Raw genomic sequence first — 288,358 nt, forward strand, 5'->3', positions numbered from 1 at the left:
AATTATACCTTTATTACAGTGTAATAATACACTGTGCTCTTATACCTTTATTACAGTGTAATAACACATTGTGGTATTATACATTTATTACAGTGTAATGATACATTGTCTTATTATACCTTTATTTCAGTATAATAACACATTGTGGTATTATACCTTTATTACAGTGTAATAATACATTGTGTTATTATACATTTATTACAATGTAATAATACACTGTGCTATTATACCTTTATTACAGTGTAATAACACATTGTGGTATTATACATTTATTAAAGTGTAATGATACATTGTCTTATTATACCTTTATTACCGTGTAATAATACACTGTGTTATTATACCTTTATTGTAGTGTAATAACACATAGTGGTATTATACATTTATTACAGTGTAATAATACATTGTGTTATTATACATTTATTACAATGTAATAATACATTGTGTTATTATACATTTATTACAATGTAATAATACACTGTGCTATTATACCTTTATTGTAGTGTAATAACACATAGTGGTATTATACATTTATTACAGTGTAATAATACATTGTGTTATTATACATTTATTACAATGTAATAATACATTGTGTTATTATACATTTATTACAATGTAATAATACACTGTGCTATTATACCTTTATTATAGTGTAATAATACATTGTCTAATTATACCTTTATTACAGTGTAATAATACACTGTGCTATTATACCTTTATTACAGTGTAATAACACATTGTGGTATTATACATTTATTACAGTGTAATGATACATTGTCTTATTATACATTTATTACAATGTAATAATACACTGTGTTATTATACCTTTATTACAGTGTAATAATACATTGTGTTATTATACATTTATTACAGTGTAATAACACATTGTCTTATTATACCTTTATTACCGTGTAATAATACACGGTGTTATTATACCTTTATTACAGTGTAATAATACATTGTGTTATTATACATTTATTACAATGTAATAATCCATTGTGTTATTACACCTTTATTACAGTGTAATAATACATTGTGTAATTATACCTTTTTTACAGTGTAATAATACACTGTGCTATTATACCTTTATTACAGTGTAATAACACATTGTGGTATTATACATTTATTACAGTGTAATGATACATTGTCTTATTATACATTTATTACCGTGTAATAATACACTGTGTTATTATACCTTTATTACAGTGTAATAATACATTGTGTTATTATACATTTATTACAATGTAATAATACACTGTGCTATTATACCTTTATTATAGTGTAATAACACATAGTGGTATTATACATTTATTACAGTGTAATAATACATTGTGTTATTATACATTTATTACAATGTAATAATACACTGTGCTATTATACCTTTATTGTAGTGTAATAACACATAGTGGTATTATACATTTATTACAGTGTAATAATACATTGTGTTATTATACATTTATTACAATGTAATAATACATTGTGTTATTATACATTTATTACAATGTAATAATACACTGTGCTATTATACCTTTATTATAGTGTAATAACACATTGTGGTATTATACCTTTATTACAGTGTAATAATACATTGTGTTATACATTTATTACAATATAATAATACATTGTTTTATTATACATTTATTACAATGTAATAATACACTGTGCTATTATACCTTTATTGTAGTGTAATAACACATAGTGGTATTATACATTTATTACAGTGTAATAATACATTGTGTTATTATACATTTATTACAATGTAATAATACATTGTGTTATTATACATTTATTACAATGTAATAATACACTGTGCTATTATACCTTTATTATAGTGTAATAATACATTGTCTAATTATACCTTTATTACAGTGTAATAATACACTGTGCTATTATACCTTTATTACAGTGTAATAACACATTGTCTTATTATACCTTTATTACCATGTAATAATACACTGTGTTATTATACCTTTATTACAGTGTAATAATACATTGTGTTATTATACATTTATTACAATGTAATAATCCATTGTGTTATTACACCTTTATTACAGTGTAATAATACATTGTGTAATTATACCTTTATTACAGTGTAATAATACACTGTGCTATTATACCTTTATTACAGTGTAATAATACATTGTGTAATTATACCTTTATTACAGTGTAATAATACACTGTGCTATTATACCTTTATTACAGTGTAATAACACATTGTGGTATTATACATTTATTACAGTGTAATGATACATTGTCTTATTATACCTTTATTTCAGTATAATAACACATTGTGGTATTATACCTTTATTACAGTGTAATAATACATTGTGTTATTATACATTTATTACAATGTAATAATACACTGTGCTATTATACCTTTATTACAGTGTAATAACACATTGTGGTATTATACATTTATTAAAGTGTAATGATACATTGTCTTATTATACCTTTATTACCGTGTAATAATACACTGTGTTATTATACCTTTATTGTAGTGTAATAACACATAGTGGTATTATACATTTATTACAGTGTAATAATACATTGTGTTATTATACATTTATTACAATGTAATAATACATTGTGTTATTATACATTTATTACAATGTAATAATACACTGTGCTATTATACCTTTATTGTAGTGTAATAACACATAGTGGTATTATACATTTATTACAGTGTAATAATACATTGTGTTATTATACATTTATTACAATGTAATAATACATTGTGTTATTATACATTTATTACAATGTAATAATACACTGTGCTATTATACCTTTATTATAGTGTAATAATACATTGTCTAATAATACACTGTGTTATTATACCTTTATTACAGTGTAATAATACATTGTGTTATTATACATTTATTACAATGTAATAATCCATTGTGTTATTACACCTTAATTACAGTGTAATAATACATTGTGTAATTATACCTTTATTACAGTGTAATAATACACTGTGCTATTATACCTTTATTACAGTGTAATAATACATTGTGTAATTATACCTTTATTACAGTGTAATAATACACTGTGCTATTATACCTTTATTACAGTGTAATAACACATTGTGGTATTATACATTTATTACAGTGTAATGATACATTGTCTTATTATACCTTTATTTCAGTATAATAACACATTGTGGTATTATACCTTTATTACAGTGTAATAATACATTGTGTTATTATACATTTATTACAATGTAATAATACACTGTGCTATTATACCTTTATTACAGTGTAATAACACATTGTGGTATTATACATTTATTAAAGTGTAATGATACATTGTCTTATTATACCTTTATTACCGTGTAATAATACACTGTGTTATTATACCTTTATTGTAGTGTAATAACACATAGTGGTATTATACATTTATTACAGTGTAATAATACATTGTGTTATTATACATTTATTACAATGTAATAATACATTGTGTTATTATACATTTATTACAATGTAATAATACACTGTGCTATTATACCTTTATTGTAGTGTAATAACACATAGTGGTATTATACATTTATTACAGTGTAATAATACATTGTGTTATTATACATTTATTACAATGTAATAATACATTGTGTTATTATACATTTATTACAATGTAATAATACACTGTGCTATTATACCTTTATTATAGTGTAATAATACATTGTCTAATAATACACTGTGTTATTATACATTTATTACAGTGTAATAATACATTGTGTTATTATACATTTATTACAATGTAATAATCCATTGTGTTATTACACCTTAATTACAGTGTAATAATACATTGTGTAATTATACCTTTATTACAGTGTAATAATACACTGTGCTATTATACCTTTATTACAGTGTAATAATACATTGTGTAATTATACCTTTATTACAGTGTAATAATACACTGTGCTATTATACCTTTATTACAGTGTAATAACACATTGTGGTATTATACATTTATTACAGTGTAATGATACATTGTCTTATTATACCTTTATTTCAGTATAATAACACATTGTGGTATTATACCTTTATTACAGTGTAATAATACATTGTGTTATTATACATTTATTACAATGTAATAATACACTGTGCTATTATACCTTTATTACAGTGTAATAACACATTGTGGTATTATACATTTATTAAAGTGTAATGATACATTGTCTTATTATACCTTTATTACCGTGTAATAATACACTGTGTTATTATACCTTTATTGTAGTGTAATAACACATAGTGGTATTATACATTTATTACAGTGTAATAATACATTGTGTTATTATACATTTATTACAATGTAATAATACATTGTGTTATTATACATTTATTACAATGTAATAATACACTGTGCTATTATACCTTTATTGTAGTGTAATAACACATAGTGGTATTATACATTTATTACAGTGTAATAATACATTGTGTTATTATACATTTATTACAATGTAATAATACATTGTGTTATTATACATTTATTACAATGTAATAATACACTGTGCTATTATACCTTTATTATAGTGTAATAATACATTGTCTAATTATACCTTTATTACAGTGTAATAATACACTGTGCTATTATACCTTTATTACAGTGTAATAACACATTGTGGTATTATACATTTATTACAGTGTAATGATACATTGTCTTATTATACATTTATTACAGTGTAATAACACATTGTCTTATTATACCTTTATTACCGTGTAATAATACACGGTGTTATTATACCTTTATTACAGTGTAATAATACATTGCGTTATTATACATTTATTACAATGTAATAATCCATTGTGTTATTACACCTTTATTACAGTGTAATAATACATTGTGTAATTATACCTTTTTTACAGTGTAATAATACACTGTGCTATTATACCTTTATTACAGTGTAATAATACACTGTGCTATTATACCTTTATTACAGTGTAATAACACATTTTGGTATTATACATTTATTACAGTGTAATGATACATTGTCTTATTATACATTTATTACCGTGTAATAATACACTGTGTTATTATACCTTTATTACAGTGTAATAATACATTGTGTTATTATACATTTATTACAATGTAATAATACACTGTGCTATTATACCTTTATTATAGTGTAATAACACATAGTGGTATTATACATTTATTACAGTGTAATAATACATTGTGTTATTATACATTTATTACAATGTAATAATACACTGTGCTATTATACCTTTATTGTAGTGTAATAACACATAGTGGTATTATACATTTATTACAGTGTAATAATACATTGTGTTATTATACATTTATTACAATGTAATAATACATTGTGTTATTATACATTTATTACAATGTAATAATACACTGTGCTATTATACCTTTATTATAGTGTAATAACACATTGTGGTATTATACCTTTATTACAGTGTAATAATACATTGTGTTATACATTTATTACAATATAATAATACATTGTTTTATTATACATTTATTACAATGTAATAATACACTGTGCTATTATACCTTTTTTACAGTTTAATAACACATTGTGGTATTATACCTTTATTACAGTGTAACAATACATTGTGTTATTATACATTTATTACAATGTAATAATACATTGTGTTATTATACATTTATTACAATGTAATAATACACTGTGCTATTATACCTTTATTATAGTGTAATAACACATTGTGGTATTATACATTTATTACAGTGTAATGATACATTGTCTTATTATACATTTATTACAATGTAATAATACATTGTGTTATTACATCTTTATTACAGTATAATAATACATTGTGAAATTATACCTTTATTACAGTGTAATAATACATTGTGCTATTATACCTTTATTACAGTGTAATAACACATCGTGGTATTATACATTTATTAAAGTGTAATGATACATTGTCTTATTATACCTTTATTACCGTGTAATAATACACTGTGCTATTATACCTTTATTATAGTGTAATAACACATTGTGGTATTATACATTTATTACAGTGTAATAATACATTGTGTTATTATACATTTATTACAATGTTATAATACATTGTGTTATTATACATTTATTACAGTCCCATAATACATTGTGTAATTATACCTTTATTACAATGTAATAATCCATTGTGCTATTATACCTTTATTACAATGTAATAATCCATTGTGTTATTACACCTTTATTACAGTGTAATAATACATTGTGTAATTATACCTTTATTACAGTGTAATAATACACTGTGCTATTATACCTTTATAACAGTGTAATAATACACTGTCCTATTATACCTTTATTACAGTGTAATAATACATTGTGTTATTATACATTTATTACAATGTAATAATACACTGTGCTATTATACCTTTATTACAGTGTAATAACACATTGTCTTATTATACCTTTATTACCGTGTAATAATACACTGTGTTATTATACCTTTATTACAGTGTAATAATACATTGTGTTATTATACATTTATTACAATGTAATAATACATTGTGTTATTACAACTTTATTACAGTGTAATAATACATTGTGTAATTATACCTTTATTACAGTGTAATAATACATTGTGTAATTATACCTTTATTACAGTGTAATAATACACTGTGCTATTATACCTTTATTACAGTGTAATAATACACTGTGCTATTATACCTTTATTACAGTGTAATAACACATTGTGGTATTATACATTTATTACAGTGTAATGATACATTGTCTTATTATACATTTATTACCGTGTAATAATACACTGTGTTATTATACCTTTATTACAGTGTAATAATACATTGTGTTATTATACATTTATTACAATGTAATAATACACTGTGCTATTATACCTTTATTATAGTGTAATAACACATTGTGGTATTATACATTTATTACAGTGTACAGTGTAATAACACATTGTGGTTTTATACCTTTATGACAGTGTAATAATACATTGTGTTATTATACATTTATTACAGTCCCATAATACATTGTGTAATTATACCTTTATTACAGTGTAATAATACACTGTGCTATTATACCTTTATTACAGTGTAATAACACATTGTGGTATTATACCTTTATTACAGTGTAATGATACATTGTCTTATTATACCTTTATTACAGTGTAATAATACATTGTGCTATTATACCTTTATTACAGTGTAATAACACATTGTGGTATTATACCTTTATTACAGTGTAATAATACATTGTGTTATTATACATTTATTACAATGTAATAATACATTGTGTTATTATACATTTATTACAATGTAATAATACACTGTGCTATTATACCTTTATTATAGTGTAATAACACATTGTGGTATTATACCTTTATTACAGTGTAATAATACATTGTGTTATTATACATTTATTACAATGTAATAATACATTGTTTTATTATACATTTATTACAATGTAATAATACACTGTGCTATTATACCTTTATTACAGTGTAATAACACATTGTGGTTTTATACCTTTATGACAGTGTAATAATACATTGTGTTATTATACATTTATTACAATGTTATAATACATTGTGTTATTATACATTTATTACAGTCCCATAATAATTGTGTAATTATACCTTTATTACAATGTAATAATACATTGTGCTATTATACCTTTATTACAGTGTAATAACACATTGTGGTATTATACATTTATTACAATGTAATAATACACTGTGGTTTTATACCTTTATGACAGTGTAATAATACATTGTGCTATTATACCTTTATTACAGTGTAATAACACATTGTGGTATTATACATTTATTACAGTGTAATGATACATTGTCTTATTATACATTTATTACCGTGTAATAATACACTGTGTTATTATACCTTTATTACAGTGTAATAATACATTGTGTTATTATACATTTATTACAATGTAATAATACACTGTGCTATTATACCTTTATTATAGTGTAATAACACATTGTGGTATTATACATTTATTACAGTGTACAGTGTAATAACACATTGTGGTTTTATACCTTTATGACAGTGTAATAATACATTGTGTTATTATACATTTATTACAGTCCCATAATACATTGTGTAATTATACCTTTATTACAGTGTAATAATACACTGTGCTATTATACCTTTATTACAGTGTAATAACACATTGTGGTATTATACCTTTATTACAGTGTAATGATACATTGTCTTATTATACCTTTATTACAGTGTAATAATACATTGTGCTATTATACCTTTATTACAGTGTAATAACACATTGTGGTATTATACCTTTATTACAGTGTAATAATACATTGTGTTATTATACATTTATTACAATGTAATAATACATTGTGTTATTATACATTTATTACAATGTAATAATACACTGTGCTATTATACCTTTATTATAGTGTAATAACACATTGTGGTATTATACCTTTATTACAGTGTAATAATACATTGTGTTATTATACATTTATTACAATGTAATAATACATTGTTTTATTATACATTTATTACAATGTAATAATACACTGTGCTATTATACCTTTATTACAGTGTAATAACACATTGTGGTTTTATACCTTTATGACAGTGTAATAATACATTGTGTTATTATACATTTATTACAATGTTATAATACATTGTGTTATTATACATTTATTACAGTCCCATAATAATTGTGTAATTATACCTTTATTACAGTGTAATAATCCATTGTGCTATTATACCTTTATTACAATGTAATAATCCATTGTGTTATTACACCTTTATTACAGTGTAATAATACATTGTGTAATTATACCTTTATTACAGTGTAATAATACACTGTGCTATTATACCTTTATAACAGTGTAATAATACACTGTCCTATTATACCTTTATTACAGTGTAATAATACATTGTGTTATTATACATTTATTACAATGTAATAATACACTGTGCTATTATACCTTTATTACAGTGTAATAACACATTGTCTTATTATACCTTTATTACCGTGTAATAATACACTGTGTTATTATACCTTTATTACAGTGTAATAATACATTGTGTTACATTTATTACAATGTAATAATACATTGTGTTATTACAACTTTATTACAGTGTAATAATACATTGTGTAATTATACCTTTATTACAGTGTAATAATACATTGTGTAATTATACCTTTATTACAGTGTAATAATACACTGTGCTATTATACCTTTATTACAGTGTAATAATACACTGTGCTATTATACCTTTATTACAGTGTAATAACACATTGTGGTATTATACATTTATTACAGTGTAATGATACATTGTCTTATTATACATTTATTACCGTGTAATAATACACTGTGTTATTATACCTTTATTACAGTGTAATAATACATTGTGTTATTATACATTTATTACAATGTAATAATACACTGTGCTATTATACCTTTATTATAGTGTAATAACACATTGTGGTATTATACATTTATTACAGTGTACAGTGTAATAACACATTGTGGTTTTATACCTTTATGACAGTGTAATAATACATTGTGTTATTATACATTTATTACAGTCCCATAATACATTGTGTAATTATACCTTTATTACAGTGTAATAATACACTGTGCTATTATACCTTTATTACAGTGTAATAACACATTGTGGTATTATACCTTTATTACAGTGTAATGATACATTGTCTTATTATACCTTTATTACAGTGTAATAATACATTGTGCTATTATACCTTTATTACAGTGTAATAACACATTGTGGTATTATACCTTTATTACAGTGTAATAATACATTGTGTTATTATACATTTATTACAATGTAATAATACACTGTGCTATTATACCTTTATTATAGTGTAATAACACATTGTGGTATTATACCTTTATTACAGTGTAATAATACATTGTGTTATTATACATTTATTACAATGTAATAATACATTGTTTTATTATACATTTATTACAATGTAATAATACACTGTGCTATTATACCTTTATTACAGTGTAATAACACATTGTGGTTTTATACCTTTATGACAGTGTAATAATACATTGTGTTATTATACATTTATTACAATGTTATAATACATTGTGTTATTATACATTTATTACAGTCCCATAATACATTGTGTAATTATACCTTTATTACAATGTAATAATACATTGTGCTATTATACCTTTATTACAGTGTAATAACACATTGTGGTATTATACATTTATTACAATGTAATAATACACTGTGGTTTTATACCTTTATGACAGTGTAATAATACATTGTGTTATTATACATTTATTACAATGTTATAATACATTGTGTTATTATACATTTATTACAGTCTCATAATACATTGTGTAATTATACCTTTATTACAATGTAATAATACATTGTGCTATTATACCTTTATTACAGTGTAATAATACATTGTGTTATTATACATTTATTACAATGTAATAATACACTGTGCTATTTTACCTTTATTACAGTGTAATAACTCATTGTGGTATTATACATTTATTAAAGTGTAATAATACACTGTGCTATTATACCTTTATTACAGTGTAATAATCCATTGTGTTATTACACCTTTATTACTTTTATTAAAGTGTAATGATACATTGTCTTATTATATCTTTATTACCGTGTAATAATACACTGTGTTATTATACCTTTATTACAGTGTAATAATACATTGTGTTATTATACATTTATTACAATGTAATAATACATTGTGTTATTACAACTTTATTACAGTGTAATAATACATTGTGTAATTATACCTTTATTACAGTGTAATAATACACTGTGCTATTATACCTTTATTACAGTGTAATAATACACTGTGCTATTATACCTTTATTACAGTGTAATAACACATTGTGGTATTATACATTTATTACAGTGTAATGATACATTGTCTTATTATACATTTATTACCGTGTAATAATACACTGTGTTATTATACCTTTATTACGTAAGGGATAATGTATAGAGAGGCGGTTGTTATAGCGAATAACAAGCCCGACAGGCTGAACGAGACCCCGACGCGAAGCGTTTATTACATGGCTACCTACAAAATAAATAAATAATTTGACACGAATTATTGATTTAAAAAGCAGTTTATTGATTTAAAAACGATTGTATTGCTTCCGCCAAAGAAAATAGTCCGTTCCGCGTCCATAGCAACGCGCTGTTTTTCATGGCAACGGTCTGTTATACTCCGCAGCGGTCTGTTATAAAGAAATAACTGACCGCATTCTACATTGGAATTCAGCCAAGCCATGTAATAAAGTGTAATAATACATTGTGTTATTATACATTTATTACAATGTAATAATACACTGTGCTATTATACCTTTATTATAGTGTAATAACACATTGTGGTATTATACATTTATTACAGTGTACAGTGTAATAACACATTGTGGTTTTATACCTTTATGACAGTGTAATAATACATTGTGTTATTATACATTTATTACAATGTTATAATACATTGTGTTATTATACATTTATTACAGTCCCAAAATACATTGTGTAATTATACCTTTATTACAGTGTGATAAAACATTGTGGTATTATACCTTTATTACAGAGTTTAATGATACATTGTCTTATTATACCTTTATTACAGTGTAATAATACATTGTGCTATTATACCTTTATTACAGTGTAATAACACATTGTGGTATTATACCTTTATTACAGTGTAATAATACATTGTGTTATTATACATTTATTACAATGTAATAATACACTGTGCTATTATACCTTTATTACAGTGTAATAACACATTGTGGTATTATACATTTATTAAAGTGTAATAATACACTGTGCTATTATACCTTTATTACAGTGTAATAATACATTGTGTTATTATACATTTATTACAATGTAATAATCCATTGTGTTATTACACCTTTATTACAGTGTAATAATACATTGTGTAATTATACCTTTATTACAGTGTAATAATACACTGTGCTATTATACCTTTATTACAGTGTAATAACACATTGTCTTATTATACCTTTATTACCATGTAATAATACACTGTGTTATTATACCTTTATTACAGTGTAATAATACATTGTGTTATTATACATTTATTACAATGTAATAATCCATTGTGTTATTACACCTTTATTACAGTGTAATAATACACTGTGCTATTGTGTTATTATACATTTATTACAATGTAATAATACACTGTGCTATTATACCTTTATTACAGTGTAATAACACATTGTGGTATTATACATTTATTAAAGTGTAATGATACATTGTCTTATTATACCTTTATTACCGTGTAATAATACACTGTGTTATTATACCTTTATTGTAGTGTAATAACACATAGTGGTATCATACATTTATTACAGTGTAATAATACATTGTGTTATTATACATTTATTACAATGTAATAATACATTGTGTTATTATACATTTATTACAATGTAATAATACACTGTGCTATTATACCTTTATTGTAGTGTAATAACACATAGTGGTATTATACATTTATTACAGTGTAATAATACATTGTGTTATTATACATTTATTACAATGTAATAATACATTGTGTTATTATACATTTATTACAATGTAATAATACTCTGTGCTATTATACCTTTATTATAGTGTAATAATACATTGTCTAATAATACACTGTGTTATTATACCTTTATTACAGTGTAATAATACATTGTGTTATTATACATTTATTACAATGTAATAATCCATTGTGTTATTACACCTTAATTACAGTATAATAATATATTGTGTAATTATACCTTTATTACAGTGTAATAATACACTGTGCTATTATACCTTTATTACAGTGTAATAATACATTGTGTAATTATACCTTTATTACAGTGTAATAATACACTGTGCTCTTATACCTTTATTACAGTGTAATAACACATTGTGGTATTATACATTTATTACAGTGTAATGATACATTGTCTTATTATACCTTTATTTCAGTATAATAACACATTGTGGTATTATACCTTTATTACAGTGTAATAATACATTGTGTTATTATACATTTATTACAATGTAATAATACACTGTGCTATTATACCTTTATTACAGTGTAATAACACATTGTGGTATTATACATTTATTAAAGTGTAATGATACATTGTCTTATTATACCTTTATTACCGTGTAATAATACACTGTGTTATTATACCTTTATTGTAGTGTAATAACACATAGTGGTATTATACATTTATTACAGTGTAATAATACATTGTGTTATTATACATTTATTACAATGTAATAATACATTGTGTTATTATACATTTATTACAATGTAATAATACACTGTGCTATTATACCTTTATTGTAGTGTAATAACACATAGTGGTATTATACATTTATTACAGTGTAATAATACATTGTGTTATTATACATTTATTACAATGTAATAATACATTGTGTTATTATACATTTATTACAATGTAATAATACACTGTGCTATTATACCTTTATTATAGTGTAATAATACATTGTCTAATTATACCTTTATTACAGTGTAATAATACACTGTGCTATTATACCTTTATTACAGTGTAATAACACATTGTGGTATTATACATTTATTACAGTGTAATGATACATTGTCTTATTATACATTTATTACAATGTAATAATACACTGTGTTATTATACCTTTATTACAGTGTAATAATACATTGTGTTATTATACATTTATTACAGTGTAATAACACATTGTCTTATTATACCTTTATTACCGTGTAATAATACACGGTGTTATTATACCTTTATTACAGTGTAATAATACATTGTGTTATTATACATTTATTACAATGTAATAATCCATTGTGTTATTACACCTTTATTACAGTGTAATAATACATTGTGTAATTATACCTTTTTTACAGTGTAATAATACACTGTGCTATTATACCTTTATTACAGTGTAATAACACATTGTGGTATTATACATTTATTACAGTGTAATGATACATTGTCTTATTATACATTTATTACCGTGTAATAATACACTGTGTTATTATACCTTTATTACAGTGTAATAATACATTGTGTTATTATACATTTATTACAATGTAATAATACACTGTGCTATTATACCTTTATTATAGTGTAATAACACATAGTGGTATTATACATTTATTACAGTGTAATAATACATTGTGTTATTATACATTTATTACAATGTAATAATACACTGTGCTATTATACCTTTATTGTAGTGTAATAACACATAGTGGTATTATACATTTATTACAGTGTAATAATACATTGTGTTATTATACATTTATTACAATGTAATAATACATTGTGTTATTATACATTTATTACAATGTAATAATACACTGTGCTATTATACCTTTATTATAGTGTAATAACACATTGTGGTATTATACCTTTATTACAGTGTAATAATACATTGTGTTATACATTTATTACAATATAATAATACATTGTTTTATTATACATTTATTACAATGTAATAATACACTGTGCTATTATACCTTTATTGTAGTGTAATAACACATAGTGGTATTATACATTTATTACAGTGTAATAATACATTGTGTTATTATACATTTATTACAATGTAATAATACATTGTGTTATTATACATTTATTACAATGTAATAATACACTGTGCTATTATACCTTTATTATAGTGTAATAATACATTGTCTAATTATACCTTTATTACAGTGTAATAATACACTGTGCTATTATACCTTTATTACAGTGTAATAACACATTGTCTTATTATACCTTTATTACCATGTAATAATACACTGTGTTATTATACCTTTATTACAGTGTAATAATACATTGTGTTATTATACATTTATTACAATGTAATAATCCATTGTGTTATTACACCTTTATTACAGTGTAATAATACATTGTGTAATTATACCTTTATTACAGTGTAATAATACACTGTGCTATTATACCTTTATTACAGTGTAATAATACATTGTGTAATTATACCTTTATTACAGTGTAATAATACACTGTGCTATTATACCTTTATTACAGTGTAATAACACATTGTGGTATTATACATTTATTACAGTGTAATGATACATTGTCTTATTATACCTTTATTTCAGTATAATAACACATTGTGGTATTATACCTTTATTACAGTGTAATAATACATTGTGTTATTATACATTTATTACAATGTAATAATACACTGTGCTATTATACCTTTATTATAGTGTAATAATACATTGTCTAATTATACCTTTATTACAGTGTAATAATACACTGTGCTATTATACCTTTATTACAGTGTAATAACACATTGTCTTATTATACCTTTATTACCATGTAATAATACACTGTGTTATTATACCTTTATTACAGTGTAATAATACATTGTGTTATTATACATTTATTACAATGTAATAATCCATTGTGTTATTACACCTTTATTACAGTGTAATAATACATTGTGTAATTATACCTTTATTACAGTGTAATAATACACTGTGCTATTATACCTTTATTACAGTGTAATAATACATTGTGTAATTATACCTTTATTACAGTGTAATAATACACTGTGCTATTATACCTTTATTACAGTGTAATAACACATTGTGGTATTATACATTTATTACAGTGTAATGATACATTGTCTTATTATACCTTTATTTCAGTATAATAACACATTGTGGTATTATACCTTTATTACAGTGTAATAATACATTGTGTTATTATACATTTATTACAATGTAATAATACACTGTGCTATTATACCTTTATTACAGTGTAATAACACATTGTGGTATTATACATTTATTAAAGTGTAATGATACATTGTCTTATTATACCTTTATTACCGTGTAATAATACACTGTGTTATTATACCTTTATTGTAGTGTAATAACACATAGTGGTATTATACATTTATTACAGTGTAATAATACATTGTGTTATTATACATTTATTACAATGTAATAATACATTGTGTTATTATACATTTATTACAATGTAATAATACACTGTGCTATTATACCTTTATTGTAGTGTAATAACACATAGTGGTATTATACATTTATTACAGTGTAATAATACATTGTGTTATTATACATTTATTACAATGTAATAATACATTGTGTTATTATACATTTATTACAATGTAATAATACACTGTGCTATTATACCTTTATTATAGTGTAATAATACATTGTCTAATAATACACTGTGTTATTATACCTTTATTACAGTGTAATAATACATTGTGTTATTATACATTTATTACAATGTAATAATCCATTGTGTTATTACACCTTAATTACAGTGTAATAATACATTGTGTAATTATACCTTTATTACAGTGTAATAATACACTGTGCTATTATACCTTTATTACAGTGTAATAATACATTGTGTAATTATACCTTTATTACAGTGTAATAATACACTGTGCTATTATACCTTTATTACAGTGTAATAACACATTGTGGTATTATACATTTATTACAGTGTAATGATACATTGTCTTATTATACCTTTATTTCAGTATAATAACACATTGTGGTATTATACCTTTATTACAGTGTAATAATACATTGTGTTATTATACATTTATTACAATGTAATAATACACTGTGCTATTATACCTTTATTACAGTGTAATAACACATTGTGGTATTATACATTTATTAAAGTGTAATGATACATTGTCTTATTATACCTTTATTACCGTGTAATAATACACTGTGTTATTATACCTTTATTGTAGTGTAATAACACATAGTGGTATTATACATTTATTACAGTGTAATAATACATTGTGTTATTATACATTTATTACAATGTAATAATACATTGTGTTATTATACATTTATTACAATGTAATAATACACTGTGCTATTATACCTTTATTGTAGTGTAATAACACATAGTGGTATTATACATTTATTACAGTGTAATAATACATTGTGTTATTATACATTTATTACAATGTAATAATACATTGTGTTATTATACATTTATTACAATGTAATAATACACTGTGCTATTATACCTTTATTATAGTGTAATAATACATTGTCTAATAATACACTGTGTTATTATACATTTATTACAGTGTAATAATACATTGTGTTATTATACATTTATTACAATGTAATAATCCATTGTGTTATTACACCTTAATTACAGTGTAATAATACATTGTGTAATTATACCTTTATTACAGTGTAATAATACACTGTGCTATTATACCTTTATTACAGTGTAATAATACATTGTGTAATTATACCTTTATTACAGTGTAATAATACACTGTGCTATTATACCTTTATTACAGTGTAATAACACATTGTGGTATTATACATTTATTACAGTGTAATGATACATTGTCTTATTATACCTTTATTTCAGTATAATAACACATTGTGGTATTATACCTTTATTACAGTGTAATAATACATTGTGTTATTATACATTTATTACAATGTAATAATACACTGTGCTATTATACCTTTATTACAGTGTAATAACACATTGTGGTATTATACATTTATTAAAGTGTAATGATACATTGTCTTATTATACCTTTATTACCGTGTAATAATACACTGTGTTATTATACCTTTATTGTAGTGTAATAACACATAGTGGTATTATACATTTATTACAGTGTAATAATACATTGTGTTATTATACATTTATTACAATGTAATAATACATTGTGTTATTATACATTTATTACAATGTAATAATACACTGTGCTATTATACCTTTATTGTAGTGTAATAACACATAGTGGTATTATACATTTATTACAGTGTAATAATACATTGTGTTATTATACATTTATTACAATGTAATAATACATTGTGTTATTATACATTTATTACAATGTAATAATACACTGTGCTATTATACCTTTATTATAGTGTAATAATACATTGTCTAATTATACCTTTATTACAGTGTAATAATACACTGTGCTATTATACCTTTATTACAGTGTAATAACACATTGTGGTATTATACATTTATTACAGTGTAATGATACATTGTCTTATTATACATTTATTACAGTGTAATAACACATTGTCTTATTATACCTTTATTACCGTGTAATAATACACGGTGTTATTATACCTTTATTACAGTGTAATAATACATTGCGTTATTATACATTTATTACAATGTAATAATCCATTGTGTTATTACACCTTTATTACAGTGTAATAATACATTGTGTAATTATACCTTTTTTACAGTGTAATAATACACTGTGCTATTATACCTTTATTACAGTGTAATAATACACTGTGCTATTATACCTTTATTACAGTGTAATAACACATTGTGGTATTATACATTTATTACAGTGTAATGATACATTGTCTTATTATACATTTATTACCGTGTAATAATACACTGTGTTATTATACCTTTATTACAGTGTAATAATACATTGTGTTATTATACATTTATTACAATGTAATAATACACTGTGCTATTATACCTTTATTATAGTGTAATAACACATAGTGGTATTATACATTTATTACAGTGTAATAATACATTGTGTTATTATACATTTATTACAATGTAATAATACACTGTGCTATTATACCTTTATTGTAGTGTAATAACACATAGTGGTATTATACATTTATTACAGTGTAATAATACATTGTGTTATTATACATTTATTACAATGTAATAATACATTGTGTTATTATACATTTATTACAATGTAATAATACACTGTGCTATTATACCTTTATTATAGTGTAATAACACATTGTGGTATTATACCTTTATTACAGTGTAATAATACATTGTGTTATACATTTATTACAATATAATAATACATTGTTTTATTATACATTTATTACAATGTAATAATACACTGTGCTATTATACCTTTTTTACAGTTTAATAACACATTGTGGTATTATACCTTTATTACAGTGTAACAATACATTGTGTTATTATACATTTATTACAATGTAATAATACATTGTGTTATTATACATTTATTACAATGTAATAATACACTGTGCTATTATACCTTTATTATAGTGTAATAACACATTGTGGTATTATACATTTATTACAGTGTAATGATACATTGTCTTATTATACATTTATTACAATGTAATAATACATTGTGTTATTACATCTTTATTACAGTATAATAATACATTGTGAAATTATACCTTTATTACAGTGTAATAATACATTGTGCTATTATACCTTTATTACAGTGTAATAACACATCGTGGTATTATACATTTATTAAAGTGTAATGATACATTGTCTTATTATACCTTTATTACCGTGTAATAATACACTGTGCTATTATACCTTTATTATAGTGTAATAACACATTGTGGTATTATACATTTATTACAGTGTAATAATACATTGTGTTATTATACATTTATTACAATGTTATAATACATTGTGTTATTATACATTTATTACAGTCCCATAATACATTGTGTAATTATACCTTTATTACAATGTAATAATCCATTGTGCTATTATACCTTTATTACAATGTAATAATCCATTGTGTTATTACACCTTTATTACAGTGTAATAATACATTGTGTAATTATACCTTTATTACAGTGTAATAATACACTGTGCTATTATACCTTTATAACAGTGTAATAATACACTGTCCTATTATACCTTTATTACAGTGTAATAATACATTGTGTTATTATACATTTATTACAATGTAATAATACACTGTGCTATTATACCTTTATTACAGTGTAATAACACATTGTCTTATTATACCTTTATTACCGTGTAATAATACACTGTGTTATTATACCTTTATTACAGTGTAATAATACATTGTGTTATTATACATTTATTACAATGTAATAATACATTGTGTTATTACAACTTTATTACAGTGTAATAATACATTGTGTAATTATACCTTTATTACAGTGTAATAATACATTGTGTAATTATACCTTTATTACAGTGTAATAATACACTGTGCTATTATACCTTTATTACAGTGTAATAATACACTGTGCTATTATACCTTTATTACAGTGTAATAACACATTGTGGTATTATACATTTATTACAGTGTAATGATACATTGTCTTATTATACATTTATTACCGTGTAATAATACACTGTGTTATTATACCTTTATTACAGTGTAATAATACATTGTGTTATTATACATTTATTACAATGTAATAATACACTGTGCTATTATACCTTTATTATAGTGTAATAACACATTGTGGTATTATACATTTATTACAGTGTACAGTGTAATAACACATTGTGGTTTTATACCTTTATGACAGTGTAATAATACATTGTGTTATTATACATTTATTACAGTCCCATAATACATTGTGTAATTATACCTTTATTACAGTGTAATAATACACTGTGCTATTATACCTTTATTACAGTGTAATAACACATTGTGGTATTATACCTTTATTACAGTGTAATGATACATTGTCTTATTATACCTTTATTACAGTGTAATAATACATTGTGCTATTATACCTTTATTACAGTGTAATAACACATTGTGGTATTATACCTTTATTACAGTGTAATAATACATTGTGTTATTATACATTTATTACAATGTAATAATACATTGTGTTATTATACATTTATTACAATGTAATAATACACTGTGCTATTATACCTTTATTATAGTGTAATAACACATTGTGGTATTATACCTTTATTACAGTGTAATAATACATTGTGTTATTATACATTTATTACAATGTAATAATACATTGTTTTATTATACATTTATTACAATGTAATAATACACTGTGCTATTATACCTTTATTACAGTGTAATAACACATTGTGGTTTTATACCTTTATGACAGTGTAATAATACATTGTGTTATTATACATTTATTACAATGTTATAATACATTGTGTTATTATACATTTATTACAGTCCCATAATAATTGTGTAATTATACCTTTATTACAATGTAATAATACATTGTGCTATTATACCTTTATTACAGTGTAATAACACATTGTGGTATTATACATTTATTACAATGTAATAATACACTGTGGTTTTATACCTTTATGACAGTGTAATAATACATTGTGTTATTATACATTTATTACAATGTTATAATACATTGTGTTATTATACATTTATTACAGTCCCATAATACATTGTGTAATTATACCTTTATTACAATGTAATAATACATTGTGCTATTATACCTTTATTACAGTGTAATAATACATTGTGTTATTATACATTTATTACAATGTAATAATACACTGTGCTATTTTACCTTTATTACAGTGTAATAACTCATTGTGGTATTATACATTTATTAAAGTGTAATAATACACTGTGCTATTATACCTTTATTACAGTGTAATAATCCATTGTGTTATTACACCTTTATTACTTTTATTAAAGTGTAATGATACATTGTCTTATTATATCTTTATTACCGTGTAATAATACACTGTGTTATTATACCTTTATTACAGTGTAATAATACATTGTGTTATTATACATTTATTACAATGTAATAATACATTGTGTTATTACAACTTTATTACAGTGTAATAATACATTGTGTAATTATACCTTTATTACAGTGTAATAATACACTGTGCTATTATACCTTTATTACAGTGTAATAATACACTGTGCTATTATACCTTTATTACAGTGTAATAACACATTGTGGTATTATACATTTATTACAGTGTAATGATACATTGTCTTATTATACATTTATTACCGTGTAATAATACACTGTGTTATTATACCTTTATTACGTAAGGGATAATGTATAGAGAGGCGGTTGTTATAGCGAATAACAAGCCCGACAGGCTGAACGAGACCCCGACGCGAAGCGTTTATTACATGGCTACCTACAAAATAAATAAATAATTTGACACGAATTATTGATTTAAAAAGCAGTTTATTGATTTAAAAACGATTGTATTGCTTCCGCCAAAGAAAATAGTCCGTTCCGCGTCCATAGCAACGCGCTGTTTTTCATGGCAACGGTCTGTTATACTCCGCAGCGGTCTGTTATAAAGAAATAACAGACCGCATTCTACATTGGAATTCAGCCAAGCCATGTAATAAAGTGTAATAATACATTGTGTTATTATACATTTATTACAATGTAATAATACACTGTGCTATTATACCTTTATTATAGTGTAATAACACATTGTGGTATTATACATTTATTACAGTGTACAGTGTAATAACACATTGTGGTTTTATACCTTTATGACAGTGTAATAATACATTGTGTTATTATACATTTATTACAATGTTATAATACATTGTGTTATTATACATTTATTACAGTCCCAAAATACATTGTGTAATTATACCTTTATTACAGTGTGATAAAACATTGTGGTATTATACCTTTATTACAGAGTTTAATGATACATTGTCTTATTATACCTTTATTACAGTGTAATAATACATTGTGCTATTATACCTTTATTACAGTGTAATAACACATTGTGGTATTATACCTTTATTACAGTGTAATAATACATTGTGTTATTATACATTTATTACAATGTAATAATACACTGTGCTATTATACCTTTATTACAGTGTAATAACACATTGTGGTATTATACATTTATTAAAGTGTAATAATACACTGTGCTATTATACCTTTATTACAGTGTAATAATACATTGTGTTATTATACATTTATTACAATGTAATAATCCATTGTGTTATTACACCTTTATTACAGTGTAATAATACATTGTGTAATTATACCTTTATTACAGTGTAATAATACACTGTGCTATTATACCTTTATTACAGTGTAATAATACATTGTGTTATTATACATTTATTACAATGTAATAATACACTGTGCTATTATACCTTTATTACAGTGTAATAACACATTGTCTTATTATACCTTTATTACCATGTAATAATACACTGTGTTATTATACCTTTATTACAGTGTAATAATACATTGTGTTATTATACATTTATTACAATGTAATAATCCATTGTGTTATTACACCTTTATTACAGTGTAATAATACATTGTGTAATTATACCTTTATTACAGTGTAATAATACACTGTGCTATTGTGTTATTATACATTTATTACAATGTAATAATACACTGTGCTATTATACCTTTATTACAGTGTAATAACACATTGTGGTATTATACATTTATTAAAGTGTAATGATACATTGTCTTATTATACCTTTATTACCGTGTAATAATACACTGTGTTATTATACCTTTATTGTAGTGTAATAACACATAGTGGTATCATACATTTAATACATTGTGTTATTATACATTTATTACAATGTAATAATACATTGTGTTATTATACATTTATTACAATGTAATAATACACTGTGCTATTATACCTTTATTGTAGTGTAATAACACATAGTGGTATTATACATTTATTACAGTGTAATAATACATTGTGTTATTATACATTTATTACAATGTAATAATACATTGTGTTATTATACATTTATTACAATGTAATAATACTCTGTGCTATTATACCTTTATTATAGTGTAATAATACATTGTCTAATAATACACTGTGTTATTATACCTTTATTACAGTGTAATAATACATTGTGTTATTATACATTTATTACAATGTAATAATCCATTGTGTTATTACACCTTAATTACAGTATAATAATATATTGTGTAATTATACCTTTATTACAGTGTAATAATACACTGTGCTATTATACCTTTATTACAGTGTAATAATACATTGTGTAATTATACCTTTATTACAGTGTAATAATACACTGTGCTCTTATACCTTTATTACAGTGTAATAACACATTGTGGTATTATACATTTATTACAGTGTAATGATACATTGTCTTATTATACCTTTATTTCAGTATAATAACACATTGTGGTATTATACCTTTATTACAGTGTAATAATACATTGTGTTATTATACATTTATTACAATGTAATAATACACTGTGCTATTATACCTTTATTACAGTGTAATAACACATTGTGGTATTATACATTTATTAAAGTGTAATGATACATTGTCTTATTATACCTTTATTACCGTGTAATAATACACTGTGTTATTATACCTTTATTGTAGTGTAATAACACATAGTGGTATTATACATTTATTACAGTGTAATAATACATTGTGTTATTATACATTTATTACAATGTAATAATACATTGTGTTATTATACATTTATTACAATGTAATAATACACTGTGCTATTATACCTTTATTGTAGTGTAATAACACATAGTGGTATTATACATTTATTACAGTGTAATAATACATTGTGTTATTATACATTTATTACAATGTAATAATACATTGTGTTATTATACATTTATTACAATGTAATAATACACTGTGCTATTATACCTTTATTATAGTGTAATAATACATTGTCTAATTATACCTTTATTACAGTGTAATAATACACTGTGCTATTATACCTTTATTACAGTGTAATAACACATTGTGGTATTATACATTTATTACAGTGTAATGATACATTGTCTTATTATACATTTATTACAATGTAATAATACACTGTGTTATTATACCTTTATTACAGTGTAATAATACATTGTGTTATTATACATTTATTACAGTGTAATAACACATTGTCTTATTATACCTTTATTACCGTGTAATAATACACGGTGTTATTATACCTTTATTACAGTGTAATAATACATTGTGTTATTATACATTTATTACAATGTAATAATCCATTGTGTTATTACACCTTTATTACAGTGTAATAATACATTGTGTAATTATACCTTTTTTACAGTGTAATAATACACTGTGCTATTATACCTTTATTACAGTGTAATAACACATTGTGGTATTATACATTTATTACAGTGTAATGATACATTGTCTTATTATACATTTATTACCGTGTAATAATACACTGTGTTATTATACCTTTATTACAGTGTAATAATACATTGTGTTATTATACATTTATTACAATGTAATAATACACTGTGCTATTATACCTTTATTATAGTGTAATAACACATAGTGGTATTATACATTTATTACAGTGTAATAATACATTGTGTTATTATACATTTATTACAATGTAATAATACACTGTGCTATTATACCTTTATTGTAGTGTAATAACACATAGTGGTATTATACATTTATTACAGTGTAATAATACATTGTGTTATTATACATTTATTACAATGTAATAATACATTGTGTTATTATACATTTATTACAATGTAATAATACACTGTGCTATTATACCTTTATTATAGTGTAATAACACATTGTGGTATTATACCTTTATTACAGTGTAATAATACATTGTGTTATACATTTATTACAATATAATAATACATTGTTTTATTATACATTTATTACAATGTAATAATACACTGTGCTATTATACCTTTATTGTAGTGTAATAACACATAGTGGTATTATACATTTATTACAGTGTAATAATACATTGTGTTATTATACATTTATTACAATGTAATAATACATTGTGTTATTATACATTTATTACAATGTAATAATACACTGTGCTATTATACCTTTATTATAGTGTAATAATACATTGTCTAATTATACCTTTATTACAGTGTAATAATACACTGTGCTATTATACCTTTATTACAGTGTAATAACACATTGTCTTATTATACCTTTATTACCATGTAATAATACACTGTGTTATTATACCTTTATTACAGTGTAATAATACATTGTGTTATTATACATTTATTACAATGTAATAATCCATTGTGTTATTACACCTTTATTACAGTGTAATAATACATTGTGTAATTATACCTTTATTACAGTGTAATAATACACTGTGCTATTATACCTTTATTACAGTGTAATAATACATTGTGTAATTATACCTTTATTACAGTGTAATAATACACTGTGCTATTATACCTTTATTACAGTGTAATAACACATTGTGGTATTATACATTTATTACAGTGTAATGATACATTGTCTTATTATACCTTTATTTCAGTATAATAACACATTGTGGTATTATACCTTTATTACAGTGTAATAATACATTGTGTTATTATACATTTATTACAATGTAATAATACACTGTGCTATTATACCTTTATTACAGTGTAATAACACATTGTGGTATTATACATTTATTAAAGTGTAATGATACATTGTCTTATTATACCTTTATTACCGTGTAATAATACACTGTGTTATTATACCTTTATTGTAGTGTAATAACACATAGTGGTATTATACATTTATTACAGTGTAATAATACATTGTGTTATTATACATTTATTACAATGTAATAATACATTGTGTTATTATACATTTATTACAATGTAATAATACACTGTGCTATTATACCTTTATTGTAGTGTAATAACACATAGTGGTATTATACATTTATTACAGTGTAATAATACATTGTGTTATTATACATTTATTACAATGTAATAATACATTGTGTTATTATACATTTATTACAATGTAATAATACACTGTGCTATTATACCTTTATTATAGTGTAATAATACATTGTCTAATAATACACTGTGTTATTATACCTTTATTACAGTGTAATAATACATTGTGTTATTATACATTTATTACAATGTAATAATCCATTGTGTTATTACACCTTAATTACAGTGTAATAATACATTGTGTAATTATACCTTTATTACAGTGTAATAATACACTGTGCTATTATACCTTTATTACAGTGTAATAATACATTGTGTAATTATACCTTTATTACAGTGTAATAATACACTGTGCTATTATACCTTTATTACAGTGTAATAACACATTGTGGTATTATACATTTATTACAGTGTAATGATACATTGTCTTATTATACCTTTATTTCAGTATAATAACACATTGTGGTATTATACCTTTATTACAGTGTAATAATACATTGTGTTATTATACATTTATTACAATGTAATAATACACTGTGCTATTATACCTTTATTACAGTGTAATAACACATTGTGGTATTATACATTTATTAAAGTGTAATGATACATTGTCTTATTATACCTTTATTACCGTGTAATAATACACTGTGTTATTATACCTTTATTGTAGTGTAATAACACATAGTGGTATTATACATTTATTACAGTGTAATAATACATTGTGTTATTATACATTTATTACAATGTAATAATACATTGTGTTATTATACATTTATTACAATGTAATAATACACTGTGCTATTATACCTTTATTGTAGTGTAATAACACATAGTGGTATTATACATTTATTACAGTGTAATAATACATTGTGTTATTATACATTTATTACAATGTAATAATACATTGTGTTATTATACATTTATTACAATGTAATAATACACTGTGCTATTATACCTTTATTATAGTGTAATAATACATTGTCTAATAATACACTGTGTTATTATACATTTATTACAGTGTAATAATACATTGTGTTATTATACATTTATTACAATGTAATAATCCATTGTGTTATTACACCTTAATTACAGTGTAATAATACATTGTGTAATTATACCTTTATTACAGTGTAATAATACACTGTGCTATTATACCTTTATTACAGTGTAATAATACATTGTGTAATTATACCTTTATTACAGTGTAATAATACACTGTGCTATTATACCTTTATTACAGTGTAATAACACATTGTGGTATTATACATTTATTACAGTGTAATGATACATTGTCTTATTATACCTTTATTTCAGTATAATAACACATTGTGGTATTATACCTTTATTACAGTGTAATAATACATTGTGTTATTATACATTTATTACAATGTAATAATACACTGTGCTATTATACCTTTATTACAGTGTAATAACACATTGTGGTATTATACATTTATTAAAGTGTAATGATACATTGTCTTATTATACCTTTATTACCGTGTAATAATACACTGTGTTATTATACCTTTATTGTAGTGTAATAACACATAGTGGTATTATACATTTATTACAGTGTAATAATACATTGTGTTATTATACATTTATTACAATGTAATAATACATTGTGTTATTATACATTTATTACAATGTAATAATACACTGTGCTATTATACCTTTATTGTAGTGTAATAACACATAGTGGTATTATACATTTATTACAGTGTAATAATACATTGTGTTATTATACATTTATTACAATGTAATAATACATTGTGTTATTATACATTTATTACAATGTAATAATACACTGTGCTATTATACCTTTATTATAGTGTAATAATACATTGTCTAATTATACCTTTATTACAGTGTAATAATACACTGTGCTATTATACCTTTATTACAGTGTAATAACACATTGTGGTATTATACATTTATTACAGTGTAATGATACATTGTCTTATTATACATTTATTACAGTGTAATAACACATTGTCTTATTATACCTTTATTACCGTGTAATAATACACGGTGTTATTATACCTTTATTACAGTGTAATAATACATTGCGTTATTATACATTTATTACAATGTAATAATCCATTGTGTTATTACACCTTTATTACAGTGTAATAATACATTGTGTAATTATACCTTTTTTACAGTGTAATAATACACTGTGCTATTATACCTTTATTACAGTGTAATAATACACTGTGCTATTATACCTTTATTACAGTGTAATAACACATTTTGGTATTATACATTTATTACAGTGTAATGATACATTGTCTTATTATACATTTATTACCGTGTAATAATACACTGTGTTATTATACCTTTATTACAGTGTAATAATACATTGTGTTATTATACATTTATTACAATGTAATAATACACTGTGCTATTATACCTTTATTATAGTGTAATAACACATAGTGGTATTATACATTTATTACAGTGTAATAATACATTGTGTTATTATACATTTATTACAATGTAATAATACACTGTGCTATTATACCTTTATTGTAGTGTAATAACACATAGTGGTATTATACATTTATTACAGTGTAATAATACATTGTGTTATTATACATTTATTACAATGTAATAATACATTGTGTTATTATACATTTATTACAATGTAATAATACACTGTGCTATTATACCTTTATTATAGTGTAATAACACATTGTGGTATTATACCTTTATTACAGTGTAATAATACATTGTGTTATACATTTATTACAATATAATAATACATTGTTTTATTATACATTTATTACAATGTAATAATACACTGTGCTATTATACCTTTTTTACAGTTTAATAACACATTGTGGTATTATACCTTTATTACAGTGTAACAATACATTGTGTTATTATACATTTATTACAATGTAATAATACATTGTGTTATTATACATTTATTACAATGTAATAATACACTGTGCTATTATACCTTTATTATAGTGTAATAACACATTGTGGTATTATACATTTATTACAGTGTAATGATACATTGTCTTATTATACATTTATTACAATGTAATAATACATTGTGTTATTACATCTTTATTACAGTATAATAATACATTGTGAAATTATACCTTTATTACAGTGTAATAATACATTGTGCTATTATACCTTTATTACAGTGTAATAACACATCGTGGTATTATACATTTATTAAAGTGTAATGATACATTGTCTTATTATACCTTTATTACCGTGTAATAATACACTGTGCTATTATACCTTTATTATAGTGTAATAACACATTGTGGTATTATACATTTATTACAGTGTAATAATACATTGTGTTATTATACATTTATTACAATGTTATAATACATTGTGTTATTATACATTTATTACAGTCCCATAATACATTGTGTAATTATACCTTTATTACAATGTAATAATCCATTGTGCTATTATACCTTTATTACAATGTAATAATCCATTGTGTTATTACACCTTTATTACAGTGTAATAATACATTGTGTAATTATACCTTTATTACAGTGTAATAATACACTGTGCTATTATACCTTTATAACAGTGTAATAATACACTGTCCTATTATACCTTTATTACAGTGTAATAATACATTGTGTTATTATACATTTATTACAATGTAATAATACACTGTGCTATTATACCTTTATTACAGTGTAATAACACATTGTCTTATTATACCTTTATTACCGTGTAATAATACACTGTGTTATTATACCTTTATTACAGTGTAATAATACATTGTGTTATTATACATTTATTACAATGTAATAATACATTGTGTTATTACAACTTTATTACAGTGTAATAATACATTGTGTAATTATACCTTTATTACAGTGTAATAATACATTGTGTAATTATACCTTTATTACAGTGTAATAATACACTGTGCTATTATACCTTTATTACAGTGTAATAATACACTGTGCTATTATACCTTTATTACAGTGTAATAACACATTGTGGTATTATACATTTATTACAGTGTAATGATACATTGTCTTATTATACATTTATTACCGTGTAATAATACACTGTGTTATTATACCTTTATTACAGTGTAATAATACATTGTGTTATTATACATTTATTACAATGTAATAATACACTGTGCTATTATACCTTTATTATAGTGTAATAACACATTGTGGTATTATACATTTATTACAGTGTACAGTGTAATAACACATTGTGGTTTTATACCTTTATGACAGTGTAATAATACATTGTGTTATTATACATTTATTACAGTCCCATAATACATTGTGTAATTATACCTTTATTACAGTGTAATAATACACTGTGCTATTATACCTTTATTACAGTGTAATAACACATTGTGGTATTATACCTTTATTACAGTGTAATGATACATTGTCTTATTATACCTTTATTACAGTGTAATAATACATTGTGCTATTATACCTTTATTACAGTGTAATAACACATTGTGGTATTATACCTTTATTACAGTGTAATAATACATTGTGTTATTATACATTTATTACAATGTAATAATACATTGTGTTATTATACATTTATTACAATGTAATAATACACTGTGCTATTATACCTTTATTATAGTGTAATAACACATTGTGGTATTATACCTTTATTACAGTGTAATAATACATTGTGTTATTATACATTTATTACAATGTAATAATACATTGTTTTATTATACATTTATTACAATGTAATAATACACTGTGCTATTATACCTTTATTACAGTGTAATAACACATTGTGGTTTTATACCTTTATGACAGTGTAATAATACATTGTGTTATTATACATTTATTACAATGTTATAATACATTGTGTTATTATACATTTATTACAGTCCCATAATAATTGTGTAATTATACCTTTATTACAATGTAATAATACATTGTGCTATTATACCTTTATTACAGTGTAATAACACATTGTGGTATTATACATTTATTACAATGTAATAATACACTGTGGTTTTATACCTTTATGACAGTGTAATAATACATTGTGCTATTATACCTTTATTACAGTGTAATAACACATTGTGGTATTATACATTTATTACAGTGTAATGATACATTGTCTTATTATACATTTATTACCGTGTAATAATACACTGTGTTATTATACCTTTATTACAGTGTAATAATACATTGTGTTATTATACATTTATTACAATGTAATAATACACTGTGCTATTATACCTTTATTATAGTGTAATAACACATTGTGGTATTATACATTTATTACAGTGTACAGTGTAATAACACATTGTGGTTTTATACCTTTATGACAGTGTAATAATACATTGTGTTATTATACATTTATTACAGTCCCATAATACATTGTGTAATTATACCTTTATTACAGTGTAATAATACACTGTGCTATTATACCTTTATTACAGTGTAATAACACATTGTGGTATTATACCTTTATTACAGTGTAATGATACATTGTCTTATTATACCTTTATTACAGTGTAATAATACATTGTGCTATTATACCTTTATTACAGTGTAATAACACATTGTGGTATTATACCTTTATTACAGTGTAATAATACATTGTGTTATTATACATTTATTACAATGTAATAATACATTGTGTTATTATACATTTATTACAATGTAATAATACACTGTGCTATTATACCTTTATTATAGTGTAATAACACATTGTGGTATTATACCTTTATTACAGTGTAATAATACATTGTGTTATTATACATTTATTACAATGTAATAATACATTGTTTTATTATACATTTATTACAATGTAATAATACACTGTGCTATTATACCTTTATTACAGTGTAATAACACATTGTGGTTTTATACCTTTATGACAGTGTAATAATACATTGTGTTATTATACATTTATTACAATGTTATAATACATTGTGTTATTATACATTTATTACAGTCCCATAATAATTGTGTAATTATACCTTTATTACAATGTAATAATACATTGTGCTATTATACCTTTATTACAGTGTAATAACACATTGTGGTATTATACATTTATTACAATGTAATAATACACTGTGGTTTTATACCTTTATGACAGTGTAATAATACATTGTGTTATTATACATTTATTACAATGTTATAATACATTGTGTTATTATACATTTATTACAGTCCCATAATACATTGTGTAATTATACCTTTATTACAATGTAATAATACATTGTGCTATTATACCTTTATTACAGTGTAATAATACATTGTGTTATTATACATTTATTACAATGTAATAATACACTGTGCTATTTTACCTTTATTACAGTGTAATAACTCATTGTGGTATTATACATTTATTAAAGTGTAATAATACACTGTGCTATTATACCTTTATTACAGTGTAATAATCCATTGTGTTATTACACCTTTATTACTTTTATTAAAGTGTAATGATACATTGTCTTATTATATCTTTATTACCGTGTAATAATACACTGTGTTATTATACCTTTATTACAGTGTAATAATACATTGTGTTATTATACATTTATTACAATGTAATAATACATTGTGTTATTACAACTTTATTACAGTGTAATAATACATTGTGTAATTATACCTTTATTACAGTGTAATAATACACTGTGCTATTATACCTTTATTACAGTGTAATAATACACTGTGCTATTATACCTTTATTACAGTGTAATAACACATTGTGGTATTATACATTTATTACAGTGTAATGATACATTGTCTTATTATACATTTATTACCGTGTAATAATACACTGTGTTATTATACCTTTATTACGTAAGGGATAATGTATAGAGAGGCGGTTGTTATAGCGAATAACAAGCCCGACAGGCTGAACGAGACCCCGACGCGAAGCGTTTATTACATGGCTACCTACAAAATAAATAAATAATTTGACACGAATTATTGATTTAAAAAGCAGTTTATTGATTTAAAAACGATTGTATTGCTTCCGCCAAAGAAAATAGTCCGTTCCGCGTCCATAGCAACGCGCTGTTTTTCATGGCAACGGTCTGTTATACTCCGCAGCGGTCTGTTATAAAGAAATAACAGACCGCATTCTACATTGGAATTCAGCCAAGCCATGTAATAAAGTGTAATAATACATTGTGTTATTATACATTTATTACAATGTAATAATACACTGTGCTATTATACCTTTATTATAGTGTAATAACACATTGTGGTATTATACATTTATTACAGTGTACAGTGTAATAACACATTGTGGTTTTATACCTTTATGACAGTGTAATAATACATTGTGTTATTATACATTTATTACAATGTTATAATACATTGTGTTATTATACATTTATTACAGTCCCAAAATACATTGTGTAATTATACCTTTATTACAGTGTGATAAAACATTGTGGTATTATACCTTTATTACAGAGTTTAATGATACATTGTCTTATTATACCTTTATTACAGTGTAATAATACATTGTGCTATTATACCTTTATTACAGTGTAATAACACATTGTGGTATTATACCTTTATTACAGTGTAATAATACATTGTGTTATTATACATTTATTACAATGTAATAATACACTGTGCTATTATACCTTTATTACAGTGTAATAACACATTGTGGTATTATACATTTATTAAAGTGTAATAATACACTGTGCTATTATACCTTTATTACAGTGTAATAATACATTGTGTTATTATACATTTATTACAATGTAATAATCCATTGTGTTATTACACCTTTATTACAGTGTAATAATACATTGTGTAATTATACCTTTATTACAGTGTAATAATACACTGTGCTATTATACCTTTATTACAGTGTAATAATACATTGTGTTATTATACATTTATTACAATGTAATAATACACTGTGCTATTATACCTTTATTACAGTGTAATAACACATTGTCTTATTATACCTTTATTACCATGTAATAATACACTGTGTTATTATACCTTTATTACAGTGTAATAATACATTGTGTTATTATACATTTATTACAATGTAATAATCCATTGTGTTATTACACCTTTATTACAGTGTAATAATACATTGTGTAATTATACCTTTATTACAGTGTAATAATACACTGTGCTATTGTGTTATTATACATTTATTACAATGTAATAATACACTGTGCTATTATACCTTTATTACAGTGTAATAACACATTGTGGTATTATACATTTATTAAAGTGTAATGATACATTGTCTTATTATACCTTTATTACCGTGTAATAATACACTGTGTTATTATACCTTTATTGTAGTGTAATAACACATAGTGGTATCATACATTTAATACATTGTGTTATTATACATTTATTACAATGTAATAATACATTGTGTTATTATACATTTATTACAATGTAATAATACACTGTGCTATTATACCTTTATTGTAGTGTAATAACACATAGTGGTATTATACATTTATTACAGTGTAATAATACATTGTGTTATTATACATTTATTACAATGTAATAATACATTGTGTTATTATACATTTATTACAATGTAATAATACACTGTGCTATTATACCTTTATTATAGTGTAATAATACATTGTCTAATAATACACTGTGTTATTATACCTTTATTACAGTGTAATAATACATTGTGTTATTATACATTTATTACAATGTAATAATCCATTGTGTTATTACACCTTAATTACAGTATAATAATATATTGTGTAATTATACCTTTATTACAGTGTAATAATACACTGTGCTATTATACCTTTATTACAGTGTAATAATACATTGTGTAATTATACCTTTATTACAGTGTAATAATACACTGTGCTCTTATACCTTTATTACAGTGTAATAACACATTGTGGTATTATACATTTATTACAGTGTAATGATACATTGTCTTATTATACCTTTATTTCAGTATAATAACACATTGTGGTATTATACCTTTATTACAGTGTAATAATACATTGTGTTATTATACATTTATTACAATGTAATAATACACTGTGCTATTATACCTTTATTACAGTGTAATAACACATTGTGGTATTATACATTTATTAAAGTGTAATGATACATTGTCTTATTATACCTTTATTACCGTGTAATAATACACTGTGTTATTATACCTTTATTGTAGTGTAATAACACATAGTGGTATTATACATTTATTACAGTGTAATAATACATTGTGTTATTATACATTTATTACAATGTAATAATACATTGTGTTATTATACATTTATTACAATGTAATAATACACTGTGCTATTATACCTTTATTGTAGTGTAATAACACATAGTGGTATTATACATTTATTACAGTGTAATAATACATTGTGTTATTATACATTTATTACAACATAATAATACATTGTGTTATTATACATTTATTACAATGTAATAATACACTGTGCTATTATACCTTTATTATAGTGTAATAATACATTGTCTAATTATACCTTTATTACAGTGTAATAATACACTGTGCTATTATACCTTTATTACAGTGTAATAACACATTGTGGTATTATACATTTATTACAGTGTAATGATACATTGTCTTATTATACATTTATTACAATGTAATAATACACTGTGTTATTATACCTTTATTACAGTGTAATAATACATTGTGTTATTATACATTTATTACAGTGTAATAACACATTGTCTTATTATACCTTTATTACCGTGTAATAATACACGGTGTTATTATACCTTTATTACAGTGTAATAATACATTGTGTTATTATACATTTATTACAATGTAATAATCCATTGTGTTATTACACCTTTATTACAGTGTAATAATACATTGTGTTATTATACATTTATTACAGTGTAATAACACATTGTCTTATTATACCTTTATTACCGTGTAATAATACACGGTGTTATTATACCTTTATTACAGTGTAATAATACATTGTGTTATTATACATTTATTACAATGTAATAATACACTGTGCTATTATACCTTTATTACAGTGTAATAACACATTGTGGTATTATACATTTATTACAGTGTAATGATACATTGTCTTATTATACATTTATTACCGTGTAATAATACACTGTGTTATTATACCTTTATTACAGTGTAATAATACATTGTGTTATTATACATTTATTACAATGTAATAATACACTGTGCTATTATACCTTTATTATAGTGTAATAACACATAGTGGTATTATACATTTATTACAGTGTAATAATACATTGTGTTATTATACATTTATTACAATGTAATAATACACTGTGCTATTATACCTTTATTGTAGTGTAATAACACATAGTGGTATTATACATTTATTACAGTGTAATAATACATTGTGTTATTATACATTTATTACAATGTAATAATACATTGTGTTATTATACATTTATTACAATGTAATAATACACTGTGCTATTATACCTTTATTATAGTGTAATAACACATTGTGGTATTATACCTTTATTACAGTGTAATAATACATTGTGTTATACATTTATTACAATATAATAATACATTGTTTTATTATACATTTATTACAATGTAATAATACACTGTGCTATTATACCTTTATTGTAGTGTAATAACACATAGTGGTATTATACATTTATTACAGTGTAATAATACATTGTGTTATTATACATTTATTACAATGTAATAATACATTGTGTTATTATACATTTATTACAATGTAATAATACACTGTGCTATTATACCTTTATTATAGTGTAATAATACATTGTCTAATTATACCTTTATTACAGTGTAATAATACACTGTGCTATTATACCTTTATTACAGTGTAATAACACATTGTCTTATTATACCTTTATTACCATGTAATAATACACTGTGTTATTATACCTTTATTACAGTGTAATAATACATTGTGTTATTATACATTTATTACAATGTAATAATCCATTGTGTTATTACACCTTTATTACAGTGTAATAATACATTGTGTAATTATACCTTTATTACAGTGTAATAATACACTGTGCTATTATACCTTTATTACAGTGTAATAATACATTGTGTAATTATACCTTTATTACAGTGTAATAATACACTGTGCTATTATACCTTTATTACAGTGTAATAACACATTGTGGTATTATACATTTATTACAGTGTAATGATACATTGTCTTATTATACCTTTATTTCAGTATAATAACACATTGTGGTATTATACCTTTATTACAGTGTAATAATACATTGTGTTATTATACATTTATTACAATGTAATAATACACTGTGCTATTATACCTTTATTACAGTGTAATAACACATTGTGGTATTATACATTTATTACAGTGTAATGATACATTGTCTTATTATACATTTATTACAATGTAATAATACACTGTGTTATTATACCTTTATTACAGTGTAATAATACATTGTGTTATTATACATTTATTACAGTGTAATAACACATTGTCTTATTATACCTTTATTACCGTGTAATAATACACGGTGTTATTATACCTTTATTACAGTGTAATAATACATTGTGTTATTATACATTTATTACAATGTAATAATCCATTGTGTTATTACACCTTTATTACAGTGTAATAATACATTGTGTAATTATACCTTTTTTACAGTGTAATAATACACTGTGCTATTATACCTTTATTACAGTGTAATAACACATTGTGGTATTATACATTTATTACAGTGTAATGATACATTGTCTTATTATACATTTATTACCGTGTAATAATACACTGTGTTATTATACCTTTATTACAGTGTAATAATACATTGTGTTATTATACATTTATTACAATGTAATAATACACTGTGCTATTATACCTTTATTATAGTGTAATAACACATAGTGGTATTATACATTTATTACAGTGTAATAATACATTGTGTTATTATACATTTATTACAATGTAATAATACACTGTGCTATTATACCTTTATTGTAGTGTAATAACACATAGTGGTATTATACATTTATTACAGTGTAATAATACATTGTGTTATTATACATTTATTACAATGTAATAATACATTGTGTTATTATACATTTATTACAATGTAATAATACACTGTGCTATTATACCTTTATTATAGTGTAATAACACATTGTGGTATTATACCTTTATTACAGTGTAATAATACATTGTGTTATACATTTATTACAATATAATAATACATTGTTTTATTATACATTTATTACAATGTAATAATACACTGTGCTATTATACCTTTATTGTAGTGTAATAACACATAGTGGTATTATACATTTATTACAGTGTAATAATACATTGTGTTATTATACATTTATTACAATGTAATAATACATTGTGTTATTATACATTTATTACAATGTAATAATACACTGTGCTATTATACCTTTATTATAGTGTAATAATACATTGTCTAATTATACCTTTATTACAGTGTAATAATACACTGTGCTATTATACCTTTATTACAGTGTAATAACACATTGTCTTATTATACCTTTATTACCATGTAATAATACACTGTGTTATTATACCTTTATTACAGTGTAATAATACATTGTGTTATTATACATTTATTACAATGTAATAATCCATTGTGTTATTACACCTTTATTACAGTGTAATAATACATTGTGTAATTATACCTTTATTACAGTGTAATAATACACTGTGCTATTATACCTTTATTACAGTGTAATAATACATTGTGTAATTATACCTTTATTACAGTGTAATAATACACTGTGCTATTATACCTTTATTACAGTGTAATAACACATTGTGGTATTATACATTTATTACAGTGTAATGATACATTGTCTTATTATACCTTTATTTCAGTATAATAACACATTGTGGTATTATACCTTTATTACAGTGTAATAATACATTGTGTTATTATACATTTATTACAATGTAATAATACACTGTGCTATTATACCTTTATTACAGTGTAATAACACATTGTGGTATTATACATTTATTAAAGTGTAATGATACATTGTCTTATTATACCTTTATTACCGTGTAATAATACACTGTGTTATTATACCTTTATTGTAGTGTAATAACACATAGTGGTATTATACATTTATTACAGTGTAATAATACATTGTGTTATTATACATTTATTACAATGTAATAATACATTGTGTTATTATACATTTATTACAATGTAATAATACACTGTGCTATTATACCTTTATTGTAGTGTAATAACACATAGTGGTATTATACATTTATTACAGTGTAATAATACATTGTGTTATTATACATTTATTACAATGTAATAATACATTGTGTTATTATACATTTATTACAATGTAATAATACACTGTGCTATTATACCTTTATTATAGTGTAATAATACATTGTCTAATAATACACTGTGTTATTATACCTTTATTACAGTGTAATAATACATTGTGTTATTATACATTTATTACAATGTAATAATCCATTGTGTTATTACACCTTAATTACAGTGTAATAATACATTGTGTAATTATACCTTTATTACAGTGTAATAATACACTGTGCTATTATACCTTTATTACAGTGTAATAATACATTGTGTAATTATACCTTTATTACAGTGTAATAATACACTGTGCTATTATACCTTTATTACAGTGTAATAACACATTGTGGTATTATACATTTATTACAGTGTAATGATACATTGTCTTATTATACCTTTATTTCAGTATAATAACACATTGTGGTATTATACCTTTATTACAGTGTAATAATACATTGTGTTATTATACATTTATTACAATGTAATAATACACTGTGCTATTATACCTTTATTACAGTGTAATAACACATTGTGGTATTATACATTTATTAAAGTGTAATGATACATTGTCTTATTATACCTTTATTACCGTGTAATAATACACTGTGTTATTATACCTTTATTGTAGTGTAATAACACATAGTGGTATTATACATTTATTACAGTGTAATAATACATTGTGTTATTATACATTTATTACAATGTAATAATACATTGTGTTATTATACATTTATTACAATGTAATAATACACTGTGCTATTATACCTTTATTGTAGTGTAATAACACATAGTGGTATTATACATTTATTACAGTGTAATAATACATTGTGTTATTATACATTTATTACAATGTAATAATACATTGTGTTATTATACATTTATTACAATGTAATAATACACTGTGCTATTATACCTTTATTATAGTGTAATAATACATTGTCTAATAATACACTGTGTTATTATACATTTATTACAGTGTAATAATACATTGTGTTATTATACATTTATTACAATGTAATAATCCATTGTGTTATTACACCTTAATTACAGTGTAATAATACATTGTGTAATTATACCTTTATTACAGTGTAATAATACACTGTGCTATTATACCTTTATTACAGTGTAATAATACATTGTGTAATTATACCTTTATTACAGTGTAATAATACACTGTGCTATTATACCTTTATTACAGTGTAATAACACATTGTGGTATTATACATTTATTACAGTGTAATGATACATTGTCTTATTATACCTTTATTTCAGTATAATAACACATTGTGGTATTATACCTTTATTACAGTGTAATAATACATTGTGTTATTATACATTTATTACAATGTAATAATACACTGTGCTATTATACCTTTATTACAGTGTAATAACACATTGTGGTATTATACATTTATTAAAGTGTAATGATACATTGTCTTATTATACCTTTATTACCGTGTAATAATACACTGTGTTATTATACCTTTATTGTAGTGTAATAACACATAGTGGTATTATACATTTATTACAGTGTAATAATACATTGTGTTATTATACATTTATTACAATGTAATAATACATTGTGTTATTATACATTTATTACAATGTAATAATACACTGTGCTATTATACCTTTATTGTAGTGTAATAACACATAGTGGTATTATACATTTATTACAGTGTAATAATACATTGTGTTATTATACATTTATTACAATGTAATAATACATTGTGTTATTATACATTTATTACAATGTAATAATACACTGTGCTATTATACCTTTATTATAGTGTAATAATACATTGTCTAATTATACCTTTATTACAGTGTAATAATACACTGTGCTATTATACCTTTATTACAGTGTAATAACACATTGTGGTATTATACATTTATTACAGTGTAATGATACATTGTCTTATTATACATTTATTACAGTGTAATAACACATTGTCTTATTATACCTTTATTACCGTGTAATAATACACGGTGTTATTATACCTTTATTACAGTGTAATAATACATTGCGTTATTATACATTTATTACAATGTAATAATCCATTGTGTTATTACACCTTTATTACAGTGTAATAATACATTGTGTAATTATACCTTTTTTACAGTGTAATAATACACTGTGCTATTATACCTTTATTACAGTGTAATAATACACTGTGCTATTATACCTTTATTACAGTGTAATAACACATTTTGGTATTATACATTTATTACAGTGTAATGATACATTGTCTTATTATACATTTATTACCGTGTAATAATACACTGTGTTATTATACCTTTATTACAGTGTAATAATACATTGTGTTATTATACATTTATTACAATGTAATAATACACTGTGCTATTATACCTTTATTATAGTGTAATAACACATAGTGGTATTATACATTTATTACAGTGTAATAATACATTGTGTTATTATACATTTATTACAATGTAATAATACACTGTGCTATTATACCTTTATTGTAGTGTAATAACACATAGTGGTATTATACATTTATTACAGTGTAATAATACATTGTGTTATTATACATTTATTACAATGTAATAATACATTGTGTTATTATACATTTATTACAATGTAATAATACACTGTGCTATTATACCTTTATTATAGTGTAATAACACATTGTGGTATTATACCTTTATTACAGTGTAATAATACATTGTGTTATACATTTATTACAATATAATAATACATTGTTTTATTATACATTTATTACAATGTAATAATACACTGTGCTATTATACCTTTTTTACAGTTTAATAACACATTGTGGTATTATACCTTTATTACAGTGTAACAATACATTGTGTTATTATACATTTATTACAATGTAATAATACATTGTGTTATTATACATTTATTACAATGTAATAATACACTGTGCTATTATACCTTTATTATAGTGTAATAACACATTGTGGTATTATACATTTATTACAGTGTAATGATACATTGTCTTATTATACATTTATTACAATGTAATAATACATTGTGTTATTACATCTTTATTACAGTATAATAATACATTGTGAAATTATACCTTTATTACAGTGTAATAATACATTGTGCTATTATACCTTTATTACAGTGTAATAACACATCGTGGTATTATACATTTATTAAAGTGTAATGATACATTGTCTTATTATACCTTTATTACCGTGTAATAATACACTGTGCTATTATACCTTTATTATAGTGTAATAACACATTGTGGTATTATACATTTATTACAGTGTAATAATACATTGTGTTATTATACATTTATTACAATGTTATAATACATTGTGTTATTATACATTTATTACAGTCCCATAATACATTGTGTAATTATACCTTTATTACAATGTAATAATCCATTGTGCTATTATACCTTTATTACAATGTAATAATCCATTGTGTTATTACACCTTTATTACAGTGTAATAATACATTGTGTAATTATACCTTTATTACAGTGTAATAATACACTGTGCTATTATACCTTTATAACAGTGTAATAATACACTGTCCTATTATACCTTTATTACAGTGTAATAATACATTGTGTTATTATACATTTATTACAATGTAATAATACACTGTGCTATTATACCTTTATTACAGTGTAATAACACATTGTCTTATTATACCTTTATTACCGTGTAATAATACACTGTGTTATTATACCTTTATTACAGTGTAATAATACATTGTGTTATTATACATTTATTACAATGTAATAATACATTGTGTTATTACAACTTTATTACAGTGTAATAATACATTGTGTAATTATACCTTTATTACAGTGTAATAATACATTGTGTAATTATACCTTTATTACAGTGTAATAATACACTGTGCTATTATACCTTTATTACAGTGTAATAATACACTGTGCTATTATACCTTTATTACAGTGTAATAACACATTGTGGTATTATACATTTATTACAGTGTAATGATACATTGTCTTATTATACATTTATTACCGTGTAATAATACACTGTGTTATTATACCTTTATTACAGTGTAATAATACATTGTGTTATTATACATTTATTACAATGTAATAATACACTGTGCTATTATACCTTTATTATAGTGTAATAACACATTGTGGTATTATACATTTATTACAGTGTACAGTGTAATAACACATTGTGGTTTTATACCTTTATGACAGTGTAATAATACATTGTGTTATTATACATTTATTACAGTCCCATAATACATTGTGTAATTATACCTTTATTACAGTGTAATAATACACTGTGCTATTATACCTTTATTACAGTGTAATAACACATTGTGGTATTATACCTTTATTACAGTGTAATGATACATTGTCTTATTATACCTTTATTACAGTGTAATAATACATTGTGCTATTATACCTTTATTACAGTGTAATAACACATTGTGGTATTATACCTTTATTACAGTGTAATAATACATTGTGTTATTATACATTTATTACAATGTAATAATACATTGTGTTATTATACATTTATTACAATGTAATAATACACTGTGCTATTATACCTTTATTATAGTGTAATAACACATTGTGGTATTATACCTTTATTACAGTGTAATAATACATTGTGTTATTATACATTTATTACAATGTAATAATACATTGTTTTATTATACATTTATTACAATGTAATAATACACTGTGCTATTATACCTTTATTACAGTGTAATAACACATTGTGGTTTTATACCTTTATGACAGTGTAATAATACATTGTGTTATTATACATTTATTACAATGTTATAATACATTGTGTTATTATACATTTATTACAGTCCCATAATAATTGTGTAATTATACCTTTATTACAATGTAATAATACATTGTGCTATTATACCTTTATTACAGTGTAATAACACATTGTGGTATTATACATTTATTACAATGTAATAATACACTGTGGTTTTATACCTTTATGACAGTGTAATAATACATTGTGCTATTATACCTTTATTACAGTGTAATAACACATTGTGGTATTATACATTTATTACAGTGTAATGATACATTGTCTTATTATACATTTATTACCGTGTAATAATACACTGTGTTATTATACCTTTATTACAGTGTAATAATACATTGTGTTATTATACATTTATTACAATGTAATAATACACTGTGCTATTATACCTTTATTATAGTGTAATAACACATTGTGGTATTATACATTTATTACAGTGTACAGTGTAATAACACATTGTGGTTTTATACCTTTATGACAGTGTAATAATACATTGTGTTATTATACATTTATTACAGTCCCATAATACATTGTGTAATTATACCTTTATTACAGTGTAATAATACACTGTGCTATTATACCTTTATTACAGTGTAATAACACATTGTGGTATTATACCTTTATTACAGTGTAATGATACATTGTCTTATTATACCTTTATTACAGTGTAATAATACATTGTGCTATTATACCTTTATTACAGTGTAATAACACATTGTGGTATTATACCTTTATTACAGTGTAATAATACATTGTGTTATTATACATTTATTACAATGTAATAATACATTGTGTTATTATACATTTATTACAATGTAATAATACACTGTGCTATTATACCTTTATTATAGTGTAATAACACATTGTGGTATTATACCTTTATTACAGTGTAATAATACATTGTGTTATTATACATTTATTACAATGTAATAATACATTGTTTTATTATACATTTATTACAATGTAATAATACACTGTGCTATTATACCTTTATTACAGTGTAATAACACATTGTGGTTTTATACCTTTATGACAGTGTAATAATACATTGTGTTATTATACATTTATTACAATGTTATAATACATTGTGTTATTATACATTTATTACAGTCCCATAATAATTGTGTAATTATACCTTTATTACAATGTAATAATACATTGTGCTATTATACCTTTATTACAGTGTAATAACACATTGTGGTATTATACATTTATTACAATGTAATAATACACTGTGGTTTTATACCTTTATGACAGTGTAATAATACATTGTGTTATTATACATTTATTACAATGTTATAATACATTGTGTTATTATACATTTATTACAGTCCCATAATACATTGTGTAATTATACCTTTATTACAATGTAATAATACATTGTGCTATTATACCTTTATTACAGTGTAATAATACATTGTGTTATTATACATTTATTACAATGTAATAATACACTGTGCTATTTTACCTTTATTACAGTGTAATAACTCATTGTGGTATTATACATTTATTAAAGTGTAATAATACACTGTGCTATTATACCTTTATTACAGTGTAATAATCCATTGTGTTATTACACCTTTATTACTTTTATTAAAGTGTAATGATACATTGTCTTATTATATCTTTATTACCGTGTAATAATACACTGTGTTATTATACCTTTATTACAGTGTAATAATACATTGTGTTATTATACATTTATTACAATGTAATAATACATTGTGTTATTACAACTTTATTACAGTGTAATAATACATTGTGTAATTATACCTTTATTACAGTGTAATAATACACTGTGCTATTATACCTTTATTACAGTGTAATAATACACTGTGCTATTATACCTTTATTACAGTGTAATAACACATTGTGGTATTATACATTTATTACAGTGTAATGATACATTGTCTTATTATACATTTATTACCGTGTAATAATACACTGTGTTATTATACCTTTATTACGTAAGGGATAATGTATAGAGAGGCGGTTGTTATAGCGAATAACAAGCCCGACAGGCTGAACGAGACCCCGACGCGAAGCGTTTATTACATGGCTACCTACAAAATAAATAAATAATTTGACACGAATTATTGATTTAAAAAGCAGTTTATTGATTTAAAAACGATTGTATTGCTTCCGCCAAAGAAAATAGTCCGTTCCGCGTCCATAGCAACGCGCTGTTTTTCATGGCAACGGTCTGTTATACTCCGCAGCGGTCTGTTATAAAGAAATAACAGACCGCATTCTACATTGGAATTCAGCCAAGCCATGTAATAAAGTGTAATAATACATTGTGTTATTATACATTTATTACAATGTAATAATACACTGTGCTATTATACCTTTATTATAGTGTAATAACACATTGTGGTATTATACATTTATTACAGTGTACAGTGTAATAACACATTGTGGTTTTATACCTTTATGACAGTGTAATAATACATTGTGTTATTATACATTTATTACAATGTTATAATACATTGTGTTATTATACATTTATTACAGTCCCAAAATACATTGTGTAATTATACCTTTATTACAGTGTGATAAAACATTGTGGTATTATACCTTTATTACAGAGTTTAATGATACATTGTCTTATTATACCTTTATTACAGTGTAATAATACATTGTGCTATTATACCTTTATTACAGTGTAATAACACATTGTGGTATTATACCTTTATTACAGTGTAATAATACATTGTGTTATTATACATTTATTACAATGTAATAATACACTGTGCTATTATACCTTTATTACAGTGTAATAACACATTGTGGTATTATACATTTATTAAAGTGTAATAATACACTGTGCTATTATACCTTTATTACAGTGTAATAATACATTGTGTTATTATACATTTATTACAATGTAATAATCCATTGTGTTATTACACCTTTATTACAGTGTAATAATACATTGTGTAATTATACCTTTATTACAGTGTAATAATACACTGTGCTATTATACCTTTATTACAGTGTAATAATACATTGTGTTATTATACATTTATTACAATGTAATAATACACTGTGCTATTATACCTTTATTACAGTGTAATAACACATTGTCTTATTATACCTTTATTACCATGTAATAATACACTGTGTTATTATACCTTTATTACAGTGTAATAATACATTGTGTTATTATACATTTATTACAATGTAATAATCCATTGTGTTATTACACCTTTATTACAGTGTAATAATACATTGTGTAATTATACCTTTATTACAGTGTAATAATACACTGTGCTATTGTGTTATTATACATTTATTACAATGTAATAATACACTGTGCTATTATACCTTTATTACAGTGTAATAACACATTGTGGTATTATACATTTATTAAAGTGTAATGATACATTGTCTTATTATACCTTTATTACCGTGTAATAATACACTGTGTTATTATACCTTTATTGTAGTGTAATAACACATAGTGGTATCATACATTTAATACATTGTGTTATTATACATTTATTACAATGTAATAATACATTGTGTTATTATACATTTATTACAATGTAATAATACACTGTGCTATTATACCTTTATTGTAGTGTAATAACACATAGTGGTATTATACATTTATTACAGTGTAATAATACATTGTGTTATTATACATTTATTACAATGTAATAATACATTGTGTTATTATACATTTATTACAATGTAATAATACACTGTGCTATTATACCTTTATTATAGTGTAATAATACATTGTCTAATAATACACTGTGTTATTATACCTTTATTACAGTGTAATAATACATTGTGTTATTATACATTTATTACAATGTAATAATCCATTGTGTTATTACACCTTAATTACAGTATAATAATATATTGTGTAATTATACCTTTATTACAGTGTAATAATACACTGTGCTATTATACCTTTATTACAGTGTAATAATACATTGTGTAATTATACCTTTATTACAGTGTAATAATACACTGTGCTCTTATACCTTTATTACAGTGTAATAACACATTGTGGTATTATACATTTATTACAGTGTAATGATACATTGTCTTATTATACCTTTATTTCAGTATAATAACACATTGTGGTATTATACCTTTATTACAGTGTAATAATACATTGTGTTATTATACATTTATTACAATGTAATAATACACTGTGCTATTATACCTTTATTACAGTGTAATAACACATTGTGGTATTATACATTTATTAAAGTGTAATGATACATTGTCTTATTATACCTTTATTACCGTGTAATAATACACTGTGTTATTATACCTTTATTGTAGTGTAATAACACATAGTGGTATTATACATTTATTACAGTGTAATAATACATTGTGTTATTATACATTTATTACAATGTAATAATACATTGTGTTATTATACATTTATTACAATGTAATAATACACTGTGCTATTATACCTTTATTGTAGTGTAATAACACATAGTGGTATTATACATTTATTACAGTGTAATAATACATTGTGTTATTATACATTTATTACAACATAATAATACATTGTGTTATTATACATTTATTACAATGTAATAATACACTGTGCTATTATACCTTTATTATAGTGTAATAATACATTGTCTAATTATACCTTTATTACAGTGTAATAATACACTGTGCTATTATACCTTTATTACAGTGTAATAACACATTGTGGTATTATACATTTATTACAGTGTAATGATACATTGTCTTATTATACATTTATTACAATGTAATAATACACTGTGTTATTATACCTTTATTACAGTGTAATAATACATTGTGTTATTATACATTTATTACAGTGTAATAACACATTGTCTTATTATACCTTTATTACCGTGTAATAATACACGGTGTTATTATACCTTTATTACAGTGTAATAATACATTGTGTTATTATACATTTATTACAATGTAATAATCCATTGTGTTATTACACCTTTATTACAGTGTAATAATACATTGTGTTATTATACATTTATTACAGTGTAATAACACATTGTCTTATTATACCTTTATTACCGTGTAATAATACACGGTGTTATTATACCTTTATTACAGTGTAATAATACATTGTGTTATTATACATTTATTACAATGTAATAATACACTGTGCTATTATACCTTTATTACAGTGTAATAACACATTGTGGTATTATACATTTATTACAGTGTAATGATACATTGTCTTATTATACATTTATTACCGTGTAATAATACACTGTGTTATTATACCTTTATTACAGTGTAATAATACATTGTGTTATTATACATTTATTACAATGTAATAATACACTGTGCTATTATACCTTTATTATAGTGTAATAACACATAGTGGTATTATACATTTATTACAGTGTAATAATACATTGTGTTATTATACATTTATTACAATGTAATAATACACTGTGCTATTATACCTTTATTGTAGTGTAATAACACATAGTGGTATTATACATTTATTACAGTGTAATAATACATTGTGTTATTATACATTTATTACAATGTAATAATACATTGTGTTATTATACATTTATTACAATGTAATAATACACTGTGCTATTATACCTTTATTATAGTGTAATAACACATTGTGGTATTATACCTTTATTACAGTGTAATAATACATTGTGTTATACATTTATTACAATATAATAATACATTGTTTTATTATACATTTATTACAATGTAATAATACACTGTGCTATTATACCTTTATTGTAGTGTAATAACACATAGTGGTATTATACATTTATTACAGTGTAATAATACATTGTGTTATTATACATTTATTACAATGTAATAATACATTGTGTTATTATACATTTATTACAATGTAATAATACACTGTGCTATTATACCTTTATTATAGTGTAATAATACATTGTCTAATTATACCTTTATTACAGTGTAATAATACACTGTGCTATTATACCTTTATTACAGTGTAATAACACATTGTCTTATTATACCTTTATTACCATGTAATAATACACTGTGTTATTATACCTTTATTACAGTGTAATAATACATTGTGTTATTATACATTTATTACAATGTAATAATCCATTGTGTTATTACACCTTTATTACAGTGTAATAATACATTGTGTAATTATACCTTTATTACAGTGTAATAATACACTGTGCTATTATACCTTTATTACAGTGTAATAATACATTGTGTAATTATACCTTTATTACAGTGTAATAATACACTGTGCTATTATACCTTTATTACAGTGTAATAACACATTGTGGTATTATACATTTATTACAGTGTAATGATACATTGTCTTATTATACCTTTATTTCAGTATAATAACACATTGTGGTATTATACCTTTATTACAGTGTAATAATACATTGTGTTATTATACATTTATTACAATGTAATAATACACTGTGCTATTATACCTTTATTACAGTGTAATAACACATTGTGGTATTATACATTTATTAAAGTGTAATGATACATTGTCTTATTATACCTTTATTACCGTGTAATAATACACTGTGTTATTATACCTTTATTGTAGTGTAATAACACATAGTGGTATTATACATTTATTACAGTGTAATAATACATTGTGTTATTATACATTTATTACAATGTAATAATACATTGTGTTATTATACATTTATTACAATGTAATAATACACTGTGCTATTATACCTTTATTGTAGTGTAATAACACATAGTGGTATTATACATTTATTACAGTGTAATAATACATTGTGTTATTATACATTTATTACAATGTAATAATACATTGTGTTATTATACATTTATTACAATGTAATAATACACTGTGCTATTATACCTTTATTATAGTGTAATAATACATTGTCTAATAATACACTGTGTTATTATACCTTTATTACAGTGTAATAATACATTGTGTTATTATACATTTATTACAATGTAATAATCCATTGTGTTATTACACCTTAATTACAGTGTAATAATACATTGTGTAATTATACCTTTATTACAGTGTAATAATACACTGTGCTATTATACCTTTATTACAGTGTAATAATACATTGTGTAATTATACCTTTATTACAGTGTAATAATACACTGTGCTATTATACCTTTATTACAGTGTAATAACACATTGTGGTATTATACATTTATTACAGTGTAATGATACATTGTCTTATTATACCTTTATTTCAGTATAATAACACATTGTGGTATTATACCTTTATTACAGTGTAATAATACATTGTGTTATTATACATTTATTACAATGTAATAATACACTGTGCTATTATACCTTTATTACAGTGTAATAACACATTGTGGTATTATACATTTATTAAAGTGTAATGATACATTGTCTTATTATACCTTTATTACCGTGTAATAATACACTGTGTTATTATACCTTTATTGTAGTGTAATAACACATAGTGGTATTATACATTTATTACAGTGTAATAATACATTGTGTTATTATACATTTATTACAATGTAATAATACATTGTGTTATTATACATTTATTACAATGTAATAATACACTGTGCTATTATACCTTTATTGTAGTGTAATAACACATAGTGGTATTATACATTTATTACAGTGTAATAATACATTGTGTTATTATACATTTATTACAATGTAATAATACATTGTGTTATTATACATTTATTACAATGTAATAATACACTGTGCTATTATACCTTTATTATAGTGTAATAATACATTGTCTAATAATACACTGTGTTATTATACATTTATTACAGTGTAATAATACATTGTGTTATTATACATTTATTACAATGTAATAATCCATTGTGTTATTACACCTTAATTACAGTGTAATAATACATTGTGTAATTATACCTTTATTACAGTGTAATAATACACTGTGCTATTATACCTTTATTACAGTGTAATAATACATTGTGTAATTATACCTTTATTACAGTGTAATAATACACTGTGCTATTATACCTTTATTACAGTGTAATGATACATTGTCTTATTATACCTTTATTTCAGTATAATAACACATTGTGGTATTATACCTTTATTACAGTGTAATAATACATTGTGTTATTATACATTTATTACAATGTAATAATACACTGTGCTATTATACCTTTATTACAGTGTAATAACACATTGTGGTATTATACATTTATTAAAGTGTAATGATACATTGTCTTATTATACCTTTATTACCGTGTAATAATACACTGTGTTATTATACCTTTATTGTAGTGTAATAACACATAGTGGTATTATACATTTATTACAGTGTAATAATACATTGTGTTATTATACATTTATTACAATGTAATAATACATTGTGTTATTATACATTTATTACAATGTAATAATACACTGTGCTATTATACCTTTATTGTAGTGTAATAACACATAGTGGTATTATACATTTATTACAGTGTAATAATACATTGTGTTATTATACATTTATTACAATGTAATAATACATTGTGTTATTATACATTTATTACAATGTAATAATACACTGTGCTATTATACCTTTATTATAGTGTAATAATACATTGTCTAATTATACCTTTATTACAGTGTAATAATACACTGTGCTATTATACCTTTATTACAGTGTAATAACACATTGTGGTATTATACATTTATTACAGTGTAATGATACATTGTCTTATTATACATTTATTACAGTGTAATAACACATTGTCTTATTATACCTTTATTACCGTGTAATAATACACGGTGTTATTATACCTTTATTACAGTGTAATAATACATTGCGTTATTATACATTTATTACAATGTAATAATCCATTGTGTTATTACACCTTTATTACAGTGTAATAATACATTGTGTAATTATACCTTTTTTACAGTGTAATAATACACTGTGCTATTATACCTTTATTACAGTGTAATAATACACTGTGCTATTATACCTTTATTACAGTGTAATAACACATTGTGGTATTATACATTTATTACAGTGTAATGATACATTGTCTTATTATACATTTATTACCGTGTAATAATACACTGTGTTATTATACCTTTATTACAGTGTAATAATACATTGTGTTATTATACATTTATTACAATGTAATAATACACTGTGCTATTATACCTTTATTATAGTGTAATAACACATAGTGGTATTATACATTTATTACAGTGTAATAATACATTGTGTTATTATACATTTATTACAATGTAATAATACACTGTGCTATTATACCTTTATTGTAGTGTAATAACACATAGTGGTATTATACATTTATTACAGTGTAATAATACATTGTGTTATTATACATTTATTACAATGTAATAATACATTGTGTTATTATACATTTATTACAATGTAATAATACACTGTGCTATTATACCTTTATTATAGTGTAATAACACATTGTGGTATTATACCTTTATTACAGTGTAATAATACATTGTGTTATACATTTATTACAATATAATAATACATTGTTTTATTATACATTTATTACAATGTAATAATACACTGTGCTATTATACCTTTTTTACAGTGTAATAACACATTGTGGTATTATACCTTTATTACAGTGTAATAATACATTGTGTTATTATACATTTATTACAATGTAATAATACATTGTGTTATTATACATTTATTACAATGTAATAATACACTGTGCTATTATACCTTTATTATAGTGTAATAACACATTGTGGTATTATACATTTATTACAGTGTAATGATACATTGTCTTATTATACATTTATTACAATGTAATAATACATTGTGTTATTACATCTTTATTACAGTATAATAATACATTGTGAAATTATACCTTTATTACAGTGTAATAATACATTGTGCTATTATACCTTTATTACAGTGTAATAACACATCGTGGTATTATACATTTATTAAAGTGTAATGATACATTGTCTTATTATACCTATATTACCGTGTAATAATACACTGTGTTATTATACCTTTATTGTAGTGTAATAACACATAGTGGTATTATACATTTATTACAGTGTAATAATACATTGTGTTATTATACATTTATTACAATGTAATAATACATTGTGTTATTATACATTTATTACAATGTAATAATACACTGTGCTATTATACCTTTATTGTAGTGTAATAACACATAGTGGTATTATACATTTATTACAGTGTAATAATACATTGTGTTATTATACATTTATTACAATGTAATAATACATTGTGTTATTATACATTTATTACAATGTAATAATACACTGTGTTATTATACCTTTATTACAGTGTAATAATACATTGTGAAATTATACCTTTATTACAGTGTAATAATACATTGTGCTATTATACCTTTATTACAGTGTAATAACACATCGTGGTATTATACATTTATTAAAGTGTAATGATACATTGTCTTATTATACCTTTATTACCGTGTAATAATACACTGTGTTATTATACCTTTATTACAGTGTAATAATACATTGTGTTATTATACATTTATTACAATGTAATAATACATTGTGTTATTACAACTTTATTACAGTGTAATAATACATTGTGTAATTATACCTTTATTACAGTTTAATAATACACTGTGCTATTATACCTTTATTACAGTGTAATAATACACTGTGCTATTATACCTTTATTACAGTGTAATAACACATTGTGGTATTATACATTTATTACAGTGTAATGATACATTGTCTTATTATACATGTATTACCGTGTAACAATTCACTGTGTTATTATACCTTTATTACAGTGTAATAATACATTGTGTTATTATACATTTATTACAGTCCCATAATACATTGTGTAATTATACCTTTATTACAGTGTAATAACACATTGTGGTATTATACCTTTATTACAGAGTTTAATGATACATTGTCTTATTATACTTTTATTACAGTGTAATAATACATTGTGCTATTATACCTTTATTACAGTGTAATAACACATTGTGGTATTATATCTTTATTACAGTGTAATAATACATTGTGTTATTATACATTTATTACAATGTAATAATACACCGTGCTATTATACCTTTATTACAGTGTAATAACACATTGTGGTATTATACATTTATTAAAGTGTAATAATACACTGTGCTATTATACCTTTATTACAGTGTAATAATACATTGTGTTATTATACATTTATTACAATGTAATAATCCATTGTGTTATTACACCTTTATTACAGTGTAATAATACATTGTGTAATTATACCTTTATTACAGTGTAATAATACACTGTGCTATTATACCTTTATTACAGTGTAATAATACACTGTGCTATTATACCTTTATTACAGTGTAATAATACATTGTGTTATTATACATTTCTTACAATGTAATAATACACTGTGCTATTATACCTTTATTACAGTGTAATAACACATTGTCTTATTATACCTTTATTACCATGTAATAATACACTGTGTTATTATACCTTTATTACAGTGTAATAATACATTGTGTTATTATACATTTATTACAATGTAATAATCCATTGTGTTATTACACCTTTATTACAGTGTAATAATACATTGTGTAATTATACCTTTATTACAGTGTAATAATACACTGTGCTATTATACCTTTATTACAGTGTAATAATACACTGTGCTATTATACCTTTATTACAGTGTAATAACACATTGTGGTATTATACATTTATTACAGTGTAATAATACACTGTGTTATTATACCTTTATTACAGTGTAATAATACATTGTGTTATTATACATTTATTACAATGTAATAATCCATTGTGTTATTACACCTTTATTACAGTGTAATAATACATTGTGTAATTATACCTTTATTACAGTGTAATAATACACTGTGCTATTGTGTTATTATACATTTATTACAATGTAATAATACACTGTGCTATTATACCTTTATTACAGTGTAATAACACATTGTCTTATTATACCTTTATTACCATGTAATAATACACTGTGTTATTATACCTTTATTACAGTGTAATTATACATTGTGTTATTATACCTTTATTACAGTGTAATAATACACTGTGCTATTATACCTTTATTACAGTGTAATAATACATTGTGTAATTATACCTTTATTACAGTGTAATAATACACTGTGCTATTATACCTTTATTACAGTGTAATAACACATTGTGGTATTATACATTTATTACAGTGTAATAATACACTGTGTTATTATACCTTTATTACAGTGTAATAATACATTGTGTTATTATACATTTATTACAATGTAATAATACATTGTGTTATTATACATTTATTACAATGTAATAATACACTGTGCTATTATACCTTTATTATAGTGTAATAACACATTGTGGTATTATACATTTATTACAGTGTAATAATACATTGTGCTATTATACCTTTATTACAGTGTAATAATACATTGTGTTATTATACATTTATTACAATGTAATAATACACTGTGTTATTATACCTTTATTACAGTGTAATAATACATTGTGTTATTATACATTTATTACAATGTAATAATACATTGTGTTATTATACATTTATTACAATGTAATAATACACTGTGCTATTATACCTTTATTATAGTGTAATAACACATTGTGGTATTATACATTTATTACAGTGTAATAATACATTGTGCTATTATACCTTTATTACAGTGTAATAATACATTGTGTTATTATACATTTATTACAATGTAATAATACACTGTGCTATTATACCTTTATTACAGTGTAATAACACATTGTGGTATTATACATTTATTACAGTGTAATGATACATTGTCTTATTATACCTTTATTACAGTATAATAACACATTGTGGTATTATACCTTTATTACAGTGTAATAATACATTGTGTTATTATACATTTATTACAATGTAATAATACACTGTGCTATTATACCTTTATTACAGTGTAATAATACATTGTGTTATTATACATTTCTTACAATGTAATAATACACTGTGCTATTATACCTTTATTACAGTGTAATAACACATTGTCTTATTATACCTTTATTACCATGTAATAATACACTGTGTTATTATACCTTTATTACAGTGTAATAATACATTGTGTTATTATACATTTATTACAGTGTAATAATACATTGTGCTATTATACCTTTATTACAGTGTAATAATACATTGTGTTATTATACATTTATTACAATGTAATAATACACTGTGCTATTATACCTTTATTACAGTGTACTAACACATTGTGGTATTATACATTTATTACAGTGTAATGATACATTGTCTTATTATACCTTTATTAAAGTATAATAACACATTGTGGTATTATACCTTTATTACAGTGTTTATTATACATTGTGTTATTATACATTTATTACAATGTAATAATCCATTGTGTTATTACACCTTTATTACAGTGTAATAATACATTGTGTAATTATGCCTTTATTACAGTGTAATAATACACTGTGCTATTATACCTTTATTACAGTGTAATAATACATTGTGTAATTACAGTATACCTTTATTACAGTGTAATAATACACTGTGCTATTATACCTTTATTACAGTGTAATAACACATTGTGGTATTATACATTTATTACAGTGTAATGATACATTGTCTTATTATACCTTTATTACAGTATAATAACACATTGTGGTATTATACCTTTATTACAGTGTAATAATACATTGTGTTATTATACATTTATTACAATGTAATAATACACTGTGCTATTATACCTTTATTACAGTGTAATAACACATTGTGGTATTATACATTTATTACAGTGTAATGATACATTGTCTTATTATACATTTATTACAATGTAATATACACTGTGTTATTATACCTTTATTACAGTGTAATAATACATTGTGTTATTATACATTTATTACAGTGTAATAACACATTGTCTTATTATACCTTTATTACCGTGTAATAATACACGGTGTTATTATACCTTTATTACAGTGTAATAATACATTGCGTTATTATACATTTATTACAATGTAATAATCCATTGTGTTATTACACCTTTATTACAGTGTAATAATACATTGTGTAATTATACCTTTTTTACAGTGTAATAATACACTGTGCTATTATACCTTTATTACAGTGTAATAATACACTGTGCTATTATACCTTTATTACAGTGTAATAACACATTGTGGTATTATACATTTATTACAGTGTAATGATACATTGTCTTATTATACATTTATTACCGTGTAATAATACACTGTGTTATTATACCTTTATTACAGTGTAATAATACATTGTGTTATTATACATTTATTACAATGTAATAATACACTGTGCTATTATACCTTTATTATAGTGTAATAACACATAGTGGTATTATACATTTATTACAGTGTAATAATACATTGTGTTATTATACATTTATTACAATGTAATAATACACTGTGCTATTATACCTTTATTGTAGTGTAATAACACATAGTGGTATTATACATTTATTAGAGTGTAATAATACATTGTGTTATTATACATTTATTACAATGTAATAATACATTGTGTTATTATACATTTATTACAATGTAATAATACACTGTGCTATTATACCTTTATTATAGTGTAATAACACATTGTGGTATTATACCTTTATTACAGTGTAATAATACATTGTGTTATACATTTATTACAATATAATAATGCATTGTTTTATTATACATTTATTACAATGTAATAATACACTGTGCTATTATACCTTTTTTACAGTGTAATAACACATTGTGGTATTATACCTTTATTATAGTGTAATAACACATTGTGGTATTATACATTTATTACAGTGTAATGATACATTGTCTTATTATACCTTTATTACCGTGTAATAATACACTGTTATTATACCTTTATTACAGTGTAATAATACATTGTGTTATTATACATTTATTACAATGTAATAATACATTGTGTTATTACATCTTTATTACAGTATAATAATACATTGTGCTATTATACCTTTATTACAGTGTAATAACACATCGTGGTATTATACATTTATTAAAGTGTAATGATACATTGTCTTATTATACCTTTATTACCGTGTAATAATACACTGTGTTATTATACCTTTATTACAGTGTAATAATACATTGTGTTATTATACATTTATTACAATGTAATAATACATTGTGTTATTACAACTTTATTACAGTGTAATAATACATTTTGTAATTATACCTTTATTACAGTTTAATAATACACTCTGCTATTATACCTTTATTACAGTGTAATAATACAGTGTGCTATTATACCTTTATTACAGTGTAATAACACATTGTGGTATTATACATTTATTACAGTGTAATGATACATTGTCTTATTATACATGTATTACCGTGTAATAATTCACTGTGTTATTATACCTTTATTACAGTGTAATAATACATTGTGTTATTATACATTTATTACAGTCCCATAATACATTGTGTAATTATACCTTTATTACAGTGTAATAACACATTGTGGTATTATACATTTATTACAATGTAATAATACATTGTGTTATTATACATTTATTACAATGTAATAATACACTGTGTTATTATACCTTTATTACAGTGTAATAATACATTGTGAAATTATACCTTTATTACAGTGTAATAATACATTGTGCTATTATACCTTTATTACAGTGTAATAACACATCGTGGTATTATACATTTATTAAAGTGTAATGATACATTGTCTTATTATACCTTTATTACCGTGTAATAATACACTGTGTTATTATACCTTTATTACAGTGTAATAATACATTGTGTTATTATACATTTATTACAATGTAATAATACATTGTGTTATTACAACTTTATTACAGTGTAATAATACATTGTGTAATTATACCTTTATTACAGTTTAATAATACACTGTGCTATTATACCTTTATTACAGTGTAATAATACACTGTGCTATTATACCTTTATTACAGTGTAATAACACATTGTGGTATTATACATTTATTACAGTGTAATGATACATTGTCTTATTATACATGTATTACCGTGTAATAATTCACTGTGTTATTATACCTTTATTACAGTGTAATAATACATTGTGTTATTATACATTTATTACAGTCCCATAATACATTGTGTAATTATACCTTTATTACAGTGTAATAACACATTGTGGTATTATACCTTTATTACAGAGTTTAATGATACATTGTCTTATTATACTTTTATTACAGTGTAATAATACATTGTGCTATTATACCTTTATTACAGTGTAATAACACATTGTGGTATTATATCTTTATTACAGTGTAATAATACATTGTGTTATTATACATTTATTACAATGTAATAATACACCGTGCTATTATACCTTTATTACAGTGTAATAACACATTGTGGTATTATACATTTATTAAAGTGTAATAATACACTGTGCTATTATACCTTTATTACAGTGTAATAATACATTGTGTTATTATACATTTATTACAATGTAATAATCCATTGTGTTATTACACCTTTATTACAGTGTAATAATACATTGTGTAATTATACCTTTATTACAGTGTAATAATACACTGTGCTATTATACCTTTATTACAGTGTAATAATACACTGTGCTATTATACCTTTATTACAGTGTAATAATACATTGTGTTATTATACATTTCTTACAATGTAATAATACACTGTGCTATTATACCTTTATTACAGTGTAATAACACATTGTCTTATTATACCTTTATTACCATGTAATAATACACTGTGTTATTATACCTTTATTACAGTGTAATAATACATTGTGTTATTATACATTTATTACAATGTAATAATCCATTGTGTTATTACACCTTTATTACAGTGTAATAATACATTGTGTAATTATACCTTTATTACAGTGTAATAATACACTGTGCTATTATACCTTTATTACAGTGTAATAATACACCGTGCTATTATACCTTTATTACAGTGTAATAACACATTGTGGTATTATACATTTATTACAGTGTAATAATACACTGTGTTATTATACCTTTATTACAGTGTAATAATACATTGTGTTATTATACATTTATTACAATGTAATAATCCATTGTGTTATTACACCTTTATTACAGTGTAATAATACATTGTGTAATTATACCTTTATTACAGTGTAATAATACACTGTGCTATTGTGTTATTATACATTTATTACAATGTAATAATACACTGTGCTATTATACCTTTATTACAGTGTAATAACACATTGTCTTATTATACCTTTATTACCATGTAATAATACACTGTGTTATTATACCTTTATTACAGTGTAATTATACATTGTGTTATTATACCTTTATTACAGTGTAATAATACACTGTGCTATTATACCTTTATTACAGTGTAATAATACATTGTGTAATTATACCTTTATTACAGTGTAATAATACACTGTGCTATTATACCTTTATTACAGTGTAATAACACATTGTGGTATTATACATTTATTACAGTGTAATAATACACTGTGTTATTATACCTTTATTACAGTGTAATAATACATTGTGTTATTATACATTTATTACAATATAATAATACATTGTGTTATTATACATTTATTACAATGTAATAATACACTGTGCTATTATACCTTTATTATAGTGTAATAACACATTGTGGTATTATACATTTATTACAGTGTAATAATACATTGTGCTATTATACCTTTATTACAGTGTAATAATACATTGTGTTATTATACATTTATTACAATGTAATAATACACTGTGTTATTATACCTTTATTACAGTGTAATAATACATTGTGTTATTATACATTTATTACAATGTAATAATACATTGTGTTATTATACATTTATTACAATGTAATAATACACTGTGCTATTATACCTTTATTATAGTGTAATAACACATTGTGGTATTATACATTTATTACAGTGTAATAATACATTGTGCTATTATACCTTTATTACAGTGTAATAATACATTGTGTTATTATACATTTATTACAATGTAATAATACACTGTGCTATTATACCTTTATTACAGTGTAATAACACATTGTGGTATTATACATTTATTACAGTGTAATAATACATTGTCTTATTATACCTTTATTACAGTGTAATAATACATTGTGTTATTATACCTTTATTACAGTGTAATAATACATTGTGTTATTATACATTTATTACAATGTAATAATACACTGTGCTATTATACCTTTATTACAGTGTAATAATACATTGTGTTATTATACATTTCTTACAATGTAATAATACACTGTGCTATTATACCTTTATTACAGTGTAATAACACATTGTCTTATTATACCTTTATTACCATGTAATAATACACTGTGTTATTATACCTTTATTACAGTGTAATAATACATTGTGTTATTATACATTTATTACAGTGTAATAATACATTGTGCTATTATACCTTTATTACAGTGTAATAATACATTGTGTTATTATACATTTATTACAATGTAATAATACACTGTGCTATTATACCTTTATTACAGTGTACTAACACATTGTGGTATTATACATTTATTACAGTGTAATGATACATTGTCTTATTATACCTTTATTACAGTATAATAACACATTGTGGTATTATACCTTTATTACAGTGTTTATTATACATTGTGTTATTATACATTTATTACAATGTAATAATCCATTGTGTTATTACACCTTTATTACAGTGTAATAATACATTGTGTAATTATGCCTTTATTACAGTGTAATAATACACTGTGCTATTATACCTTTATTACAGTGTAATAATACATTGTGTAATTACAGTATACCTTTATTACAGTGTAATAATACACTGTGCTATTATACCTTTATTACAGTGTAATAACACATTGTGGTATTATACATTTATTACAGTGTAATAATACACTGTGTTATTATACCTTTATTACAGTGTAATAATACATTGTGTTATTATACATTTATTACAATGAAATAATACATTGTGTTATTATACATTTATTACAATGTAATAATACACTGTGCTATTATACCTTTATTACAGTGTAATAACACATTGTGGTATTATACATTTATTACAGTGTAATAATACACTGTGTTATTATACCTTTATTACAGTGTAATAATACATTGTGTTATTATACATTTATTACAATGAAATAATACATTGTGTTATTATACCTTTATTACAGTGTAATAATACATTGTGCTATTATACCTTTATTACAGTGTAATAATACATTGTGTTATTATACATTTATTACAATGTAATAATACACTGTGCTATTATACCTTTATTACAGTGTAATAACACATTGTGGTATTATACATTTATTACAGTGTAATGATACATTGTCTTATTATACCTTTATTACAGTATAATAACACATTGTGGTATTATACCTTTATTACAGTGTAATAATACATTGTGTTATTATACATTTATTACAATGTAATAATACACTGTGCTATTATACCTTTATTACAGTGTAATAACACATTGTGGTATTATACATTTATTACAGTGTAATAATACACTGTGTTATTATACCTTTATTACAGTGTAATAATACATTGTGTTATTATACATTTATTACAATGTAATAATACATTGTGTTATTATACATTTATTACAATGTAATAATACACTGTGCTATTATACCTTTATTATAGTGTAATAACACATTGTGGTATTATACATTTATTACAGTGTAATAATACATTGTGCTATTATACCTTTATTACAGTGTAATAATACATTGTGTTATTATACATTTATTACAATGTAATAATACACTGTGTTATTATACCTTTATTACAGTGTAATAATACATTGTGTTATTATACATTTATTACAATGTAATAATACATTGTGTTATTATACATTTATTACAATGTAATAATACACTGTGCTATTATACCTTTATTATAGTGTAATAACACATTGTGGTATTATACATTTATTACAGTGTAATAATACATTGTGCTATTATACCTTTATTACAGTGTAATAATACATTGTGTTATTATACATTTATTACAATGTAATAATACACTGTGCTATTATACCTTTATTACAGTGTACTAACACATTGTGGTATTATACATTTATTACAGTGTAATGATACATTGTCTTATTATACCTTTATTACAGTATAATAACACATTGTGGTATTATACCTTTATTACAGTGTAATAATACATTGTGTTATTATACATTTATTACAATGTAATAATACACTGTGCTATTATACCTTTATTACAGTGTAATAATACATTGTGTTATTATACATTTCTTACAATGTAATAATACACTGTGCTATTATACCTTTATTACAGTGTAATAACACATTGTCTTATTATACCTTTATTACCATGTAATAATACACTGTGTTATTATACCTTTATTACAGTGTAATAATACATTGTGTTATTATACATTTATTACAGTGTAATAATACATTGTGCTATTATACCTTTATTACAGTGTAATAATACATTGTGTTATTATACATTTATTACAATGTAATAATACACTGTGCTATTATACCTTTATTACAGTGTACTAACACATTGTGGTATTATACATTTATTACAGTGTAATGATACATTGTCTTATTATACCTTTATTACAGTATAATAACACATTGTGGTATTATACCTTTATTACAGTGTTTATTATACATTGTGTTATTATACATTTATTACAATGTAATAATCCATTGTGTTATTACACCTTTATTACAGTGTAATAATACATTGTGTAATTATGCCTTTATTACAGTGTAATAATACACTGTGCTATTATACCTTTATTACAGTGTAATAATACATTGTGTAATTACAGTATACCTTTATTACAGTGTAATAATACACTGTGCTATTATACCTTTATTACAGTGTAATAACACATTGTGGTATTATACATTTATTACAGTGTAATAATACACTGTGTTATTATACCTTTATTACAGTGTAATAATACATTGTGTTATTATACATTTATTACAATGAAATAATACATTGTGTTATTATACATTTATTACAATGTAATAATACACTGTGCTATTATACCTTTATTACAGTGTAATAACACATTGTGGTATTATACATTTATTACAGTGTAATAATACACTGTGTTATTATACCTTTATTACAGTGTAATAATACATTGTGTTATTATACATTTATTACAATGAAATAATACATTGTGTTATTATACCTTTATTACAGTGTAATAATACATTGTGCTATTATACCTTTATTACAGTGTAATAATACATTGTGTTATTATACATTTATTACAATGTAATAATACACTGTGCTATTATACCTTTATTACAGTGTAATAACACATTGTGGTATTATACATTTATTACAGTGTAATGATACATTGTCTTATTATACCTTTATTACAGTATAATAACACATTGTGGTATTATACCTTTATTACAGTGTAATAATACATTGTGTTATTATACATTTATTACAATGTAATAATACACTGTGCTATTATACCTTTATTACAGTGTAATAACACATTGTGGTATTATACATTTATTACAGTGTAATAATACACTGTGTTATTATACCTTTATTACAGTGTAATAATACATTGTGTTATTATACATTTATTACAATGTAATAATACATTGTGTTATTATACATTTATTACAATGTAATAATACACTGTGCTATTATACCTTTATTATAGTGTAATAACACATTGTGGTATTATACATTTATTACAGTGTAATAATACATTGTGCTATTATACCTTTATTACAGTGTAATAATACATTGTGTTATTATACATTTATTACAATGTAATAATACACTGTGTTATTATACCTTTATTACAGTGTAATAATACATTGTGTTATTATACATTTATTACAATGTAATAATACATTGTGTTATTATACATTTATTACAATGTAATAATACACTGTGCTATTATACCTTTATTATAGTGTAATAACACATTGTGGTATTATACATTTATTACAGTGTAATAATACATTGTGCTATTATACCTTTATTACAGTGTAATAATACATTGTGTTATTATACATTTATTACAATGTAATAATACACTGTGCTATTATACCTTTATTACAGTGTACTAACACATTGTGGTATTATACATTTATTACAGTGTAATGATACATTGTCTTATTATACCTTTATTACAGTATAATAACACATTGTGGTATTATACCTTTATTACAGTGTAATAATACATTGTGTTATTATACATTTATTACAATGTAATAATACACTGTGCTATTATACCTTTATTACAGTGTAATAACACATTGTCTTATTATACCTTTATTACCATGTAATAATACACTGTGCTATTATACCTTTATTACAGTGTAATAACACATTGTCTTATTATACCTTTATTACCATGTAATAATACACTGTGTTATTATACCTTTATTACAGTGTAATAATACATTGTGTTATTATACATTTATTACAATGTAATAATCCATTGTGTTATTACACCTTTATTACAGTGTAATAATACATTGTGTAATTATGCCTTTATTACAGTGTAATAATACACTGTGCTATTATACCTTTATTACAGTGTAATAATACATTGTGTAATTACAGTATACCTTTATTACAGTGTAATAATACACTGTGCTATTATACCTTTATTACAGTGTAATAACACATTGTGGTATTATACATTTATTACAGTGTAATAATACACTGTGTTATTATACCTTTATTACAGTGTAATAATACATTGTGTTATTATACATTTATTACAATGAAATAATACATTGTGTTATTATACATTTATTACAATGTAATAATACACTGTGCTATTATACCTTTATTACAGTGTAATAACACATTGTGGTATTATACATTTATTACAGTGTAATAATACACTGTGTTATTATACCTTTATTACAGTGTAATAATACATTGTGTTATTATACATTTATTACAATGAAATAATACATTGTGTTATTATACCTTTATTACAGTGTAATAATACATTGTGCTATTATACCTTTATTACAGTGTAATAATACATTGTGTTATTATACATTTATTACAATGTAATAATACACTGTGCTATTATACCTTTATTACAGTGTAATAATACACTGTGCTATTATACCTTTATTACAGTGTAATAATACATTGTGTTATTATACATTTCTTACAATGTAATAATACACTGTGCTATTATACCTTTATTACAGTGTAATAACACATTGTCTTATTATACCTTTATTACCATGTAATAATACACTGTGTTATTATACCTTTATTACAGTGTAATAATACATTGTGTTATTATACATTTATTACAATGTAATAATCCATTGTGTTATTACACCTTTATTACAGTGTAATAATACATTGTGTAATTATACCTTTATTACAGTGTAATAATACACTGTGCTATTATACCTTTATTACAGTGTAATAATACACTGTGCTATTATACCTTTATTACAGTGTAATAACACATTGTGGTATTATACATTTATTACAGTGTAATAATACACTGTGTTATTATACCTTTATTACAGTGTAATAATACATTGTGTTATTATACATTTATTACAATGTAATAATCCATTGTGTTATTACACCTTTATTACAGTGTAATAATACATTGTGTAATTATACCTTTATTACAGTGTAATAATACACTGTGCTATTGTGTTATTATACATTTATTACAATGTAATAATACACTGTGCTATTATACCTTTATTACAGTGTAATAACACATTGTCTTATTATACCTTTATTACCATGTAATAATACACTGTGTTATTATACCTTTATTACAGTGTAATTATACATTGTGTTATTATACCTTTATTACAGTGTAATAATACACTGTGCTATTATACCTTTATTACAGTGTAATAATACATTGTGTAATTATACCTTTATTACAGTGTAATAATACACTGTGCTATTATACCTTTATTACAGTGTAATAACACATTGTGGTATTATACATTTATTACAGTGTAATAATACACTGTGTTATTATACCTTTATTACAGTGTAATAATACATTGTGTTATTATACATTTATTACAATATAATAATACATTGTGTTATTATACATTTATTACAATGTAATAATACACTGTGCTATTATACCTTTATTATAGTGTAATAACACATTGTGGTATTATACATTTATTACAGTGTAATAATACATTGTGCTATTATACCTTTATTACAGTGTAATAATACATTGTGTTATTATACATTTATTACAATGTAATAATACACTGTGTTATTATACCTTTATTACAGTGTAATAATACATTGTGTTATTATACATTTATTACAATGTAATAATACATTGTGTTATTATACATTTATTACAATGTAATAATACACTGTGCTATTATACCTTTATTATAGTGTAATAACACATTGTGGTATTATACATTTATTACAGTGTAATAATACATTGTGCTATTATACCTTTATTACAGTGTAATAATACATTGTGTTATTATACATTTATTACAATGTAATAATACACTGTGCTATTATACCTTTATTACAGTGTAATAACACATTGTGGTATTATACATTTATTACAGTGTAATGATACATTGTCTTATTATACATTTATTACAGTCCCATAATACATTGTGTAATTATACCTTTATTACAGTGTAATAATACACTGTGCTATTATACCTTTATTACAGTGTAATAACACATTGTGGTATTATACCTTTATTACAGTGTAATGATACATTGTCTTATTATACCTTTATTACAGTGTAATAATACATTGTGTAATTATACCTTTATTACAGTGTAATAATACACTGTGCTATTATACCTTTATTACAGTGTAATAATACACTGTGCTATTATACCTTTATTACAGTGTAATAACACATTGTGGTATTATACATTTATTACAGTGTAATGATACATTGTCTTATTATACATGTATTAACGTGTAATAATACACTGTGTTATTATACCTTTATTACAGTGTAATAATACATTGTGTTATTATACATTTATTACAATGTAATAATACACTGTGCTATTATACCTTTATTATAGTGTAATAACACATTGTGGTATTATACATTTATTACAGTGTAATAATACATTGTGTTATTATACATTTATTACAATGTAATAATACATTGTGTTATTATACATTTATTACAATGTAATAATACACTGTGCTATTATACCTTTATTATAGTGTAATAACACATTGTGGTATTATACCTTTATTACAGTGTAATAATACACTGTGCTATTGTGTTATTATACATTTATTACAATGTAATAATACACTGTGTTATTATACCTTTATTACAGTGTAATAATACATTGTGTTATTATACATTTATTACAATGTAATAATACATTGTGTTATTATACATTTATTACAATGTAATAATACACTGTGCTATTATACCTTTATTATAGTGTAATAACACATTGTGGTATTATACATTTATTACAGTGTAATAATACATTGTGCTATTATACCTTTATTACAGTGTAATAATACATTGTGTTATTATACATTTATTACAATGTAATAATACACTGTGCTATTATACCTTTATTACAGTGTAATAACACATTGTGGTATTATACATTTATTACAGTGTAATGATACATTGTCTTATTATACATTTATTACAGTCCCATAATACATTGTGTAATTATACCTTTATTACAGTGTAATAATACACTGTGCTATTATACCTTTATTACAGTGTAATAACACATTGTGGTATTATACCTTTATTACAGTGTAATGATACATTGTCTTATTATACCTTTATTACAGTGTAATAATACATTGTGTAATTATACCTTTATTACAGTGTAATAATACACTGTGCTATTATACCTTTATTACAGTGTAATAATACACTGTGCTATTATACCTTTATTACAGTGTAATAACACATTGTGGTATTATACATTTATTACAGTGTAATGATACATTGTCTTATTATACATGTATTAACGTGTAATAATACACTGTGTTATTATACCTTTATTACAGTGTAATAATACATTGTGTTATTATACATTTATTACAATGTAATAATACACTGTGCTATTATACCTTTATTATAGTGTAATAACACATTGTGGTATTATACATTTATTACAGTGTAATAATACATTGTGTTATTATACATTTATTACAATGTAATAATACATTGTGTTATTATACATTTATTACAATGTAATAATACACTGTGCTATTATACCTTTATTATAGTGTAATAACACATTGTGGTATTATACCTTTATTACAGTGTAATAATACATTGTATTATTATACATTTATTACAATGTAATAATACATTGTTTTATTATACATTTATTACAATGTAATAATACACTGTGCTATTATACCTTTATTACAGTGTAATAATACATTGTGTAATTAAACCTTTATTACAGTGTAATAATACACTGTGCTATTGTGTTATTATACATTTATTACAATGTAATAATACACTGTGCTATTATACCTTTATTACAGTGTAATAACACATTGTCTTATTATACCTTTATTAATATGTAATAATACACTGTGTTATTATACCTTTATTACAGTGTAATAATACATTGTGTTATTATACCTTTATTACAGTGTAATAATACACTGTGCTATTATACCTTTATTACAGTGTAATAATACATTGTGTAATTATACCTTTATTACAGTGTAATAATACACTGTGCTATTATACCTTTATTACAGTGTAATAACACATTGTGGTATTATACATTTATTACAGTGTAATAATACACTGTGTTATTATACCTTTATTACAGTGTAATAATACATTGTGTTATTATACATTTATTACAATGTAATAATACATTGTGTTATTATACATTTATTACAATGTAATAATACACTGTGCTATTATACCTTTATTATAGTGTAATAACACATTGTGGTATTATACATTTATTACAGTGTAATAATACATTGTGCTATTATACCTTTATTACAGTGTAATAATACATTGTGTTATTATACATTTATTACAATGTAATAATACACTGTGCTATTATACCTTTATTACAGTGTAATAACACATTGTGGTATTATACATTTATTACAGTGTAATGATACATTGTCTTATTATACATTTATTACAGTCCCATAATACATTGTGTAATTATACCTTTATTACAGTGTAATAATACACTGTGCTATTATACCTTTATTACAGTGTAATAACACATTGTGGTATTATACCTTTATTACAGTGTAATGATACATTGTCTTATTATACCTTTATTACAGTGTAATAATACATTGTGTAATTATACCTTTATTACAGTGTAATAATACACTGTGCTATTATACCTTTATTACAGTGTAATAATACACTGTGCTATTATACCTTTATTACAGTGTAATAACACATTGTGGTATTATACATTTATTACAGTGTAATGATACATTGTCTTATTATACATGTATTAACGTGTAATAATACACTGTGTTATTATACCTTTATTACAGTGTAATAATACATTGTGTTATTATACATTTATTACAATGTAATAATACACTGTGCTATTATACCTTTATTATAGTGTAATAACACATTGTGGTATTATACATTTATTACAGTGTAATAATACATTGTGTTATTATACATTTATTACAATGTAATAATACATTGTGTTATTATACATTTATTACAATGTAATAATACACTGTGCTATTATACCTTTATTATAGTGTAATAACACATTGTGTTATTATACCTTTATTATAGTGTAATAACACATTGTGGTATTATACCTTTATTACAGTGTAATAATACATTGTATTATTATACATTTATTACAATGTAATAATACATTGTTTTATTATACATTTATTACAATGTAATAATACACTGTGCTATTATACCTTTATTACAGTGTAATAACACATTGTGGTTTTATACCTTTATGACAGTGTAATAATACATTGTGTTATTATACATTTATTACAATGTTATAATACATTGTGTTATTGTACATTTATTACAGTCCCATAATACATTGTGTAATTATACCTTTATTACAGTGTAATAATACATTGTGCTATTATACCTTTATTACAATGTAATAATCCATTGTGCTATTATACCTTTATTACAATGTAATAATCCATTGTGTTATTACACCTTTATTACAGTGTAATAATACATTGTGTAATTATACCTTTATTACAGTGTAATAATACACTGTGCTATTATACCTTTATTACAGTGTAATAATACACTGTGCTATTATACCTTTATTACAGTGTAATAACACATTGTGGTATTATACATTTATTACAGTGTAATAATACACTGTGTTATTATACCTTTATTACAGTGTAATAATACACTGTGCTATTGTGTTATTATACATTTATTACAATGTAATAATACACTGTGCTATTATACCTTTATTACAGTGTAATAACACATTGTCTTATTATACCTTTATTAATATGTAATAATACACTGTGTTATTATACCTTTATTACAGTGTAATAATACATTGTGTTATTATACCTTTATTACAGTGTAATAATACACTGTGCTATTATACCTTTATTACAGTGTAATAATACATTGTGTAATTATACCTTTATTACAGTGTAATAATACACTGTGCTATTATACCTTTATTACAGTGTAATAACACATTGTGGTATTATACATTTATTACAGTGTAATAATACACTGTGTTATTATACCTTTATTACAGTGTAATAATACATTGTGTTATTATACATTTATTACAATGTAATAATACATTGTGTTATTATACATTTATTACAATGTAATAATACACTGTGCTATTATACCTTTATTATAGTGTAATAACACATTGTGGTATTATACATTTATTACAGTGTAATAATACATTGTGCTATTATACCTTTATTACAGTGTAATAATACATTGTGTTATTATACATTTATTACAATGTAATAATACACTGTGTTATTATACCTTTATTACAGTGTAATAATACATTGTGTTATTATACATTTATTACAATGTAATAATACATTGTGTTATTATACATTTATTACAATGTAATAATACACTGTGCTATTATACCTTTATTATAGTGTAATAACACATTGTGGTATTATACATTTATTACAGTGTAATAATACATTGTGCTATTATACCTTTATTACAGTGTAATAATACATTGTGTTATTATACATTTATAACAATGTAATAATACACTGTGCTATTATACCTTTATTACAGTGTAATAACACATTGTGGTTTTATACATTTATTACAGTGTAATGATACATTGTCTTATTATACCTTTATTACAGTATAATAACACATTGTGGTATTATACCTTTATTACAGTGTAATAATACATTGTGTTATTATACATTTATTACAATGTAATAATACACTGTGCTATTATACCTTTATTATAGTGTAATAACACATTGTGGTATTAAACATTTATTACAGTGTAATAATACATTGTGCTATTATACCTTTATTACAGTGTAATAATACATTGTGTTATTATACATTTATTACAATGTAATAATACACTGTGTTATTATACCTTTATTACAGTGTAATAATACATTGTGTTATTATACATTTATTACAATGTAATAATACATTGTGTTATTATACATTTATTACAATGTAATAATACACTGTGCTATTATACCTGTATTATAGTGTAATAACACATTGTGGTATTATACATTTATTACAGTGTAATAATACATTGTGCTATTATACCTTTATTACAGTGTAATAATACATTGTGTTATTATACATTTATTACAATGTAATAATACACTGTGCTATTATACCTTTATTACAGTGTAATAACACATTGTGGTATTATACATTTATTACAGTGTAATGATACATTGTCTTATTATACCTTTATTACAGTATAATAACACATTGTGGTATTATACCTTTATTACAGTGTAATAATACATTGTGTTATTATACATTTATTACAATGTAATAATACACTGTGCTATTATACCTTTATTACAGTGTAATAACACATTGTCTTATTATACCTTTATTACCATGTAATAATACACTGTGCTATTATACCTTTATTACAGTGTAATAACACATTGTCTTATTATACCTTTATTACCATGTAATAATACACTGTGTTATTATACCTTTATTACAGTGTAATAATACATTGTGTTATTATACATTTATTACAATGTAATAATCCATTGTGTTATTACACCTTTATTACAGTGTAATAATACATTGTGTAATTATACCTTTATTACAGTGTAATAATACACTGTGCTATTATACCTTTATTACAGTGTAATAATACATTGTGTAATTATACCTTTATTACAGTGTAATAATACACTGTGCTATTATACCTTTATTACAGTGTAATAACACATTGTGGTATTATACATTTATTACAGTGTAATAATACACTGTGTTATTATACCTTTATTACAGTGTAATAATACATTGTGTTATTATACATTTATTACAATGAAATAATACATTGTGTTATTATACATTTATTACAATGTAATAATACACTGTGCTATTATACACTGTAAAAAATGCTGGGTTAAAAATAACTCAACTTGGGTTGTTTTATAACTCAGCCGCTGGTTAACTATTGCACCAGCCCAGCAGTAGTTATTTTGACCCAGCAAGATGGGTCGGTCATATTTAACCCAACAGATGAGTTAAATATTCTACCCAAATGCTGGGTCAAACTAATTACAATTATGGGTTGATTTAACTACATACTTTGGTTAAATAGTGTACCCAAATGTTGGGTCAATTTAATTACAATTATGGGTTGATTTAACTACATATTAGTTATATAGTGTACCCAAATGCTGGGTCAAATTAATTACAATTCTGGGTTGATTCAACTACATACTTGTTATAAAGTGTACCCAAATTCTGGGTAAAATTAACCCAAATGCCAGATTAATTCTAACACATTACAGTACAATTTATGAAAATAAATTGCAATAGACTACCCATAGCTATAAAACTGTTAAACTACAAACTTAGAACAGAATACATGCTAGATGTATGCATATATTATGCAATAAACACTTAAACAATACAAAAACAAAACAACAATGTAATCTCTGAATTTTTTTTATTAACATTAATTAATTGCAACAATATAGTGGAACTGGTGCAGTTCATATAAAAAATATAGTGGAACTGGTGCAGTGGAGATTTGCATGCCTTGGCCTCATGAAGGTACTCCACCATGTTTATTCCAGGCTAAAAAGGAAAGAATACAAGAGAGCGAGAGTTAGAGAGTGCAAGTGAGTAAGGACCAAATGTCTACTATAGTATAATTAAAATATAGACATTGTGAGGACCATTTTCCTGGTCCTCACTAGAGAAATTGTTTTATGATAAAGTCTAGTTAACTTTACAATTTGGAAAAGATTTGGTGCATTTATAATTCAAAAAGTTGAACTGTAATAGTCTACATCTCACTGCACATTACAAAATATTTTTTGATTAAGTCTTAGAGCATATAGCTCACATTACAGAAAACAATTTAAAAAAAACGATTCAGGCCTCAATTGACCTAAAAAGCCATAAATTGATTGATGATATATCATTACAATAAACATGCTCAGAAAACGAATGTGGCCCACCTATCTGACTATCCTATCTGGCCGATGGGCAGCGGGGTTAGGTGGTCAGATAGATGGGCCGCAAATGCTTTGTAGATTTAGAAGACTTCTTTAGAGTCAACCTCATAGAGTCAGATCCAAATTGGTTAAAATACAACAGTGTCAACTTTCTGATAATTATGTTAATTTCTGCTCTCAATACTTTATTGGTGCCTGTTTTAGAACAAATTACTGCATCAGTGTGGTACAGAGGTAACCAGCCTGTGGCACTGCTGAGGTGTTCTAGAAGCCCAGGATGCTTTAATAGTGACCAACTTAAGCTTATAGAACAGCCATTTTCCGAATACTGTCAGGCTATATTTGATAACTGTCCCCAAAAGTATAGTAAAAAAAACACCTGGATATGCATGTGTGCATCACAGTCTTGAGCTCAGATATATTGATAAAATGAATAAAGTTTCCCCCTTTAGATGTGCTTGAGGACTTACAGGCTTATGGTCGATGAAGGCCAAGCTGCATTCCTGAATGGTGTGGCAAACCACTTTCGCACTGTGGCCATGGCCAACTCTCCAAGTTTTAGGTGGAAGCAAGGCTGGCAGCTGCCTCAGGGCGAGTTCCCCAACACCATCTGTAAGACATAGGCCTCAATACAATGTGGAATGGCATACCTGTGATTTCACAATCCCTGCAATATTGTCACTTAAATATCCTGCATATTCCATCACATTTTTTAAGAAAACGTGGCACATAATCAAGGATTTTTGCCCGCAACAATAACAAAAAAAACAGGTCTTGCCAGGTACAGGATCTTCTCAGCATAGATGGGTAGCCATGTTTCAAACAACGTTGATGCAGCATCCCAATGCAGGACAAGAAAGTTCTGTGCAATCTATAAAATGGAAAACACATTTTTAAAACCAATTCAATGTAGCACACTAATAAAAAGTTTTAAACAATGCATCCTCATATTCAAGATCATATTTCCCTATATTCAAGATCATATTTCCCTATACCTACCATGCCTTTGGTCATCAGGCGAGGGACCTCTTCGAGGATCTGATCGATGGTCCAATTGTAGTCCCTAATCCACTTGGCCCTGTAGACTGCGTGTTCTGCATGTAAGTTAGGTCTCTATCTGGCTGAGGGGCTGAGAATTGTTTCTCAACCATTTAATCTGTGACGCACGTTCGTCTGATATGGTACATTCTGTAAAAAAGAACAAAGTTGTCAGTCACTGAAATATGATTGTTTTGCTTCATCAAATAATTATTCCGTTTAATAATTACCTGGTATGAGAGCCCTTGCAAGAGCGCCATCAACTTAAGTTATACAAAATATAGAGAAAACAATCCTCCCTCTCTACAATTCATATGACAAATTGCATAAAGTTACATGTAAATTGTCTATGTTTTTACTGCACAACAATATTTGTGGATGCTCACTGCATAGGGCACAGAAATATATTATATATTTCTTAATGTTACAGGCCCCGCGCAGAAGGCCAATAACGTTAGAGAGACAGTTCTGCAAAATAAGTGCATCCGATCTTTATATGTATACATAACTTAAACCAAACACAAATAAAAGTAAACTCATAATGAACACTATAACCTTGTAACTGGAGTCAATTTGAATCGAATTAAACGCATTTCACAATAACCTCGTGTGTTACAGCGTTCACAAAATGGCGGACAGTCTGTCAACATATTCACAACCCCGAACGTCATTAACGTTACCCGAAATATCTGCGGTATGAACATATACATTTACATTACAGTGCATATTATCAAGTTGTTGTAACAATAGTACCTGCAAAATAACAGGACGTTGTTAGCCAAACCAACCAACTAGCCTCGACATCGACAATATACAGATAGTAACGTTAATTTAATAGGTAACGCAACACAGACAATGTGAATTAGACATGTAGTGTACACATACCTTTTATTATTTGTTTGCCTCGGTGCGGTGGATGATCAGTCAGGTTCTCTGCTGTGACGAGCGCTCGGTGTGTGGACTCTGTGATGATATGATGACGTTCGAAGCACAAACAACCAACGTGCTGGGTCAAACGATAGGCTATAATGTTGGGTTGATGGATTTTGACTCAACACATGAGTTGCACAAAATAACCCAACTTCCATATAAATAACCCATAATGGGTAAAGAATTTCATAACCCAGCGGTTGGGTAGATTAAATAACCCAGCATTTTTAAAAAAATACCCAACTTCTATATAAATAACCCATAATGGGTAAAGAATTTCATAACCCAGCGGTTGGGTAGATTAAATAACCCAGCATTTTAAAAAAAATACCCAACTTCCATATAAATAACCCATAATGGGTAAAGAATTTCATAACCCAGCGGTTGGGTAGATTAAATAACCCAGCATTTTTTAGAGTGTACCTTTATTACAGTGTAATAACACATTGTGGTATTATACATTTATTACAGTGTAATAATACACTGTGTTATTATACCTTTATTACAGTGTAATAATACATTGTGTTATTATACATTTATTACAATGAAATAATACATTGTGTTATTATACCTTTATTACAGTGTAATAATACATTGTGCTATTATACCTTTATTACAGTGTAATAATACATTGTGTTATTATACATTTATTACAATGTAATAATACACTGTGCTATTATACCTTTATTACAGTGTAATAACACATTGTGGTATTATACATTTATTACAGTGTAATGATACATTGTCTTATTATACCTTTATTACAGTATAATAACACATTGTGGTATTATACCTTTATTACAGTGTAATAATACATTGTGTTATTATACATTTATTACAATGTAATAATACACTGTGCTATTATACCTTTATTACAGTGTAATAACACATTGTGGTATTATACATTTATTAAAGTGTAATGATACATTGTCTTATTATACCTTTATTACCGTGTAATAATACACTGTGTTATTATACCTTTATTACAGTGTAATAATACATTGTGTAATTATACATTTATTACAATGTAATAATACATTGTGTTATTACACCTTTATTACAGTGTAATAATACATTGTCTAATTATACCTTTATTACAGTGTAATAATACACTGTGCTATTATACCTTTATTACAGTGTAATAACACATCATGGTATTATACATTTATTACAGTGTAATGATACATTGTCTTATTATACATTTATTACCGTGTAATAATACACTGTGTTATTATACCTTTATTACAGTGTAATAATACATTGTGTTATTATACATTTATTACAGTGTAATAACACATTGTCTTATTATACCTTTATTACCGTGTAATAATACACGGTGTTATACCTTTATTACAGTGTAATAATACATTGCGTTATTATACATTACAATGTAATAATCCATTGTGTTATTACACCTTTATTACAGTGTAATAATACATTGTGTAATTATACCTTTTTTACAGTGTAATAATACACTGTGCTATTATACCTTTTTTACAGTGTAATAATACACTGTGCTATTATACCTTTATTACAGTGTAATAACACATTGTGGTATTATACATTTATTACAGTGTAATGATACATTGTCTTATTATACATTTATTACCGTGTAATAATACACTGTGCTATTATACCTTTATTACAGTGTAATAACACATTGTGGTATTATACATTTATTACAGTGTAATAATACATTGTGTTATTATACATTTATTACAATGTAATAATACATTGTGTTATTATACATTTATTACAATGTAATAATACACTGTGCTATTATACCTTTATTATAGTGTAATAATACATTGTCTAATTATACCTTTATTACAGTGTAATAATACACTGTGCTATTATACCTTTATTACAGTGTAATAACACATTGTGGTATTATACATTTATTACAGTGTAATGATACATTGTCTTATTATACATTTATTACAATGTAATAATACACTGTGTTATTATACCTTTATTACAGTGTAATAATACATTGTGGTATTATACATTTATTACAGTGTAATAACACATTGTCTTATTATACCTTTATTACCGTGTAATAATACACGGTGTTATTATACCTTTATTACAGTGTAATAATACATTGCGTTATTATACATTTATTACAGTGTAATAACACATTGTCTTATTACACCTTTATTACAGTGTAATAATACATTGTGTAATTATACCTTTTTTACAGTGTAATAATACACTGTGCTATTATACCTTTATTACAGTGTAATAATACACTGTGCTATTATACCTTTATTACAGTGTAATAACACATTGTGGTATTATACATTTATTACAGTGTAATGATACATTGTCTTATTATACATTTATTACCGTGTAATAATACACTGTGTTATTATACCTTTATTACAGTGTAATAATACATTGTGTTATTATACATTTATTACAATGTAATAATACACTGTGCTATTATACCTTTATTGTAGTGTAATAACACATAGTGGTATTATACATTTATTACAGTGTAATAATACATTGTGTTATTATACATTTATTACAATGTAATAATACATTGTGTTATTATACATTTATTACAATGTAATAATACACTGTGCTATTATACCTTTATTATAGTGTAATAACACATTGTGGTATTATACCTTTATTACAGTGTAATAATACATTGTGTTATACATTTATTACAATATAATAATACATTGTTTTATTATACATTTATTACAATGTAATAATACACTGTGCTATTATACCTTTATTACAGTGTAATAACACATTGTGGTATTATACCTTTATTACAGTGTAATAATACATTGTGTTATTATACATTTATTACAATGTTATAATACATTGTGTTATTATACATTTATTACAGTCCCATAATACATTGTGTAATTATACCTTTATTACAGTGTAATAATACATTGTGCTATTATACATTTATTACAATGTAATAATCCATTGTGTTATTACACCTTTATTACAGTGTAATAATACATTGTGTAATTATACCTTTATTACAGTGTAATAATACACTGTGCTATTATACCTTTATTACAGTGTAATAATACACTGTGCTATTATACCTTTATTACAGTGTAATAATACATTGTGTTATTATACATTTATTAAAATGTAATAATACACTGTGCTATTATACCTTTATTACAGTGTAATAACACATTGTCTTATTATACCTTTATTACCGTGTAATAATACACTGTGTTATTATACCTTTATTACAGTGTAATAATACATTGTGTTATTATACATTTATTACAATGTAATAATCCATTGTGTTATTACACCTTTATTACTTTTATTAAAGTGTAATGATACATTGTCTTATTATACCTTTATTACCGTGTAATAATACACTGTGTTATTATACCTTTATTACAGTGTAATAATACATTGTATTATTATACATTTATTACAATGTAATAATACATTGTTTTATTATACATTTATTACAATGTAATAATACACTGTGCTATTATACCTTTATTACAGTGTAATAACACATTGTGGTTTTATACCTTTATGACAGTGTAATAATACATTGTGTTATTATACATTTATTACAATGTAATAATACACTGTGCTATTATACCTTTATTACAGTGTAATAACACATTGTCTTATTATACCTTTATTACCGTGTAATAATACACTGTGTTATTATACCTTTATTACAGTGTAATAATACATTGTGTTATTATACATTTATTACAATGTAATAATACATTGTGTTATTACAACTTTATTACAGTGTAATAATACATTGTGTAATTATACCTTTATTACAGTGTAATAATACACTGTGCTATTATACCTTTATTACAGTGTAATAATACACTGTGCTATTATACCTTTATTGCAGTGTAATAACACATTGTGGTATTATACATTTATTACAGTGTAATGATACATTGTCTTATTATACATTTATTACCGTGTAATAATACACTGTGTTATTATACCTTTATTACAGTGTAATAATACATTGTGTTATTATACATTTATTACAATGTAATAATAGACTGTGCTATTATACCTTTATTATAGTGTAATAACACATTGTGGTATTATACATTTATTACAGTGTACAGTGTAATAACACATTGTGGTTTTATACCTTTATGACAGTGTAATAATACATTGTGTTATTATACATTTATTACAATGTTATAATACATTGTGTTATTATACATTTATTACAGTCCCATAATACATTGTGTAATTATACCTTTATTACAGTGTAATAATACACTGTGCTATTATACCTTTATTATAGTGTAATAACACATTGTGGTATTATACCTTTATTACAGTGTAATGATACATTGTCTTATTATACCTTTATTACAGTATAATAACACATTGTGGTATTATACCTTTATTACAGTGTAATAATACATTGTGTTATTATACATTTATTACAATGTAATAATACACTGTGCTATTATACCTTTATTACAGTGTAATAACACATTGTGGTATTATACATTTATTAAAGTGTAATAATACATTGTCTTATTATACCTTTATTACCGTGTAATAATACACTGTGTTATTATACCTTTATTACAGTGTAATAATACATTGTGTTATTATACATTTATTACAATGTAATAATACATTGTGTTATTACACCTTTATTACAGTGTAATAATACATTGTCTAATAATACCTTTATTACAGTGTAATAATACACTGTGCTATTACACCTTTATTACAGTGTAATAACACATTGTGGTATTATACATTTATTACAGTGTAATGATACATTGTCTTATTATACATTTATTACCGTGTAATAATACACTGTGTTATTATACCTTTATTACAGTGTAATAATACATTGTGTTATTATACATTTATTACAATGTAATAATACATTGTGTTATTACACCTTTATTACAGTGTAATAATACATTGTCTAATTATACCTTTATTACAGTGTAATAATACACTGTGCTATTACACCTTTATTACAGTGTAATAACACATTGTGGTATTATACATTTATTACAGTGTAATGATACATTGTCTTATTATACATTTATTACCGTGTAATAATACACTGTGTTATTATACCTTTATTACAGTGTAATAATACATTGTGTTATTATACATTTATTACAGTGTAATAACACATTGTCTTATTATACCTTTATTACCGTGTAATAATACACGGTGTTGTTATTATACCTTTATTACAGTGTAATAATACATTGTGTTATTATACATTTATTACAATGTAATAATCCATTGTGTTATTACACCTTTATTACAGTGTAATAATACATTGTGTAATTATACCTTTTTTACAGTGTAATAATACACTGTGCTATTATACCTTTATTACAGTGTAATAATACACTGTGCTATTATACCTTTATTACAGTGTAATAACACATTGTGGTATTATACATTTAGTACAGTGTAATGATACATTGTCTTATTATACATTTATTACCGTGTAATAATACACTGTGTTATTATACCTTTATTACAGTGTAATAATACATTGTGTTATTATACATTTATTACAATGTAATAATACATTGTGTTATTATACATTTATTACAATGTAATAATACATTGTGTTATTATACATTTATTACAATGTAATAATACACTCTGCTATTATACCTTTATTATAGTGTAATAACACATTGTGGTATTATACATTTATTACAGTGTAATGATACATTGTCTTATTATACCTTTATTACCGTGTAATAATACACTGTGTTATTATACCTTTATTACAATGTAATAATACATTGTGTTATTACATCTTTATTACAGTATAATAACACATTGTGAAATTATACCTTTATTACAGTGTAATAATACATTGTGCTATTATACCTTTATTACAGTGTAATAACACATTGTGGTATTATACCTTTATTACAGTGTAATAATACATTGTGTTATTATACATTTATTACAATGTAATAATACACTGTGCTATTATACCTTTATTACAGTGTAATAACACATTGTGGTATTATACATTTATTAAAGTGTAATGATACATTGTCTTATTATACCTTTATTACCGTGTAATAATACACTGTGTTATTATACCTTTATTACAGTGTAATAATACATTGTGTTATTATACATTTATTACAATGTAATAATACATTGTGTTATTACAACTTTATTACAGTGTAATAATACATTGTGTAATTATACCTTTATTACAGTTTAATAATACACTGTGCTATTATACCTTTATTACAGTGTAATAATACACTGTGCTATTATACCTTTATTACAGTGTAATAACACATTGTGGTATTATACATTTATTAGAGTGTAATGATACATTGTCTTATTATACATGTATTACCGTGTAATAATACACTGTGTTATTATACCTTTATTACAGTGTAATAATACATTGTGTTATTATACATTTATTACAATGTAATAATACACTGTGCTATTATACCTTTATTATAGTGTAATAACACATTGTGGTATTATACATTTATTACAGTGTAATAATACATTGTGTTATTATACATTTATTACAATGTAATAATACATTGTGTTATACATTTATTACAATGTAATAATACACTGTGCTATTATACCTTTATTATAGTGTAATAACACATTGTGGTATTATACCTTTATTACAGTGTAATAATACATTGTGTTATTATACATTTATTACAATGTAATAATACATTGTTTTATTATACATTTATTACAATGTAATAATACACTGTGCTATTATACCTTTATTACAGTGTAATAACACATTGTGGTTTTATACCTTTATGACAGTGTAATAATACATTGTGTTATTATACATTTATTACAATGTTATAATACATTGTGTTATTATACATTTATTACAGTCCCATAATACATTGTGTAATTATACCTTTATTACAGTGTAATAATACATTGTGCTATTATACATTTATTACAATGTAATAATCCATTGTGTTATTACACCTTTATTACAGTGTAATAATACATTTTGTAATTATACCTTTATTACAGTGTAATAATACACTGTGCTATTATACCTTTATTACAGTGTAATAATACACTGTGCTATTATACCTTTATTACAGTGTAATAATACATTGTGTTATTATACATTTATTACAATGTAATAATACACTGTGCTATTATACCTTTATTACAGTGTAATAACACATTGTCTTATTATACCTTTATTACCGTGTAATAATACACTGTGTTATTATACCTTTATTACAGTGTAATAATACATTGTGTTATTATACATTTATTACAATGCAATAATCCATTGTGTTATTACACCTTTATTACTTTTATTAAAGTGTAATGATACATTGTCTTATTATACCTTTATTACCGTGTAATAATACACTGTGTTATTATACCTTTATTACAGTGTAATAATACATTGTGTTATTATACATTTATTACAATGTAATAATACATTGTGTTATTACAACTTTATTACAGTGTAATAATACATTGTGTAATTATACCTTTATTACAGTGTAATAATACACTGTGCTATTATACCTTTATTACAGTGTAATAATACACTGTGCTATTATACCTTTATTACAGTGTAATAACACATTGTGGTATTATACATTTATTACAGTGTAATGATACATTGTCTTATTATACATTTATTACCGTGTAATAATACACTGTGTTATTATACCTTTATTACAGTGTAATAATACATTGTGTTATTATACATTTATTACAATGTAATAATACACTGTGCTATTATACCTTTATTACAGTGTAATAACACATTGTGTTATTATACCTTTATTACAGTGTAATAATACATTGTCTTATTATACCTTTATTACAGTGTAATAATAAACTGTGGTATTATACCTTTATTACAGTGTAATAATACATTGTGTTATTATACATTTATTACAATGTATTAATACATTGTGTTATTATACCTTTATTACAGTATAATAATACATTGTGTTATTATACATTTATTACAATGTAATAATACATTGTGTAATTATACCTTTATTACAGTGTAATAATACACTGTGCTATTATACCTTTATTACAGTGTAATAATACATTGTGTTATTATACATTAATTACAATGTAATAATACATCATATTATTATACCTTTATTACAGTGTACTAATACATTCTTATTATACATTTATTACAGTCCCATAATACATTTTGTAATTCTACCTTTTTACAGTGCCATAATACATTGTGAAATTATACCTTTATTACAGTGCAATAACACATTGTGGTATTATACCTTTATTACAGTGTAATAATACATTGTGTTATTATACATTTATTACAATGTAATAATACATTGTGTTATTATACATTTATTACAATGTAATAATACACTGTGCTATTATAACTTTATTACAGTGTAATAATACATTGTGATATTATACCTTTATTACAGTGTAATAATACATTGTGTTATTATACCTTTATTACAGTGTAATAATACATTGTCTTATAATACCTTTATTACAGTGTAATAATACATTGTCTTATAATACCTTTATTACAGTGTAATAATACATTGTGGTTTTATACCTTTATTACAATGTATTAATACATTGTGTTATTATACATTTATTACAATGTAATAATACATTGTTTTATTATACATTTATTACAATGTAATAATACACTGTGCTATTATACCTTTATTACAGTGTAATAACACATTGTGGTTTTATACCTTTATTACAGTGTAATAATACATTGTGTTATTATACATTTATTACAATGTAATAATACATTGTGTTATTATACATTTATTACAATGTAATAATACACTGTGCTATTATACCTTTATTATAGTGTAATAACACATTGTGGTATTATACATTTATTACAGTGTAATGATACATTGTCTTATTATACCTTTATTACCGTGTAATAATACACTTTGTTATTATACCTTTATTATAGTGTAATAATACATTGTGTTATTATACATTTATTACAATGTAATAATACATTGTGTTATTATACATTTATTACAATGTAATAATACACTGTGCTATTATACCTTTATTATAGTGTAATAACACATTGTGGTATTATACATTTATTACAATGTAATAATACACTGTGCTATTATACCTTTATTATAGTGTAATAACACATTGTGGTATTATACATTTATTACAATGTAATAATACATTGTTTTATTATACATTTATTACAATGTAATAATACACTGTGCTATTATACCTTTATTATAGTGTAATAACACATTGTGGTATTATACATTTATTACAATGTAATAATACACTGTGCTATTATACCTTTATTACAGTGTAATAATACATTGTGTTATTATACATTTATTACAATGTAATAATACATTGTGATATTATACCTTTATTACAGTGTAATAATACATTGTGTTATTATACCTTTATTACAGTGTAATAATACATTGTCTTATAATACCTTTATTACAGTGTAATAATACATTGTCTTATAATACCTTTATTACAGTGTAATAATACATTGTGGTTTTATACCTTTATTACAATGTATTAATACATTGTGTTATTATACATTTATTACAATGTAATAATACATTGTTTTATTATACATTTATTACAATGTAATAATACACTGTGCTATTATACCTTTATTACAGTGTAATAACACATTGTGGTTTTATACCTTTATTACAGTGTAATAATACATTGTGTTATTATACATTTATTACAATGTAATAATACATTGTGTTATTATACATTTATTACAATGTAATAATACACTGTGCTATTATACCTTTATTATAGTGTAATAACACATTGTGGTATTATACATTTATTACAGTGTAATGATACATTGTCTTATTATACCTTTATTACCGTGTAATAATACACTTTGTTATTATACCTTTATTATAGTGTAATAATACATTGTGTTATTATACATTTATTACAATGTAATAATACATTGTGGTATTATACATTTATTACAATGTAATAATACACTGTGCTATTATACCTTTATTATAGTGTAATAACACATTGTGGTATTATACATTTATTACAATGTAATAATACATTGTTTTATTATACATTTATTACAATGTAATAATACACTGTGCTATTATACCTTTATTATAGTGTAATAACACATTGTGGTATTATACATTTATTACAATGTAATAATACACTGTGCTATTATACCTTTATTACAGTGTAATAATACATTGTGTTATTATACATTTATTACAATGTAATAATACATTGTTTTATTATACATTTATTACAATGTAATAATACACTGTGCTATTATACCTTTATTACAGTGTAATAACACATTGTGGTTTTATACCTTTATGACAGTGTAATAATACATTGTGTTATTAGACATTTATTACAATGTAATACACTGTGCTATTATACCTTTATTACAGTGTAATAACACATTGTGGTATTATTACAGTGTAATAATACATTGTGTTATTATAAATTTATTACAATGTAATAATACATTGTTTTATTATACATTTATTACAATGTAATAATACACTGTGCTATTATACCTTTATTACAGTGTAATAACACATTGTGGTTTTATACCTTTATGACAGTGTAATAATACATTGTGTTATTATACATTTATTACAATGTTATAATACATTGTGTTATTATACATTTATTACAGTCCCATAATACATTGTGTAATTATACCTTTATTACAGTGTAATAATACACTGTGCTATTATACCTTTATTACAGTGTAATAACACATTGTGGTATTATACCTTTATTACAGTGTAATAATACATTGTGTTATTATACATTTATTACAATGTAATAATACATTGTGTTATTATACATTTATTACAATGTAATAATACACTGTGCTATTATACCTTTATTATAGTGTAATAACACATTGTGGTATTATACATTTATTACAGTGTAATAATACATTGTGTTATTATACATTTATTACAATGTAATAATACACTGTGCTATTATACCTTTATTACAGTGTAATAACACATTGTGGTTTTATACCTTTATGACAGTGTAATAATACATTGTGTTATTATACATTTATTACAATGTTATAATACATTGTGTTATTATACATTTATTACTGTCCCATCCCTTACAGAAAAAACACATGAATTTCACATGTTATCACATGTTTTCCACATGTGATTACATGTGACCTCATGTGAACAATGTTTCACCACATGTGAACAACGTGTCACCACATGTGAACATAATGGGGCATGTGGCACATGTGGAAAACACATGTTCATTTTTAACATGTGAATCATCCCAGCTAACAATGACCTGGCGGTCCACCAGCGTTTTTTGGGCGGCACAAAGTCAGCGGTTTGACACGGTCGGACCTCCGGCGGCACACCATCGGCAACCCGACCAATCTGAAAATCCCGTCGGTCTGCCAGCGTTTTTTGGGTGGCACGCCACCAGCGGTTTTCCGCGGCTGGGCCACCGTCGGCACACCAGTGGCAAGCCGATAGTCGGTCCATGTGTTTCTGAGCGCTTACAGGACATCTTTAATTTATAAATGTAGGATATATTTGTTTTAATTTATTTTTAGCGCAGTTTTCCACCGGACAAAATTGCGATTGTTAACTCATGATTTCTGTTCTGTCTGTGCGCACCAATCTTGCACTTCTATCTACTCCTCAACCAGACCACCTAGAGACTTCGAGTTTTCGGCATTATGTTAAGGAAGGTCTAATCTCGGGAACGCTCAAAAAAAAAAAATCCAGGAAAAGAGTTTGGATTTCCTGGAAATTCCAGAAAAAAATCCGTTTTTTGCAAATTTATCGGCAACCATAATAGCTATCGAGTTGAAACAAATTGCAATCGATAGCTTCTAAAATTTAAAATAATATTAGAAAAAAAGAATTGATCAAAAGTCTTTCCTTTATGCTTCAAAAATTAATTAAAACTTTATATGAAGGGAAATAAGAAAAATATTGCCTTTTCACCTATAAAACTATTATTGTATATTTGGAGAAATATTGATTAATTATCATATGTTACTAAAATATTTCGCCAATACAGAATACAATTCCTATTCATTTTCCACTGAATTATACCATCTGAATAGCTCAAACAGCGCACTCTCCCCTACCTGATTTGCTTCAGATCTGACCTCTGAGAAATATGATTCGGCTGCACGGCTGTCAATCATCACACGTGATTCAACCTCTTCTGCATGACGCATCCTGTGTACACTTCCTGATTCTGGACAGCCTTGATAAACAAAGCGAAAGTGACATTTCTTCACCGAAACTAGTTCTAATAAATGCACGATTTAATTATGTGCGTTTTGGGTGTTATTTTCGTGCGATTTGGGGTATTTTTTATATTTTCTCTTTCATTTAATATATCTTAGTGTTGTGATCCCATGACGTGAGAAAATTGCGCTAAAACACTCACTGAGTTTTTATTACTTGTTTACATTTAAAAAGAATCCGAAAGCACAGAATTAAAAACAAATGGTGAAACTGACCTAGCTGTAGCAATATCAAAAGCAAAGTGTTGGTGGTATAAAAAATACTGCCTATGAGCATTTTTAGCACGCGTTCAAATGAAATATGGGGCTTGAGTGTTCGTAAAAACAACAATAAAAAAATGTGAAATTATAAAAAAGCCACAATTGTCCCACTAATACTATCACGTGCAGTAGTGGTAATTTGCACCTATGAATGGGTCATAGAACTTCAAAATGAGTTTTAAATTCATGATTGAATAATGAGATTTTTATTCAAGTAAGGTTCTTATTCTAGATGTTTATGTTTGTAAATGCTGTGTGACTTTGACGCGTTTTAATGTGCGTGCGCGTGAACACTCGAGCCGCCTTCAAGTTCAAACACTGGAGCGGAGATGAGTTGCCATGGAAACGGCACGGGACCGCACTAACAAAACTCCGTCTCTCGCTGTTGTTTTCACTGCTTTCAGGTGAGTTTAGCCTCTAAAATCACACAAATAATACACACAACTGTTCTTGACACTTATCTTACTTGTAATTGACACGCTTCTGTTGAATATTTACTTTATAGAAATGGTTTAGTGTCTTCGAAAAAATCCGTTAGCATCTCAACCGTTTTCAGAAGAGGTAAGTTAGGCTAACAGTTAACTTTATAGCTTGAGCTTTTGTTTATGAAAGTTTGGGCCTTTAATCACATCTTATGTGTAGATGAGAGGTTTTGATAGTTTTGTAAAGATTTTGCTTGGACGTGAGCTAATTTATTTAACGTAAACGTACTGTTAATCGGTGACGTCATTTACATGGAGTGCTTAAAAATTGCTGAAACAAATAACTTAGGCCTATTGATAAAAAATGTTCTGTGATTTCAGCAGCAACACAAATAATCCCTCTACAACAGAGGAAAGCTCCAAAATGTCAACATTTCTGAAGAAAGCTGCTGCCAGAGAAGTGGGAAACACAGGTGAGGTGAGGAAGCTCATTAAATAACAGAAGGAAAATTGGTTGCAACTCCGGTTTCATCACAAATTTAAGGAAACAGGCCTAACTAATATAGTTATGTTAAATTATTTTATAAGCGTCAAATTATTATTATTATTTTGTGATCAATTGTACTTTTATTTTTTGTGATCAATTGTACTTTTATTTCTCCATCAGGGTGTGGCCAAAGTGAGGCTCTGTCGTCACTGCAAGTTTTCTGACAAAAAGCCAGTCAATTCTCCTACAGCAGTGGTTCTCAATTCCAGTCCTCGTGACCCACTGCTCTGCACATTTTGTATGTCTCCCTTATTTAACACACCTGAACCAGATCATCAGCTCATTAGGAGAGACTCCATGAACTGAACTGAGTGTGTCAGATAAGAGAGACATACAAAATGTGCAGAGTAGTGGGTCATGAGGACTGGAATTGAGAACCACTGTCCTACAGCAATATCTACTGAAACACTGGCACGTGACCAGAACACTTCACTGCATTTACATACATTCAACACCAAAGGTGCGTTAAAGACTCATCTGGCAAGATTTCACTCTGAAAAAAAAGCAAGAGAGTTTTCTACATTCAGTTGTTCAGTTTGTGAGTTCAGTGACATCTGTGAGGAAAAGACATAGTTTAGCCATCTAAAGCAACATGAGACTGTAACCTGCCCTTTTGCAAACTGTACATTTGAAACAAATATATTATCAACTTTTAAAACGCACAAAAATCGCAAACATAGTAGACAAACTCCACAGGATTTAAAAGGATCTGTTTTAATGCATTGCGAACAATTTGTAACTGAAGAGGGGAGTATTTGGCAAAAGTGTATTTTTCATACATATGTCACCAAATAGGCAGTACATGGTGAGAGAAAACAAAATTCACAATTCATTAGTTGTCTCTATCTGAGCAACAGATAACAGATATATTTTCATAATTACAAGATTCTAGAAAGTTCTTCAGCACTTCAAGTAGCTTTATCTATTTTCTTTCTCTTGTATACCTCTCCTCTTTCTACACTGATAGAGAGACTACAAAAATGATGTAAAGGAGCTTGAGGAGAGGCTGAAAAACCAAGGAAAAGGAGATAAGGCGTTTGCAAGAGGGTAAGCATTTCAGTTTTACAGTTCCACCTGTACTGCATTTTGCAAAAAAAAAAAAATTCTCCTTGTGAGTTTTGTGATCAAAATTAATAAGAAGGGTAATTTCAAGAAATGTGCACCCAAAAATTCACCCTCAAGTTGTTACAAACCTGTATGAGTTTCTTTCTTCTGTTAAACAAAAAAGAGGTTTGGAAAAGCTGGAGGGTGAGTAAGTGATGACAAATTTTTGATGTTTGGGTGAACAATTTTAATTTGATCATTCATACATGTATCGCCTTTTGCTTTGTTTCACACTGACCACTCACTGACATAAACATCTTTATCCTCATGGAAATAATATACAACTTTAATTAAAGGTACACTATGGCTGCGTTTACACTCGCGTCTCGCCTCCCTCAGTGCTACCGCGACAAAGCACGTACGCGACAAATGACATCAGAAAAGTGTCAGTACATTATAATCGGTTATGTCTATTACTATACCGATACCGAATCGCCCTCGTTTGCATTGCGATGCATCGTTGAAACGATTAATTTCGACACCCCTAATGTCACGTTGTCACTTCACTGTACATTCGCTCCTTAGTGGTCAGCTGCTGCAGTGTGCCAAAATCGAAATCGTTGGCACTTTAAATCGTTAACGCTTTAAATGCCGTTTCAGTATTTTATATTTTGTTCCTGGAGTTCACAAAGTTTGTGAGGTGTTTTGCGCTAAAAATGTCCAATGTTTGTAAATGTGATCATTTTCTAATCTCACCTCTTAAATGTGTAAATATCAAGAATATTTTGATTATCCATTTCATGACTCCTTTAGCACACAAAAATGTTCTTTTTCACGTCTCCAATTTAAAAAGTCTCCAATTTTTCATTACTCTAATGAAAATAATACTTTTGCACTTTTTGATGAATCATTGACATCTTTTTTACACAGTATAGATTATTGGATTATTTAGGCCCTCTTTGGCATTCCAAACTTGTTTTCAAATTTCAATGTTATCAATCTCATTTCTTACAGACCATGTCAAAAAGACACATCGGAGGCACTGAGATCAAGGTCTGCATGGCACAGAAGTTAAAAGATCTGAGGAGACGAGCAGAAAGGTAATCTTCAGATGATCCAACATCAGTCTATTCCTCAGTCTATTTTGTGATCTATTCACAAATTGTCAATAGTGCTTTTTATAAAAAAGACGCATCACTCTTATGCAGTTGTTTAAGCCAAGATGAAAACGATATTGCTGTTCGCCAGCATTTTTTGTTTCCATAGCATATTCACAAAACATTTAATGACTGACTAATAACAATACAATTACAAATTATTAATAATAATAATATCACTAAAAATATATAGGCTTAATAGCTAACGGTCTTTAGATCCGAACACAGCAAATAAGTCATCTGTGAAAATCAAAAGCAGCTTCAAACACCGCCTTAAAAGAAAATGTATATCATGAAATCAAAATGGACCCTATTTACTTTGTTAGCGCACATTACTTTGTCTTGAGGTGAACAATTAATCCGTTTAAGTTAATACACAGAAAACAAATTGTTTGTCGTGGTAATCATTAATCAAAATCTGAAAATTTGCTTTCGCCCTGGAATGGCGTCCCTTCTCTGATGATGTCTGTTTGACGAGTTGGGTTTGAACATCCTTAACCCTCCCTTCCAACTGTTAGCCTGCTATGAGCAGAGATGGAGAGGATGAGCGCTAAAGCAAAAACCCTGCCCTCTGTTCAATATTCCGTTTCATTTGGAAATGCGTCACAACACTGAAATAAAGTTGGTTGCAACTTCCGATTCACGCGGACTTTAATGAAGAGACAGATGCCAAAAGTTAGGACCATTTTGCTTTCACTTTTAGGGAATAAGAGCACGTTTACATCCATGTTCTTAATGCGATTATGAACTCATTATGAACTTATTGAACCAACTCATTAAGATCTTCAGAAATGCTTGATAATTGGGCACAGGATTGGGTATTGCTAAGATACCGATGACACTAACTCCATTTTAAGGTTTTTATCCAAAGGAAACTTTAAAGACCTTATATACGTTTTTTTTTTTTTTATTGCTCTTTTATAGCATTTCAACTTACATGCCAAGGAACCTTGGCTGGCATGCCGTTAAAACACCAACCAACCTACAAAGATACTAATAAATGTGTAATCCTTAGAACCTTCTAGAGGGCATGCTGTAGGATCTGCTTGTTTATATATTTGGCTACAGCCAATATACATAGACCAGTCATCACTTGACATTAACAGATACAATCCTGAAATCCAGAAAGAAAAGAAAGAAAATTGTAGTTTATCAGGATAGACTGATAGTGTTTGCACTGCCCTAATCTTTGATTGTTTTTCTATCCCAAAACAGGATGCCTGCTGAAGGAGACAGAGGACTGAGACAACACACGTTCACAAACACACAATACACACACACACGCCCTTATACATCATCGTTTTAGAGGCTTTTTTATGTATAATTTTAATTTGGTTTTGCTTTGTTTTAAACATTAAATTTGTATTGTATATTTAGAAATGAAATAAAAGCTCAATTTGAATTATTTGTTTTAATGTTGGGAAACATGGCTATAGGCCCTACAAAAGAACATGGTAGGCCTACTGTTTTCTGTGGTATATTGCTTAATGATTTGACATGGGTTTCACATGAAGTTGCAGGTTTACAAGGGGTGTAGGTTTAACATAGATTGTTGATGGGTCTCGCATGGGAATTTTACGTTTCACATGTGATTATAGGTTTCACATGTGATCTCATAGGTTTCACATGTGATCTCATGGATTTCACATGTGATTATAGGTTTCACATGTGATCTCATAGGTTTCACATGTGATCTCATAGGTTTCACATGTGATCTCATGGATTTCACATGTGATTATAGGTTTCACATGTGATCTCATAGGTTTCACATGTGATCTCATAGGTTTCACATGTGATCTCATGGGTTTCACATGTGATTATAGGTTTCACATGTGATCTCATGGGTTTCACATGTGATCTCATGGGTTTCACATGTGATTATAGGTTTCACATGTGATTATAGGTTTCACATGTGATCTCATGGGTTTCACATGTGATCTCATGGGTTTCACATGTGATCTCATGGGTTTCACATGTGATTATAGGTTTCACATGTGATCTCATGGGTTTCACATGTGATCTCATGGGTTTCACATGTGATTATAGGTTTCACATGTGATTATAGGTTTCACATGGAAATTTTACGTTTCACATGTGATCACATGGGTTTCACATGGGTTTCACATGTGATCTCATGGGTTTCACATGTGATCTCATGGGTTTCACATGTGATTATAGGTTTCACATGTGATTATAGGTTTCACATGGAAATTTTACGTTTCACATGTGATCACATGGGTTTCACATGGGTTTCACATGTGATCACATGGGTTTCACATGTGTTTCACATGTAATCACATGTGTAAATGTTCCAAAAGCACACATTTCCCATGTGCAAAACACATGTTTCACATGTGATCCACATATTTCACATGTGCAAATCACATTTTTTTACATGTTAAATTTCACATGTGCAAATTCACATGTGCAAAACACATGTGATCCACATATTTCACATGTGCAAATCACATGTTTTTACATGTTAAATTTCACATGTGCAAAATCACACGTGCATGTGGTCACATGTGACCACATGAGTTTTTGCACATGTGAAGTTCATGTGTTTTTTCTGTAAGGGATAATACATTGTGTAATTATACCTTTATTACAGTGTAATAATACACTGTGCTATTATACCTTTATTACAGTGTAATAACACATTGTGGTATTATACCTTTATTACAGTGTAATAATACATTGTGTTATCATACATTTATTACAATGTAATAATACATTGTGTTTTTATACATTTATTACAATGTAATAATACACTGTGCTATTATACCTTTATTATAGTGTAATAACACATTGTGGTATTATACATTTATTACAGTGTAATGATACATTGTCTTATTATACCTTTATTACAGTGTAATAATACATTGTGCTATTATACCTTTATTACAGTGTAATAATACATTGTGTTATTATACATTTATTACAATGTAATAATACACTGTGCTATTATACCTTTATTACAGTGTAATAACACATTGTGGTATTATACATTTATTACAGTGTAATGATACATTGTCTTATTATACCTTTATTACAGTGTAATAACACATTGTGGTATTATACCTTTATTACAGTGTAATAATACATTGTGTTATTATACATTTATTACAATGTAATAATACACTGTGCTATTATACCTTTATTACAGTGTAATAACACATTGTGGTATTATACATTCATTAAAGTGTAATGATACATTGTCTTATTATACCTTTATTACAGTGTAATAATACACTGTGTTATTATACCTTTATTACAGTGTAATAATACATTGTGTTATTATACATTTATTACAATGTAATAATACATTGTGTTATTACACCTTTATTACAGTGTAATAATACATTGTGTAATTATACCTTTATTACAGTGTAATAATACACTGTGCTATTATACCTTTATTACAGTGTAATAACACATTGTGGTATTATACATTTATTACAGTGTAATGATACATTGTCTTATTATACATTTATTACCGTGTAATAATACATTGAGTTATTATACATTTATTACAATGTAATAATACACTGTGCTATTATACCTTTATTATAGTGTAATAACACATTGTGGTATTATACATTTATTACAGTGTAATACATTGTGTTATTATACATTTATTACAATGTAATAATACATTGTGTTATTATACATTTATTACAATGTAATAATACACTGTGCTATTATACCTTTATTATAGTGTAATAACACATTGTGGTATTATACATTTATTACAATGTAATAATACACAGTGCTATTATACCTTTATTATAGTGTAATAACACATTGTGGTATTATACCTTTATTACAGTGTAATAATACATTGCGTTATTATACATTTATTACAATGTAATAATACATTGTTTTATTATACATTTATTACAATTGTTACGGCCCTTTATCTAATTTGGCTCGTTAAAACATGTAAGACAAGGACCGTACATATTAAGAATCACAGACGATTGGGTGAAGTTTCAAAGTGTACATCGTTTCTTTTAATGAAACATATGAGAGAGCGCACCAACAATAAACAATAAATCAAACTAATAGCACAGGTAGGGCAGCAAAAGGAAAACAGAAAGCCTGACTATCTAACTCTGTAGGCAAGATCTTATCTGCTCCCGAAGAAACAAACAAACAGAGTGAGTCTTCCGGGCCACTGCTTTCCTACGCTGTATTAACTAAATAACAAAAGTGATTAAAGAAAATACCCACTACCTGGCTTGAAAATAACCAAAATAAAAACTCAGTCCATGATCTGGAACAGCCGAGGCGAAGATCGTGGACTGCTCGCCATGAGGCAAGAAACCCCAGCTGTCACTGATCAGAAGGGTGGAGGCAGCTAGAGCAGCGAGCGTCGCGAGAGCTGAGAGAACCGAGAGAGACCCGCCTCAATTCCGGACCGGCTTAAATACGGGGTTTCCCATGACGTCATTCATGACTGCACCTGCGATCTCAGATAGAACAATTAACATTCAGCAATTTAAAGCACCACCACATAACACCCTCACCCTTAAATAATTAATTGTAGGGTAAAAATATATATCTTACCTCAGAGCCTGCAATTAATTTAAATGCGAGATAAAGCATCCGCAACCACGTTATCCTTACCCCGAATGTGACGAATGTCAAGCTCAAAAGGCTGTAGGAATAAACTCCAACGCATCAAACGTTGATTGTTATTTTTCATCCGATCAATAAAAATCAAGGGATTGTGATCCGTGTAAACAGTCAGTGGGTACGAAACAGAACCAACGTAAACGTCAAAATGTTGAATAGCAAGAACAAGGGCGAGCGCCTCCTTCTCAATAGTCGAGTAACGTCGTTGAGGTTTATTAAATTTACGTGAAAAATAGCAACCAGGATGTTCGACGCAAGTGTGATCTGATTGAAGGAGAACAGCTCCAGCACCGGTGTACTTGCATCAACAGCAAGAAAAAACGGAGTGGTAAAATCAGGAGCAGACAAAACAGGAGAATTAACTAAAAGGGCTTTAATTCTCTCGAAACTCGATTGACAAATCTCAGACCATTTAAATGGAACCTTAGGACTAAGAAGGTCGGTTAAGGGCGAAGCAACTACAGAAAAATTCTTACAAAAATTTCTGTAGTACCCAACCATACCCAAAAATCGACGAAGCTCACGACGTGTATTGGGCACGGGAAAATGAGTGATGGACTCCACCTTAGACTCAACGGGTCGAACCTGACCGCTACCAACAATCTTTCCCAGATAAGTGACCGTAGCTCGGCCGAATTCGCACTTCGCTAAATTAACCGTAAGGTTAGCTTGAGACAAACGACGGAAAAGCGCATCGAGTTGCTCCACATGTTCTGACCAAGACGCGCTATAAAGGACCAAGTCATCCAAATATGCTTCAACGTTATGCATGCCTTCGATGATGCGATTGACCAGTCTCTGAAAGGTTGCCGGGGCGTTTCGTAAACCGAAAGCCATTACGGTATAATGAAGAAAATGATCTGGGGTTACGAACGCACTGATTTCCTTCGCACGATCTGACAACGGCACCTGCCAGTATCCTTTAAGCAGATCGATCTTCGTAACGAACACAGCATTTCCTACGTGATCCACGCAATCTTCCATGCGAGGCAATGGATAACTATCTGGTTTGGTCACAGCATTAACGCGTCTAAAATCAGTACAAAAACGAAATGTACTGTCCGGTTTTTTTACGAGCAAACAGGGTGAGCTCCAAGGACTAAAACTTTGCTCTGCGATGTCATTCTCAAGCATGAAGGTCACCTCATTTTGCAACAACATTCTCTTCTCAGGACTTACCCGATATGCGTGCTGTTTAATAGGCAACGAGTCACCAATATCGATGTCATGGTCTATTAACGAAGTACGAGATGGAATATCAGAGAACAAATTACTGTACGTCCGAACAATATTAGTCACATCAGCTCGTTCGGCAACGGTCAAATGAGAAAGGTGCGAGTCTAAGGTTCGAATGATCTCAGAATTTTTCAATCTTCCCGCAACCAGTTCGGTAGAAGGAAACTCTACATCCTCATCGAAAGAAGAATCATCACCGCTGTCCGATACAGCAGAACACAATGGGTGGATCGAAGATTCAGGACTGGACAGCGCCTCGGTGTCAGGTATATCAGCACTGGACAGCGCCTGCCCTCCGGCCACCGGAAAGTCTGTGGGTGAAACGGTTAACACAGCCGACTTTTTTCCAGAGAAATCTGGCGATCTCTCAAAGTACGGCTTGAGCATGTTAATGTGACAGAGACGAATTTTCTTTCTTCTGTCTGTCGTCGAGATAACATAATCAAGCTCACTCACCTTTTCTTTCACTCGATAGGGACCATAATAACGAGCCTGCAAGGCAGACCCAGGCACTGGCATCAGCACAAGCACCTTGTCACCAGGAGTAAAGCTACGAAGTTTAGCACGACGATCAAAACGCTGCTTCATTCGTTGCTGTGCAATCTCTAAATTCTCTTTGGCCAATTCGCATGCACGATGCAACTTAAAACGAAAGCTTGAGACATAGTCAAGTATGTTATTTTGAGGTATATCACTAGTCCAATGATCTCTGATCAGCTTCAGTGGGCCACGAACAGTATGCCCGAACACTAACTCGGCCGGACTAAAACCTAACGACTCCTGCACTACTTCTCTCACTGCGAGCATGACCATAGGCACTCCTTCGTCCCAATCTTTTTGAAACTCAAGACAAAACGCACGCAGCATTGATTTTAAAGTCTGGTGGAACCTCTCAAGTACTCCCTGACTTTCCGGATGGTAACAACTTGAGGTGCAATGTTGGATATGCAGCTGATCTAAAGCTTGCTTGAACACACGGGACATAAAATTCGTGCCTTGGTCCGACTGAATAGTACGTGGAAGTCCAAACAGTGAAAAGAACTTTATAAGTGATTTTACAATCACTGGTGCAGTGATTTTACGCAGAGGAATGGCCTCTGGAAAACGCGTTGACGTGCACATTATAGTGAGCAGATATTGGTTTCCCGACTTCGTGCGAGGCAAAGGACCGACACAATCGATCATCACACGCTCAAATGGTTCACCGATAGCTGGAATAGGATGCAACGGAGCAGGTGAAACATTCTGGTTCGGTTTTCCCGTCATTTGGCACACATGACAGCTTCTGCAATAACTTGCTACATCAGTTTTCAGGCCAGGCCAGAAAAAATTTCGGAGTATTCGATCGTACGTTTTATTTACTCCGAAGTGACCGGCAAACGGGCTATCATGCGCAAGACTCAAAATTTCAGAGCGGTACGAGGAGGGAACTATTATCTGTTTGACGATTTGCCACTCATCATCAGCAGATGCAGTAGATGGTCTCCACTTCCTCATCAACACTCCATCTTCTACAAAGTATCCTTGTGATACGTGTTCGAGTTGCTCAGCAGGAACAACAGCTTCAAAGAGGGATGACAATTTCTCATCTTTCCTCTGTTCAACAATAAGTTGCTCGCGAGACAGAGACAATTTAGTAGGCCCCATAATATGTTCATCTAATTTTTTAACGGCACTATCTGAACCGTCAACAAAATTTGAACATTTCACTTCACAAAAATCAGAATTAGAAAAGAATGTATCACTCAAATCAAAATTACACTCACTTTCTGATTCACTAAGGCTTTTATCTTTTAGTCTCTGAGTCATAGCGCGAGTAATAGCACATGAGGGAAAAACCTCAGGATATTCCTGAGCTAAGACATCAGCAACAGTAAGACACAAAAAAGGATCATCAGTTACCTCAGGGCTAGCAAAAACTTTTCCTCCCGCTAAGTCATTCCCTAAGATAAATGTGACATCTCGAACGGGAAGACATGGTCGCACTCCAACAACAACGCGGCCAGACACAAGGGAAGATTCAATTTCGATCTCGTGCAAAGGTACCTTAACGAAGCCCATCTCAAATCCTTGTACTAAGACACTTGAACCAACAGAGCTCTCATCAGACAACGGCAATATTCCTTCCAGAATAAAACTCTGAGCAGCGCCTGTATCACGAAGTATCTTGACTGGTTTGCGCGAAGCACTACCTGACAAAGATACAAATCCGTCCATCAAAAACGGCACATATCCCTAATTTTCACACATGTCAGCTTCCGAAGCTAACAACTCAAGTCCTTCCACTTGTGGCATGGACGTCATCAATAAACCTACCGGTTTAGGAACACGGTTTTTCTTTTTGAGCACACTGCACTCAGAAATAACGTGTCCGCGTTTCTTACAATAGAAACAAACGGGTGAGAACACAGACTTATCAGAACTTAGCGCCGCTTTATCAACAGGCAGAGGGCGTTCAAAATTACGCTGAGAAGACCGAGTGCTGTTAGCTGAAGGAAACTTCGGTGCAACACTAAACACGTTCTTATGTGTGAGCACATATTCGTCAGCCAATGTCGCAGCAACAGAACATTTAGAAGCTTTTTGCTCATTAAGATAGATTACAACGCGTTCTGGTAAGCAGTTTTTAAATTCCTCTAAAATAATCAGTTCACGAAGCTCTTCAAAATTGGTCACTTTCATGGAAGCACACCAACGATCAAACAGTGATTCTTTCTCCCGAACGAACTCAACGTAAGCCTCATCAGTTTTCCGTAAATTACGAAATTTCTGACGATAAGCCTCGGGGACTAGCTCATACACTCTGAGAACGGATGTCTTCACTTGCTCATAATTAAGAGAGTCTTCGACTGATAAAGAGGAAAAAACTTCCTGGGCTTTACCCACAAAAACACACTGTAACAACATGGGCCAAAAAGTCTTCGGCCATTTCATATTGACAGCGACGCGTTCAAAAAGAGCAAAAAATTTATCAACTTCTTGTTCTCGAAAAGGAGGAACAATACGAATATTACGACTCACGTCGAAATCAGAAGTGTCAGATAAACCCCTTTCACGAGCGCTTAACTCGATCTCTTTTAGACGGCACGCTTGCTCCATTTCGAGCTTTTTCAGTTCAAGTTCATGTCTCTCACGATCTCTAGTTCTCTCTCTCTCACGCTCCCACCCTTCTCTCTCTCTCAACAAAACTATATCGTGCTCTTTAGCTTGCAACTGCAATTTTTTAATCTGCATCGCAAGATCTTCGGAACTACCTTCAAATTCAACATCAGGATAATCCGTCATCTTTTCCTCATCACCAAAAACGCCTTGTTCATGCAATGAATCAACAAGCAGAATCTGAAGCTCATGTTTAGTTGAAGTCTTACGAAAATTGACTTTAAAATGAGCAGCAATCTTCGTAAGATCTACTCTATTAATTTGAAACAGCTCAGCTTGTGTCGGTTTCGCAATGAAGTTCGCTAATTCAAACATGATTAAAAATAACGTCTGGTTATTATAAGGAAAATATTTAACGAGCACTACACGAGAAAATACACACACACACCAATCGACTGTGATTCAACAAAGTTACTGAAGTTACTCAAGTAACAAATACAAAGTGTGAGCAGATCAAAAGATCAAGCAAAGCCACACAAAATTCGACCCCGGACGAGCCCCCAAATATGTTACGGCCCTTTATCTAATTTGGCTCGTTAAAACACATGTAAGACAAGGACCGTACATATTAAGAATCACAGACGATTGGGTGAAGTTTCAAAGTGTACATCGTTTCTTTTAATGAAACATATGAGAGAGCGCACCAACAATAAACAATAAATCAAACTAATAGCACAGGTAGGGCAGCAAAAGGAAAACAGAAAGCCTGACTATCTAACTCTGTAGGCAAGATCTTATCTGCTCCCGAAGAAACAAACAAACAGAGTGAGTCTTCCGGGCCACTGCTTTCCTACGCTGTATTAACTAAATAACAAAAGTGATTAAAGAAAATACCCACTACCTGGCTTGAAAATAACCAAAATAAAAACTCAGTCCATGATCTGGAACAGCCGAGGCGAAGATCGTGGACTGCTCGCCATGAGGCAAGAAACCCCAGCTGTCACTGATCAGAAGGGTGGAGGCAGCTAGAGCAGCGAGCGTCGCGAGAGCTGAGAGAACCGAGAGAGACCCGCCTCAATTCCGGACCGGCTTAAATACGGGGTTTCCCATGACGTCATTCATGACTGCACCTGCGATCTCAGATAGAACAATTAACATTCAGCAATTTAAAGCACCACCACATAACAACAATGTAATAATACACTGTGCTATTATACCTTTATTACAGTGTAATAACACATTGTGTTATTATACATTTATTACAATGTTATTATACATTTTGTTATTATACATTTATTACAGTGTAATAATACACTGTGATATTATACCTTTATTACAGTGTAATAATACATTGTGTAATTATACCTTTATTACAGTGTAATAATACACTGTGCTATTATACCTTTATTACAGTGTAATAATACATTGTGTTATTATACATTAATTACAATGTAATAATACATCGTATTATTATACCTTTATTACAGTGTACTAATACATTCTTATTATACATTTATTACAGTCCCATAATACATTGTGAAATTATACCTTTATTACAGTGTAATATACACTGTGCTATTATACCTTTATTACAGTGTAATAACACATTGTGGTATTATACCTTTATTACAGTGTAATAATACATTGTGTTATTATACATTTATTACAATGTAATAATACATTGTGTTATTATACATTTATTACAATGTAATAATACACTGTGCTATTATACCTTTATTATAGTGTAATAACACATTGTGGTATTATACATTTATTACAGTGTAATAATACATTGTGTTATTATACATTTATTACAATGTAATAATACATTGTTTTATTATACATTTATTACAATGTAATAATACACTGTGCTATTATACCTTTATTACAGTGTAATAACACATTGTGGTTTTATACCTTTATGACAGTGTAATAATACATTGTGTTATTATACATTTATTACAATGTTATAATACATTGTGTTATTATACATTTATTACAGTCCCATAATACATTGTGTAATTATACCTTTATTACAGTGTAATAATACACTGTGCTATTATACCTTACAGTGTAATAACACATTGTGTTATTATACATTTATTACAATGTAATAATACATTGTGTTATTATACATTTATTACAATGTAATAATACACTGTGCTATTATACCTTTATTATGTAAGGGATAATGTATAGTGAGCCGGTTGTTATAGTGAATAACAACCCCGACAGGCTGAACGGGATCCCGACGCGAAGCGGAGGGATCTTGAATCAGCCTGAAGGGGTTGTTATTCACTATAACAACCGGCTCACTATACATTATCCCGCTTATTACATGGCTACCTACAAAATAAATAAATAATTTGACACAAATTATTTATTTAAAAAGGAGTTTATTGATTTAAAAACGATTGTATTGCTTCCGCCAAAGAAAATAGTCCATTCCGCGTCCATAGCAACGCGCTGTTTTTCATGGCAACGGTCTGTTATACTTCGCAGCGGTCTGTTATCAAGAAATAACAGACCGCATTCTACATTGGAATTCAGCCAAGCCATGTAATAAAGTGTAATAACACATTGTGGTATTATACATTTATTACAGTGTAATAATACATTGTGTTATTATACATTTATTACAATGTAATAATACATTGTGTTATTATACATTTATTACAATGTAATAATACACTGTGCTATTATACCTTTATTATAGTGTAATAACACATTGTGGTATTATACATTTATTACAGTGTAATGATACATTGTCTTATTATACCTTTATTACCGTGTAATAATACACTTTGTTATTATACCTTTATTATAGTGTAATAATACATTGTGTTATTATATATTTATTACAATGTAATAATACATTGTGTTATTATACATTTATTACAATGTAATAATACACTGTGCTATTATACCTTTATTATAGTGTAATAACACATTGTGGTATTATACATTTATTACAATGTAATAATACACTGTGCTATTATACCTTTATTACAATGTAATAATACATTGTTTTATTATACATTTATTACAATGTAATAATACACTGTGCTATTATACCTTTATTACAGTGTAATAACACATTGTGGTATTATACCTTTATTTACAGTGTAATAATACATTGTGTTATTATACATTTATTACAATGTTATAATACATTGTGTTATTATACCTTTATTACAGTGTAATAATACATTGTGTGATTATACCTTTATTACAGTGTAATAATACATTTTGTTATTATACATTTATTACAATGTATTAATACATTGTGTTATTATACCTTTATTATAGTGTAATAATACATTGTGTAATTATACCTTTATTACAGTGTAATAATACATTGTGTTATTATACATTTATTACAATGTAATAATACATTGTTTTATTATACATTTATTACAATGTAATAATACACTGTGCTATTATACCTTTATTACAGTGTAATAACACATTGTGGTATTATACCTTTATTACAGTGTAATAATACATTGTCTTATTATACCTTTATTACAGTGTAATAATAAACTGTGTTATTATACCTTTATTACAGTGTAATAATACATTGTGTGATTATACCTTTATTACAGTGTAATAATACATTTTGTTATTATACATTTATTACAATGTATTAATACATTGTGTTATTATACCTTTATTACAGTATAATAATACATTGTGTTATTATACATTTATTACAATGTAATAATATATTGTGTTATTACACCTTTATTATAGTGTAATAATACATTGTGTAATTATACCTTTATTACAGTGTAATAATACATTGTCTTATTATACCTTTATTACAGTGTAATAATAAACTGTGTTATTATACCTTTATTACAGTGTAATAATACATTGTGTGATTATACCTTTATTACAGTGTAATAATACATTTTGTTATTATACATTTATTACAATGTATTAATACATTGTGTTATTATACCTTTATTACAGTATAATAATACATTGTGTTATTATACATTTATTACAATGTAATAATATATTGTGTTATTACACCTTTATTATAGTGTAATAATACACTGTGTTATTATACATTAATTACAATGTAATAATACATCGTATTATTATACCTTTATTACAGTGTAATAATACATTGTGTTATTATACATTAATTACAATGTAATAATACATCGTATTATTATACCTTTATTACAGTGTAATAATACACTGTGTTATTATACCTTTATTACAGTGTAATAATAAACTGTGTTATTATACCTTTATTACAGTGTAATAATCATTGTCTTATAATACCTTTATTACAGTGTAATAATACATTTTGTAATTCTACCTTTATTACAATGTAATAATACACTGTGCTATTATAACTTTATTACAGTGTAATAATACATTGTCTTATAATACCTTTATTACAGTGTAATAATACACTGTGTTATTATACCTTTATTACAGTGTAATAATACATTGTGTTATTATACCTTTATTACAATGTATTAATACATTGTGCTATTATACCTTTATTACAGTGTAATAACACATTGTCTTATTATACCTTTATTACAGTGTAATAATAAACTGTGTTATTATACCTTTATTACAGTGTAATAATACATTTTGTTATTATACATTTATTACAATGTATTAATACATTGTGTTATTATACCTTTATTACAGTGTAATAACACATTGTGTTATTATACCTTTATTACAATGTAATAATACACTGTGCTATTATACCTTTATTACAGTGTAATAATACATTGTCTTATTATATCTTTATTACAGTGTAATAATAAACTGTGCTATTATACCTTTATTACAGTGTAATAATACATTGTGTTATTATACATTTATTACAATGTATTAATACATTGTGTTATTATACCTTTATTACAGTGTAATAATACATTGTGTTATTATACATTTATTACAATGTAATAATATATTGTGTTATTACACCTTTATTACAGTGTAATAATACACTGTGCTATTATACCTTTATTACAGTGTAATAATACATTCTTATTATACATTTATTACAGTCCCATAATACATTTTATAATTATACCTTTATTACAGTGTAATAACACATTGTGCTATTATACCTTTATTACAGTGTAATAACACATTGTGGTATTATACCTTTATTACAGTGTAATAATACATTGTGTTATTATACATTTATTACAATGTAATAATACATTGTGTTATTATACATTTATTACAATGTAATAATACACTGTGCTATTATAACTTTATTACAGTGTAATAATACATTGTGATATTATACCTTTATTACAGTGTAATAATACATTGTGTTATTATACCTTTATTACAGTGTAATAATACATTGTCTTATAATACCTTTATTACAGTGTAATAACACATTGTGAAATTATACCTTTATTACAGTGTAATAATACACTGTGTTTTTATACCTTTATTACAGTGTAATAATACATTTTGTTATTACCGTATATACCCGAATATAAGACGAGGTTTTTGTCCTAAAAATAGGCTGAAAAATGGGGGGTCGTCTTATATGCGCGATATAGACAAAATCACGGAGGGAAAGGGAGAAAGAACAACTGAATAAATATGAAATAGTGACTGAAACATGACCCTATAAGACAAATGATTTCGGCTATACTTGCATGTAAAATTAGAGAAGCAACATTCTGTGTTTAACTGATTTAAAACGCTGCTCCTCTCTGCCGCGCGAGACGCAGAGAGAGCGAGAGAGAGCGAGAGGTGCGCGCGCGCGATGCAGAGCGAGAGAGAGGTGCGCTAGACGCAGAGAGAGAGAGAGAGAGAGGTGCGCGTGCGAGACGCAGAGCGCAAGAGAGAGAGATAGAGAAAGGTGCGCGCGCGCGCTGGAAGAGAGAGAATGAATTATCACTGCAATTTTCAAATAAAATTATTTTCTGTTGAAAACCAGATTTTTTCCACAAAAATCTCTTTTTGTCCCAAAATAAGTCTGGAAAATGGGGGGGTCGTCTTATATTCAGGGTCGTCTTATAGTCGGGTATATACGGTATACATTTATTACAATGTATTAATACATTGTGCTATTATACCTTTATTACAGAGTAATAACACATTGTGGTATTATACATTTATTACAGTGTAATAATAAACTGTGTTATTATACCTTTATTACAGTGTAATAATACATTGTCTTATTATACCTTTATTACAGTGTAATAATAAACTGTGTTATTATACCTTAATTACAGTGTAATAATACATTTTGTTATTATACATTTATTACAATGTATTAATACATTGTGTTATTATACCTTTATTACAATGTAATAATACATTGTTTTATTATACATTTATTACAATGTAATAATCCATTGTGTTATTATACATTTATTACAATGTAATAATACATTGTGAAATTATACCTTTATTACAGTGTAATAATACATTGTTTTATTATACATTTATTACAATGTAATAATACATTGTGTTATTATACATTTATTACAGTGTAATAATACATTGTGATATTATACCTTTATTACAGTGTAATAATACATTGTGTTATTATACCTTTATTATAGTGTAATAATACATTGTCTTATAATACCTTTATTACAGTGTAATAACACATTGTGGTATTATACCTTTATTACAGTGTAATAATACATTGTGTTATTATACATTTATTACAATGTAATAATACACTGTGCTATTATAACTTTATTACAGTGTAATAATACATTGTGATATTATACCTTTATTACAGTGTAATAATACATTGTGCTATTATAACTTTATTACAGTGTAATAATACATTGTGATATTATACCTTTATTACAGTGTAATAATACACTGTGTTATTATACCTTTATTACAGTGTAATTATACATTGTCTTATAATACCTTTATTACAATGTAATAATACATTGTTTTATTATACATTTATTACAATGTAATAATCCATTGTGTTATTATACATTTATTACAATGTAATAATACACTGTGCTATTATAACTTTATTACAGTGTAATAATACATTGTGATATTATACCTTTATTACAGTGTAATAATACATTGTCTTATAATACCTTTATTACAGTGTAATAATACACTGTGTTATTATACCTTTATTACAGTGTAATAATACATTGTGTTATTATACCTTTATTACAATGTAATAATACATTGTTTTATTATACATTTATTACAATGTAATAATCCATTGTGTTATTATACATTTATTACAATGTAATAATACATTGTGAAATTATACCTTTATTACAATGAAAATAATACATTGTTTTATTATACATTTATTACAATGTAATAATACATTGTGTTATTATACATTTATTACAATGTAATAATACACTGTGCTATTATACCTTTATTACAGTGTAATAACACATTGTGGTATTATACCTTTATTACAGTGTAATAATACATTGTGCTATTATAACTTTATTACAGTGTAATAATACACTGTGCTATTATAACTTTATTACAGTGTAATAATACATTGTGATATTATACCTTTATTACAGTGTAATAATACATTGTGTTATTATACCTTTATTACAGTGTAATAATACATTGTCTTATAATATCTTTATTACAGTGTAATAATACATTGTCTTATAATACCTTTATTACAGTGTAATAATACATTGTCTTATAATACCTTTATTACAGTGTAATAATACATTGTGAAATTATACCTTTATTACAGTGTAATAATACATTCTTATTATACATTTATTACAGTCCCATAATACATTGTGTGATTCTACCTTTTTACAGTGCCATAATAGATTGTCTTATAATACCTTTATTACAGTGTAATAATACATTGTGTTATTATATATTTATTACAATGTAATAATACATTGTGTTAGTTTACCTTTATTACAGTATAATAATACATTGTGCTATTATACCTTTATTACGTAAGGGATAATGTATAGTGAGCCGGTTGTTATAGTGAATAACAACCCCGACAGGCTGAACGGGATCCCGACGCGAAGCGGAGGGATCTTGAATCAGCCTGAAGGGGTTGTTATTCACTATAACAACCGGCTCACTATACATTATCCCGCTTATTACATGGCTACCTACAAAATAAATGAATAATTTGCCGCGAATTATTGATTTAAAAAGGGGTTATTGATTTAAAAACGATTGTATTGCTTCCGCTAAAGAAAATAGTCCGTTCCGCGTCCATAGCAACGCGCTGTTTTTCATGGCAACGGTCTGTTATACTCCGCAGCGGTCTGTTATAAAGAAATAACAGACCGCATTCCACATTGGAATTCAGCCAAGCCATGTAATAAAGTGTAATAATACATTGTGTTATACATTTATTACAATATAATAGTACATTGTGCTATTATACCTTTATGACAATGAAATACATTGTGCTATTATACATTTATCACAGTGTAATAATACATTGTGTAATTATACCTTCATTACAGTGTAATAACACATTGTGGTATTATACCTTTATTACAGTGTAATAACACATTGTGGTATTATACCTTTATTACAGTGTAATAATACATTGTCTTATTATACCTTTATTACAGTGTATTATTACATGGCTTGGCTGAATTCCAATGTAGAATGCGGTCTGTTATTTCTTGATAACAGACCGCTGCGGAGTATAACAGACCGTTGCCATGCAAAACAGCGCGTTGCTATGGACGCGGAACGGACTATTTTCTTTGGCGGAAGCAATATGCAATCGTTTTTAAAACAATAAACTCCTTTTTAAATCAATAATTTGTGTCAAATTAATTATTTATTTTGTAGGTAGCCATGTAATAAGCGGGATAATGTATAGAGAGGCGGGCGTTATAGCGAATAACAAGCCCTTCAGGCTGTCAAGACCCCTCCGCTTCGCGTCGGGTTCTCGTTCAGCCTGTCGGGCTTGTTATTCGCTATAACGACCGCCTCTCTATACATTATCCCTTACATAATACACTGTGTTATTATACCTTTATTACAGTGTAATAATACATTGTGAAATTATACCTTTATTACAGTGTAATAATACATTGTGTTATTATACATTTATTACAATGTAATAATACATTGTGTTATTATACATTTATTACTATGTAATAATACAATTGTGTTATTATACCTTTATTACAGTATAATAATACATTCTTATTATACCTTTATTACAGTCCCATAATACATTGTGTAATTCTACCTTTTTACAGTGTAATACAATGTGTTATTATACATTTATCACAGTGTAATAATACATTGTCTTATAATACCTTTATTACAGTGTAATAATACACTGTGTTATTATACTTTTATTACAGTGTAATAATAAGACCTTTATTACAGTGTAATAATACATTGTCTTATAATACCTTTATTACAGTGTAATAATACGTTGTGTTATTATACTTTTATTACAGTGTAATAATACATTGTGTAATTATACCTTTATTACAGTGTAATAATATATTGTGTTATTATACATTTATTACAATGTAGGGAGAGGGAAGTCTGGACGTCTCTGCTTAGACTGCTGCCCTGTGACCTGGCCCTGGATAAGCAGAAGAAGATGGATGGATGGATGGATGGATGGATGGATGGATGGATGGATGGATGGATGGATGGATGGATGGATGGATGGATGGATGGATGGATGGATGGATGGATGGATGGATGGATGGATGGATGGATGGATGGATGGATGGATGGATGGATGGATGGATGGATGGATGGATGGATGGATGGATGGATGGATGGATGGATGGATGGATGGATGGATGGATGGATGGATGGATGGATGGATGGATGGATGGATGGATGGATGGATGGATGGATGGATGGATGGATGGATGGATGGATGGATGGATGGATGGATGGATGGAGATGGATAGCAAAGCTGAATTTTCAGGTCATTCAGAAATCACTCAAATAGGCTGATTTGGTGCATAATGATTTCTTATTATTATGCTGAAAACAGCTTAAAGGGAAAAGCTTGTTTAATTTGGACGATGGGGAATTGTTTTAATTTGGACTTTGTTCATGCTCTTTGAGACAGTGACCATAGACCTGCATGAAATGACTGACAGACAAGAACGGTTTGACCTAAAAATATCAAAATTGAAACTACTGCGGAAAAAAAGACACCTACATCTGGGATGCCCTTGAGGTAAGCTAAAACATACCAAAATTTAATTTCAAAGTGAACTATCCCTTTAAGTGCTTAATATTTTTATTTATATATATATATATATATATATTTTTTTTTTTTTTTTTTTTTTTCAGGAATTTTTGAGAAGTCCAAAATAGCTTTTATCTGAAATATAAAAAATCTTTTGAAACATTGCAAAGGTCTTTAATCTCACTTTTGATTAATTTGCTGCATTCTTGCTGAATACAATTAATTTCCTTCTTAGATTTTTTTATTATTCATATATAGCAGCCTACTATCTCGCTTTCCCTTGTTGACAAGATAAAAAAACCCATTGAAAAAGATTCATCTTTTTGACTGTTACACCGTCTTCATGTCTAGAAAAGGAGATCTGAGAACAGCTGCAAAGGGTATTTTTGGAGATTGGCTGCAAAAATGCACTTACATCAGAGGCAGTCATTGTGGTTCATCTATGCAGATCCTTAGGGGCTCGTGCTCTCCATATAGAACTCACAAATGGATTGCTCACATACTACAGACACTGTTAATGCTAATCAAACAGGTCATTTGGATTCATTTGCATATCTTTCAGTTATAAAAGTATACTTTGCTGAGATAAAGAATCTTGCAACTAATTGTTTAAATCATACAGCTCAGCATTTCAGACTGAACTGGTAGCTTAAAATTTTGGAACCATTCATAAGAGTCAGAGTAGCTTTGTTTTCATTGCAGCGTTCCTCCAGGACCATGGTGCTACATAAGACAATAAGACAAACACTGGACTACATAACTAAACTGTACATAATTAAATTATACTAAATAGATTAAACAGAAGAGTTAGGTATTTTTACTTTAATTAGTTTCTGCAACTCAAAAAGTTACTTGATCAGGAACATTAGATCTCAGTGTGTCGTATGTGCACTTCATTGAGTGTTCTAATAAGAAATGAACATTTATATGCAGACTATAAAGTGCATTTGTGGATAGTGCAAACAGCATGAGACAGTAAAACATGTTCTTTGAACAGGGCACAGTAATAAGAGACAAGGAACATTGGGGAGTTCTGAGTGATTAAATGAGCAAGTTTGGTAGTTTGTGTGTGTGTGTCAGTCACATGGTGTTGAGGAGTCTGATGGCTTGGGGGAAAAAACTGTCACAAAATCGTGTGTGTGTCAGTCACATGGTGTTGAGGAGTCTGATGGCTTGGGGGAAGAAACTGTCACAAAATCTGACCCTGTATGCTTCAGTACCTTCTCCCAGATGGTCAGAGCGAGAAGAGTTGGTGTGAGGGGAGAGTGCACTATAAAATCTAACAGTTGTTCTTACTAAGACTTTTTAGGTAACTTTAATTAATGTCCAATAATTTGTAACTAACTTACTTAAAACAGTGTAGTAAGCTGTACTGTTGGCATGCTATGTCTTTGTTACTCAGAAAACCCAAGTAAACATTATTTGACTGGTTTGAGTAGCCTACCATTTTGCCAAAGCAAAAAAACAAAAACAAAAAACAGGCAGGGCAAATTGATTTTGAGGCGGGGCAATTCTTAATAGACTTTTCATTCAGTTCTTCCACTTCTGCAGTCATCATTCTTCTTAGTTGCATTCGCTCATTTTCCATTCAAACATTTTGGGAGAACTGTCATAAATTCATGTTGATTTCCTAAAAAATTCTCACCGTTGTTGTGATTAGTGTTCCCTTTGGTTAGGCACTTGGAACTTCATTTATATTATTGTAATTCTCTTCCAGTGATGCTACATGAAATCGCAGTTATTTGATTTCAAATGAAGTGAAATAATAATTATTATATATATTTATACTTAAATTATTTCCATGTGTTGAATGAATGTATTAATGATATATAACAGAACTATATTTCATGTATAATAATGATCTTTAAAAAAAATTTGCTAACACTTATGGCATAAACTTTTAATTGGGTTGATATAATCCCTCTATATTTGTGATAATATCTTGCAATTTTGCAAATTTTATTTGCTGTCTCTTATCAGTATAATCCCAATAACGATAGCAACGATTGTAATGGTAAAATAAATCCAAAAATAGTAAAACAAAGCAATTAATTAATTTATTCATGCCGTAATGCACTCTGGGAATAGCCTGGAAATCCAGACCTAAATCTGAAAGATGAATGGTCTGGCATCGACTAATGAAAATCGGCCAGCTCGAGGGGCGGCACCAAGCATGCATTTGAAAATCTCACTGCTCGCATTTGGATAACACTACGGCCAATCACAACAAGCCCCATACGCTTAGCTACCAGTGGAGCCAACTGGTAGATTAGACTCTTGCCGTATCCGGTAGGCAAAACAGCAAAAACACCCTTCTAGCAAAGGAACGATTCGAGCGCCGTCTTCTGTTCCTCTTTAAGATAAAAAGCCAAGTCTAACTCGTTCATTGTAGCGGCCAAAGCCATTTCAAACTGGTGTTCATCCAGAGCCATCTTGCAATGTTTACTAATGACTTCGACAGCTCGTCTCTGGCCCGCCTATATCAGATAACCCGATGTGATTGGTGCAGCTCGGATACAAGGGCATATTTAATGAGCATCATTACTCGACGCCAAAGTAAACTCGCTGAGCAAATTCAACTTGTGCTCTCGTGAGAACTCTGGATTTCCAGGGTACTCTGGGAGTACACTTCCTCAGATCACAGATATAATTAAGTTGACTAAACTTAAATGGATTAAGTAAGAAGAACTTGACGCAATTAAGTTATGCTTACTTAAATTAAGGCTACGAGTTTGCACAATTGAATTAAGTAAACTGAACAAATTTATTTTTACAGTGTGGGGTCATTAACATTACAGATAACTTTGCGGATACAAAGTGTGGTGTCAATGTCTGTGATGTAGGAAAGAAAGACCCTGATGATCTTCTCAGCTGAGCACTATCTACTGCAGGATCTTGCGTTCCTCGATGGTGCCATTCCCGATCCAAACAGTGATGCAGCTGCACTGAATGCTCTCAACAGTCCCTCTGTAAAAAATGGTAAGGATGAGGGGGTGGGAGATGGGCTTTGTTAAGCCTTTGTAGAAAGTAGAGGCACTGCTGGACTTTCTTCGCTATGGAGCTGGTATTGAGAGACCAGGTGAGGTTCTCCGCCAAGAGGACACCAAGCAGAGGAGTTGTTGTTATGTGTTCTACTAAAGTCAACAACCATCTCATTCATTTTGTCCACTTTGACTTTGCCCCAGTCCGTTAGCCGATGCACCTCCTCTTTGTATGCCAACTCATCGTCTTTGCTGATGAGACCCACCACAGTTGTGTTATTGCGAATTTGATGATGTGGTTTGATCTGTGCATTTCTGCACAGTCATGAGTCGGCAGAGTGAACAGCAATGGAGTAAGCACGAAGCCCTGTGGGGCACCTGTGTTCGGTGTGCTGGAGCTGTTCACTATGAGGTCTCTCAGACAGGAAGTCCAGGATTCAGTTGCAGAGGGACAAGTTCAGGCTCAGCAGGGTTAGATTTCCAATCAGGTGCTGAGGAATAATTATGTTGAATGCTGAACTGAAGTCTTTGAACAGCATTCTTACATGTGTGTCCTTTTTGTCCAGGTGAGTGAGAGTTGGTTGGAGGTTGTGGTGTCGTTTGTTGAGCGTTTGGGGCGGTATGCAAACTATAGGGGAGCCAGTGTAGGGGCAGAAGGGTCTTGATGTGCATCATGACAAGCCTCTCGAAGCACTTCATGACGATGGGTGCGAGTGCGACGGGCAGGTAGTCATTGAGGCTGGACACTGTGGACTTCTTCGGCACTGGACGATGGTGGTGGCCTTGAGGCACGTTGGGGCGAAACTTTTTATTGCATCATGTTAATTACAAACTGCCAATTCACATTCACAACAAAATAAGATTTGTTTTGCTGTAGGACTGAAGATTAAGCAGCGAAAGCATAAATTTAACAGCAGGGAAGCTTTCAAAATGAATATACCATCCCTAATCACAACAGTGATGAGCACAAACACTCAGTGCTCCGCTGTACAAAGAGAACCAATGGACAGTGCAACAATTGGTCCACCAAGGTTTCTGCTGAACAGGTTTAGACCGGGCATGGTGACAGAGTCAGTGAACAGACAATGAGTGGAATCAGAAGCTGTTAAACTATTTCCTCACAGTGAAAAGACTCTGCACCAAAAAAGGACATTATGTAAGAGAAAAGAGGGGTTGCAGAATGTGAAGAGGGAAAACAAAATATGTCCAGAGTGAGCGATTATGTATCTCTCCCTTTCCTAATAAAATCAAACCGTATGGTAGCAGGAGATGAGCTGGTAAACAAAATGTTTTAGGTCGATAAAAAGAGAAATTATTATCTTTAGTGGTCTAATTGCCGAATTTAGGCAAGACGACAACACCCTGAAAGTGAAAGGACAGAGTGGGAAGAAATCTGCCTTCACAAATTCCTAAGTTTTCATATCTAGCTGATACACATACTGAAGCATTGGAACAGTCTCTAATTATTCTGAGGGATAGATGACAAATGGAAAATTGCAAACATTTTCTCTAAATGGACAGTGTATTCTCCAGCACTCTGCTTTTCTCTCCATGAACCTAATAACAGCAAATGCAACTTAAGATAGAAGTCAATTGATGTTTATTTGCCACTAATGAAATTAGAATGTACTTTCCAGTCAAATGAAAAACTCCTACTTAATATTACCTCAAATTTTATGAAAGTCAAACGTTTCAAACTACTTCTGTCTACTGGCAGAAGATGAAAAAAATCTGTTTCTGATCATGCACATTTCTGACAACTGTTCATTCGTTCTTTTTTAGTATCCCCTCGCTCAAAAAACAATTGCCAATTGCCATACGCTTAAAAGTGCTTTGTTTATCAAACACTCAACTGTCAATTACTGCATTTGAGTTTAAAAAGATGTCAACTAAAGCAGAATGACATGATGCGGAGACAAGCCAATACATAAAGAGAACAGAGCCAAGACTTCCATCATAGTGTTGCACACTGCTGACACATTGTGGTGAACTACATACAACACATCTAGACGGTCAACAAAAGAGACCATGAAACAAGCTTCAAGCTTCAATGAATAATAGAGTCAGTTTAGAGAAATTACAAGTTTATTGAGTCACATTGGTTTAATGAATGAAAACTGCGATGACAAAACCAGTGCCAGGAGAATGAACATGGCAGTTCAGCCTATCCCTTCCTATCTAACATCAACCTCACCTGTCCCATGAGCTGGGGTTATAGAGAGAGGTGTCATAAAGAGGACTGTGGACACTGCTGTTCTGTCCTAGCCATTCAAACAGCACAACTGGCATTCTGGGCTCACCCGCTGGACCGGAGAAAGCTGCTCAACCCTTTCTCAGATACAAGAGGGAGAACCAGACTACCTTATCTTCTGTTCAAAATCAACAGACTTATTGAGAGAGAAGAAAAAGATCATCCATATGTCTCACCACAATCAGTCAAAATTAACTGCTGCCCCTAAAACCATGACACATTGTCCATATTTTAATGAATGAAGAACCAGTCTAACCTACTTTAACTAGTGTAAGGTCACTCTATTGAGGAAAAAGACCCACAAGACAGAACATTATAACCTAATTTTACCAGACATAATTGAATGTTACAAGAATGTCCTATTAAAACAGATGGATGAATCAGACTGATTGGATACAAGATAAACACCACCTAAAAACACTTGAAATTTGGATAATTGCATTTCAATTTTTGTCAAAATAAATATTGATTGTACCACTAAATATCTCAACTAATCCAATGTTTATGATTACTCAGGCCCCAGGATACATTGGTGTGATAGTGTTTCTTTGACATGTGTTTGTCAGATGGCAAAAAAAAAAAAAAAAAACACGTCTGATTGTCATTAAGGATATTTGCTATTCAAAGAATCAGGAACTCATTGGGAATGTTTTCTTAGTAAACCCGGCTTCCTTTTAGTGTGAGGTCTCAAAGCCTCCATCTTATCAAGTAGAAATAATTAAACTCTGGATATGGTTTCATTCTCATTTCCAAAAAAACAAAAAAAGTTTTATTTCATTAATTACTAACCCTCATGTTGTTTCAAACCTGTATGATGTTTTCAGAGGAACACAAAAGCAGAATTGAGCCCTTTTTCCATATAACTACAATTACTTGCTTAATCTCGAGTTCACAGGTCACAAATATTAACAAATTTTGTCTGTTAACTTTCTTAGTCAGAAAAAGTTCAAAGCATTCATTCACTGACTTGAGAAACACAAATATAAGATTTTGTCTTGTTTTCTGAAAAATGTATGAAATTAAGTGAGTTTAAACTTAAAACAATAAAAACGAATCAGCCAACGGGGTAAGAAAACTAAAACAAGGTTATTTTTCTTACCCCATTAACATTTTTCTCTTGTCTTAAGTATAAAATCACTTCTTTTTGATACTTTTTCCATAAACAAGATGTCATTTTGCTTCTCAAGAAGATGTTTCTTAATTTAAGAATGATTAGATATTCATACTGGAATATCAGACAAAATCACTTTTAGCAGTGGCCTCAAAAGACTTGAAATATAGTGCAGAAGGACCAATTTCACTGTTTTTTTTAATAGAAAAATGCCTGCCTGAAATTCCTCCTTTTGTGTTCAACAAAAATAAAATAAAAATTAGCATTTAGCAGAATACAGATTTAAAGCCACATAAGGGTTAATAACTTATGGTATGGGTGAACTATTCTTTTAAAGAATAGCTGTTAAACATTGAAAAACAGTCAACCTAGAAGAAAAAAAATTAAGAAAACAGAGTGGAGGTGTGTGTGTGTTTGAAAGAATGAGTTGGAAAAGAGAATGAGAGATGAAAATACGCTAGCTTGTCCATTCCATCTCCCACCAGGTCAGGTAAAATATTTTTGGTCTGTTGCTCTCAACCCTTTGGTTGAACGGGGGGAGGGAATGGACAGCAAGAGTAACCACACATTGCTCTGTCCTGCACAAACACCATGTCTGTTATGAGCACACACATTCAAATCGATCATCATAGGGTCAGGGTCAGGGGTAAAGAATAACGATCACTGAGAGACCCCCTGTGCGTTGTGGAGTTGTTATGTCTGCTGAACCTGAGGAGGACTAGCATTATTGTTGCTCGCCTCCTGCGCGTTGACCACAGAGCCACGGTACGGGACCTCTATGATCCGAGGTTTGTCGATGATGCGGGCGCAGCGACTGCCCTTCTCCACGATGCCAATGATCCAAGCCTGTTGCCCATCGCCCACCCCTCCATCCTGCCCCACTGCTCCCGACAAACCCACACGACTGGATTTCATCTCGGCGCAAAACCGGGCTGCCTGCTCCCGTGGCAAGCAGATCAACAGGCCACCTGAGAGAGGCAGGAAAAACATTTGATCTACCCAAGAGCTTGTAGGAATCTCTACTGACCAGGATTGTTCATTTTCAGGAATTGATAAATGATTCATTTGATTAATCATTAATGTTAATACCGTAAAACACTTGTGGAGGACCTTGAATTCCATGTGCATTTATTTTTATCAAATTTAATTTGAACAAATGTGAATATCAATATTGTTAGTCAATTGTATTTTAATATATTTTCGCTGTTTAGTAAGAATTTAATTATTCAATTTACCATTAATTTATTACTACTGATTACAACACGTATAGAAAATAAAAGATACAAATCTTTGAACATTTTAAATTACTTTTCACTTCACATTTAAGATTGTCAGTTGGGATGATGCAGGGAGAAGGACAGACTAAGAGTGCTTTTTGTTGCAGTATTTGAAGCGAATACAATCTTTATTTACAAAGAAATTATCCAATGCTGATTATGTTAAGCCCACTTTCAGTATAATTGCAAAGTTATGATGATAATTCTTAGTTCACTTTAAAACGATTGTGTTTGTGCACAGAGCTGTGACTCTCACCTGATGTTTCAGAAGAGGTGCCCTGCAAAAGCCCAAACAGGTTGCCACCAGCTTTGCTGATTGCAGCCATTTTGGAGATAATGGGAAGGTTGTGAATGACAAAGGCAACATCATTTCTCTGCTGCTGGGCGAGATTCCGTGCGTGACCTATGATCCCAAAGCCTGTGATGTCCGTGGCAGCATGTGCATTAAATTTGTGCATTAAGGCTGCAGCTGGGGAGAGAGGGAGAGAAAGAGAGAAAGAGAGAGAGAGAGAGAGAGAGAGAGAGAGAGAGAGAGAGAGAGAGAGAGAGAGAGAGAGAGAGAGAGAGAGAGAGAGAGAGAGAGAGAGAGAGAGAGAGAGAGAGAGAGAGAGAGAGAGAGAGAGAGAGAGAGAAAGAATTTAAAAACCTTGCGAAACCTATTGTAAAAACCTTATACACTACCGCTCAAAAGATTAAGGTCAGTAAGATTTAGTTCATGTTTTTGAAAGTCACTTAAGCTCATTAAGACTGCATTTATTTTTTATAAAAAATAGAGTAAAAACAGTAGTATTATGAAATATCATAACACTTTAAACTAACTGTTTTCTATTGTAATATATTTTAAAGTCCCCGTTGTCTATAATTGTATTCCTTAAAACATCTTTGATAACCAAAATGGCATATTTAAAGTTTTTTCCTTGGAAATGTTTTTACTCATGCCTTAAAATTGCTTGAATGTAACTACACTCTTGCTTCATGTAGTATACGCGGAACCATGAATATGCAAATGAACCCTGTCTCCACTCACTCATACATGCTCGTCTACAAGTCAATGTTTCAGATTGGTGATGCGTTTTATGTATCGCTCTCTATAACGGCAGACACATAACGGTAATTAATATGATTAGCCTTTTTCTTGACTACGTTATCAAACAGCTAATAATCAGCTGCCTTCAATCTAAGTATCCTTAGAAACTCTGAACAACTCAGAACGTCAGGGGAGAAAGGCATATAGTCATATAGTTATACATAATTCACCTGCTATATTGCTAAATATACTTGATTTTTCATTTCAACAGAAAAACGTATCGAGATAACCTGGCTTCTCTTGAGACTCCACTGCTTAACAGCGGTCATACTTAATATTATGCTAAAGCCCGCCAGCACGTTGCGCTGCCGCTGAGGAGTTATCATGTATCGGTATGAAACAGCTTTACAAACAGCTTTTGAACATCACAGTATCATTATTTCAGTGTTACAAATATTCAAATTATAACAGCATTCAAAATATTCATTCATAAACTCCTATTCATCCAGTAATGAAACAAGTGAAGTATTTATGAGTCATTGAATCATTCATTCAAACTAGGGATGCACAATTAATCACAATGAAACCACACACGATTTGGCAAAGGCTGTGATTATTTTATGTGAAGCTTGTCAGTGCAGCACGGCTGATCGGTAGTAAATGCTGCTTCATCTGAATGCCAGAAGGCGTCTCACGCAGACACACTAAGTATGCCCCGCCACAGAAGTACAATAACACACATCATTCCAGGAAATCCCTATACTTAAACAGAAGATTGAAACGCTTTGATTGATTAAACATGACTAATAAACACACAACTGCCTTATTCTGTGTAAGAAGCCACATTATCTCACAGAAGGATGTTCAACTGTTGTTATGAAAGTGAGTTTGGAGTAAAAGCATGTTATTAAATGTTGACTTTTGTTGGACACGAGGTTCATAAATGCTTCTCATGAAAGATGTTTGACGCGTGTTGCTTTTTCAAATTCACGTTATAAGTGGCCCAAACTCACAGTGCTTTCGGATGGAGCGTTTACAGAGCCGTACATCAATGACGAGCTGCGCATAAAAACAAAAAGCGCAGCCTTTGCGATTTCAAAATCACGATAAGCCAAATCGATTTAAGTGCGACTACACGTAAATTGTGATGAATCGTGCAGCCCTAATTCAAACCAATAAAATCATTTAAATCATTCATTCAAACTAATTAAATATTTTAAACAGACTACAGAAATTAACATTTTGTCAGAAACTCTAGTAAATTATGTTATTTTGTTTGGATGTCTGTTCATGGGAGAATGAATTAGTTTGAAACAAACCAAAAAATTGTGATCATCAATTTATTCAGAATCGTAGCGCTCTACGGCAAAGCTGAATTTTCAGCATCATTACTCCAGTCTTCAGTGTCACATGATCCTTCAGAAATCATTATAATATACTGATTAAGCGCTCAAGAAACATTTCTTATTATCAGTGTTGAAAATACAGCTTAATATGTTTTTGAAAACTGTAATCTTACTGACCCCAAATTGTTGAACGGTAGTGTAAATGCCTAGAGAGAGGTCTTGTAGTAATTAAATTAAGCAACAAATTAAACAAATGTATCTTTCTTTATTAGTACTGCAAAAGATATTTATTTTTTCTTTCTTTTCCTCGTCATTTGAAAGTATGCATATAGGCCATTTGATCTAGTACAAACAGAGTTGCAAAACTAGGAGGTGTGTGTGTAATGAATATTGGCCCCATTGTTAAAAATAATCCATGCTAATAATGCTTATGCAATGACATACCAGTGCGATTGAGGGTGGCCATGTTGAGCATAGCCTCCTGATAAGCTTGCTCTACCTCCTCCCTGGAAATCACCAACTTTATCTTGTTCCATTTCTCAGGCTGAAGAAATTAAGCATAAAGGTAAAAGAGATCCAGAGAGAAATGAGATGAGGTTGCCATCTCTTCATAACTTAAAGGAGAAAGGGAGAAAAGAACCACACAAGCAATCATTCCAAAGATGAAAAATGTATACTCACTATATCCAGCCACTGATGGGCATTCACTGCTACTTGAGTTCCCAAAGGTTTAGTGAGAACCAACACATCTCCAGGTACAGCATTTTCAGGCCTGCATATATACACACAGACATATGTGAGCATTTACCAAACAAAAACAAACTGTGAAGTGTCAGACAATGAATAATTCCTTTTGAAATTGTGGTAAATGTTTGTTTAGGAAAAACTAGATCATTCAGAACCAAGTGTACAGATATCCAGTCCTTTGATTCATGAGAAACACTCACATGATGAAATCGTTGGGCTGGCACACAACAGAGGCCACGCCCCCTACAATGATCCAGGGATTGATGACTGTTTGTCCCCCGGTTACTGAAGTCCCGCCCTCCTCCGCCGCATCACGGAAGCCCTTCATCATTAAAGGCATCACCAGCTCTCTCTCCTGAGAGAACATCGGCACAGAACAGATCAAATTAACCATTTCATAGCTCAGCTTTCTAATTTTGCAAAAACATCATGCAAAAATTTTGTATATGACAGCGAGAATGAAAGCAGAGAGATTCCAGCGCACCTTCTCATTCATCTTCTGACTGACGCTGAGAAGCATGAGCATGTTGTCACACTCTGTGATGCCCATAGCGTACAGATCACTCAGAACATTTGCACAGGCAATTCGTCCCTGTAAAAGAATTGACATGAGTTGGACACTCTTTTGTGAGGTGCCTGCTACCTTTTGCGAAACATTAATAAGATTTCACTCACCATCATGTAAGGATCCTCCACTAAAGGATAAAAGAAATCTGTGGTTTGGACCAAGGAAAGACCCCCGTGCCTCAGAGGGATCACACATGAGTCCATTCCAATACCTGCAGTCAAGAACAGTGGAATTAATTTTCACTCACTGTAAAATCATGTGCAAAGTGCATGCATTTTTATAGAAGCTAATCATATACTATGGGGACTTAAATCTTTTTAAAAATCATTCAGTTTGCAATGGTAAGACGCATTTTTGCAGAATTAATTGTGATCTAATTTTCAGTGGCAAGCATTGACTTGAAGCCTGAGTCCATAGTTCACATCTCTTTCATATTAAACTTCCCAGTAGTTTTTAATTAACAGGATACAGGTCAAAGGTTAAACAAAGAGTTTTACTAACACAGACGTTATATGATCTTATATATATATACCCAAAAGAAACGTCAAAAAACGTCTCAATAAATAAGCATTTCTTTGCTAAACCGGTTGATTAACTATCAAACTGACATTATATCAGTTTGAAAGCAATGTTGAGGAAGTCTGACTCATTTCCTTGAATCGGTTCTTTTAAATCATTCGTTTCTAAGACCCAGTTCACAAAACTGATTCAGTGGGGTTTGTTTTACATCCAAATAAAGCCATACGCTGACAACATATGGCCACTTATTAAGGTTTTTCCATTAATTCGAGTGTTTAAGTGCATCTTTTTTTGCAGAATTATATCATACAATCAAGTCAAAAATATATTTCCAGTACGTTTTATTGGTTTTATTGGCTATTTAAATGACTTGCTTTTCGCCCTATCAGTCAAAACCTCCCTTCACTTCAAATGCTCTTACTATTAGTATCAACAAACTCTAGTTTCTGGGTCCAATTGCAGATTTTGGGAACCGATTCGTTGAAAAGAACCGACTCAAAAGAACGAAAGGTACACGAATCAGTGCTCGCTTTTTGACAGCGATGATGTGACAGGTCAGCACGCGGCTCATACTTTACCTAGTCGAGGACCCTGGGGAACTGAAACAAGTTGCCCGAAATCAGCGGTCTCGTCTCCAACACCCGTCCCCGAGCCGCCGTCCTCTCCGGGCGGGCGGTCAGGCTCTAGTCCCTGCAGGAGTTTGAGCAGAGTCTCCTGCGGGACTTTACACCCTCATCCTTTCATATCGGAAAAGGCCGTGAGTCGGAAGCCGCGATCTAGGCCGTGCTCCTCCGGGTGCAGCGCCTGGTATCCCGCCGGGTAAAAGGCTCCATACCCTCCCGCTCCGCCGGAGTCCACTGACTGTGGCTCGGAAACTGACATGGCTATGCTGAATTGTATTTATTACTCATTCAGGTGGTGAAACACGGCGAAGTGAGAGAAAACGTGAGTCGCCTCAAATAAACGGAGAGCGTGTTTTATTCTACACGCTTGGTCATAGAAGCGAGTATGGACGCGGCGCGCTTGCGGACTGAACCAACTCATCCTGCAGAGGGGAGCTGGTTGTCACTTTATGGCACAAGTAAGATAATTCGTCGCTGACAGACAAATTATTGGTAGAATATACTAAACATGAGAAACAACGAGTAGGAAAACCAATCTTGCACCAAACTGAACTATCGCTAACATATTTTCCATTTGACTGGTCACACTTCACCCACCTCAGAAATAAACGTCGCATAGTCTGCTATCTTGAGCTCCGCCTATTCTGGTTCTGCCCATGAAGGTGCATCAGACCCAACGATTGATGCAAATGTATGGACAATCCCATATGTACTCGATGCTAATCATGACCTTGTTTCATTTGCTTCCTCAAAAATATATTCAAAATACTGTAAATATGTAGTAAATATATGTGAGAACAGTGGTGCCTTGCAAAAGTATTCATACCCCTTTTTTAATTTTGTTGTTGCTGCCTTATTTTACATCAATCTATACTCCATACACCACAATAACAAAGCAAAAAACAGATTTGTGACAATGTTTTAATACAAAAGGAAAAACTGAAATAAGTGCATTGCATAAGTATTTGTACCCTTAAAGGCCCGTTCACACCAAGGACGATAACAATAAAGATAACGATAAAGATATAATTCTAAAAATCGTTCTCCATATTAAAGAATAACAGAGTTCACACCACAACTATAACGATAAAGATATGAGGAACGATATCATTGGGATCACTTTCAGAACGATTTTTTTCCAGCTGTCGAACGATAAAACACTGACAGCCAATCAGAATCCATTCTAATTTAAAGGTCTCGCGCATTTAAAATGAATCTGGATTATCCGGGCGCGCGCGTGCTTACAATAAAAAGACCGTTATCGGTCGTTGGTGTGGACGCATATATAGTTATCTTTATCGTTATCTTTATAGTTATCGTCCTTGGTGTGAACGGGCCTTAACTCTGTACTTAGTTGAAGCACCTTTACGGCCTCAAGTCTTTTTGGGTATGAAGAAGCTCTGTCAGGTTGGATGGGGACCGTCGATGGACAGCCATTTTCAGGGTTTCTCCAGAGATGTTTGATTGCGTTCAAGCCCAGGCTACTCAAGGACATTCACAGAGTTGTCCATAAGCCACTCTTGCATTGTCTTGGATGTGTGCTTAGGGTCATTGTCCTGTTGGAAGGTGAACCTTCTGCCCTGTTTGAGGTTCTGAGTGCTCTGGACTGGTTTTTAAGGCTATCTCTATATTTTGCTGCGTTGAGCTTATCTTCTACCCTGATGAGTTCACCAGCCCCTGCCTCTGAAAAACACCCCCACAGCATGATGCTGCTACCACCACACTTGTGTGATCCATGTGATGAACAGTGCCTGGTTTCCTCCAGACATGATGCTTGGAACTGAGGTTCATCAGACCAGATAATCCTTTAGATGCTTTTTTTGTAAATTCTAAGTGGGTTTTCATGTGTCTTCACTGAGGAGAGGCTTGAGTCGGGCCACTCCTGCTATAAAACCCAGAAAAGTGGAGTGTCGCAGTGGTATGTGTCCTGTAAATTTCTCCCATCTCCATATATGATCATGGAGCTGAACCAGAGAGACCATCAAACCACTCTAACCAAGGCCCTTCTCCATTGATTGCTCAGTTTGGCAAGGAAGCCAGCTCTAAGAAGAGTCCCAGGCTGCATTTCCCAAAAGCATCGTAAGCCTAAGTTGAGCGTAGTGGCAATTGTTACTTAGGCTTACAATGCTTTTGGGAAAAGCGGCCCTGGTTGTTCCAAAACTCTTCCATTAAGGATTACGGAGGCTACATGCTTCTGTGAACTGTCAATGCAGCAGAATTTTTTTTGTAGTACTCCCCTGATCTGTCTTGACACAATCCTGTCTCTGAGCTCTACAGGCGAAGTTCGTTTGACCTCATGGTTTGGTTTTTGCTCTGATATGCATTTTCAACTTGAGAGGTAGGCTATGGCCTTTCCAAATCATATCCATTCAGTTGAATTTGCACAGGTTAACTAACAAAATTGGAATGCTCCTGAGATAAATTTCAAGTTTCCCAGAAAACAAATACTTATGCAATTATTTAATTTTATTAATGAAACATTTGCAAAGTTTTCACAAATCAGTTTTTTGCTATGTCATTATGGTGTATGGAGTGTAGTTTAACATCAAAAAGTTACTGACGATGTCTCAATATTAATTGGGTAAATGTGGTTAACTAAACGAGCTCTTTATCAAAAATTAAATGACTCAAGAAAAATTACAGAAAAGATGTTTATTCCAATATTCCCATATTCAATGAATTTCATTGATATTTGGGACATTTCAACATACAGAACTGGACTATGATGATGAGTCACAGATAAATCACCTCAGTTTTTGACCTTTTGAGGTTTAATAATGATAGCATAGATGAAAGATTTAAGTCTTAAATTCTTGACAGTGTCTGTTTAAAAAAAGAAAAGAAAAAAACACCACTTCAGCTGTTGTTCATACTGATACTTTCACTCAAGCTCTACAACAAACCAATCTCTTGTTTCAGCCAAGGTGCCCATGGCACTAAACTCTGCACATTAAAATGGCAGGAGGAGGAATGCCTGAAGACCAGTTTGAACAGTATGGTGGAAATTGGACTTTTCTTCTCATCTCAAGCTTGGATAGCACTTTTGGTGCTGTAGGCCAGGTAGTAGACCAAAATGCCAATCAGAGCAGCCAAGACCTCTGTGGACACCCAGGGACCACTCCATGCACCCTGCAATTCATATATATAGTGGTAAATAAACATATAGGAAGACAAATCATAGAATCAAGTAAACTAGTAGCAAAATTAACCTGTGTGGGGGGTATATTTTTGCTAATGCATTACCACTGTCCTGCAGAGTTTAGCTCCAACCCTAATTAAACAGACCTGAACCAGCTAATCAAGGTCTCACTAGGCATACTAGAAACCTTCAAGCAGGTGCGTTTGAGATGGGTGAAGCTAAACTCTGCAGGACAGCGGCCCTCCAGGACCGAGTTTGTTGACCTCTGCATTACACTGATACGGCAGCTGTTGTCAATGAAGATTAGTATGCATACTCACCCTGTGATCCACATTGACAGAGAACAAAGGCTTGATAGCATCAACATCTTCATTGTTTCTCTGAGCCTGAAAGCATTAAAAAAAATGTCATCAGCGCTACTGAACACAGTCATCAAGTATGTTAAAGGGATAGTTAATTAACATTGTCATTATTTACAATGTAAATGTTGTTCCAAACTGTACGACTTACTTATGCAGAACATAAAATAGGATATTTTGAAGAATGTTGGTGCCCTTTGACTTCCATTGTATCGACAAAAAATATATATATTCTTCAAAATATCTTTGAATGTTCCACAGATGAAAAAGTCAAACAGATTTGAAATGACATGAGGGTAAATTCTGTAAATGACAATTTTCATTTAAGTGATCTATACCTTAAATCAATAATTTCTTAACCAACCTTTCTTAGAGTGCTGTAAGACTCCTCGTCAAAGAATTTGACCTGATATGTGCCAGAGCTGGCCTGCTTATGAGGAACACTCCATGAGACCTGGACAAACATTATTAAAAAAAAATGGAGCAGTTGGTTACATGTGTAGAGGGATTTTACAAGTTACAGCTTCGTTAACATACCTTCTTTGAAACACAAATGAAGATATTTTTGATTAAATCTGAGAGATTTCTATCCCTCCACTGAAAGTCTATTTACCTAAAACTCTGAAACTTCAAAAAGTTAAAGAAATCGTAAAAGAAATCCAAATGAGTCAAATGGTTTAACCCAAGTATTCCAAAGAGTCACGATTGCTTTATATGATGAAGAGATTTAATTCAGCATTTATTCACATATGATCAGCAAACAAACATACATTGAGCTCTCAAATATGGGAAACGTAAGCGTGAGAGAACCAACGGGAATTCATTCCCATGTGTTTGAGCTTCAGCAAAAACCAATGAGGTTTGTTCTTGTGCATCAAGTAGGTACGGTTGAGCTTCCCTTTACCATATTTGAGTGCTCTATGTACGTTGATCAACATTTATATAATGTGAATAAAAGCCTTAATTAAATCTTTTAATCGTATACAGCAATCATGCCTTTACAGAAGCCATGGATTGAATATACTGTAAAGATTTTTTGTGGAGGGACAGAATCAGAAATCTCTCAGAGATCATCAAAAAGATCTTCATTTGTGTTCCAAGGATGAACGGAAGTCTTATGGGTTTGGGATGACATGAGGGTGAGTAATGATAGAATTTTAGGGTGAACTATCCCTTTAAAACCATGTAACCTTACCTGGTATTTGCCAACATCTTGGCCTCTGGTCACAGGAAACTGTTTGCCATTGACGTCTGCATAGAGGGCAACACTCTGAAAACAAAACACAAGCAGGGTCAGTACAAATGAACCGTGAATACATGTAACTGTAAAGCTCCGTCAGTGCACTCACCTGAGCTCCGTTTGCACACGCCAGACTCAGTTCAACGATGAACACAGTCTCAGAGGAGATGAGCGCGTCTGTGGTCGTGTATGAAGACGGAGAAATGACTGGGTCTGTGCAAGTCTCAGCTGAGGAGAGAAAACCCCGGTCACGCATACAGTCTTTACGAATAACGAGGTACATGTCAAGTTTAGTCGCTGAATGAATTCAAGTAAACGCTAGCTTTAATCAATTCGATGCGGAATCAATTCGATGTAGCTCGCAACATATTCTAGTTAGCCTGTTTGGTTGATAAGCGAATACACGAAAGCTGAGAATGAATGGTGATGTAAATCTAACATTGATGCAAAGAAATGGCAAAGTACCTGCACAAACGCTCAGACATAAAGCCAAAATAGCTGGTATAACTCGCATCATGTTGATCTCCGGACAGTTGAATCCACCTCTAAGTTACTCACTCAAACCTGGGAAAGAGAGCAACACTAGCAGCGTCCGCCCAATGAAACACAGACAGACACGTCACCTCTACGGAAGAATGACGTGTATGATATCGAGCGCGACCTCTGGTGAAAGCCGCCGGTACTGCAGGTCTTTGGTCTAGAGTAGTGGCTCACCACCAGGGGGCCTCAGCAAGCCACTGACATCCACATCCCATCGGTATTTTTACGATAATCTATTACACGGTGGGCCAAAACAAGTATTTGAATACTTAAAGGTGCATAACGCAAGTCTCAGAGTTTTTGCAGAACTATGCCCCCCTCTGGCGACAAATGAAACTGCAGCACTGCAACTGAACGCGCATGACGTCACGCCCAGTCTCAGATTCCGACCCGAATCCCTCTTATTTATTTTACTGTACAGGATTATAGAGGCAATCGCATTGATCAGAGAAGGGCTCATTCAGCCCATCAGGCAATTGTTTAAGCATGTATGGGTTAGAATAACGGGTATTTTTAACTTTAAAAGTTGCATAATGCACCTTTAAGAGGTCAACCAACAGGTCAAAGTGATTTTTTATTAAAATTCACACAGTATTAAAGTTCACAACTAGAAAGTATCCAAATACTTTGTTAATGTAATTTTAATGTATTAAAATTAGTGCTGTCAAATCGATCAATCGCAATATATCTATAATAAATATATATATAATTGATAGATGTCTGTGTATATATATATATACACACATACGTATATATATGTGTGTGTGTGTGTGTGTGTGCGTGCACAGACACAGTAGGCATACAATATATATAATTTAATAATATTTACACACATAAACAAACCCTTATGTTAGATGCGAATAATCAATTTGACAGCACTTATTAAAATGTATTGTTTATTGTAATCTAATTAATATGCAATATTTACATTAAACAAAATAAAGCTAAAATTGTAGTGAAATGTTTTGGTTGTTAAAATACAAATTGATAATTAAAATTAAACAAATAAATTTCACATTTTGATATTTTAACAGTTGCAATGGTAGGATTGTATTAGCAAATATTAAAACGTAATTCAATTGGATTAAACTTCCACAAGGAATTGGCATGTAATCTAAATCAGTTTTTCATTATTTATTGAGTGCAAGTATTAATATTAAAAATACATAGTAATTTAATATTTTTTGTACCATGATGGTCCCTCTTGCTCGGGTCTGTCTGAGGATCTAGGCTAGTGCCTTATTCAGCTCCTACTGCAACTCTTCTTTCTTTTGATGGAGTTTCTCATCACACAATTAAGTGAATAACTGACAGATGGGTGTAGATCCTTCCTCATTATATTCATACCTTTATTTCAGTAAATCTCTCCATAACAATAGTCTGTACAAAGTTATTTTTTCCATATTCACTTTGGCTGATAATACACAATATTAACACAGGCGGGCATGAATCCTTAAGAGTGCATACATCTAGAGAAACAAATACCACAGGTATAAAGGAAACATTGTCACTGTCAGATGTGTGCAGACGTAAAGCAGACAAACATTCACACGTGCAGTACATTACACTATGCTGTCACAGAAAGGCAGTACAGATGAACTTTTTTTTGTTTTTTTAAAGAGATACACACACTAAGTGTACAGGAATATGGTGGCAGCTCTACAGCCACATGATAAAAACATCTGCTAAACATCTGTCTACTTCAAGTCAATCTGCAGCAGGATTAAATGTTCAGAGTCCTCAGACAGTTCTCGTCTTGTCTTTAGCAGGTTCTTGATTTTCTCTTCTCATTTTTTGTTGATGTGGTTAGAGTTCACTCAGGCGTCATGAAAACACCTGAACATCTCTTCTCACTGGATACAGTCCATGACGTGGATCTGCAGGGTATCCATGTCTGGAGCCTTGTACATACATTTTGGGCAGCGGTAATCAGGCAGCTCGTCCTGCTCATCGTCTCTTCTGCGTGCAGATGGAGGCTGGGCTGGGTTGAACATGGCTGCTCCTTGGAAAGGTGCTTCAAAAGCAGACATTTCACGTTGAGACCCCAAACATGTTCAGGTAAAGTAATACAACAGCATTTAAAGAGATGTTACATTTACAATGTAGCCAGTACAATGTACATTCAAAATGAAGGAAAGAGAGAGCGCATTTGTTTTAGCACATGCAGACTGAATAAGTAAGGGGTTTTACCAGCTGGAGGTGGCTGGTGAGGTCGAGGCCTGTAATTCTCCAAGTGTCTCTGTTGCATCTCCTCAATGCGAGCTCTGTGAAGAGACAACATCCACATGTAACTCTTGGACATTTTGTGTTGAATTGCGTTCTCTTTTATGTCTTGAATGTTTAGATTGACTTGGCTTAAAAACAAGTGCAAATGATAAACTTTCATGACCATGCAGCACTGGTCCGAACGGGACACTGACAGTTCCTTCAGCTGTCCAGAACGTGTTTCACATTGTAAGGCACACCTGCATCCACCAAAGCACTAGGGCTGCCGCTTCATAGTCGATGAGAAGAGGCGTGGTTGACTAAATATTAATTAGTCGCAAAAGAGAAAAAACACAGGAATTGGCGAAGTCACACAGTGACAGATCACTAACAACAGTGCTTTTCAGGTGTTGCGCTAATCACTCCGCCCAAGTAGCAGTGCTTCTCCTTCTGAGAATATAGTTCAGTATGTATACGGTTAGAAGATGGCTGTGTCTCATGTGACCTTACACACTGTGACTATAAAAAAATCACAACATGTAAATAGGAAAATGTTGGCGTTATTTTGTCACTTATTGGGAGCAGTATGCTAGCTGGAGCCATTTACCTGCAGTCTTTGTGCTAAGCTAGGCTAGCAGTGGGTGCGTCAGACAGAGTTACGGCAAGCACAGAGATGAAAAGGGTATGTATGGACTTATCTAACTCTGGGGGATACGGTGAAGAAGTTAAAGTCCCAAAAAGTCAGCGAGTTCCTTTAACCTAGATAAATGTATACTAATATTAGGTGCATATCCAAGTGTTTGTGCGGTGTGGAAGCTAAATTAGTACCGCACTTGTTTAACTTAACTTCCATGTCCATGCCTCCCTTGTTGTAACATCGCGCAAAGTAAAAAAAGAAGATGATATCTAGTGTAGAGGATTTACGTTAATCAGATATGATATTATGTGCTGCGTAACACGAGAATGAACCTCAATGGTTCTTACAAAAGCTCAAACGTGCTGCGTAACACGAGAATGAACCTCATTGGTTCTCGCACGTCAAGCGAACATGCTTGAGCTTCTGTTTACCATAACTGGTGTATGCGCTGATGTTTATATGCTATTATAAAAGCCTAAATTCAACCTGTTAATTCTATAAAGTGATTGTGTATTTTCAGAAAATTTTAACTTAACCGCTGGATTCATATGGATTTCCGATCTCTTTATGAGTTTTTTGAAGCGTGAAAGTGGTAGTTGCGTAGCTGTCTATGGAGATACAGAAAGCTTTCAGATTTCTTCAAAATATCTCCATTTGTGTTCCGAAGATGAACGAAAGTCTCACGGGTTTGGAAAGACACAAGGCTGAGTAATTAATGACAGAATTTTCATTTTTGGGACAACTATGCCTTTAAATCAGTCAATAATCATTTTGGTACCCAAATATCAAGAATTGGTCACTGCTTCCATCTCATTTCATACCGTGACGTTCCCTCTTGCTTGAGTCTGTCTATTTCAGCTAGTGCCTTATTAAGGTCCTCCTGCAACTCTTCCTTCTTTTGATTGAGTTTCTCTCTGGCTTCCCTTTCAGCCAGGAAGTCCATCTTAAAGATCTCGGCCTGCAAAAAAGAAAATGTGCGATTGTGTTACTATATGCAGCATGCATGTTGAACGAGTATTTATAACAAAGACAAAGTAAATGATTATTTGAACGAGGTGTTCTTTTCACCTGAGCATTCAGCACTGGTATAGTTTCTAATGTAGCTCTCAGCTGCTCCATTTCCTCCTTGAGTTTATCGATGTGATCCTGTTTCAGGGCCAGAGCTTTCTCAGCCTCTGCTAACCTGTTAGCTAGAGTATCTGCCTCTCCACTCTGAAATGGAAACACCACACATACACTTTCCATTAACCACATATAATGCAAACCATGCACTGACCCACTTTCAAAAGTGCTTAACATAAACATGAAACCGTAACAGTTTTCTAGTTTTGAAGCATTTAAGTTTAAGAGATGGGTCAATAAGTGTCCACCATAAAGAAAAGAAAAAAACTTTTAAAAATTGTTTAAAACATTTTAATTTTTAAATATAACAGCACTATAAATATAATTCGTGAGGTAAAAAAAAAAAAAAAAAAAAATTCTACAAATATCATAAATTCTTAATAAATATTTATTTAGGCTTATTGACTTTTACACACTATCACAAATGGTTTTGTATTTGTTCTTTTTCTGTATCTTGGTTGCACCAGTGTTGTTATTGTTAACAAAAACTGTTAAAAATCATTAATTGAAAAAGCTCAAATAAAATTAAATTAAATATTAGATGAAAAAACAACTAAAACCTAAAAAGGTTGAAGTCCTAAAAATACTAAAACTGAAATAAGAAAAAGCTAAATATAAAATTATTTTAATTTACAAAAAATAATAAAAATGACAAAAGCACATCAAATTAATTTAAATGAAAACCAAAAACATAACAATAAAAACTAATTTAAATTATTAATAAATATTTAATATAAGTATTTAAAATACTGAACCATATCAAAGGTTTCTATTCACATGTTTTTTGCAGTGTTGAGCATTGTAGCCAATCACAGACATATCTGTTGAGCATGTGAACGCTATGGCCAATCAGAGGTGTTTAAGTAAGTCAGAATCCGCTCAACAACGCGAATTCTGCACGCTCGCGAATCCACTCATTTTAACCAACAAAGTATAAACACAATGTCAAAAAGATAGACAGCTTCATAACGGGAGTTTCGCAAGAGTGCAGCTTTGTGTATCTCGCGTTGTGATTGACAGCTTCAGTGATTAGAATGGCAGCTACCTTTATTCGCTTTCTGTACATAATATGTATTTTTCATGCTGCTAACTAGAGTTTCATAACCAACATAGTAGAGCACAAACAGCAGCTACCTACCCTGTGATTAGCTTGCTTTTCACTTTTAAGTTTGTTGTCGTAATCCTGAAACAGACATGTGTATGCATGCTGGAGCTGGGCCAGCTTCCTCCTAGATGAGGAAGAGCAACAGGAATAGTGGGTTACTGTTACTACTGTAACAATGAAAAAAAGGGAAGCTGCTTTTGTTAAGGGGCTCTCCATGCAGCTGAACTCACCTCTCCTCCACTATGACAAGCCTCTCGTTCTTCAGTGCAGTTTCTAGGTTCTGTGTCTGCAATAAAAGATTGTCCACTGTCACACTGTGCTGCTTCTTCTGCTGCTCCATGTCTCTCTCTAAAGTCTGCAGGCGTTCTGTCTTCTTGCCCAATCTGGGAGATCAAACAGGTCTTGTACACAGCTGCCGACTCTCATAATCAAACATGCACAAGGATGAAGAGATTCACTCACTTATCCTCTAATACTCGTCTCTCTGCTTCACTTTTCTCCAGCCAGGTCTGTCGTTCATTCAACTCACCGAGAAGGGACGTGACTTGAGCTCTCAGAGCTTCACTATCCTTTGTCAGCTACAAACACAAAGATGATGTTGATCCCTCAACTCAAACTACTGCAAATGTCAAAACAAAAAGAAGTGGCATTTGCCTGAGGAATCAAAGGTTGTATCTTTGCTTATGTACCTGAACAAAGTCCTTCTCTTTCTGTTTGAGAAGAGCCTCGGTTCTGTCTCTCTGAGCAGAATTCTTCTGAAGACAGTCCAGCTTCTCCTGGAGCTCCCTGTACCTACATCCCAGCAAAGACAGAGAGACACCCGATTAACCGTCCATCTTACTGCAGTTCACCACCGAAAGTACTACCACTTGTATTTGGACACTATTTTCTACATTTGTAAAGTAACAAAGTCATCAGAATGAACAAACCCTGTTGAACAAACCCACTAAGTGTGGGGAAAATGTAGTGCCGTTAAACAAATCAAAATCGAATATTTTAGCCTAGATGCAAGGACACTAATGAGCTCTCATGTATGCTGGGCTACATTTAATATGTTCACCATTTGGTCCAACTAAAAATCTATCAATAAAAAAAATATGTATAATATAACATTGTATTGCTATAATTCTGAATAAAACAATATATAAACACACTACAGATTAAATGTTTCGGGTTTATGTTTTTGAAAGAAATCTCTTATGTTCATCAAGGCTGCATTTATTTGATCAAATATATGGTAAAAACAGTAATTTGTGAAATATTATAACAATTTAAAATAATTGTTTTCTATGTAATTTATCTGCCATTCCTCCAGTCTTCAGTGTCACATTATCTTTCAGAAATCATTCTAATATTCTGATTTGCTGCTCAAGAAACATTTCTTGTCATCACCAATGTTGAAAACAGTTGTGCTGCTTAATATTTTTGTAGAAAAATATTTTCTTCTAAGGATCATTTATAGAAAGTTCATTTAAATCTTTTGTACACGTCTTTACTGTCACCTTTGATCATTTTTATGCATCCTTGCTGAATAAAAGTATTAATTTTTGTCCTTAATTCTTCCCGACCCCGAATTAATGCTAGTTATGCTAGTCAGTGCATGTCTCATTCCAGTCACAGACAACACGAATGAGGGGGAAGGACACTCATGCACACATACAGTGAGATACGTTTTCCCCTCACCTGCCTTGTGTAGCCTGAAGCTGCTCAGTTAGTTTAGCCAAGTGAGGGCTAAGCAGACACGTGAATCGAGACAGAAGACAGAGAAGAGAGATTCCAAACCATTCACATTAAAAGAAAGGAAGCAAAGCACCTTGAGATTTATCACAATCCAATCCAAGCATGCAAAGTTAAAGGAGCATCACTATCACCTTTAGGGAGAGAGAGAGCAGAGTAAACTGAATATTTGAGAGTACCTTTCTGCAGGAACGGTGAGAGCGCATGTCTGCTGGACTGACTCTTCTGTAACATTCTGATAAAGAGAAGATGAATCAATAGGAGTTCATTAGTTCATAAACTAAACCAAAGTGTGCAAAAATCTGAACAAGAGCAGCTATTTAACGTCCTGTAAGAAACCAGTAACAGTGTCCTGTGGTGTGACATGCTTTATATTACTATTCAAAAGTTTGGGTCAGTAAGATGTTTTTTTCAATCAAAATTGATCAAAAGTGACAGAGAAGACATTTAAAATGCTAAAATTTAAAAAAGATTTCCATTGCAGTATATTAGATACTGGAGCAACGGCTGCTGTAAATTCAGCTTTGCCATCACAGGAATAAACAGCATTTTAAAATATATAACACTTTAATTTGTAATAATATTTCACGATATTGTTGTTTTTATTTTGATCAAATAAATGCAGTCTTGGTGAGCATAAGAGACTTTAAAAAAAAATTGACCCAAAACTTAACGGTAGTTTCATCTAGTATCGTTTTAAATAACATTTTTGTATAAATATAATACATGCAGTTTTTAGTAAGACACTGCAGAACTAATTCCAAATAAGCTCCAATGAGCAGTTACACAATATAAATGACAGAAAAGGGGTTGGGCATGTTATTATTCAACTAACCATATGACACATCTAATTGTAGCAATAACCATGTGGAAATGAAATGCTCTACCTGAGTGAGTTTGGAGTTTAACTGCTCCACGGTGGCAAGGAGATTTACTCGCTCTTTCTCACTCTCTGCTTTCTCCTTCTCCAGCTCCTCATTCTTCCTCCTCAGCACCTTCATCCCTTCCTCCAGCTTCTCTTTGTGGCTTTTCAGCAGTTTCAGAAATTCATTAGAGCCCTCAGCAGGCTTAAGAGTAAAGAGATTTGTAAAGGTTAAAGCAAAAATAGGCTATATAAAAAAAACGACATTATTTTTTGCCATGTTTGGAGTGTACTTTAACGCAGTAAAGAAAAGGAGGACAAACACACCACACCCAAAAGAAGTCAAAGCAGATTGCAGATGTTGCGCGCACACACACAAAAAAAACAATGTTACAATTCACATATTGAGAATAAGATTTATGGTAAATTACCAAACTTTGAGGCATTGTGTGTCTGTCAGTGTCTCCTTCAGCTCGGGCTATGAATACAGCTTCATTTAATACCTGCGCGATGAAACAAAACGGGATGTTAATTTAAATTCAATGAACAGAACTTTCTGCAAGTTCCTTATGAATAGAGGATTAACAAAAGAACCTACTTTTGGTGAGTCTGTGAGGGCATTCTTCTCTGCATTGGTGCACTTCAGCTCTTGGTCCTGGCCTTGAGTTCCAGTCTCTTTAGAGATGCCGACACAAGGACCGATGCTGTGGTTGAGCTGTCCTAACAGGCTCTGGTTTTCCTGCGCCAGCCGCTGCACTAAAGATCTGGCCTCGCGAAATCTACAGCTCAGGAACTCTCGCTCCTCCCGCGACCTCCTCTGCCACCCCTCCATCTCTTCACATCTCTCTTTGAGGGCATCATTGCTTCGCTTCAGAGCCTCTGTGGAACGGTTAAAGTTGTTTATGCATTGTTTTCAATAGGCAATGAGTCTGGTATAGATCTCATCGTCTCACCTCGCAGCTGATGATTATCTGTTATGAGTCTATGGACCACTTCATTTCCCGCTAATTCAGGAGGGACCCTCAGAGACCCCTGTGAACTGGCCATCAGTGACCCTTGACCCCCGGCACCCACAGTCTCCTCTCCAGTCAGCTCCCACTGCAGAGTGCAACCACCTGACGGCTGCGGCTGGACCATGATCCTGAAAGAGAGAGAACACAAGCCAATAATAAACATCGGCAGCTCTGAATCGCCATTACCTTTCCAGTTGTTTATGATTCATTTCTAAGGATATTAAATATCAGTCAAATATCAGACAGACGCCATGTCTGCAGCAATCAATAAAGGGAATAAAAAATACAATTAACAAAATAACTAGTTAAGATGATACTTTTTACAGGTGTTTCTTTTAAAATACATCAGTTAAACATATCTTTAAGTAAAAATTTTGTCTTTTTGTACACTTAAAAGTGCACAATTAAATAGTAATGGTTTTGACAAACTTAAATGTAAATTATTTAACAATCTCACAACTAATTTAAAGTGCAATGGATGAATTTCGGTTTCACTTTACAACTAATGCTAAAACAGCTGCAATTCACTGACACTTCTGCCCTTAAAAACGCCAAATCTAAAATAAAATAATCACTCTAAATCATATTGAAGTTAAGAAAAACAGTGTCTAGGCATCTCATGATTCCTTTCCCATAAAGAAAGATAATTTCACAGTTTCTCATTGCGGTGTTTAGGCTAAAGACACACACATACCTCAAAGACGCTGTTGAGTCTTATATTGACCTCATATTTAGTTATTATCGACAGGATTACTTTAAACAACTTCTCACGTCTTCTGAAAGGCGAGACTCAATGTTTTGTTTACAGGCTCGTTACAGACGCGTTCAGCTAACGAACTAGCATCAGTGCATTTAAACCCTAAAACATGCAAAACCACACAGTAACACAATTCAGACTCATTATATACACATACATTATCTGATAAATATATCGTAGGATGTAACAGGAAGGTAATTATTACCTTATTTAAGCCGTTTACAGTATATAAGTCTACCGCTAACACAGATCCACTGTCTGTCGGTCTTCCGCCAAAGAAACACGGCCCTGTTTATAGTCAACCGCAGACGGTCAGGTCGGCCAACATCTTCAACCTCACCGAGCTGGAAAATCAGAATCGAGGCTGATATAGTAAATCAGATGAAAACATCCAGAAAAGCTCAGACAGGTGCAGACTGTCGAGGAATTCCCCCGCGATACTTCCGCGCTTCATCACACTGTGCACTGCTTCCGGGTAGACGGCAGAGGAATTATGGGAAGACAAATGACAGTAAAAAGTCACATGAGACTTCTTAACCCGAGGCGTTTTTGTTATTAGTGAGGTTTTAAACTTTTTTTTTTTATGTCTTCAGGTCATTTTTGACATGTTTTTGGTAAAGAATATTTCAGAGATCTGAAGAAAAAGTTTTGACACAATAACTAAATAACAACAACAATAATAAGTATCATTATTAGGCTATTATTATTACATTTCTAATAGGCTAATAATAAGGATTTGTATTTGTGCCATTACATTTATGCAAAGTTCTTTTGCAATCAAAATGATCACAAATTTATTATCTCTGCTTTTGGCTCTAAAATGCTCCAGTCCTACATAGTAACAATCCACTTCAGCACTTTCACCTGTAGTACTGAAACAAATTGTAAAAGGATAGATGCGCTGCAATGCATGTGAAAAGTAGGCCAATATTGACTGTTCTTGTTATAATGAAGATTGTTAAATATGCAGGTGTTCTCTGTTCTTTCTTTTAAGAACATCATTATACAAACGTTTTTAGTTTGACCTCACAAATACAAGAAAAAAAATGCTTTTGAGTGCTTTATCATCCAGATTGACTTGCATATTCACGTAATAAAAATGTTGTTGACAAAACTTGATGAATAAGAGAACTTGAATGCACAAATGTAAGTAGTTGTTTTATTCAAAAACGTGTATGACATGATAACCATCAAAATAGACATCTGGCTTCATAGATACTACATGACAATTACACATTATATCAAACAGAAAAACATAAACAAATTATATGAAAAAACAGGTTATTGATATTTTGTGTGAGGCTCTTTTTTGTATTATGCTTAGAAAGATACAAAATATCTTCTGACATGCAACATTTTTAGATCATTTAAAACGATTATTATTATAGAATTAAAAATCTACAAGCTATAATAGCATGTAATCCTCTTATTTAAATGGTCTGAATATATGCTTTATTTTGTAACTTCAAAAGAGCAAAAAAATAATAATAATAATCCATTCAGGGATTCCAAGGATTCATGTTTTGTCGTTTTAATTTAGAGGAAAGCAGTTTAACAAACTTCCTCAAATTCCTCCTTAATTGGGTTTCATCACTCTTTGGAGACCGTCACATATATGCCACTGCAACAGCGAGCCACAGATGTGCAGAATGGAGTGATGAAGATATTAACCACACTCATCCACAGTGACCTCACACAGGGCAGGCAGGTATGACACACCTGAATACAGGGCATCACACACCTATGACAAGAAGAAGGAAATAGAAGCAGTGACAATATTTTTGTTTAAAGGGAAAATGAAAATTCTGTCATCATTTACTACACCCTCTACTCATGTTGTTCCAAACCTCCTGTATGAGTTTCGTTCTTCTGTTGAACACAAAAGGAGATATTTTGAAGAATGTTAGTAACCAAACCGTTTCTGGTCCCCATTGACTTCCATAGTATTTTTCAATACTATGGAAGTCAATGGCTATCGTCAACTGTATGGTTACAGACATTCTTCAAAATATCTTCTTTTGAGTTCAACAGAAGAACGAAACTCATACAGGTTTGGAACAGAATTTTCATTTTTGGGTAAACTATCCCTTTAAAAAACTTAAGGAACATCTATCATAAATATTTTTTTCTTTAAAAAGAGCCTACCAGATGTGCATACAGGCCAGCAGGGCAAAGAGGCAGCCGCAGAGGCAGGAGAGGGGAACCGCACACAGCGCCGTCAGGCAGCGGTAACCCCACAGCCGCGTGGACTCGAAGGCGATCCCGCTGTACACCCACACGCGGTCGTAGCTGTGTGTGGACGCGGGCTCTGCCAAAACATCGCTAAACTCTACCTGCAGGTGTCACAATGAACAGAAAGTTACGTGAATTTTATTCCTGATTATTCTTCTTTCATGTAGGCTACTGTAAAACACCCTGTGAATGTCCATCCGATGAGAAGTGCACGTTGCGTTCACCTTCAATTGTTTGTTGACGCCATAGGGATCCCTGATCTCAACATGGGCGAGGGGAGGGGTGGAGGAGAACTGTGGTGGAGGAGGCGGAGACGGCTGGAACTTCTTCACATCATAATCATCTTCTTCTTCTTCTTCTTCATCATCATCAATATTACACTCCACCAAATACTCGTCTCGCATCATATTGACTGCAGAGCAGATCACACGCTTTGTTTGAGTGAAATTTCAACAAACATTTCAGCAAACAGCTCCTATACTGAGTAAAAAATATTTCATGATTTATCACATTGTTTACTTTTGTCAAATCAACTTAGATAATGTGGTTCAGATAACATGATATTTTTAGTTTCTGTCGATTAAACCAATCTCAACTGTGTTAACTAAATTTTTTAATTTCAATGAACTTAAATTTTTAAGTCAAACAGGTTACTTACTTTTTTAAGTTAAACCAACAATATATTTTTTTTACAGTGTATAGGTTAGGTTTTTAGCATTTCTGTGGGTTAAACATGTTAAATTAAACATTTTAGTTCATAAACTACTCAAACTACAGCAGTGGTTCTCAAAGTTTTTGACTGCAAGGACCCCATTGTCAAAGACATTATTTGAAGACCCCTATAAGATATCTGCTTTGACAAAGCTGCTCAAACTTTTTATTCACATAAACTAGGAGTGGCATCATATTAATATAACTATAAATAATTAAATCTTACAATCCCAATAACTGCTCCTTTTTTAACATTGAATTTGCATAACTTTTCTAGTTTGTAGTTTTTTTATAACCTACTTTTTTTCCCACAAATAACCATTTCTATCCAGTCAAATATGATAGAGCTTATGTATAGACCTACATGCATACATTTTTTTTTTATTAATTCCAAGACTTTTCCAGGTCTAGAAATCACACTTTTAAAATTCCCTTATACTGTATGTCCAGGTTGACCAAAATAACAAGAACCATAGCGTTCCCAGCATGTCGCAATTACCATAATTTCGAGATGACAACACGTGACGTTCGACTCGGAGCTGTTCACGTCCTCAGAACTAGGAAGTATGCGTTTCAATGGCAACACTATTAAGGCCTAAATTAAGTAGGAGCTCTCAGATAATTCCCAGCTTACAAGTACAAGCTCTACGAGGAAGTTGAAGTCTCGTAATTACGTGTAATTATACATTTTAAACAGTGGCGTAACTTTGTTTTAAAAAGTGGGTGGGACGGGTTTTAAAAAAAAAAAACGGGGGGGGGGGATTTATGAATGCTAAATCATAAATCGATGTATGTACAATAACATTACGATGTCCAGCAATCGATTGAAATAGTGCATGGGTTTAATTTGTCGTTTAATGAGGTCTGATATATGTTGGTTTGGGTAAATCCGTTATAAAAATGTGTATATTGAAATGGTCCAGTGGTAGAACTTTTGCCAAGCATGTCAGAGGTTGTGGGTTCTAATCCGCACTCGTAGGCTATATTTTTATATCGTTGACTCGTAGTTTTTTTTTTGTTTGTTTGTTTTCATTAAAACCGATTATGTTTATCATCAGTGGTTGTATATCAGGCAAGCATTTTGTTTTGTAATTTCACCGGAACGAATAGAGAGTCTCCACAACGGATTGAAGCACGCGTCCGAGTGAAGACTGTGCGCGAGCCACAAGAGAACACAGTATCCGCGCCTGTGTCTGTATCTGTAATGTATCTGATCGCAGCGGCAACGAGCACTTTGATCACTTGATTTCAAAAACAACACATTTCAGTGCTAGATCGCCTCCTACAAACGAACTAAATGAATGCTCTGCTAGTTAACTGGAGATGTTTTATTTATTTGTATTTGTACATTCGTGCCGCGAGATGTTTCAAAAGTGGTGGGGACAATATCGACCTTAGCAAAAAGTGGTGGGGACATGTCCCACCCGTCCCACCCGCAAATTACGCCTATGATTTTAAATAATTTTGAGCCATCTTGCACTCCCCTTGGAAGTGTGCTGAGGCCCCGTTTGAGAACCATTAAATTACAGGCAACATGTGACAAATACAAACCCAAGTCAGACAAGACACACCCTGACAACTCTTGCTTACATTTACTCATCATTACGCATCATACTGTCATAGGCCTACATGCTCGTCTGACTGAGAAGCAATGACATGAACTCGCCAGTACTGATATGGGCGTAGATGACAAAATCTGACATTTCATAAATCAATTTGAAAAGAATGTGTAAAAAAAAAACATTTGACATACATGCATTGAATACTCATGATGAATGGGATGCAATATATATATATATATATATATATATATATATATATATATATATATATATATATATATATATATTAGCAATTTAGAATATTTATAACTTACCCAATTCAATATTCAGTCCTGGTCCAAAAATAAACTCTAGTTGGCAGTAGTTTATGACTATTTTGATCAGTCAGACAGACACTGCAAATCTCCATAAACTGTCTCGTCATCCACATCTAACACATGACTGGCCTATATCATTCTGTTGGACATCAGAAGGAATGGAGCGGAGCGTTTTACAGTAAGGCAGTGTGACCTCACTCACTCTGCCTTGTGTTCTTTGCCATAGTCTAGTTTGTGGAAGTGTGTGTATCCAGTGAAGAATTAGTAGGCTGAGCGTAGAGTTATTTTGGGGAGAGGAATGGAGAGGGCACCACTAATCAGGTTACCGGACAGGCTAACCCTCTTCGCACACAGCCAGTTTCCTTTCATACTATCTAATTTTAGGCCAAGATAAATTCTTTTTTTCTTTTAGGAAACATACAGTGGCCCTAAAAAAATATTTGGACAGTTAAGAGACACTTAAAAATGTATGTCATTGTATTACACAGTGTAAAACTAAAAGCAAAACTGGTAACACTTTACTGTAAGTTATTATGTTAACATCAATTAACTTCATTAGTTAAGATAAACAATGAAAAATACTTCTAAAGCATTTATTAATCTTGGTTAATGTTAATTCCAGCATTACTAATTACTAAAACATTATTAAAATCAAAAGTTGTATCTATTAATATTATTGAATACATTTTAGCTAACATGAAATAATTATTAAATGTAAATGTTAATAAAGATTGGAAAATACTGTAACAAATGTATTGCTCATTGTGAGTTAATTAATTAACCAATAGGACCTTGTTGTAAAATGTAGTCCATAAACTAATAAAAAATGTTTTCATTGAAATAAAACTGACGCAAATATGAAAAGTTTAAGTTAAAGTACTAAAATATCTAAATATGAAATAAAAATAGAATAAAGCTAAATAGAAATACCAACTCAAAACAAACAAAACATACTACATAAACTTAAAATAAAATGAAAACTGAAAATAGAAAAAAAATCTATATAGTTTAATATATTAATAAATGATAAAAGAGTATATAGATAAACATTATAAGAGTAATTATTCTGCATGAAATAGTTGGCAAGTCGACAGTATTTTAGAATCTATAATTTATTTTGATAATATTGTAATCCACATATCAATGATGACATCATCTACCAGAGACACACACTGCTAAGGGGAAGGTATGGGTGATGGGGTGGAAGTCGAGGGAGACCAGTAACCAGAGGCATTAATATGTGCAGCGAAAAGGAAGTGCCACTGTACTTCCTGTGACTACATGTGCCTTTTCACAGTTTGCTCTTTTCTCCAGTCACTTCTCTGTTGGACAGTTCCTGAGCTGCTTTGTGGCACTTATCTTCACAGTTGTCTTTTTCACATGGAGCCGGCGGGATAAAAAAAGGCTACAGAGCTGTGCTTATTTTGGCCGTCCCACCTGTTTCCACGCAAGACCATCCCAGTACATCGCATGCATGTATGTGCTGGTTCCTTTACGACTGAATGCTTTTTAAAGAATAATCCATTGTAATGCAAATAATTGTAAAAAAATAGTAATGCAATTAAATGTAAAAAAACAAAAAAACAAACATTAAATAGCAAATGATACAAAAAAAAACGAAATGAATCATCTAAAAATAAAACACTGGAGCATTTTAATATTCATCATGTTGTACCTAGAACTACTTGAGCTATGCAGAATATCCAAAAGCAACAAAAAAACATTTAAAACTGAATAAGAAAAACTCCAATAATGAAGTAGATCTCTTGGTTCGCAAACATCTGAGTGGCCTTCATAAATCTCCTGCTACATTCAGAGTGACACGTCTATATTTAAAATTACAGTGTGGACTCTGTCTGTCATGGACATCATTCCCACAATTCACTTGCCCATCAGAATCTACGTGCTTTGAGGGACTCCATGAATACATCATCAGCAGATAGTTATGTTTTTCCAAAAGAACACAGCCAACACTACAGTCAAAAACGTCAGACACACTGGACATCACTGCGGTGAATGATTAGAGTAGGAAATTCTTGACCGAGGACCAGATTAACTGTTATCAAAGCTAGTAAAACACAAGTACAACCAATAACAGGATCAATGACTTGGTCTCACACGAACAAAACCATAATCAGTCACTGTCAACGGAAATTTAGTTAATAAGGCGTAAAGAGTACCATATATTGTATGTCTGGAAAAATATATTCATATCTGTGATGAGTTTGCCGTTCCCCCAACACTCATACTCAGATTCACTCATAAATCATCCCTTCCTCTCCCTCAGTCCTGTTGGTCTTGGGGTTTGAAGAGACCTCTGCTGCGCAGGCCGAAGCCTCCCTTCTTCGCCGGAGGTCGAGCGGCTGCGGAGGAAACCGACGGGACAGATGCAGGGGGAGAGGAGGGGGGAGCGCTCGAACCCGAGACTTCCAGAGGAGGCTGACGAGACAACAGCTCCCTAAACACAGAGTTCATCTGGCGGCTGACCTCCTATGAGAAAGAGAGATTCGGTCATTAAAACATTAAGATTTTTATACGAGTTTCCATGTGCATAGATTTAAATCAGTGGTTCTCAGCCTTTTAGATTCTCCACATTTCAGGTACTTTCTGCTGTAATGACAAAGCTGCTTGTTTTCAAACTATTATTATTATTTACAGATTGGAAATATATTAAAATAAGACATTTATAATTAACAATTAAATCCATAATTCTAGTTTCAAAACCCTTTTGTATTATTTTGTGAGAGATTTTTTCAATTTCTCAGCAATTTCTACCTGATAAAATATTTTAGCTCATCATAACTACAAAAATGTATAGAAATGTTTGTGAAATGTCAGTCAGTATGAGAATCAGACCTTGTCGATATGCACTGTCTGTCTGTCTGCTGCTCCTCCTACTGGTCTCAGACTGTCCAAAGTGTGTCTGCGCTCGTGATGACTGAAGAGAAAAAAGGGCATAGAGAAGCTTATTGATGAAAAAAGACATTTTAATTACTGATAACAACACACACTACCGTTTAAAAGTTTGGGATCGGTCTCTTATGCTCACCATTATTTGACAAAAAAGTACAGGAAAAACAGTAATATTGTGGAATATTTTTGAAATTTAAAGTAACTGTTTTCCATTTTAATATTTAGAATATATTTCTGTGATGCAAAGCTGAATTCACATGAAATTATTCTAATTTGATGATTTGCTGCTGGTACACATTGTACGGTTTTGGGCTGTTCCAGACGAAAGATGACAAATTGTGGCGATGACAAACTGTGGTCTTGGCTCCTAAACGCTGGTCCATGTACATGTGAGAAAGGTTCAAAGACAGCCGCTGTCATGGACTTGTGACCAAAGATAGCCTTCCATCATTTTCTGACAGTGTCAGAAATTTAGTGTGAACATCTCAGTGTTTGCCGACTAGCCAATAAAAACAGTAGCACCTCACTGCAGTACAAGATCTAGGGGGCGGAGTTGGATCCAGATCTAAGGGGTGGAGATTGGTAGGTTTAGGGGTGGGTTTAGGGATCAGGGGGTGGAGATGGGTAGGTTTAGAGGTGGGTTTAGGGATCAGGGGGTGGAGATGGGTAGGTTTAGGGGTGGGTTTAGGGATCAGGGGGTGGAGATGGGTAGGTTTAGGGGGTGGGTTTAGGGATCAGGGGGTGGAGATGGGTAGGTTTAGGGGTGGGTTTAGGGTTCAGGGGGTGGAGATGGGTAGGTTTAGGGGTGGGTTTAGGGATCAGGGGGTGGAGATGGGTAGGTTTAGGGGGTGGGTTTAGGGATCAGGGGGTGGAGATGGGTAGGTTTAGGGGTGGGTTTAGGGATCAGGGGGTGGAGATGGGTAGGTTTAGGGGTGGGTTTAGGGATCAGGGGGTGGAGATGGGTAGGTTTAGGGGTGGGTTTAGGGATCAGGGGGTGGAGATGGGTAGGTTTAGGGGGTGGGTTTAGGGATCAGGGGGTGGAGATGGGTAGGTTTAGGGGTGGGTTTAGGGATCAGGGGGTGGAGATGGGTAGGTTTAGGGGGTGGGTTTAGGGATCAGGGGGTGGAGATGGGTAGGTTTAGGGGTGGGTTTAGGGATCAGGGGGTGGAGATGGGTAGGTTTAGGGGTGGGTTTAGGGATCAGGGGGTGGAGATGGGTAGGTTTATGTATGTAAGGTGGGAGGAGTTGGATCTGGATCTAACTCCTCCCCCTGGATTTCGTGTTCTGCAGTGAGGACCATCTCAATAAAAATGCAACATGAAATGGCGTATTGATCAACGCGATATTGTGCCAAAAACTTAAAACTACCCAAAGCTACATTTGCAAAATTGCTATGCCAAGTTGGCCTCTTTACTCTAACCATGATCGCATCCATTCCCCATCCTTAAGCGCACATAAAAAACACAATTGCCAAAGTGCGATTCATCTTGCTTTGTTTGTTTACCACTAGCGCATGCTGATGACGATTTATTCTTCTATACTAACTTGCTTCGTAGCCTACAATTCAATAGGCGTCATTATCGTACAGTGGTCATACTGTACATGTCGTACCCAAGTCTATTAGATCCATGTCGTACAGTGTGATTTGTAATGATCTTATAGGATTGCAGAAATCGCACAGTCTGTAGCAAGAATAAGAAACATTTATTATTATCATCAAGGTTGAAAAAAGTTGTGCTACTTAATATTTCTTTAATTTTTTGTTTTGTTTTGTGGAATCATGATATGTTTTTTCAGGATTCTTTGAAGATAAAATCTTTTTGTAACATTATAAATGGTTCAACTGTTACTTTTGATCAATTTAATGCATCCTTCCAAAATAAAAGTATAAATATCTTTTTTTTTTTTTAAATCCCTAAAAGTTTGAACCTCATTTTTGTCATCTCAAAAAATAATTCTGTAAGCTCACTGGGATTTAATGATGGTCACATAATCAGATCATGCCTCATGCATGTGCCTTTCAGCAGCTGGTACCATCAAAACAACAGCTTCTGTTCTCCTACCCTGAGAATTGGCGTGCAGCTGCAGATGACTGAGGAGGAAGGATGAGTCGTCCCTCGGGCACCTGCAGGGTGAGCTTCCGTATGGGGCTCACATTCCCACTGCTGCCACCTCCACTGCTGGTCCTCTGCCGGCAGGGCAAAGACGCACTGTCACTGTTCACTCTCATCCTGGGGAACGACAGCAAACACAGTGCAGATACAGTAAGATCTCAGTGGGCCTGTGTAGAGCATCCATGGTGCATTATTACCAGCGGTCTGAGAGAATGTACCTGGTGCTCTGTTCAGACTGCTGCTGTTCTTCTGAAAGGTTTCCTGTGCTTCCCCCTCTGCTGTCATCCTTCTTCCCTCGTTCCTTACGCTCCGCCCTGAGGATGAGAAGACAACAAGATGAGGTTACCAAAGCTAATGGTAAGGTTATGGCTACCAAGATATTGTATTAGAAAAAAAGCAATATGTTTGTTTATTATGTTTTCTTTATGTCTCTGCAATGGTTTCCATAGACTTTAATCAGTTTAGACACCATATTTTATTTAATGCAATGCAAAAACAAGGCTGTGAGGGATGGATTTACCGCCCGTTTGATGAGTCTCATTCATAAAACAATACAAGCGGAACAAATTTGAGTAAATCATTCATAAATCCATTCTTATGTAAATAGCTGCAGTGAATTGAATGCGACAAGAAAGAAAGGTTTGTTCTTCTTGCATTTCATGAATGAGGCCCGTTATGTCTGCGTACCTGGATGTTGATCATTCTGCCAACAAAACATTAGATGTGAACTTGATTTTCAGCATGACATTGAATTAACTGAACCTCAGTCTTGTTTCTGTTAGTGACAAATGAAATATGACATCCACTCTGACTAAAGTCTATTAGTGACATATCTGACTGATTTCCTATGCTTCATATCAGTCATGTTTGAAACATGGTAATATAAAAGCAGATTAATTAGTAATTACTAATTAACGAATTAATCAAATAATGAATAATCAATTTGGTTAGCAAATTATGCTCATTAGCTGTTTCAAAAGCATTCAACACTGGAAATATTGACAAAAATTGTTCAGTGTAATAGATTATTTGACCCAATGTTTGTGTGTGCTATGTATTCTTTTCACATTTATGTTTACACTACCATTCAAAAGTTTGGAGTTGGTAAGGTTTTTGAAAGAAGTGTTTAATATCACATTTAATAAAAAATACAGTAGAATTGTAAAATATTATTACAACAAATACCTGTTTTCTATGTATTCTTATTATTCCTGTGATGTCGACGCTGAATTTTCAATTGCTGAATTATCATCAGTGTTGAAAACAGTTGTGTTGCTTCATATTTTTGTGGAAACCGTGATACATTTTTTCAGGATTTTTATCATTAGAAAGTTAAAAATGACAGCATTTATTTGAAACAGAAACATTATAAATGTCTCTGATGCCACTTTTGATCAATTTAATCCAGTCAAGAGACACAAGTGTGGAGCACAGAGTTGCTGTCTATAAAGCATATTATGCTATAAACCAATCCCTTACTGGGTTAGGATGCTCTCTTTGTAACTAGTAAGCAACAAGGCTTTGAAACTTCGACTAAGTTTTGAAACGGAGCTTGCAACAATTAAAACTTTTCTTTCTATAAGTGTTATTGTTCATAAGTAGCTGTAATAGTAACATCGATGCAATGTTTGTAGTTTATGATGAATATGTTCTCACCCCTCTACCATACTGATGTACTTATGGGGGATCAGGCCTCTCACTCCTCCTAGTTCCCCTCTCCACCAATCAGCAGAGACCTTGCTGTGTAGTAGGAGGTGTTCACCCTGCTTGAATGACAGCTCGGCTGCAGAGCGTGCAACATAATCAAACATGGCCACAGCCTCGCACTCTGCTCATACAATGCATACAGACAACACAAAGCATGGCAACAGAAATGCCACATATGCCAAAATCCAACATGGAATGTCCACAATGCACAACAGCACACAAAAACCCAACATAGAACACACATGGACACATTTAGATTAATTAAAACTTCAAAGGTTTAAAAATAAATTGTCATGATGTATGTTGTACTTTCTTACCATCTTCACTGGGAGGATGTTCAGCTTCTCCCTCGCCCTCCTCTGTGATGGGTTCACTGGAAAAAAAAGGTTGGCGTTACTTAAAAGTAAAAATAATTCAGATTTCTTTTTGTGCGACACCCAAAACAACAGCAAAAGGTTTTAAAAGACAATGAGTTTAGGAAATAATGACAGATGTTTTTAATTTTTCGATGAACAATCCCTCTAAAGGCCCCGATATACTTCAAGCGAAATTGAAAAACAAACCGGTGTGTGATGTCATTTAAAACAAAATCAGGCCACAATGAAATTCGTTTGGAGTTCGAAACTGCTCACCAAAGCAAACTTTTCGAAGGAAGTTCGCTCTGTCTGTTAAACACCTTCAAACTACCACTGGTCTGTGGCAATTACGTACTAAGTGACATGGCTCTTTGACGTGGAAATCTGTTCATTTCTTCTGTTCAGTCCGTCAAGGTCAGATGCGAGTAAAAATACGAACACACTGCTTCAACTGAAAGCAACACTGACACTGTTTTTTCCATGTTTGGTCCTGTAAAGCTGCTAGCTTTAAAGCAATTCATTGTCATAAAGTGGTATATACATAAATTTGACTTGACTGGAGCACTGAATTGCAGAGCTGATGCAAACATATCTATATCTCTCTGGTCAGATGCTTTCTTAACTGCTGTTTTCTGATCGCTGTCATTTTTGTAGTGTTTATTTTGCTATTGAGAGGAAAGCATGCAGCCCATATTTACATATGCATCTAAACACTGCTCTGAGCAGTGTGTTTGCTCCGCAGCTCAGGTGTTTCAAACCTCTTTTTACCCCTTAAAGAAGATCCGTCGTGAGTATATCGGGACCTTAGGACTCACCAGTACTCCTGCTCCAGAGTCATGCATTTCTCATAGACGGGGCCCTGGAGTTCGGATGGCCCTGGGAAAATGTTCTCGTGATGGAGGATCATGGTCTTGACAAGGTCATTGATCTGAGGTGCCAGGGTCACTTCATCACCACCCATCTCCACCCCTCTGAGCAGACTGGGGCCGAAGCACACGGCCAGGTTATACGGCTGCATCATGTTCTCATCACTGTACTGAGAAACACTGAACAGACACAAACAAAACGGGTTACACACTGTATCACTGCACAGCATAATCAGGTTTGGAACGATTGCGTGGGCCTTTAAGAAAAAGAGAGCAGGACTCACTGATGAAGGAAGGCAAAGAGATAGCGCATCACTATGATGACGGGTCTGGGGAAGTTCGAGACTATCGTCTTAATCTGCACTACTTTTTCTGTCACGTTTTCCATCTCTGAAAGAGACACGGAGTTAACAAGACTTTCAAAAACAGTAACATATTACAGTAACTATTTTAAAGCAATATACAAAAGGTTGGGGCCAGTAAGATTTTTTTTTATGATTTTGAAAGAAGTCTCTTCTGCTCAGAAAGGCAACATTTATTTGATCAAAAATACAGTAAAAACAGCAATATTGTGAAGCAAAAATGCAGTTTTTTGATGCAGCAAAAATTCATTTCCTTCAGAAATCATTGTAATGTGATCATTTGGTGCTCAAGATACATTTTTAATTATTATCCATGTTGAAAATAGTTGTGCTGCTTAACATTTTTGTAACATTATAAATGTCTTTACTGTCAATTTTGATGAATTAAATGCATCCTTCCTGAATAAACGTATTAATTTATTTGCTTACTGACCCGAAATTTTGAACTAATGGTGCTACCTTGTGACCACTTGGTTAAAAGTCATTGAAAAATGGGACAGAAAGGTAAAGTTCTGAGAAATGCTCTAACTTAATTTGCATGCAGATGCCACTAGGTTTGATATGTTGTTATCTGATGCAAATTAATGTGCAGACATGAAAGGCATCTTACGGACACACTCCATGAGACGGCTAAAGCTGTCCTCGGGGAACAGAGGTTTCTCTAGACCTCTGAAATACAGCTTCAGAACCCCTGCCACTGAATCAATGTCACTCTCAGTGTCCGTGAGCGGGTCCTCTCCTGCATCACCAAAGAAAAGAGAGAAGAACAGTCAGCGAGAAGAGAAAACAGACAAGAGACTGAACAAAAAGGCATATTTGTATATAAATATAAGATAATATACACTACCAATAGTTCAAAAGTTTGGGGTCGGAATTTTGGAAGAAGTCTCATGCTCACCAAAGTTGAATTTGTTTGATCAAAAATACAGTAAAACTTGTAATACTGTGAAATAGTATTGCAATTTAAAATCTGTTATTTTATTTGAATATATTTCAAAATGTAATTTATTCCTGTTATGTCAAAGCTGAATTTTCAGAATCATTACTTCAGTGTCACATGATCCTTCAGAAATATTTTGGAATATTTTAGAAACTATGATCAATTTTTTCAGGATTCTTTGATGAATAAAAAATTCAAAAGAACAGCATTTATTTGAAACAGAAATCTTTTGTAACATTACACATGTTTTAAGGTCACTTTCGATCACTTTAATGCATCCTTACTGACAGAAAATTCTGACTAACCAACAAATTTCTGAACGGTAGTGTACATTCAGTAGGTCATTATTGCAATATAAACACTGTCAGAGTGATTCATTTTTATTTTGTTATAATTACCAGCCAAATGTGCATTACTTCATGTTACATTCTTATTTTAATACACCTGTATTGATCATACCTCTTTCAAAGGCATCCCTGATATGATTGACTTCAGTCTGTGAACCAGGAACTCTAAAAATGCCTTCATGATGCAGACCTGTTAAAACATCACATTTATAAATACATAAATACTCACTCCTTTACATTAATACTAATTTATTTGTAAAACATATTTAATGAGGAAAAATGACAGAGTGTAGCTATAATAAGGGATTGTCTTGACAGTTTTACCGTGCAGGTTGATGAAGCGAATGCAGCTCTCCACCACCAGGGGGATCTGTTGCCCAGAGCTCTGTTAGACAGAGAACGGAGGGAAATTGGGAATAATAATTAGGCACATCTGGATAGGAAGAGTTGTATAGGAATCAATCATGAAATAAATAAAACAAATATACATATGAAGTATAGCAAACATAATGTGCCAAGAGATAGGCAAAGAGTGCAGAGAGCACAGAAATACATTTACGCACACAAACAGATGCATGCATGACAGGGGAAACAGCTGTACCTGAGTCCTCGACATCCGCCTCCTCCTTCTACAGTCACAGCCAGCCAAGCAAGGAAAGAAAGAGACAGGAGGGACATATAAAGGAGGAGTAGATTGTTTGGCATGACCAGAAGGAGTGTGTAACATGAAAAATGGGGAGAGAATGACATAAAAGCAAATGAAAGCAAAAGCAGTCAGAAAAGGGGGAGAAAAATTGGGGTAAGGGAGAAAGACAAAAAGCAGAGAACAAGGAGTTTAGATGAAAAGCAACATGTCAGGGATGCTCTGTTTTAATGTAGTACTGGCTAGACAATAATAACAGGCTTAAAGGCAGCATAAAATCAAAAGTTTTGTTATTTATTTGCTAGTGTACTCCTGGGCATTAACAAAATACACTTTTAGTATATACACTACTGTTCAAAAGTTTGGGGTATCTTGGGCATGGATGCATTAAACTGATCAAAAGTGGCAGTAAAGACATTTATCATTAGGGAAGAAATGTTTGAGCTACCGGTTTAGCGATAAACCATATAAATTCCAGATGGTTAGTATTACTATAGCATATTTTTCATTATCATTAAAACCATATATGGTTATAATGATTGGGTCCTCTTTAATGAAGAAGTGTTTAAAAGCGCAGAGCTGCTTTGTGTACAGCGGTTACCGGAGAAACGGCTCTAGTTCTGCTGTTCCATAAGCGCCACCTACTGTCAGAGAGTGGATTTTCATTCAAGCTGTCTGCCATTTTTGTTCAGACCAATGCAAAAATCGGACAAAATTTGTATGCACTGTAGTACATTGTAAACGGTTGATGTGGTTAAATAAGCTAATGTGCATTCTAAAAATCGAAACAATTCAGATATAAAAAGTATCTAGAATTATTCAAGCAGCAGATATAATGCCTATAATCATTAATCATTTTATCCTTTATCATTAAAAAATAACAATTACTTGACATATCTCACCCAAACATCTTGTTTCAATGGGAAATTCGTCAATATAGAACACAAAACTATGCTTGTTAAGGGATTTGGGATCAGAAAGAGCATGTTAGCATAGCTCGATGCTAGCAATGTTCCTAAATCTGATTTCAATCCACTTGAAAATAAAGTCCATTTTACTGGGCTGCACCCATTGATCAACTAATGAAGCAACAAAAAAATAAAGTGTTGTTGGCAAAGCAATTCTGTGGCCCTGACTGCATTATCCAATTATTAGCGGTGCAACGAGAGTGCACATCTCATAGATTTACTGTCCACTTAAGATGAAGAGATACACCAGCTACAGCTAATGCAGGATGTAGCAGACACTGTTAGACACTCCACCACAATAGAATAAAAGTGTGAGAGAATGGAAGTGGAAGAAAGAAGTAGTTTCTCATGGTGCAGAGAGCCAGATGGCAGAGCAGTGCTCTACAGGCCTGAGCTCCCAGGAATAGAGAGGGACGGAGAGACACACGGTGGGAACCTCAGAGAATAGAGAGCACCCTGCTGAAACTACTAGCATGACTGCTCACCAGCATATGCTGTCTGGTGGACACAGGCTTCCCCAATATGCTTCTTAAACAGCATAACCATCAAGATTTCCCTCGCTGACCAGCTTCACCAGAAAGACCATGCTGGTTGACCAATTTTACCTATGTTCAATGTTTGTTATGCTCAGACCAACGATAATCACCTTTGAATAGCATAGAAAAGGAAGTTCAAGGAGTGACAGCAGACATTCTATGTTCAATTATCAAGCAGTAATTATATAATTATTGAAATAATATTAACTGAGAGACTTGATGGAATTTCTGTATGTTTATTAATTCATTTGTCACACTGCAGAACTACTTAAAGGTAGTACTTAAAGGTACTTCTGTTGAACACAAAAGAAGACATTTTGAAGAATGTTGGTAACCAAACAGTTGGCGGTAGCCAATAAAAACTACATATATGTAGTTTTTATTGGCTACCGCCAACTGTTTGGTTACCAACATTCTTCAAAATATTATGCTGTTTATCAACATTCTTCATATCTTCTTTTGTGTTAAACAGAAGAAAGAAACTCGTAGAGGTTTGGAACAACATAAGGGTGAGTAAATGATGACAGAAGTTTCATTTCAGGGTGAACTATCCATTTAAGCAAAAAGGCTAAATGTTGATTAAAAATGGTTACAAGCACCCAAATGCATGCTGGTCTAAGCTAGTCTTTTCAGCAGGGTGGTCTGGTGTTGGTGGTCTCCTAAGGACACTGTTAAAGAGCCAAGGACATCAAGTGCAGATAAGGCAGAAAGCAAGAGTGACAGCTCTTAGACGGTGCAGAATTTAGCTGGTATTATACACTAGCCATTATGAGCTCTATTGTAACAGCTAGGGTATAAGCTCAAAAAACTTGAAAGCGTGAAGTCTGGAGTTCCCCAGTGCTATCAGAAGGCTACATCTTGAAACCGCTCTTAATCTAGGTTTGTAAAACAGTAAGTCAGCAAAGCAAATGAGAGTTAGCCAAAGCATTAAATGATGCTGATAAAATCCCATTCGTTTTCTCCATATAGATTCTTAGACAAAATAAAAAGCAATCTATACTTCTGTAAAAGCCACAAGTGTAATTTTAACTTCATTCCAATCCCAGTAAAGAACTACAGCAGCCAAAAATACAGAAATCTCCACCAATCACAAAGGAAAAGAAACTGTGGCAAAAGGGCTCAAGAGAAACAACCCACTCACATGAAACATAAGATGTAATTCAAGACGTAAATCAACAAAAATGCATATCTGAATATTTAATGATGATAATAATAAGAATTTCATATTATTTTGTATTATTTGAATTAACTACAATTATTTAATTATATTTATAAATAAATAGTATACCGGTAGATGTATTATACTATTATAATATTTATTATACTTATATGAATTTTATATAATAAATAAATACAAATGTTTCCTTCATTGTTTAAATTTACACTCATATATTTATATTTACATATATTTATTTATAATTTACACATTTATAAATACATACACATATGTAAACGTATCAATAGTTTATCATTGCAACTTTGGATTTTTATTCATTCATAATTCTCAATGGGACTGTAGTTAATTCCTTGAACTGTTCATTCCCTGTTTTTATTTTTTACATCCCTATGGAGAAAACAAGGAAGAAATTCCAGAACCAAGGCTATTAAAAAAACACTTATGGCAGCAGTTTCAATGAGAAGCAAGACACATTGTTTTTATAGGCCATAAAATACGAGCACCAAAAAACCGAGCAAGAGGCTTTGATAACGGTTGAAATGATGTAGTATTCGGAGAACAGCACAGTGGATCTTATAAGCACACACATGCAGAAAAATATGCATGACTTCACTCACACAGGTGAACACGCATTTTTGTTGCCTAGCACACGGATTATTAGGCCACACAGATGCCTGGAGAGAACACTGTGAGCGCGTCTGTCTCACCCGATTTAATAAGCAGCCATGTCACTTTATGGAAATAACGTAGCATGTCATTTCAAATAAGATTCGGTAACACAATCGTGCAAACCGCGCCAATGTTTCTAACCTTACTCGGGGAGCATGAAGTGATCACATTATCTCCGTGGATGTTCTCATTATTTAACATTCCCTTGTAGATTTACAAGCCAACTGGTCACACCAAAATTCACAAGTAATCATTGACACGCCAGATGCAATACTCAGACAGAGGGAAGGCCATGCTCAAAGCCATATCAGAGCTGCACAAATGCAACACACATGACCAGAAGCACATGAGAGTGAGGCGCTAGTGTTGAGGAAGCCATGGAGGGAATGGAGTTAGAGGAACACAGCAAGAACATTACAGAAATCTGTCTTTAACAGAGCAGAGGGCTGTCAGCCGCAGGGCTATACCTGAATGAAGGAGAGCATGTCTCCAGAGAAGAGTTTGTGGTTGTACTGGGAGCAGGGCCTGGCTTTCCGCACACGCACTGCCCTACCAGGCTGCATTCTGGGAAATATATACACCAGCACTCCACTGTGACACTATGGCATCAGTGTACTCATGCAAACATGCTAACATAACAGTAATTCACACAGAACAGACAACAACACAACAGAAATGTACTCTAGAGCATGCACACCGTCTGGGGTCAATACGCACTCTATTTATCCCACAATGAGATGTTTGAGCCTCATTATGAAATCGATTCACTCGAGTCATTTAAACTGATTGTTACATTTGTCAATGGAGCCGTCTTAATTTCTGCTGAGCACGCAAAGGCCGTCGGCCAGGAAACAAGAGCAGATGTTTGCTGGATCGCGGCCAATGTCGTCAGCACATGACTGTGTGAAAAGCTCATAGTCACAGAGAAACAGATGGGATGGGAGACGTACCTGGAGGGATCGCTATCAATGGCCTCAGCTGCAAAAGAGAAAGAGAGGGAGAATGAGGATAGAGAGGTGATAGGTTCTCAATCATATCATTTTTTGCCAGAATACATAGTTACTAAAGTCACTGTTGCCATAATAAAACTGGAAACTTTTATTGTGATAAGGCATCTTACTCTATATTTTATGATGGCATAGTGACTTTTCTTAGATTCATTCTTTCTTCTTTTATTTACTGTATTTTTTTTTTTTTAAGTCGAAGAAATGATTAGTTGTGGTTAGTTACCTTTCTGTATGGCCTCTTTAAGTAGGTCATGCTTGGCTTCGAGTTTGGAGATCAGAGAGCTGCCGCTTACATTCTCCTTCACTTTCTAAAAAAAAAAAATTAAATACGTTATTTTTAGTCATCAAGGTATTTACTTTTCTGCTATATGATTTGCATGAACATTATAAAGCTAAAAGTATACAGTACACTACCATTCTTTTTGAAAGAAGTCTCTTATGCTCACCAAGACAGTAATTTACAGTAATATTGCAAAATATTATTACAATTTAAAATACCTGTTCTTTATTGCAATATATTTTAAAATGTCATTTATTCCTGTGATGAAAGCTAATCATTACTCCAGTCTTCAGTGTCACATGATCCTTCAGAAATCATTCTAATATGATGATTTTCTTGAATATATGAATATTTTCTTGAAAATATGAATATTTTTTTTCATGTTCAAAAAAGAAAACATTAATTTGAACTTTAAAAACATTAATCACGTTTACTGTCACTTTTGATCAATTTAATGAATCCTTGCTGAAGAGAAGGACGTTTCCACATATTTTTGGTCATATAGCACATCAATCCATGTTGGGAAGAGCTCTTACTGTAAAGTAGAAGGTCTCTGTGTCCTGTTGATTGGCTCTGCGTTTGGCGAGGCTGGGTTTGGCTCCTGTTCCGTCACCTGTGCTCTCCACTGATGGGGCGGCGGAGGCGTCCGGGGCGGGGATGCAATCATCGTCACAGATGCTCTCCAGAAGATTTGAGTGTGTTGCCTTAAGTGTCTTACTGACCTGAAGTCAGTGAAAAATAAAAATAACAGTGTGAGCATCTCTGGAGGAGTGCACCAAAATAAAGAGCGTAGCATAGATTTTACCTCGTCAGTTTCCAAGGTAACAGATGCCAGTCTGGACTGAAGCTGCTGGAATCTGGTCTCAAGCTCATACCTCACCTGGCCTTCTGCGCTCACCTCACACACCTGTCACACACACCAGATGTTTTTATGGCCACATGATCCCTTATTATCAAACCCTTTCAATTGCCAAAATGTATTACTTTTTTTTAAAATGAATTATGCCTTATATTTAAATTATATTATATCTATTATTTATATACAATATACGTTTTTATTCATTTAAAAAATATATATATTACACTACCATTCAAAAGCTTGGGGTTGGTAAAGATTTTTTTGTTTTTGAAAGAAGTCTCTTATGCTCACCAAGGCAACAGTAAAAACAGTAATAATGCGAAATATTACAATTTAAAATATTCTATTTTAATATATTTAATATACAATCCTTCAGAAATCATTCTAATATGCTGATTTGATGCTCAAGACATATTTCTTATTATTATCAATGTTGAAAACAGTTGTGCTGCTTAATATTTTTGTGGAAACTGATTATTGTTTTTTTTCAGGATACTCTAACTGATAGAAAGTTCAAAAGAACAGTCTATTTTATTTAAAATAGGGGTTTTTTGTAACATAAATGGAGAATTTTGATCAATTTAATGCATCCTTGCTGAATAAAACAATTCATTCCTATAAAAAATCTAGGTTGTGCATATAAAATATATCTTGTATTTGTATTAAAACATTAAATAAGCTTAGATTCTTAATATATTATCATTATACACATTATAACACCAAAGTATTTCAAGGATTTCATTCATTCAAGAGCTACTGAAAGCTGCACTGAAAGCATTTAGTCTCTCTCATGCGTTACCTGGTCTCCTTCATGGGGCTGGTACTGAAAGCGGAAAGGCAGACAGAATGCAGTGTTGTGGGCCTGAAGCAGAGCATCTCTATCCTGGCTCTGGTTGAGTCCAGTCACTGCCGTGTCTAGCTGCTGAAAGCCATTTTTCATATTCTGGAGGGTTCGGTTTCTGTTGGAGAGGTATCCTCGTATAACCCGAGACACAGACAGGTGGTACCCCAGATCTGTGCACTGCATTCAACATCAGCCAGATGGCAAGATAAAGACAAAAAGAAGAAAATACAGTCATTTTTTTGAGGAAACACAAATGTTCTGATTCACGTCGCTTACTGACTAAACCTGCTGTGATGTTTTTGACGTGACTTGTTCTACTACGTGCCTCAGGCAATGGGAATAACAAACCATCACACACATTTCAGAGCTCACTTGAGATTTCAGTGCCACAAAAGATGCACAGTGCTTATCAAAGAGTAGAACAATGTGAAGTCATTGAAACTATGAAATAACACAAATGGAAGTGTGGGAATTCTCTCTATGAGGTGCATCCTGGGATTTTAACAGTACTGTATGCAGGCTGTGGTTAGCTTGTTTCTTTCATCTTTGTGATTCAACTCATTCATTAAAAATTGTTTTGTCAAGAAATTCATACATAGGGCCTATAAATATTTGTCTTATAAAGCTTTTAAAGCATTTAAGCATAAATCTTCAAATCAAAAGCTGTTTAAGAAGTGTGTTCATACTTTTCACTGGTAGTGTAGAGTGTTCTCTCAATGGACACATACAGTAAATACATTAGATTGAATGGTCTGTGCTATTTTTTGGTCAGAGGTCAATTCAAAATGAAAAGGGAACTAAAACAAACACATCCAAGAGAGTGTCTAGACAGATGGTAATGGGACTGCAGTGTGTTAGACTCACATCAATCAGAGTGCAAATGTCCTCCAGATAGTATTTATTCATGGAGGCATTAGCTGCTGCCAAGTTGAGCAAGTAGTCGTTACGAGCTTTAGTGCACTTCAGCTGAGTTTCCTGTACTTTCCCTTGTCTCTGTAAAGAAAACACAAGTACAGTAGAAACTGGGGGTTAGAGATAAAGTGAGATCTTGCTCTTCCTGTGCCATCTTCACAGAGCAAAGCTCCGGATGTTACCAGCTTTCTTTTTTCACAAACTACCACTTTTACCTTCTCCATCAGTCTCTCCATTTTTTTCACAGAGCTGCGCCTCTGCCCCCCTGATTGGATGAGCCCGAGATCAGATGACTTGCCCGTCTGTTTCTCCTCCAGTCGCGTGGCTTCTTTGAGCTTTCCTTCAGCAGCCAGACAGTCGATGTGGTACTGATGATAAGTCTTCAAAGCCTGTAAGAGATGCACAGAAAAATCATATTTATAACTTGTTTATCAGTAATATCTAAACATCTTTAACACAAGGTAAACTTACTTGAGAAAGAAAATTGTGTAAATAGATATAATTCAAGTTTATTTTTACTCCATGTGCAAATAATTTTGTATTGTTTTTAACAGAATAATCCAGATATTTAAAGTTTATTGTTAAATTAATGTAAAAAACAAGATAAAAATATAATAATAATAATAATAATAATAATAATAACGATTATTATTACAAATGTTTATTTTTACTCCATAGGCAAATCATTTTAATTGATTTTAACATAACAAGCCAGATATTTTAAGCTTACCGTTAGATGTATAAATAAAACAAGGTAAAAAAGCTACAATAATAAAAACAACAATAATAAAATTAATAACAATTATTCTTATTATTAATCTTTATCATTATTTTGAATTCATATTTTTTATTCATGGGCAAATAATTGCTGTCATTGTTTTTAACATAATAAGCCAGACATTTGAAGCTTATTGTTAAATCTATGGATAAAACTAGATAAAACTATAATAATAATACTAATAATAACAATTATAATAAATTATTATTATTATTATTATTATGAAGTTTATTTTTAATCCATAGGCTAATCTTTTTATTACTTACCATAATAAACCATGGCCCGGTTTCACAGACAGGGCTTAGATTAAGCCCAGATTAGGCCTTGGTTCAAACTTCAATTAGGACTTTTAAGTAGTTTTTATAAAAGTGCCTTAGAAAAAAACATTACTGATGTGTATCTTCTAGACAAAACAATGAGACTGACATATTTTAAGTTATATCAGTGCAAGTTGCATTCAGTTAAAACAGCTCAAACATGCATTTTAGTCTGTGACTAGGCTTAAGCCTTGTCTGTGAAACTTTTTAAGATTACTATTTGATTTATAATAAAACAAGATAAAAAAAACTACTTGCCAAGGTGACATACTCAATTACGTCCTACATTACATACTCTTATAAATCCCTATTTTTATTTTTTATGATCAAGCTTAGCGTATTTATTTTAAGAGACATTAAATACCTTCCAAGACTGCAAAAAGACATACACGCAAACAAAAAAACCCTGAGCCTTGAGCCAAGACACTTGTGGTAGGCAAGCTGTTTGTCTACTGGAGGGTAGAGAGCACACAGCTGCTGTCAGCCGGGGTCAGTGGGCTTGATCTTGCAGCTCTGACCCGAGCACAGCGAGAAAAATGAGCTCTGGAAAGCAGGGGGGCACGTGGGCTTTCTGTGCTACAGGATGGACCAAAATGCACTGAGGTCTACAGAAAGACACGCAGACACATTTAATCGTGAATGCATGAGCAAATATGTGCATCATGTGGTATTTAGTCAAGTTTAATCATGCTGTCTTTGGCCGCAGTGAGATGATGTTATTCAAAGCTGATGCCATTTGGACTCTATTTCAGTTCACTAGAGCGTGTTGCTCAGTGTATATTTAGCATGTTCACAGCAAAACAGCCTCCGACCTACCGTCTGCATCTCTGTGGTGACTTTCAGGAGCTCATCCTGCATCTGGAGTCCCACCTCCTTGCTCTGAAACAGAGAATAAGAGTCGGTGTGTGAAATAAGGAAGATGCTTTGGTTGTGTTTTGTGTGGGGGAGTGTTTCATGTCGGTAAATAAGAGAGGAAGAGAAAGAGAGGAATTAGATGTCGGAGCTGGTAATGTGGTGGGGATTCTGTACCCGTTTTGCCAGGCGGTGTGTGTCCTCTATGCAGTGTGAGAGCCGCTGCGTGAGTGTGTTGCCGCAGAGCTCACTCAGTGAACTGTGATCTCTACTCTCCTGCCTGGTCTGGGTCAGCAGAACAGACCAGCACTGAGCCACCGACAGGTCCAACTGCTCCTTCCTAAAGAGAGAAAGGAGCAGAGACCATGAAAGAGTAGGTTAAAGTCGCAATCTAATAGAAGTAGCAACAGATCTTTTCATCCTTATTGTGACGTATTTCAGTGTGAAACGGAATCCTGGAAAAGAAAAATGTATGCCGGGAACTTGGTTCCATCAGTCGGTTTAAGGCAGAAGGCAGCTCTGAATGCGAGCTTGCAGTTGATTGTGAGAAATTAGCGGTTTTAAGAAGACTAATGATTGGAGAAGTCTGCAAGTCTGGCATGTATCACCAGAGAGAAGTCTTCCATTTCACCGGATAATCCAGTTATCCATTACGAGGTCAATAAAAAAAAAAAAAAAAAAAAAAAAAAAAAAATGAAACATGAATAAAAATCAATTAAACAGTTAATATGGAATGGCTCACATTTTAGACACAATATTGGCAGTTACTTTATGTACTTTTGCTCCGCCAATGAAAATATTTCAGAACGAAGCCACAGCAGTTGCACATCTCAGAGAAATAACACAGTAGTGGTGTTCCTAAATGGATTAGTGTTTTTGAACGAATTGGTTGAGTGAATGATTCAATGACTCACTCACAAATACAGTCACTTATATGGTTACTGAATAAAATGATGTGTTTGAACAATCTGTCCATCCATCTATCCATCTATCCACCTATCCATCCATCCATCAATCTATCCATCCATTCATCCACCTATTAGGGCTGTCAAATTAAAATTTGAATTTTTAATATTCGTCGAATTGCATTCAAATTATTGGTGTGCTTCAGGCAGCCTTATTTGTGGCACACGAGATGGGATTATGATGTAAGAGTTGTTGCATTTTGTTGTTTTAATGTTTTTCCAGTTTAACCTACTTGATTTGGCGGTGCTGCGTTGTTCATTCAAATCACTGCAGAAATAGAAAAGCTCAATGCCAGAGAAGACCTTGTTTACGTCAAAAACAAAACCAAGCCATTCATATAAAACGCATTTTCTGTGCTGCTTTTCATTACGTTCTGTAAACATGGGATAGACGGATATCTTTTGCACTCGCGTATTGCACAAGAGAGCCATATGTTTAGAAAGCCATGTAAAGTTAAAAAGAAGTTAAACTTTTAAAAAACATGTCTCAATTTATATTAAACTATGCATAAGTACATGATATTGTTTTGTTCATGATTGTTTATGCAATTTACAAAATTATATTTGATTTATCAACTCAACTATCCATCCATCCATCCATCCATCCATCCACCACCTATCCATCCATACTGTACTTCCATCCATCCACCCACCTATTCATCCATCAATCGACCACCTATCCATCCATACTTCCATCCACCCACCCACCTATCCAACCATCCATCCATCTATCCACCCATCCATCGACCACCAATCCATCTATCCATATTTCCATCCACCCATCCACCTATCCATCCACCCATCCATCCATCAATGCAAAAAGCAGGGTGAGTACCTCTTAGTCTTCACTGTGAACTTCTCGCTGAGTTTCTCCAGAGAACGGGCATATTCGGCCTCAATCTCCCCTCGTCTGCGCAGGTACTCGCTTAGATCCTGCAGCTGCTGGGTCTTGACCTCCAGCTGTGCGTCTAGGATTTTTAGCTGCTCTGATAGCTGGCCACGCACCTCTGAACAAAGAGACAGAAGGGAAAGAGATCATGTATGGATGGTTTTCAGCACAAAAAGCACCATGAACTGATGAATTTGCATCTCCTAGCACTAGTGGCTCTGGCCTGGGGCTCAGAGCTGATTGGATGAGGGAAGACAGCATCCCTAATACTGCCTATAAATACATCACAGTGCAGGCCTACATCTCACACATAGAACACACATTACATTTTGAGATGTACATTAGTCTGTACTACCTAGCCAAGTAAAAGAAAGAGAGCATGAGATGAAATTGATTTCTTTTTTTTTATCTCTCTCTTTTTTCCCCATTTTTTATTTGTTTAAACAATCAACAAACATATTCACACATCAACACAACCAACAACACAGACATTGTATGTGTATATAAAGAAAAAAAGAGAATGAATAACATCAGTAAATCATAAGCAAAACCTGACACCAGCATCAGTCGGTCCACTTACAGTTATAATTGGTTTTGAAGATAATTTATGAAAGGACGCCACATGACAGTGAACTTAGACCCAGAGCCCCTTAAATTAAGGAATTGTAAACCATCTCTGGCCCACAGTTTAAAAGAAGGGGGACAGGACTGTTTCCAATTAATTCAAATTAAGCGCCTTGCCAACAGAGAAGTAAAGGCTATAAAGTCCAATTAATTTGAATTGACAGTGTTTTTTTACACACAATGCCACACATGGCGGTTAAAGGATTTGCACAAACATCTTTACTAAATATTCTAGAATCAAACTGATTTCTTTTACCTTTGATTTGAGTCTCATACTCCGCCAGACACCCCTTTTCCTTTCTCAGTTTTCCATGTGATGTCATGGTCTCCTTTGCTGGCGTAGCGCTCCTGTTGACTTGTTCACAGTGGCTCACAGTCTGAGATGATCACGCACAGATTTCCTTCCTCTTCACGGAGAAAATACTCTAACTCCGTAATGGTGTTTTTATTTTGCAAAATGATTTATATCGCCATTATAGAAAAACATGTCAAGTTCGGTCTTGAGTTCATACTGGGCTTCTAAAGAAAAATCTTTTCAGTCTTTCAATCTGTGCCCTCAGCAGAAACGGAACAGGGAAGTCTCTGTGTGCATGTGTATGTTTGTGTATAAGTGTGTGCGTTTGTGAACACGGAGGGAGTTCCAATCAAAGCAATTCTCTCTCAGCACTGAGCATGTGCATTTAAAGATTAGTTTTCAGAGCAGAGAACGTTGCAGGGGCCTGATAGTTTTCTAGTTCTGTTTCCTGAGACAGTGGTTAAATGCGATTGTCCTTGCCTGGAAGAGAGAAACACGGAAGTTTGGTAAGAAGGTGTGACAAAGACAAATGTACAAGACAGAAACAAACCATAAATGGAATATGGAAGTAAATACAAGATAAGAGAGAGACAGGAGAGGAAGAGAGAGAAAAAAACGTTACTTCAATATGACGTGTCACGGGCACTTCCAGAAGACGAAAACGGTTAAGCGAATAGAATGCACCTGCCCACATCCTGTTTGTCTTCTATAGTATGTGCGATTCAGAAAGATTCTCATATGAAGACATCCTGTCAATCCTAAGTTAAGTATCCACACATTTTACTACTTCAAAAAAACCAACCTCTTAAGTTCTCAACAGTTTTACAGTACTTCACACAGAATATCAAGAGGCAACCCAACACAGTACCAAAATTGTACTTATTTTTGTACAATGCAAACTGTCCATGTTGGCACGTGACTAAATTGGCTGCTTCCACCAAATGACAGATCAGTTTGCAACAAAAATAGAGTCTGGTTGGACACACAGCCTTTGATATCAACAACCAACAATATAGGAACTGTTTACTTCTTTTTTAGGAAGCCTGTTTATTTTGCTATCATAACTATGAACAATTATATGGTTAGTTGCATTTTACCCTTTGCATTTAGCATCTTCAATGCTGTCTGCAATCTAATCAGACAAACCTGTGACCCACTTTTGAGCTGAGAACCACTAGTCTAAAGTTTGAGCTAATAACTCAAATTAAAGGCCTTAAACACATCGCAATTTTTTGAAAGATCTGACTTGGCTCTGACTCTGTCTTAGAAAAGCTACGTGACTGATTGTTTGTTGTATGATGACAGCCTGAACTGCGCAGGAGTTCCTGTGAGTTGCGCCAGTGATGGCCGTTGGTCTTATGAGAGGGTGGAGGGACCTGAGTCATCATGGCTCTTGGCACAAACCCACACAGTCATACTCAGACCAGGGGAGTGCTGCTCCAGCACTGTGCATAAAGTATTTAGAGTAACACACATACACAGGTGCGTTTCTTCTTTGTATATAACCTGAGAAATGCAAAAAGAAATGTTCGGCACATTGTGAGCTAATGTACATATACGTGTTTTAGGTCCGGGATTCATAACCTTTTTTGTAAGCCAAATCGCTTTGATGTGAAATATTTAATAAAGTACCCCCTGAGATTTTAAGTTAATATTTAATTTGCATGTTCGCAGTTCTCTCATGTCGTTAATGGTTGCATGACATTCAAGTAAACAAATAAAATATTTAATCTTTTATCTTGATTGTTATTTTTATTAGAATTATTTATTCATTTTAATTGTAATTAGCTTTTCATTACAAATCCCAGATTTAGGACTTTGGATGGAATATATAATTGATTGATTAGATAACTAATTAAAAAATAACACTATAATATATTAAAATAATATACATCATATGATAATATAATGTAAAACATGTAATAAAGTTGGCTAGCAGCCTTGCAGTACAAAGTACAAAAAAAACAGAGAACATTTTACAAAAAATAAAAAAATAAAATTCTACTTCAAAGTTTTAGGTTTAATTCAATTTCTTACTGGCTAGTTCTTTGTAATTATGTGTTAAATTTACTAGCAATTTCTGAGTGGAAATTGTTTCAAACTAAATCCAGCACCAATTTTTTTTAATCCTGTCACATGAGCACAAAGCGTTTCATGCAACAATGGCAATACATAAATAAATAAATATTGCAATTTACCCATAATTTAAGGCAACATTTCCTCATCAACTGATTCCATGCAAAAGGCACATCACGCACTCTCAGTCATTGAGCAGTCATGACAGTCTGCTCTTCACTTCCTCCATCTCAGTGTTTAGAGGTCAAAAGCCTAAGCCAGCCAATCAGAGCTCAGCAGAGACTTCATTATGTTAATGCTATTATTGATTCACAAGAGTTGAATCGGATTTGTGCACAATGGGGTTGAATTCTATTGAATTAGTGTATGCCAGCACATGCCAGTGCTTTTTTGATATATACTCTTGGCAGTGGTTTCTCTGTTTTGCAGAGAAAGGTTGAAGCATTTTAAATAGTAAACTGTAATCTGATACTTCAGGTAAAAAAAAATAAAAAAATGCAAGGCTGCATTTCTCTCTCTCTGTATATATATATATATATATATATATATATATATATATATATATATATATATATATATATATATATATATATATATATATATATATATATATATATATATATATATGGCTGTGCAATATAGCTAAAAAATGTATCACAATATAATGTTTCATATCGTTCGGTATCGATAATTATTGACAATTTTTATAACCTTTTTTTTTAAAAGACATTAAGTTGTTATTTTGTTTTGTTTTTCCACATTATTAATGCAAACAACAAAGTATATTAGTTTTGGCAATCATATCTTCTTAAAATATCTTCTTTATGTAAAAATATCTTCTTTATGTATTATATTAAGATAAAAAAGTAAGTGTTAAAGAAACTCTTGAACTTAAATAAAATGTTACAAAATGTGTGCAATGTAAAAGTGTAAACGTAGAACAATCAAGGCAAACTTTGAGGTAAATCAACATCTGTAATACAAACCTCTAAAACTGTAAGAGATATTGGATGTCAATGCGGTGACGCAACCGAACATGAGCTGTTTAGATCTTATTGGTTTTTTGCTTGTCAATGCTGATCAAAACGTATGATATTAGGCTGTTTAAGATCTACGGGAGATGTGCGTGCATTTTAATGAAAATATCATTAAATGGTATTGTATTTATACATATATATATATATATGTGTGTGTGTGTGTGTGTGTGTGTGTGTATGTGTGTGTGTATGTGTGTGTGTATATATATATATATATATATATATATATATATATATATATATATATATATATATATATATATATATATATATATATATATATATATAAACCATGGTGTTCAGTCCTCGGATTGCATAACGCATTTAGCAATTTACAAATAAGCAAATCTATCACATATATAGGCCTATATGCAGGGCAGTAGTTGGGGTATCCAGGGCCCTGGTTCAGGTTGTTGCTGTGGGCCCGCTTGAAATCTGTCAGCTACACATAAGCAAGCATATATATTGATCCAGCAGTGGAATGCCTGTGTGAAACCACTCCGGTGTCCTGACTGAGTGAATGTGCCCGTTTAAACTTGATCTGTCTACTGTATTGACTTGAGTTAAAGAAACTGAGGGGAATTGGAGATCCATGGGATCAATCCTGTTTTACGCTCCCAGTGGAGGCTGGGAAGAAGCTGAGCTCTGGTCTTATCTCTCAGAGCAGAGCACCACAGGGACCCCGCACACACACACACACACCGCTGTGTTCTCTCATTGCCATGTAGTGATGCTCCTTCCACACGGACAAAGGCACAAATATTAAAGGCTGAATGTAATGCATCACGAAAAATGTATTTAAAGGGAAAGCTCACCCAAATATGAAAGAGCAGGTACATTTACTTCCACTCATTCTAAACCCTTCTTTCTTCAGTCGAACACAAAAGAAGATAATTAGCTGAATGTCTAAGCTGCGCTTTTTTGTAAAAGGTAACCATGGCTGTAAAATATGATTTTCAAGTCAACATTTTTGCCTTGACAGATAGAAAGCTCACACAAAGCTTTAGTATGGCTTCAAAAGACTTTGCTAATAGAATTTGAGTTGCATGGACTAGTTTTATGGTCCTTGTTTGTCTTTTTTTGGAGCCTGAGGACTTCAACTTTGACTACATGGAAAATGGCGGCTTCTACATTCTGCATCTCAATTTGTCTTCCCAGGGGAAAAAAAAACATGTTGTTGAGAGAGAACTAAATGTTTTTGGGTGAACTATCCCTTTAAATAACATTAAGCTCACTAGCTGTGGAAGAGCACATATCTTTCAAAAGTTTGGGGTCGGAAAGATTCGTTTATGTTTTTGAAAGAAATCTCTCATGCTCAGCAAGGCTGCATTTATTTAATCAAAAAATACGGTAAAAATGTTATTCAATTTAAAATCGTGATACTATTTTCAGGATCTTTTGATGAATAGAAAGCACCATTTATTTGAAATAGAAATCATTAGTTCCGACGTAAAACTCTTTATCACTTTTTATCAATTTAATGCATCCATGCTCGAAAGGTAGTGGACATACAAAACAAACAGCTAAAACACACAATGGATATTTCCCAGCAGCTCCCACAAACTCTTTCCTGACAATATGCCAACACAACACTCGTCACACTATGAAGTGCAACATACCCATAACATTAAACACCACTCAAAATGGAAACAAACCAACTTGTCTAATTACACAACCCACAACATCATACCTACATAACAGCACAGAAACTCATGTGATGTGACCAGTGATAATGCAAACCACATCCGTGACACAGTTAGTCCTGACACTCGTGATCTCTTGAAGCTACAAATGTGTGTCTGTCCACAGACCTTATTCATTATCTACAAGTACATGACATCACAAATGCACCAAGCACCAATAAAGTAAGCATTATTCTGAACATAGCCTACATGTTGTGGACTGACTTTGATAAAGTGCATTTCTGCAAAGGCAATTAGCAAATATGGCCTGAGACTAAGTTGATTAAGATATGCCTTGCTCTCTGATTGCTGCCCATAGGAATAAAATATCACAAATGAGATCTTTGTATAATCTCACTGGTTTCTCCTAGTCAGCAATGCGATTAAGTCTCCCATTTTTCTCCTGAGGAAAATGTCCAGTAATCTCACTCAGAAGAGATCTCAACAATAGCTATGTTTCTATCCACCTATTTTTATGCACATTTTGGGATATCACATAAAAAAACCTGGATGGAAACGCAAAAACGCGCATTAAAAACGTATGTGTTCAAATAAGGCGCATATATTTTTTATATAATAAGAAGACATGCACATAAACGATGATGGAAACACTTTACTCAACAATGGATGTGATTGGATAACAGGACAAATCGCATCGCAGAGCATCTCAAACTTCCATTTTTAATACAGATGTTTTGCACCGATGTCCCAGGAAGTGACGATTTTGTTCTCTTGAACACGTGGGAAGGAAACGCTGCTTTATTCGCAAATGTTTTATGCAATATTCCAATTTTGCACATAAGTTATCACACTTTGGGTGGAAACATACAGTAGCAATACTGTCATATGGTCTCGTTTCCCATAACTCACTTGAGCTATGAAAGAGCAAATTCTGAGAAATACACTTTTCTTCTGGACAGGATGGATAGATAGCAGAGCTTTGAGGGACAGCTCAGAGCAGTAAATGTATAGGAGCTGAGAGGTCATGATGATATGAGACTGCTTATCTGACAATCACGACTCCCTTTCTGCACTGTCGCTCCTTTTCAGCATGTGTACATGAAAACACACACGGAAACGCTCTCTCACACACACACTCTAATCCCATATTAAGAAGCTTGAGTCACTGTATTCTTTCCAGCACTTCCCCTGAAGTCTGATATCGTGACATGCAAGGAACTCATCTCCCTGCGTTTCATCCCTGCTTATCTGCCGAGTTTTGCCTCTGAAGACTCATACATCTATCTTTCAATCCACCTTTCTAGGGAGCATCTATCCCAACTGCAACATATCTGCATTTAAAGGGTTAATTCACCCCAAAATGAACTCATCCTCTCATTGTTCTGAATCTGTATGATTTTCTTTTATACATGATACACAAAAGGAGAAGTTTATCAGAATGATGATACTTCTCTTTTTATGAAAAGAAAGTAAATGATAACCAGTCTGTCAAGCTAAAAAAAAAAAAATGGCAAAAAGCACTATAAACATGGTCCATACACTCTTAAAAATGCTAGATTGTTTTAACCCAATTTTGGGTCGAATATGGACAAACTCGAACATTGGGTTAAAAATGTAATAAAAAAGTAACCCAAAGGGCTGGGTTTGTCCATATTTGACCCAAATTTGGGTTAAAACAACCCATCATTTTTTAGAGTGCATGACTCATGTGTCTTTCAAGTCTTAGAAGCAATGCTGTACTGTGAGAAACAGACAGAAATTTAAGTCATTATTTAGCTCTCACAAAACCCACATGTCTTTCAAACCTGCTTGACTTTCTTCCATGGAACACAAAAGAAGATAATTTGAAAAATCTCTCAGTGCTTTTTTACGGCCATACAATCCAGTTGTTTTCGTCCCCATTCATTTTGATGGCATGGACAAGACATTCAAAATATCTTCTTTTGTGTCCTGCAGAAGAAAGTAAGCCATTCAGATTTGGAATGACATGAGGGTGAACAGATGGTAACAGAAGTTTCATTTTGGGGTGAATTATCCATTTAAATTTCATTCCTGTAGGTTTGACACCAGTGATGCCAAAACGTAACTGGATCTTGTGCGTCTTGTAACCAGTCGTGACATGCCAAATTTGAATATGACTATATGATTTGAATATTTTTACGCATTTAATATTGGAATATTTAAATCCCATAACTGAGATTTGAGAGTGAGGGTGGAGAATATTTTTTCAAAGAGCACAATAAATGTAGGTTTATTCCTCACAAAGCTACTGTATAGTGCACAAGTCATATGGACTAGCCTACTTTTATGATACTTTTATAGTGCTTGATGCCTTAAAACCCCTGGTCATTATTTAATTTCATTGTATGGAAAAGGGCAGCATGAACCCTCTGCAAAACATCTCTTTGCATGTTTGACAAAAGAAAGACACGCTATACAGGTTTGGAACAACATGAGGGTGACTAAACAATGACAGAATTTTCATTTCAAGGTGTACTGTCTCTTTAAGAGTGATTTGAAGTGTGAAAATGAAAGGCAGAAGATTGTGCAAAGGGGAAGAGGAAGAGAAAGAGAGACACAGGGAAACCCTATGAAATAACAACACCACAGAGGTAGAGTAGGTGAGAGGGGAGGTGGTGAGGTGGAAGAGGTGAGACGGACTGCTTGATAACAATCAACGCTACCGAGACAACCTGAAAGAGGAAGTGTCACTTAGTGTCTTTCTCTCGATGTGTGGCATTCATGCGCACAGTCAGACATGTATGCAAAAGCACGAATAGCCTATGTGTGGACGCGTTAGACGGATCTGCCAAAAACACGCACACACTCTCATCCTATATAGGGGACAATGCATGCAACTAAGAAATGCTCGCTGTCATACACACACAAACATGTCAGTGAGCCTCCACTGTGTGTGTGAGGAGATGGAGGGCGAACACATAAACATACAACCGGTCATGCTGAGAGGAATACACAGTGAATTTACAGTCATAAATAATAAAGAAAGCCCAGTCTTACCTCATTCTCCAAGGGTCTGTCTCTCGCTGAACAGTGTGTTTGAGTCACACAGATTTCATGCAGCCAGCTTGATTTCACCCCCTCTGACACATTCTACACACATGACCCTCTCTCTCTCAGGAGTGCGTTCAAAATAAGGTGGATGCGCGCACACACACACGAGCACGCATGCTAGAAAACAGCTCCCTTCTTTGGTTCACACACATGCATGCGTGCTGAAACACAGCCTCTCTCTCTGTCTCCTCCGCTCTCAGGCAATCAGAGAGAATGTCATAACCGAAGCCACGCCCTCTTCGGCCCCCTCCCCGCAGGCTTACTATAAATACAGGGATGGATATGAATATGCTGTCTTGTTCTCTTAGACTTCCCCCCTCCCGTTTTGTTCCATCTCTCATTCCTAATATTCCCCCTCTCTGTGGCCATGAAATGCTTCTCTTATGACCTTGCATTGTGCTCGAGGACTACCTCCCCCCCTTTCTCTGCACACACACACGTTCAGGATTAATGTACAGTCATGAATCTATTTAATGATCTTGCAGATGAGCTATAAAACTGATGCTAATGCCAATCCAAAAGGGATTGAATGGGTAAGAGCAATAGCTGGGTGATAAACAAACAATGGCCGACGCGTGCAGAGCACACACACATAGGCTACATAATACACCTGCTGCTGGCACTGTATGGCCGGTTTACACAGAACGCGTTTTTTTCCGCTCGACTGCGCTGTTTTATTTTGTAAACATGCACCGTTTACATAGCAGGGCCGTTGACCGTTATGCCGCGTCGAAGTTAAACTTTTTAAAACGTCATTGTTTTCCATTCAACTGCGCTGCGTCTCGTTTTTAAACGCAACACGTTCAGTGTAAACGCACTGTTGCTGCTGACACCACGCGCGCGCTGCCGTGTGCTAATGGCTTATCTGTCCAATCTAGTATGCACTGGTCTGGATGTGCACATATTTATGTAGCTCATTAGCTCCATTATTGTCATGCATACAATAAGAGCAGTGAATAACGATTTTTTAAGATGAGTTTGCACCAAACAGGAAATGGTGCCCACATAACCGCCAATTTACTCATCACAGCAACCACTAAAGGAGACTGAGAAGTGTTGGGTGTGGGTCGTCCGTCTTGACTTGTAAATGTGCCACAATCATTCAGTTTGTTGTTGATTTTTTTTTTCTGTAAAAATACCTACTTTATTTGCATATGCATGAGAACAATTTTAATTATGCAAATAAGAAGACCTTAAAGGGATCTACAGACAGAAAAAGGAAGAAAGAAAGAAAGAAAAAGTCATGAATGACAGAATGACCAGAGTGTGAAAAAATTGACCGCATTTCCATTTAACGTCTCAAATGAGAAACCAATGTAAATGTAATCATTTAAATTTTGTGTTTTAACATTTAATAAATATTTAATTTAATAAAAAATTGAATATTCCTGTTCTGAGTTAGGCACTCGGTCAAAGGGTTCTGTCAGGTGCATCATATGGATTATTTTAGGGGTTCCCATCATAAAATCATTTTATGGGTTTAGTTTTAACGAATTAATTTTGTTTTAACTTATTTTTAAGACATTTCATGAACAGCTTGTAAACATATGTTATCACCGAGAAAAAAAAAACAAAAAAACACTGAAATACCTTTTCGCAAAAACAGTTCTTTAATATTGAGTCAAGAACCCTATCGGTATAGAAACAGATTGAACCTTTTTTTTTTTTTTTTTTTTCAAAGAGTGCGCAAAGAGAAGTTCAACCCCTTCACCTCCCCCATCTTTCCTGTGCTTGTTTCCTTCCTCTCTGGGGTTAAGTCTGTGTTCGCTCTCTTTCACTCACTATAAAATCCTCAGGATGTGACAAATAAAGGGAAATAAAGCCCCCTAAATCCTATAATGTGAAACACACACACAAACATACACATAGACAATATTACACATACAACCAGACAGAAACACACACAGCTGAGAGAAACATCTGCAGCTGCAGTGCGGCCCAATCTCACTAGATATAAAAAGATTGATGATTATTGATCCCTAAAGAGAAATTCAGTGCAGCAGCACCAATATTAAACAGCGCGCACTCACAACACAACTATACAGTGAGCATAATAAACAATATGAATGTGTGATGCTGTGTGCAGTTGGTCAAGAGGGACTTGTAAACTCATGGATGTAATACAAGGATTGTTGCACATGCTCCAGCTCTCTTGTGGCAAACGAATGGTCTACGGGAACCATCACCCCACCCATGAGTGCTTGGAAAGGCGACTCCACTGTGAGGGTGGCTGGGGGGAAGCCATGATGTGACGTGAACATTATAACAGGTCGGCGCTGCCTCTGATACAATTGTTTCTTCAATTTCCCCTCTTCCCGCATCAACCCGTTCTACCCCGGCCCGTCCTCCCTAGGGACAGTTCAGTTTCCACTTGGTCAGTCAGTCCTCACAGCTTTGACCTACTTCACGTCTCTGGCCTCGCATGCTCAAAACTGCACATGCAGCGATGCAAATGAACGCCGAGTGGTGATAACAAAGATGATTTCACCTGCTGTGGTCTGATGAACACATCAACAAAGCTCCGGTTCAGAGATGCTGATGGACTGCAGAACGTGGCGATGACACAAACAGCCGTGTTCATTGATCGTGGGGTTCAAAAGTCTTTGATCACACTGAAAATCTGAGATTCCAAATCATTTTTTAACTTGGAGATAAAAAGGTTGACTTGAAAAAATGTAAACAAAAAAAATCTCAATGAATAGGAAATATTTAAATTAAAATGTAAGCAAATTTGCAGCATGTGACTTTATTCAGATGGGTCAGGTGTTCTTGCTGCCATTGAATCTCAAGACAATCTTTGAATCATCTCAAATAACGTCCCTACTGGAGAACATGAACATCAGGTTTCACACAAACTTGTGGACACTAGGACATTTTTCATTTCAACTTTCACTCCAATTCTGATGCTGATAATATAATTTGCAATAAAAATTGAAATGGGAAAATAAAATGAAATGGGAAATAGAAACACTTTTACACTACTTACTTATATATGAAGACTCTCTTGAAGTTAGATGTATTTTTCCAGAATATATAGCAAGGTATAAGTTTAGAATCAAATTTGTAGTGTCATGCTACAAGAAATTGCCACATCTTAACGTAATTTAATAGAACAGTGAATTGCTGAAAATGCATCCATCACATGAGTCAGTTAACAAAGAACTCTGAATAATGGAGTTTCTGACTAAAAGATTATCTGAAAGTCATGAATTCAGCAAAACAGTTTCCTACTTAAAAAGGGGAAGCTAAAATGAAAGTTACTGCACTCTCATTTAATTATTGATGGGCAAAGTTTTTTGGGTAAACACTAATTTAAAGGTTATGTAAAACAATAAGTAAGCCAATAGTAAACACTGTACCTCTATTAAAACATTGCTGTTTGTTTGAGTCTGCAGCATTGTGCAAACAATGGTACGAGTTTTGGAGCAGGACTGTCTGTTTGCTAACCAATGGCAGATAAGAGAGTGTTACATTTTTTTTTTTATTTGTACAATTACACACTGCAGCTTTATCCTAAAACCAGAGAAAAAGACTTGCTCGAAAACGTGCCTGTCAAATAAGGCAGCCTGCTAGCACAATTCTGTGGCCATTCTAAGTACTGCAAGTCTGATGTGATTAAAACCTCAGCTTTGATACAAACTTGGAAAAGACACAAGCCTTACATGTCATCTGCTGTTTATTAGTCTAACTAGCATGCACCATTTCTCTGCAAATATATAAATATCTGATAGGAATTCATCAAACAGTATGGCTTCATTGCCATAAGTGTAGCATCCATCTCTCTTAAGCAACTATGCATAAATAATAAATACATTTACATATGTAAATTATCAAAAACAAATGACATTTTTTGAGGTATAATTATTGCAACATCTCAGAGTCATTCATTTGCTTAATTAATGCTCTAATATTGTAGAACAGGGACTATTGATGTATGCAAAAAGATTATTATCAAACAAGTGAACCTGGGGTCATGAATTGTTAGTGAAATTATGATAAACGGTTAGGGTTCTATTAAACAGGTCTGCATCTTTGAGACACAGGATATCTACGGAGTGAGTACATGCTGTACAAGGCTGAATCAGGAACTAAAGGTAGGGTGAGGACATGAGGGTGTATCTACCGGCACTTGGGGGGTTGGGCTACTGTGATGTAGCTGTAATGGCCCAGGGGTGAAAAGGCACTGCTGTGTAAACTAATGTCAGTGCGGATCATCGCTGTGTGTGTGTCTCATCTGCTCAGCCTGTCTCACAGCCTTCTCCAGCTCCCCCTGGGACAGCAGCCTACAGTGGTGCAGGGCGGAGAGCAGCTGGGCCCGAGAGTTACAGATGAACGAGTGGGACAGGAAATAGGGGAGACCACCCCCATTCTTAAGGAAGTAGAGTGGGACTCGGACCATACCCATTACCTGGGGACAGACAAGAAAGTTGCATAATAAGAGTTTATGAGTACATTTACACACACATGAAAAGAATAGACAGAGCTTTTACCTCTAAACCGTGGTCTGTGGCTGTAGTTACAGCTGCTCTCTCAATCTCTTTCAGCGCTGGCTCTGTCATCTTCTTGATGTAGAAGTGTGTGATGAGCCGAGGGGAGGATGGAGATTGAGAAAGGCAGGAGGATATGTGATCAGCCACGCCCACCGACACAGCCACGCCCACCTCCTCGTGAAGCTCTCTGATAAGCCCCGCCTCCAGCGTCTCCTTAGACGGGTTCACCAATCTATAGATTACAAAACACATGAATAATTCCAATGCATTTATAAACAACTTAAGACAAATCATTTAAAGTTTTAATTAGTTTTTTTTTTTTCTTCGTGTGGCAAGATGAACTCACCCCCCAGGGAAACCCAGCAAGCCATCAAAGCGCATCTGCATCTGAATAACAGTAATCTGAATTCAGGTTCATAACTTCAACGGGGTTCATTTACACATTATTTTTTAAACTTCCTGCTTTGGTAGTGCACCTCTCGAAGTCGCACTCTACACATAAAGGTAGAAATATGTACGGGTCACAGTAAGCGTACTCTTCCTTACCAGAACAATATGTTTGATTGGGATTTTCCCGAAGAGTTTGGCATTAGAGTCTCCGTAAAGCATAATGTGACACGCATGCTTGAAGCCTTCCCGTGTCAACGCATCTTCTCTCGTGATCCGTTCCGCCATCACGGGACGAGTGATAAACAAACAAATAAATCCGTTAACTGTCGGTTTAATGACGCGTATTGATTGATAAGTAATAACAATATGTGCGTGTTTGTTACTACTGCGAGCAACAACGTGCCACTATAATCACCTGATGATGACCATTTCAAAATACTAGTCCACTGAGTTCTCCAATCTATCTCGAGAACGCAGCTAGTGCAGGACAATAAACCATATAAAACACAAGTTAACATAATAAAACTGTGCACATTTTTGTATTTACCACATCTGTCAAAAATAACAATAAATAAATAAAAAGTTTGAAACCTTCTTAAAATGTCGAAAGAGATCCCAAATTATTTCACAATTATTCTAAAGATGCAATAATAATTGCATTAAACAATTTCGCCTCCAAAACTGTTGTTACCATGCATTGTTTGTAAGGTTGGACTTGGACACAATAATTTATTTTTTATTAGCCTAAATAATTAATTTATAATATATATATTTTTTAGAATATATCAATACGTAGCCTAGATAGTTTATTACAGTATTGCATAATATGTAATAGTTATGGACATTAAGAATTCATTGCTTAGCTTTTAAGTAACTTATTAGACGTAGCCTACATCTGTTGTCCTATAGATGGCAGTAGCAACTAAATAGTGCTCCTGAAGAAAGAAAGAAAGAAAGAAAGAAAGAAAGAAAGAAAGAAAGAAAGAAAGAAAGAAAGAAAGAAAGAAAGAAAGAAAGAAAGAAAGAAAGAAAGAAAGAAAGAAAGAAAGAAAGAAGCCAGGGGAGAAAGATAAAGTGAATACAGACAGTGGTTGGTTCCCCTTCTCTCTTGTGTCACTCTTAATCTATGCCACCTGTGCATAGCACTATAGAAATAACTTCTTATATCTAAAACTAGTGTGGCTTCAAAAGCAAAGCTGCCATAACTGTTAATTCCTCACGCATGCACTGACTTTGTCTCATATTGCTCGATTAGTTTGAAAAGAACCAGTGAATTGCTGTGGCCCTCACATAACATTTCCATGTAACACCTACAAAAAATCAACATTTAGGCTACTACAGTAAACACCGGTAACAGATTCACTCACTATAAGGGAATTGTGTGTATATATTCCTGTGTGTACGTTCTCCAGCAGTTGTTTTCGTGTTGGATAAGTCAACCATGTGGATTTTACATAGCAATATACTGTATGGGAGACTGACTGAATTAACCCATATCCACTTCCCATTCCAATCTGTCAAGGTTTCTATTATCCCATGGTAGATGACGGTAAATGAATGTAGAGATGTGCAGGTGTATTTAAGTGGGGCTGGGAATTTTAATTGCCGGTTATATGTACTATTTAAATACTAAATATGATAGCGGAAGCTTATGCTGAGAATGTTAAGAGACAATGAGACAGATGGAGAGATAAAGTGAGGTTATGACAGTTTGCACATGGTCATTCATCACACCACACACACACTCATTTTATCACTTCAATCACTGTAAATTTATAGCAGTTAAACATTCTAAAGTGATAAGCCAGAGAGGCTGAGCATTACCGTGACTTCACTCTGATTGTTTTTTGACCAATATTTAATACTTAAATTAAATTACATTAAAAATACATTCTTCTCATCATTAGTATATTAATGATAATGAGAAGAAAGAAAGAATTGTTCCAGCAAGTAATATAGTAAGCCTAATATTATCAGAGCAACCTGGTGCATTAAGGTGTGTGTGTGTGTGTGTGTAGATACAAATGCATATTTTACAATGGCTTTAAATGCAGTTCATCCTATCAGAATTTAGAGTCAAATCTATTTTATAAAATGTAACTTTGAGCATCTGCGCACATAGACTTGAATCAGGCATGGATTGTTTAAGTCAGTGTTGACTCAAGGCCTTGTTAACTCTGTCCGTCCTCTCTGGGCTTACCGTGTGGCAGGAGATTGCGCCAGAATGGCTGGGCTATTCTTGAGCCTGAGCGCTTTCTAAGTTTAAAAGGTTTATGTGAGCTGCTGCCTATTGTTCTGGTGAAGGCGTCAGGGATTGTTACAGGGGAGGGTAGATATACTGCTGTCAAAATCCAGACTAAAATAGACAGACAGCTGTGGGTGCTCATATCTAGGCTATGCGTTTGAGTGTGTGTGAGAAGGATGGCGGTGCAGTGGAGACCTAACACAATGCAGACGGATGGGGGAGAACGGCACTGGTTGTCTCCATCCACTGAGTCACTTGCTAAAAGACTGATTAGCTTATATTACTGCCGATTTGTGGGGATGGGCCGGCTGGTAATCCTGAGATTAGGGCATCTAGGGTTTCCCAAACTCTCCTTCTCTTCGTTCTCAATCACACACACAGGTGCAGGGGGGGTTGCTGTGTGCTAGAGTCTTACGCCACTGTCGAACGCTGCTCAGCTGGGATATGGTTCACATGTCTGCGCCTGGTGGATAGATCACACATAGGATTTAAAAGACCAGGAGATACTGTATTTTTTTTTTTTATTGGCAAGAGGCAAACATTCAGTTTGTGTATTTTCCTTGCCTCTCTTGAGTGTGGGTGTACAGAATGTGACCTCTGACCTTTTTGGCCTCTGTGGTAGAGGCTTGTGCCACTGTATGAGAGCTGATAATCTGTAACAACTGCTCACCATGTGTAGAACTTCAAAACCTGGTTCCTGGAAGCTTTGTTCAGGTGTGCCATTTCGGTTGCTCTTTTATGGCAAGTGACATTGTAATGAATTGTACAATGTTGGATAAAAGATACTTTTAGACAATGCTTCATTAATTGTCTGCTAAATTAATAAATGTAAAAGTAGCAAATAAAACTATTTACTAAAACTACATTTTTAGTAGTGATAGTAGATTCTTTTCAATGTAACTTACCTTTTCCAGTAACAAGATATTTTTTTTACCATGAGTAGCGAGACCAAACACTGCATCGCTGTATTTAATTACTGAGCTAAAAACAAACACCACAAAGTGTGTTGAGGAAAGTCTGATTCATTCTAGTGAATCAGTTCATCTTAAATGGTTCTCTCTGTCCTAGCATTGTAAAGTCTGATTCATTATTATAAATTAAACGGTTGCTGTTCTATTTTAACGTTGGAAAGTCAGATTCATTCTATTGAATTGGTTCATCGTAATTCATTCTCTCTTTCCATTGTGTAATTCATAGTAAATAGTGCAAAACAATTAATAGAAGTCTTTGCAATATGTACTATTTTCTAATTAAAGTTAGGGTGTTTTTGTAGTAGACTATGTATAAATTTGTCTGTTTAAGTTACTGCCACATATTTTTTCATTAATTTAAAAGAACTCATTGTTTTGATAAGAATGATAAATTACACCATTTAATAAATGTATATTTTTTTATTTATAAAAACATATTGCCCCCTTAAGCAACTTCCGTATAGTTAGCTATGTTTCCTCAACAAGGAAATTGCTGTATGAAGTAGCCTAATTCATTGCGATATAATTTCTGATGTCACTACAAAAAATAAATGTAGGCCTAATTAAAAAGTAAATGAAAAAAATATATGCTTACTTTTGAACTGTGTTTAACAGCACTTTCAACAATCAAACATAAATGGTGACATTTGCACCTCTTTCAGTATTTATAGGGTTGAGAAGATAGTGTGGACGCTCTTTCAGTGTTTAATCACTGGCTGATCACTCTCAGTAATTTCTAAGGGAAACAAAGCAGAGCACCGCCTCTTTAACCACAAACCCATGCCAGACAGCATGGCTATCTCTGCACGGAATGCCGGCTATTGGGAACAGGAGTTGTATTCTCTTCTATTTTCGGACTACATAGTGGGCTCTGGATTCTGCTAGAGGACACTTATCTCAGCTTTACCCCTCAAGGTCGACAGCTTCTGAGGCGCCTGTTTGCTAAGGAGGATCTGATTGTATCAGTATGAACGTTATGCAGATCTTGTGTGTTATATTGAACACACCATTATGTCTTTCAACTAGTCTGTCAAATGAGGCAAAGATAGATACCCTTACACTCACAGAAATGGACTGCACCAAGTTGTGACACAATTTTTAAAAATCCTCGTCTCAGAAGTTAGTTAAGTTATAAGCACAGACTGATCCCATTCCTACCATATTTCATCCTGTCATAACACAGTTTAAGCCTATTAAAAATCCCCTGATAGTTCTCTGAACTGGCCCATGTTGTATTCAATCTGGTATGCTGTTAATGTGTAAGTAATCATATTATAAATATGCATTAAGTAATACAAATATAAATAAACTAAAACTCACCTAGCCTACATATAAAATTACATTTATGTTATATTCTAATAAACTAATTTCATAAAGGCAATAGAAAATAGAAATGTAATTTTATGAGTAGGCTAAGGGTTGCCTGTCGTGCAAAACCCCTTCTTTATAGCCTACATATAAAATTATTTTTCTTTTTACTAATGTGATAAAAAAAAAAAATCGTCCGATACAATTCGATACAATGACGGAAGTCTCGAGCACCTACTGTTGCTATAGTTACCACAGGTAAACTGTTCTCAAGCGTCAATTTAACTTATAATCTAACTTGTTTGTTTACAGAAACATTGTTAGAAAATTCCGTATATTTATACAAAAAAATATCATTTTCCCCTCCCCAATCTTTTGTTTTAACTTCCATATAGGGGTTCAGGCCTCAATAAGGGTCAAAACCCTCCAAGGCCGTAGTTTTTTCTTTTTTTCTTACTGATATCATTTTTTGGCCATAACATAATTGAAGACTTTAAAGAAATAGAGAGAGGTCGTGCATTTAACCTCTGGACAGTAGCACATAAATCACAAGCAACAACAATGTTGTTTTAAAAATAACCCCTTACAGTACGGTTCGTCAAACCTGTTTGCCTTTTGTGATCGCGCAGGGACGGACCGCACGGACGCGCAGCCAATGAGCAACTGAACACACACGGACACATGGGAATATCTGACATATCTCCCCAACTCTGACCTTGAGGGGAACAATAAAAGAGGACCAGGCCACTTCTTCCGAGGCCAACCCGTTTAGACATTACTGAGGTCAGTACTCAAATGCATGTGCTTTCCACAGCGCTGTTTGGATAGTGCGCCGTGCCTTGTATGTGACAGTTTTGAAGTATTCGATGTTTTTGTACACAAATACTCACCAAGATTGTGGATTAGAGATTGACTTTTTTCAACACATGCCTATGTGAAACAAAACAAAGAAGAGAAAATCTTTTTTTTTTTCTAACAAAGTTTCTACGACGTTACAGGTGTTTGAGTGCAGGTCCGGGACCGGAAGCGTTAATCATGTCCCGCTTTATGGAATTGAGGGAATTCGGAGATGCAGCCACATTCCTGCGTAAAACCAACCTGGAACAACTCGCTGCGCAGTCCCATGCGTTTGATGGTACTGTCAGACGTCCTGTTTGTGTCCTATGTGAAAACGAGTTTTTTTATTACTATTATTGGTGCAGAATCCTATCAAAATTCAAATCATTAATTTTAAATCCTATCCAATTCTGAACGAGTTACACATTAAGATGAGCATGTATTGTGCATGTGAAAACGCATAGATATCTTGACATAACACGCAATTTTGTTTATTTTAAATGTAAATAAATGCAATATATATTTATATTAGGCTATAACCTAAATTATAAATTAATATAATAATAGTAGTATTATGTTTAATTGGTGTGTTGCATGCATAAGAGGTTTATCTACCATGGTTTGTAATGTTACCTGTCTGGCAGTTCAATTAAGAAGTGACAAATATACTTCTGTGTGCAGGGAAGAAACGTGTTTATATTCCAGATGAGAATGAAGCCTACATTGAGGTGGAGATCAAAGATACCGATGGAGACAAAGTCATGGTGGAGACCAAAGATGGAATGGTCAGTGAAGTTTTTTCTGTGACCACACTGCAACAAATATGAATCACAATTTTTGTCTTATTTTTCAGTAAGTAGCCTATATCTACATTCTTACAAGAGACAATTTTTGAGAAGAAATTAGATCTTTCTTACCTCATTGAAATTTTTTTTTTTCTTGTTTTAAGCAAAAAGCTTATGCTTAAAAAAATTTGGGGGAAAAACAGACGAAAAACATAAATTTAAGTATTTGTTTTAGGTGTTTTCACTAGAGAATTGTATGTATACCAATGCTGATGTTGTCTGTGGGCTGATTTTTTATGTGTGTGTATTGTATTGTATTTATAGCAAATAGTTAAGCTCAGCAGGCAAATTTCGCATGTTTCTACAATTGTCATTCAAGTGACTACATTCATTCTGCAGCGGAAAAAGAAAATGTATCACAAGGTGGTGATTAAATTCTTTAATCTAATCCTGACAGATGTTAACAGTGAAAGAGGATGACATTCAGCAGATGAATCCCCCTAAGTTTGACATGATTGAAGACATGGCCATGCTTACGCACCTCAATGAGGCCTCTGTTCTTTTCAACCTCAGACGTCGCTACAGTTTCTGGATGATCTATGTGAGACACGACTTTATCATTTACTGTTTGACAGCTCTCTGTATCTAAAAGAGTTTTAAAAATAACTCGAGAATCAAGATATCTGTTTCTTCGATGTTCTTCATAGCTTTTGGATCATTTTAGGGTTTCTCAGTCTTCATGCGTGTTCTTTTCTGTCTGTCCACAGACATATTCAGGGCTGTTTTGTGTGACAGTTAACCCGTATAAATGGCTTCCTGTCTATTCTCCTGAAGTGGTTGCAGCGTATAAGGGAAAGCGTCGCTCAGATGTTCCGCCTCACATCTATTCCATAGCAGACAATGCCTACAATGACATGCTAAAAAGTATGGTCTGAAACATATTTCACTTTTGATCTCTATTTCACACAGGCCTTATATGTTGCAATTGTTTTGATTCTGAATAGCACTTTGGTCAAAAGATAATGCATTTCGTTCTTTATTTTTTACCATTTTTTCCTTGTAGATCGTGAAAACCAGTCAATGCTTATCACGTAAGTAACCTTCCACCACGACATTCTGTTCTACAACTTTTAGGTCAGAATGATCTGAAATCCTTTTTGCTCATTATTTAATCACGAAGCGGTATAAAAAAAAATGGGTTTTTGTCATTTTGAAGAGTTTTCTTTTTTCTTTTTCAATCTTTCTTCTTGGATTTAATAATGTTTCATGTATATTTCACATGAATTTTGTCCATGCCTAGCGGAGAATCCGGTGCTGGCAAAACTGTCAACACGAAACGCGTAATTCAGTATTTTGCCATTATAGCTGCTCTTGGTGAAGCAGGGGGCAAAAAAGGAGTAAGGGCAGAAACTTCTCTGCTTCTTTTTGTCATCACCCATCCTTATCCCTTGTTTTTGTCTCCCTGCGAGTCTTACTTTTGTTCCTCTACATCTTGTTTTTTGGGATTTTTAATCACGTCTAAATGTTTATCTATTCCTTTTGAATCCACAGACATCCTTTTAACCGATAAGGAGTGACCCTCAGAGTTTTGTTACCCGAGTTTTGTTTTCCCGTTCCAGTATGATTTTATAAACCCTTTTTATACCACTCTTTACATTGCCCATTCCCCTTTTTGCAATGTCTCTCATTTTGTCTTTTGTTTTTAACATTATAAGCTCCTTTTTCACTTTGTCTTTTTGGAAGAAACCTGATTTCATCTATTTTCCCCTCAATCATGACAGATAATATTTCATTTTCATTTCCATGAGTTTGTTCTGTCCTACTCATAGATATAATTTTAGTGTTCGATTATAAACTCACACATTTATCTGTTTTCAACGTAAATAGGGTACATTAGAGGATCAGATAATTGAGGCCAACCCAGCTATGGAAGCTTTCGGCAATGCAAAAACCCTGAGGAATGATAACTCATCCCGCTTTGTGAGTAAACGTCATTATATGAGCACAACATCTCACTTTCTTTCAGTATCGTTCTCCGTTTTACTTTTTTCTCCTCTCTTTAACACAGGGTAAATTCATACGAATCCATTTTGCTCCTACAGGGAAACTTGCATCTTCTGACATTGACATCTGTAAGCTGATTTGAAAAATAATACTGTTAATAGATTAGATATATTGTTATTCCTTCAAATCATTCACTTCATTTCACATTCTCTTTAGATCTTCTGGAAAAATCTAGAGTGATTTTTCAGCAAACTGGAGAGAGAAGCTACCACATCTACTACCAGATCCTGTCGCAAAGGAAACCAGAACTCCTAGGTATTCAGAGGAAACACATACGGCATGGCTACTATTTAAGCTAAAGAACTAAGTATATATCAAGTACAGATGTTAAAATGCCAGCAGAATTCCATCCTCAGTGCACTGTGTGACTTAAAAACCAAACCTCTTTCATGTGTTATACAGACATGCTGCTGGTGACATCAAATCCCTTTGACTACCACTTCTGCTCGCAGGGTGTTGTAACTGTTGACAACATGGACGATGGAGATGAGCTGCTTGCAACTGATGTAAGTACTTGTATGATGGAGATCACTGCAAAGAGGTACCTAGATGCTAATTATTCCACATAAACACAGAATGACCACTCACCTAATGCAACTTGCTTACCTTCCTCTCTAGCATGCAATGGACACCCTTGGTTTCACTCCTGAGGAGAAGTATGGCTGTTACAAGATAGTCGGTGCCATCATGCACTTTGGCAACATGAAGTTTAAAGTGCGGCAGAGAGAGGAGCAAGCAGAGGCAGATGGCACTGAAAGTAAGGGGGACTCTGTCATAAGCAAGGCCAACGTCTCAGTCAGCATCTTGGTTTGGCTAAGCGCTGTGATTTTGTTACTCAGGTGCAGATAAAGCCTCCTATCTCATGGGGATCAGTTCAGCTGACCTCATAAAAGGACTGCTTCACCCTAGAGTGAAAGTGGGCAATGAGTACATTGTCAAAGGACAGACAGTTGAACAGGTCAGTTTGGTCAGTAAATGTTGAATTAGTATCCATGCTATTTAATTTCACCAAGCAGTGAGAGTATTTGTGCTTTTGTGTCATGACAGGTGACCTATGCTGTTGGTGCTTTGGCCAAAGCCACGTATGACCGCATGTTTAAATGGCTGGTGAGCAGAATCAATAAAACCCTATACACGGCCATTCCCCGTCAGTTCTTCATAGGAGTGCTGGACATAGCAGGCTTTGAGATCTTTGAGGTAAGTCAGTTTGAATGTTTGTAAATTGCTTGTATATTGCTTTGCATCACTCCTTACCACTGTCAGCACATCAGATGTGGATCTTAAAGACACAAGATACAAAATTAGGGCTGAGTAAAAATATGGATTTTCTCCATTAATCGCAAATTTCATTTGATTGACACAATTTTGATTCTTAAAAGCTCTTTTTTTACCCTGTGGAAGTGGTTCCTGCACCACGTTTCAATGATTCATTGACTCTTATGTACTGGTTCTTGGTAGTGAATCAAAAATATGCATTGCAAACAATGTAGTCCAAATCACAAACAAATTACTCTTTTGAGTCAGTCTATTTAATGATAAAGTTGATGTACTTGAAAAGCTACTTATAGTCAGTAGAATGTCTGTTGGAAACCATCAAAATAAAGTGTTAGCAGATATTAAGCAGACTGTCTACTAATATTCTACTGACTTGTAGCTGACATGAAGTTGCAAAGTTACTTATAGTTAGTAGAATGAATGTCTAAAGTGAACTATAACATTAAATTACAATCAGATTGAATCGTGAATTTAGAACTGATTCAGGAAATGTACACTGATACCCACACATATACATTATTCAGCACTCATTGTACCTTATTTTAAAAAACTCTTTCTATTCTATTTCCCTGAACAGTTCAACAACTTTGAGCAAATGTGCATCAACTTCACCAATGAGAAACTGCAACAGTTTTTCAACCATCACATGTTCATCCTAGAACAGGAGGAGTACAAGACTGAGGGCATAGAGTGGACTTTCATAGACTTTGGATTAGACCTGCAAGCCTGCATTGACCTCATTGAGAAGGTTAATATAGAATTACATGCAACTCTGTGAAAGCATGTGTAAGTTAGTATAAGATAATACTAAGCAACTCTAGCTGTTACATCCTTCTTGTGTTGTTTGCAGCCGTTGGGTATACTGTCTATTCTGGAAGAGGAGTGCATGTTCCCTAAATCCACAGAGAGCAGCTTCAAAGCTAAACTCTACGATAATCACCTTGGCAAGTCTCCCAACTTCCTGAAACCGAGGCCAGACAAAAAACGCAAATATGACACTCACTTTGAGCTGGTGCACTACGCTGGAGTGGTGAGTGAAAATAACATCATATTCACAGACATATTTACCATAGCATACAATAATAGACTCTTTATAAGCCGCATTACTGGAGCCATTGGAATTTGTTAAGCAATTTACAGTATGCAATGCCGCCATAGAATGGCACCATTTAAGTAACGGGGATTGTCTGGAGCAAGCTGAGGTTAAGTGCCTTGCTTAATGGCACAATGGTGATAGCTCAAGAGTGGCAAAGGATAAATCACTTGATCACTGTAATTATCTTAACATATAATATAAATTCACATGCATGTATGTTGTAAAGGTGCCGTACAACATCAATGGATGGCTTGACAAAAACAGAGATCCTCTAAATGAAACAGTGGTGGGAATCTTCCAGAGATCGTCCAACAAGTTAATGGCAATCCTCTTCGAGAACTTCATCAGTTTAGATTCAGGTGTATATTAATACAACTGATATTAAAAAGATGATTCCAGTTGGCCAGATTGTACTGAGGTGTTTTACACGTATTGTTACAGGTACAGAAGCAAAGCCGGGGGGCAGAGAGAAGAGGAAGAAAGGTGCTTCATTCCAAACAGTGTCCCAGCTGCATAAGGTGGGTAAGAGTGAGGAGATACGGAGGAGAGATCATGTATTTTCTATAGGTATACTGTGTGATATCAAATGACGCTATATTTAAATGCACCAGAAAAGCAACTTTTCACTTCTTTAAAAATCTGCAAATGTTAGATATTGGAAATGGTGTTGGAAAGTGAGCCAGTTAAGACTTGCAGTGATGTTTAGGTAATCTGACCCATGAACATCACTTTAAGTCTGTGCTGGCTCAGCTTTCACCAGCTGCAGATGCAAAGACGCAGGTAAGATCTGACCCAGTAGTTGCAAGCATGGAGACTGTGAGCTGATTTCAAATTTGTTTAAATCTTATCATGTTGCATAATGACCTTTCCTTCTATATCACTCTAGGAGAATCTAAACAAGTTGATGACTAATTTGAGAAGCACTCAGCCTCATTTTGTGCGCTGCATTATCCCCAATGAGTCAAAGACCCCAGGTACAAAAAATTCAGTGTTGAGGATAAAACCATTTGTTATGCTATAAGATCTCCATAAACCAACCGTAAACACACCATCAGTCTTCAGTTTCTGTTCTTGTTTCTGATAGGGATGATGGAGCCATTTCTGGTTCTGCACCAGCTTCGCTGCAATGGTGTTCTTGAAGGAATCCGCATTTGCAGGAAGGGATTTCCCAACCGGATTCTCTATGCGGAGTTCAAACAGCGGTGAGTTTTTCTTCATAGGTCACACTTGTAATTAGGGGCACAAGAGACTGGATAATGCTGGAATGACAGGAAGATTATTTTAGTGAATGGTAATTAAATGAAGATTTAACACAGGTAATGCATTCTGGGGATGTAGTGTAGAGTATAATATCTATCTATCTATCTATCTCTTTGATTTTCACTACTTTAATTCTACTTTCTTGTATTAAAATTTAACAATTTAAAAGCCATTCTCAAGGAAATTTTGAATGGTGCACAACCCCAATAGAAAGGTGAATAAAGATATTTAACTAAACCATCATTATTTACCAGCTACCGTATCCTGAACCCTTTGGCCATCCCAGAGGACACATATGTGGACAGCAGGAAAGCTGTAGAAAAGTTGCTTGGGTCTCTGGATATCGACCACACACAGTACAAGTTTGGCCACAGCAAGGTTCATGAAATTGTTCTCTTTCACTCTTATCATGCGCACTACTGTATTTTCAGTTACTTAAAACTCATCCTAGGCTACACTGACCTGTGAATCTGTCCTCCTTCAGGTTTTCTTTAAGGCGGGACTTCTTGGCCATCTGGAGGACATGAGAGACGAACGTCTGTCTAAGATCCTCACCTTGCTGCAGGCCTTCTGCAGGGGAAAACTCATGCAAATGGAGCGCAGAAGGATGATGAAAGAGAAGTATGTGCTATTTGGATGTCCAAACCATGACAATAGTCATAAAGCATCTAAATAGCCAAAGGCAAATAGTTTTGCTGTTACTCACTGACTGAAAAAGGTGTCAGATTGCAGATATCGCATCCTTAAGCCCTTTCTAAACATGTCGATAAACTGTTGAGAGTGTGTGTAGGCCTATGAGCCTGTAAATCTATGGGAGGAATGTCTGAAGTGTATGCAGACTATGTTGTGGCGTGTGTCTGGCGTGTGTCTGTTTGTTTTGTGTGTGTGTGTGTGTGTGTGTGTGTGTGGTCACTACAGAAAAAGCCAGTTAAACCCCCTCCACCCAAAATGGCATTTACAAAAGCAGGTGTGGAGGTGGGTCATATATCCCGCAAACAGCGCACATACCAGTTGTTGACGGTTCCTTACCAGAGTGCCCCCTCCGATCTTTAATATAAATAACCTTCTTTTGTCCAGAATGTATATAGCTGGGAGAAGGCTGAAAACTGCTGAAATGCCATCCCAGGTGACAGGACATTAAGTCCTCTTGTTTCTTCAGAAGGGTTCAGCTTTAGATAATCAACAACCTCTGCCTGACCTTTGACTGTTCCTGATTGTGTTGCCGCTTCAGCAACGCGGAATTGATTTACTCTTTAGGCATGCTCAGTATCACAGTGGGATTACTGATTTAGAACACACGAAACAATGGCGTGTGGCAGCCTGGCCCTATTTGGTGCTAGACATACTGAGCTAATTTAGAACAACAGGGGCAGGGAGTTTGAGGTGCAGGCTACAAAATGGATACGGGTTCTTTTATCCTTGGACACAAGGAGTTTTGAGAGAGTGTAAAAGGCTTCATCTTGATCCTCTTACAGTATGTATTAAAGATGTCCTGAGCTGATCTGAAGGATCATTATTGGGGCCGATTAAGCATTTTTTTTATTGATCGTATCGGCTATCCTAAGCCTGATCCTTAATTTTACATCAGCTGTCACGCTGGTGCCGTGCAGTAGGTAGCGGAATGCATCCAAGTGGGTTTGCCAACCATCATTAAAGCTCAAATGTGTGTGTGCATGATATATATACATATACATATTTATTTATTTATAAATATGTATATAATTACTTTAGTAATTGTTACATTGGAGTTACTCTAGTGATAAATGCCCCTTTTTTTACATTTGAGCCCCTGCCCCTGAGAAACTCTCTACACAGCCCTGTATATATTGGATTGATTTGAGTGTACTTTAAGTGTGCACCAAGTACTAGGAAATTACAAGTATAGGATCTGGACATGCTATCTGCAGATACTCGATATTCATTGACTCGGATCGGTTTGGGGGCACAACAAACTTGTTTGGGACATTCCTAGTATGTATCTTATACTGAAACATTGTAAAGTATTTACCCAATGTTTTGTGTAGTCCAAAATATTTCCTAGACAACTCCATATATACCAGCACCAGGCTCAATGACATTATGCAAATTTTTCATGGATCTATTTATTTAAAAATATATATGTTTAACATGCAAGTCATACACACATTGACTTGAATACAGCACCTCTACGATGAAAATTAGGGGACATAAAATTTCATTTTTTATATATATATATATATATAAATGAAGAAAATGTATCAAGAAAATGAAGGAAAAATGCTTCATTCTAAAAACAGTAAATACTTTTTGAAGAAAGGGTTGTGGTGCACCCAACATGCAGGTTAAAAGTTATGAGTGCACCCAACATACAGGTTAAAAGGTTAAAAGTTATTTTATTGATTAGTAATTCGTTTTTTGTTAATTGTTTTACCTTGAAATAATCTATATATAATGATTAAGATGTACACTCACATGTACTTAGATGTAAGGAAGATGTGTTATATTTTACTTTATGATTAAACAAGATGACATTTTTGGGATCAGTATATTTAAACTTTTTTTTTTAATGGTATAAAAGTTTTTAGAACCATATGAAACCAACATATAAAGAGTACATTTCTGAGAACTTTGCATATGTGTTTAAACACGATTTTTCCTTTTCTTTATCGTGGATAGTCATATACAGTATGTCATTGATCCACTATCTGATTATCTTCACTCAGGGAAGCTCTGATGGTGATTCAGTGGAACATCCGTGCCTTTTACGCAGTCAAGAACTGGCCATGGATGTGTCTGTTCTTCAAGATCAAACCCCTGCTGAGGAGCGCAGCTACAGAGAAGGAGCTGGCTACACTAAAGGAGGAGTTCCAGAAGCTAAAGGAGGCTCTTGAGAGGTCTGAGGTGAAGAGGAAGGAGTTTGAGGAGAAACAGATCTCTTTGGTGCAAGAGAAAAATGACCTCTCCTTACAACTACAAGCGGTGAGTGCAAGAGTGGATCATACCAATGAAACAAGAAGTTAAGATTCAGAATCACAGTTAATAGCAATCATATTTTACTTGCTTTTATGCATCAAACACTAGTCAAAGGAAAGATGGAAAGAATTCATCTTTACATTCTGACCCCAGGAGCAGGATAATCTGGCTGATGCTGAAGACCGCTGTAACCTGCTGATCAAGGCTAAGATCCAGATGGAGGGGAAAATTAAGGAGCTGATGGAGAGGCTGGAGGATGAAGAGGAGGTTAATGCCACCATCCTGGCCAAGAGACGCAAACTTGAGGATGAGTGTATTGAGCTGAAAAAAGACCTGGATGACCTGGAGATTACTTTGGCCAAGGTGGAGAAGGAAAAGCATGCCACTGAGAACAAGGTAACACTGATCCGTTCATGGATGGGGCAATGTGGTCTACGTTAGTTCCTCTAATGCACTGATTAACTACCTAGTTCTCTCTGGTTGACTCAGGTGAAAAACTTGGTGGAGGAAATGGCTGTATTGGATGAATCCATCCTGAGGCTGACTAAAGAGAAGAAAGCCCTCCAGGATGCACATCAGCAGGCTCTGGAAGACCTGCAGACTGAGGAGAACAAAGTGAACATGCTGTCCAAGGCCAAGATCAAACTTGAGCAGCAGGTGGATGATGTGAGTATAAAGTGGGCTCAGTAAAACCCTATGAGACAAACTCTGTAGCAATCCGAAACTCCTTATTCACAGCACAGTGGAAATGAAAAGCTTATTAGTCTACACAATGGTTGAGTAATACATTTCTCATTGTTTATTATTATGTGTTAACTGGAACAGTTAGAGGGCTCTTTGGAGCAAGAGAAGAAAGTGCGTATGGATCTGGAGCGAGTGAAGCGAAAGCTTGAGGCCGATCTGAAGCTTTCCATGGAGTCATCCATGGATTTGGAGAACAACAAACAGCAGCTAGAGGACAGACTAAAGAAGTGAGATTTTACAAGCATTAGACAGTCGTCGTCATGTTAAATGGAGGTACTGTGCTACAAAAATGCTGTAAGATTATGTTCTCTAATGAAATCTGTACTTGGTCTTTTCTGTAGGAAAGACCTTGAAATGGTTCAGATAGGTGCAAAGATTGAAGAGGAGCAAGCCTTGGTTATTCAACTACAGAAGAAAATAAAAGAATTACAGGTAAAGTAATTATTTGGCTACTGACCGAACATTACGTGTTTGCATAATGAGTTATTAATCTAACAGTATTATGGCAAACTGTTTACAGACCCGTATAGAAGAGCTTGAGGAGGAACTTGAGGCTGAAAGAGCAGCTCGAATAAAGTCAGACAAACAACGCAGTGATGTTTCAAGGGAACTGGAAGAGCTGAGTGAACGTCTGGAGGAAGCAGGAGGTGCTACCGCTGCCCAGATCGAGATGAACAAGAAACGAGAGGCTGACTTTTTAAAGATGCGAAGAGATCTTGAAGAAGCCTCTCTGCATCATGAAACCACCATGGCCATGCTACGGAGAAAGCATGCGGACACTGTGGCTGAGATGGGGGAGCAATTGGACAACCTGCAGAGGGTCAAACAGAGGCTGGAAAAGGAAAAGGCAGAAGCCAGAATGGAGTCTGAAGATTTGGCGTCTAACCTTGAACATCTCTCCAGAGCCAAAGTAAAACATCTCAATATGCTTAACATGGTTTCTGAGATTCATAATGCCTTTATGTTACTATTCATAGTTTATATTATATATACAGTACCAAATGAACTGTGAGGGAATTAACAAAGAGACTGATGTTTGCAGGCCACAACAGAGAAAATGTGCAGGATGTACGAGGACCAGATGAACGAGTCTAGAACCAAGGCGGAGGAACTCCAGAGGCAGCTAATGGATGTCACCTCTCAAAAAGCACGGGCCCAGACAGAAAGTGGTCAGTGTCCTACACTTTGAAAAGGAATAAAGATCAGGAGCTGGAAATATATTATACATTATGATTGAAAGTGTCCTATAGACAATACGATTCACATTTTTTCTTAGAAACAAGTGCCAACACAGAGATCAAATAATTTAAGAACAAGTAACTGGCACTTGGTAAAGTACCAACGGATGTTCCCTCTTTTCACTCTTACAATTATCAGCCGAGGTCAGCCGCAGACTGGAAGAGAGAGAGGTTCTGGTCATGCAACTGCAGCGAACAAAGAGTGGTCTCACCCAGACCATGGAGGAGATGAAGAAACAGCTAGAAGAAGAATGCCAAGTGAGCCTGATTTTAGATATATTGGATGCATTGTGCCATAACTATTAGGGCAGTCAGTCAATTACAGTTTCTAACCACAATAAATCACATATCAATGTTTGCTGAAGAAAGAGACATAAAGTATTACGTTATAGTGGCAGACATTTAATGCATTTAATTGCTCAAAAGTGACACTAAAGACTGGAGTAATGGCTGCTGAAAAATTCAGTTTAGCCATCACTGGAACATTTTTTATTTTAAATTATATTAAAATAGAAAATAGTTATTTTAAACTAAAACCATTTCACAATATTACTGTTTTTACTGTATTTGATCAAATAAATGCAGCTTTGGAGAGCATAAGAGACTTCTTAAAAACTCTTAATGACCCCAAACGTTTCACTGGTAGTGTTTATATATTCAATATATTCATCTCAAGTGAATCACATTTAATATTATATTGTGTTTGTGTCTTTGTGCCAGGCAAAGAACAGTTTAGCTCATGCGGTACAGTCATCCAGGCATGATTGTGAGCTCTTGAGAGAGCAGTTTGAGGAGGAGCAGGAGGCCAAATCCGAGTTGCAGCGTGCTCTGTCTAAAGCCAATGCGGAGATTGCACAGTGGAGGACAAAGTATGAGACTGATGCCATTCAGAGGACCGATGAACTAGAGGATGCCAAGTAAGAGACCACTCTGTCATCAGCCAATGTAACATAGGGTCTTGTTCACTTATCAAAAAGAATGACTCTTTTATTTAAAAAGCTGATTTATCTGTCTTCAGGAAGAAGCTGGTTGCACGGCTCCAGAGTTCTGAGGAGGCAGTGGAAGCTTCCAATGCCAAATGTGCCTCGCTGGAAAAGACCAAGCACCGTCTGCAGACTGAGATTGAGGACTTGATGGTTGACCTGGAACGCTCTAATGCTGTGGCTGTTGTGCTGGACAAAAAGCAACGCAATTTTGATAAGGTCAGGACAAAAAAGTACATTTAAATATTTAATTTAATCAGAAGTAAAGATAGGCATTGTTCTTATTCATTTTCTACTACCACCTATTTTTATTATTATTATGTCCAGGTGCTGTCTGAGTGGAGGCAGAAGTTTGAGGAGACACAGGCCGAGCTGGAAGGCTCTCAGAAAGAGTCCCGCAGTCTCGGCACAGAGCTCTTTAAACTCAAAAACTCCTATGAAGAAGCCCTTGACCAGCTGGAGACGATCAAAAGGGAAAACAAGAACCTGCAGGGTACAAAGACTGTACATAGACTTTAGGAAAGAATATATCTGTGAAATTGCACACATTTATATTAATCAAGAGAGGTTATATTTTGGTCCAGAATGTTTTTCAAAATGAGCCTTACCTGACCTTTGTTTTGCAGAGGAAATCATTGACTTGACTGATCAGATTAGTCAAGGCAACAAGACTATCCATGAGTTTGAACAGATGAAGAAGGTTTTGGACCTTGAGAAGAGTAACATTCAAGCAGCACTGGAGGAGGCTGAGGTGAGGAAGATTACCTGAGATACCAGACTATGCTCACCAACAGACGTTTACTTGGGTGAAAAGCTAATGTGTTGCTAACCCTGTGTGACTCAGGGCACTCTGGAGCACGAGGAGAGTAAAACCCTACGCATCCAGCTGGAACTCAGCCAGACCAGGACTGAGGTTGAAAAGAAACTTGCAGAGAGGGATGAAGAGATTGACAATCTCCGGTAAGAGACTCTTTTATATCTATATAAAAAAAAGTAGACTATTAAAATATCACTATTTAATTAAAACACGTGACTATTTACCTATGCAGTCGAAACCATCAGCGGACTCTGGACACCATGCAGACCACTCTGGAAGCAGAAACCAGGGCCCGTAATGAGGCAGTCAGGGTGAAGAAAAAGATGGAAGGAGATATGAATGAGATGGAGATCCATCTGAACCACGCAAACAGACAGGCTGTGGAGTCTCAAAAAATGGTGCGCAACCTACAGCTTCAAATCAAGGTGAGATGGGAGGGCTGGTTGTAGCAATTGGCAGATTTAAACTACAGAGTAATCTTTAACTACAACTTTAAATAATCTCTAGGGATCGTATTCGTTGATATTGTATAATTGATTGTGCTCAATTCCCTATTTTAACAACTTTAATAAAACTGTTAAATGTAATCTTTAGCAAATCCCAAAATTAATATCCATTTTCATAATGTTGTGATGCCTAAAGCATTTAGTTTTTGAAGTTTTATATTTAATTTACTCAAAATAGAATACATTTTAATATCAGACTTAAAGGGATACTTCACCTCTGGGAAGATGTATGTGTATTTAAAATAGGTCATTTAAGTAGAAGAAATGTGAAGAAATTTTTGAATTTGGAGCTTTCTAGACTGAGAAAAGCCAGAAAATGTATTTTTGGCATATGTGGATGAAAGACAACAACTCCCAGAATGCACTTGCTTCGCTGCCTTAGGAGGCCACGCCTACCGGTAAGAGTGCGCAGTTGTAAACAACAAAGCTAGCCTACGTGATGAGTTTGCGAGGGATTTAGAGATCGTCCAAAATGTCCGGGATTCGGCTTTTGCGTTCTACAGTCGCCATTCATCCTGTTTACTGTGGCGAGCAGGACGAGGCTGACGGTTGCGGGAGAACGGCGCGAGGCCGGTGACGTCATTACTGCGATGCGCCGGGTCTCATCTCTCACGGAGGAGCGGAATTTTTCTTAGCAATGGTAAAACGCACATCAACCGATCACTTGTTTAGCGTTCATGTAAACACTACATTCAAATTCACCAATCGGAATGAATTCAGTTAGATTGAAAGGTGTGCATGTAAACAATGAATGGCGACCGCAGAAAGCAAAAGCTGAATCCCGGACATTTTGAATGATCTCGCCCGCCGGACAAGTCCGGGAAAAGGAGGATGGTTACTTACTCAGCTTTCTCCTACTATTCAGCTTTCTCCACAGAACAAGAGCCTGCTAGCTTAGCTTCCAAAGAAAGACGGCTGACACTGTGTACACTCTGTGAGTGAGATCCCACCCTCTGAAAACATGCGGAACAACGCCTTCTACTGGCTGTAGTCTTTAGCCTCTGTCCAGAAAATCCTCCGATGACGCAAAATGACGATTTTTGCGTCATCGGAGGATTTTTTCCAGACAAAAAATACATAAATCTCTCCTCTCAGGGGGATATGAGGGTGGAAAGCACGGTAATTCGAAAATACTACAGGTTTTCTACTAATACAAAGCTTAATGCTAAATCCTGAAGTAACCCTTTAACATAAAAATAATTACCAGCTAATGGTAATTGGCCAGAATCTTTATATCAGTGCATCCCTTCTAATCTGTATAACATACATTTAAGTGTGTAAAAAGTCAAATGTCAACTGCAATTGTTGTGTCTTCTCAGGAACTGCAAATAGAGTTAGATGATTATGTACATCAGTGTGAGGACCAAAAGGAGCAAGTGGCAGTCACAGAAAGGAGAAACACCCTGCTGACTGCAGAGTTGGAGGAGTTGCGCGCAATGGTGGAACAAACAGACCGCATGCGTAAAGTCGCTGAGCACGAGCTTCTGGAGTCCAGTGAGAGAGTGAACCTGCTGCATGCTCAGGTATGATAAATGAATGAAACAAATGATCAATAATCAAACGTCATGATTTTACCTCACAATCCACTGATCTCTACAGAACACGGCAGTGTTGAACCACAAGAAGAAGCTCGAGGGTGATCTGTCCATGCTATCTGGGGAAGTGGACGACGCTCTGCAGGAGTGTCGAAGTGCTGAAGAGAAGGCGAAGAAGGCCATAACTGATGTGAGTTACTACTGTTTGCAAGTTTTGCATGGGCAGAAAATGTCAGAATCGCATCTAATTTTTCTGATTGCAACAATAAAGCACAACTCTGAAACACTTGTTTTGAGTGTGCTGTTTTATATTGTAACTTGTAACCAAACATATCCATCATTAGGCAGCCATGATGGCGGAGGAGCTGAAGAAGGAGCAGGACACCAGTAGTCACCTGGAGAGGATGAAGAGGAACATGGAGCAGACCATCAAAGACCTGCAGATGCGTCTGGATGAGGCAGAGCAGATTGCTCTCAAGGGAGGAAAGAAACAGATTCAGAAAATGGAAATTCGGGTGAGCAGAAAGAAAAAAAAGTCCATTTGGTCCAGACATAAATATAACATATTTTATGGACTAATCTGTATCTGTGGGAACATTTCAATCATCAGGTGCGGGAGCTAGAGGGAGAGCTGGAGTGTGAGCAGAAGAAGAGTGGAGAGTTCCAAAAAGGATTGCGAAAATATGAGAGGAGGATTAAAGAGCTCACTTACCAGGTATTACTCATGGAGACGTGACGCAACAGAAAAACAGTGTGCCTCATCATCTCCAGCACATCTAAAAGACATTGGGCCCTATCTTGCACCCAGCGCAATTGACTTTGTACACCGACGCATGTATCATTCCTATTTTGCACCCGCGCAAAGCGGACTTTTCCCTCCACAGATGCACGTTGGTAAGTTAGGAAATACACTTGCGCTCCCTGGGCGGTTCAGCGCAAAGAGGAGGCGTGTTCCGGCTCAAACGTTCCTTCATGCTATTTTGCAGGTTTAGAAAACAATTGCGCCACTAACCAGGAAAAAAAGTCAGTGGCGCGTTGCGCATGTTATTCATATGCTATTTTAAGGGCGCATGCTTGGACATAATCAATGTAGCGTGTGCACAACGCGCATACACTTTGATTCTCTCATCTACACAGAAGCAGCAGTTTTCATTTTTGCAAATCATACATTATTACGATAGATAGATACGATAGATAGATTAACCGAAGCTAATTTGGGTGTGTTTCTCCATCCCCAATGTCACTTCTCTCTCTTTTACGGCCGTGACGAGAACGTTGGTCTCCTCGGCTGTGAACCGCTCCTGGCGCGCGCCTGGCAAATCCGCCGTTACAATAGCAATCCGCCATGGAAAATGCGCGTCTGCTCTTAAAGGGAATGTGAGATGACGCTCTGATTGGTTTATTTCACGTTACGCCCAAACCACACCTATGAATAATGAAGCTACTTCAGACCAACCCATTTTAGATTTGCGCCGGGCGCATGAGTCATTTATCCCGCCGGGAAAATAGCAACAGCGCCCAAGACCCGCCCACAAAGTTACTTGCGCTTTGCGCTTGACACTTGCGTTTCAGATCGTTAAAATAGGGCCCTTTGTGTTCTCTGTGCAGACAGAGGAGGACAGGAAAACTCTCCTGAGGATGCAAGACCTGATTGACAAATTACAGGCAAAAGTAAAGAGCTTCAAGAGACAAGCTGAGGATGCCGTACGTATTTTCCATTCCCTTGCAATATCAACTCAGTAATTCAGTTTTACTTTGTTCATCATGTGACTTGTCAAACAATATGGCATTGTCCATTTTTTAAAGATTACAGAGCATTGTATCTCGTTGTTGTATGGCAGGAGGAGCAGGTCAACTGCAACATGACTCGGTTCAAGAAGATCCAGAATGAGCTGGATGAGGCCGAGGAGAGGGCAGATATGGCCGAATCTCAGGTCAACAAGCTGCGTGTGCGCACCCGAGAGACTCATGTTGTCAAGGTAACACAGTAAACTGATCTCAGATACTTGTATAGATAGATCACCCAAAAATGCAACTTCTGTCAATGAATTGGCACAACAAAACTGAACCCAATTAGACAAAAAAACCGGAGACATTTCAAAATATCATCTTTTATGTTCCATAGGAGAAAGTCCTACATAGTCATCAGAAAATGAAAATGACAGAATTTTTATTTTTGGGTGAACTGGCCCTTTAAGAGTGAATAAATGGAAGAAAAAGAAAACTATAAAAGTGAGTCATAACAAACATACCTTTTTGTTCACAGATTGTGGAGTGAAGATGATTAAAGCAGATGATTTTTAAGAGTCGTGTAGCTTGTGACAAGTACCTTTCCTTTCTTTTTTGCTCTTTGTAATATGCTGCAAGACACAGAGGTTTTGGAAATGTTTAATGCTTACTAAAAGTCAACTAAAACTGATTTTTTTTTTTTTTTTTTTTTTTTGCAATTGCAGCCTGCAGAGATAAAATGCTGATTTTCAGATATCAAACACTAGTCTTGAAATGTTTTTTTAAGCGGTCTACATCCTTCTCGGAAGAGGCTCAGGCTGCAGAGCTCATAATTTGCAGTGTTTTGGAAAATCACAGTGTCATTACAGTCCAGCTGAAGAACAGCTCAGGAAGACAGTTGTGTTCCTGTACCCTTCTGATTTTAAACCGGACTGAGTTGAAGACCACAGTGTATTTGAAAAGCTATTTGGACATGATAAATAAACAGCACCTAAATGGAAATGTTTGCATGATCATGTCAAGTTGCACAGGAATTAATTTGGAATAAAAATTTTAAGAATGCGTTTCTCTTGTTTTTCTGGTCTAACTCAACCTGCATCACCAAATAATATGCCAAACCCATGCTTTCAATTTCAACAAAGTGGGATAATTGATCACTTTATGTTCTTTCAAGGGATGCAAACTGAAAGGGTGAAAGTTGAGTCTCACGGTTGTTCTCCTAGAATTTTTTCATAGCTTATAATGCTGATTTCAAATTAAGAAATAGTTCAAATATTTAAAATATAACATTATGTAGCATCTGTGAAGAAAAGAAGAAAAAAAAGTGAATCGGCTACCAAAAACTGTATGAAGTAAAACCAGCAAAACAGTCAAGCCTAACCAGACTAGAGATTAGTTCATCTGTGTAAGGCGAGACATACAGGCAAAAACAGTTTTTTTCATGCACTGGTCAACATTCAAAATACACTTTTAAGTGTTTATTTTATTGCACTTTATCTATTTGCAGATTGTAATTGCAATACCTACCTTTTAGTCGAGTCCCAAAATAGATAAATAGCCCTGGATAAGATGCAGTAGGCATTTTTGAGGAAAAGTACTTCAAGTCTTGTTTCTTTATGATTTTTAGGTGCTGAATCCATTTCTGCCGTATAACAAGTTGTAAACATCACTGTTTTGGCATAAACAATAAAAACAAAATGGCTGCCAAAAAATTTTTTTTTAATGCATTTATTGCAGTTTAAACATTAAACATTAGAACTAAACTATGCATTCTCAGAATATTTAAACATGTAAACAATGAAAAAACAACATTAACATGAAAGGGACAGTTTTTAATGGCTGCTGGAATTATGCCAAGGTACACTGGGAAGCATATATCAGTGGAAATATGCAATTATGCCCAGCCCGAAGGGGGGGGACTTGGAATACACATGACCCCAGGGGGCTGCATATTGAGAATCACTGAGGTGTCCAGCCACAGTTGGAATATTTCAAACCCAGGGGTGGCAAGGTGGCTTGCCGAGGGAAAGACACATGCTCAGAGAGGCTTACAGTGGAATACACACGTGGGGGTCGCCCAGAGGCCGTTTTAGGTGTCGCCCAGCCTGCAGCTCTACAGATGTCTGTTAGCGAGGCGCCATGTGCTAGAGCCCAAGAGGATGCCACACCAAGGGGGCATGGTCAACCTTGCTGCTGGTAAGCAATGGCGTCTACCATGACAGACAAAGAGCTGGTCTGAAGTCCTGAAACACTGCGTTCTGTCTACATAAGCACGGAGGGCGCGTACTGGACAGAGCAGTGCCAAGGCTGGGTCTGCCTCCTCCGAGGGCAGGGCTTGCAGGTTTACCACCTGGTCTTGAAAGGGTGTGGTGGGAACCTTGGGCACATATCCAGGCCGGGGTCTCAGGATCACGTGAGAGTTAGCTGGTCCAAATTCCAGGCACGCTTCGTCAACCGAAATTGCCTGCAGGTCCCCAACCCTCTTGATGGAGGCCAATGCAACCAGGAGCACTGTCTTCATTGACAGGAACTTAAGCTCCACTGATTGCAGAGGCTCAAAGGGAGCACACTCTGCAGAGCAGTTAAAACCACTGAGAAGTCCCAAAAGGGTATGAGAGGAGGGCGAGGAGGATTCAGTCTCCTCACTCCCCTCAGGAACCTGATGATCAGGTCGTGCTTTCCAATGGACTTACCTTCAACTGCGTCGTGATGTGCGGCAATGGCGGCACCATACACTTTCAGGGTGGAGGGAGACAGCGTTCGCTCCAACCCTTCTTGCAGGAAGGAAAGCACGACATTGATCCACTTTCGTGGGTTCTTGAAGTTTAGAAGAACACCAGTTGATGAAGAGGTTCCACTTCAACGCATAGGCATGTCTCGTGGTTGATGCTCTAGCATAAGTGATGGTAGCCACCACCGCTGGTGGTAGGGTACTCAAATAGGGTGCCATAGGGTGCCCCGTCCCTGAGAAAGCAGGTTCTTTCTCAGAGGAATTGGATAGAATTTGGGAGGTGCTGTCGCGATGAGTACTAGTTCTGGGAACCAGGTGCGGTTGTGCCAATAGGCGGGAACCAAAATTACCTGCTCCTCTTCCTCCCTGATCTTGCGCAAGAAGGCTCACTGGGGGAAACGCATACTTGCAGAGGCCCCACGGCCAGCTGTGCGCCAGTGCATCCGTGCCGAGCGTGCCCTCGGTCAGAGAATAAAACTGGTCGCTGTGGGACGAGTCGTAGGAGGCAAACAGATCTACCTGTGCGTCCCCGAACTGATCCCAAATCAGCTGAACCGGTTCAGGTCTCCCGGGATATAAATGGCTCGAAGCGACCTCAGATGCTTCTGACTCTATGTGAGGAGGTGGCGGGCGAGTTGCGACATACGGCGGGAGCACAGACCACCTTGTCGGTTGATGTACGCTACTGTCGTGGTATTGTCTGATCGGACTAATACGTGCTGACCCCTGCCCTGAGCAACGCACAGAAGAGGTGCGGGGCAAGACGTACAGCCTGCAACTCGAGGCAATTGACATGCCAAAGGCGCTGGGGTCTTGTCCTGGAGCCCGCAGCAGAATGTCCATTGCACATGGCACCCCAGCCCATTGTGGAGGCATCTGTTGATACAACATAATGCCAGGAAACTCGTTCTATGGGCACTCCAGCCCTTAGAAAACTGAGGTTTGTCCACGGGGTGAAGGTCTGACGGCAGGTCGAAGTCACTGGGACTCGGAGCGTGCCGTGTTGCCATGCCCACCTCGGGACTTGATCGCGAAGCCAAAGCTGAAGCGGTCTCATATGAAGCAACCCGAGCGGCGTTACTGCGGCTGCGGATGCCATATGCCCCAGGAGCCTCTGAAATAGTTTCAGTGGAACTGCACTCTTGTCCTCGAACTGACGAAGGCAAGTCAGCAGTGACTGCGCGCGCTCGCTCGTAAGCTGCGAGCACATGGCGACCGAGTCGATTTCCATACCGAGAAAAGAGATCCTCTGCACGGGGCAGAGTTTGCTCTTCTCCCAGTTGACCCAAAGGCCCAGACGAGCTAGGTGCCGGAGCACTAGGTCCCTGTGTTCGCAAACCTTGTCTCGAGAGTGAGCTAGGATCATCCAGTCATCGAGAGGAACAAGGGCTGCCTCGACAACCTTCGTGAAGACGCGAGGAGACAGGGCTAGCCCGAAAGGGAGAACCACGTACTGGTATGCCTGCCCCTCGGATTATATATATATATATATAATCCGAGGGGCAGGCATACCAGTACGTGGTTCTCCCTTTCGGGCTAACCCTGTCTCCTCGCCTCTATATATATATATATATATATATATATATACACACTGGTATGCCTCATTTGCATATGTAAACATGACATTTCAGAAAACTTGTAATACAAAAAATGTCTGTCTCTATGTAAGTGAAAAACTGGAAAGGTTTTATGGTGATATCTATAACTTAAAAATTGAAAGAGATTTCTAAAATTCCCTCTTAAAAAAAAAAAAAAAAAACCTTAAGACTATGTCAACAAAATAAAACATTTTGAACCTGGCATTATCCAATGCTCAGATTTCTGTTCTGGAAATGTATGCAAATGAGTGCATATTTAATCAGATTAAAACATACAATTAGCATATTTTAACATAAAATTGCAGAAAATTTGTTATGCAAATAATGTTTGCAATTCTTAATGTAATCAATCTACTGTGAAAGTGTAATATTTTTTTTTTACCCTATTCATCCGTGGAGTCTCGCTTGAGGCAAAGCTATTTTCGTAAATCTGACAACAAAACAATTATTAGTTCCAACACACTTATAATGAAATTATAAAGGGAGAGTTGATAGGGAGAAAGATGACGTAAGAAAATCATCTTTTTAGAACTAATGAATCGAACAGCCAGTTATATAGCCTACGCATTGCATACATGCAATGAACATGTTAATATCAGCTATTTAGTAGGCCTATGTTGTTGTTAATATTATTTTGTACTAAATTTAATCTAACAAATAAATGTAACTTACTGAATAAAAAGAAAATCGCCTCAGAAAACGCGCCATTTCTGTCTGTTCGCAACGCAAATATCTGCCAACTAAGCGGCGATAATTCCGTCAACGGAACTGGCAAACATGGTTGGCTAACGATACGTTTGGGAAACGCATCCCAGGTTTGGATAAGGAAAAAACGAGTTCAAAATAGCAACACTTTTTCTGTAAGAGGTAGGGGAGTGATGTTTATAAATTAAGGAAAGAAGAATTGCTTGGTTCATTTCACTAAGCAATACAAAAATCATAGATTTACATAAAATCTAAAGAAAGCCAAACTGCAACTTGCCTTAAAAAATAAATGAAATAAAAAACATTACAAAAAATAATTAATCTCACATACTGTATGAGGTCCCCTGATTGAAAATACGCAGTATCTAATACTGTACCCAGACAGAAACATGCTTGTGATAAAACAATTCTTTATTTTCTTTTGTGTCGTCACTCGGTAATTCAGGGGTTAAAAGTTCAATTTTGAAGTAAGAACTACGTACATAACATACATAAATATACAGGCAGTATGTAAACTAAGCCAACCACCAACATTAGACATTAGGATGTCCCTGAATGAAACAGCCTTTTTTGCAGTGAGGGACAATGGGCAGTGAGACTCTTCCTGACTACTTTCAGGAGTTTGTCCGGATGTGTCACTGACAACTCGACCCACAGGAGGCAAGAGAGATCAGCAGTAGAGAACAAGGCAGCTGTAACTCTACAAACCAGACTATAGTGCCATTGCAAACACACACACACTATACACACCTCTAAAGTGGCATTACATATTCCCAAGCACATTCATTTCACATTTAATACTGTGAGCCAGCGCGCACACACACACACACACACACACACACACATTCATGCGGTTGAACAAGCAGATCAATAACCTCAGTGCCATGAATAGCCAGATACACTTGCACCCACATACTCATAACTTCACACATACACACTATTCTGTAATGCATCTGAATGGAAGATGTCTTATAAATGTATTTAGGCATGATGTAATTATGATGTAAAGAGAGTCCTCTCATTCTCTATAGTCACAGCTCCATGAAGTCTCTGTCCAGGTCCATGTAGGCTTCATCAATGTAGCTGGCAATGGCACATTGTGAGCCTCTACCAGAACCCAGCAGCACTGATACTGTCTCCTTCCAGTAGGTGAAGGGAATACAAGAACTCTGTAGAGAAAGAGATACAAAAGGTAATGCCTTATGAACCCACATCTATGACAGAAAGTCTGCGTTTGGTCAATCAAGCGGAGCTCACGTTCTCCAGGCAGGTGCTGTCCTTGTCCTTGTTGAGGTAGTGGTGCTGCCAAAAGCGCAGCAGGTTGTGGAAGTTGTTGAGCAGGCAGCCGGGGTATTTCTCTGCATATTCCTTCTCTCGCAGAGCACTCAGGTAGAAAGGCAACTTCCCCCGCCTCCGCGCAAGCATCAGAATCACCAGACTGGTGTTTAGACAGCTCACGTTCTCCTGTGATTGGTCAAAACCACAGCAATAGGTTTTAAGGGTCAATGATATTTAATAAAAAAATTGAGTTCAAGAATTAGAAATGTAATCTTTGTATTCATGTTGGTTTATTTTGTAACTTTCAGGAGGTTTACTCATTTTTCATGATATTTTATCAATTTGATAAGAAAATCTTATTTTCCTGATTAATATTGACATGTTTCTTTGGTAACTGATTCAGCAGACTTGCTGGAACATTATATCTTCAATGAAGATTACCCCTCCCCGTGTTAATATTGGCACTCGTGCCATAGGTTGCAAAAAATTACATTTTATAACTTGCCTGAGTGAGGGTTTGTACATTGATGATGCTGATCAGTCTATAAAGGTAGAACAACCTGTTTTCCACTTGAGCCATGTAGGACAAGAGGCGACATTCTGAAAACACTTCAACCACTGAGAAAAAGAGACAAAGAAACACATTTAAAACATGTCTCGTCTTTCATCCATCTCTCCATTAATCGTTCAATCACTTGAGTCAAACCTTTTATGTCTTCAGTCTGGCTCTCAAACCGGTCCAGAGACAGGACGATACATCGCACCAGCATGTTAGAGTCCACCAGAGAGCTGTTGATCTGAGTCAGGAACGTCTGAAACTGAGGTGTCAAAGACAGATTTGAGATCTACTGATTCACTTCAGTGTGTGTGCCACAAGAAAAATCAAGAAAGATCTGACTCTAAGCCCACCTTCTCCTCAGTGTTGACGTATTTGTTAAATCTTTTGAAGGCATCAATGTTGAACTTCATGAGCTCACCAAGTAGGTCAAAGTAGCTCTGAAGGACATCATGTGACTTACAGCCACTGTCAATTATGCAATATAGAATGTGCTGAAAGAAAAAAATTATGAGACAGCTTAATTGACTGTTATTAACTGTAGACTACCATTCAAACGTCAGTACGTTTTTTGAAAGCAGTCTCTTATTCTCTCCACGGCTTCACTTTTAATCTTTGAAAATTGAAAATCAGTGTTTCAATATTAAAGTAAAAAAACAGTAATATTGTGAAATATTATTACAATTTAAAATAACATATTTATCTGGATTCTTTGAAGAAACTTCAAAAGAACAGCATTTATTTGAAACTGTCACTTTTGATCAATTTCATGCACCCTTACTGAATACAATTATTAATTTCTTTCAAAAAACAGTAGAGTGTGTAAATGGATTCATCACACATTGTGTTTACCTCTAACAAGCCTCTTCTGAGAAGGAAAACTTGATCGGCATAAGATGGCGTTCCTCTCAGAAAACTCTCCACTGCTCTTGCCTGCCAAAACCTGAAGTGAGTTGTGAAAAAGACATGGAGAAATGTCATGTGACCAGTCAAACTCAAAACACAAGATGTGGAAGGAAACATTACGAATGCAACTTAGATCTCACCTGAATGAAGAATCAATTGGCTCTTTCTTCATTACAGAGATTAACCGTGTAAGAATACCTTTTTTACCATCACACACAAGGTTCCTGCAAAACAATGAACTAAAGTTAATGTAAACCAATTAATCAGCAGCTCAAAACATGAGAATAAGGAAGCACTAAAGTATATGATATGAAAAGGGTCCCCATGCCTGTCTGTGTTATTCAGTGCATCCATTTCAAAGATGTTCGCACTCAGGTAGATCTCACTCAGTTCATTCAGCTCCAGTCCACTTAGAAGAAGGTACTTATTCCTGTGATCAATAAATAGATGGTTTAATATAAGTTGAGTATATGCTAAGAAATGTAGAAATATTGAGTCTAACATTCCCTGTTCCTTGCATCTCGGTGTTATACTCACTCATGGTGGTCACTGAAGCTCTGCAGCAGCCTGAGGAACTGGATCTTGAAAGAGATCTCCTGATGTGCAGGAGAAAAGAGGTGTATTGTCATCTGTATGTAAGAGTCATTTAAATAATCCTGAGTAATGAAGGGCTGCTTCTTACTGGACTGCAGTCACAGTTCTGGTTCTGTCGATGTAGGACGTGACCCGATGGCTGCTTCCTCCAGATCAGCTTATCAAACAGGTTATTGAGTCCAGGAATTAACTTGAACTCTGCCAACATTCTGTGAACCTGTGTAACAAGAGTAAAAATATATAATTCAATTCTTTAATATACACTCTCGTTCAAACTTTAGGTTTAAAGGAATTAATACTTAATTCCTTTAAACTTTTTTAAAGGAATTAAGTATTATAAACAAATACGAGTTATTTTAAACAAAACAAAACTGCCATTTTACTGTATTTTTGATCAAATAAATGCAGCATTGGTGAACATAAGAGACTTGACTAGTCAGTTGTTGGATGGCTCATACCATGTCAAATTTATCATTAATATTCAGTCACTTCAATCCCATCACATTACCTGATTTCGCTGTCTGCCCATAAGCATCACACACAGCACATAGAGAACCTCCACTTTGTACATGATCTCGTGCACGATCTTCATAGATTGGGGCAGCCTGTGTCTGAGCGGAGTGGAGGACAGGGAGCTCTCATCAGATGACTCTGAAAGACAGCCAATCAGAGTGGATGAGACCAAGTAACAGGAAAGAATGGCGAGGAATCACAGTTATATAAATAACAGAGCAAGAAAGAGAAGAGGATCTCACCTGTACTGCTCTGCTCCGCTTCCTCAATTGCTAACTGCATGAGAGCATCCAGAACCAGTGCGTTGTCAAGCCAACTATGCCAGTCTTCCAGCTCCAGCCGGGCAGAAGCACCCGCCGCTTCTGTAACTTTTCGTGTGGCGAGCTTACAAAGGCGCTCAATAAAGCCTGGGATATTCAGCAGAGCCACTGCAGACAGATCAGAGCAAGCGTGTGACCACATGACACAACAGAACGCATATTATTATCTTATGGATTAACTGCAGTTGTGTTTTCTAACCCTGGTTGCTCTCAGCGCGTGATGTGCACGTGCTGGTCTTTTGCTGGGTACTGCGGGCCAGGAGAGTGTGTTTGTCATCTACACCAACGTCTGGCTCTGATATGGTGACCGAGAGGATACGACAGAAGTTGGCCAGCTGCTGCTGGTTGAAGCTCTGGACCAGACTAGCCAAGTTGGGAATTTTCTCCAGGTGAATGATTTCCTAAGTTTAAAATAGAAAATAAATGATTTACTACGCTGCTAAGAGACAGAGAGCATTTCTGAATATCATACAAAATACACTTTTAATCTGTGTGATAGCAAAGCTGAATTTTCAGCATCATTACTCCAGTCTTCACAGCAACATGATCCTTCAGAAATTATTCTAATATGCTGATTTGCTGCTCAAGAAACATTTAATATTATCATCATCAGTATTGAAAACAGTTGTGCTGCTTAATATATTTTAAAAAGAAACCATGATAAAAAAAAATTCAGGATTCTTTGACGAATAGAAAGTTCAAAAGAAAAACAGCATTTATTTAAAATAGAAATATTTTGTGACATTACAAATGTCTTTACTGTCACTTTTGATCGATTTAATGCATCCTTGCTGAATAAAATAATTCCTTAAATTTTTTACCGACTGCAAACTTTTAAACAGTAGTGTATATGCATTTGCTTTTACCTTTCGGACACTCAGAATGTCCTCAATAAGAGTGGCAGTTGGTAAGAAAACCTTTTTGTTGGACATGAGAGTGAACAGGAACATGACGAAATCCTCCCTCGCTGCAAGGCTTTTTGTGACGCCCTCTGTCTAACAGACCAAAGCAGAGGCTGTTACTCACAAGGAAACAAGTGAAATAATTCATATCGTAATTATTATTTCTGTCCTTTCAGAGTCATGCATTTTGTAATATACTTACACATATACAGCAGTTGTACAGTCCGCTTAGACAGTCCTTGATGAGATCATCGCTCACTAAAAATAATAAAGCAAACCTTTAATTAAATTGAAAAACATCAAACACTCTCTCTTTCCTAAAAAACAATAAGCAATGAGAAGAGTGGAAATGAGGAAGTTTGGATTTAATATTTAAATAAGCTTACGTATGGGTAGGTCTCCTTGTACTGTGAGCGTTGGCCGCATCAGAATCTCTACAAATAGCTGCAGACAAATGACAAAAGCACTGAGTAACTAACAAATCTGTATACTGTGATTACCAGAATGATAATTACGGTAACAGCCAAACTGGTTCCTTTTCAATTCAAATATTATGATTCCATGAAAGATTTTGTATGTTTTCAAGAGTGTAAAATAGAAATTTCAACATAAATGAAAAACTAAAACTAAACGAAACTAACAGTTACTGAAAAACTAACTGAAATAAAATAATAATTAGTCAAGTCAAGTTTATTTATATAGCGCTTTTCACAATACAGATTGTATCAAAGCAGCTTCACAGTATTAAATTAAAATAATACATCAATGTTTGTTTCTAGTCGAAAACGTCCACGTTTGGTAATGCTGATCAATAGTATTGTTGATTGATTAATTAAATTAAATATCCCCAAATATCCCCAACTGAGCAAGCCAAAGGCAACAGTGGCAAGGAACCGAAAAACTCCATCAGGTGACCTAATGGAGAAAAACCCAGGCTCAGTCGGGGGCCACTTCTCCTCTGGCGTTTATAAACTAGAGGTCAGATTTAACTGTAAGATTAAAAGTATTATATGAATGCCTGGCTGAAGAGATGCGTCTTTAATCTAGTTTTAAACTGGGAGAGCGAGTCTGAGCAACGAACAGTATCAGGAAGACTATTCCAGAGTTTTGGAGCTAAATGTGAAAATGCTCTCCCTCCTTTGGTGGACCTAGATATCCTAGGTATGACCAAAAGCCTCGAATTTAGTGATCTTAAAGAGCGTGATGGATTATAGGGCGATAGAAGATCCGTTAAATAGACTGGAGCTAAGCCGTTTAGGGCTTTATAAGTCAGTAGCAATACCTTGTAGTTAATACGGAACTTTATAGGTAACCAATGTAAGTGATGATAAAATCGGTGTTATATGATCATATTTTCTTGATCTAGTAAGAACTCTAGCGGCTGCATTTTGGACTAACTGTAGCTTGTTTATTGAGGATGCAGGACAACCAGCTAATAAAGCATTATAGTAATCTAGTCTCGAGGTCATGAACGCATGAACTAACTTTTCTGCATCAGAAACTGATAGCATGTTACGTAGCTTAGCAATGTTTCTAAGGTGGAAAAAGGCTGTTCTTGTAACATATGAAATATGATTTTCAAAAGACAGGTTGCAGTCTAATATAACACCCAGGTCTTTTACTGTAGAGGATAAAGTAACAGGACATCCTACTATGTTAAAGTTGTATTGTAAGAGGTTTTGTGGGCGTTTTTTTGAACCGATAAGTAGTACCTCTGTCTTGTCTGTATTTAATAAAAGAAAATTGCGCGTCATCCAATCTTTTATATCTTTAACACACTCTGTCAATTTGGATAATTTAGCGTTTTCATCTGGCCGTGATGAAATATAGATTTGAGTGTCATCAGCATAACAATGGAAACTAATTCAATGTTTCCTTATAATATTTCCAAGTGGCAGCATATATATTGAGAATAACAGAGGGCCTAACACAGATCCCTGCGGCACTCCATAGTTTACTGGAGTTATGATCGATTTTTCTCCATTTAAATAGACAAAATGGTAGCGGTCTGATAAGTATGATCTGAACCAGCTTAATGCTTGTCCTTGAACACCAGTATAATTTTGTAGTCGATCTTAAGAGTATTGTGTGATCTATAGTATCGAACGCAGCACTAAGATCAAGTAAAACTAGTATTGAGATACAGCCTTGGTCAGAAGCTAATAGTAAATCATTTGTGATTTTAACAAGCGCAGTTTCAGTGCTATGATGCGGTCTGAATCCAGACTGAAACTTTTCATAGATGTCATTTTCTTGCAAGAAAGAGCCCAGTTGGGCGGATACAACTTTTTCTAGTATTTTAGACATAAAAGGAAGATTTGAAATGGGTCTATAATTTGCTAGATTATGTGGGTCTAATTGTGGTTTCTTAATGAGAGGTTTTATAACTGCCAGTTTAAATGTTCTTGGAACATGACCTAAAGATAAAGAGAAGTTAATAATATTGAGGAGAGGCTCTTCCACTATAGGTAACACTTATTTCAGTAGTTTAGTGGGTATAGGATCTAATAAACATGTTGTTGTTTTAGATGAGGTGATAAGTTTATTTAACTCTTTTTGTTCTATAGTTGTAAAGCACTGTAATTGTTCTTGTGGGGTGATAATTAAGGCTGAATTATAAGGCGCGAGTGAGGATTGAACGTTTACAATTGTGGTTCTGATGTTTTCTATTTTCTCAGTGAAGAACTTCATGAAATCATTACTACTAAACTGTAACGGAATATTTTGTTCAGGTGACATCTGTTTATTTGTTAGTCTAACCACGGTGTTAAATAAAAACCTAGGATTGTTTTGGTTGTTTTCTATTAGTTTGCCGAGGTGCTCAGCCCTGGCCGCTTTTAGGGCCTTTTTATAACGTGACATACTGTCTTTCCATGCGATTCTAAAGACCTCTAAATTAGTTTGTTTCCATTTACGCTCTAAATTAAGGGTTTCTCTCTTTAGAACATGCATAGTATTGTTGTACCATGGTGTTTAATTTTCTCTCTGACCTTTTTTAATCTAATGGGTGCAACAATATCCAATTTTCCAGAGAGAATGGTGCTCATAGAGCTAGTTAATTCCTCTAGTTCATCTGTTTGTTTGGGTTCACTGAGCAGCTGAGACAGATCAGATAAGCAATTTGAAAAATTATCTATGGTGGATGGAAGGATTGTTCTGCCTGATCGATAACGCGGCACAGCATGATGTATTACAGGAGTACGTAATATGCAAGTTACCATGTGATGGTCAGTGACATCATCACTTTGTGGAATGATATCTATATCAGTTGGATCGGTTCCATGTGATACAATTAAATCGAGTGCATGATTAAAACGATGAGTTGGTCCGGTAACGTTTTGCTTGACCCCAAAGGAGTTTAATAAATCTGTAAACGCAGCCCCTAACGCAGAGGGATGTTTTTCTTACATCTGAGAGCGTAACATTTAGTACAAGTACTTCAAATGAAATAAACTTATAACCGTTTTCTGAGTAACATTGAGAATATCTCTATAGATTGTTGCAACACCGCCGCCACGACCAATCAGACAGGGCTCATGCTTATAGGAGTATCCAGATGGAGTAGACTCATTTAGACCGAAATAATCATTTGGTTTAAGCCAGGTTTCAGTAAGGCAAAGTACATCGAAGCTATTATCTGTGACTGTTTCATTTACAATAACTGCCTTAGGTGTGAGTGATCTAATGTTTAGAAGACCTAGCTTTAGAAAATGTTTTTGTTTACTAATAGCAACATTTTCTGTTTTAATAACAATTAGATTTTTCCTAGATCCTGCAGTAGATTTAATATTTGATCTCACTAAACGAGGAATAGACACAGTTTCTATGCAATGTTCTACACTAGTATTTATATCAGTTAAATTGGTGCAGCAGAGACTATGATTTGGACTTTTGGTTACTAGTCAAAAGGTATTTAACATTTTGGAGATGTTATCCAACAGAAGATCCGCTCCGAATCTGTTTGGGTGTAAGCCATCGGCACGGAAAAGCCTAGGACGCTCCAAAAACAGATTCCAATTATTTACAAAGAGCAGTTTCTGCTCAGTGCACCATGACATTAACCATTCATTTAGCGCGAATAATCTACTAAACTTTTCATGTCCAAGTCAGTACGTGGGAAGCGGTCCTGACACAATGATCGTTGTTTCAGGCGATGTGCAGCGTACCGTATCGATCAGATTCCTGAAGTCTTTTTTCAGAACCTCCGTCTGGCGCAGCCTGATGTCGTTCACTCCCGCGTGCAGGACCACAGTTCCGACGCGCTCGTCACCGTTCAGAATCTCGGGAACGCGAGCAGCGATTTCAGAAACACGAGCACCAGGAAAGCAGTGACTGTGCACCTTACTTTTTACCTAACGTAGCGTGTACGTGCCGAACGATGGAATCGCCGATGATCACAGCATCGCGTTCTGTTTCGCGAAGAGGGGAGAAACGGTTTTGGGTGGATATCTCGAAAACCGGGAGGGTCGGAGAGAGTCTTGGTCTAGACCTGACTCGCGTCTTCCGCTGCGGAACTATCCAGGCTTCGTGGTGGCGTGTTGGAGCCGGAGTGAACGAGACCATGGCTGATCGCGACCTCGGCGCTCGGGACCGATGCTGAGAAACGCACGAGGTCGGAGTCAGCGGGTTAGTAACGTTAATCACTGATTTGTGTGCATCGGCGCGTGATGTTTCAAGAGCTAAACGCCGGTCTCTCAGCTCGGCTTGTCTCACTAAAAGGTTGTGGATCTGTGTCTCAACAGCTTCCAGTTCAGACTGCAGTGCGTGCAGCTCAAATGTGTCCTCACCTGCACCAAAAGGGTAATCTAGGGACTACTTACACCTGATATATTCGCCATTTTAACAGATGGACAGTAAGTTAGCAACGACGCTACCAGTGATAATATTAATATTAATACTAATTTATGACTGAAGTCTTGGATATAATCCGTCTTTGTAGTGGTACGGGTTAGGGCTGTCACTTTTGTGAAAAAATCCTGTTCGATTTTTGAGACATAAGTGTTCATTGAATCGATTGTAAAATCGAAAATTGAAAAATAAAACGCCAAATATGGGCAAATCCACAGACAACTAACAGGCATTAGGACGAACGTAAAGAGGGTGCGCCGCGCCTGACGCGCACAAGTCAGCAATATTTCTGATGATTTATTGGCGTGAAGTTTCGCGCACAATGACTAGTGCAACATTCTCGAAAAGAAATAAGCAGAGTGGACTGCCATAGCAGCATATATGAAAAACATTACCTCATTCTTCAACATGGCTGTGTTTACGATTAGAAATGTCAAACAAATTTCGCCTACGTAGGCGATTGTAGACCATAGCCCGAATCTGTATCTGAATGCATGAGACTGTCTGAATACCGGGAAAATTCACAGTTTTGTAGTAAAAAGAGACACATTATGCAGAAGGATCATTTGCTGTTATGCGTGTTTGTCAGAGCCTGCAGTTGCAAATGACGCGCGTTCGCTGAGGGCATAACATGACGAGCTGGACGCGCTCCAAGAAAAGACCGTTAAAATCGATTCCCTATTTTCGTTTTCGAAACTTGCGTTGGTTGGTCCGATCGATTGTGCAATCGATTTTCGAACGTAAAGTGACAGCCCTAGTACGGGTGTAGAGTAGACGCACGATAGGTGAAAATTTTTTTGTTTGTAAGTGAGTGTGGAGATGATCCACAGGAGTAACCTATAAGAGTATCCGATGTTGGATCACTAATAGGCTTGAGACGCGTCTGCTCAACAGTCCGCGTTGTAACTGTGAGGTGAGGAAAAGTAGAAAATGTTCGTTGTAAGTGAGTTTAGAGAGAAAAATCAAGAATTATAAATCAAATCGATGGAGCTCCAAAGACAACAACGCGTTCAGACGCGTCGCATGCGCATTCGTCAACAGGAAGTCAACACGAGTCACTTAACTCTTTGATGTGTCTGTCTAATTAGCTAAATAAATAATCGTTTGTAATTAATAAGCTCTCATCATGTACCGGAAAATCATGATTTGATGCTCAATAAACGTTATTATAAATGCTGAAAATTATGGAAGCTTGTTTCCGCCACGGAATTTAAAAAATACAAAAGGAAATTGCGAATATTTCACAATTCTGATAAAGTCAAACTCACAATTCTGAGAACTAACTCACAATTGTCAGATATAAATATTTTTTTAAATACTTTTAAGTCACTTTACTGCTCTGTGTGAATAAATGTATTATTATTTTAAAAGAATCGCACTGACCCCCAAACTTTTGCAAAGTAGTCTAACTTCTTAGGGGCTCTAGCTTAAGAACAATTGAAAACTAGAAACTACATACAAGATGAATAAGAATAGCCATTTACATGAATGCCTTCAAAATTAAGACAATTTAACTTAGCCTATCTTGATCGAGATTAGTCAGGCATTATATTTAATTACAAGAAACTCACATCAACTCCTCCAAACAGGTCAAACGTATATGTATTGGGTGAAACCGACTCCTGTGGTGTTTTGCGCTCCTCTGTGACAAATGACATGGCCTCCATAGACAGCAATGACGACAGCTCCTGCGCAATCACAAAACAACTCAATTAACATCTGATCATCACAAATTATACGAATGGGTTTCATTGCATTTCATGCATTTTGTATGAATGGACGACATTTTGATTACCATGACCATGCTGTCAATCTTGGAGAGATCACTGTTAGGATGGCTGCTCTCATGAAGTCTCCTCAATAACACTGGTATTCCCTGCCATTGAGCTCTTTTATCTCTCTCCTCCAGCAAAACCGCAGGAATCTTCATTCGACAACACAAACACAACACTGCTCAAACACTATACATACATTTCAGATATATTAATTATTGCTCCTATTGTTATCAGACTATTTAACACTAAACACCTTTAGCAAGCAATGCAAATACATAAAACATCAGCACTTTATCATATAGTTAGATCATAAACTAATCATGTTTGCGAAGTTGAAAAGCAGGAAGAGAATCACTAAGTCAGTTTTTTAAAATAAAAACCTACAACTACACATTTGTCATCCACCCTACACAATTCGTTTGTCGGATTATCGCTCTCAATGAAATGTAATATATGACTCTTTGAGAGCTAACGTTATTTTAGATTGAGGAGTCTCCAGGCCTTCGTATGTAAACAGTGTCTAAGACGCGTTTTGGAGGCAGTTTGGACCTTTATATAACTTAAAATCTCACCTGAGACCCTCTAGTCAACCCAACACCTGTGATTTGTCCTTGTTGAATTTTATTAAAAATGTTTTTGCATGAATTTCCTCTGCTTGTTTGGGTCCGTGAAAACCCAGAGCGTCTTGTCGCCATTGCTGTTTCGCTGACGTTGTGACGTTGAGAAGTTTCCGCGACACCACCGGGGATGATAGAGTTAATACTGCACCTTGCTGGACTGGAGGGGTAACTACAACCAGCAACTGACCCCCACCCACTGAATAACTGCGGGGAGTGCCGTGCCATTAGTGAGACTTTAATTTTATTCTTTGTGAAAGAAAAACACCAAAAAATTGATATTTCTTGATGCTGGTCTGCACTCCCATTACACACCGCTCTGTTCTTAGGATGGCGAAAAGTCTTAAAAGTTACATTTTGTTTAAGCACGAAATGTTTGAGATGGCCAATCAAAACAGGCGAGTGCGAACTCGGCTGACAAAACTATTTTTTTTTTTTTTTTACTAAAAACGGAAAACTTTTTATGCATTTTGGCCGTTAATTTACAAGTTCATTACTGAAAATGCAAACTTTTGAAAACGGGATTCAAAGTACAAGTTTTTGAAAACAATAGTTATCATCTAGCCTACATGTAAACTACAAAAACGTGAATGTGTGAAAACGGTAACATCATGCACAGGCCTAAGTTATATGTGTTCAGTCTATGTCCAAACATTGGCGATGTCACTTTCTTCCAGACGCCAATGACACATAACGGCCACAAACACATAAAAAGTTTTTTTTTTTTTTTTTTTTGAAAAAGGTGTTGTGTAAACAGTAGTGAAAGACTGGTGAGATGTATTGTACGTAGCTAAACATTTAATATTTGACAACTGTTTTACGATTGAAATGTTCAGCAACTGGCAGTAAGATAATTTTTACATTTTTATGAAATTTCACCTTTTTTTGAACATGAACATGCTATTATTTACATAATTCATAACTGAATGCGTCGAGAGGAGTAACATTGTGCGTTTTGACATATTAGACATAAAAGTGAATGTGTGCATAATTGAAAAAAAATATATTTGCAAATAGTTTAAACTTATTACTTAATAATAGACTGGAACTTTCACCATTCTTATTCCCCCCCCCCCCACCCCCATTGCTTTTTAATAATAATAATGAATTAATTAATAATAATAATTTTTTAACCTTTATGCTTGTAGGCCTACTAAAACAATTCACAAAATAACTATAATTAAATAATAATAAAAAAATTTACCTTGAGTCATGTAACACATTTCTAAACTATAAAATACAACAACTTAACTTTACCACTTCAAACTCTGCTGGTAATATGAAATGATTTTTAACAAGCCAATAATTTTGAACATCATCTTATATATATCTTTATATAAAGCATTTAGAATTGTAATGTTATAACAGCAAATGTCAATCATGCATTTAAACAAAATATGCTAACAAAATAACACAAGGATATATTTTGAAATAGACCAAGATATAGACCAAGTATGAGCACTGAAATAACCAATGAAGAAATATACCCTTTAATGCATTGCGTTCAATACAATGGACAGATTTATTTTCAGTAATGGAAAGATTTTATTATTGTGTCAATGCATTTGTAACACTTGTAGAAATAATATAAAGATACTATAGGGTTTATTTTTTTCCTTGGTCCACCTACATTTACCGTACACAGCTGGACAAATAAACACTGGGTTCCTGTAGTTTTCTCCATTTAGGTGGCTTTCCCATAACTCATGGGCATGGGCGATGATGAATGAAACCCACTCACATAATCGACATCATCAAAGGAGATTAAAGTTATGATAGACGCCCATAAGAACTCAGCGCACACCCTCTGAGATGATAAACGACTGTAAGGAAAGAGAGACGTGTACCCATGCTCATGCACTTCCTGAACACACAAGGAGGATCAGATGGGGCTGTGTGCAGGACAACAGAACTAACCCAACAGCAAGGAAATGGGCGTTTCTGAAGTTGACCCCACAAAATCCTCCAATTTACTGGAGCTGAAAAAGGAGGAGAGCAGCAGCAGACCTGAATAAACACCGAAAGAGACAATACATCGTATATTTGCCTCTGCTGGATTTGGATCACATTTGGTGAGTTTACTTCTATTTGATCTGCTTTTATTATTGTTTATAGTGTGAAATAATAATAAAAAAAACTATAAAAACACAACTTGAACCATAAAATATAACAACTTAAGATACTTTACCACTTCAAACTCTGCTGTGAATATGAAAGGATTTTTAACAAGGGAATGAATCTGTGCTTGAACATCATCATTTTATTATAGTCAGAAGTCTACGTAACAGTTTTAGTGTTTTTTTTATGTAAAAGGTCTCTGAGAATGACTGAAGACTGGTTATGAGAAAATAACTTTTCCCGAGGCTGTTCTTCTTTAGCTTTGACCTGAAGAAAAGCACAGTGTGTCTCAAGACTTAGAAAAGTCTGAAAGAGTGCCTTCATTTCTCAGCTCTGGACTTCAGCCATAGTCAGTTTACTTACTATTTTTACTTCCTGCCCTTTTCCCTGTCTAGGTTTTGGCAAAAGCAGAAAACCTGAGGCTAAACGTACAATTATGCAGTTGTGTCTTGAACCCTTGACTTAATATAATATTTTTATTACATCATTTATTTTATTATAAATAATATACAAGAACACTAACTATATAATAAATATATTGTTTTGAAAATATATATATTTAAACATTTTAAAAGTGAAATGTGTTTATAAACAATATAATAATAATAAATAATAATAATACAAAATATTTTAAATTGTTTAAAATAATATTGAATATTTATAAAATATTGGCAAACGTTTAAGTTAAATGTTTAGAAACAAATAATATATATATTATTATTAAGTTATACATTTCACTTAAATGTTTGCCAATATTTTATAAATATTCAATATATACATACCATATTTGAAATGTGTTAAAAGTGAAATATGTGTCCTGATTTACAACACAGAAATGCACAGATGAGAAGGTTTCATATGTTGACAGGTGCTGTTTATCACCATGACATCCCTTCTGATGTTGGTCACGCTGCTTCATCTCATCACGCTGGCCGTTCTCTTTATCGCCACCATGGAGAAGGTAAGTATATGAAGCACTTTATCCCCAAAAATCAGAATAACGTGCATACATCTAAAAACGTTAATGCCTATTTATGATTCAGTCCTGGTGGGTTTGGCAAGGCACAGAAAACTCAGACCTGTGGTACAACTGCCGATTTGACAATGAAACCGAGTCGTGGTTTTGTGCAACATCACAAGAGACGGGTAAAATAACACAAACAATGATTTTGAAATATGGGAATTTATTGCAATATCCATCACCAAACAAGAGGTTCAAAGCTGCCTAGAATAGTCTCCATGTTTTGTGTCCACCAGAGTGGCTTCAAGCTGTCCAGGTTCTGATGGTCCTGTCCGTGGTTTTCTCCTCCATTTCATTCCTGATATTCCTGGGACAACTCTTCACCATGTCTAAAGGAGGACTCTTTTACCTCACCGGTATCTGCCAGGCATTTGCCGGTATGTGCTTTGAATTAATTTGCTTTATTACCCAATTTTAACGTCTTAAATACATAAACACTTGTTTCATTTGCTCCCAAGTCGAGAAAAAACATTTGGAATTTTTTTTCTGACCTTTTGTCTCCTTTCAGGCCTCAACGCCTTCACTGCCGTGCTCATTTACACCCTGCACAATAAAGAAATCCTTCAGGACTCTCGGGAGTTGAGCTTGGGACACTTCGGCTACTGCTTTTTCTTGGCGTGGGTTTGTGTACCCTTGCTCCTGTGCAGTGGAATCATGTACATCCATCTGCGTAAAAGGGAATAGCAATGAGTCTCCTAAAAAGAGACAAGCTATGCGAAGAATGTTTGCTGTTGATATACTCCACTGAGTGATTATATACTTCATGATATCTCTATGCAACAAACAAGACATTTATTTTTCACGTATTTAGTCACACATAAGTATACACAGATGGAATATAGCCCCACAGCCCATGCCGAAAATCAGCTCAACTTGGTTAACTCTTAAAAGGCAACCATGACTAATATATCCGATTAGCTGAATTATATCTAATTTAATAATAAAAGGGGCCATATAACGTAATCTCATTTAATACTGGAGGAATGCTTGTATACATTATAGTGGAATCCATATGCTAAAATGTTGAGATGTATTTTTATAAATAAATTCAATGAAGTCATTAATGTAGGATTTCAAATTCATTACTGTGCTAAATGTGAAAATATTCTTCACAAATACATTGCAAGCCGGTGGACTCCACAGACCTTGGGAGTGCATGACAAACTCATGACTCCAGTTTCTGAACTAATAGCTTCCATCACGCATTCTAGCATGATCTTACGTCAAACTAAGCTTTCAAAAACAAACTGCTTCCTGACATTCAAAGGTCCCTTTTTTGGGGGGAAAGTTCCTAGGGTATCAGCACCTGGTGGTCCCATACGCCAAAACACCCCCCCCCCCCCCCCAAAAATAAAGCGCTCTCCAATGCCAGACAAAGGGGTTTAATATCAGGTTCACCACAGCTCACAATCACGCAATACGTCCAGATTTATAGTCAGTTTCTGCATAGAATACAAGAAGGCCGCTGATAAGTTTACCAGCAGCAGTGTCCGAAACTGAAGTTGGCTCTTAACCAACTCTTTATTTTATTTTATTTTATTATCAGGCAAAATTAATATAATAAAAAAAACAATAATATAGCATGACAACCTAAATAAACAAAAAATCCTCAAATCTGAAAAAAGAAAGATTGTTTTGTAAAAATAAACATTTTGATCATTGACAGTTGAGGTTAATCTTGGAGGTCAGTGTCACTGAATGGGGTTGTAAGGCTACTTTATTTTTAATGACAGTTCTGAGAAATGCTAAGAGAAGAATCACGGAACGAGGAATAAAACTGAGGAGGTGGTAAAGCAGAAGCAGCATATAGCCGCAAGATAGACATCGAGGTAAAAGAATGTCAAAACTCTTCACTCTTCAGCTCTTTTTAATCAATCTGAGGTGTTCAGCAGTTATTCTAAAATCATAAAACTTGTTAGATCTTCGCTTCGGTTGCTCTCTCCTTTCCTTTAACTATATCACAGTGTGATTGCTTCCCCATTCATCGACATTTTGCGTAACCAGAAACACCCACCACCCTCAAAACCGTCACAGGGGAATAACATATCACTAAAGAAAACAAAATTAAGTAATTAGAAGTCCTTTCAGTCCAGGTATCTCCAACTCAAGAGCGCTTTAATAAAGCCAGGCCAGCGGATGGCGCTGTCACTTTATCCGCTGCACAATGACGGCATTCAGCAGGTTGGCTTCCTTCAGCGTCTGGCTCTCGTCCGTCAGCTCCTTGTTGGGGAAGGTCGTCATGAGAACGAACTCAGTGGCGGCTAAAGCTGGACGAGCGCTCGCCACAAACTGACGCACATCAGACACCCTGAGATGGAGAAAGATGGAACAGTCAGTCGTGAGGAACATTTTGCACTGTATTCAAAGCATTTTTATAACGCTTTTACCTATGGGTGTGGTTGAATTTCTGCACCAGCCGGCCTCCATCGGCCAGTCTGATCTGGATGCTAGTGACAGGTTGAGAGCTGTCCACACTGATGGAAGCACTAGCCTCAGCTTCACTGCTAGACTGGTCCAGCGGGTTGCTCTGGAGCGAAACCAACTCTGGAGTGGCGCTGAGGGACGATAGTGTAGAATGAGGACAGTTCAGCCGCATTCAATTATAGAACATCTAATGATCAAGTGTTATCAAGTAGACCACAATGTACAATGAATTGATAGAGCTCCAAAGTGCCCATCAAACTAAACAATTCATGATTGGCTAGGGCTGCATGATTAATCGAAGCAAAACCGAAATTGCAATATGGCTTAGTGTGATTATCAAATCACAAAGACTGCGATTAAACAAAATATATGCATCCATCTTCCCAAAACTTGTAATGATTATGGCTGTTGTCATCAAAAGAGAAGCTTCTAGATGATTTCCTAGGCAGATATTGACTTATATATTAAGGACTATATTAGGGGGAAGCACAGGCGAAGCACTGCTACTTGGGCGTGATATCTCTGCGCCTAAGTAGCAGTGCTTCCCCCTAATATAGTCCCAAGTCAATATCTGCCTAGGAAATCGCCTAGTGTTAATCTGCATCGCTATTTGTACCTGTTGTGAATACGCAGGCCACAAGAAATAATTAGGTGGGTTTTTTTTTTTATATTACTTTTACTCAGGACATGCTAGCTGGCAACAAAGGATTCCATTCATTATGCTAAGCTAAGCTAGCGCCGACCCTGTCAAACTAAAACAATGCATGCACTGAGACAAAAATGCATTTGCCCACCTATCTAAATGTAGGAAAGAAGGTGAATAAGCCCTATTTCAAAAAACGGTGGAGTGTTCCTTTAATCAAAAAGATCAAAATAATAAGACATTATTTTAGTAATAATTAATATTAGTACTATAGTCATATTGATATATTTGCTAAATTTTGGGGCCAAAATGTGCATCCCTACATTTAAATCTGCATTGGTGCTGCCGCTGACCCAGAGAAAGCAGTTATCATGTGTAGGTATGAAACGGCTTCACAAACAGTCTTTTCAACATCACAGTATCATTATTTCTATCTTACAATCATTCAAATGATCACAGAAGTACTGGGATAAAAGTTTATAGTTCGGATATAAACACTGATGATCAAAATCAGTGTAAATCACCTTTTGAAAATAATAACACTTCAAATATAAAGTGACTGGCAACATTGATTCATTTATTCAGAAGATTCGTTCAAAAATTATAATTCATCCAGTAATGAAACAATTGAAGTCTTTATGAGTCATTGAAACATTGATTCAAACCGTTTATTTTTTAAAATATTTTTTATTTTTTAAATAGACTAATTAACCTTTACTTCAGAAGCTCTAGTAAATTACATGTTGTGTAGTTATCCATTTAGAATTGTGGGAGAATCATGATCTCACATCCAGATTTTTATCCAGAACCGAGCAGCTCTACTAGCCATACATGTGTTTCAGCATTAGAAACAGTGTAATTAAGTAATTAAGCCACCTTCAGCTCAGTGAAAGGAAATCAGAAGAGAAGAAAGAGTTTTCCAACCTGCCGAGTTTCTGTCCTTCTCCAGTAAAGGCCTTGAAAGCAAGCTTGGGTTTGGAAAAGTCTTCATCCCGATGGTCCTCCATGTCTAGGTTTACCTGACCGCCTCGGAAACGCTGTCTCAATTCCAGAGGGATCTCCCTGAGTGAGTCAGCAAGTCACAAAGAGATTTAGTGGATTATCTAGTCTAATTTGACAACCAGTTAGAGGACGACTATCTAATTAGTGTTCAACCAATAAGGATTTTCAATACTAATGTCAAGAGGGTCCAACATGAAACTAAATACATTTAATGGAAAATGTTGGATGCTTTTGGAAGTGACTTGAGGGGGAACATCCATTAATGAATTCAGAGCTCACCCTCTGCGGATAGACTCCAAGAAGAGAGCGTTCCCGGGATCACTGTAGTTCCTAAGCTCTCCATCATCAAGACTAAAGCCACTCTTCCAGAGCTTCAGCACCACATGCACCTGTTGGTACAGCACAAATCACTGTAGCAGATCTCTCTCTCTACGCCTGAATGACTTCAACAGGCACAGGCTAGGTGACTCACATCTTGTGAACTGCCGGGCTGTCTCCGAGCTCCTGCAACATAAGTTGACTCCTCCTCTGGCGCTGCACCCAATCGATAACCACCACCTATAAACGGCTGTAGAATGAACAGACAGAAAGGAAACATGAGCACATCAAAATCAACATGAGATATAAGTATAAATATATATATGAAATAAGCAAAATATCTTTAATATACGGTAAAGTTTACTCTGTGGAAGAACTACCTTGGACTTGCTGGATTCTCCAAGTCCTTTGCCTGCTTTGTCAACAGGAACCGCCCCATGCTCCTTAGCTCCTTTAAACAAGTCCTCAACCACCTCATTTGGGCTCTTCTTTTTGGGAGGGCCAACAATCTGCTGCCCACTGCGTTCTGAGCCCCCGGCAAAGAACCTGCAGGAGGAGAAGTCTGATGTTACTCAAATAAAGGAGCATTAAATGTGTAAACATGACATTAAAAGCATGTAAAGGCAGAAGTGAAAGTATTTATGTATTTATCTGGCTATTAGAGATGGAATAAAAGTGTGACTGAGAAAACATCATCTTACAGAGTATATGCGTAGTTGACATGTCAAGCAGTGACAGCAGTGTCTTGGAGGGTAACGCTATATTTTATTTAAGGGCCCACTGAAGTGCCTTGAGAAGCGCAGCGTTTTTTCATTGTGTTAACATAATTTCCACTGAAACAGGAAGACGGACGAACATCGATTCTAGACGCTTTAGATTCTAGAGGACAAAAAATCTGACGAGAAGCTGAAGTGCAGTCATGTCATCAAAATCGTTGATCCAAATTGGCGGAAGACTGTACGTTTTCAATGCTTATATCTTCAAAATGCAAATTTTGTCTTTGTTTTGGAGCACATAGATGGAGCTTATAGATAACAGTAAGGCTAATATATTCATATAGCCAAAAAACTTCAACTGATTTCATGGGGACTTTGGAGACAATTTATAAACAATGTCTAATTGTGGTATAATTAGCAAACATGCACTTTTTTTTATCACTTATTGATATTTTTTCACTTTTAACATATACTGTGTCACCACAGGTCCATTGGAATGAAAAGCAAAAAGCAAAAACGGAGAAAGACCTAAAAGACAGTGTTTCCTTTATGCAATTATTTCCCTTTAAGTAACTTATCATGGTTGTGAATACAAAAGAGTTCATGTTCGTGTTAAAGTCATGAAATGCGGTCGTCTTTTCTTCCCTATTGTGACTTATATCCGAGTGAAACGGCTTCTCGAATGAGAACGAAAAATGTAGGGGTGAAATTTGATTTTGTCCACTGGAAATAGATTGGATCGTTGTCATTTGCTAATTGCTGGGATATCATGTGTGACAGGTTGCTGGAAGGAAGGGATTATTGTCTAGCCCTCACTCCTGTGCACATGTCATCAGAGAAGGGAAGTTAATGTTTTTAAAAGATTACAAGGGCATATGATTTAAAAAAATAAAAATATTCCATAAACAAATAATGACATTATTCCATAACAATATAAACCCCAAATAGTAAGAAATGTCAATTTTTAGCTGTTATTAACTGTACAAGATATTGATACCTCTGGCCTTCTTCTTCACCACTCTCATCGTCATCCTCATGCATCAGATCTCTAAAGGATGTCACTCTGTGTTCACTGAAATCAGATGAGATTACATTAAACACAGCACAACTGTTATTATGACTTTAACCATAATATAGGTGATACTGTATAACAGAGAAGCCCAAACAGTTTGTAGGTTGACCTGTGTTACCTTGGCCCTGTGGATCGAGTGACAGGGCCAGTTTCTGGCTGAGGGAGGGTGGCAATATCATCATCTCCTCCATCTTCAAAGAAATTAGCTAGAGCAAGCTGAGGGGACAGAGGAGAGAGAGCTGTCACTTCATTTCACTTTCATTTTGGTCAATTACAGAAACAAAACACACCAATTTTTGCTTCCAATAATTAGATACACCAGATTCATTATATTAACGACTCAAAAACAACACAATTTAACATATTTCACGACGAATAATAACAATAAACCACGAATGTAAACATGAGTATCAACTGAACAAGCTAAAGCTGCTAGCTTATGGATGGATTTCTATGTAAAATAGACCGGCACGGTTTAAAAGCATTATCCACTTCAAAGCAATACTGACTACCAAATCCTGAAGTGTCAATCAAATCATGTGTGATTAACGACTTAAACCAGTGTAAGACACTCCTGGTGATTTTAATGAAGAGTGACTTGCACATTTCGTTAGCCGGTTATAGATTTCATTGGCTGCCAGTGAGCGGAGGTTTAAGTCTGTTGAATTTTCAGCTGCAGAGCTTTTGCTTCACAGCACAATATATCAGTAAAAAAAGTGATCAGTGTGACCCTGACCTGTAGGTCCCAGCCGGCTGACTCGAGGAAGAAACGGGCCCTCTCTTCATCAACATCAGTAACAGCGATGAACCCCCTCACTGCTTCTTCCCGCTCCGCCATTTTGATGTGTCACGCTCTGGAAAGATCCGACAGGAAACAGGGGAAACGAAAGCTTAGTTCCGCTGTTTGGGAGCAAAAGTTTAGAGTGGATTTTTCTGTTTTCAGTCATCGATATTCATGTTGGCAAGTTTTTTATTTTTTTATTTAAAGTTTTATAATCACCTACAAAAAAAGAAAATCTATTGATTTGCACATTTTTATGTAGGCTATTAGGGTCTATAAGTTGGCATAATTATTATTTTTTATATATTAAAAATATATAGCGCAGTTATTACCAGGCGCGTAGCCAGTAATGGGCCAGGGCGGCACTGGCCCACCCACATAACTCACTGGCCCGCCCAGGCAAGTTTGATCAAAATACATTTTTAGTTTATTTTTATTATTCAAATGTATTTAAGAAAATATATTAATATAAACCTGATTTATTGTTGACTGGTGTGTGTGTTTAATTCTGTTTCCGAATAAAATGCGTGAAAGCCTCCCTCCGGAACGTAATTGGTTGCTATGGTTGCTAGGGGTTCCGAGTCCGACAGGCAGACTCTCTAGGCGGCGGGCTCTGGCGGCCTTTAGTTCTTTGAAAAATAACTCTGTGACTCTTTGGACTATGATGAGATCATTTCTGTTTTTAATACTAAACCCAGGCACTTGCATCTTGTTTTGTAGAATGAAAACAACAAAGGTAGGCCAGTTGTTTAACTAATTTCCTTAATTTTTGCCCGTGAAGTGATTTAAGGCGAGACACGGCAAAAACATCGGGTTTTTTTTTCACTGGTCAATTTTAAGATTTTGGGCTATTTGTCTTCTTCAATGCATTATTTCAGACTTGTGGTGAGAAAAAAAAATCCAAAATACACATTTAGGTCTTTATTTTACTACATTTTGTCTATTTGCGTCTGTATATTTCTCCTAAATTCAACAAAAGTTGGCGTTGTTAATCAATATGCTGCACCGCGATCGCTTTCTGCACCTGTCATAACACAAACACCGTTGAAAAGCTCTCTACTTTCTCCTGTACACAATGCTGTCGGAACCAAATATGGTAAATTCCTTTAATCAGCAACCAATCGTGAAAGTACAATGGGGCATTTAACTCTAAAAGCGAAATCTCATTGGCTGATATCAATTTCTGACAATATGATTCGTTCAGATGCATCACGTGACGTGCTCTGACATTTTGATGTGTGTTTTTGACTGTTTTTGACTGGGGTTCTGTTCAGTTGTTGGCCATAAATGCTGTGTTATAAGTTTTGATGTGTTTTAGGTGGTTTGTATTGTTGTTGCTGATGATTTGATAAGATATTGTGTCTGTAAATAGTTGTTTCTGCTAAAAAGTATGATTTTTTACATTACAAATCTTTAAATGCTGTTTTCTCAAAATTAGTTGTTTGTCATTCTCCAGAATAACTGAGGAAGTTTTATGGTAATATCTATTATTTTAAAATGTTACCCTATTCACCTGTCTCGCCTTAAAGGAGAACTCCGGTCAATTTTAACATTGAGCTCATTTTTTTGTACATTTGGAGTGCTGTCAATACAGAGAACAACGACAAAAATCGGTGTTGCCTACACCGAGTTATTCTATTTTTAAAATTTGCACCCTATTGACTTCAATGGGGCAAGTAGTAAGCCTGCTTTTTAGCCTCTTAACATCCTTTAAGTGTCATTACAAGTGCACAGAAAATGTGAGTGATTCCTTCCGAGTGAAAAATTGACTTAAATGTTAGAAATATTAATAAAAATGAAGTTAATTCAGCCAGCGCTCATACCTCTGTTTACATCCTGTTTTCGGTGGAAGGCCATAGTAATCGATTGTCGAGTTCACGCGCGTGATCATAGGCACTAAACCTATGCGCGTGAACTCGACAATCGATTACTATGGCCTTCCACCGAAAACAGGATGCAAACAGAGGTATGAGCGCTGGCTGAATTAACTTCATTTTTATTAATATCTCTAACATCTACTGCAGTCAGATCCACCCGTGTTCACTCGGAAGGAATCACTCACATTTTCTGTGCACTTGTAATGACACTTAAAGGATGTTAAGAGGCTAAAAAGCAGGCTTGCTACTTGCCCCATTGAAGTCAATAGGGTGCAAATTTTAAAAATAGAATAACTCGGTGTAGGCAACACCGATTTTTGTCGTTGTTCTCTGTATTGACAGCACTCCAAATGTACAAAAAAATGAGCTCAATGTTAAAATTGACCGGAGTTCTCCTTTAAGTTACTGGTGTGTTGTGTACTGTATAGCTGAATGCCTTATAGGCTATCCTACTGTACATTGTTTAGTTTAAATTAGTTGCAATTTTTTTGGCACAAAAGCTTAATTTCCACCAGGCTGCATTGTATATGGTTGATTTAACAGAAATTGGGGAGTGTGTTGTTATTCATTTCAAACCATGCTTATTAATATATTATTATTATTTACTTATTAATTATTATTTAAGTAATTTTTTTTCTAGGAAAAACTATTGGCCCACTCACTTTTTCACTGGCCCGCCCAAAATACAATTTCTGCCTACGCCACTGGTTATTACTACAAGCACATGTGGAGAATTGAGAATTCAGAGATGAAGTCGCAATTCCTTCCCTTACATTTGTATCCACCACCAGATGGCAATACAATCCATTCTATTTGTTGTCACCTTATTTCTCATCCCTACTACGCAGTAGATTTTCAGGCCCACGTCAAGTATTTTTTGTTATATTAGATAAAATGTTATATTTACAATTTTTAAAGATGGAAATTATATTAGTAAGTTTTTGTTAATCATGGTGCCACATTTTTCATGCAATAGGCTACTTCTTTAAAGCATAATAATATGTATGATAATAATAGCACAATAAATAGTTGTCTTAGGGTTTCAAATGATAGGAAATAACTTACAGTGTTGCTTTTTCCACATACAATAATTTAGAAATAATGTGTATGCAACATTTTTTCCAAATCAAAGAAACTGGGTTGAAACAGTTCTCACATGCATGTGATTTCACACCACAGAGCTTTTACACACCAGCAGACAATGACTTATTTATTGTGTGACCTGGATTTTGCAAGACTTTCTTCCTCTAATATTCATTCATTAGCAACTGCTAATTCAAAGGTCCTTAAACCGAAGCAAACTATGTGCTCAATTAGTTTGGGAGGATCTAATTTAGCACATATTGTTTCTGGAGAGAAACTTGGCAATGCTTTGTTGTTTGTTTTCCAGTGCACTGCTCGTTTGATCTTCACAGATAATCAGGTTGTGGTACATGACTAAACACCAGAGCATTGCTGTCATCATTCACCCCCAAGCTTTCCTTTCCTATCACACGCATTGCAGCTCATGCAAGAGAGCAATATGCCCTCAAATTTTAATCATCTTACCGGCCCTTAGGGGAATAAAACAAAATTTCTATTTTTATATGCATTATTGCTGCATGTTCTTATAGATTTAGAAAAGCGTGTCCTCTTTCTGCAGCTATTTGCATTCAGAGATCACTGCTATACAGACATATACACTTAAAATATGTCCCTTGTTATTCAAAAAAAGAGGAATCAAAGAACAATCTGATTTTAAAGGTCCGTTAATCAGATTAAACTGTTTTTTTTGTTTTTGTTTTTTCATTCTCAGGAGATTGAACTGATACCATGCATAAAGTATGCTAAAATATGTCTCTAAAGTTCACTGATGAAATCAGCATTACACAAATCTGGTTAGCATCAGCTCTTTCTATAACCGTTGTTGACAATGATAAAGTGTGGGTGTGTGCGAACAGAGAAAGAGGAGATAGAGGAAGAACCAGCCTTATCATGGGGAAATGCACACCGTCAGCCTGGCTGTGGATGTGGGCCTGCAGTCACTGTTGTGTTAAAGGCAAGGGAAGTAATTCACAACACACAATACAAAGAGCAGAGGCCTGCGACCCTCGACTGGAGTAGGAAGAGCAGTCAGACAGTATCTCATGGCCAGAATGAGGAAGGACGTTCTGCCAACATATCAAAATAACAGCAATTTCCTCCCTGGGTGTGATACTAGAGAAAACATACAACTGTAAATTAGCAAGTTAGCTATTAGCAATATGACTGATCAGACACTGTTTATGTTAATATCACTCAAGAAATGTTATATTATGTACCGCTAGCACAATAAAGATAAGCATGAGTATTTCTATGATATATGTGTGCTTGGATAAACACAGTCTTTCTCACTGACAGATCAGGAAGAGCATCAGAGAGGAAGACTGTGGAACAGGACGTTTAGGGTCAAAAGCTCAGAGTCTGATGCATGGATGCAGACTTTAGAGGACAAACAAATATTTATTAAAGAAATATTAATAATCCAGTGTCGACACATGCTGTGAGAACTTCATTTACATCTACTCCAGTTGCCACAAGTATATATTTACAATGTGTGCTTCTCTTTGTTTGTTTTTCGCTGCTTTGCGCCTTAACCAATCACAGGACATGTCTGTTGAGCACATAAATGCAACAGCCAATCAGAGGTGTTTACATTAAAGTTGCTGACACACCACTCAAGTGACGTTCTACATTTTCATGATACTCTCATTATAACAGTAACGTGTAAACATGAAGTAAACAATATATTTATTGTGAACTGCAGACAGCTTCACTGATAAAAAGTCAAAATTATGACATTTAAATGTTTTTAAAAAAAATAAAAATAAAAAATTATGAGATACTGTCATACGTATGAGTTATAGTCCAAATTCTGTCATAATTATGACTTTATCTCATAGTTTTTGTCAGATGTTTATGTGAAATGGGCTTCCATATGTTTTAGATGTATAAAGAACACGGCATGTGGTTGCCCCACACATTTATACTGTATATATACTGTAGGCTATGTAAAGCAGGATGGGGGGATTAAAAGAAAGTGAGAGCAACTGCTATGTGCATCAATTTCTGTGCTGATAAGACCATGATGCATCTCTCTTCTGGGTGGTGTCTTAATGGGCAAACTGATCTTGTGAATTAAGACTAATTTTCCACTTTCTAAAAATCACTTCCATCCGTCCTGTTCATGCCACCACCCCTTCATCTGAAACTGAACACCTGACCTTTGACTCATGAGCCTATCAGAGATTATGACTTCCACACAGAACTCGCTGTTTACTTCCTCTCTAACGATGGTCACCTTTACTAATCGATTCCCATGGGCACTACGGATGGATCTGGTCTGTCCCATCCATGAATGATCCATGACACTTGGAGGATACTCTCAGTTTGACAACGTAATAAAGTAATATTTGGACATCAAAGACTAGGGAAATGGTTTCGTAATTACAAAGATAACAAATTATACTGTTACACAGCTATACAAATTAGTTTAATCTTAGTTTACATCTATGAAAACTGATGTTTACTTAGCAAGGCCGCTTTCTCGTGCTATCTGTTCCTCTCCCAGGATTAGCTTTGTTTGTGTGGAGCTCTCTAGCTCTTCACTGGGTTAGATATGGAGATAAAGTTTGGAGCAACAGGAAAAGGCCTGATCGTAAACCGGAGAATCATGGGATTATTCTCCCATTCCTTGTCTTTTTTTCCCCTTTACATGCATCTTTTATGGCACTTTTCCATGTTTTTGCATTGTGATCGTCAGTGGAGAACAATATCTCTTCTTCTCATTTGCTCTTCTCTTTTTTATGGAGGCTTGTATTGCAAACTTTTTATCTCATATTATGACTTTTTTCTCCAAGTTGCAAGTCTATATTTATATTAGTTTATGCAATCTTGCAACTTACGTCTTTTTTCTCTGAATTCTGAGATACATCTCATAATTTTTTTTTTTTTCTGCCATGGACAAAAAAATAAAAATATTAATTGCAACTTTTTTTCTCACAAAACCTTTTGGTTTTATTGCAATTGCAAGTTTATATCTCACAGTTCAGACCTTTCCTCAAAATTGCAAGACATTGTGAGAATTGTCCGAATTGTGAGATAAAAGCTGCAATAAACTATTTTATTATTATTATTATTTTCCTGGTGGAAATAAGCTTCCATACTTTGTGTGTGTGCGTGCATGTGTGTGTGTGTGTGTGTGTGTGTGTGTGTGTGTGTGTGTGTGTGTGTGTGGTAACATCCCATGACCTGTTGTTTTTCACTCTGACAATTTAATCAGAGTTTAACAACACTGCATCCTTCCTGACCACCTCTCCTGCCTCCTGTCCATCCCTTTTTCCATCTTTTTCACTCTTGTCCCTCCCATGTTCCATAAATCTGCCTCCATCTGTCTCTCTCTGTGTCGGCTGTCTATCCACTTGTATGAATGCATAGATGGACCCAAAGCAGTTTCCCTCCTCCACTAGAAGTCCTGTTTCACTGTGGAAGAAACATCAAACTGGAGAAACCTCCCAGAGTGAAATCATATCTTCTCAGAAAATGAGAAGGTGACTCACGGTGTGTGACCCAGCCTGTTATAACAAAAGGCCACAGTGTTCAAAAGCACACAGGTTATAAAGCAGAGATGGCAGATTGATCGCCCCCTTGACAGAGCAAGTGTAGTAAATCTACTACGTTGAGCACACCAGCGAGTAACTCTATCTATTTTTAGTGCACTCTAACCAGAGCCCTTTCTTCTATCAACCTTTCCCAACCGCTGTGTTCACTTTAATTAAACAACGCTATCTATCTATCTATCTATCTATCTATCTATCTATCTATCTATCTATCTATCTATCTATCTATCTATCTATCTATCTATCTATCTATCTATCTATCTGTCTGTCAAATAATATAGATCTATTATATATCTATTATGATTCTCTTTATTTCATATAATAATCTTAAAATTTCTTAAAAGCTTAATATTTCCTTTAAAAATTCTTCAGAAAATAAGAAAAATACATAAATGAGACAACAGCTGACATAAATTCAGAGTATAGAGCAATAAAATAAATCTAGATAGTAGATTGTTTGATTGTGGAAGTATCTGATGAAAATGTTTAAAGTTTATGTTTTAGGATCATGCACAAACTGCTGATTTTTATTGATTCATTGATATATGTGAGATTACTGCCGTTTTAAAGCCTCCAATTGCTCTCCATTCAATCTTAACAAACAACTGAGACATTTCCTCCATGATATTTCTATCCTATTGGCACTGACAGAAGGTGAAAGGGAAACAGACATCGCATCCTGTTAGAATAGGTGTGACATTTCCACAGTTCAACCTGTAATTATTTAAGCAATCAACAGTTAGTCAGAGACTGTGAATGTTTTTATGACACTATTAGTGCAATGAACCTCTAGGGTCAGACAATGAAAGTCAAACAAACTGACAGACATTAACAAACCGATACCAAAATGTGTGTGCAGGTCTAGAGGCCTTTACGGCCTGCTATCACAGCGGCATCAGATCTTTCTCTCAGACACTAAGACTCCAAACATCAGGGTCTTCTGCTCAGCATTCCTCCTCCAGACGCCCAGGCAATGGCCTCTCATGCTCAATAAAATAGTGCGAGGAGAGGAGTCGCCATGGCAACCAATGAGGACCTCTTCTGGTTAAATAGACATCTGAATGCCCAGGATATCAGTGAACATTTGGCTGCTCTGTGACCCGTGTGTGCGCATATGTGTGTTAAATGATGTGCGTGAGGGGGAGGGGAGTGTATTTAATAGCACTGATGGGATTAATCTGAATTGTGTTTCTGTTGTTAGGTCAATTGAAGCATTAATGAGACACAAGCGATCTTGGATGTATTTTTTCACTAGCCTAATTGCAGTGCATATTGGGATTGTCTTCTCTGCAAGAGATGCATTTGATGCTCCCATAGAATTTGGCTAAAACAAAATATCTTAAGGCAACATAATTAAGATGCCTACTTTCTGGTTCCTTGGGATCTCATCTATTATGCCTAAAAATGCTTCCTCAACAGGCAAAAAAGAAAAGAAAGAAGGAAAAATATTGAGCAGCAACTGTTTTCAACATTGATAATAAGAAAAGTTTCTTGAGCAGCAAATCAGCATATTAGAACGATTTCTGAAGGATGTGACACTGAAGACTGGATGGATCGACTGGACAGTATATGATGCTGAAAATTCAGCTTTGCATCACAGGAATAAATTACATTTCAAAATAGATTAAAATGGGAAACCGTTATTTTGAATTGGAATAATATTTCACTGTTTTTACTGTATTTTTGATCCAATAAATGCAGCCTTAGTGACCATAAGAGTATTAAAGTGCCCCTATTATGCTATTTTAAAGTTTCCTAATGTTGTTTTGGAGTCTCCTACAACAGGTTTACATGCATCAAAGGACAAAAAACTGTTTCATTTTCTCATAATATACATTTACACATCACAACATTTTCAATGATTCTCAAACGACTCGTCAGATGAGTCAATCTCTCTAAATCCCTCCTTTCCGCAAGCTACTCTGCTCTGATTGGCCAGACAGCTCAGTCTGTTGTGATTAGTCTACTGTGTGTACAGCATGTCGAAAACAAAAACACCCATTTCCAAAACAACTTCAGCCCTGCTTGTCCTGAGGCTTCCTAAACCATAAACTAAACACAGAGTCTTGGCTTTACCTTTACACTGTAGAGCACAGCATCTTCCCGAGTCCGACATTATGTTATCCAGTATCCACAGGAATCACAACAGTGTTTTTGAGGGCGTTCAAGTTTTCCCTGGTGTCTGTGCGCTCAATAAGTGGGCGGGCAATATGCTAATGTTTCACAACGAAACGAAACGGCTTATGACTCGTTTGAAAAACGATTCATTTCATTGACTCAGAGTTGACTCTTACTTTTGAAAGACAATCACGTTATATACGGTACACTTTCAGATTTAAAACTTTGCAGGTTGTTTTTATTCACTTAGAGCTATGTTACACACTACATGAAAAGTCATTTTCAAAAATCCATAATAGGGGCACTTTAAAATGCTATCCACCCAATTTAGAACGTTTGATGAGTGTATGTGTTTAAAGATCATGTCTTCATGTAAGCACTCAATTGAGACACAAGGAGAGCCTGCAGAACTGAACACAGCTGCACTTCAACAGCTGTAATCAACACTCACACTATTACCATGACTTGGGAACATTGAGGGAGCAACAGGTGCACAGGATCTGGAAGAAATGTGAGAGCTACAATGCAGACTTTGTGTATTTCTTAGAAAAAGACAGAGATGGAAAAAAGACAGAAGTGTACATTTTAAGATTAAATACAGCTGTTCCGTTGCTTTACAGCTGCTGTAATGGGAAACTCATTCACAGTCCAAGTGACCGTTGGGAAAAGCAGGCCTGCATATTACAAACAAATCAGTTTCACCTCATAAATATGAGCTCGATCATGTTGTTAAGCAAGCTTGCAGGACTGACGGGGGTCAGGACGGGGGCTTTACCACAGCGCCCAAGGATACCTAAGGATTTCTGAAGAGTAATGATGCTGAAAATTCAGCTTTGACATCACAGGATTAAATTACATTTTAAAATGTATTGTAAACTGTACTGAACCTGGAATATTCCTTTAATGGTTCTTGTTGTTCTAACAGTGTTCTGGCTACAGATGAGATTTCTGGACTGTGACATCAACAGTTGTGTGGTGCAGTCTGTCCTTCTAGTTTATCTGCTGTGTGGGAACCTGAGGACAGAGCCAAACACAGACCTATTAAGTCATGCACTGATGGTGAGACATGCCAGCAAGAGAAAGTAGCAAAGCAGCTGAAAGAATTTAGATATTAGAAAAAAATGGGGCTAGGGAAGAAAAAACACAGTATTGAGGACACAAAAACAACAGCATCATCAAAATCTCTTCATTCTGTGGTCCTTTCAGTTCCCTCTCAATTCACTCAGCAGAGGATTCTTACAGATAGTAAATCCCTTCTCTAATTAAAAATGCAAAATCTAGCCCACTTTCGCCTTCCACTAATGTGCGTTAAGAGCTATGATGCGCCTACCGCCGCAACTTTCCAATCCTGCTTCTCTCGCTTCTGTCTTTCTACTTTTTAGATCTCAGTAATGTAAATCTATCTCTCTCTCTCTCTCACACACACACACACACTCCTGAGCCTGGGGTGTGGGTGAAGATTTTCAGACATCAAAAATACAAATGACTTTCAAGTTGGTAGGCAGTGATTCATGCAGAGAGATTCATACTCTGGCACATTTGAGAAATATCACCATTTGTTCAATTGCAACCCTGTAGTCTGGCATTTACTAAACCTTATTTAACCTACATCTTTTTGCTAGAGTCCTAACATCAAATAGTTGTTGTCATGACAGTAAAACACGCTAATATTTAAAAAAAAATTATTTCACTTGTTTATTTCACTCTTATTATTATTATTATGCACTGGTTCGCTAAACATTTTCTTTTCTTTTTATTCCTATCCTACGCTCTCTCTAATGGCGATGTCATGCTGTGCAGCTCAAGCTGCCTTCAAAAAGAAACAGTAATGTCTCAAAGGCAATGTCTCCAAACTGGGTCGTTTGAGTATGCATGGGATCTTACAGACGGAGGAAAGCTGTGGTTGAGGCTGAGAACAATGTGTGCACACAGAAAGATTTCGTGCTCTTACAGTTTTCATTTGTCTTGGGAACTGCAGGTAGGCTGCCCTTACAATGCAGTCTGCAAGATATTCTGTTTCGGTTTAAACTGAATTGCATATCATTTTCTACTTTAGCATAATTTCAATTTAGAGCCATGACAGCCGTGGAGGAATAATCATTAGTCATATAGCCTAAGGATGCACTGTATGTTCATAGCATGATGAGTGTTTGCCTTTTAGCAAATTGGAAATTGTCTATTTGTGTCTTGACATACTTTCTACATGTGTGTGAGTGTGTCTGTTTGATATGTAAAAGCCATCAGTACAGAATTGGGCTAAGCTCTGAAAAGTCTAGCACAAATATACTGTTTTAAAGGTTTTGACCTCACTGCAGTTCCCATGATAATTCTTCCATCTCTCTGTTTGGAGTCATTCACATGCAGGTCTCATGAAAAATGCACTACTCCATCGGCAAGATTTAAAACTACGAAGTGAGCTTGTGCAAGCAGAAAATATGAAGTACATTACTGAACACGAAAATAGGTTTGAAACCTAACACTCAGACTTAGCACACGCACTCACTCCTTAAGGGAAGCAAGTGAGCAAACTAAGGTAAAAAACCAGGGTAAAGTTATTCTGGCAGACCAGTGATTGGAAATTAAACAGGAAATGCTTTTTGAATGAATCCAGTTTGGCAGAGTATCTGATTTTTTCAAGAGAGAATTTAGACAGTGCCTTCTAAGGTATCATCCAAACTTCCTAGCGGATTGATTTTGAACACTAAACAACAAGCAGCAACTCCGCACACCACAAAATACTAGCTACTCCTAGTAGAAAGAGATTTGACTCAGAATTGAGTTTGCTATTAGCATGTTGCTAAGCTAGTGCAATACTCTAATACATCTAAAGATAGGACACATAGGCTACATATTGGATAAAAATTGGTAAAAAAAAAAGTATTAACCTGAACTATTCATATCTATATTTTTCAATATTTATCTTGCCCTTGCCTCATCCGCTACCGTGAATTTATTTTTTTCACTGATCTCACTAGGTTGTGAAACTGAGCATCTAATACTACAGCATTTATCAACAAAAGTTCTGGACATGACTGATTCATTATATTCTCTTCACAAATGTATTTATATTACACATATGACTGAGCTGGATAGATCTTATAGAGAGCATTTGGGGGAGATTAGACTAGCTTTGCCTGTCCTGTAGTTCAAAGCCTCTTATTCTACCTGAACGAGACCTAATACGACCCCCTGCTACAGAGCCCTGGGGAACCTCCTGTTGGTGCACTGAGACACAGATCAGCACAGTCAGGGGTGGAGGAGGCTCAGAAACACAGTGCTACAAAAGTGTGGATGAAAAATACTTAAGGATTTACAAAATCCTCTAATATGAGTTCAAGGGGTTACTGTGATGTGTAAATCTTATGTGCAACTTTTAGACCGCTATTGGAATTAGCCTACCAGGTTGCTTTAAACATAAATAATCACTGTTCTTAAACTGGGAAGTTAAGAATAAGGGACTGTTCACAAAGAATGCGTTTTTATATTCTTCGGTGCTACTTTTCCATTGTTTTTATATGTAAACATGATTTAGACTAATGTTGTTGCGCTCATCCTTGCTTCGTTTTGCGCATAACAAAGAGTTAAAAAAACACGGAGCTCAACAGTGAAAAAACACATCTAAAGACCATGCAGTCTGTGTGAATGGTCCCTATAAGGATGTTTTACAACTTCAAAAAACTTTCCAACATACACAAAATGTATATTTGTTTTGCCACGACAATGAATTGAGAGACTATACCAGCCATAATATTTCTTAGCATCCATTTGTATAATTTTTTTACCAGCGAAAAAAGTTGAATTTAGTCATGACAGATGTTTTTAGTAGATGGTTTGAACTGTGTAAATCGCTCACACAGAATGCTTTATTGTGTCTCTATGCCCTACCTTTTAATTGTTTTTCTATATAGACATGCGCTAGATGGACGTCTTTAACTGTCAACTGAGTCAAAGGCTGCATCCGAAATCGCATACTTCCCTACTATATGTGAAAAACAGAAATGTGACAAAAGAAATATGTCTGAATTCACAGTACACATAGTACAGTGCAGTCCAGAGTAGGCAAAAAGTACCCTGATGACCTACTTCTTCTGGTGAGATTTTAAAGTGTGCACACAATGAACTCCTTACTATCCCACGAGGCCACAGGAGAGTATTTATGAATGGCAGTGAAGCGACATAACTGACACTGTGTTAGGTCACATGATAATGACAACGTGGCGAATGTACGTCCAGATTACATTTATACTACACACATTCACTATGTGGAATGTAGTTTCGTGAAGACGTGAAGTAATTACTTATTCAAAATAACTACATATTCAAGAGAGAATGCGATTTTGGATGCAGGCAACATCCCTTTTAGGCAAGTCATTTCACTCGGTGGCCATCTTTAACACTAGAACGGCCATGGCGGTCATTTTGACCGTTTTGAATTTTATATCTGCAATAACTTTGTTGAAAAAATAAATACAATGCTGCTGGTACCTGACTTTTCCTAAAAGTGTCTGTATTTTCATTTAAAATGTTTTTCATATAAATTACACATAAGGCAAAAAAATAAATGAACATATTTACCTATTTCGGCCATAGACGGTCATATTGACCGCACGGAATTTCGCGGTATTATTATAGGCTAAACCAATATACACAACAATAAAATGTGGTTAAAAATACACTAAACATATTCAACAACAAATCATTTAAATGTAATGATATTCAGAACAGAACAAGAATGAAAAAAATAACTATAAACAAGCCAAAATGAAATGCGTTATAAGCGAAAGTGAAAGTAAGCGGCGTTATAGGCTCACGTAACTCTCTAATTAGAATCAAAATGTTTCAACATTTGCGATGTATTTGGATTTTAAACTGTTTCTTTATTATAGGCTTTGTACTTCACTCACGATCCAATATCGACGGAAAAAATCATCCTCTTCACATGCGCAAAATGGTACGAATTGTAGGTATAGCCCAGCTAACAATTTAACGTTCTGGGAACGTTCTGGGAACGTTAGTTTTTGGTTCCCAGAACGTTCCCAGAACGTTCCCAAGAACGTTCCCTATTGGTTAGCCAGGAAAGTTTTCTTTACGTTAATAGAACGTTCCCTATAGGTTAGGGGAACGTTCCCGGAACGTTGCCGAAAGGTTCCCAGAACGTTCCCGCAAGGTTCTCGTAACGTTCCCGGAAGGTTAGGGGAACGTTCCCGGAACGTTGCCGAAAGGTTCCCAGAACGTTCCCGGAAGGTTCTCGGAACGTTCTCCTAACGTCTACACATCCTGATATGCCTGTACACAAATTATAGGTCTACAAACATATTCTACATTGTTTATTGTTCAAACACTTAAGAATCCTATGAATATATTATTACAATAAATTGAATTTACAGAAACTATCATTAATAAGTAAATCAATCAGTTTGTATTAAATAAATAAATCAGCACACAATCCATGTTTTTGTTGATTCATTGTTTAATTATCAACCTAAAATAAGTCATTAAAAACAGCGTTAGCAAAATGTATTCAGGAACAGTAATTTACATTTAATATTTCAAACATGAAAATATTTCAATAAATAAAACTGCACAAACATTTTAATTAAAACTATCTTTTGCAAACTGTAGCCTATAACTTTGGCTAAAAAGTTGAAAAAGTATTTATTTATATACAATATACATGAATGTGCCAATCTTCACACCGCTCAAAACATTTAAACTCCCAACACCATCTGCAAATTTAACAAGAAAATAAAAAGACAACGTGTTACATGGACACACAATCCCATGCCAAAATTCAAGCCCTGTAATGGCATTAATATTCATCCGGAGCAAATGAAAAGAGTGAGGTGGGATTGTGTGTCACAAGCTGTAGGAGATATGAGAGCACGAGCGCTGCTGGTATCATGTATTTATTCAGATATTTCAGCATCAATGTGTATAGAAAAATTTATATATTTCAAAACACTACATTGCATTTATTTATATTGCACTATTTATTATTTCAGACTACAAATCAAAAAAGGAATGTTTTATATAGGGGTAAGGATACCCATTAAGCCTCTCTCTCTGAAGTCAAATAAAAAACAGAGAAAATAATATTTAAGTCTAGTGAACTCTGACCTGCGAATTCGCTTTACCTTTTATGTATAAGTCTCACCTCCAATGAAGAATTTGAAAACCTGTAACTGCTGTGTTGTTTATGAGAAAGAAAGTGAAAAAAAGTTTGAAACTGCTATCAATTTTTTTTTTTTAATCTCTGTGACTTTACACCTACAAATTCCACTGTCACAGGTGCTCAGTTTTGCTATAATGAAACCCTCACAGAACATGGTAATAATCAGCCATCCATGCAAAAGCAAAGGTCGGTGTAGTTTACAGGTGCATCTGTCCAGGCCAACGTCTGATGCCTTGATGCCTTCCGCTGGAACCTGAAATAAAAAAAATAGTACAGTTCAAAATCTATCATACATACATCTCATCTGGTATCACAAATTATCATTCCAGGTTCACTTTAAAGGGGTGGTTCGGGATTTTTGACATCGGACCTCAATGTTAAGTCAGCCTGGTTGTTATTCATCAGTGGAGACATTTTTTTAAAAAAATTATCCAGTCCTTATATTTGGATAGTTAGCCGATGCTAGGCTAGCGCGAGTCAATGGTAGATGCGTTAGCCAGCCATTAAAAACAGTTTTACCCACTCCACAGTGCACCAAACGCAAATCAATTATAACACCAAACTATCGATGCAAATGTTCGTTGAGAGAATAATGTTAGAAATCAAACTTACCTTTCATCTCAATGATCCCAAAGGAACTAGTTTCTCAGCAGCTGCGGAATTTTACTTTGCTCCAGTTAGTAATGCGGCGAAAAGTAAACACAGAACAGACGCGCACTACAGTGTGTGTAGTACATGTGTGTACCGGCTCACTCGGTTGCCTAGGTAATCAATATCACTCCGCTGCTGCTGTAGACAAGGCTTATGATTACAGGGAACAAATTATAACTAATGCAATGTGATGAAAGGTAAGTTTGATTTCTAACATTATTCTCTCAACGGACATATACATCGATAGTCTAGTGTTATAATTGATTTGCGTTTGGTGCACTGTGAAGTGGGTAAAACGGTTTTTAATGGCTGGCTAATATCTACCATTAACTCGCGCTAGCCTAGCATCGGCTAACTATCCAAATATAAGGACTGGATAATTTTAAAAAAAAAATGTCTCCACTGATGAATAACAACCAGGCTGACTTAAAAATGAGGTCCGATGTCAAAAATCCCGAACCACCCCTTTAAGATATGCTCAATATTAGTGCTGCACGATATTGAAAAATTTAGAGTTTATTTAGAGATATCAGCCGTATGGTTTAGTGCATGCGCTAACGGCTCCAGGTTTGTATCTGGTAAATTACCCCACTAATAATGCCCAGAATGGTACCAAACTACTACAGTAGTACAAATAGGTTCTGTACTCAATAAACGAGGCATTGGAAAGTTTGTAAGTACATCAGGAGTTTATTTAAATAACACTTGCCTGACGGCGAATGCTACTGCTGATGTTGACGTCACTTTATGAGTACAGAACCTATTTGTACTACTCATTTTCCCCAACATAGAGCAGACCGGCACACAACAAAAACTGCTGTTCGGATGTTCCCTTTTCTGATATTTTAGCCTTTGTGACATTTTAATTAAAACAGAAGTAAGAATTTTAGTGTAATAAGCAAAAATTAACAGTAAACTCAGAGATCACCTACCGCTGCAGATGTGTACGGAAGTGAAAAGCGGAAATGCTTAGACCTCTTTCCGGTTCAACCGCTGGGCGCTCCGCATAACCCCTATTGGGGGGATTTTGTAGAAGAGTGAACCTGCATAGAAAATTACAATAGATAACAAGCATAGATAAATACAATAGAAGAAAAACACAGTTGAAATAAGCAGTGCATTATGTTTTTCAGTTAAATCTAACTTATCAGGTACAGAAATTGATTTATCAAAATGTAAAATAAGTCTTCAGTGTAAAAATAAAATAACTATAAAATTAATGTATCTTTGCTAAAGCTACAAGTCATTTTCTCTTTTGATGTTTGATCACCATTGGCGACACAAACAGCTGCGGGTACATTAGGCTGCTGTCCCTTTAAGACAAATGCGCAGAACTAATATAAATGACACGCATCCGTTTTCTTTCTGTTTAAAACACAAGACAAGAGGAAACTCGCCATTTTGACTTCATTTTGCGTGCACGTGTCTGTAAAAAAAAAGTGAAAGAGAACTTAATTCGGCTAAACTCACCTTCTTCATCTACTGACTGTGGATGGCATCAAGGTCTTGTCCTGAAGAATACAGGGCCAAACAATAGGGATTTTATCTCATCTGGTAACAAGAGCAAAGCCATAACTTTAAGAACTCTACTGATATATTTACCCCCTGATATTGCATTGGGGATATCAATTCAAACATTTTTAAAGGCTAAGAGTATGAGCCACAGCTGCCCAAGATATCAAGGGGTTGCAAATTAGTCATGGCTATAAACCTGTATGCATGGCATCTACTTTGTATTTTTTATAAAGCAATGTTCTATGCATTTGTCCCTGTCAAATAAACATTAAATAAATAAATCTGTGAAAAATAACTGCCTAAAGTTGTCGACCCCCTGAACCGCATTTAAAAGTACAAAGAATTTCAGTATTGATCAATAAAAAAAATACATAAATACCTTTGAGTTGGACAGTATGGTGTCAGTCTCATTGGCCAACATAATTCAAAACAGACCTAAAGAAATAAAATAAAATATAGTAATCATCAGGATATCATGTTATCATAATAGTTAAATGAATTATTATAACTATGACCATTATAATATTGTATTAGTCGCCTATTATTTAGCTGATTATTTAGCTTACAGGCTTCTCAAGGACAATCTCACTGAAAAAACTTGGGGTTAATGATTTTAAAATGTGAGACTTATTTCAAAAGCATAAATCTTACAGACCCCAAACCTTTGAACAGCAGTGCACTGTATGTTTGAGGTGGTTTTGCTTACTAGTCATATGGTTCATAGAGATTTTCTTGGACAGGGAGTGCAGCAGGCCATCACAGCATGATGATCTAGGAACATAACATGCTGTTTGTCACAGAGCCAAAAATATTACATGTGATAGGTTTATTACAAGGAACCAAGCTAGAACAGAGGTGAAATGCATAAAAGATAAATACAAATCTTAAGATAATATATTGTGAAATAAATGCATATGGAATTATCATCATGATTAAACAATAACTCACCCCTTGTTGTAGAGTTTTATTTTTTCTCTCGCTATTCTGAAATCACATTTTAGCAATATTGGTAAGTGACGTCACTGATTAAGTTAACAATACAGTGCATTATTTTAGGTTAGCCTAAATAAATTAGCTTACTTCCCATTGACAAATTACCAGCAAAACTATCAAAAACTGTTATCTACACTAAATATGTGTTTAAAAACCCAAACTTTCATAAATAAGACCTCAACTTAACGTAACTTAGGCCTAACGTTGTCTTTTGAAAACGGTTAGCTAGCATAGATGCTAACGGACTTTTTCAAAGACATAAAACCATTTTTTTTAAATAAATATTTAACAGAAGCGTGTCAATTACACGTAAGAAATGTGTCAGGGGCGTTTGTGTGTATTATTTGTGAGATTTTGTTGTCTAAACTTACCTGAAAGCAGTGAAACCAACAGCGAGAGACGGGAGTTTTGTTGTTTGTCAGTTGTCGATGACGTTTCCATCTGCTCTCGCGCAGCGCACGTGCTCCAGTGTTTGATCACGCGCATGCGCATTAAAACACTTCAAAGTCACGCAGCATTTAACATATAGAATTAAAATATATAACATAATTTAAAATGTCATTAATAAAAAGTTATTGCGAATAGATCTGAACGTTGTTGGTTGTCTTATAACCTTAGGGGACCGTACTGACGACTTGTCAGTTGAATCTGCCTGTTAATAGTAAGTGATATTAAAATAATAACCTGCAGAGAACGTTCTCAGAACGTTCTCTTTAGGTTATAAAAATAAAACCTAAAACCTGCAAGGAAACGTTCTGGGAAGGTTCTCTTTAGGTTATAAAAATTAAACCTAAAGATAACCTACAGGGAACGTTCTGGGAAGGTTCTCTTTAGGTTATAAAAATTAAACCTAAAAATAACCTACAGGGAACGTTCTGGGAAGGTTCTCTTTAGGTTATAAAAAATAAACCTAAAAATAACCCACAGGGAACGTTCTGGGAAGGTTCTCTTTAGGTTATAAAAATAAAACCTAAAAATAACCTGCAGGAAACGTTCTGGGAAGGTTCTCTTTAGGTTATAAAAATTAAACCTAAAAATAACCTGCAGGGAACGTTCTGGGAAGGTTCTCTTTAGGTTATAAAAATTAAACCAAAAAATAACCTGCAGGGAACGTTCTGGGAAGGTTCTCTTTAGGTTATTAAATAACAACCTGCAGGGAACGTTCCCAGAACGTTCTCTTTAGGTTATAAATTTAGACCTAAAAATAACCTACAGGGAACGTTCTGGGAACGTTCCCTTAATGTTATAAACATAGATCCTAAAAATAACCTACAGGGAACGTTCCCAGAACGTTCTTGTTTGGTTCCCAAAAAAATAACCAAATGGGAACCAAAAGGGAACGTTAGGGGAACGTTCTGTGTTTGCTGGGAGCCTACTATAGGCTACAAACAGAGCAGTGGAATTTTTATATGTTAGGTTGACTATTTCATTATTATATTTTATTGTGGCTATAATGAACAGGCTGCAATGTCAAGATGCAATAGGCTACTGGCATATGGTTGGTGTGTGTGTGTGTGTGTGTGTGTGTGTGTGTGTGTCGGCGGGTGCGGACGCGGACGCGATCGAACTGTGTAAACAAATATGGGCTACTCCGTCATTTTGTTCAGGACATCTACGGATATTATTTATTTATAAATGTATAATTAAACTTGTTTAAATGTACAGTTTGGTGTTGTTTTGTTTTTTAAAGACATATTAACACAATAAATGCATTAATCTCTCAATTGGGTATTTATCATTAAAATATGAGTTTGGAATATAGCGGTCAAAATGACTGCTTGCGGCAGTTCTAGTAGTTATGGAATTCTGGCACTTCTCTGGCAGCTATTTCAGTCATGCAAGGACAGCTCCTATATCTCTTTGAATGGGGAAACATCAAATTCTTCAAAGCTGTTCACCATGCTTAAGATTAAATTTCATATTTAAAATAACATAAATTATGTTATAATGTTAATTTATAAAATAATAAATAATGAAATCTGACAACTATCTAATATATTTTGTTTTAAATGCTCAAATCTTACAGCAACTGGAGCTTCTAACTGCAGCTGCAACGCGATTGGCTCTTTTATTTAGAAGGCGGGACTTATTCTGCCAAATTGCGAGTTGCAATTTCTCCCATTCATAGTAATATGAGTGTACGGTCTTTGTATATCTAAAGTCATAGATGTAAAAAAATGTATAAATGAGTTATCACTAAAGTTTTTCTTAAAGGGGTTTGAGGCAACCAGCAACTATTTAAACCATGTGTTATGTTGCAGTTCCTAAAAAAGTTGGCCAGTATTGCCATTTTTACTCACACTTGTTGCTTGACAACCATACATTTTGAAGTTGAACTGTGACGACATGCTCCAGGAACCACACACTCTTTTGACTCTTGCAGGTATTTCATCATAATGGCCAAGATGTGCGTCAGAGTTCATGTGGGACGAGACAGGAAGGGTCTGAAATAATATGAGGGGATTGTTGTGGTTCAGGCACTATTCATCTCTGTGCTAGTAACTAACTGTGTGTGGGGGTGGGGTTAAGGTCTACATTTATCTGTCGTCAGCTTTACTCTCACGGCCTCGGTTGTTGACGTATGATCACACAACATGTTGAGTCTGCAGTCTGTGTCTTAAGGTCAGCTGTAGCTCCACAGTGATGTTTTCAAGACTGTTTTCAGTGAAGGAAGGCTCACAGCACTCAGAAGGTCCTTTGTTTGGGTTGTTCCTTGTTTTTGTAATGCAGTTTTCAAGTACAGTCCGGTCTGAGATAGCATATCTGTCGATTATGGCACATTGAATTTGCAGAGGAGTTTCAAACTTTTAGATGACTTAGATCACCAAATACGAGGATGCCCTTGTGATGGATCCCCTTCCAAAAATATTACTATTTCACATATAAAGACACATTTACTGTGAAAATAATAGATATTATAAATATAGGCCTATGTAAACTATTAGATGGAAAATATTTACTTTCCATTAAAATCAAATTTTTGTTTAATTTTTTTTCTACCAACAATTTAGAGTTGATGCATCTAAATCTGAAGAAAAACATAAAACTATGGCTGTCTGAACAATATTTACTGTAGTCAAATTTGGTAAATAATTTACTTGATTTTGTTAACTTCAGCCTATTTGAAATAAGTTTATTCATAATAATAATAATAATTATTATGTTTTTTTATATTATTATTTTGTAATATTATTTTATTGATATGAAATATTCTCAAATTAGCCTATTATTGTTAATCATTTTTATTAGTTTTTTTCTGGTGACATTTAAAATCCTACTGGCTATTTAAAAATGGGGGCGAGTCCTTTGATGTCTCACAAGAACAAAGACAAAAAATAATATTTGTATATATTTAAAATATTTAAACATTCAAAATAATCTGACTCATATACTCAGTATAATATTATTTTCAAAAGTTTTCATAAGACCCATTGAACATGCAGAAAAAGAAAGCAAGAGCGAGAGAGGAGCAGATATTAGCTGTGTAACCGGAGGCAGAACCAGAGGAGAGGTGTGGAATTTCACCGGATTGAACCGCTTGTTGTTGTCTAATGGGTCCTTGCTTGTCACGTTACTCATCTCGTGCGTGTAGTGCTGGATAATATCATGCAGGTTCTTTTCTTCACTTGGTTTTTATGCACCATCATTTTTATTACTCACCCCAGCCCTCCAGGCTCCTGCGGCCCAGCCTGGCACATTCCTCACCTGTCCTCTGACTCACCTGAAGTCCTTCAGAGCTGTGACGCAGATCGCTCCAGTAAAGGTGATCTAATCTCCGGATCACCTGACATCAGACCTCGGCTCTCTCCACACCCGAGTCTGCATGCTGTGTTTCTGGGGCTCTGATAATGAAGCTCCCCTTCCGACTCCTCACCTCTCCTCCCACGCCCGTCCTCCCTGCGTCTTCATGCTGGGAGTTCATATGAGCCACCCAGCACATGCAATAAAGGTGCAAGTGTAGAAATTCAAGTGTTATTGTTAAGTCAGCTCCTTTTTGTTATGAATAGTGGTTCAGTATGAACCCATGTTATATTGGCTGGTTCATAATTTGTTTGTGTGTCTGAATATGCAAAAGTGTAATCCAAAGTTTACCACACATACTGTTTTAGTGTCAAAACATAAAGGATTAGCTACTAGCGTCAGACTATAGCGAATCTTCTCTGTCTCCTGCTGGTTTCAGCTGAATTGTTTTGATGTAGTTTGTGGCCAGTCACAGCTGCATATCTGTCATGCCGGTTACTGTCCCATTCAGACAGACATGTTTTAGAGGGAGGATTGTGGCGATTTGGGGAATGTAAATTACATGTTGCAAGTTCCCTCACATAAAGTAGCGGAGCTACAGCGCTACAGAATATAATGCCGCCTCATTTAGTGTGACTAAAATGATGTGTGTGCCGTTTGTCCATCTTTCCATGCACACACTAAAAGATGAAATACTATGTGCACACAAGTACGTATACCTCCATGACAACAGGCACATTGTGCCTATGAAAAATTGAAGGTGCATTCGGGTGAGTGAGAGTCTTTTGAATATTTCATTAAAAGTTGTCTCTTTCTTGCTCTCGACGTCATTATCCTTTGGCATAGAACTGGGACAGGATACCACTCACTGCAACTTCCTGTCTGATAACAAAGACCATTGGGGAGTGCGTTACAAAAAAAAAATCTAAATTTCATTGAATAATTTTGTTAGATTTAAAATAAATATCTAAAATTACATGAATAATAATTGGTTTAAAAAAGATACATGTAATGCAAATTCAATATTTTCCACAAAATATTAATAATTTGCTTTAGCTTTAAGTCAAGTCAAGTCAAGTTTATTTATATAGCGCTTTTCACAACACAGGTTGTATCAAAGCAGCTTCACAGTAATAAATTAGAACAATACATCAATGTTTGTTTCTAGTGGAACGTCTACGTTCGGTAATGCTGATCAATAGTATCGTTGATTGATTAATTCAATTAAATATCCCCAAATATCCCCAACTGAGCAAGCCAAAGGCAACAGTGGCAAGGAACCGAAAAACTCCATCAGGTGACCTAATGGAGAAAAAAAAACCTTGGGAGAACCCGGGCTCAGTCGGGGGCCAGTTCTCCTCTGGCGTTTATGAACTAGAGGTCGGATTTAACTGTAGGATTAAAAGTATTATATGAATGCCTGGCTGAAGAGATGCGTCTTTAATCTAGTTTTAAACTGGGAGAGTGAGTCTGAGCAACGAACAGTATCCGGAAGACTATTCCAGAGTTTTGGTGCTAAATGTGAAAATGCTCTCCCTCCTTTGGTGGATCTGGATATCCTAGGTATGACCAAAAGCCTCGAATTTAGTGATCTTAAAGAGCGCGATGGATTATAGGGCGATAGAAGATCGGTTAAATAGACTGGAGCTAAGCCGTTTAGGGCTTTATAAGTCAGTAGCAATACCTTGTAATTAATACGGGACTTTATAGGTAACCAATGTAGGGATGATAAAATCGGTGTTATATGATCATATTTTCTTGATCTAGTTAGAACTCTAGCGGCGGCATTTTGGACTAACTGTAGCTTGTTTATTAAGGATGCAGGACAACCGGCTAATAACGCATTACAGTAATCTAGTCTCGAGGTCATGAATGCATGAACTAACTTTTCTGCGTCAGAAACTGATAGCATATTACGTAGCTTAGCAATGTTTCTAAGGTGGAAAAAGGCTGTTCTTGTAACATATGAAATATGATTTTCAAAAGACAGGTTGCAGTCTAATATAACACCCAGGTCTTTTACTGTAGAGGATGAAGTAACAGGACATCCTACTATGTTAAAGTTGTATTGTGAGAGGTTTTGTGGGTGGTTTTTTGAACCGATAAGTAGTACCTCTGTCTTGTCTGGATTTAATAAAAGAAAATTATGCGTCATCCAATCTTTTATATCTTTAACACACTCTGTCAATTTGGATAATTTAGCGTTTTCATCTGGCCGTGATGAAATATAGATTTGAGTGTCATCAGCATAACAATGGAAACTAATTCCATGTTTCCTTATAATATTTCCAAGTGGCAGCATATATATTGAGAATAATAGAGGGCCTAACACAGATCCCTGCGGCACTCCATAGTTTACTGGAGTTATGATAGATTTTTCTCCATTTAAATAAACAAAATGGTAGCGGTCAGATAAATACGATCTAAACCAGCTTAATGCTTGTCCTTGAACACCAGTATAATTTTGTAGTCGATCTAAGAGTATTGTATGATCTATAGTATCGAACGCAGCACTAAGATCAAGTAAAACTAATATTGAGATACAGCCTTGGTCAGAAGCTAAAAGTAAATCATTTGTGATTTTAACGAGCGCAGTTTCAGTGCTATGATGCGGCCTGAATCCAGACTGAAACTTTTCATAGGTGTCATTTTCTTGTAAGAAAGAGCCCAGTTGAGCGGACACAACTTTTTCTAGTATTTTAGACATAAAAGGTAGATTTGAAATGGGTCTATAATTTACTAGATTATTCGGATCTAATTGTGGTTTCTTAATGAGAGGTTTTATAACTGCCAATTTAAATGTTCTTGGAACATGACCTAAAGATAAAGACGAGTTAATAATATTGAGGAGAGGCTCTTCCACTACAGGTAACACTTCTTTCAATAGTTTAGTTGGTATGGGATCTAATAAACATGTTGTTGTTTTAGAGGAAATGATAAATTTATTTAACTCTTTTTGTTCTATAGTTGAAAAGCACTGTAATTGTTCTTGCGGCGTGATAATTGAGGCTGAATTATAAGGCGCGATTGAGGATTGAACGTTTACAATTGTGGTTCTGATGTTTTCTATTTTCTCAGTGAAGAACTTCATGAAATCATTACTACTAAACTGTAATGGAATACTTTGTTCAGGAGACATCTGTTTATTTGTTAGTCTCGCCACGGTGTTAAATAAGAACTTAGGATTGTTATGGTTGTTTTCTATTAGTTTGCGTAGATGCTCAGCCCTGGCCGCTTTTAGGGCCTTTTTATAACGTGACATACTGTCTTTCCATGCGATTCTAAAGACCTCTAAGTTGGTTTGTTTCCATTTACGCTCTAAATTACGGGTTTCTCTCTTTAGAACACGCGTAGTACTGTTGTACCATGGTGCTTTACTTTTCTCTCTGACCTTTTTTAATCTAATGGGCGCAACAATATCCAATGATCCAGAGAGAATGGTGCTCATAGTGCTAGTTAATTCCTCAAGTTCATCTGTTTGTTTGGGTTCACTGAGCAGCTGAGACAGATCCGATAAGCTGTTTGAAAAATTATCTATGGTGGATGGAAGGATTGTTCTGCCTAATCGATAACGCGGCGCAGCATGATATATTACAGGAGTACGTAATATGCAAGTTACCATGTAATGGTCAGTGACATCGTCACTTTGTGGAATGATATCTATATCGGTTGGATCGGTTCCATGTGATATAATTAAATCGAGTGTATGATTAAATCGATGAGTCGGTCCGGTAATGTTTTGCTTGACCCCAAAGGAGTTTAATAAATCAGTAAACGCAGCCCCTAACGCATCATTTTGATTATCTACATGGATATTAAAGTCTCCAACAATTAATGCTTTATCGAAGTTAACTAATAGGTCTGAGAGAAAATCTGCAAACTCTTTTAGGAAATCAGCGTAAGGCCCAGGCGGTCTATATACGGTAGCCAAGGCTAGAGATAATAGGGATGTTTTTCTATCATCTAAGAGCGTAACATTTAGTACAAGTACTTCAAATGAAATAAACTTATAACCCGTTTTCTGAGTAACATTGAGAAAATCTCTATAGATTGTTGCAACACCGCCGCCACGACCATTCAGACGGGGCTCGTGCTTATAGGAGTATCCTGATGGAGTAGACTCATTTAAACCGAAATAATCATTTGGTTTAAGCCAGGTTTCAGTAAGGCAAAGTACATCGAAGCTATTATCTGTGACTATTTCATTTACAATAACTGCCTTAGGTGTGAGTGATCTAATGTTTAAAAGACCTAGCTTTAAAAATTGTTTTTGATTACCAATAGCAACATTTTCTGGTTTAATAACAATTAGATTTTTTCTAGATCCTGCAGTAGATTTATGATTTGATCTCACTAAACGAGGAATAGACACAGTTTCTATGCAATGTTCTACACTATTTATATCAGTTAAATTGGTGCAGCAGAGACTATGATTTGGACTTTTGTTTACTAGTCAAAAGGTATTTAACATTTTGGAGATGTTATCTGACAGAAGATCCGATCCGAATCTGTTTGGGTGTAAGCCATCAGCACGGTAAAGCCTAGGACGCTCCCAAAACAGATTCCAATTATTTACAAAGAGAAGTTTCTGCTCATTGCACCATGACATTAACCATTCATTAAGCGCAAATAATCTACTAAACTTTTCATGACCTAGTCGGTACGTGGGAAGCGGTCCTGACACAATAATCGTTATATCAGGCGATGTGCTGCGTACCGTATCGATCAGATTCCTGAAGTCTTTCTTCAAAACTTCCGTCTGGCGCAGTCTGATGTCGGCCCCTCCCGCGTGCAGGACAACGGTTCCGACGCGCTCGTTCAGAATCTCGGGAACGTGAGCAGCGACTTCGGAAACACGAGCACCAGGAAAGCAGTGACTATGCACCTTACTTTTATTTAACGTAACGTGTACGTGTCGAACGATGGAATCGCCGATGATCACAGCATCGCGTTCTGTTTCGCGAAGAGGGGAGAAGCGGTTTTGTGTGGATATCTCGAAAACCGGGAGGGTCGGAGAGAGTTTTCTTGGTCTAGACCTGACTCGCGACTTCCGCTGCGGAAAAATCCAGGCTTCGTGATGGCATGTTGGAGCCGGAGTGAACGAGACCATGGCTGATCGCGACCTCGACGTTCGGGACCGATGTTGAGGAACGCACGGAGTAGACGAGGTCGGAGTCAGCGGGTTAGTAACATTAATCTCTGATTTGTGTGCCTCGGCGCGCGATGTTTCGAGAGCCAAACGCCGGTCTATCAGCTCGGCTTTTCTTACTAAAAGGTCGTGGATCTGTTTCTCAACAGCTTCCAGCTCAGACTGCACCGCGTGCAGCTCAAATGTGTCCTCACCTGCACCAAAAGGTAGACTACTTACATTTGATATATTCGCCATTTTAACAGATGGACAGTAAGTTAAGTTAGCAACGACGCTACCAGTGGTGCTATCAATATTAATACTAATTTATGGCTTAAGTCTTGGATATAATCCGTCTTTTCAGTGGTACGGGTGTAGAGTAGACGCACGATAGGTGAAAAATGTTTGTTTGTAACTTAAATGAGTGCGGAGAAGACGCGTTCAGCCGTGATCCACGGACGTAACCTATAAGAGTATCCAGCGTTGGATCACAAGGCTTGAGACGCGTCTGCTCAACAATCCGCGTTATAACTATGAGGTGAGGAAAAGTAGAAAATGTTCGTTGTAAGTGAGTTTAAAGAGAAATCAAGAATTATAAATCAATCGATGGAGCTCCAAAGACAACAACGCGCTCAGACGCGACGCATGCGCATTCGAAACAGGAAGTTTCGAACAAGTACAGTGATGTGATGATTTTTTAAAATGTTTTTAAAAGTCTCTTATGCTCGCCAAGGCTGCATTTGTTTAAGCAAAATAAGCTTATTTCTGTATTAAAATCATCCAAAGTCTGTACATCATATCAAGTGCAATAAATCCTTGCCACACTCAAAGAACAGAGAGAGGAATTGCTTTTAATCAATGCTTTGTTAAAGCTTTCCAATTGACTGAAGCAGTTTCTCTTTAATAATTTATGCCCACAACATAAATAACAAACATGTAGAGACAAGCAAAACTACTTTCCTTTCCAAAGCAATAAAGGGAAGGATTTTGGGCGCACACACAAACAGACTCCGAGATTCAAACAGGAACCAGACAAACAGTCTAGCTCTTATCTACCAAAACACCTGCCATCAGTTGGGACCAAGTGTAATTTCAAAGAATGATGCAAAGACACAAGAGTTGGACACAACTGTGTAAATCTGTTCTGGAGAGAGGGAATGTGAAATAAAGTTTATAAGGTACAGACGCCTGGCATTGAATATACAGAGACAAGAAGAAAAGAGGAATTGAGTTACAAAGTAAAGAGGTAGAAGAGAAAAAGCAGAAAAGTAAAATAAAGAGTTCGAAGAAAGTTGGTCATATTTTTTTCATGTTATTTTTTCTAATTTTTAATTCAAAATTTCTAATTTTACTTTGCAGTATTTAATTTCATTTCATTAGATTTTACCTAAGTGACATCACATGACCTGGTTTACTCAGAGTTCATGCCTAATCAAGCACCACACATCCATCAGGCCCATGAGCCATTGATCTGTTGAGTCTGTTCGTTGAGGAGAAGGATGAAGGACCTACTGACACACATCTGACCTTCTATGGCAGCTCAGTTTTAGAATTTGTCTAACAAAGATTTAGATTTTGCCAGTGCGAATCATCAAGATTATTTACAGGCCTTGATTTAGATTTTTTTTTCTAGTTGTAGCATAAAACATTGACTTGATTTCAGAATAGACATCGCACGTGATGCACAAATGTGAAGAAGGGCTGTTGGTTTATCTCACGAGGACCACCTGTTAGCCTGACATTATAAATAACCATATGGACAAGGTCTTTACATGGAGCTGTATATTTTAAGGTACATTTTTACAACTTACAGCAAGAATGGCAAAGCAATTAGGTCAAAGTCCAGATAAACATGGCCTTCATCCCATTGGCTAACCCTCCTTTATCTCATGAGTTTAAACACAGAGCAGACAGACATAAGAATGCTCTACATTTCCTGAAGAACTTTCCCAAGCCAGGATCCATAGCTCTCTCCTACCATATACTGCTTCTCACAAACAATAAAGCCAAAGAAGCAACTTTTACTATAGGGAAGCTACTCTCACCCACCGGAAAGCTACCGGAAATATGGGTCGGATGTGATGCAAAACGCGTCTGAGCTTGAAAGGAACTTTGCTGAACTCCATACAGTCTCTGCTAAAGCATAGATGTGTAATAGGTCAAAGTTCATTCCCACCAGCAATATATTCTGATGCTTAGGACTAGCCTTAACTGACATAGATCTGTACAGCTTATCTCCTTATATTTAGCTGTTGACAGTCTGGTTTCTAAGCAGATGAGTAGTGAGGGTTAAGTGGCTTCAGCTCATTGCAATTGAGGCTGGTGAGAGGAGACTCATCAATACTCAACGCACATCACATCCAGTTTCATACACACTTACAGACCCATCTGCCCTGTGCATCTAATCAGCTTACGACCACATCCCCCCTCCCGACCGCCTGTGAATGAGCCCACGGGTCAGGCAGTGACACACATTGCGGCTGCTGTGCTTTGTGGTTTACATCAACACACACCACATGCCCACTGTAAATAATAATAATTCTTATGTAGTGAAATAAGAAAAAACACCTTTTTAAGTAGAATCAACACATAAACTTCAATAACGGTGACAACCAATAAACTAAAGTAAAATGACGAGTTCTTTACACCAACACAAACAACATCAGCATAAGTAAAGCCAGTCAACAGCCAAAAACTAAAGCTATGTGCACATTGCAAATGCATCAACATTGTTCAAAGCGAAACTGTTGCATTTGGGAGACTATTGTTTTTCTAATGTGTTTTATATAGATTCAAAGTTATTCACATTTTACATCTTCGATTTAAAAAGCCCCTGAATAAAATGTAATTCCATTATTTACAGACTCACTGGTGCATGCATACCCCCAAAAACACTGCACACACACCAATCTAATTGCTGTAATTTTTAAACTCACTGTAATATAATAAAAGCAGGGGACTATAATGAACACTAGAACTGCTTACTAGTGCATAATACAGTCAGTTACACCAAGAAATGCTTATGAAACAATAACTGAACAATTTTTTCCCGTCATTATCCAGAAGTGAATATTAAAATATAATGCCGGAGGCTCGCAGGTGCAGAAGTGTTTACCGTTCTTTGTGTGCGTTTCTGAATGAAGCAGCTGGTGTGTCAGTAAATACTGTATGAGTGTACTCCTCCCTTAGCGTCTCTAGTTCATTCGCACTCTCATCTGTCTACATGAGTTTACTGCATAGAGATAAATACACCTCACCTCAAACCACCTCACTAGGGAACAGCATTACCATAAATCTTATTCGTTCTACCACCAGTTTCATTTTCCTGGATTAAAATGGGAGGTTCTTCAATAAAAACTAATTGGCCTGCAGAAGATGCTGTTAATCACACCTCTGCCCTCTTCATCTTCTCACATGGTCACATCCCCTTCTCTCCCAGGCCGTAATTCTTTGCATGTCTGCTCAAGGTTAGACATAATTCACAGGTGACTGGGTCAACAGGCTGCTCTTGTGATACAGCCTCAGACTCGACCTCAGGGCGCAATATTTGACAATATATAATACATTTGAAAGCAGAGACATCAGCCTTGAAGAGATCACCCTCATGTCGTTCCATGTTGCCTCTTTCTTCTGTGGAACACAAAAGAAGTTTTTTTGTCCATACAATGGGATCCAGTGTTGTTTTGGACTGTATATGCAATCTTTATATTCAACACTTTGTCTAAAGGGACAGAGTAAACATTCTCAGAATGACGTCTTCAACTGGTTCTTCATGTAAAGTGGCTTTTAAAAGAGCTGCACCCTGGATTAAAATGTCTTTTCCAGTAGAAGATCTAGATTAAAGGAGAACTCCGGTCAATTTTAACATTGAGCTCATTTTTTTGTACATTTGGAGTGCTGTCAATACAGAGAAAGACGACAAAAATCGGTGTTGCCTACACCGAGTTATTCTATTTTTAAAAATTTGCACCCTGTTGACTTCAATGGGGCAAGTTTTAAACCTGCTTTTAGCCTCTTAACATCCTTGATGTGTCATTACAAGTGCACAGGTCATGTGAGTGATTCCTTCTGAGTGATCACGAGTGAATCTGACTGCAGTAGATGTGAAAGATATGTATAAAAATTATGTTATTTAAGCCAGCGCTCATACCTGTGTTTACATCCTGTTTTCGGTTGAAGTCCAAAGTAGTCGATTGCCAAGTTCACGCGCGTGATCATAGGTAACTAAACCTATGCGCGTGAACTCGGCAATCGACTACTTTGGACTTCAACCGAAAAACAGGATGTAAACACAGGTATTTGCGCTGGCTTAAATAACATAATTTTTATACATTTCTTTCACATCTACTGCAGTCAGATTTACTCGTGATCACTCTGAAGGAATCACTCACATGACCTGTGCACTTGTAATGACACATCAAGGATGTTAAGAGGCTAAAAGCAGGTTTAGTACTTGCCCCATTGAAGTCAACAGGGTGCAAATTTTAAAAATAGAATAACTCGGTGTAGGCAACACCGATTTTTGTCATTGTTCTCTGTATTGACAGCACTCCAAATGTACAAAAAAATGAGCTCAATGTTAAAATTGACCGGAGTTTTCCTTTAAGTTTTAAACTACTCAAATGAATCATAAAGAAAATAAGGAAATCACAGCTTGTTTTCAAAAACATCATCTCTTTATTGACATCTTCAAAAGACCGGTTTTGCATTCGACTCTTTCCGGGTCAACTGTAAACTTCAGAGAGCGAGCAGATCCACCATGTTACCCTCCAACTTTAATAACTACTGTGCTGAACTGTTTGAGGGTTTGTACCTGTGTGTATTATTTCTGAATGCACTGCAGAGCAATGTATTGTATGTATTTTTGCGTTACCTTTTTCATGCATTTATGGCTATATTTAGATTGCACAATTCAATGAAAAAAAAATCTTGATTATTATGCTTTTAATAAAGCAAGACTTTCTCTTAAAAACTTTCAACCAAAAGTAAACATTTGTGTGGCCTCATGACTTCATGACAATCAAATTCTATCAAAATAATTTGTAAGGCTTTTCTTTTTTACTTGAAAATGCAAAAACTCTGTTAACAGAGTTAACAGCTTTGATTCCCCTGAGAGTATTGAGCCAAACACTCTCTCTCAGTTCTGTCAGCTCTCACACTTTACCTGTCTTACATAACATAACCTCTCCAAAACAAAGAAACAGGCAGAAGGAACAGTCACAATCAAACAAAACCCACACAAATCAAACATAAAGCTGAATGGAATGTCCATGTTTTGGAATGCATGTTTGAGTGCACATCGTGCAACGGTGCTTTGCCATATAATAAAGCTGTACATCCACGTGCATGCTGACAAGAGGCTCTCACATGCTTATATTTTGAATGTCTAAAACTTATATTCAACAATAACAGTCTATCAGCCATGTTTGCAGAGGAGCAGTGCCTCTGTGGAAGCTCTGAATTCTTCACAGTATCGTAGTCTTGCCTTCAAAAACATCTACACCAAACATCTGACGCACTTGTGAATTTGACACCTATGGAGCAAAAGTGTGTGAACAGTGAGCAGGGGTGTGTGTGTGCATCTCAGTTTCTATATGCGTGTACTGGTAGGACTTTGCAGTGTCTGTTCTAGGTGTGGCTTATTAAACATATCCCTGAGGTCTTACTACAATCGACACCAAATTATGACCTCATAAACAAGCATCCTAAATAGCTTCAATCATTCTTCAATTCTTCAACCAATACAAAGATTTCTAAAACTAGAAAGTACCTGCTTCATTTCCAATAGTATAAACACAATGGTTCCTAGAGGAATTAGCTTAGGCCACGGGTCCCACAGTACTGCTGTTTAATAAAGACTTTGTACCTGAACAGCACCAGCACAGCAGGTCGACTGCTACCTTCTTAATCAAAATCATCATCCATTCAATCACTGTTAGTGCCTTTAGCATTAGTCTTATTGCTTAAATCAAAATGTATCAAAGTCACAGTGCTGAGAGTCTGTAGTGTTCCGCATTTGGAGGTACGTCATTCTTGCAGAACATCAGACGCTCGAAAAACAACAGGATGTCCATGTAAATTCTATGTAACAAATATCATGAACATTTTCCTTTTAGTAAGGCAAATACAAACAGCCTTCAAACAAGAACGTAATAAATATTAGGTGTGTGTGATAGACATCAACTGGATGCTATAACAAGTCTCTATATTATCTATGTCTGGTACTCCTGGGTTGGTAGACAGCCAGATAGAAGCTTCTAGACCTTGGAGATGTTTTGTGAGGCATCCCGTGCTTGTCGGATACCATAGAGCCACTTAATGACGCGTGCATTCCTCTCGATGACTGAGATGCCGTAAGGAACCCGCTCACTGGGCTTGATGGGCCCATCGTCCTCTTCTTCTTCCCCTTGCCGTCCATCCCCACCATCCCTGCACTCTGAGCTAGACGTACTGACGCTGCGGAGCTTGGAGACTGAAACAATGTCTGAATTGGCCCGTGCGAAACGCTCCACGCCACCCATTCCTTCCACCTCACCTGGGTCCAGCCCACAGTAGTTGAAGAAACGCTCCAGGTCAGCTGTGGCCCGTGAGTAGCGGTCGCTCAAGTCTGACTTGGACCGATGGAGGGAGGGGTGCTTCCGACTTGAACCTGGACGTGACCCTCGAGAGCTGGCTGAAGAAAGGCGGGTGAAAGCGGGGGAAGCCGGGGGTAGAATGCCAGGTCGCAGAAACAGCGGGCTGGTGGGTATGAAGGGGGATGGAGGGTGTGCTGCCGAAGGTTGCAGCTGAGCAAGAGGTGTGGGAGGCGCCTGTGGCTGGGCTATCTGTGGTTGAGCTACTTGGGTTTGTCTAGGTTTGGGTTGTAGAGGCAATCTTTTAGGTTTTCTGCTCTCGGCCTGCGGCCGCACATCCACCCGCCGCACAGTTACAGAGTTGGGCGGTCCGTAACTACCTTGTGGTACCAATCTGGGAGCTCTGGCTGGGACCGGAGGCGGCCTTCGGCTGGGTTCTGCAGGTGAGGATTGATTGTTAAGAGGAGAGGAGGTGCGAGAGGAGTTGGGTGTTGAGGCAAGGTGTGCTTTGAAGTTGGTATAGTGTTGAGGTTCTGCAGATTGTCCACTACCAACACTGTGACCCCCAGAAGAGGGAGAGGAGCCTGATGGAGAAGGAGAGGAAGGGGTAGGGGAGGATGCAAGCGGCCCATCGCAGACATTGATTAGATTATTCAGTACTTCCAGGTTGAGTTGTGGTCCTCTGCTCATGCCATGGTCTGGTCCGTTCTCTGCCTCAAGAAGGCGCCGGGTAATCTTCCTCGCTGGTGGAGTGTTTATTCTGCATTGCATCATCATGCTTGGTGATAACAGTGGTTTGCGGATGATTGGGGGTTTTACAGGTTCTTGTCTAGTGAGTGCTACTTGCTGACTCTTTACGTACTTGGCCTTGTCCGCTTCCAGGCGCTCAACTGCACTCAGCTTCCGTGTTCCTGTCTCGGGTGCTCTGCGGAAGTAGTCGGGGCCTTTATTGAGGATACGGAAAGGCATGGCAGAAGTGAAGGGACCCCCAGTGAGACGGCCATCTGTAGGACGGAGGGTTTCCACTGGCATGATGTGTAGCAGTGGGATTAATTTAAGAGGTGAAATGACTAAGGGTCAAAGTTTTCTTTGCGATCAAGAATGTCTTGCAGTCCCAAGAAAGACTTTTGTAGTCACTGGTCTCTTTATTCCTTCTTCTTTGTATTTTAAGCTCTTTTTTCCCACCTTCAATGACCCCTTTAACTTTCTTACCAGTCTGAACACTCCTGCTGCTGTTACTTCACTCTTTTTGTGTGCCGGCCTCTTGCGTCTATTATCTGCTCTCTCCCGAGTCCGGCTCATTGAATAGAGGCCGATGGGATGGGGTCATAAAGGGTCGCATTCCACATCAGTCCGGCTGAGTGACCCACCAGGACGGGCAGATCCTGAAGTGAGCTCTTCGCAGCTGAAAGGTTAGCAGAATAGCAGTTCTGGTGAAGCACGGTGGCTCAGTCCTTTCCTTTCAATCTCCAGATGTTTCAGACTTGTAAAACACTCCTTGAAAACTTGTAACTCTTTTTCTTGTAATCCTGCACTGTTTTCCTAAAGGAAGGAGAGAGAGAGAGATGCTGTCAGACATGGGTAGGCAAAGAGAGGACCTCCTTTCACTCCCTCTGCTCCACACATAACAGATACTGGAGTACTCTAAAGCGAATGGGGGCAGACGTTTGGTTTTAATGCACTGTCTGGCCCCTCCCACTACACTCTTAAAGCCTCCAGATGCTGCATGTGTGAGCAGCCAATCAGGAAAGAGAAAAGTGTTGCAAGCACAAGAGGAGGAGAAAGGAGTAAGCCAGCAGATGATCTCCGATTGGCCGAGGGTTGGAACTCTGACCAATTGCACCCTTCCCCCCACTCACAACAAACACTCCTACTGAATTTTCATTCAAATGTGATTCTTTGAAAAGAAACAAAAAAGAAAAGAGCAGAGCAAAAGAACAGCTGCAATCTTTTACATTCAATTACATCAAACAGTAGCGTTTTATGAAAATATTTAAATGTCCTGCTTTCCACTTGTTCAGTGTTCATAAGAGCACAAAGGCACTTTGTGTAGTGTCTTTAGAGTACATTATAGGCAGATTATCATGTTTTACATTCTGGTCTCAGACTAGATCTGAGCCAAGACTTATTTAAATCTGTCTGAAACACTCATGAGCATCCACACAGCTTGACTCAGACAAGCTAGTTTCATATAGTATAGTAAAACCCTCTTACTGTCAGACTATACACAGACAAGAGAATTGCTCTCAAATCGGCTCTGGCTCAAATTTAGACGCTTCTCTCACTCTCTCAATGTCTTCACAACTTATAATGCTTTCATATTCTCTTGATCCTCAGTGTCAGGGGAGTGAAGGCAATTTTTCCCTTCCACATTCTTCTTTTTGTTACTGCATTAAAGGTTTGGATTACATCATCAAGAGCGCTGAGAGGCTTGTTTCTTGCCATTTCTCGCCATCATCATCATTATAGTCAAATACACATTTTTAATTAATCTTTTTATAGCATGACTTTGTGTCTGGGCCCTCATCCTCGTTACGCTCCCCCTCCCTTTCTTCCACTAATAAGATAGAAAAGACTCAGTACAATAGAAGGATAGACATATTCTCTTACCAAGCAACAGTTCACTTTAAAACCTAAATATAGCCTTAAACTCTAATTACAGAACAGTGTGAAACGCCTTTAGAGAAAACTGTTAATAACCTTACTGACATTCGCCCCAAAAGACTGAACAATAAATAGCCTCAATTGCTTAAATGAGTTCATTGGCTTACACTGCAGTTATTTCCAACATGAAATAAAAGTTGACCCCATTTCCTTTTTTAATGTATGTTCCTGGTATTATTGTGAACATTGTAGCAGTGCATGTTCTTCCACATAGTAAAATTGTATGGCTTTGTAAATTGTCAAAATGTAGTAGCTCGCTCTTCCTTTGAAACGACTTTCCTTTTCTGCTGCCGTCACTTAGGCTACACACGCTAATAGATAATCACATATAACTTTTGTTTTAAATTCTCTCATGCTCGCCATTTTTTTTGCTCTTTAAATATCCTGTTTCACACATTACGCAAGTAAAACAGGTTTCAAGTGGTGATTCATTTAACTTTAATGTTATGATAATTATTAGGGCTGGGTAGAAAAAATACTGATTACTCGATTTTTTTCCTCAAATTCTCATTTTGATGAACCAAAATCAATTCTTAAATCCCAAGAATCGATCTTTTAGTTTATGCTATTTTCAGTTGATGCATGAATGAACTAAACATTATTTGCAGCATGTCTCCCATCCATTAATTCGCAATAAGCTTTGTGCTTTGTTTTCATTTGATATGAAACAATGTCTTGCCACTTTTAGATGTGGCATAACAGATCACTGTTGCTGCCTCAGTTCAAATGAAGTGGTTCAATAACAACTTGTTAGTTTAAAAACTTTTTAGCAAAAAAAAAAACAAAAAAAACACTAGAGGTACATTTTGATAAACATATGCACTATATTATATATTCATTAAATGCTGAGGAACAGGTTATGACAGCCTCTGTTTAAATGTTTATACTCCAAAAAACAATTGAAGTAGAAACATGGCATGTAGGCTAAATATATGTATTTTTACATAATGGCATGTAAAAAGTTATTATAACACTATTATAATAAAAAGGTTTTCCCAAAATTGTGCAATTTTGCTGCTCGGTGCTGCTTCAAATCAAACATACCTAATTTGTTTGTCTCGCTTTCGGTGTTATTCACTTCAATTTATTTTTTGTTTTATATTGCAAACTAGAATTTCCTACCAAATTGTTCTGATGTATTGTTCTAATTATAAACACACAGGTTTGTAGCACAGGTAGTTTGACTCTTTACTGCACTTTGGCTATAGGTAAAAACTAGAAGAATAACAGTGCTGGTCCTACACTTCTGGGGGCCCTGAACTAAATTTTGTGAAGGGGTCCCCGTCAAAATGACCCTGCAGGGTGATTTGCTTTGGATACAAGATTAAACACTTTAATTGTTCCTACTAATGATTCCATTCTGATTTTTGAATCATTCAGATCCGTGACTCATCTCATACATGGCTATGAGAATGAAACAGCAGAGTGACAGGTAAGTTAAAAGTGGGTTAGCAGCACTGGCATTGACAAATGTCTAGTGTTGTGGTGTTTCCATTACTATGGAAACAGAACCATTTAAACATGCTTGGCATGCTTCTATCTATCTGTTATTGTGTCTTATAAGAGGCTTATGGTCAGAGTAATGGAATAAATGCTTATCCAGGTCAAATTCTGTGGTGCATTTAGATGATGATCTACACACACACACACACACACACACACACACACACACACACACACACACACACACACACACACACACACACACACAGCTGTCTCTCAATGGCCAAGCTTTTAATAGAAAGCACAGTTGCTCAGGATCCTGCTATGCTGCTAGGGGTGAGGCAGCTCTAGTGTCCAAAAGCCAAAATGGACCATCATTCCTTCCCCTCCACATCTTTGCATTCACCAGTGCTACACTGGCCTTTACCAGACACCAACATAGAGGAAAGCTCTTCCACAGACAGAGACCATAGACCACTAGGGATGCATGGAAATTTCACCCACCGAAAATGGCATTTGCGTTTTATGGTCAGAAAGCTTCACTCTCACTCTAGCCGTCATCACTGCGCGTAGTGACGCTCTGCTCAATATTTCACTCTATGCATGTGTGCTCTGCTCAGTTGCTCACGGCCCATGATTACGATGCACTCATGTACCGCTCATGCTCATCGGAAAAGCAAATAATGTGCCGACATGAAATTTCTAATTATTTCTATTTATATATATATATATATATATATATATATATATATATATATATATATATATATATATATATTTAATTTTTTAAATAATTTTGGTTTTTGGCCAAGAGCAACTAGAATTTTTGGTTTGGGCCCAGAATTTTGGTGCATCCCTAGGCCACAAGCATTAGGGCTTACAGGGACAAATATGGATAAACAATGAGAGCTAGCAGAAATTCTAGGCTTGTTAAGTCATCAGATACCAGTATTTTCATTGTATGGCTGTCTGATAACATTTAATTTGGTGATATTAAAAGTCTATACAATTTTGTTAAAACAAATACACTAAAAGTCTATTTAAATGCTACAAATGAATTCTGGCATCATATTATTTGAACTTTTATGAAAAAGTTTTGAGATTTGCTAAAGATTATATTTAGCAGTGTTATTAAATCAAGAGTTTTGGGCCGATAATATGGGTACCGACATTGTACATAATGACTTCACCTGATCTTTGAATGAGTAAAAAATACAGTTCTCCTGTGCAGACTGTAATAAGCAGAACTTGGTTCCCAATTTTGGGTAGCAACCCGACAGCTGAGAACCACCGTTTACAGCAATGATATACTCTGTCCAACAGGAGTGGAAATCACTTTCATCTTACAGCACACAGTGATCCCCAAAAAACCATTAAAGTGTTTACTTCTACTGTAAAATAATATCCCCAAACAGAAGCAGACACGCAGTGGAATGTGAGGGCCACAGCAGCGAGGGTGGCACGAACAGCCCACAGCTTTGGGCACAAGCGTGGTGTGAACTGATTGAGATAACAGAAGCATTTCAGCGCTGAGCCAACTGGACCCGGAACACTGAAGACGTGGGGAGAGCCAGGAATACACACACTTAGAGCCACACACACCCACGGCAGACTGCCACAACCACAGAAACGCACAGGCATCTCCAAAGCAAACCTTTCTGGGCACAAAATAAAGATCTTAGTCTTGATTTCTGAGAGCTGATGTAATGTTCCCCACAGTGTTTAGTGGTGTACTGGACTGTTGGTTGGGCTGCAAAAACGTGAATGGAAAATGTTTGCTAACGGCTTGAGCACGGTATCTTACAGTGATGTTTTTGTGGGTGTTTTTAAACTCGAACGGATGTATAATTTCCAATGTTCATTTTATTAGTGTTTAATGATTTAATGACAGTACACTACATGGAGGAAAATGTGATGCAAATAAGCTATTCCTAAAAACCATTGGAGCGGCGGTCTACAGCTGTAGGGACAAAGTACAAAATGACCTCACTAATTTTGGCTGAAAGAAACTCCGCAATGTAATTAGAGGGGAATTCTGCATGACTGAAAGGGATCTGCTACTTTAAGGATATCTATCAATTACTGCGGCGACAACAGGCCCATCATGAAAGATACACGTGAGAGGGGAAAATAAAAAGAACAAGGAATAGAAGATGAAAGAGAGAAAGTGAGGGAGAGAGAGATAGAGATGTAGATATCTGAAAAACAGATAAAGAGTGAGATAGCTGATAAATAGTTATTGTTATATTCTAAAGGAGAAGTCTTTAATATTCAAAAGGCATGTAATACATGTAATACAAAAAGACGAACAGCCCACAGCTTTGGGCACAAGCGTGGTGTGACCTGATTGAGATAACAGAAGCATTTCAGCGCTGAGCCAACTGGACCCGGAGCGCTGAGGACGTGGGGAGAGCCAGAGAACATTCTCATTCCCGGTTCCATGCTGGTGGAATGATCTCTCCACCCTCATCCGGAATGCAGAATCCCTGACAACATTCAAAAGACAACTGACAACTCATCTCTTCCGTGAGCACTTAACCTCATTCAAAAAAGAATAATAATAATAATATATTCTTTCCTTTTCCTTTAATCCTCCCTTGTCTGGCTTATGCTACTCTAAGCAATGCCAAAAAAACTTTGTATTTTGAGCACTTCTTGCGTTGTTTTTGCCTCTTCCCGATGACAAGCTTAATGTAGTCCTCATTTGTAAGTCGCTTTGGACAAAGGCGTCTGCTAAATGACTAAAAATAAAAATAAATGTATGATTCGCGTTTTATCATCTTCCAGGTAGAAAAATTTTAGCTAGAAACACGACGTCACATTTTTTCCTCAACAAACTGCACAATTTGAGGCATCATGTTCATAGCACATGTGTTTTGTGCAAAAATTGAACTTGGGTTTAAGGGTTTTGAACCCTTTTAAAAGCCAAATATTCTTTAAAAACAAAATGAAATTTTTTCCATCTGTTTTTAATGAAGGACACAAAATATATTGCTTTGTATTGAATTCTGATTGATTCATTAATTATCAATTCACACACTTTTGTCATTTGGTAGATCATGGTGACCGAATTTCAGTCATAACCCAAAACTAAATGTATTGTTACTACGGGTAGAATAGAAATGGTGATGCTGACAGCTCTAAACAGATCAAAAAAACCAACATTTCCTGCTCCTAGCAGCCCGAAGGGATTCACTCTGAGGCTGAGTCACCTGTGCAACGTTACAGTTACGTTCCTGTTCCTCACAGGCTGACACTACATGCTTTTCATCATTGGTTTAACGTGTCAATATTCCAGGAAGTTCCTGTGAATCTTCTCAGATATTGAGCAAGGATTGGGCGCAGAAGAGCTGACGTCACTATGAGTAATGACGGAATTCAGGAATCCCTCAAAACTGGCAACATGAGCCATCCTGTTGACATGAGAGGAAAAGAGAGAAGGAATGTGTAAATCCAACTTGGGCGGAGAGACCATCACAAACCCGTGTATAAAGAGTCACGGTGAGGCAAATATCACCTCTGCACATAAGGAGAGTCAGATAAGATGAATTTTAAAGTAGTTATATATTTCTAGTGCTTTTATGTGACAGTTCTCAATTGATTTATTGATAACGGCTTGTTTCAGCAGTAACAGTTTGGATGTGGCCGACAGATGAACCTCATTTGTGGGACCGTTCACGTAAAGATTTGACCTCTTGCACTACACTGTAGGTGTTAGGTGTAAGTACAAGCTAACTAGCATCATTCCCAAGGGTTTTCCCAGACGGCTTTTACTGCACTGACAGAGTCACACCTCTCACTCAACTCACCTCAGCGACCGCGATAAAGACACCCCAGAGGATTCAAGCCTTTAGCCTGATAACCTTTCACACTGCCTCCATCCATAACCACCACAAAGCTCTATCGGCGAGGGAACAGCCGTTATAAAGAGTTTTAAACAGCCTTCTCTTCTCAATGTGTGGCAAAGCACAGCACAGCTGTTTCCCCTCCGTCCACAGCAGGCCAGGATGACCTCTCAACACAACATCATTAGACAGAGCCTGGTATTGTACTAAACGTCCCACAGCTAGACCAGGATACAACTAACATTGAATGTCTGAATGAGCCCTCAGGATAATATCATCATTCATCTCCCATTATTACAGCCAACATGTGGATCCCTAAAGAGATGTAAATACAGTTGCCCTTAGTGCCATTTCTTACACTCACAGTTTACCCAACTAAATGGGGGCATAACAGACTTCTGTTGTTTTAAAATAATGATTAGAGCATATTTGTAATTCATATACAAATGTAAATAATATATAGGGCTGTACCTAACAATTATTTTGGTAATCAATTAACCTGTCAAGTATTTCTTTGGTTAATCAGATAAAAATGACATTTACAAATTTACAAAAACATGCTATTCCAGTGTCCAACAATTCCGCAAATTGAAGGTTGACAACAAATATAGTGAAAGTATCCATGTAGGCTGTTATACATAGGGTTGGGTATCGTCTGTTTTTTTTTCGATACAGGTGCCAAATCGATACTTTTAAACCGTACCAGTGCCTAAATGGTGCCTGAACCGATACTTAAAAAAAAATAGCCTCAATACGATGGCGAATGACATTATTCTACTTTTTGGAAGTATGACCAACATAAGAATTTTCACCGAAAAATGTAATCTGAACAAGTAACATCCACTTTTGTTCTGACCAACTAAGGGAAAAAAGAATTGTAGTAAATCACGCTGATTAAATCTAACGATCGCTTATCATATCACGTCAAACCGTGCAAATTATACTTTGTTCTCAAATTGTTAATGTTAACAACATCAGCATTGCGTGACTACATTTAATGCCCTTCCGATATTATCCTTGTTTTCGCATGGGCCCGGTTGCAGTCTCTTTTTTTTCTCTAGCCACTCCGAAGTCCGAATGAAGTCTTTTGCATTTTTTTTCAACGGGTGAATCTCCAGTTGAACCTTTCTGGATCCGCCATCAAATTGATAAGTTTAATTATATCAAGTGTTGTGAGAAAATAAATCTCCACCTCCAACATCCTCACACGCAATATAGCCTACTAGCCGAGACTCCTTCTTTATGTGTACAGGTGTGACGTAATGACGCAAAGACATGCTCGAATTTCCCGCGGAAATCCACCAGTACCACTGGAGTTAAAAACATTATTACAAGCTTACCGTTTTGAATCGAACTAAGACAAGCAGATAGTTTTGAACACTGGCTGGTTATGTACTTAAAGGGGCATTTCACCCATTTGAACATTGCTTTTTATTTAAAGTGGGTCATATATGTAGTCGAAATGTAAAAGAAAATTTGGTGCATTTGTGACCGAGAAAAGACAAAAAATAACTTCAGGACGCATTTGTATGAAAGACAACAACTCCCACAATGCACCACATTGCACAGCTCCGCAAGCCACTCCCACTAATCCAGAAAGCGCATATCTGCCTATAAGAGAAATCACTCTTCCGTCTACAAGGCTAGCTACCACCAGAGCTTGAAATTAATTTCACATTCACACAAAATGTCTAGTTAGTTGGCGAACTCATTAGTGTATTACTCCTCGTTTGTATTTCTTTCGAAAAGGTGAATTATTGCATGGTACCTGGATGTTCAGTCAGAACATATGCGGTGCGAAACTAGGAAACTTGTTCACAACACAAACGTCCGTGTCCTCGTCTGATTCAGAGATTTCGTCCAGGAGAAATTGTCATCGTTGAAACTCTTTGCCGCAGACGGACTCTATCTCTGTGTTCGTAGCGGTTCGTAGCTGCATAGTGAGATCACCGGCGCCACCGGTCCGCCCTAACTCGAGCCAGTCCGGGCTCCTCGTCCGCGGCAGGCAGGTCTTCTGCCTCGGCTGCTCTTCGCTATAATGCGGCTTGTAAAGGTAGCCACAAACACCTGATTCAAGCATCAGACTTCCGAAATCCTCTTCCTCTAGTCTATATCATATTGAGCACTCTCCTCCGCTATTGTCATAACTTTACATCTGTCTCCACAGCGCCTGTTAGCTTAGCTTCAAACAAGATGGAGGATATTGCTTTCAGTTTCAGAGCGTAAAGTCCCACCCACTGATCTGTAATAGGTCTGTAGCGTGAGCGGGTCCCGCCCCCTGGGAAAGATGAGGAACTAGTGCTTGTAGTCTCAACAGAAATCCCCCCCTCTTACACTTCCTCCTACAATGACGCAAAATGACGATTTTTGCGTCATTGTAGGAGGAAGTGTAAGAGGTAAATAACGGATTTCTCCCATCTCAGGGGAAAATGAGAGAGTGTTGCACGACCATTCAATAGAATGACTGGGTTTCTAACAATGCAAAGCTTAGTGCAAATGGGTGAAGTGTCCCTTTAATGTATTTAGGACAATTTTTACCCCACAAAGGTTACGGAATGCAGCTTTAAATGCAGTGACGCGAAACCCCTCGTGAAGAACACCATCATGTTTACAACTGACAATGAGCGCTCATCAGGATCAACTGAAGGCTGGATTTTCAAAAGTACGTGAGGTTCGCGGCTCTATTGTTGCAGTAAACTTGCACAACGTTCTTGAATGAATAATTTATTAGATGTACGCTGGTCTGTTATTGTATGGACATCGACTTTACATTTTCACACTATACATGACGTGGAACAAATAACGAACTGTGATTGTTTGCGTTATGTCAGTCAGTCCTTGGCTGATATTTTTATTCTTAAATACTGTAACTTACATTTAAGTGAATGTGTTTTGTCATTTAAGAAACCTTTATAATGACCATGATGTTAGCTGATCTATAACGAACAATGGGCGCCATGTTAGTAGCCAACGCACCACAGTTCAGAGAATTGTATCTGTCAACACGTCAATTCATCCACTTCTCCCGAAATACATTTACTTTAATGTATTTCGGGAGAAGTGGATGAATTGACGTGTTGGCTGGTGAAGTGTGAGAAGAATAGAGTCAATTTTATAGTTACCAACACAATGTGTATCTAAACACGTTATCAATTTATAATTGAAAGGATTGTTATTGCCGTTTTCATAGACATCAGTGTGTATTTTACTAACTATGAATGTTGTAAATTCAAACGCAGATTTGAATTTAGAAGTTGATGATCACGCGATCTGAACGTTCTAATCACAGCGGTGTGAACGATTGTACGCGTCAAAGGGTTAACTGGCGAAAGGGTTAACTAGCGGTCACATGCGGTGATGATGCTTCTTACGTCCGTTTTGGAGAACCAGATGGCAGATATTTCAACCGACAGCTGAGGCATTTAAGTGGCACCGAAATGAGGCACCGAAATCTGCGTTTTGATTCAGTCCAGTTAGGTTACATACCGGTTACTTAGGTAGGCTACCGGTTCCATATTGGTGCCCGGTTTCGGTACCCAACCCTAGTTATACATTATGTGAATTTTTTTTTCAGCAAATCTGAAGCAAAAAAGCAGTTTAAAATCACCGTTTTAAAAGTTATAATAAAAGAAAAACAAACACATTATTTTATTAACAGTTAATTGTTGCAGCCCTATTAATATTTCATTTTGATTTTATTTATGATGATGAATAATAGTATTTATTAATTAAATATTTGATTTATCATATATATATATATATATATATATATATATATATATATATATATATATATATATATATATATATATATATATATATATATATATATATATATATATCTGTATATATCTTGTATATATCTTGTATATCTCTTGTATATCTTTTCTATAATATTTATATCATTTTGGGGATGTATATTTTAGGCCAAAAAGGGTATAAATAATACAAAAAGAAAAATTGGAGAGACAAATCCTGAAATCCAGTCTGGATAATCTTAAAACGGACGAACATAAGGTTAGTAAAGGGATAGTTCTTCTAAAAATCATCATTTGCTCACCCTCATGTTGTTCCAAACCTAACTTGAGTTTCTGTTGAAAAAAAGAAATGAAAAAAAGATATTTTGAAGAATGCAATTAACCAGACAGTTGACGGTCCCCATTGACTTCCATTGTATTTTCTTTCCTACTATGGAAGTCAATGGCTACCGTCAACTGTTTCATTACCAACATTCTTTAAAATATCTTCTTTTGTGTTCAACAGAAGAAAGAAACTCATACAGGTTTGAAACAACTTGAGTAAATGACGACAAAATTTTCATTTTTGGGAGAACTATCCCTTTAAGTTAAAATTATTTAATTGGCTTGCCCCAAATACCAATTTATCATTAGTAGAAAAACGTACAAAAGTAGGATAACATAATAATGGTTATGTGTCACAGAGGCGTGTTAGAAAGGAAACAAGCAGAAAATGTGATCGGTCTATTCCTTCATCTCTCATGTTGACTATAATAAGATAATCAGATGAGAGCAAAAAGTCCATCTGTCCGTCATGGGCCAGCCTCACTGTTACCATAAATTCTCCACATTTCCCTTCGTCCATCACTTTAAAACTTCAAATCAAAGAAAACCAGATTAGATCAAATCAGATCCCTGGAGTTTTCAGATCAGGGTTAAACGCAGGCAGCACAGATGTATCTGACCCCAGAGGCCTGGGTGATCTGTCACTTACACGATTATTAGTGATTTACCGTTTCCCCCAGATGAAGCTCTGCACCAGCTGCACATTTAAGGAAGGACACTGTGGCATCAGAGGACACTTTAAACTCTTATTTCAGTACTGTTCAATTGCCTTGGCAACATCCTCACAGCACTGTCAGGGGTGAAAAGAGAGAGAGATGCAACTTGCTGTCATACCGGTCAAGCAAAATGGCCTGATCATCGCCTAATTACAACCATGGCAACCTTGTCCATGTCAGATTCATCTCAGGAATCCATGACCTCCAGGTCCTTTAAATGGACCCTGACCCTGTGGCCTGCCTCAAGCCTGACAAAGTAATTCAGAGATATGCCACTCACTAAACATACACACTAACATCTGCACAGAATTACAGCCTAGGTGTCTGCTAATAGAGAAACAGACACACAAAAGCATATACGTGTGGACACAGTGTGTAATCACAAAGATGAGATGGTTTAAGCCTCAGCCCAGAGTGTTGTTTTTACCTTCTTCCACCGCAGCTACCAATTCCGCTTTCCCACAGTCTCACACACACACACACACACACACACACACACACACACACACACACACACACACACACACACACACACACTAAAACAAAAGAACAACAAACAACTAGTAACTAAGTTTACAAAAACTAGCGGACAACACAAACACGGCCTCTAAACATACATAAGCAGAGGTCACCTATTAACCCAGTTTGACCAATAACCAAGCCAGGAATGTTAATGGATCTCAGAGAGGGAGATAGATAGATAGAGATCTTTTCCTCCATGAATATGCTGACAATATGACATAGAAATAGCTCAAAGTTGTTGTTACACGCACTCAGTTCCTCATTTCACAGTCACTATTGTTTTGACACCATCCATCTTAGGGATGCACAATATATCAGATCACGTTTTTGTTCAACGTTGAATCTTTAATTTAGCATGCTCCTTTTCTCTATTTTTACATTTAGACAGCTTTTGCTGTCATCTAAAGCTCACTTAAAGTGAATCTTTAAAATCACTTATAATTGAATAACATTGTTAAATGTAAACTTTAGCAAATCTTTAGCATTTTTTGTACTGTACATAAAAATGCTGTGATGCCTAAATTCACTTGCAGCATTTAAAACAAATCATTTTTAGTGTTTTATTTTTTTATTTTAACAAAGTAGTTTAGACTTTTAATATCTGCCATTTAATGGTTATTGGCCATAACATGAAAATATTTGTATTGATAATAATGTTAAAACATTTTATACAGTTATGATGTTATGATTCCTACATTCACTTTTATTATTTAAAATGCATTTAATTTTTTTATTTATATATTTTTAATATCATCCAATATATTAAACAGCCATGACATGAAAATAATTATCAGCTTTATAAATAAATAAATATATATTCACCAGAATTTTAATTTTGGTTTATTTTTTTAACAATGTCACAAAACAACATTTAGCACCCACAAAAACCAACTCAATCTAACAACTGAGCTCAAAGCGACAATCATTCACTGTTTTAATAAAAGCCCTAATGAGATGGGAAAATACCTGGAGTTTATCTGTATTTTATTTGCCTAAAACCTGAAGTCACCCATACTCTCACACGATTCATACAGATCCCGTATAAACAACCATTACGCACTAGGTAATCAGTCCAGTCCCAGCACGCTCAAATAAGACTCATTAGAGACTCACATCCTTCATAAATAATGATGAAATGAGAGGATAAGTCTTATACACAAGTTTCACTGTTATTGCCAATACAATTGATGATAATAAAATCTTAAGAATACAAAGAAAAAAATAACTAATACAAAGCCAGTGTTCAACAGATATCTCACATAGTCAACACAAACTAACTTCAGAAAGAATTTGACAAGTCCACTAGTAAATAGATTACTGTACCATCTCTGTTACGGGTCGCTTAACTTACCAGGACAAGTGTTTTCCGAGAGCAGGACGAAGCTCTCAAGCTGTAGACCCTTTTGAAGAACGGAGCTCAGCAGAGAGTCAGCAGCGCTCCAGTGAACGTGTGTGTGAGTCTGTGTGTGTGAGCGCGACTGAGATGGCAACTCAAATACTTCTCCTCCTCCCTCTTTCCTAGATAGCTCCTCCCAGCCAACTCTTTCAGACAGAGCAGGGCTGGAGAAATACAAGCAGGAAGCACGACACTTCCCTACGGACACATGACCAAATTCATTCATTCATACACCTCAGTACATGCTTCCACCATATTTCCACCTTTGCCTATTCTTGGTCTCAACTCGAGTGGTTTCCCATTGGAGTTCACCTCCAGGATATTTGTGGCAGTCATTTCCCAAAACACTTCTTAATAATCTTTTCCAGCATTCCACCTGGACTATGAGAGGAAATGATATAAGAGTGCCTGTCGGCTTCATCAAAGTAAACAAAGTGCTCCAGAAAAAAGAAAGACAAGCAGTGGTTGCCATAAGGATATCCCATCAGACAATTTCAGGAAGGTCTCGAAGGAATTACCTGAGAAAGACTTGAGAGAATCATCTGGTATGTCTGTTTCTGTTCTTGGAAGCAAACGGCTAAGAATAAATTGTGGTTTTCTCGGCTCTCAGAATATGAGTCTGGGTTGAGCATCGCCCTCAAAAAACAAGTTCCTTGTTTAAAATCCCGTAAGAGCAGGGAGTGGACTGTATCCAGGACAGAAAAGAATGAAAGTTGTGAAACAACACTTCATTTTCACTTACACACCAGTGTTGGCCACCTCAAACTCACTTTGGAGACTCCACCTCTCCATTTTTTAAGTATGATTAACCGGATTATTTAAGGAGTGGTTGAATGAAGTTTGGTTTGGCAGACCACCATTGTGGGAAGGTGAAAGTTCTCCTGAAAACAGATAACATCTGCCATCCAGATGCACAACAAATAAACAAGTCTGACCATAAGTCTTTTCATTCAGTCAAGTCCAGGTGTGGATTCTTACCCTAATCCTCTCCATTTGGCTGCCTTTGAAACCAACACTCTCATGCCATGGGGGCATACCTGAGTCCCACCGTAAACACAATACCCACAGAATGTGTGCCTGTGGCTATGGTAACAGATCTCTATGGGAATGGCTGGCGCTCTGTCTGTTTTGAGGGAAGTGAATCGAGCAGATGTTACCAAAAGTCTGAAATATAGGGGTGTTAATGACAGAATGACGATTAACTGTTGTGCATAATTTAATAGATCAAATCTGACGATGTGTGAAAACACCGTCTATACAGGTACCTGAAGCGTATCTGCACATTGAGTTGCATGTCACATTTGCGACACTGATGTGCACCCCTGGCTTGTGAAGATAAAACAGGCTAAACTCAAGGTGTTGCAACATTTTACTGTCTATAAACAATGATTACATTCACTGAAAACAGTGATAGTGTGATAAAGACGATGATAAGCAACAAGGATTTTTGTTACAACACTTGCCCTGCCATTACTACATATTACATAATTTATAAAAAAAATTCATTTAAATATACAGTATATATATATATAGCAAATATTTTCATTACATTAGCTGTCTGGAATGAAGAAAGGGATCAGCATGATTGATATTCAAAATGGTAAGCAAACACTCGCACTGTTTTGTTTACAGTTTGTATATCTGATTCTGCAGTCCTAGTTTCAGTCTCTGTTATCATCAATGCAAAATACATAAAACTAGACTAAATTAAAATAAATTGATTAAAAAACCCAAATGCACTAAAACAGCGGACTGTTTTAATTAACACTCCAATTCGATTTCTTAAAGGGGGGGTGAAATGCTATTTCATGCATACTGAGTTTTTTACACTGTTAAAGAGTTGGATTCCCATGCTAAACATGGACAAAGTTTCAAAAATTAAATTGTACGTTTGAAGGAGTATTTCTGTGCCAAAAATTGTCCTTCCGGTTTGTCACAAGTTTCGGAAAGTTTTTTCGAGTATGGGTCTGTGTGACGTCAGATGGGGCGGAATTTCCTTATATGGGTCCTAAGGGCACTTCTCCCGGAAAGGCGCGGGCGAGCGCGCACTCGTAGACCAGAGCAAGAGAGCGAAAGCAGTACCTCATCAAAGCGCCCTGCTAGGCTTTTGGAAGTCAGTGTCACCAAAAAAGTGTGTTTTTGGTTGCCAGGGCAAGACAACCCTGCACAGATTCCCAAAGAACCCAGCGTTAAGGGACCAGTGGATGGAGTTTGTTTTTTCAGAGCATCATCAACGGAGTTGCGTAAGACTGTTTGTTCCCTGCATTTCGACTAGGGTTGGGCATCGTTTTGATTTGAACGATTCTGATTCCGATTCCGATTCTTCCTTTCGATTTCGGTTCTTTTCGATTCTCGATTCCGATTCTTTGAGGGGTGGAGTCAAAATCTGTCACATGCTCATTTCACAGAGGAAATTTTATTTTGATTCAATAATGAGTAAATTAGGAATGCCTCTGCACCAGACCAAAAAGCATTTATATATGCAGAACTTGCACCCTGGTCTGGACTCTCTGGATATGTATAAACTAACTCAATGCATTAAAGCTTGCTTTAAAACGCCATTGAGAACTTGTATCATTTTCCGGTCGCAGCTTAAAATGATTTTAAGTTTTAAAAAAAGATGTTAAAATATGTTATATTTAGCATTTTATATGCATCTAATAGCTACCTTGCTTAGCACTCTATAAACATTCTCTATTCATATGAAAATACCCCAAATCGCGTTGGTCCACGTGAGATGATTGACAGCTGTAGGGTACCATGAATGAGAGCGCGCTGATCACACACTGACGCGAATCAGGAAGAGCAGAGACATACCTCGTGTTCACTGTTTGAGCACTTCAGATCGCATAATGAATAGAAATGTGATAAAATTATGAAATATTTTACAAACGTGATGATAAATCGTTATTTCTCCAAATATGCGCACCATTGGACTAAGAGCCCTGGCAGATGCTATTGCGTATTTGAACACAAATAAACCGTAGAAGATGTGAATGACTGCTTTATAATTATGAATTTATGAGTGATGATTTTTATTCAAAATAACGAACGTTACCAAACAGAATCAAGGAATGGAACAACCCGTTTTATAATTATTATTTTGCACTCCTGGCGTTACTAATGTTGGTCGCGCAGGGTTGCCTGAGGAGGACGAGACAGTGGACCGCGCAGCACGTCGAACTGGCGCACTCCTTGTTAATTCTGTACACCATGATGCATGCGTCGGTGTTTAGTCATATTTGTAGTGCATCCATTCCTCCCGTGCAAGAAATAAGTCACATGTATTGCACTGTGCTGACCCAGGCTTTTTTAAGGTGAAATAAAGCCACGCTTTTGAGCGCCGCTTACCAGCACGTAATGGCTGCATGGCTGCAACAGAACAAGCGGGCGCGGGCGCGGCAAGCACTTCCGGAAATCCAGTGGCCACTATGGAAACCAAAACTTGCGCGTTTGGAACCGATGATCGGAATCGAAAACAATTTCCGATTCCGATGGAATCGTTATTTTGGAACCGGTTCTCGATGCCCAACCCTAATTTCGACGATGATTGTTTTATAAACAAAGCCCAGATCGACGGATTTGCAGATCGTCTAATGCTTAAGGATCGAGCAGTCACAATGATAAAGGTTCGCGGTCGTGGTTGGAACCGGGCGGTGAGTAAAACTGTTGAACAAATGTCTCTGTGTTGTTAGCTCGGCGCATTAACACACAGCTTTAGCTTCGCCCACACGGCCCGCCCCCAGCCGCTCGTTTTTTTCCGGAAAGACTCGGTACAGCCCATCTTTCTTTTATAAATATAATAAAACTAAAGACTTTTTGGAGATATGAAAGATGCAATACTACTCTATAGGTACTCAAGATTAACAGGAGATTAAGTGAAAATGAGCATTTCACCCCCCCTTTAATCAAATTTATTTATGTAATTTAAACATAGGGTATACGTATAAATGGTATTCAGAGTCCTCCACATTAACATGAATTAAAACACCTCTAGTCTGAACTACTTTTGAATTGTTGACATAGGCTACACTAGTTAATCATGTTATGTAGCCTAATTATTGTTTGAATGCAGCACTTTCATCAACAAGAGTAAATGACCATTGAGTTCTTCTTATGTCTGCCATCAGATTTCTTTTTCTACTTCTATATATATCTTCAAACTCCATGCAGATATGAAGACCTCTGATCTTTCACCTATACGTTGTAACTTCATCCCCTGCCCAAGTTCCTGAAGTGTCTACATTAATGCTGCTTATGCTGCAGGATCAACGCTAATGTTTAAGAGCCTGGCTGCCCCGTGTGCCACACTGGCTGTCAGCACTGATCTGTTTGGGTGCTCGTCTGAGCTGCTGAAGAATGCCAGTGTCTTTGAAAGAGAGGATTATGAGGCAGTGCAGGATTACTACTCCTGCCCATCTCTCATTCTGAAGATAACAGACCACGCTGTAGGCTCGGAGCGACACACACACACGCACACACACACACACACTCAAAGGGTCAAATACGAACATCTCCTTTTACAACTCATATTGCACACAGACATGACCAAACGGGCTTTCACACCACTAAATTGTCACAAATACACACACACCCCTCTGTGAACACGCACATGTGCACATAAACATGCCTGATCTACTGATTAATCAAACAGTGATGAAAATGACTCAATAAAACCAAAGTGAGGTGAGGTCACCTACCATAACAAACTGTTTACATACTTAGCTGCATTTGAATAAGCGTTTCAAATTTGCATGTGGGTTACATTCTTTATCAAAAGCTAGAATAGAGACAGATAGCAGTCCAATTCCCTCTGAACTCAAAAGCGGCATTAAAAGCAGTTCCTGACTGAATCTGAGCCATTTTTTGCATGAAATTCTGCAGAATGGAAACTATAGAATTCCCAATTATGCAGAAATATGGAAAGCTTTCTGCTGAATTCTGTGTAGGCCTGGTTATAAGTGGGCGGCATTGAAAGGATTGTCTGAGACGCCAACCAAGTCAATACCATAGATTTACCATAGGGTTAGTGAACTTTCAGTCACAGTGCCATACAGAGGAGGAGATCCACTCTCTCACGTGCTGGAGGGAAAACACAGTCCTCTGGGAAGGGCGGAGGGCTGGCTGGACTAGCGCTGTTTATCTTGGGAGGGCAGTTTTCTAGGGAGAGGCTGGAAAGAGCCAACTCACATTCCTCAGAGAAAAAAAAAATGGAGATTTAGAAGAGTGTGTGAAGAAAAGGGAAAAGCTTGGTCACGTTCTGAAGTCCAAACTTGAGGAAGCTGTATTTAGTAAATGCATGTGGGCGGTTGATGTGGCAAACTTCTTATGGGTCAAAAGCATCATCCAGAGATAAAAATAACAGACTTTATTTTAACTGTTTGTATGGTTGATCATATTTGTGGACAATGCCAGAATTTAATATTTCTGTAATTTCAATGCTCATACTGTGTGTCTGTCAGGATGTTTTTCTCTGAATAAAATAAAATATTTGCATTTATTAATTTAGCAGATGCAGCTCAACTGATTTGCAGTTTGAAGCACTTAATTATAAAAGTCAACAATAGATGCTATTTAGGTTTACACTAGCAGTTAAAATATAAAATATAGGCTACAAATATTTGTTGATTAGCAACCACTTCTGAAGTCCATAATAAACTTATAGGGGTTGTGGTCAAAAAGATTCTGAGAGAAAAGCATCAGCTTCTTATGGCCAGACAATAAGTTTTAAACCTAGTCAGTCAGACTATAAGTTTCAAAAAGCATTTTATTGCTTATTGGAGAGGGAAACAAATAGGGACATTGGTTCAAGATGTCTATATTATATGGAAAGCCCATAAAATGAGTTAAGAATTAAAATGGTAATTTCAACTTTATATTTGGCAATATTATACAAAAACCTCATGTTTAATTGTGAATGGCAAAAAAATTCTAGCCTTTCAAATAAAACATTATGTGGTTCAAAAGGAACAGCGTCAGAGTCAGTGTGTTTATGCTGTTAACAACACATCAACTATTGAGAAACTGATTGACACCTATTCACTAATTTAAACACTTTTCCAAAAGAAATCAATTCTGTCAGGACCACTATCGTCAAATACGATTGACAGTTAGCACACAGTTTGGATTGGCGGTATGGTTCTGTTCTGGACAGCCTAGCATGGATAAGAGCAGGGAGAGCAGCAATCAGGGAGGACAGAACCAACATGAATGTATTGCAGATAGCATTAATTCATTTTAATGTACAACATGATTAGAGAATTTTAGTCTGATTCAGGGGAATCAGAATGTCAAATCCTGACTGGACGAGAGGAGGAGCTGGGGATGGAGGAGGGTAATGAGCTCCAGAGAAGCACGATAGCTGCTGATAATACTGAAGGAGCTTATATATGTATACAGTGATAGGCGTCGTATTCCTATAGGTAGACGTGGATCAGCTGAGAGTCAGCTGATGCGAGCTTAACTAACGTGACCTACCAGAACTGACGCTACGCTTTGCGCTTCTTTCAAACTATCAGAAACATTTTATGGTTTTAGGAAATTTTATGAGATCACTCTGAGGACCCATAATGTCTCAGATACTCTCTCTAATCCTCTGAACTCTGCTGAGCATATGATCATTTTATATTCACTGGAGCCTTGAGGCAGTCAGACTGTCAACAATCACTGCGAGAGAGACAGTGGTTCTTCACATGGTTTGCAAACTAACTAGCTTAGGACCTAGTGGCTAGTCTGTGGTTGAGGGATGTGTGTGTGTGTGTGTATGGTTTGAGAAAAACAGATTTTGCTCCAGATGAGACAGAGAATACACAGACTACATGCATACTAACCTTTACTTAACAGTAACAGTAACTGCCCCCTCTCTATCTCTGCTGATAGACCTCCACTCACCGCTGACTAAATTCCTAAATTGGAATTTGACTTGCCGGAGCAGCAGTCATCCTGGAAATTCACAAAGCACAATCAGAAGAGATAGAGGAGACCATGAAGTCATCCATGAAAACTGCGTTATGACATCCAGACAGATCCCATATTTCCCAACACTATGGAGGATGATTTCCGAACTGACATCACACCAGCACTAAAACTCAACTGAAGAGTGGACAATATTTTGCCACATATGGGGTGCTAAGGGTCTTTTCTCCATCCAAATACTTCTTAGGCCTGGATTTACTTCCGCATTCCGCTGCTTCTAGCGCATATGCCCTTCAAAAATGTATGCATTCACTGAATGCTCACTGCCTAGTGAGCACTCAAATCACTTGCACATGAACTATGCACAAACAAAAAATTGACAGAAATTATGTCTTTCTAATGTAGAAAAACATCTAAATGTAACATTTTAGTAATAATACCACAAAGAAGGGCAAAAAGGGGCACTAGTGCAATAATACGCAGACATGAATAGCTGTTCATGTTTTTTTTTAATATGCTTTAAGACTTAGCGTGTACAAAAAGCTCAGCATGATGCAATTCAGTATTTAGACTGACACGAAATGATAACGCCCAGGCTATCAACTAACAGGGAATAACAAAAACATACTCTAAACCTAAACTAATCCCCTTTCAATTTTCTTTGCAGTGGAATCAGGTCAGAACTTTATAAAAATATGTGTACATTAAAACAAAACAATGCCAATCTGTCTTCTTAAATGAACTTATATGATCTGTTTCACTTGGCTTGGTGACTAAAACACACAGACACACAAGCACATTTATCTAAACAAGGCCTATCACAATCTAGTAGTCAAGTTTTATTATACACAGCCGTCATTTAAATACAAAAATAGTGCAAAAGAAACACTAACGTGAAACAGATAGGAAGCACCTGTCACTGCTACTTCTGTGCAGCTATTTTGTTTCTTCAATGAGCAGTGCAACAGTCAAGGTTAAATCACTATCGGAGAATGTGTGTGGTAAACCTTCATCCCAGGGCTCGCCCTTGGGCTCCACTTTTAACAAGACTACACATTCATTTTCAAAGCCTAGTTCGGCTGCGACACTGACATCCTGCAATAAAGGGCCGCGAATCGGTTCTTTCGAACAGTTCATTTTAAAGCAAAAGATTCAGGGATTCTTTTATTTACGTCATCACGCGGTCCCTGGGATCACGGAGTGGCATAACGTTCACATAAATTGTACTAATATATCTCACTTTATAGTCGGCAAGAACACAAATATCATCTGCCTTTACATTAAACAATATTAAAATGAACTTAAATCACTTCGCTGAAAAAGTCTTTGCACGAATCATTGAACGAATCATCAGACCATTTGTGAACCGATTCAAACGAACAAATATCCAGATACCATTCACTGATAAAGAATTAGTAATAACATTTGCTTGAACTGAATGTGCTCAATAATAATTTTAAACAACAAACTGTGAGTTTAATACTTTGCCAGCATTAGTTTGCTTCATTTTTTATTTCGAATATTCCATACGCAATGATCATTTGACCAGCATAAACTGACAGTCTTCTTGTGTATAATTCATATATTTATTTATCACTCACCTCAGACCCGACACTTCAGCGTTTCCAAAGTAGACATCAGAGAGGTGAAATGCAAACTGGATTGTAGCGTATGAATTTAGTTAATAGATGAAATGTCTTTGAGACAAAAAGTGAGAGTACCTACATTTTCATGAACAGTGAACACTGATAGCGAATTGAATTTCTGCGGGGAATATACCATTATCAAACCATAAAATATGAGGGTGCAATGTCATTGTGGTTGAAAAATATAACGTCAGCGGTAACATGTGCTTTAATTTACCACACAAATATATGTTTATTTTTACTAAACATGTTCTTACAATATAAAATACATTTTAAAAAAGCAGGACAAGAAAGCGGGTCAGGATGTCTGCACACAGTGTGAACACCCCCAATCCTGCAAATAATAGTATGAGCCGAATCCCGCCATTGGTCGCTTCCCAGTTTGGAAAACGCAGGACAGTTTCCAAGGTAACCGCCCCTCAATGAATGTGTTACTTATTACGTAATTGTTGGCCTCGATTCAAAACTCACAGTAACTGATAATAAATCAGGGTAAAAAACAATATTATATACATCGAATAACTTGGTTTTATTCTGGCATATACTTTGCTCACATTAATACTTAAATTCTGTCGAGGCCTGAACCAGGTAACTCATAAATGTAACCTTTTCAAAGTGATTTGTGGGTGATGTTGTATGTCAGCAATGCTAATAAACACTTTATTGTAAGGAGAGGAGGCTTTAAAAGCTAAATACATAAAGTCTGACCCCATAAATCTAAAAGTGTTTATTTAAATTCTGGCCTAGTCTTTTTCTTTTCTTTTTTTTTTTTGCTCAGTAAGGCAAGAGCAAACGTATACAGTATGATGGATGGTTTACAACTACAGAAATAGTTCTTAATTAGCGGAGCAACCTTCATATGTCATTTTATCTAAATAAAGCAGTTGTGTTAGACTACATCATGGTGAGACTGTAAAATAATGGTTGAGACCCAGCCATGTTTTTACAGTCTATGGGCCCAGCCAGCACCAGACAGGGCTGTTATGGGGGGATGGTGTTTATTCATTAACTGGCACAGATTCACTATAGTACTGTGTTTGTTCTCGTCTGCGTATACAATGAAGAGACTGATAAACCAAAGTAGCAGAAGGTGGATTCAAAGTGATTTAATTAACTTACAAAGTAGCCTTTCACTTTTTGTCATCTTTAGGTGCTATTGAGATGCAATTGTGAAGACAAATGCAATAGCTTAATTACATTTAATTTCCTGACTGTAATTGTAATTTAAGTTAATATTTTTAATAATTATTATTAGACAAATAATTATTATATTATTAACGAAGATATACAGGCATTGTAGGGGACTATATTGCACCAAAGAAAATATTACACTGCTGCTCATTGAAGATGAGGTCTGTGCAGACTAGATGAGTCGAGACCTAATTAACGAAGAGACGCAGAGGATAAGAAAGCTGTTTTGTAAAAAAGCAGAAGCCTGATCTTTAAACCCCCATTACTCACTCCCACTTGGGGCTCTGAGAGGCCAAATGCCGTATGCATCCATTGTTCAATGCTCGGTTTAACTGTTAGCCATGACAGAGGAAAACAGAGAACGCTGAGACACAAAGACACAGTCCCCTGGGCCATGAACCTCAACCGTCAATCCTCTCCCATTACAAACATCATGTCTCATTAAATGCCAGGCTACTGCTCTCTACTGAAAATAAACACTTGAAATAGGGAAGTATATCAGTTCCACTTCCATACCCGCTGTAATCAGTTGCAACAGAGGCATGTTTTTTTTTCATGAAATATGCTTCTGAAATACCACTTGATGTGAAACAATGACATTTATGTCAAAGTCAGATGTGGTCGGCTTTCCGAGTAAATGTTCCTGAGAAGCTTCTGAGAAAACCTGTCATTATAGTTAAATACTATAATGATCTTGTGGAGAGACACGT

General features: G+C 33.5%; 11 protein-coding genes and 1 long non-coding RNA gene across 16 annotated transcripts; 3 read left to right on the plus strand and 9 right to left on the minus strand.

Annotated features, from left to right (window-relative positions):
- The first annotated feature begins 92,111 nt into the window (after positions 1 to 92,111).
- Positions 92,112 to 93,914, plus strand: LOC308703099. The gene is made up of 3 exons (XR_014031680.1): positions 92,112 to 92,229; positions 92,737 to 92,816; positions 93,828 to 93,914. It is a non-coding gene; the product is annotated as an uncharacterized lncRNA (long non-coding RNA).
- Positions 93,915 to 118,174: 24,260 nt separating this feature from the next.
- Positions 118,175 to 126,198, minus strand: sephs3 (selenophosphate synthetase 3). The gene is made up of 8 exons (XM_081387711.1): positions 125,532 to 126,198; positions 124,542 to 124,645; positions 124,351 to 124,458; positions 124,067 to 124,221; positions 123,801 to 123,891; positions 123,564 to 123,663; positions 121,003 to 121,215; positions 118,175 to 120,437 (listed from the first exon to the last, which is right to left on the minus strand). The coding sequence occupies exons 1-8, from the start codon at positions 125,833 to 125,835 to the stop codon at positions 120,163 to 120,165; spliced, it is 1,350 nt and encodes a 449-aa protein (XP_081243837.1). The 5' UTR covers positions 125,836 to 126,198; the 3' UTR covers positions 118,175 to 120,162.
- Positions 126,199 to 128,213: 2,015 nt separating this feature from the next.
- ssr4 (signal sequence receptor, delta) lies at positions 128,214 to 131,088 on the minus strand. Its single transcript, XM_081387713.1, has 6 exons — positions 130,780 to 131,088; positions 130,424 to 130,542; positions 130,270 to 130,344; positions 129,439 to 129,528; positions 129,036 to 129,101; positions 128,214 to 128,705 (listed from the first exon to the last, which is right to left on the minus strand). The coding sequence occupies exons 1-6, from the start codon at positions 130,829 to 130,831 to the stop codon at positions 128,601 to 128,603; spliced, it is 507 nt and encodes a 168-aa protein (XP_081243839.1). The 5' UTR covers positions 130,832 to 131,088; the 3' UTR covers positions 128,214 to 128,600.
- Positions 131,089 to 131,738: 650 nt separating this feature from the next.
- ikbkg (inhibitor of nuclear factor kappa B kinase regulatory subunit gamma) lies at positions 131,739 to 140,771 on the minus strand. Its single transcript, XM_081387712.1, has 14 exons — positions 140,498 to 140,771; positions 139,476 to 139,663; positions 139,121 to 139,401; positions 138,954 to 139,025; positions 138,548 to 138,727; positions 137,840 to 137,895; positions 136,613 to 136,715; positions 136,386 to 136,501; positions 136,154 to 136,306; positions 135,957 to 136,047; positions 134,765 to 134,908; positions 134,518 to 134,654; positions 133,045 to 133,118; positions 131,739 to 132,868 (listed from the first exon to the last, which is right to left on the minus strand). The coding sequence occupies exons 2-14, from the start codon at positions 139,657 to 139,659 to the stop codon at positions 132,705 to 132,707; spliced, it is 1,755 nt and encodes a 584-aa protein (XP_081243838.1). The 5' UTR covers positions 139,660 to 139,663; positions 140,498 to 140,771; the 3' UTR covers positions 131,739 to 132,704.
- Positions 140,772 to 141,430: 659 nt separating this feature from the next.
- Positions 141,431 to 145,356, minus strand: cav4b (caveolin 4b). Its single transcript, XM_081386170.1, has 4 exons — positions 145,112 to 145,356; positions 142,749 to 142,936; positions 142,438 to 142,625; positions 141,431 to 142,033 (listed from the first exon to the last, which is right to left on the minus strand). Exons 2-4 carry the CDS (start codon positions 142,929 to 142,931, stop codon positions 141,883 to 141,885), a joined length of 522 nt encoding a protein of 173 aa, XP_081242296.1. The 5' UTR covers positions 142,932 to 142,936; positions 145,112 to 145,356; the 3' UTR covers positions 141,431 to 141,882.
- Positions 145,357 to 146,740: 1,384 nt separating this feature from the next.
- arhgap4b (Rho GTPase activating protein 4b) lies at positions 146,741 to 175,360 on the minus strand. 2 transcript variants are annotated; one of them, XM_081386055.1, is made up of 24 exons: positions 175,109 to 175,360; positions 167,296 to 167,814; positions 166,362 to 166,533; positions 164,739 to 164,901; positions 164,526 to 164,588; positions 162,830 to 163,003; positions 162,567 to 162,695; positions 161,658 to 161,879; positions 160,805 to 160,906; positions 160,536 to 160,721; positions 159,943 to 160,027; positions 159,663 to 159,690; positions 159,180 to 159,276; positions 155,044 to 155,104; positions 154,832 to 154,909; positions 154,043 to 154,171; positions 153,355 to 153,460; positions 153,020 to 153,250; positions 152,166 to 152,221; positions 151,798 to 151,969; positions 150,360 to 150,455; positions 150,091 to 150,258; positions 147,971 to 148,052; positions 146,741 to 147,604 (listed from the first exon to the last, which is right to left on the minus strand). In XM_081386055.1, exons 2-24 carry the CDS (start codon positions 167,360 to 167,362, stop codon positions 147,398 to 147,400), a joined length of 2,874 nt encoding a protein of 957 aa, XP_081242181.1. In that variant the 5' UTR covers positions 167,363 to 167,814; positions 175,109 to 175,360; the 3' UTR covers positions 146,741 to 147,397. The 2 variants fall into 2 exon arrangements, with proteins under 2 accessions (XP_081242181.1, XP_081242182.1); XM_081386056.1 differs by having other exon boundaries at positions 151,798 to 151,924; positions 175,109 to 175,354.
- A 2,535-nt stretch (positions 175,361 to 177,895) lies between these two features.
- On the minus strand, positions 177,896 to 180,509 carry LOC308702875 (U8 snoRNA-decapping enzyme). 2 transcript variants are annotated; one of them, XM_081386017.1, is made up of 5 exons: positions 180,458 to 180,509; positions 180,199 to 180,302; positions 179,999 to 180,039; positions 179,653 to 179,884; positions 178,650 to 179,570 (listed from the first exon to the last, which is right to left on the minus strand). In XM_081386017.1, exons 2-5 carry the CDS (start codon positions 180,259 to 180,261, stop codon positions 179,364 to 179,366), a joined length of 543 nt encoding a protein of 180 aa, XP_081242143.1. In that variant the 5' UTR covers positions 180,262 to 180,302; positions 180,458 to 180,509; the 3' UTR covers positions 178,650 to 179,363. The 2 variants fall into 2 exon arrangements, with proteins under 2 accessions (XP_081242142.1, XP_081242143.1); XM_081386016.1 differs by lacking the exon at positions 180,458 to 180,509 and having other exon boundaries at positions 177,896 to 179,570; positions 180,199 to 180,442.
- A 4,769-nt stretch (positions 180,510 to 185,278) lies between these two features.
- Positions 185,279 to 204,092, plus strand: myh7bb (myosin, heavy chain 7B, cardiac muscle, beta b). Its single transcript, XM_081386903.1, has 43 exons — positions 185,279 to 185,349; positions 185,565 to 185,701; positions 186,085 to 186,188; positions 186,646 to 186,789; positions 186,956 to 187,112; positions 187,252 to 187,279; positions 187,489 to 187,585; positions 188,076 to 188,168; positions 188,257 to 188,320; positions 188,409 to 188,507; positions 188,655 to 188,758; positions 188,871 to 189,009; positions 189,092 to 189,210; positions 189,300 to 189,449; positions 190,105 to 190,275; positions 190,378 to 190,557; positions 190,850 to 190,982; positions 191,065 to 191,141; positions 191,510 to 191,597; positions 191,708 to 191,825; positions 192,138 to 192,261; positions 192,368 to 192,504; positions 194,586 to 194,841; positions 194,989 to 195,231; positions 195,325 to 195,501; positions 195,661 to 195,806; positions 195,921 to 196,011; positions 196,100 to 196,489; positions 196,622 to 196,748; positions 196,957 to 197,075; positions 197,538 to 197,734; positions 197,836 to 198,019; positions 198,128 to 198,293; positions 198,427 to 198,551; positions 198,645 to 198,760; positions 198,850 to 199,042; positions 200,443 to 200,646; positions 200,723 to 200,848; positions 201,003 to 201,173; positions 201,269 to 201,373; positions 202,267 to 202,362; positions 202,500 to 202,637; positions 202,925 to 204,092. The coding sequence occupies exons 2-43, from the start codon at positions 185,602 to 185,604 to the stop codon at positions 202,934 to 202,936; spliced, it is 5,808 nt and encodes a 1,935-aa protein (XP_081243029.1). The 5' UTR covers positions 185,279 to 185,349; positions 185,565 to 185,601; the 3' UTR covers positions 202,937 to 204,092.
- A 3,481-nt stretch (positions 204,093 to 207,573) lies between these two features.
- On the minus strand, positions 207,574 to 219,934 carry trpc4apb (transient receptor potential cation channel, subfamily C, member 4 associated protein b). Its single transcript, XM_081387718.1, has 19 exons — positions 219,685 to 219,934; positions 219,133 to 219,261; positions 218,909 to 219,025; positions 212,876 to 212,933; positions 212,692 to 212,747; positions 212,454 to 212,582; positions 211,787 to 211,988; positions 211,510 to 211,695; positions 211,263 to 211,405; positions 210,843 to 210,971; positions 210,698 to 210,756; positions 210,489 to 210,590; positions 210,301 to 210,384; positions 210,107 to 210,197; positions 209,608 to 209,748; positions 209,405 to 209,516; positions 209,204 to 209,316; positions 208,678 to 208,884; positions 207,574 to 208,589 (listed from the first exon to the last, which is right to left on the minus strand). The coding sequence occupies exons 1-19, from the start codon at positions 219,805 to 219,807 to the stop codon at positions 208,452 to 208,454; spliced, it is 2,319 nt and encodes a 772-aa protein (XP_081243844.1). The 5' UTR covers positions 219,808 to 219,934; the 3' UTR covers positions 207,574 to 208,451.
- A 1,661-nt stretch (positions 219,935 to 221,595) lies between these two features.
- On the plus strand, positions 221,596 to 223,929 carry emp3b (epithelial membrane protein 3b (MAM blood group)). Its single transcript, XM_081386028.1, has 5 exons — positions 221,596 to 221,801; positions 222,716 to 222,808; positions 222,891 to 222,993; positions 223,105 to 223,245; positions 223,377 to 223,929. The coding sequence occupies exons 2-5, from the start codon at positions 222,731 to 222,733 to the stop codon at positions 223,550 to 223,552; spliced, it is 498 nt and encodes a 165-aa protein (XP_081242154.1). The 5' UTR covers positions 221,596 to 221,801; positions 222,716 to 222,730; the 3' UTR covers positions 223,553 to 223,929.
- Positions 223,930 to 224,234: 305 nt separating this feature from the next.
- On the minus strand, positions 224,235 to 238,515 carry nsfl1c (NSFL1 (p97) cofactor (p47)). Its single transcript, XM_081386027.1, has 10 exons — positions 238,415 to 238,515; positions 229,780 to 229,897; positions 229,162 to 229,259; positions 228,969 to 229,043; positions 227,636 to 227,801; positions 227,410 to 227,505; positions 227,217 to 227,326; positions 226,860 to 226,997; positions 225,256 to 225,423; positions 224,235 to 225,176 (listed from the first exon to the last, which is right to left on the minus strand). The coding sequence occupies exons 2-10, from the start codon at positions 229,879 to 229,881 to the stop codon at positions 225,014 to 225,016; spliced, it is 1,116 nt and encodes a 371-aa protein (XP_081242153.1). The 5' UTR covers positions 229,882 to 229,897; positions 238,415 to 238,515; the 3' UTR covers positions 224,235 to 225,013.
- A 23,972-nt stretch (positions 238,516 to 262,487) lies between these two features.
- LOC308703038 (protein FAM110A) lies at positions 262,488 to 286,558 on the minus strand. 3 transcript variants are annotated; one of them, XM_081386295.1, is made up of 2 exons: positions 286,413 to 286,558; positions 262,488 to 264,770 (listed from the first exon to the last, which is right to left on the minus strand). In XM_081386295.1, the coding sequence occupies exon 2, from the start codon at positions 264,258 to 264,260 to the stop codon at positions 262,914 to 262,916; it is 1,347 nt and encodes a 448-aa protein (XP_081242421.1). In that variant the 5' UTR covers positions 264,261 to 264,770; positions 286,413 to 286,558; the 3' UTR covers positions 262,488 to 262,913. The 3 variants fall into 3 exon arrangements, with proteins under 3 accessions (XP_081242421.1, XP_081242422.1, XP_081242420.1); XM_081386296.1 differs by lacking the exon at positions 286,413 to 286,558 and adding an exon at positions 278,415 to 278,552; XM_081386294.1 differs by lacking the exon at positions 286,413 to 286,558 and adding an exon at positions 277,852 to 277,970.
- Positions 286,559 to 288,358: the final 1,800 nt, after the last annotated feature.

The sequence above is a fragment of the Scardinius erythrophthalmus genome (genome assembly GCF_964197995.2).
Source record: "Scardinius erythrophthalmus genome assembly, chromosome: 15".
NCBI lineage: Eukaryota > Metazoa > Chordata > Actinopteri > Cypriniformes > Leuciscidae > Scardinius > Scardinius erythrophthalmus.

Bases quoted from the DNA above. Each gene is read 5' to 3' on its own strand.
- nsfl1c (XM_081386027.1), bottom strand. From the start codon at position 229,881: ATGGCGGAGCGGGAAGAAGCAGTGAGGGGGTTCATCGCTGTTACTGAT. The intron at 227,506-227,635 runs GTAGTTCTTCCA...TTCATTCTACAG, and splicing joins GAGAATCCAGCAAGTCCAAG to CCGTTTATAGGTGGTGGTTA. The intron at 225,424-226,859 runs GTTGGAAAACTC...ATCGTCCCTCAG, and splicing joins GAAGGACAGAAACTCGGCAG to CGCCACTCCAGAGTTGGTTT.
- ikbkg (XM_081387712.1), bottom strand. From the start codon at position 139,659: ATGGTCCAGCCGCAGCCGTCAGGTGGTTGCACTCTGCAGTGGGAGCTG. The intron at 139,026-139,120 runs GTAGGTTCTTTT...TTCATCGCGCAG, and splicing joins CCCTCACAGACTCACCAAAA to GTATTAAATGAAGCTGTATT. The intron at 136,502-136,612 runs GTACATAAGCAA...TTGTGTTTGTAG, and splicing joins AAGAGAAGGACTTTGTTCAG to CTGACAAAGGATAGTGAAGC.
- trpc4apb (XM_081387718.1), bottom strand. From the start codon at position 219,807: ATGGCGACAAGACGCTCTGGGTTTTCACGGACCCAAACAAGCAGAGGA. The intron at 219,262-219,684 runs GTGAGATTTTAA...TGTCGAATGAAG, and splicing joins GGTTGACTAGAGGGTCTCAG to ATTCCTGCGGTTTTGCTGGA. The intron at 209,517-209,607 runs GTGGGCTTAGAG...TTGACACCTCAG, and splicing joins ACGTCAACACTGAGGAGAAG to TTTCAGACGTTCCTGACTCA.
- myh7bb (XM_081386903.1), top strand. From the start codon at position 185,602: ATGTCCCGCTTTATGGAATTGAGGGAATTCGGAGATGCAGCCACATTC. The intron at 189,010-189,091 runs GTAAGGGGGACT...TTTGTTACTCAG, and splicing joins AGAGGCAGATGGCACTGAAA to GTGCAGATAAAGCCTCCTAT. The intron at 200,849-201,002 runs GTGAGTTACTAC...ATCCATCATTAG, and splicing joins CGAAGAAGGCCATAACTGAT to GCAGCCATGATGGCGGAGGA.
- LOC308702875 (XM_081386016.1), bottom strand. From the start codon at position 180,327: ATGGCGGAACGGATCACGAGAGAAGATGCGTTGACACGGGAAGGCTTC. The intron at 180,040-180,198 runs GTAAGGAAGAGT...ACTGTTATTCAG, and splicing joins CAATCAAACATATTGTTCTG to ATGCAGATGCGCTTTGATGG. The intron at 179,571-179,652 runs GTAAAAGCTCTG...GTCTGTCCCCAG, and splicing joins CCACAGACCACGGTTTAGAG to GTAATGGGTATGGTCCGAGT.
- arhgap4b (XM_081386055.1), bottom strand. From the start codon at position 167,362: ATGACATCACATGGAAAACTGAGAAAGGAAAAGGGGTGTCTGGCGGAG. The intron at 159,691-159,942 runs GTAACTAACCAC...TCTCTTTTGCAG, and splicing joins TAAAGAGGCCATACAGAAAG to CTGAGGCCATTGATAGCGAT. The intron at 154,910-155,043 runs GTAAAACTGTCA...ATGTTTTAACAG, and splicing joins TCGCTTCATCAACCTGCACG to GTCTGCATCATGAAGGCATT.
- emp3b (XM_081386028.1), top strand. From the start codon at position 222,731: ATGACATCCCTTCTGATGTTGGTCACGCTGCTTCATCTCATCACGCTG. The intron at 222,809-222,890 runs GTAAGTATATGA...TTTATGATTCAG, and splicing joins TTATCGCCACCATGGAGAAG to TCCTGGTGGGTTTGGCAAGG. The intron at 222,994-223,104 runs GTAAAATAACAC...TGTGTCCACCAG, and splicing joins TGCAACATCACAAGAGACGG to AGTGGCTTCAAGCTGTCCAG.
- cav4b (XM_081386170.1), bottom strand. From the start codon at position 142,931: ATGATGCGAGACGAGTATTTGGTGGAGTGTAATATTGATGATGATGAA. The intron at 142,626-142,748 runs GTGAACGCAACG...TGACACCTGCAG, and splicing joins GCGTCAACAAACAATTGAAG to GTAGAGTTTAGCGATGTTTT. The intron at 142,034-142,437 runs GTAGGCTCTTTT...TTCTTGTCATAG, and splicing joins CTGGCCTGTATGCACATCTG to GTGTGTGATGCCCTGTATTC.
- ssr4 (XM_081387713.1), bottom strand. From the start codon at position 130,831: ATGATGCGAGTTATACCAGCTATTTTGGCTTTATGTCTGAGCGTTTGT. The intron at 130,543-130,779 runs GTACTTTGCCAT...TTCTCTCCTCAG, and splicing joins ATGTCTGAGCGTTTGTGCAG to CTGAGACTTGCACAGACCCA. The intron at 128,706-129,035 runs GTGAGTATGCAT...TATGAATTGCAG, and splicing joins CTGTCAATGTGGATCACAGG to GGTGCATGGAGTGGTCCCTG.
- LOC308703038 (XM_081386295.1), bottom strand. From the start codon at position 264,260: ATGCCAGTGGAAACCCTCCGTCCTACAGATGGCCGTCTCACTGGGGGT.